The 260,109-nt window shown below is 46.2% G+C and overlaps 3 protein-coding genes across 3 annotated transcripts; 2 read left to right on the top strand and 1 right to left on the bottom strand.

Annotated features, from left to right (window-relative positions):
• Positions 1–19,240: 19,240 nt before the first annotated feature.
• On the bottom strand, positions 19,241–48,834 carry STMN3 (stathmin 3). Its single transcript, XM_056844240.1, has 5 exons — positions 48,734–48,834; positions 23,805–23,900; positions 21,984–22,159; positions 21,292–21,483; positions 19,241–19,404 (listed from the first exon to the last, which is right to left on the bottom strand). Exons 1-5 carry the CDS (start codon positions 48,750–48,752, stop codon positions 19,345–19,347), a joined length of 543 nt encoding a protein of 180 aa, XP_056700218.1. The 5' UTR covers positions 48,753–48,834; the 3' UTR covers positions 19,241–19,344.
• A 13,844-nt stretch (positions 48,835–62,678) lies between these two features.
• RTEL1 (regulator of telomere elongation helicase 1) lies at positions 62,679–220,374 on the top strand. The gene is made up of 34 exons (XM_056844911.1): positions 62,679–62,806; positions 66,808–67,006; positions 67,973–68,066; positions 69,244–69,325; positions 74,973–75,033; positions 78,529–78,604; positions 79,807–79,891; positions 81,327–81,392; positions 83,303–83,456; positions 84,615–84,653; positions 90,253–90,331; positions 91,392–91,489; positions 99,599–99,654; positions 118,815–118,886; positions 120,148–120,229; positions 125,716–125,848; positions 126,720–126,833; positions 136,580–136,620; positions 139,295–139,380; positions 141,911–141,988; positions 146,782–146,859; positions 148,047–148,190; positions 149,039–149,154; positions 151,924–152,047; positions 160,962–161,109; positions 165,581–165,729; positions 167,095–167,190; positions 169,816–170,023; positions 178,211–178,348; positions 185,041–185,154; positions 190,172–190,417; positions 197,628–197,765; positions 199,439–199,530; positions 220,294–220,374. The coding sequence occupies exons 1-34, from the start codon at positions 62,705–62,707 to the stop codon at positions 220,372–220,374; spliced, it is 3,669 nt and encodes a 1,222-aa protein (XP_056700889.1). The 5' UTR covers positions 62,679–62,704.
• A 24,853-nt stretch (positions 220,375–245,227) lies between these two features.
• TNFRSF6B (TNF receptor superfamily member 6b) lies at positions 245,228–255,500 on the top strand. Its single transcript, XM_056844910.1, has 5 exons — positions 245,228–245,272; positions 247,167–247,551; positions 252,890–253,118; positions 254,145–254,170; positions 255,223–255,500. Exons 1-5 carry the CDS (start codon positions 245,228–245,230, stop codon positions 255,498–255,500), a joined length of 963 nt encoding a protein of 320 aa, XP_056700888.1.
• The last annotated feature ends 4,609 nt before the right edge of the window (positions 255,501–260,109 follow it).

Raw genomic sequence — 260,109 nt, 5'->3', positions numbered from 1 at the left:
TCCAAGCCACCGCTCTTAACCACTACACCACGCTGGTACAGAGTTCTTGACAATACAAGGAAGGATGGAATGTAAGCAGCAAGATGCCTTGTCAGAATATTTATGAAACTGCCTGACACCAAGTACCGGTAAGCCTATTGGTCAATTTCACTCAGTACTGTCTCTCCAAATCTAGTGGCTCCACAGGGTGTCAGGTGGAGGTCTTCCCTAGCATTGGAAATGGAGATCCTTTAACTGCCAGGGATCGAATTTGGGACCTTTTCCTTGCAAACCACGTGTCCTCCAGCGTGGTGCAATGGTTAAGAGCGGTGGTTTGGAGCCGTGGACTTTAATCTGGAGAACCGGGTTCGATTCCCCACTCCTCCACATGAGCGGCGGAGGCTAATCTGGTGAACTGGATTTGTTTCCCCACGCCTACACATGAAGTCAGCTGGGTGACCTTTTTTTGTGATTGTCCTCACTCACTCTGTATAATCTGCCTTGAGTCTCTGTAAAAAAAATAGACTATAAATAACGTCAAAAAATTATACAGCTTGCTGTACGTAGGATTCTACTCTGTAATTTGGCCTCATTTAATGTGTCACGTTAATACTTATGCTATGTTTCAGTTCTTTCTGGTGGTTCCAGACCTTCTAAAATTCTTTTTTTTTACATATATTTTTTATTTTTAAAAGAATTAAGGAAAAAAGCATAAAAGAAAAAGGGTAAAGGGGAAATAAGATGTTACAATAAAGCTTCACTAACATTGCATCTACTGTTAAATTATACACAAGCAATGTATACACTGGGTGTAAATATGCCTTTTAACATTCTAAGATATGCTTTGTTAAATTTTCTTGTTAGGTTACCATTTTCTATACTTCTATTATACTAAACCAAACTACCTATTACAGAATGCTTTTAAAATATTATTTTAATATTTAACTCCTTCTGATTTCTACTATTTTACCATACTCTCTATTTTGTATCACCATTACCAAGTCACATAAACCTAATAAAGCTTCCAATTTAAAGAAAAATTTTCTCTCGGTCTTTTGACAGACGTTCTAAAATCCTAATGCATGGGTTATTGAATGTCCCATTTTTGTCCTAATGCATGGGTTATTGAATGTCCCATTTTTGTCTGTGCAATCCATCTCGTCCCTATGAGAAAGGTTGAGTATAAATGACATAAATATTATTGACTAATAAATTATATAATAATATATTAATATAATAATTACTGATAACAATACATTATATAATATTATTATAGTATTATAATAATATTATATAATTATAATAATAAATTATAATTGACTATGTTGTAAGCTGCCCTGAGCCCGGCCTTGCTGGAAGAAGGCAGGGTATAAATCAAATATAACAACAACAAATAGATTATAATAAATAACATAAAAGAAAAGCACAATCAGACTGGGAGAGAAGGGACCCACTGTAATAATGTGGCTTAATGATAGAGCCTCTGTTTGGCATGCGGAAGGTCCCAGGTTTAATCCCCGGCATCTCCAGTTAAAGGGACTAGTCAAGTAGGTGATGGGAAAGACCTCCGCTGCCGGTCTGAGTAGACAATACTGACTTTGGTTCTTGTAGGTTATCCGGGCTGTGTGATCGTGGTCTTGGTATTTTCTTTCCTGACCTTTCGCCAGCAGCTGTGGCCGGCATCTTCAGAGGAGTAACACTGAAGGACGGTGTCTCTCAGTGTCAAGTGTGTAGGATGAGTAATATATAGTCAGAAAGGGGTTGGGTTTGAGCTGAATCATTGTCCTACAAAAAGTATCAAAGGTAATGTACTTTTTTATATATACTTTTTGCAGGACAATAATTCAGCTCAAACCCAACCCCTTTCTGACTATATATTACTCTTCCTACACACTTGACACTGAGAGACACTGTCCTTCAGTGTTCCTCCTCTGAAGATGCCGGCCACAGCTGCTGGCGAAACGTCAGGAAAGAAAATACCAAGACCACGGTCGGCCTATAGGGCCTTCATCAGTGGTGAATTAAAATCCTTGTTAAGACTGCACACATTTACAGTAATAAATTAATAAATACATATACAAACAGTTCAAACCCAACCAGGCACGTGCATAGATTGTGAAATCTATTCCCAATTACTCAAACATCTGGTCAGATAGGTTCTGGTTGTAATGCATTTAAATAATTTTAACCTTTAGTGCTTCTAATACATTGCATATATTTTCTTTCCACCCAACCTTGGGTACCCAGCGTCTGACCTACAAGTAGGTTCTGGTTGTAATGCATTTAAATAATTTTAACCTTTAGTGCTTCTAATAAATTGCATATATTTTCTTTCCACCCAACCTTGGGTACCCAGCGTCTGACCCACAAGTAGGTTCTGGTGGTAATGCATTTAAATAATTTTAACCTTTAGTGCTTCTAATAAATTGTATCTATTTTCTTTCCACCCAACCTTGGGCACCCAGCGTCTGACCTACAAGAAACGGTGAACTCAGACCGTGAAAGCCTTCGACAGTACTGAACTTTGATGGACCAGGGGTCTGATTCAGGATAAGGCAGCTTCACGTGTGCAAGGACAAGCCTGCAAAGCTGCAAGGAAAATAGACACGTGTGCGTGTGGAAGGGGAGGGAGGCTGAGAATGAATGCCACTGAGTCTGGAGGGAAGTCGGGAGGGGGGGGAGCTGGACAGTGACCGGGGCGCGCGAGGCCCAGTCCCGGCGCGCACGCGCACCAGCGCCTTTCCTTCCCCCCCTCGCGTGCCGTGGCGGTTGGGGGGGGGGCGCGAGGCGCGCGCTCCTCAGCGCGTCGGTGCGTGTGTGTCTGTGTGTGAGGGACGCGGAGAAGAGGAGGGGCGGAGGCGGCCGAGCGCCGTCGCCGTCTACCCGCCGTAACGTCCTGACGCTCCGCAGGGACCCGCCGGCCGGACGAATGGGAGGGGAGGAGCGGAGGAGGAGGAGGAAGGGCGAGCCGCGTCCCGCCGCTGCCGCCGCCGCGTCCCGCCTCGGGGGGCTCGCTTACCTCAGCCGCTGCCGCCCCCGTCCGACGAGCCCGGCTCAGGTCCCAGCGACGGCGGGAGAGGCAAGGAGGGAAGGGGGTGGGGGGGTTGGGAAATGTCTGCCTGCTTCTTTCTGGGTATGTGTGAGGGGAGGGAAACGGCTCGGGCTCAGCCGCGCGCCGCCGGGCTGCCACTGCGCATGCGCGCACTCCTTTGCCTCACAACCTCCCCCTCCCCCCCCCATTCTCCGCGATGGTACCTACCTAAGCCGAGGCTTTCAAATGACAGAGGGGGGAGGGGGAAGAAGAGGCGGTTGGCTGAAGCCGCTTGAATTTTTTTTTTTTTAATATATAAAGAAAAGGCTGCCTGTGAAGTCGGTCCCGCTTTGGGCGCGCAGTGCGCCTGCGCCGACAAGGAAGGGTTTCTCGCGCTCCCCTCCTTCCTCTTGGCCGGGGTGTTTTGTGCGCGTGCGCCGGGCAGGGGGGGGGGACTGCTGCGCGCGCCTGCTCCCTCGCGCAGGTGTGTGTGTGTGACGGGAGCGCGCGCGCCCTGATTTCTTGACGGCTGCAGCTTAATTTGGATTGGCAGGGCCGGTGCCAGTCACTTTTGAGCCCTAGACAAGGCTAACTACTGGTGCTCCCCCCCCCCATTGTATGTGTGTTAAGTGCCGACTCATGGCGACCCTATGAATCAAAGTCCTCGAAAACGTCCTATCTTTAACAGCGTTGCTCAGGTCTTGCAAATTGAGGGCTGTGGCTTCCTTTATTGAGGGCCCCCCCCATTGCTAACTAATATTCAAAAACAGATGTCTTGTAGGGGAAAAAAAGCACAATACTTTTTATATGACGTCATCATTAATTATATTCCATAGCACTGTTGTGGTACTTATCTTAAAATAAAAAATATAAATTGTCAGTTGCTTTCCCCCTCCCCCAAGAAACTAGTCTGTTTAAAACTGTGCCCCTTAGGCCAGTTTTGTGCCCCTTTGAGGTCTGTGCCCTAGGCCAGGGGTCGGCAAACTCATTAGTCAAAAGAGCCAAATATCAGTACAAATAACAGTACAACATTGGTTCTTGTAGGTTATCCGGGCTGTGTAACCGTGGTCTTGGAATTTTCTTTCCTGACGTTTCGCCAGCAACTGTGGCAGGCATCTTCAGAGTAGTAACACTGAAGGACACTCCTTCAGTGTTACTACTCTGAAGATGCCTGCCACAGTTGCTGGCGAAACGTCAGGAAAGAAAATTCCAAGACCACGGTTACACAGCCCGGATAACCTACAAGAACCAATGAACTCTGACCGTGAAAGCCTTCGACAATATAACAGTACAACAATTGAGATTTCTTTTGAGAGCCACATTTCTTAAACTATATAGGTAGGTACACTGTTTATTAACTTAATAAACTTTAATTAAAGTTTTAAGTCTTAATTAAACTATAGGTACACTGAATAAAACTTGATATCATACTTAATAATGATCTTTTTTATTGATAAAAATTAAATTCTAAGTCCCTGCCATTTCCCCCTCCCCGTCCGGAGTACTCATCTGGAGGCCTGGTCTACCGCCATAAAAACCTATTTGTAGACCTGGCCTTCGGCTGAGTCCCATTGGGAGGCCAGGTCTACCCATTGGCTTTCTTGGCAGTAGACCTGGCCTCCAGAGGCCCATAGAAGCCAAGTGGTGGACCTGGCCTCTAAAGGGGGACTTTTTCTCCTCCTCGGAGTCCAGGTCTACCTCCAAGAAAGCCAGCGGGTAGACATGGCCTCTGAGGAGGGAAAAAAGTAAGTAAGGTATCCATAAAAGTAAATCATGACAATGACTGACAAACACTTAATATGAACAATGTGAGTAAACTTCTAGATTCACAGACGCAGTAAACACATGAGAACATAAGAAAGGCCGTGCTGGATCAGACCAAGGTCCTTCAAGTCCAGCAGTCTGTTCCCACAGTGGCCAACCAGGTGCCTCCAAGAAGCCAACCAGCAAGACCAGTGCAGCATCATTGTCCTGCCTGCGTTCCATAGCACCTGATATAATAGGCCTGCTCCTCTGATCCTGGAGAGAATAGGCATGCATCATAACTAGTATCCATTTTGATTAGTAGCCATAGATAGCCCTCTCCTCCATGAACAGGTCCACTCCCCTTTTAAAGCCCTCCAAGTTGGCAGCCATCACCACCTCCTGGGGCAGAGAGTCCCACCATTTAACCACGCGTTGTGTGAAGAAATACTTCCTTTTATCAGTTTTGAATCTCCCACCCTCCAGCTTCAGCAGATGACCCCAAGTTGTAGCATTATGTGTGTCCTGGGTCGGGGGCCCCACCCCACGCCCCGGGGCTTTCCCGCCACCCTCCACTTCCCAGACAAGTCCCTGTGCTGGCTCCAAAGTGTGCCTCTTCCCAGCTTACAGGGACCCGCAGGCCCAGAAGATGACTGGGGAACGGAGTCGGCGCCGCAGAAGACGGGGCGCCGCGGCCCAGCACCGCTGCCGGGGATGTGCCACCAAAGGAAGCCCGCCCTGCCCAACAGCTGATAGGCGGGCGGGCCCGGGCCAGAAACCGCCCAGCCACCTGCCCAGCAATTGCGTGGCTAGAGTGGAGGGGAGGCTTTAGCCTCCCAATTATTGAGGGCAAAGGAAAGGGGGACCCGGCCATTCTTTACGGCGGGGGGTGGGGGGAGACAGCGCGCCCGCTCGCCTGCTCTCTCTCTCTCTCTCTCTCTCTCTCTCTCTCTCTCTCTCTCTCTCTCTCTCTCTCTCTCTCTTTCTCTCAGGCATGCTGGCTCCGCATTGGGCATGAGAGCAGGGGCTCCGAACCAAGTTCGGAGAGCCGCACTCAAGGGGCCAAAGAGCCGCATGCGGCTCTCAAGCCGCAGTTTGCTGACCCCTGCCCTAGGCGACTGCCTAGTTCGCCTAATGGTAGCATCGGCCCTGTTTGGAGGCTTGTTTTGTGTGTGTGTGTGTGTGTGTGTTTTGCAATCACCTTGGTTGTCAGGGGAGGGTTGCCCTGCACAAGTATTTAAAAAAAATCACTGCAATGATATTGCAGAAGCTAGAGAGGGGCTTAAATTAAGCTGTCCGGGGATTGTTGATTTTTTTTTAAAAAATGTTTCTATCAAGTAATATAATGCATTATTTATTAGTTTCTTCGGATTATGCAGCGTTCTTTCCTGAAGGTGGCTTTCAGCACAGCAACCCTACAATATTTTTTTAAAAAAAATCACAACCACCACCCAAATTCCGGAATAATGTTCCAGGCAATACAACGCAGAAAGAACTCAGGACATCATTTAAAACTTTAGAAACATAAAGAGATTTGGAATCTTAAAGATCTGCAAAGAAGGGGGGTTTCCTTATCCCCTTCCCCACACATTTCGGTTTTTTGGGGGGGCAGAAAAAATCTACACACATGGCTTCAGCATTTGTAGAAACGTTACATCTTCATGGGAGCAAGAAGGTAAATTCCTAACGTTTGAAAGCATTTGTGATTTTATTGATGAAAACACCAAATAACCAAGTTAATATCCTAAAGAATGTCTGTAGCCAGTATGCGTCTTAGCTATCAGAAAGTGGAGGCTCTGAGTTCATAAATGCCACCAGAAAATATACTGCACAGCACGTGCAGAGTATGTTTCTTGCACATTATGGCACTACAGTTTAAAAGGAGGGGAGTCCTACCCAATCCATTAATGAAAGAAAGCAACATTGTTGAGAGAATCTAAGAGCAACCCTCATTTTTAGCCACCTTGTTACTGGACCTGATCCAGAGCTGGAAATTAGAATACCCAAAGGAAGACTGTATCATTCTCTAGCAACTTATTCTTCGTGGTTCTCAACAGAAGATGCTTTCTTCTTGGAGTGCTCTTCAGACTTGGTAAAAAAGTTTGGGACTTGTAAAATCTTACCTTGCTATAGGCTAGGCATCCTGTGTGGGCATGCCCTGATTCCCAGAAACACAACCTGAATTATCCCCCTAGATTTTATACATCTTACCAAAAGCTTTTTAAATAAAGTTGTACTTCAACATAAGCCTCAGGATCATCTTAATATCTTCTGTGCAGTCCCACATGCGGAGATTCAATTTCCAAGCAGAGATACAGACCACTGCGGAGATTCAATTTCCAAGCTTCTAGAAAGTTCCGTGTCTTTGGAGCGCTCCTCCTCCCCTCCTCCTTGAGTCGAGGGCTGGGCTTTTCCTGCCCAAATGGGCAGAGACGGGGAGAGTGCTCCTCCCTCAGTTCCGTGGTGGGATTGGATACTGTTGAGGAGACTTCAGTCTTCAACCTCGAGGTGATGCTGGCAACTGCTGCCGAGGTAAGGAGGGCTCTCGATGCCAAGGTGATTTCTGGCATTGTGGGGCGCTTGATACTGTGCTTGGCCTTTTTGGATGGCAGTTCTGAGGCCACTCTCTGCAAAATGCAATTTGCTTGATTAACAGCAGGGGAGAAATGCTAGCTGATTATATTTTGCATTGTACCTTTGCCACACCCTGATTCCCTTTGCATCCTGATTCCCTTCTTTGCCACACCCCTTCCAGCTTCTGATTTGGGGGGACTGACCATTCATCTCCAGGCTGGCTGCTGCCCTATATGCTATAAATTATGCACCACCGGATTTCAGAATTATGATCTATAGTTTTAATTGTAATTATTTTTTATTAATTTGTATTAATTAATGGATGTAATGGGGTTCTAATTATGTGAGCCACTCTGAGCCCAGCCTTGGCTGGAATAGAGCGGGATATAAATCCAAAAATAAATAAATGTTAAGGGCCCAGGGATCTCCATTCCTCCTTGTATCTGACGAAGGGAGCTTAGACTCTGCAACGTTTATACCCTGGAAATCTTATTGGTCTCTGAAGTGCTACTGGACTCAAATCTAGTTCATTCCCCAAAGAGTGAGCGTAAAACTGCTCTTGCCTTAAGAGGGGCAGGAAACAGGATTTCCATATCTGCAGCTCTACAAGTTGCTTCTTTTTGGGAGACTCCCAAATTTAGCCCATCGTATTTCACTGTGGTCTGTGTATCTGCTTTGTGGGTGTGTATATGATCAACTATCCCGGTCCTTGCAATTATTGGAGTTGGCACCCTGCTCTAGCAGGCACTATATTATATGGTGGCTAGTGTTACTAATTTTAGAAATGATTTTTTATTGGTTTTAATGTATCTTATTGTTATAATGTTGTTTTAATGTTGTTACCCAGCCTGAGCCTGGCCTTGGCCGGGGAGGGAGGGTTATAAATTTGACAAATAAAAAATAAAATAAAAACCGCATTTCAAAAACTCATTGAAACAGTAAATCGTTGGTTGAAGATATGAAGAAGCCGAGCTATCTGCTAAGTTGTTTCCACGCAGGTGATTTGCTTGGATTTGGCATCCAGACTGTGGAGCAGGGTTTTATTTCTATTTTTTGAATATCCATGTGACATTGTCCCCAACTGTCCACTTTCTAGGTTTTCTCCCGCCTTGATGCAATCATTCCCAAACTTGCCTTGATTTAATGCTTTTGGAAAGATGGCAACCAACATGCCTTTGCATTTTGTGTGGATGGGAAGAGGCACATTTTTGACAGTCCTACCAAAATTGGTGCTATTTTCCTCACCTCAGTTCCCTGCAGCTGCCATTTTCCCCTTCACTACCAGAGAGCTTTGGGGACTTTTTAAAAAATTAGCAATTGCTTGATCGCTATAACATCATAACAATCTATTGCCCCAACCTCCTAGCACCTCTGAATTCCCAGTTTAATTTTTTTAAAAGTCTCTGTAACAAAAAGGGCTGGGAGGGAAGGCGGCATAGCATAGCCTGATCTTGCGAGATCTCAGAAGCTAAGCAGGGTCAGTACTTAGATGGGAGACCACCAAGGAAGACTCTGCAGAGGCAGGCAATGATAAGCCATTCTGCTGCTCACTTGCCTTGAAAACCCTATGGGGTCACTATAAGTCGGCTGTGACTTGACAGCACTTTACAAACACATATACTGCGGGAGGGTAGGCGGCATGGTATAGCCCTCCTGTCAGATCTCAGAAGCTAAGCAGAGTTGGTACTTGGATGGGAGACCACCAAAGAAGACTTTGCAGAGGCAGACAATGCAAGCCACCTCTGCTTAATCACTTGCCTTGAAAGCCCCTTTGCTGGGGTTGCCATAAGTTGGTTGCAACTTGACAGCACTTATGTACATATGAAACAAAAGGGCTAGAGACCTACCTTTTTAAAGCACAGGTGGCATACATTTTTAATAACAGAAGCATATCAGCTTACGTGTTTCAACAATGTTATAATTCCTATCTGGGTACCATTTCCACAGTTGTCTGCTGAGGAACCCCCCACTTGCTGTAGAGGATTTGGGTATGATCAAGGCTCATAATCTGGTCATGTGGGATGCCTAAGGAACGCCCACCTGCTATAGAAGATTTTGGGTATGGTCAAGGCTTAAATTCTATTTATGTGGGATGCCATTTTAGCCTATGTGAACCAAAACATATTCTTCAATATGAGTGTGTGTGTAAAGTGCCGTCAAGTCACAGCCGACTTATGGCGACCCCTTTTGGGGGGTTTTCATGGCAAGAGACTAACAGAGGTGGTTTGCCAGTGCCTTCCTCTGCACAGCAACCCTGGTATTCCTTGGTGGTCTCCCATCCTAACCAGGGCTGACCCTGCTTAGCTTCTGAGATCTGACAAGATCAGGCTAGCCTGGGCCATCCAGGTCAGGGCATTCTTCAGAATACCCCCTGGTATATGGTGGATATGTTGTCTTTTAAGTGCTTGGACCAGTCTGTCCATGGAAGGTCCCAGGTTCTTAGGAACTCCATATGAAAACTGAGCCAGCATGGTGTAGCGGTTAAAGTGTCAGACTAGGATCTAGGACAGGGGTGTTGAACTCATTTGTTACGAGTTCCAGATATGACATAAATGTCACTTGGTCCGGCCGGGTCGGGCTTTGCCTCGCCAGCCCAGATCGGGACTGGGGGAGATGGCTGGCTCGCAGGCCAAAAGAGCTCTCAAGGGGCCGGATCCAGCCCGTGGGCCGTATGTTTGACACCCCTAATCTAGAGGGCTTGGGATCGATCCTCATTCCGCTGTGGAAGCTTGCCGGGTGACCTGGGGCTAGTCACACAGTCTCAGCATAACCTACCTTACAGGGCTGTTGTGAAGATATAATGGAGGAGAATAAAATGATGTATGCTGCTTTGGGTCCCCACTGGAGAGAAAGGTGGGGTATAAATGAAGTAAATAAACACTGCATTGGAAGGTCAACGCAAATCACATTAAGAAACGTGGAGACCCGTGATTTCATATCAAGTTTATTTCTTTGTCTCCCCACCCCCAATTAATCACTTCTTTTGCACAACAACAACCTCAAGTTGACAATGAAATGCACATGGTAGACTTAAAGGAATCTTATGTGCGTGGAAAGTCCACTCATGACACCATTACAGTTTCTTATTGTCTTTTTGTCTGTTTGGAAGGAACAAAGACGGCACACGCTGCATTCTAAGAAGTGGGCCCCGTGCGAGGCTAGTAAAATTCAAACAGACGGTATCAGGAGAAAACACGAGGGCAGTGCTGGGGCAAACTGAAACACCACCTAGGTTCTGACAGCTGTGCCGATATTTTCGAGCCTTTCGGTTAGCTGAACCCGTTCCTTATGCAAGAAGATCATGCTTAGAGAAACAATACTTAATTCCTGCATAGCGCTTCTTGTACGGTTAACTTTAGGACACCTCTGCAAAACAGAGGAACACTCTTCCTGTTGCATGCACAAGGGAGCTGAGAAACATAAAGTATCACAGCTCAAAACCAACCAAGTTTCTTCACAGCTAAGACAACAGTCTTTGTCCATATTTGCTTCCAAGGATAATTGCTGGGACGCCTGAGCCTTGTCTGCTGGAATAAGGGTTCCAGCATCCTTCTCAGGTATCACCTAATAGCCACTACCCTTTCTGTTCACTACATCTCGCACACAGTGTGTACTGGCCATTCTTGTCCATGTTCAGCATTGCTTAATGGACATCTCACTACAAAAATGCAGCTCACTGTCGGACCTAAACATAAAGTTAGCTGTACTGTAATTATCAATGCCTGGCAACAGCTGTTCCTTGACTCAAACATCGGGAGGTTTTTTTTTGTGGGATTTGACCACATGTCCTTAATGATATCGCACACACTGTTTATGGGTGTAATCCTATGCACACTTGGGAGTAAGTACCATTGAACGTCATGGGACTTACTTCTGAGTAGATGGCACAGGCTTGTACATGCATACATAATGTATGTGGCTGTAAGTGGGAGGACCCTGCCACGGCAATGGACGTTTGTTGAATGAAGCCATCTGTACCTGACAAAATGCTCAGAAATTAGGGAAGGAAAAGAGGAAAGTTGGCATCTTAAGCAGCAAGAATCTTCCCATCTGCATGGCAAGAGGGTATTTGGGATGATTGCTCAATGTTGTTGGCAATGAGGTTCATCCTACAGCACAGCAACAAAATTTTGCTTGGAATGAGAACTTCCAAAATTTGCACAGAGAAGTATAATTGGATCATGGAGTTTTATAGCCATGTATAGAATACAAGGCAGAATTTTTGCTCGGCTGAAGCAAGTGGAAGATCCAGTGCTTGGAGAAGACAGTTGGAGCCCTTTTCTTGGAATTTGTAAGGATAGTTTGTGCCAACTATGATATTTATTGCCTCTTGCACAAAGCAGGCTCTTTCAGTTTGCATATGGAAATGTGACAAAATAAGCATTTCACAATCACAATCTTTATTGGCATAAAAGAAATAAGCATTTGAAGAGTGCGGATTCACTTGCAGGCTCTTAATCATGTTTATTCCCTCCCTGTTGTACCTAAATAACTCCAAGCTGATTGCTCCCCTCCCCATGGTCATATTGGTTGCTGTGATAGATAATTTGGCTCATGATCTCCCAAACTAGGAGGCATCTGAGGTGCACATTTAACAAGGAATTAAGATGTAAGTGTATCTAGGCAAGGCTGTGTGAAGAAGAATGTCCAGTTGTGCCATAAGGAAATTATAAATTGTGTCTTGCAGAATATTACTTGCAATCAGCAATAGATGAGTGACTGCCACAGGGGATAAAATGGAGGGGGGAGTGATAAAAAGCCCCAATTCTAGCCCAAACAACTCCGCATTTATCAATTCAAGGAGGAAATTGGTCATTTTATTAATCCTACCCCATTTATGTGCACTACGAGAAAGAGTCTTTCGTAAGCACTGTCAAGTTCTGTCCATTGCCATCTTTTTTAAAAGCCATTTCTCTGATGGATCCCTAGATACTAGACACAACCCAACCCCACCCCACCCCGTACCTCCCAATACACCCAATCGAACAGCTCATGTTACGTCTGCCATTGTTTCTTTTGTATGGTATATTACATCAGTTCACAATTAATGCAAACTTCCATCAGATGACTTGCCTCTTTTCCCTTCCTGATACATCGGGATACCCACAGCTAATCCATCTGTGGACACCTACTTAAAGCACTGAAAAGGTTAAAGTGAGGGAACTAAAGTTTCCACTCTTGATATCTAAATGAGATCCTAGGTTGGATTTCTTCGCTGGGTTAAGGGCCGGTTCAGGCCTGACTGAAAACCGAAGGCTGACTCGCGTGCGTAAATGGGCCATCTTGGATCTTACACAGCTGGTCAAACTTTCTTCCATACGACCTCAAGTTTAGTGCTTTTCTGCGGAGCCCATTCATACATTCAGCTGTCCGTCTTTCAAGTTGAAAGAAATTAAATAATGCATTCTGATATGCAAACTGGCCCCAGGTCTCCAAAGGACAACAGTGTTTTGATTGATTAATTAGTTAATTCTGAGCCTAAGCACAAGATTAAGACTGGATGTGGAAAGGTGAATAGCAGAGTCTCAAGGCGAATAAGAGTGAAGCAGCCACACGAGATACCAGACTTGGTGGCTGAAGGGTCAGGAAGTGAGAGGAGGTTCTCACTAAGAATGAGAAAACTCTTCCAGTCACCTCTTATTTACTGTTATAGAGGGTCAGATTGGATTCTTCGAGCCCAAAGATAGTAACTGGGCCCAGCTCTTTAACGTTAGGCTCCACCTGAAACAGTTCCCCTTGCAAAATTGTTTCCACCTAATCCTTTCCTCGTACCAACAATACAACAGCCTTTCCCAGTTCCTGCCGTGCCCTCCTCCCTCACTCTCATCTGTGGGCCTTTCTCCAAATCTCTGGCTTTCTTTATATGCGCGACTCCTCAGCTGCTCCAGCAGGCACCAAGACTGACTGTGTGTGGACACAAGCGCTTTCCGCTCTGACTCGACATCGTCCTCACTGAGGTGGTCAGGCAGTGTCTGAGCTTTAAGGTCACAGACAGCCGCTCTGAGGGGTGCCCTGTGCCCCACGCGGCACCTTTTGTTGGTATCTCCCCACGCGAGCTGTGCACAATAGTGCCCTTTCAGGTTGCAGATGGAAGCTCACATTGATGGTACATCAACATACACACGTTCTGCACATAGAAAACAGCATTTCAGGTAGGATGAGGTAAGGCCTGACACGATTGTTTGCTGTGTGCATGGAGGAGAATTCAATAATGTGAGTTCTCCACCTGCAGTCTCAGACGGTACGGCTGCACACACAAGTTTGCCACCACAGTGAGCATTAGAGGCTCAGATTTCCTGCCTTAAACCCTTGCATGTCCAACTTAATCTTTCTGAGCTCCAAACAGAATGGAGGGACTGAAGCCTGCTTTTGAGCTCATGAGAATGACCTCTCTAGTTGTTGTCACTGTGACAAGTCAATATCATTAACCATAGTACTAAAAACAGTATTTACAACGTCAGAATTACACACCAAGCAAACACCCAGCACCACAGCAAGTTAAGACATCTTTTTTTTAACAGCTTGCAGTTGTTTTCACGGATCCCGCCAAGAGGATGTGAGCACAGACAACTGCAACCACTTCTTACACACAAACTCATTAATTCCTCCCCTAAAATTTATTTCATATTATTTAAACATTTTAAAACGTATCGTCACTGTAGTATGAACGAGATGATTCTGCATTATGCACAGGTGCTTACCTAAGACAGCTGCTGTTTAGGAATGAACTCGTTAGCGAGGCCATTCAGACCCAAACTCCCCCTTTCCTGATCCCAAGCACGCTGCTTCCTAGAAGCGGCTGAAGCCTTGAACAAGTCTAGCTTCCTTCTGATCCTCTAACATCTCTGTGGGCACAAGAGCCCCCTCTCTTTGGAAACAAAAGCTTCTCCTCTAATGCCTTAGTGGAAGGCAGAATGTGTGCTGGGGAAGATGCATGATTCCACCTGACTTCCAGCCAGTTTTTGTCTGTGCTTTGACTGGGTCACAGAATTGGAAGCTCACCTGCCATTCCCCGTCTGGGTGGCTTTGTGCACCTCCCCTTGCGGTAGTGTCTAGTGGCGCCCGTGGACCTTGGAGTCCAAATGCTTTCTCAAATGCTTTCCTTGGGCTCCTTCCTTTAGCGCAGCAACACTGTGCCTGCCTGCCCAGCGGCCACAAACAATCTCCACCTTCAAACCAATCAATGTTATTTCTCATTGAATCCAGAAGACTCATAGTCGGCACTTTTGAGAACCGCTACTCTAATAAGGGAATTTCTCTACTTTTTTTAAAAATGAAAAGGATGGTTTGCTGTTTTGTAGCACTACCTGCCCTGTTTCAGACCTTCAAAATGTATCATTCTACTTAAGAGCAAGATTTGTATCCAGTGGTACCTTAAAGACCAACAACAGGGTGGTATAAGCTTACAAGAGTTAGAACTCCCTTCGTCAGATTTGACTCTCGAAGGCTTATGCCCTGGATATCTTATTCGTCTTTAAGGTGCTTCTGGGCTTGAATCTTGCTCTTCTGTTACAGACCAACATTCTACATATGAATTCTTTCAACGAAAAGGGCAGTAAGAAGAAATCAGCAATTCAACAAGGACTTGGAGAGGAGAGACAGTTGGGGAGGGCATTGAAAAGAAGTGATTATACTGACAAGATTAATGTTCCAAATGTCTGACAAGGCACAACCCAAAAGCAGAAAGAAAACCTTAGTCGTTATAGATCCAGGATAACTTGAAAAAGAGTCAGTCAGAAACAGAGAAAGAGAAAGATAGGCCCCTATGGAATACAGAGAAACGCATATGAATGTATCAAGCTGCCTTATATTAAATCAGAGCAGTGATCTGTCTTGCTCAATATGGTCTACTCTGACTGGCAGTGGCCCTCCAGAGTCTCAGAAACATACAGCTCTTTCCTGATGGGGAGATAACAGGGCTCAAGTGAAGATATTTTTCATGCAAAGCCAGTGCTCTCAGCAACCCCTCAACAACCCTCAAAAAAAGGATTAAATAATTACCTGCTACTAAGTGGCAGTGTTACTTGTATAAGAGCTTTAGAATTTAGGCTCTGCTGCCAGTAGAGACTTACCCAGCAAGGTGTGGTGGTTAGAGGATCAGAGAGGGGTCTGGGAGACCCTGTTTCGAATCCCCGCTCTGCCACGGAAGCTAGCTGTGGGATCTTGGGCCAGTCACGCACACTTTCAGCCCAACCTAACTCATAGGATTGTTGTGAGGATAAAATGGAGGAGAGAAGAATGATGTAAGCTACTTTGTGTCCCCTTTTGATTTATGTACTCCCCCCAAAAATCTAGTGAGGCAGTTTAGGCTGAGAGACAATAACTTGCAAAGGCCATCCAAGAGCAGACAGTGACCCTGGGTCTTTCACACCCAACCCAACTCTGTGCTGAAACTAATGGCTGATGCACAGTTTACCAGGAAAGTCAAAACACGTGCAGCTGGGAATCGCATATGCATAAGAACATTAGAAAAGCCATGCTGGATCAGACCCAGGCCCATCAAGTCCAGCAGTCTGTTCACACAGTGGCCAACCAGGGGCCTCTAGGAAGCCCACAAACAAGGCGACTGCAGCAGCACCATCCTGCCTGTGTTCCACCGCACCCAAAATAATAGACATGCTCCTCTGATACTAGAGAGAATAGGTATGCATCATGACTAGTAGCCATGGATAGCCCTATCCTCCATGAACATCTCCACTCCCCTCTTAAAGGCTTCCAAGTTGGCAGCCGTCACCACATCCCGGGGCAGGGAGTTCCACAATTTAAATATGTGTTTTGTGAAGAAATACTTCCTTTTGTCTTTTTTGAATCTTTCACCCTCCAGCTTCAGCAGATGATTCCACATTCTAGTATTATGAGGGACAAAAGCTTCTCCCTGCCCTCTCCACACCATGCATAATTTTATAGACCTCTATCATGTCTCCTCCTACCCAACTTTTTTCTAAGCTAAACACCCCTAAGTGTTTTAACCACTCCTCACGGGGCAGTTGCTCTAGCCCCCTTATCATTTTGCTTGCTCTTTTCTGTGGCTTCTCAAGTTCAAGCATATTCAAAGGGTATTACCCCCAGCATTTCTTCCCAAATACCACTTTTGTGTTCAATGGCAGTGCTGGTCGTGGGAAAATCTGGCCACTTAACCACCATTTATTTTAAAGGCGAATTTAACAAAACACAAGGGAAAATGTTTTTTCTTCTTCCACCAGTATTTAGAGACAATGGGAAGTGGAGGTGATTCTGCTCTTTCTTGCTGCAGATTTTAGAACTGTGTCCTCATGTTTAATGTATTTTCCCATCTAGTTGTGTGGGGCTCTCACGGATTTGATACAGTTAAGCTGGACGTTGTGGGTTGGGTCAACCCGGGTTTTTCACTCCACCTGGTCCAGTTACCCTCCTTACTACAACTCCCATCCAACAAGTCTTTCATCCATGCAGGTCCCCTGAACCCCACGTTTTTGGTGGTCAAAGGGGACCCCCCTCTTCCATTTTTCATCAGTGGAAAACCAGGTTAGATCCAACCCTATAAATGAAGGAAATAAGTCATATTCACAAGTGATGGTGCCCTACATGGGTTTTGCCATTTAAACACGTGTGCATTTTTGTACCTGAATTGAAAAAACAAACCATAAATTGGCTCCCAAAAAAGGAATTTTCAGCTGTTTGGAGTTCTCTGTGCACATGGCTGCCAGCAACATAGGAAAGAGATGCCTTTCTCCATGTCAGCTGCCATGATAGATTCAGGACGGACAAAATGAATTACTTCTTTACTCAATGGGTAATTAAAACATGGAATTCGCAGCCGGAGAAGGTAGTGATGGCTATAGGCATAGAAAACTTTAAAAGAGGATTAGACAGATTTATGGAGGATAGGTCCATCAGTGGCTTCTAGACACTGACTAAAGAAAACCTCCACATTCAGAGGCAGTCATTCCCTGAATCCCAGTGCCAGGAGGCAACTTCAGGGGAAGGCCTTGGCCTCTATGTCCTGTTGTTGACACTCCAGAGGAACTCATTGGTCACTATATGAGACAGGATGCTGGATTAGATGGACCCCTGGTCTGATCCAGCAAGGCTGCTCTGACGTTCTTATGAAGGCCTTGGCCTCTATGCCCTGTTGTTGGAACTCCAGAGGAACTGGTTGGCCACTGTGTGAGACAAGAGGCTGGACTAGATGGACCCTCACTGGTCTGATCCAGCAGGGCTCTCCTAGTGTTCTTATGAAGGCCTCAGCCTCAGTGTCCTGTTGTTGGACCTCCAGAGGAATTGGTTGGCCACTGTGCGAGACAGGAGGCTGGACTAGATTGATCCCTGGTCTGATCCAGCAGGGCTCTCCTAATAGCTGCCACAACCCAAAAATTCCACTGGATTTGCATTCCTCCCTTTGCAATGCCTTGTCCCTTTTGCCACACAGCCTCCTCCCCTTACTGACTCGCTGCTGCAACCGCTAGTAACCGATCAAGGGTTCTTTCTGTGCCACCTAAAAAAAACCCCAAAACAAATCAGGGCCTCGTGACCATCACTCCAATTTGACCCTGTTAACACTACCGACAAAATGCTTCCGTCGTTAGGCAGAGGTGCTAATTTAGAAACGAATCTTCCCCGGTAACAATATTTCATGAAAGACTTTCAGATTGCTGTGTCACCAGGCACCTTCCCCATGGTGTTAAGCAAATGAACTCACCAAAGCGCTGGCTGAATTGGGCCAAATTAGGGTTGCCATGTCCCTCTTTGCCACCAGCGGGAGGTTTTTGGGGCAGAGCCTGAGGAGGGGAGGGTTTGGTTAGGGGAGGGACCTCAATGCCATAGAGTCCAATTGCCAAAGCGGCCCTTTTCTCCAGGGGAACTAATCTATATTAGCTGGAGATCAATTGTAATAACAGGAGATCTCCAGCTAGTACTTGGAGGTTGGCAACCCTAGGCCAGATGGATGAGCCTGGGACTAGGAGACAGTTCATTTCCCTGGCTGCCTGGCTCAGATGGTGCAACGTCACAGGACAAGCTCTTCCACCCTGCTTAGCCAGTCTTCCTGCCTCTGGAGTTAAATCTTTTGAAAAGTGCCATTAAATCCATAGTCATGATCCTTCTGTGGCTAAACCGAGCAGCCAAACCACCATGCTCGTGGTGGTCCTCTCAGAGGTATTCTCCAAACTCTGGACTAGGTCAACAAGGTAAATTCCCCAATGACTGCAAAATGAGGCAAGAGAGAGCAAGCACTAAAGTAACAAAAGGCTCTTACCTGCTCCCAAATTCTTCAACCACCTGGTCCCTGCTCTAGCCACGAGGAAAACGACAGGATTTTCTCACATGCTACACACTGGCAAACCCAAATTTGCCACTGGAAATATACATGACAGGGAGAGTGCGACAACCCATTTTAACCCCCTTAGTGCCCAATGCACCTGTCTGCAAATGTGTCCCCCATTAACTTTTTTAAGGGTGCCCTTAAAACTGTATAAGTGCACCTTTAAAAAGTAATGTGCAGAATCAGCTTTATTTATTTAAAACATTTCTGTGCCACCTTTCCACCCAATTCAGGGTTCTCCAAGGCAGGGGACATTAAAACAAAATGTTTTTGTCGTTCTTCTTATCAGGAAAATAATTCTCTTTGCTCAATCCCATGTTTTCACCAGGCTTGAGGGTGAACAGCAAGGGCAGTGAACACTTCCATAAAGAGTAGCCATCATCACAACATTGCTGAATATGGTAAATGTATCACCTTAATTCTTGTGCCTTTTTTGTTTGTTTTTTCAAAGAAGAAAAGCCTGAAGAGAAGCTGGTTTATGGATTCTATATTTCATGTGTGTGAACTAGTTGCTGTTCTGTTTAGAGGTTCCTGCGAACCCCCACAAGTTAAGAATACAGAGAGGAGAGAAAGATGGCGGTTGGTACACCGGAAGGAAGGGGAAAGGGAGGGAGGGAAACGGAAATGGAGAAATCAGACATTGCCTCGTCTAGACAAAACAAAAACGTTGGGATTTGTTTGTTATTAGGAAGCAGGTGCGAGTTGTGTAGAAAAGCCCTTATCCAGAAATCTCTTCCCGCTGCTCCTTGTTTCTGCGCACCTCAGCTGCATGCAGTTCCTGAAACACATGGAAAAGAGATGGACTGTGAACATCATATACAGCAGGGACAGGCAGCTGGGCAGCCTGCAATGGGGGGGTGCACTTATTCACTCTGTCTCTCAGCATCCTCCATCTGAAGTCTGCTTCTTCAGCATCTGAAATTTTCGTATCATGAAAACCAAAGCATTTTTCTGTTGCAAGAACCAACTATTATCGAGGAAAGACCGAAGAAGAAACAGACCAGATAGCCCACAGGTTAGCCTTCTTTCTACAAGTTCTATGGGACATCTACTCGCTTGCTGGGAGAGGATCACTAATCTTTTAAAGGTTAAATGTAAGTTTGTCACTTTGAAAGATGTTCAGTACCTACAGCAAAAAGTTTTGAGTTGATCGAAGGGAAACTGCATCCTACTGAGATCACTGGTCCATCTAGCTCAGCATTATCTATTCTGACTAATAATGGTTTTCCAGGGTCTTAAGCCAGAAGGTCTATTCCCCTATCTGTTACCTGAAAGCGTTTAAGCGGAGATGTCAAGGTCTGATCGGGAGACCTTCAGCATGAAAATCAGATGCCCCACCACTGAGGCATGTCCTTTGATAATTAATTTTGCTATCTTACAGCGCACTCCAAAGGGAGGGGGGGTAGTTGTAGCACGGCCGGGGATCACCCAGCCAAACCACAGCCGGGCCACCTCCTGAGCAGTTTGCTGCACTAAGCAAGCAAGTTGCACAGGAAAATTCCCCCATGCAATGTGGAACTGTGGTATACACAACTATGGGGTTACACCACCATTTTTGCTGGCGTAAGTGCACACCGACAAAAGGGGGCATTCCTGGGGTGAAAGGGCTTAGAGAGCTGCCTATCGTCAGCCCTGTCCCCAGGAACGCCCCCTCTGGCACCAGTGCGAGCCATTCCACCAGAGGAATACTCTCATGCTGCTCCCCAGCCCCGGCATAAGTGGTCATTTGGATGACGCAAGTGGCACTTAATGCCGGCGCAGTGGTCACACAACCTCCAAAGCTCCTTCACCCCCTCTTAGTATTGCACTGCCAGTGACTTAGGTCATGCTGGCTGTGTGTATGCATAGATAGACATACAAACACACCTGACCTGGATGGACCAAGCTAGCCCCATCTCAGAAGCTAAAGAGGATCAGCTCTGGTTAATACTTGGATGGGAGACCATATGTTTTCCATCAGCATGGCCCTAATCCGCAGACTCAAGTATCCACAGATGGGCCCACACTTTACTATTAGAACATAAGTTAGTCAGCACGACCTAAGTTACCATGATAACAAAACGTGCATTTCTATATTTTGGGGGTTTCTCCTGTGAAATCAGTTGGCCTCTAGGCTAAGCCATAAACTGACCTGTTACTCCTAATAACAATTGTCTAAAGGTCCACCTATTTAGGCCTGCTGTTCCAATAGCAGTCACCCAGATGCCTCTAGGTGCTCACAGGGTGCATGAGGGAGAGAAGAAGGGTTGGTTTTTATACCCCACTTTTCTTACCTTTTAAGGAGTCTCAAAGCAGCTTACAATCACCTTCCCTTCCCCTCCCCACAACAGACACCTTGTGAGGTAGGTGGGACTGAGAGTTCGGAGAGAACTGTGACTAGGCCAAGGTCACCCAGCAGGCTTCATGTGGAGGAGTGGGGAAACCAACCCCGTTCTCCAGATTAGAGTCCACCACTCTTAACCATTACACCACGCTGGCTCTCACACCCCTTGGTGTGCACCTTGCAGAATGCTGTCCCAGTGAGCCCCAACCCACTGGCACAAGAGAAGACTCAGCCCCTCCCCTTCCACTGATTTCAGAGACCATGCTGGAAATGAGATTTGCCAGCAGGCCACTTCACATGCTGAGAGGTGTTCTTTGGCATGGAGCTTCCTCTGGGACTTGCCTTCTCACGGAGTCGCTCCCTCAAGGCAGCTAGATGAGCCTCACGGATCTCCTTGCTCAGCTCCATCTTGTAGTTCAGTTTCTCCTCAGCCAGCCGGCTGAAGTTGTTGTTCTCCTCCAGGGCCTTGTGAAGCACTTCCCTCTCATGCTCTCGCTTCTCAGCCAGCTGCTTCAAGACTTGAGCCTCCTGGGTCTGCGAGGAGGACAAGAAACCAGGTTAGAAGGGAGGGCTTCGGCAGGCGGGCCTGGCCAAGGATGCCTTTCGGATGTCCTCTTGAGCCCAGAAGCTCAGCGCCTTGCCTTTTCCAGTCCCTCACACCCTCTCTGTTTCCTGTCACTTGTGAAGAGTTTTATAGCACATACTGGCTCTTTAAGCCCTATATGCTACTGATAAGAAGAAGAGTTGGTTTTTATATGCTGACTTTCTCTACCACTTAAGGGAGAATCAAACCAGCTTACAATCACCTTCCCTTTCCCTCCCCACAACAGACACCCTGTGAGGTAGGTGGGGCTGAGAGACTGTGACTAGCCCAAGGTCACCCAGCTGCCTTCGTGTGTAGGAGCGGGGAATCAAATCTGGTTCTCCAGATCAGTCCACCGCTCCAAACCACTGCTCTTAATCACTACACCACGCTGGCTCTACACCACGAAGGCCACACTGTCTGGATAGCGATTCCTTGACAACCCCATTACCTTCCTCCTCTCCTCTGCAGCCTCCAGCCGCCTCTGCAGATCTTCCAGGGACAGGTCCCTCTTCTTGGGGGGAGAGGAGAGGACCGGGCTCTCCGGGGAAAGGTCAGAAGGGGACTTCAGGATCACTTCAAAGCTCTGGCCCGAAGCCCTCTTGTCCAGCTGCTTGACCTCCATATCTGTGCAAAACAAACACCCGAGAGTTACACAGTGTGTGCTGCATGTGGGGGACTCTATTGTGCTGTGCCAGATTTGTGTCATAGTTCTACTGGGCTCCAAAATCTTCCTTCCAAATGGATGCAGTTCAGTAAAGTTCTGTCGTGCTTAGATGAGTGTAAGAATGGGTCGCTCCATTAGCAAAGAGAGAGTCCAGTCCAGTAGCACCTTAAAGGCTAACGAGATTTCCAAAGCATTGGCTTTCAAGAGTCAAAGCTCCCTTTGTCAGATACCATTTGCAAAAAGTCTGCCATCAGCTAGTCCTTCCCTCATAGCTCCATGTATGCTAAACTGGATGCTGGCAATAATGTACCATGAGTAAAAGGCCATGTGAACACAGATTATACTGAATCAGACCATCAAGGTCAGTATTGTCTACTCAGACTGGCAGCAGCAGCTCTCCAGGGTCTCAGGCAGAGGTCCTTCCCATCACCTACTGCCAATTAGAGATGCTACGGACTGAACCTGGGACCTTCTGCATGACATTCAGATGATCCTCCCCTAAGCCACAGCCCCTCCACTACTATGGGTGTCATTTTTGTGTTACAGTTGTAGATTAAGCCACCCACACTGATTTTGCAGACCTTGATTTGCAGCTTGTACTAGCAGCACTTGGGGGCTTGGCACAGACCCTGTATGGCTGGCTGGCATAAGGCATGCTTGATCAGTGTGCCTGACACTCAAAACACCTCCCAGTTTGAGAATGGCATGATGATCTACCTGCAGTTAAATGGCCTGGACTTTGATGGGGTAAAAGCATTCTCTGGTCCACACCTTTATGCTAAGCACTGGATTACTCAGTGCTTGATGACTTGCTATTGAATATGGAACCTGGCTGGTTTATTTCTTTACTACTCTGATGTCCTGGAAAAAAAACCTAATAAACTTTAGACAAGAAAACCCAAGGCAGCTCAGTTTCTCACAACCTGCAGAGAAGATGGCCTCATATTATTATTATTTTTTTGGGGGGGGGGGAACTTACCAGGTCAGTCATCCCTTCATACTTCAGTCATGAAACATGGACAGATTTATTACTCAGCCCTAACTGTGTGCAGGAGGGACGGTGGTGTGGTATAGCCCAATGTCATTAGACCTTAGAAGCTAAGTAGGGTCGGTACTTGGATGGGAGACCACCAAGGAAGGCTCTGCAGAGGAAGGCAATGGCCAACCACCTCTGCTTCTCGCTTGCCTTGAAGGCCCCTTGCTGGGGGCACCATCAGGTCAGTTGTGACTTGACAGCACTCTTATGTATCTTTTCCTATTACTGGGGAAGGAAGGCGGCATGGTGTAGCCCAATCTCATCAGATCTCAGAAGCTAAGCAAGGTTGGTACTTGGATGGGAACCCACCAAGGAAGGCTCTGCAGAGGCAGGTGATGGCAAACCGCCTATGCTTCTCACTTGCCTTGAAAGCCCCTTGCTGGGGTCACCATAAGTAGGTAGAGACTGATGGTGCTTGCATACATAACTGTCCCCAAGATTGCAGCCAAAATATTGCAAAGGTCAAGGGAAGATGTTGCAGTCTGAAATGATGCTACATGTTTCCAGGCACGGGTTGTGGCCTTGAGCAAATTCTTCTTCCACAGGTAATGAGCGTGTCCGCCACTTACCTCCATACTGGTAGATAGTGTTTGGGTGTGGCTGGGTGTGGAAACAGGAACAAATCAACGAGAGGAGGGACAGCTCCTTCATTTTCTCTTTGTAGGCTGGAAATAAAGGAGAAAAAAATTAGAAGGGGTCTCACAGCAGATACTTGTCATTTCCAGAATGAGATAGAAGGGGAGACATGATGTTCCTTTCGTGCCTAGCTTTCTATCTAGAGTTTCCTCCGGAGTCCCAAAAGAGTAGTGGCATTTCAGAGTAACGCAAAAGTTCTACAGACAACATACAAGTTGCCACCTGAATGCCATGCAGAGTTACCAGATAGCTGTGTGCCCTTATGCTTGGCAGAACGATGCCCTCTCCTAAGTAACAACTGAGTAAAATAAACGGTCTTTTGGCTTTTTCTGTTCATTTCCGCAGACTGCAGATTACTTTTTCAGATCAATATGCTGGTGTATATATATTTTTTATCCTGACCAGGATGGCTCAGGCTAGCCTGATCTCATCAGACCATGGATGATAAGCAGGGTTGGCCCTGATTAGTACCTGGATGAGAGACCACCTAGGAAGTCCAGGGTTGCTACACAGAGGCAGGCAATGGCAAACCGCCTCTGTTAATTTCTTGCCTTGAAAGCCCTACAGGGTCACCATAAGTCCTTTCCTTTTATTGTTAAGCTCCCATGACCAAAGGTCTTGAGCATAAAACCAGTACTTCACAGGGAATCAAACAGACAAACCAATATAACATGACAGAACAAAAAAAACAGCAAGATACCATATCAATAAAATACAATAAAACAGATCTCATAAAACCTACAACACATTAGGAAGTAAGATATAACAATGCACCTATAAATTTTCTCTTAAAATCACAAAGTAGTACTCATTTTAATAATGTTTTAGGGAGGTCACATGTCAGCTGTGACTTGATGGCAGTTTATACACACACTCATTTATAGCCTCTTTAGTATAATAAACTTTTCATCCCTGGCAGAGGCCACTGGGGTTCTTTCTAGCAGCCACTGGGGCAACCTGTCCCTCCACTATCCCATTTTCCAGTGCCAAACCCAAATTTCATGAGTAGAAAACACCAAGTGTTCCCTGAAATGCTTGTGCAGAGCAGAGAGTAAACTTTGGTGGATGTAATCTAGTTTAATGACTCAGGTGTCTGTGCTGCCTAGGTGAACAGTGTTCTTCCTGGGCCAGGAGTTTACAAAAGTCACAGGCCAGGTTACTTCAGGAAGGGTAGCCATGTTGGTTTGCAGTAGAAGAGCAAGATTCGAGTCCAGTGGCTCCTTAGAGACCAACAAGATTGCCAGGGTATAAGCTTTCGAGAGTCAAAGTATCAGGCGAAGAGAGCTTTTCTTGGCCCCGAGGTATGACTTCGTTTCCAAGACAGTCAATGCAGCTCTTCCTTAAAAAATGAATCTTTATTCACAACTTCAACATGCAATAAAAAGCCCAATGTCCAGACAAATTTTCAGTTCTTATGATTAGAAACCGTCAGATAATTAGGGTTTAGCAGGATACAAAAAAATAGTTGAAACTTAAAAAAATCTGATTAAAATACTATGCCTTTTCCCCAGTGTTGGAAGCATGTGACTACCTCTTGAGAACATGCAGGAAAAATGACATAGGGACAAGCAATACCAGGGAGGGGGAAAGAACTGCCCAATAACAAGGAGCAAACAGCGTCACATGGCAAACAGCTGCAACATACATCTAACAAGCATCTGTTCTTAAAGGTACACCAGGCCTTTACACAAATCTACGAACTATGGCCCTCCAAACCAGCACAGCAGTGTTGACTCTTGCTGGTCTCTTAAGGTGCTACTGGTCTTGAATCTTGTGGGTCAAGCTGTTATGTGACATACGGAGTGAGACATCCTTTTTGGAGTGGGATGTGTTTTGAGTTTATCTTCACGGTTAGAGACTATCGGATTATTGTCAATCCTTCATTCTAAAACAAGAACGAGGGGAGGGGGGGAAAAGAAACAGGTAGCAGAAGTTTTATATATATATACTTTATTTTCAGTGTTGTTTTCAAGTTGAAACGTTTTACTGTTCTGATGTTCTCTCCCTTGGAGACCCCATTTGAGTGGAAAGGTGGCACAGAAATGAAATGAATAATAAGCGCGTAAGGCACCTGCCTGACGTCAGAAGCAACATATGCTCAGAGAAACCATAGACCTGCACATCCCCTCTTGTGATCCAATATTGGGCTAATCTTTTTCCCAAAGGCCCTACCAGCAATTTCATCATCTCAATTGGGGTCGTGTGTGAGGCCAACGCTGGGACATCTCTCCCCCTACCCCTCCGGCCAGCCTCTCTCACGTTCTCCCCTCCTTTCGGGAAAGACGCTCCTTCTCCCGCTGTCAATTAAAGGGAGAGTGAGCAGAAGAGGGAAGTGGTCCAGCTGCTGTCAGGCGGGCTAATGAGATGCGGCGAGCAATGCGCGTCCATCTCCTGGCACTGGAGACTTCCCTGCTCCATCTCGGTGGCGCCAGCTATCAGAAGCAATTAGCTACTTCCAGACAACACACGTTGCGGGGAGGGGAGCAAAAAAATAACATTTTCCTTTGGCTTTGTGGCGAGCGAGGAGGTGGAAGAAGCCACAGGGGAGGAAATCTGGAGGAGCTCTTTGTCCTGAACTCATCCCCTGGCAATTAAACAGGGCTCTAGCTGAACCTTCCAGATGGAGCCACTGTTCTGTGGCAAAGCGTCTTCAAGGGCAAGAGCCGGGCTAGCTTAAAGGTGGGCTCCCCAGAGCCCTGGGCTCGGCTTCCCCTGCGCTGCTCCTGCTCTGCCTCCTTCAAAAAAAGAAAAGTATATTTGCAGGCCTCTCTCTTCCTGCACACTTGACCATTCGCCAGGCTCTTGAACCAGTCAGAGGAGCAAAAAGCCTAAGGCGGGGGAGCTGTCCGTTCAGCACCATGCTGACCCAAATAAGAATGTAAGAAAAGCCCTGCTGGATCAGACCAAGGCCCATCAAGTCCAGCAGTCTGTTCACACAGTGGCCAACCAGGGGCCTCTAGGAAGCCCACAAACAAGGCGACTGCAGCAGCACCATCCTGCCTGTGTTCCACCGCACCCAAAATAATAGGCATGCTCCTCTGATACTAGAGAGAATAGGTATGCAGTATACAGTGTAAAAAAGGCAAACTGTCAACTGCTGTAAAAAAGGCAAATTCCATGCTGGCCATAATTAGATGAGGAATAGAGAATAAAACTGCTGATATCATACTGCCCTTGTAAAAATCTATGGTGAGACCACACTTGGAATACTGTGTACAGTTCTGGTCACCACACCTAAAAAGGGATATTACAGAGCTTGAGAAGGTGCAGAAAAGAGCAACCAAAATGATTAAGGGACTAGAGCAACTGTCCTATGGGACCGGGTAGGACGCTTAGGGCTGTTTAGCTTGGAAAGAAGGTGGCTAAGGGGAGACATGATAGAGGTCTATACAATTATGCATGGTTTGGAGAGAGTGGACAGGGAGAAGGTTTTCTCCCTCTCCCATAATACTAGAACACGGGGTCATCTGCTAAAGCTGGAGAGCGAGAGATTCAAAACAGATAAAAGGAAATATTTTTTCACACAATGCATAGTTAAATTGTGGAACTCCCTGCCCCAGGATGTGGTGATGGCTGCCAGCTTGGAGGGCTTTAAGAGGGGAGTGGACATATTCATGGAGGAGAGGGGTATTCATGGCTATTAGTTAGAATGGATACTGGTCATACTGCATACCTATTCTCTCTAGTATCAGAGGAGCATGCCTATTATTTTGGGTGCGGTGGAACACAGGCAGGATGGTGCTGCTGCAGTCGTTTTGTTTGTGGCTTCCTAAAGGCACCTGGTTGGCCACTGTGTGAACAGACTGCTGGACTTGATGGGCCTTGGTCTGATCCAGCAGGGCCTTTCTTATATTCTTATACTAAAAAGTCAGTTTTGGAAATTATTTTAGCGTCTTTCTTTGACAATGGACATGAAGGGAGTTAGAAAGATTCATGAAAAAGCCAGCCATGGGGACCAAAGGGAAACCTCCATATTTAGAGGCAGTGTACCCCTGAATTCTAATGCTAGGAGGCGATGTCAAGGAATGGCCTTGCCCTCTGTGCCATTTATTTGGCCTTCCTGAGTAACTGGTTGGCCATTGTGTGAGACAGGATGCTGGACAGGATGGATCACTGGTCAGATCCAGCAAAGCTCTTCTTATGAAGGCCTTGGCCTCTAAGCCCTGATTGTTGGACCTCCAGAGGAACTGGTTGGCCACTGTGTGAGGCAGGATGCTGGACTAGATGGACCACAGGTGAGATCCAGCAAAGCTCTTCTTATGAAGGCCTCGGCCTCTATGCCCTGATTGTTGGACCTCCCGAGGAACTGGCTGGACACTGTGTGAGACAGGATGCTGGACTAGATGGACCACTGGTCTGATCCAGCAGGGCTCTCCTGATGTTCACAAGATCAAGATTCAAGTACTTTTGTCTTTTAAAAAGAATAGGTACAGATGTTTTTCCTTTCCCATACCAACCCTTCAGAGAACAGATGGTGGCCCCCTTAAATCTCCAGCGTTTCTTCTACCAATAGATGCTGCCAACAAGAGGATGAGGCTGCTGACTCTTACGAAACTTCTTGGTGTTCCATGCCATTTTACATAGCATTTGATCTATTTTAGGACCTGAGGCGAACTGTGCTTAATCACTTCAATTAGCACTGAAATTAATCAGCTACGTAAGAGCACAGGTGCGGACTGTGCATTGTGGTGTGAATGCACACCTCATACACTTTGCCAATCAATTAGAGGGATTATGCCAGGGTCTACTCAGCAAACCAGAACATGTTTAAAGAAGGCAACACCAGGGGCTGTGGCCCAGTGGAAGAGCCTCTGCTTGGCATGCAGAAGGTCCCAGGTTTAATTCCTGGCATCTCCAGTTTAAAAAAAACAAGGTAGTGGGTGATGTGAAAGACCTCAGACCCTGGAGAGTCACTGCCAGTCTGAGTAGACAATACTGATCTTGATGGACCATTGGTCTGATTCAGAATCAAGCAGCTTCATGTGTGTTCAGACCTCAGGGCACACTTTAGTATGGACCAGTATGAGGTAGCTGCGGAAGGAAGAAGAAGAGCTGGTTTTAATATGTCAACTTTCTCTACCACTTAAGGAAGAATCAAACCAGCTTACAATAGCCTTCCCTTCCCCTCTCCCCTCTTCACCTCTGGTCGTGTCCAGATTTCTACAAGTCAAATCCTGTTGTACTGTCTATAGGACATTCCACCCCGATTGATTGTACTGATTTATTCTGTGTAATCTGTCTTGAGTCCCAGTGAGAAAGGCGTACTATCAATAATGTAAATAAACAAATGCATAAACACATGAAGCTTTGAGCACAAACACAATGAGCCATTTCTCGCTTGGGTAGTAAGGCAGGCCCTGGTTCACTAGAACATAAGAGATCCATTTTGCATTTCAGCAAACAAACAAAATTCTTGTTTATTGTCAAGGTGCCACTGGCTCTCCGTTTATTTCTGCTGCAACGAACTATCATGGCTAACCCTTCTAGTAGTCTTCTGATGACTGCCATTGGAGCCTAGAGTTGTCCGAGGTCTTACAGCATAGGAACATACTAAACTATGTTTATAGTCATAAACTATGATTCAGTATGTGTGTGTGTGTGTGTGTGTGTGTGTTAAGTGCCGTCAAGTCGCTTCCGACTCATGGCGACCCTATGAATTAAAGTCCTCCAAAATGTCCTATCTTTGACAGCCTTGCTCAGATCTTGCAAATTGAAGGCTGTAGCTTCCTTTATTGAGTCAATCCATACTCAATACTATACTGAATCAGACCCTTGGTCCGTCAAGGCCAGTATTGTCTACTCAGACTGGCAGCAGCTCTCCGGGGTCTCAGGTTTAGGTCTTTCACATCACTTCCTACCTAGTCCTTTTAGCTGGAGATAGCAGAGTTGTTCAGCAGTGGAATGAGCTACCTAGTGAGGTGGTGAGCTCCCCCTCACTGGCAGACTTTAAGCAGAGGCTGGACAAGCACTTGTCAGGGATGCTCTAGGCTGATCCTTCGTTGAGCAGGGTGTTGGACTAGCCCCTTCCAACTCTATGATTCTATGGCAGGGATTGAACCTGGGATACATGAAGCTGCCTTATACTGAATCAGACCCTTGGTCCATCAAGGTCAGTATTGTCTACTCAGACTGGCAGTGGCTCCCCAGGGTCTCAGGCAGAGAGGTCTTTCACATCACCAACTACCAGGTCTTTAACTGGAGATGCTGGGGATTGAACTTGGGACCTTCTTCATACCAAGCAGCAGCTCTTCCACTGAGCCACAGCCTCACCTCATATGCATACCGCAGCCGACGACATGCTCATCTGACGGTCTGCACATGGCTTAGACCAGTTCTTGAGGATTTTGCATCACCCCCTTCCATCCATGCATCCCAACTCCCATGGTGGTGTCCAAACACATCACTTCTGTGGAAATCAAGACTTCCAACTATAAAGAGATTTGATTTCCAGTCCTTTGAATTGTTAGGTGACATATTCTCAGAATGCTGTTGTTTGTCTGTAAAGTGCTGCTGTGGGGGTGGAAAGTGCCCTCAAGTCGTAGCTGACTTACAGCAACCCCAGTAGGGTTTTCAAGGCAAGAGACCTTCAGAGGTGGTTTGCTGTTGTCTGCCTCTGCATAGCAACCCTGGACTTCCTTGGTTGTCTCCCATCCAAATAGTAACCAGGGCTGACCCTGCTTAGCTTCTGAGGTCTGATGAGATCGGGTTATCCAAGGCTACCCAGGTAAAGGCATTTGCTGGGGAGGGCGGGATATAAGATTAATAAAATAAATATTTTATTGTATTTTATTTCTAACCATCTGGAATAATTCCCAGAAGGGCAGTATTTCATAAATGTCATGGACTTTCACAATTCTCCAATAATACAGGTCAGTGTTACTACCATTTGCAGAAGGAGAATCGGATATATTGAGATATTTTTCTATTTTGTTATCTGCCTTAAATCTTCCTGAGAAAGGCAGAGTAAATGCTGTAAGCACTGACCTGGATGGCCCAGGCTAGCTCAATCTTGTTAGAAGCTAAGCAAGGTCATCCCTGGATAGTACCTGGTTGGGAGACCACCAAGGAAGTTCAGGGTTGCAATGCAGAGGCAGGCAATGGCAAACCAACTCTGTTCATCTGCCCTGAGCTGGCTGGCCGAGGCAAGCCAGATCTCATCAGATCTTGGAAGCTAAACACGTTTAGTACTTGGACGGGAGACCACTGAGGAAGTCCAGGGTCACTATACAGAGGCAGGCAATGGCAAACTGCCTCTGTCTCTTACCTGGAAACCCCTACAGCAGGCTTGTCCAAACTGCAGCCCCTGGGCTGCATGCAGCCCAGGACAGCTATGAAGGCGGCCCAACACAGAATCGTAAACTTACTTAAAACATTATGAATCAGCTATCGTTAGTGTTAGTATATTTTATGTGCGGCCCAAGACAATACTTCTTCCAATGTGGCCCAGGGAAGCCAAAAGATTGGACACCTGCCCTAGAGGGTCACCATAAGCCAACTGTGACTCACAACACTTTCCACCACCAAATCCTGTAAAACAAAATGAATAGCAATTTGTTCAAGGCCACTCTTCTGCTGCAATGGCTCTCCTCTGCTGCGGCGCTTGCTTCCTCTGCCGCAAGCAATTCTGCATTTGCAAGATCAATGTTTTGCAAGGAGGCTTTTAATCATGCAGAAGTGCTGGCAGCAGAGGAAACAAATGCCGCAGCGGGGGAAGGCCTCCACAGGGGCTGGGGAACGATGTCGTAGGATCTCAGCCTGTGTCTGAGCTGGAACAATGTAAGCATCTTTAGATCCCCACTGGTGAGAAAGAAGAATGTGCCATCAAGTTGCAACCAATGCACGGCGCCCCCCAATCATGGGTTTTTGAAGGCAAGAGACATTCAGATGCCTGGCTCTGCATAGCATCCCTGGACTTCCTTGGTAGTCTCCCATCCAAGTACAAACCAGGGCCGACACTGCTTATCTTCCAATATCTGACAAGATCGAGCTAGCATAGGCTATCCAGATCAGGGCGGACAAATAGAGGCGGCTTGCCATTGTTTACCTCTGCATAAAACACCTCTGGATTTCTTTGGTGATCTCCCATCCAAGTACTGACTATGTCCGACCCTGCTTAGTTCCTAAGCCCTTACGAGCTTGGGCCAAGCTGGGTTATTCAGTCTGCTATTGAAGAAAAAGGTTGGGTATAAATGAAGTAAATAAGTAAATAAATCCTTTTGCACTGCATGACGCTGTAGCTCTCTGGCTTCTCTTGGTTTTGCAGGTATTACAAGGTCAGCTAGCTATGATTCAATATCGCTCAGGGGCATAAACGAAGGCAAGAAAGCTCCACTTTAGAAGTACTTATAGATTTATGGATCAGAAAGTCAATAATGCACACTGGGGTTGGAAAGACTAGAGGATGGTAAAAATGTGAATACATGAACAGTGACCCTTTAGGGAATTCAGAGGGATAACCAGCACATTGCTCTGTGATTAGGACCTCCAGCTGGAACTGTATGGGTTCCATGCTGGGCCTATAATGGGAGAGCTGCTTTCATCTTTACTTGACAGGAGATTCGTCAATGTCATTTCAAGGGGGAACTGGGAGATGGTTCACTTTTGCTTTAGATGGATGGAACAGAGCAAAGGCCGCCCAGGAAGCTTCTCTGACCTTCCTATCGATTTAGTCTGCTGGACGTTGCTGCCCCACCAATGGGCAAGTCACTGCAAACGGCCAGTCTATGGAAGCCAGGCAGGCAGCCAAGATTTATAAGGTGCATTGCTTGATCTTGCAGAGAGCTGAGTGCTCGCTGGCAGTTGATGCAGTTGGGGATCTGTGGCTCTGTGTGGCAGAACATCTGCTTGGCATGCAGAAGGTCCCAGAGAGCCAGCGTGGTGTACTGGTTAAGAACGGTGGTTTGGAGTGGTGGAGTCTGATCTGGAGAACCGGGTTTGATTCCCCACTCCTACACACAAAGCCAGCTGGGTGACCTTGGGCTAGTCACAATCTCTCAGCCCCACCTACCTCACAGGGTGTCTGTTGTGGAGAGGAAAAGGGAAGGTTATTGTAAGGTGGTTTTAGTCTCCCTTAAGTGGTAGAAAAAGTCGGCATATAAAAACCAACTCTTCTTCAGGTCCAATCCCTGGCATTTCCAGTAAGTGATGTGAAAGACCTCTGTCTGAGACCGTGGAGAGCTGTTGCCAGTCTAAGTAGACAAAACTGATGGACTGATTGGTCTGGTTCAGTATAAGGCAGCTTCATCTGTTGCTAGAGCAACGGCCCTATGAGGAGCGGTTGAAACACTTAGGGCTGTTTAGCTTGAAAAGAAGGTTAAGGGGGGACATGATAGAGGTCTATAAAATTATGCATGGTGTGGAGTGGACAGGGAGAAGCTTTTCTTCCTGTCTCATAATCCTAGAACATGGGGTCATCTGCTGAAGCTGGAGGGTGAGAGATTCAAAACAGATAAAAGGGAGTATTTCTTCACACAACACATAGTTAAATTGTGGAACTCCCTGTCCCAGGATGTTTCCAACCTGCAGGTGGGGCCTGGAGATCTGGAGGTCTCCCAGCATCACAACTGATCTCCAGATGACACAGATCAGTTCTCCTGGAGAAAATGGCTACTTGGAGAGTGGACTGTATGGCATTATGCCCTGCTCAGTTCCCTCCCCTTCCCAGACTCTCCCTTCCCCAGGCTTCACCCCCAAATATCCAGGAATTTCCCAACCTGGAGTTGGCATCCCTTGTGAAGACCCATCCAAACCTTTCTTCATATTATAATTAATAGCATATGCAAAACGCCTACAGACAGGGTCCCAGCCAGCCACCTGGATCCATGTGACTTCTTCACGTATGTCAGTTTGCTCTGTAACCAGATTTCATGATTGGCACGGTATTCGGCTTTCTGAGAAACAGAGCTGGCATAGTTTTATAAATAAACAAATAAATAAAGCAAGTTCTGATACCTGTACTGCAAACTTTGGAAATGCACAAGCCATGCCCAGCAAAATTGCAAAACCCAGACTGGGGGCTTTCCAGGATCTGAGGTGGAGGTCTTTCACATCACCTAATGCCTGGTTTTTAAACTGGAGATTGCCAGGCTTGAAACTGGGATCTTCCGTATGCCAAGCAGACATTCTACCACTGAACAACGACCTCTCCGCTCCCAGCAATGTGCAAGTGGAAATATAAACAGACAAGGCAGCCCATTCCTGAGGGGGGGTAGATCTGCGGCAGCCAGGAGTGGTGCAGCCACACCGCCTCCTCAGAGCCATCCTGGCAGTTGCAGAGAATAAAAAAGCCTTTTTTAAAATATAAAAGGCAAAAATGGAGCAAATGCCCCTGCTGAGAGCCAGCATGGTATAGTGGCTAAGAGTGGTGGTTTGGAGCGGTGGAGTCTGATCTGGAGAGGAAGAAAGAAGAGGGGAATAAGACCCAACCTAAAAACAGAAGCTGGGTACCCAAGATATTGTTGAAGGCTTTCACGGTCTGAGGTCATTGGTTCTTGTAGGTTATCCGGGCTGTGTGACCGTGGTCTTGGTATTTTCTTTCCTGACGTTTCGCCAGCAGCTGTGGCAGGCATCTTCAGAGGACTAACACTGAAGGACAGTGTCTCTCAGTGTCAAGTGTGTAGGAAGAGTAATATATAGTCAGAAAGGGGTTGGGTTTGAGCTGAATCATTGTCCTGCAAAAAGTATCAAAGGTAATGTGCTAATCATTGTCCTGTAAGTATCAAGATAATGTGCTAATGAGGGTGTGGTATGTTAATATGGAACCATTGTATCCTGAAGTGATCTGTTAATGTGTGAAATCCAAAGCAAATCCACATGGCTATTGTGGACTGTAGTCTTTGTTAGTCTGGAGGTTTTCAGGACAGGAAGCCAAGCCTTATTCATTCTTAAACGCTCTTCTTTTCTGTTAAAGTTGTGCTGATGTTTATGAATTTCAATGGCTTCTCTGTGCAATCTGACAAAATAGTTGGTAGAATTGTCCAGTCTTTCAGTGTCTTGGAATAAGACCCTGTGTCCTGTTTGTGACAGTCCATGTTCAGCCACTGCTGATTTCTCAGGTTGGCCAAGTCTGCAGTATCTTTCATGTTCTTTTATCCTTGTTTGTATGCTGCGTTTTGAGGTCCCGATGTAAACTTATCCACAACTGCAAGGTATACGATATACTCCTGCAGAGGTGAGGGGGTCTCTTTTGTCTTTTGCTGATTGTAGCATCTGTTGTATTTTCTTGGTGGGTTTAAACACTGTTTGTAGGTTACGTTTATTCAAAAGTTTCTCCATCCTATCAGTGACTCCTTTAATAAATGGCAAGAATACCTTTCCTATGGGAGACTGTTTTTCCTGAGTTTTCTGATTTTTGTTTGGTTTAATGGCCCTTCTGATTTCATTTCTGGAATAGCCGTTTGCTAGCAGTGCGTGATTTAGATGATTGATTTCTTCCTTGAGAAACTGTGGTTCACAGACCCGTCTTGCACTGTCCATTAATGTTTTGATTATTCCTCTTTTCTGTCGGGGGTGGTGGTTGGAGTTTTTGTGTAAGTAGCGATCTGTGTGAGTTGGTTTCTGGTAGACCTTGTGACCTAACTGAAAGTTTGTTTTACGGATGACAAGGGTATCAAGAAATGGGAGTTTACCCTCAATTTCTTTCCATGGTGATTTTCCAAGGTGATTGTAAGTCGGTTTGAGTCTCCCTTAAATGGCAGAGAAAGTCGGCATATAAAAACCAACTCTTCTTCTCAGAATAGCAGGGCTGTGACACCAAAAAACTTGTCATAGCCCCACCGCAGCAGCGAGGGGCCTTCCCGTACTGGAAGGGGGTAGGAAGGGGGTAGGAAGCTGACTAAAGTCAGCTCTGCCCCTGGGAATGCCCCAGGACCACCACCCACCATGCCGGTGCTACCGTTCTCTTCCGGGATTTAGTTCCTGGAGCAGCCACATTGGCGGGCGAGCCCCGTGCGGCTCCACAGTGCCCAGGAGTCAACAGGAATGCCCTGCCAGTGGCAGACCTACATTTTTGGGGCCCTGAAGCTTGAACTGTTATGGGGGGCCCTTCGCAACCGGAAACAAAAGGGCAACATCCAACAAGGTCCGAAGGGCCTTGCTGCCCTTGCAAGGACCTTGAGGCTCAAATGGTGGAGAAAAGGGTGGTGGAGTGGAGTCCTTGAAAATGGGCCATACAGTGATGCAATTAAACTACAGAATTATTAAGCTGTGCACCAACAAAGGATCTGACAATCCAGCTGCCAAAATGTACCCTAGGCTGTGAATAGATCCTGGGGAGCTCAGTGAGCCCTTGCAGCTGGGGGGTTCGAGCACAGCAAGCCCCTGAGAAAATTTTGAAATTCGACCAATGACAGGGACATTTTGAGGCCATATGAAATGGGTATTGGAGCATATTTTAAAGTCAATATTAAGTACTTCAACCCATCGGCTTATGATTCTATCACTAAAAAAACTCCCATCGATTTTTTTGAGAAATTCACTCATTAAAAAAAGTTGTTTCAGGGGGCCCCTCCGGGATTAGGGGCCTTGAAGCTTAAGCTTCATTAGTTTCACAGTAGATCCACCTCTGCCTGGCGCCAGCGTAAGTGCCCCTTATCCTGTGATAAGTGCCCCTTTCATTTCCACTTCTGCCAGAATTTTAGTACAAATGGAGATTTCCCCCTGGATTCAACCCAATGTATTTGGAATGGTTCTCATGCTGAGTCATGATTTTTTTCGTGCTTTAGAAATTGCAAGTAAAAATATAGGTTATATATTTGTATTATATATATATAGAATATGTGTGTGTGTTATATACTTGGTTTTATATGACAGATTGTAATGGCCTTCGGCCGCAAACAATAAACTTTATCGTATCGTATATAGGTTATACATATCTTTTTGGCCAAAGTGCATTGGTTACAGTTCTGGTATTTCAGCATTTGGAGTCCTCTGCATTTACCAAAGCTGTTCTTTGCTATTATTGGTAATATACAGGACAGGCATTCTGCCATATTTTAAATTTATTATTAATTTTGTGTGTGGATTTATCGTTAACCAGTCAATTTTTTTTGCTGTCTTTGTCTGATGGAAATATTGAAGGAAGGAATTAAACATAACATTAGCCTTTGACACTTGGGCCTTACTTTTACATTAAATAGGATAATGGTGAGTAAACAGTCAAGACTGAGCATTAATTAATTGTTATATTAGCAAGCTTTAATTTTTAAAAAAATTTAATATTGCAGTGATCATTTGGACAGAGGGTTGTTACGTGGAAGCAGGCAATGGCAAACCACCTCTGCTCATGGTTGAGGGTTGCCATGAGTCAGTTCCAACTCAATGGCACATCCTTCCATTTTTATCTTCACAAAAACCCTGTGAGGGAGGTTAGGCTGAGAGTGCATGACTGACCCAAGGTCACCCAGCAAGCTTCGATGACAGAGCAGGGATTTGAACCAGGGTTTCCCAGATACGAGTCTGACACTCTCACCACTACACCAGGGGGACCATGGTACACAAGGAGAGGGGTACACCCTTGTGCTGTTTTCCTAACCTGAACTAAGACGAAGAAGAAGAAGAGTTAGTTTTTATATGCCGACTTTCTCTGCCATTTAAGGGAGACTCAACCCGGCTTACAATCACCTTCCCTTCCCCTCCCCACAACAGACACCCTGTGAGTTAGGTGGGGCTGAGAGAGTGTGACTAGCCCAAGTTCACCCAGCTGGCTTCATGTGTAGCAGTGGGGAAACAAATCCAGTTCACCAGATTAGCCTCCGCCGCTCATGTGGAATTGTGGGGAATCAAACTTGGTTCTCCAGATCAGACTCCACTGCTCTAAACCACCGCTCTTAAGCAGTACACCACGCTGGCTCTAGTTAGACCCCTAAAACCATGGAGTTGTTGTTGTTTTGCCTCACCCAGATTTATTGTTATTAGTATTGCCTTGGGAAATGGAAATCTGAAGCTGCCAAGCAATTTTTTCCCTACATAGGAAGACCTGAAGCCAAATGTGTGACCCTCCCCAGACAGACAGAGTGCCTCTTGGATTGAGAAGGTGTGAATGTAAAGAGAGCTCTCACACTGTAAAACAGAGTGGAGACTGGGCACAATTCTAAACACACATCCTTCCTGGCATCCTCCCCTGCCCATTGGCAAAGCGATGGTGCCAACGGACAATGCCATATGGGGCACCTTATGCCTCGTCCCATGCCCCGCGTTCATCATTCTGAAGGCAGGGCCAAACTTCACAGCAGAAACATAATAAATGTATGAATTTGATACAGGAATAGCTGTGTATTTCTGAGAATCTGTCAAGGAGCCTTCAAAAAGACAACAACATGGGGACCCTCTGAGGAGTAGCACGGGCAGCTTCTACATGCCAAGGACTCATGCATACTAACCACGATATTGGCAGCCAGGGTGGCAAGAGGCAAGCTGTCACCCATCTCTTCAGCTTTTGCAGAGATTCACAGTTAAATATTAAAGGAGGGAGCCGAGAAAATGAAAAAAAAAGAGGACCTTATGAGAAGGAAAACGAAGAGAAATGGCCTAACCTGTTTAGGCCAATGGGTACATAACAGGGGTCAAGTGAGAACATAAGAAAGGCCATGCTGGATCAGACCAAGGTCCACCAAGTCCACCAGTCTGTTCACACAGTGGCCAACCAGGTGCCTCTGGGAAGCCCACAAACAAGACGACTGCAGCAGAATTGTCCTGCCTGTGTTCCACAGCACCAAATATATTCGGCATGCTCCTCTGATCCTGGAAAGAATAGGTATGCATCATGACTAGCATCCATTTTGACTAGTAGCCATGGACAGCCCTCTCCTCCATGAACATGTCCACTCCCCTCTTAAAGCCTTCCAAATTGGCAGCCATTAATACATCCTGGGGCAGGGAGTTCTACCATTTAACTATGTGTTCTGTGAAGAAATACTTCCTTTGATCTATTTTGAATCCCTCACCCTCCAGCTTCAGTAGATGACCCCGCATTCTAGTATTATGAGAGAGGGAGAAAAGTTTCTCCCTGTCCACTCTCTCCATACCATGCATAATTTTATAGACCTCTATCATGTCTCCCCTTAACTGCCTTCTTTCCAAGCTAAACAGCCCTGAGTGTTTAAACTGCTCCTCATAGGTTTAAAATGAGGGTTGCCAATTCTGGGTTGGTAAATTCCTGGAGATTTGGGAGTGGAGCCTGAGGAAAATTTGGAGAAGGAAGGGAGCTCAACGGGGATGTGATGCCATACAGCCCACCACCCAAAGCTACTGATTCCTCCAGGGGATCTGATCTCTGTAATTAGGAGATCATTTGTAATTCCAGGAAAAACTGCAGGCCCCACCAAGAGGTTGGCAACCCTATTTAAAATGCTTCTCCTTATTGGGCAGCCAAAGACAACTGGATATACATTTCCTGCCTCTCACTGTCAGTTAGCAAGAATGAGGCAGTGCCCTCCGTTTGCATTTGGAGGACACCCAACAAAGCCAAAAACAGAAAAAGACACAAAGAGTATGGAGAGTTTGGAGATTCACAAGAGGAAACTTTGGACTGCACAGAATGGACCTGTTGGATTCCGCAGAGAGGGAGGAAGAGGTAACACCCGCCCCCCGTTCTTGCCCATAATAGTCTCAACCCAGGCTTCCTTTGCATTCTCCCTTGCTTCTGTCTGAAGGGGGTATAGAAAAAAGAACAGATGCAGAAGGCACGAGTTTCAACCTGAAGCATTTACAGGCAAGGAACCACATTAGTCTGTATCAGTAGAACAAAATTCAAATCCAGTAGCACCTTCAGTACCAAGACAATTTCCCAGGGGATAAGCTTTCATTAGTCGAAGCCCACTTCAAGGGTATCTTATACCTAGGGTTGCCAGCTCCAGGTTGGGAAATACCTGGAGATTTTGGGGGTGGAGCCCGATGAGGGTGGGGTTTGGGGAGGGGAGGGACTTCAATGCTATAGAGTCCAATTGCCAAAGCAATTATTGCTTTGGAAGTAAGTCCTGTGAGCCCCTTGGCAGATGGGCAAGCTAGAAATGTATGTATCAGGTATTCATTTCTGAGATGCTTCAACCTGCCTTCCCATTCACAGTGGCTTAATGATAACGTGTCGCAAACCATTGACCCAATAAGGCCTAATAAGTAGCAGTAAAACAACAATAACAGACACGCCAAAGCATAAAACCAGCAGAAGGGTAAAACCTTCAAAAGACACAAACATCAAAAAGACACAACAGTGTTGTGCGATCAGTAATTGACCAAAACCTCCAAAAGCCATCAGCGTTGAAAAAGAAGCAATTAAGTGAAACGATTCAATTGCACTTAAAGAAGCAATTTATTTCCGCAATTGTTCTCTGTGCCCAAAAGAACAGAGTCAGCCTGGCCTGCCAGCCTCAGACAAAGTCCCCTTTTATTTTATTTTACTTCATTTTGTGCATTTATGTTCTGTACTTGCGGTCAAGGTTAGATCTCAAGGCTTGATCTAGGGTTTTGACCTAACACAGTTTGATGTATACACATCCTTAGAAGCCCGGCATGAAATACAAGGTGGGGCATGTGAGCCAAGTTCTAGTGTACATGGAATAAATAATTTTACAGGAAGCTTCATAATACTAGAAGGGCTTTTATGTGTTGTCTACCATGCATTATGATATCATACTGTTAGGATATGTACTAGACTACAATTCTATGTCTGACCACTGAGAAAGGCCTTTTTGAGGCTGAAATGTGTTTGGTCCATGTTTGGTCCTATTTTTGGTCCTACTTTGGTCATTGTATGACTTCACATCAACTGTGTACAAGTTTTATATATTTATTGATTGTGAATGACTCACCTATGATATAGGCCTCATGTTTTTAACTTTATTGTGCACCATATTAAAATTTATATATTTGTAATTTTAGTAGGGTTGCCAGGTCCCTCTTCCCCACCGGAGGGAGTTTTTGGGGCAGAGCCTGAAGAGGGCTAGGTTTGGGGAGGGACTTCAATGCCATAGACTCCAATTGCTAAAGTGGCCATTTTCTCCAGGTGAACTGATCCTTAGTGGCTGGAGATCAATTGTAATCCCAGGAGATCTCCAGCTAGTACCTGGAGGATGGCAACCCTAAATTTTAGTGTTTTTTAGCTCAACCTTTTTGGTTTGGATCTAGGGTTGCCAGCTCTGGCCTGGGAGATACCTGGAGATTTTGGGGGTAGAGCCTGAGGAAGGTGGAGTTTGGAGAGGGGAGGGGCTTCAATGCCATAGAGTCCAATTGCCAAAGCGGCCATTTTCTCCAGGGGAACTGATCTCTGTCGCCTGGACATCAGTTGTAATAGCTGGAGATCTCCAGCGACCACCTGGAGATGGGCAACCCTGCTTGGATCTCAAGGTGATCTTTGCCACTGTCTTCAACCTTTTCCTTCCATTTGATGACCTAGTTGGGTCTTAAACCCATTTGTGCAAGGGATTCCCATCTTCTACAGTATAGGGCAGTGATGGCAAACCATTTAGAGACCGAGTGTCCAAACTGCAACCCAAAACCCACTTATTTATCGCCAAGTGCCAATACGGCAATTTAACCTGAATACTGAAAACAACTCATACATTCACATATTTTGCGTTAAAAGAAAAACACAATAACAGAGCTTTCAATGATACAAACAACTTTTTATTGAAAGGTACAAGTTTGCATTTGGCATGCATCTCTCCAGGACTCGTCCTCTGCTCAGCCACCGGACATTATTGTACATAAGTAAACAATTATACTGTGCCTGAACCTCCTCAAGAGGTGCTTGAAACTGTCGACAATTCAGAGCACGAGCCATGATGTAATTCACCATTTTTGTGACATCTTTGAGGACATCGTCAAATTCTTTGAACAATTAATGTGATTTTTGCTGTTGTGTGCATGCTGATAATTTGTCTACCCTTGGCTCATACTTTCTAAGTTTGAGAGCAACACATGCAGCACTCAGGTCATCTGTTAGCCTGTTTCTGGTGTCAGATTTGATATAATTCAAAGCTGAAAACAGCTGCTCACAAGCATAAGATGATCCAAACAAAGTAAGGAAAGCAATCCCAAGTGCTTTCATTGACTTAAAATTATTTGGCAGAGAATTCCACACTTTAAGGATTTCATTTTCAGAACTAACTGTGCTGTCCTTTGGCATCCCTTCTATCTTCTCAAGTGTTTCACGCAGGTCATAGAATTTATTTTTCCAGATAGAGCTTTCTTGAAATTCTATTAGTTCCATTTCCAGATTTTCTAAATCTAACCAGTGTAGGCAGGAAAGATCTTCAAATTTGGCTTTATCTGGAGAAGTAAGAAAACACAGGGTTGTCTCCATCTTACGGAACTGTAAAAATCTGTTACTAAAATTCACCTTTGCAGCTGCTACAATGCTAGAAAATTCCTTATGGATTTCCTGATGGCTTGTAGGATTGTCTGCAAATGTTGTAGAATTTTCTAAATGCTTTTTTAGACAGGCAGGGCCCCAGACAAACTGAACATGGGTGGGGGCTCCGACAAACAGCTGAGCTGCCCCGCAGCTCAGCTGAGAGGGTGTGTGTGGCAAGGTGTTCGGCCAGACAAACAGCTGAGCTGCCCTGCAGCTCAGCTGAGAGGGGGGTGTGGCAAGGTGCTCGGCCACAGCCTCTCGGTCCAAACTGAAGACGGGCGGGGCGCCCCGACAAACAGCTGAGCTGCAGGTGCAGCTCAGCTGAGAGAGAGGGAGGGGCTTGCCCCGGGTGCAAGGAGAGGGAGGGCGCCAGCGCAGGCTTGGGGAGCATGGGCTTGGGGAGAAGGAGCACCACCCTCAGCGCCCTCACCACGGCAACACGGCACAGCCCTAGGCAGACGCAATGGGTCCACGCGTGCCCACAGAGAGGGCTCAGCATGCCGGCTGTGGCACACGTGCCATAGGTTCGCCAACATGGGTATAGGGGGAAAGGGCTTGGGAGAAATCTGGACAGGGCCAAAAATAAATACAGGAGTGTTAGGGGAAAGTACTCCAGGGAAATCCTTCCAATATTCCAACTTTGGCCCCACAAACGGAGTGGAGAGAGATAGGGGGATCAGATGTAAAACAGGTATCTTTAACAGTTGTACAGAAATGGGAAGTTTGGCAGGTGCAGGTTTTCCCACTCTTCCGGGACAAGCTGCAGCTGCCAAAATCCCTTCTTCTACACAACTATTAAAGGTATAGGAGTAGGGCTGCCAGTCTGCAGCAGTCAACTCCCAGAAATATTTAGGGGGTGGGGACTGATATAGAGCTGCCAACTTCCAGGCGGGGCCTGCAGATCTCCCAGAACTACAGATTATCTCCAGAGGATGCATATCAGTTCCCCTGGAACGGCTGCTTTGGAGAAAACGGCTGCTTTGGAGGATGGACTCTATAGCAATACACTCTGCTGAGGTCCCTCCCTTCCCCAAAAGCCACCCTCCCCAAGCTCCACCCCCTAAATCTCCAAGTATTTCCCAACCTAGAGTTGGCAACCCTACAATGCAGCAGTGTTGCACTAGCATGCTAACTTCATTTCTGATGAACACCGGAAGTGGGGTCATGGGATGCTCCAGGATTTATCACTCACATTTTCCATCCCATTTCCTCCTATCAGCACTTCAGGAGCTGGCAGGCAATGAATTGGATTGCTGGGAGGTCTCCCACTATACCTGGTGACCCATTACAGTAAAGGGCACCCAAAAGGAGGGAGGTCTGTTGCTAGGGTTACCAACCTCCAGGTACTAGCTGGCAGTGGCTCTCCAGGGTCTCAGGCAGAAGTATTTCACATCATCTACTGCCTGGTCCTTTCAACTGGAGAGGCCAGGAATTGAACCTGGGACCTCCTGCATGCCAAGCAGAGGCTGTACCACTGAGCCACAGCCCCTGCTGAGCAGTGACTCATCCCTTCCTAGGGTTGCCAACCTCCAGATCGTAGCTGGAGATCTCCCACTATTACAACTGATCTCCAGCCGATAAGAGATCAGTTCCCCTGGAGAAAATGGCCACTTTGGCCATTGGACTCTATGGCATTGAAGTCCCTCCCCTCCCCAAACCCCGCCCTCCTCAGGCTGCGCCCCAAAAACCTCCCACCAGTGGCAAAGAGGGACCCTGCAGCCCTATCTGTTACCAACTCTGAGCAGGGAAATTTCTGGAAATTTAGGGGGTGGAACCTTGGGGAGGAGAGGGACCTCAGCAGAGTATAATCCCATAGAGTTCACTCTCCAATCCTGCCGTTTTCTTCAGGGGAAATGAACTTGGTAGTATGGAGATCCCTTGTAATTCTGGGAGAACTCCAGGACCCACCTGGAGGCTGGCACCCCCTAGCTGATGGTAGGCTTGGGCATAATGTGATCAGGGAGAGGAAGATCTCTAAACCTTTTCAGCCTCTCGCGATTGCAGGGTCCACATTACAGGGCCAAGTGGGGGTAGTCTGGCCAGGAGGACTAGCGCATCAGGAAATATCAAACCTTTCCAGGGAAAAGAATAAGAATTTAACTGTAACCCCAGGAAGGAGCAGCTGAGCTGAAGCTGGGATTTAGCAATGGCTGTAGCCACCAAGGGGTCCCTGTGATTTCTCAAGCACTCTGCCAGCCTCGTCCTGGAACCGTTTCTAGACAATGCAGGCCAATCAAAGGGGGGGGGGGAATAAACCACAGCCAGACATTTAGAGAAAGAGCTGGTGTTGGGAACGCTGCAGGGCTCCATTTCTAGGAGAGCAATTCCACGGCCGCATAGAGCAGGCACTTATCTCTGAGGGGGGCAGTCGATGGGTTGAATGCTGGGGTCTGTAAAGCATCGAATGGCCAGCCCCGGGAAGATCAACAAGGGATATGCTTGCTGCGGTTATATATGTTTAGATTTTTGAGAAGGGCGCAGCTTTGGGCGCTGTCTGTGGATGATGATTTTTTTAAAAATTAAACATGTCTGCATCATCATTATTATGATTATTGTTGTTGTCGTTGTTGACAATGACGAATATGCAATTCAGGACGTCCTTTGTTTTGGGATAACTATTTATTTAGTTGCCCTGACCTGGATGGCCCAAGGTCACCCAGCTGGCTTCATGTGCAGCAGTGGGGAAACCAACCCAGTTCACCAGATTAACATCCACAGTTCATGTGGAGGAGTGGGGAACCAAACTCGGTTCTCCAGATTACAGTCCACTGCTCCAAACCACCGCTTTTAACCACGACATCATGCTGGCTCTCCTGGAGAGGCATGGCCCAGCCCAACCAAGTGACATTTATGTCATATTGCCAGGTCCCTCTTTGCCATTGGCGGGAGGTTTTGGGGGCAGAGCCTGAGGAGGGTGGTGTTTGGGGAGGGGAGGGGCTTCAGTGCCGTAGAGTCCAATTACCAAAGCGGCCATTTTCTCCAGGGGGACTGCTCTCTGTCGGCTGGAGATCAGTTGTAATAGCTGGAGATCTCCAGCTAGTATCTGGAGGTTAGCAACCCTATAACTAAGCCTTGCGACGATCACCTTACTTTGCACCTCATTTACAGATTAGCCACCTCCTACTACACAACCAGATGACCCTAAGGCCGCAGGCGATGCATACCTCTTGTCAGTTCAAATTAAACACTCTTGATGCAGACACACAGACAATTTATTCCACTCCGCATCAGCACCAGCTGCCAGTACTCGATGAAGCCCTTTGACAGATCCCAGCAGGGAACCATAAAGGGGGCAACAATTGCCAGACCTTCCAAGGGGGAAGAGAGAACCTTGCGAAGACACGGTCACTGGGGCCTCCCTTCTCGTTTCCCCTTCCCAACTTGGTTTCCCAATCCTGTGCCTAAAGTTGGTTCTAATTAACAGACAAGAGCCAGTGGATCCCAGGACAGGGCTCCCCTCTGAACTTCCCGTCCCGAGAAGACGATGCAGCCAAGAACGTTTCCTTCCACAGCTGAGGGTATCTGGGGACACGTTCCCCCATCTCCTGCTATCATCCATCACCACCACATAATCCATCCATCTTCATGGGTCAAATTCTTGGCACCCATTTGGCATGGACATTCCTGTTGGGTTCTTCAGTCAGATGCCGGTTCTACCCATAGAGGAGGTTACTGGTAGCTGCCTAAGGTGAGGGGTTGTGGCTCAGTGGTAGAGCATCTGCTTGGCATGCCAAAGGTTCCAGGTTCAATCCCTGGCATCTCCAGTTGAAAGGACCAGGCAGTAGGTGATGGGAAAGATCTCTGCCTGACCTCATGGCTCAGTGGTAGAGCATCTGCTTGGCATGCCAAAGGTCCCAGGTTCAATCCCTGGCATCTCCAGTTAAAAGGACCAGGCAGTAGGTGATTTGAAAGATCTCTGCCTGAGACCATGGCTCAGTGGTAGAGCCTCTGCCTGGCATGCAGAAGGTCCCAGGCTCCATCCCTAGCATCTCCAGTTAAAAGGACCAGGCAGTAGGTGATGGGAAAGACTTTTCTTTCGGCAAGAACTTAGAGAGCCACTGCCAGTCAGAGCGGACAAGAGTATTGACCTTGACAGACCAAGAGTCTTACTCAAAGGCAGCTTCATGTGTTGAAACGTACAGCCCACGCTAGGGTTGGGCTGGCCAATATCTGAGAAGCACAAATCTATCGCATAAGAACAGTCCCCAGGGCTTTTGAGACACTGCATCAATTGGTAACCCTTTGAGACAATTTATTGAGACAATTATTGCAATTTATTGAGACAATTATTGCAATTTATTCCATGCTCAGATACCGAAAGGGGCCTGCCTGCCCTGTAGATGTGTGCACAGTTTTGCATGGCCTCATGCAGTCAGATTGGGAGGAAATGTTCAAGAAGGTGGGACCCAGACATGGGTTCTGCAGAAGGGCTTTTCAGGGCTACACGCAAGATCTCTGCCTGGCCAGCATCCTTTGGCTGAACACAGCCGCCACTGCAGCTGAACCCACACTGAGCATGTGCCATCGCCTAGTGGAAATGCTAATATCCAAGCCACTGGGATATGCCAGGGAAGGCAAGAGAAACAATCAGGCACAGAGAGTCTGCTCCTTATTTCAGGTGGAAGATGGGGTTGTTTCCTTCCACAGACACCCCCCCCAAAAAAAAACAGCCCTTGGGAGGCACCCATCTGGGCATCTGGACAAGTGCCCGTTCTCCTCCTCCTTCACCTTCGCTGCATTCGTGATGGAACAATCCTGGGGTGATAAAACGGGGAATCAAAGAGGGGAAAGGGACAGGTTTGCATGTGCCCCCCAAGAAAACCTCCCCCTTTCTCAGCTCTGTGGTTTGCATGTCAACAACCAAGGACAGGGCGCTGCCTCGGACAGGGATGGCCAGGATCTGCTCTTTGTCTTCTGCATCAAAAAAACAACACCACCCTTCCAAGCTCTTATCCGCACTCCTATCTCACAGGAATCCCTGAGACGGACATCGTACCAGATCTAACCCAAGGGAAATGGGGGGGAAAAGACTGGAAATGGCTCTCCCAGGCAAACCGCTCAGCTTTAAAAGCCCTGTCTCATTGTCAGCAAATTGATATTTATTGTTGGGGAGGGGAGCAGTGGAGGGAAGGAAGTGCCATATTGTTCCAGAGCACCATATGGGGAACGCACCTGGTACCCAGACGTGCCCCCCCCCAACTTCTTCCCAGCAGGGTCCACAAGTCTTGGGCAATTCTTGTGTTGCCACTGAATTGGAGCCACAATCCTGCAATCAAGTGAAAGGGGGGGGGCACATATCTCCCAGCCTTACTTTTGCTTCCCCTCCCCCCCCCACCCTTTATCCAAATGCAGTAAATATGGACTTCCTAGCACAAATCAAGCATCTGGGGCAAGAGAAGGCTTCAGGCAAATGTCTAATTGCATGCAAAGTTGGTTTTGAATGCCCCCCACCCCTGTGTACCCGCCCCCACCATGTATTTTTAAAGGAGGGAAGCAGAGGTGAGGGACTGCAGGCATCGTCCCAGAGGTGGGGGAGCCGGTGAAGCCAGCATGCAGGGGTGGGGGGCTGCGCTGACCGATGTGAACACGCCCCTTTCATTCCCTTTCCCCCTCTCTCCTTCCCCAGTCAGGACAGCTGTCCTTCCCCAACACCCCCGTCACTTTATAAAATGCAATAACCAAACCAATTGTGACTTCATTTAAAAAAGGGGGGGGAGTCTTAGTTGCCTATTGGGAGGGAGGGTCTTGAAGGTGCTTTTGAAGCCACCCGGCTGTCTAGTTTCAAATGTCAGACCTGCTAATCCCTTGCCAAGTCCGGTCTACTTGATACTCGCCTTACCGATAAAAAAAAAATGCAGCAAAATGCGGGGTTAGGAACTCGCCCTGGAAAGCAGGTGTGGTGCAGATGGAGGCAACCCGCTCTGGGAGCAAAGCCGTGCCCCCCACCCAGGCCCGGCACCCCGGGTAGGCAACAGGGTGCAGCTATGCAGTGGTGCCACACAACCTCTGCAGGAAAGCTGGTCTTAGCAGTACTGGATTTCCTTCAGCGCCATGGGCGGACCACTCCCTCTCAAGCATCTTCCAGCTTCCCCGCTCTGCCCTGATTCTGCAAACCCAGATGCATGCATTTCTTTAAAAAACAAAAGCCACATAAATTCTGTTTTGTTCTTTCCAACATCCCTGTCTCCTGCCACCGCTGAGCCACTGTCACAAAACCTGGTTAAAAAAGAAAACAACCAAATAAACCAGACATGGACCCACCCTTCCTCCCATTTTCCAGGGTTTCCCCCCCTCCAAACCACATAAAACACAGAACAAATTATCAGATACTGTCACCTTTTTACAGGCTTGTCAAACAAGATTATCCCACTTGATGAAGACAAAAGAGGATTTGCAGAGGTTTGCAAATGGGGTTAATTGTTTCAAGCAGGCAGGGTCATTCTGGAAGGATTTGTCTGAGCCTGCACTATTCCAAAACATACACGCACACACACAAACCCGTGAAATTTTTACCTGATACGGTGCTGGCCATGGTGGTGAGACGAGAGGAGGATGCTGCGGATGAAGATGCGGAGAAAGGCGGAGAGGCAGGAGGTTGGCTTTCCGTTCCTGCCTGAATGCTGCAGTGCTGTGGCAGAGAAGAAGGACTGACTCAGCTCTAGGGGGCTGTGGCTACCCAAGAAGGGAGGAGAGAGAGACAGAAAGAGAAAGGGAGGGAGAAAGAGCAAGACAGAGGAGGGAGAGAAGGAGGGAGAGAAAGAAAAAAAGGGCTTGAAAGGGGTGGGGATGGGGACACGCCCCAGTCCAGAAAACCTGGGAAGGTGGCTTTGAAGATCCAAGTCTGTTACAGGCACAGGCTTGGGTGCCAATGAGACACGCCTAAACTGGAGATTGACCACCTTCTCCTTGTCTTGTCTGGAGTGGATCATCTAGCAGTCTGCGGTTTCTTTTTCTTTTATATTGGTGACCTGAAAACAAAACAGGACAAATGAACAGGGGTGAACTGAATCAGTTAAAGAGATAAGAGAGGTTCTGGCAGAATCCAGAGGGGAGGGGCCGTGGCTCAGTGGTAGAGCATCTGCTTGGCATGCAGAAGGTCCCAGGTTCAATCCCCGGCATCTCCAGTTAAAGGGACCAGGCTAGTAAGTGATGTGAAAGACCCCTGCCTGAGACCCTGGAGAGCCACTGCCGGTCTGAGTAGACAATACTGACTTTGATGGACCAAAGGTCTGACTCAGTATAAGGCAGCTTCATGTGTTCATGTGTTCAATCCCTTGGTCCACGTCAGGTTAATTCAGGCTCATCTGGCGAGACGATGCTGCCTGCTAAGTTAGTCTCAGCTAGGACTGCTGTTGGTGGAATGCCCTAGTTCACTAGTCAAGCTGCAGTCACTGATACATAAGTTTCTAGTCCTCACTGTGCATTTGAACACATGCCCACACCCACCCAGCATGGTGTAGTGATTAAGAGCGGTGGTTTGGAGCGGTGGACTCTGATCTGGAGAACCAGGTTCGATTCCCCACTCCTCTACATGAGCGGTGGATGCTAATCTGGTGAATCGAGTTGGTTTCCTCACTCCTACACATGAAGCCGACTGGGTGAACTTGGGCTAGACACTGCTCTCTTAGAGCTCTCTCAGCCCTAATTACCTCACAGGGGGTCTGTTGTGGGGAGGGGAAGGGAAGGTGATTATAAGCCAGTTTGAGTTTCTCTTAAGTGGTAGAGAAAGTCGGCATCTAAAAACTAACTCTTCTTTGAATCGTAAAGAGCAATAAAAAAGCACCATTTCAATTCTTTTAAAAACAATCCAGAATTCAGAAAACAGGGTAAAGAGATTTTTAAAGGTCTCACCAGCTCACCATATTGTTCATTCTATCTAATGGATCTTTATCGTCATGGCTTTGGACCGGGGTATCCGAAGGACCGTCTTCTCCCATATGTTCCTGCCCGGGAATTAAGATCGCAGGGAGAGACCCTCCTGACCATCCCATCAATCAAATAAGCTCATTTGGTGGGTACACAAGAGAGGGCCTTTTTGGTGGCAGCCCCACATGTTATGGAACAACCTCCCCAGGGAGGTGTGCCTGGCCCTCTCACTGTCGATCTTCAGGAGGCAATTGAAGAAGGTTTTATTTAGGTCTACATTTGACTGATTAAGTTTATATTTACTGGCAGTCCTAATTGGCATTTTTAAATTGTGACCTTTAATGTGTTTTTATCATTGTTTTTATTCATGTTGTTTTTATTATGTTTTTATAGTCATTTTTATATTGTCAGCTGCCTTGAGTTCCACAAGGAAGAAAGACAGCTAATAAATATTTAAAATAAATAAATGAAATAAATAAATCGCTGTTGCCTTGGCCAGTCTCTTTACCCACCTCATTTTTATTAAAAAAATTAATTGGAAAATGAATCCAGAGGCATCACTATAAACCTTCAAGAACAATTTACATGCTGTAAAACATGGCACATAACAACACATTTAACAGTGCTGGAGTGATATTATTTAAAATGCATTGGTACATAAAATAATGGGATGTTGTAAAGGGCACAGGATTGTTGTTCACTGCACTTTTATTATATGTATTGTCTTGCTTCGCTGACTTGTCCTCTGTTTTTGTAATGCATTTTCTGTATGGTAGAGCCCGATCTTATCAGATCTTGGAAGCTAAGCAGGATTGGTACTTGGAAGGGAGACCTCCAAGGAAGACTGTGCAGAGGAAGGCAGTGGCAAAACACCTCTGCTTCTCACTTGCCTTGAAAGTCCCTTGCCGTGGTGGTCATAAACCAATTGCAACTTGACAGCACTTATGCATATTTTCCTAATACTGGGGAAGGAAGGTGGCATGGTATAGCGCGATGTAATCAGACCTCAGAAGCTAAGCAGGGTCGGTACTTGGATGGGAGACCACTAAGGAAGGCTCTGCAGAGGAAGGCAATGGCCAACTACCTCTGCTTCTCGCTTGCCTTGAAAGCCCTTTGCTGGGGGTTGCCAGAAGTTGGTTGTGACTTGATGGCACTTGTGTACATACATCAAGGAGCGCATTAATTATCTCTTTAATTAAGAGGCTTGTGAGAAAAGAGGCCAAATTAAATAACACTGACTTTGAATAGATCAAAAATCTATTTTTTAAAAATAAACTTGACACCCAGACTACACTACCCATAAGCAGTCCCAACTCCCACCAAAGGGGCAAATGGAGTCCCCAGGAGGTACCCAGCTAAGTGGCTATTTGTTGACGAGCTCCTGTAGAGTGGACTTAGCTGGATGGTGACAGAGTTTAATCCAAGGTGTAGTGATGGTGTAGTGATGTTCTGGTTTCCTGAAATAAGTAGTCCAGAGAAAGAAGAAGAGTTGGTTTTTATGCCCTGATTTTCTCTACCTTTAAGGAGTCTCAAAGCAGCTCACAATCACCCTCCCTTCCTCTCCCCACAACAAATGAGGTAGGTGGGGCTGAGAGAGTTTGGAGAGGACTGTGATTAGCCCAAGGTTACCCAGCTGGCTTTGTGTGCAGGAGTGGGGAAACCAACCCAGTTCACCAGATTAGCCTCCGCCGCTCATGTGGAGGAGTGGGGAATCAAAACCGGTTCTCCAGATTAGAGTCCACTGCTCTTAACCACTATACCATGCTGGCTTTCAAGCCCCTCTTCATGCGTCCACTTTTAAACTAAACAACAATAAACACTGATATATTTTTTTGAGAGCTCAGAGCACAGAATTGTGAGGGCGGCCCTTCTATAAAAGTCCTATAAGAAGAAGACTCACTGGAAAAGACACTAAGGCTAGGAAAAGTTGAAGGCAGCAGGAAAAGAGAAAGACTCACCATGAGATGGATGGACTCCATAAAGGAAGCCCCGGTCCTCCATTTGCAAGACCTGAGCAAGTCTGTTCACAACAGGACGTTTTGGAGGTAATTCATTCTTAGGGTCACTATAAACTGGAAGTGACTTGACAACTGGAAGTGACTTTAATTGCCTGTGAAAACTTTAGGCTGTCTTTTTTCTTCTCCACCATCACACAACATTTACGTATTATACTGTCTTTATCTATTTTTTCTTGAATTGCGAAATCCAGTTCAATGGATCCTGTAATTTGTGAAATCTGTTCTAGTATAGGTATTATAATGTTTTTAACCCATTGTTCTTCAATCGAGTAAGATAGTTCTATTGCATTGTTTATAGCTTGTATTACACTCCTTCCTTCCTTCCTTCCATCTTGTAATCCACCTTGACTCTGAAAGAGAAAGGCAGATGATAACCATCTTCAAGTACTTGAAGGGCTGTCATATGGAGGATGGTGCCGAGTTTTTTCCCGTTGCCCCAGAAGGTCAGACCAGAACGGGTTTAAATTAAATCAAAAGAGTTTCCTTCTAGACATTAGGAAGAATTTTCTAACAGTTAGAGCTGTTCCTCAGTGGAACAGGCTTCCTCGGGAGGTGGTGAGCTCTCCTTCCCTGGAGGTCATCTGTCAGCAATGCTGACTCTATGACCTTAGGCAGCATGAGAGGGAGGGCATCTTGGCCATCTTCTGGGCATGGAGTAAGGGTCACTGGGGTGGGGTGGGGAGGTAGTTGTGAATTTCCTGCATTGCGCAGGGGGTTGGACTAGATGACCCTGGTGGTACCTTCCAACTCTATGAGTCTATGACAAACGCCATAAATAAACGTATAATAAAAGCCTTCCTTACAATAGGACTGGAAGGCAGTCCCACATTAAGGCAGGGGTTCCCAGCGTGGTGCCAGTGGGCGCTACAGTGCCCATCAAATGTTTTATAGAGCCTGCCAAGTGTGGGTGCGACCAAGTAGGACTTTTGCCCAGCAAGGATTCTGATTGACTATTGAAGATTTGATCGGCCATGCTGATTTTTAAACACATTGCTTTGGCAGCTGCTGCTGCCATCACAACACAAAAATGTTCACTGTGTGTGACTGAAAGTAAGCTGTGGCAACCATTTGGTGGCTGTGCCCTAGTGTTGCCAGGTCCCTCTTTGCCACCAGCAGGAAGTTTTTGCTCGGAGCCTGAGGAGGGCGGGGTTTGGGGAGGGGTAGGACTTCAATGCCATAGAGTCCCATTGCCAAAGCGGCCATTTTCTCCAGGTGAACCCATCTCTATCGGCTGGATAGACTCACTGCAGACCATGGGACATCATAAATGTGGGCATTGTGCAATGTGTCCTTACAGTCTTCCAATCAAAGACGTTCATTCTTCTTCCACAAAATTTTCCTACACCTTGAAACAGTTCAGCAATTGTAGTACAGCCATGGCGGTGTATGCGGTCCTCTGTCCGTGCCGTTTGATGTACATTGGCTGCTCGTCCCGCCCTGTGCGCCTCAGGATCGGGGAGCACAGGGCGCGCATACGCACACGGAATTTAGAGACGCCCCTTGTGCAACATTACATTGACCTGCAGCATTCCGACACGGAGATTTTGTTCTTTGTACTATGGCACTTCAAACCAAAACCCTTTCATGTACAGAATGCCAAGAAGATCTTACTCCAACAGGAGTCCCGACTCATCTATGCCTTCCGAACCCTAACCCCCAATGGTCTCAATAATGAGTTTGATCTTTCCTGTTTTGTATAAGATATTGTCCTCTTCCCCTTTAAAAGCACTCAGAACTTCTCGAGGCATATGATTGGTTGCTAGGCAGATAAAACCCTTTGTATTTCTCCTACCACTTACCGCGTACTCGAGGATACATGCGCTTAGGAATTTCCAATAGACGCATTCTCTAGGTAGGCTGGATTAATTTCTGGATAGCATATAAATTTATGCTTTTTTTCTTTGATATACAGCATTGTGATCTCTGTATGATATTCGTGCTTTTTCCACAGCTGACGGTCGTTTGGACAAGCGGCTAATCTTTACCACGGATTCAGAAGCCTGTGGTTGCTTTGTAAATATTTAGAAATTATTGTTCATTGGAGCTGATGAAAGCCTTGAAACGTGCACCAACGACTAGCCACATGTTCTCCTTGATTCATTGAACTTTGGACTTAATTTTGACTTTTGGACTATCTGCATTTATATTTATCCCAGGGACGGGCTTCTCCCGCTTATTTGAGGTTTCTTGTCATTGAGGATTTTGTTGCCTTTTTGATTTGTTGTATGGAATTTGAGAACTCTTACTTTCATTGTTTGAATGAAGTAATGCTCTTATTATAATTTATATGAAAATACCAATGTGTTTCTATATTATTGAGCATCCGTGCTGCCAATCTCTTTAACTACGTTAATTCTGGCACAGGTGTTTTGTATTATTGTAGTATCTGGAGGTTGTCAACCCTATTTATGATAGAGGGTTGGATCTGGGCCTTTCCTCCCCCCCCCCCCCACATAAAAGTTCCTGATTTCTGTCTCTTGGTTACACTGTGCTTCTGTTGGAGTATGCTTTCCTGTTGTGAAGGGGTCATATGTATACTGGAAACTGTGTGATCAAGGGACAGGGTATGCGCTTCATCTGCACTGGGGAGAGTGAGAGGCTGTGGTTCAGTATGCAGTATTTTCAGTTAAAAGGTTCATGTACTAGGTGATATGAAAGACCTCCACCTGAGACACTGGAGAACTGCCAGCAAGAGCAGACAATACTGACCTTGATACACCAATGTAGTATACTCAATATAAGGCTGATTCATGTGTAAAGGGCAGAGATTACCAAGTATGCAATCTACTCTGTCATCTTTTGCACCTCGTTTGCATTCTTGGTGTTGGGCAAAAGAGGCGGCATTGTCTTCTTGTTGAAATTCATTCCCTGTTCCCATTTGTGGTGCCTGCCTTGTCTCCCTGGGGGCAACCTAGGGTTGCCAGGTCTCTCTTCGTCACCGGCGGTAGAGCCTAAGGAGGGCGGGGTTTGGGGAGGGGAGGGACTTCAATGCCATTGAGTCCAATGGCCAAAGTGGCCATTTTCTCCAGGGGAACTGATCTTTACTGACTGGAGATCAGTTGTAATAGCAGGAGATCTCCAGCTAGTACCTGAAGGTTGGCAACCCTAGGGCAAGCTGGTCATGAAACAACAGGCCTGCCATGTCTCCCTGGGGGCAACCTAGGGTTGCCAGGTCTCTCTTCGTCACCGGCGGTAGAGCCTAAGGAGGGCGGGGTTTGGGGAGGGGAGGGACTTCAATGCCATTGAGTCCAATGGCCAAAGTGGCCATTTTCTCCAGGGGAACTGATCTTTACTGACTGGAGATCAGTTGTAATAGCAGATCTCCAGCTAGTACCTGAAGGTTGGCAACCCTAGGGCAAGCTGGTCATGAAACAACAGGCCAAAAATAAACCAGCAAAGGCAGGGGGAAGAGCAGATAGTACTTCACACTCTGCACATGCTGGACACGGTTGAGAGGGATCCTGCAAAATATCAAACATGACACCAGAATAGGGTTGCAAGCTCTGGGTTGGGAAATACCTGGAAATTTTGGAGCCTGGGTGGGGTTTGGGGAGGGGAGGGATGTCACCAGAGTATAATACCTTAGAGTCCAAAGCAGCCATTTTTTCCAGAGGAACTGATCTTGGTTGTGTGGAGATCAACAGTAATAGTGGGACATCTCCTGGTGTCACCTGGAGGTTGGCAACCTGACCCTGGAAGATGCAGACTGGAAAGGATGCTAGCTTTCATGGGGTGACATGGCCAACCCCTTCTAGCTAGGGTTGCCAACCTCCAGATGGCGCCTGGAGATGTCTCAGAATTACAACTGATCACCAGAGAACAGAGATCAGTTCCCCTGGAAAAAATGGCTGCTTTGGAGGGTGGACTCTATGGCCTTATACCCTGCTGAGACCCTCCCCAAGCCACACCCTTCCCAGTCCTAACCCCCAAATCTCTAGAAATTTCCTAACCCAGTTGGCAACTGGGCTGTTTAGCTTGGGGTGTTCAGGACTGTTTAGTTTGGAAAGAAGGTGGTTAAGGGGAGACATGATAGAGGTCTATAAAATTATGCATGGTATGGAGAGAGTGGACAGGGAGAAGCTTTTCTCCCTCTCTCATACCAGAACGCGGGGTCATCTGCTGAAGCTGGAGGGTGAGAGATTCAAAACTGATAAAAGGAAGTATTTCTTCACACAATGCATAGCTAAATTGTGGAACTCCCTGCGCCAGGATGTGGTGATGACTGCCAACTTGGAAGGCTTTAAGAGGGGAGTGCTGCAGTCATCTTGTTTGTGGGCTTCTAGAGGCACCTGGTTGGCATCTGTGAACAGAGTGCTGGACTTGATGGACCTTGGTCTGATTCAGCATGGCCTTTCTTATGTTCTTAACTCTACTTCTTTCCTTCGCATGTAGCCTAGATTTTTAAAAAGAACAAAATGAAGCACACAGCTAAGCAAAGCTAACTAAATGCAAAGCTTTATGTAACACTGAACCACCCCTCGTCTAGCCACATCTGCACTGTGATACATATTTATAGCATCTCTGGGAAGTTAATTTTAAACTCTTGCTAAGCTTTTCTTTTCTTTACCAGGGTTTGTTATTTTTATAAGCCAAAAGGGAAATACTTGACATGTTAAAACCACATATTTAAGGCAAATACATATTTAAAGCTGCCCTACTGCATTTACCTGGGAGTAAGTCTCATTTGAATTCAATACGACTCACTTCTGAGTAAATTTACAGAGGCTCAGCCTGCCAGTTCTTTTGTGAAGGACACTTTAATGACACACAAAATACTGCTGGGAACTTGCAAAGGGGGGGTGTATACTGTTTGGAATTGAGGAAGCAGTTGGGTGTGTTTGGGGGGGTGGGTAAGGATTGATGCAGTTGTGCTAGAGTTGCAATGTCAGTAAAGTAGGGCAAATTGTGAGAAGATACGATTCAACTGGAAAGGTGGAAAAGCAGCCAGCCAACGCTGAGTCACATCAGCATCTACACAAAAGGCAAATCCTGACTCATTCTATCTGCTGCTAGCATTTTGGTACCTTTCCAGGGTTCCCCCTTTCCCCTGAAAAATGCAGCTACTGCTTTCCTGTCAATTAGTACTGAACACAGCACTGACAGGATACAATTCCCTGAAAAATGCAGTGTGGGAAGGGAGAAAAATATACAATACATCCAGTAAGTGTTAACATAGCATGCTTGCGTGGTGTAGTGGATAAGAGCGGTGGTTTGGAGCGGTGGATTCTGATCTGGAGAACCGGGTTTGATTCCCTACTCCTCCACATGAGCGGTGGTCCCCACTTCTACACACGAAGCCAGCTGGGTGACCTTGGGCTAGTCACGGCTCTTTTAGAGCTCTCTCAACCTCACCTACCTCACAGGGTGTCTGTTATGGGGAGAAGAAGGGAAGGTGATTGTGAGCTGGTTTGATTCTGCCTTAAGTGGCAGAGAAAGTCGGCATATAAAAACTAACTTTTCTTCTTCTTCATAGAATCACAGAGTTGGAAGGGACCACTAGGGTCATCTAGCCCAACCCCCTGCACAATGCAGGAAATCCACAAATACCCCCCCCCACACACACACCCAGTGACCCCTTCTCCATGCCCAGAAGATGGCCAAGATGCCCTCCCTCTCATCATCTGCCTGAGGTCATAGGATCAGCACTGCTGACAGACGGCCATCTAGCCTCTGCTTAAAAACCTCCAGGGAAGGAGAGCTCACCACCTCCCGAGGAAGCCTTGTAGAGGTAAACAGGGGTTAGTGGGGGAAACAGAGACCTGAAGCGTTATTTCAAGAAAACAGTTTATTCTGGCAGCTGCGACCCAGAGGCCCTAATGGGCAGAAATCTCTGAGTCCCGATCATACTGAGGAAGGGATATTTATCCAAATTCAAGATATGACAGCCATCAACATTCAGGACATATCTGATTGTAATACAGACAGAGAGGCGGCAGTATAGTAACAGTTTCACCCAGTCCTTGTTATGGTTCACTGTAACCCTCCGTGACTCTTGCCCCAGTTACTAGCACACAGACACCACAGAGATACCCTGCCCAGCAACAAGCTATTCCCTTGCTGTCCTAATACATTTCAATATTGGTTCTCGTAGGTTATCCGGGCTGTGTGACCGTGGTCTTGGTATTTTCTTTCCTGACGTTTCGCCAGCAGCTGTGGCCGGCATCTTCGGAGGAGTAACACTGAAGGACACTGTCTCTCAGTGTCAAGTGTGTAATTCACAGTGGGTAGCCGTGTTAGTCTGTTTGCAGTAGTCAAAAAGGGCAAGAGTCCAGTAGCCCCTTAAAGACTAACAAAAATATTTTCTGGTAGATAAATATTTTCTACCAGAAAATATTTTTGTTAGTCTTTAAGGTGCTACTGGACTCTTGCCCTTTTTGACTACTGTCAAGTGTGTAGGAAGAGTAATATATAGTCAGAAAGGGGTTGGGTTTGAGCTGAATCACTGTCCTGCGAAAATTAACAAAGGTAATGTGCTAACCACAGCGGCTGGCGAAACGTCAGGAAAGAAAATACCAAGACCACGGTCACACAGCCCGGATAACCTACGAGAGCCAATGAACTCTGACCGTGAAAGCCTCCGACAATACATTTCAATATATTTACAGAAAGGAAAAGAGATTATTACAAGTTGCAAAATCAGTGGATCTTCCATAGTCAGGGGAAGTCTACCTTGCTGTCTCAGCCTGTCCCACTGAGGAACCGCTCTAACGGTTAGAAAGTTCTTCCTGATGTCTAGATGGAAACTTTTTAATTTAATTTCAACCCGTTGGTTCTGGTCCGACCTTCTGGGGCAACAGAAGACAATAGGGAAATAGGGTTAAAATCCCTCTTCTGCCACTCTCCAAGGAAGGAAGGAAGGGCCGCCGACCCGGCCCACCGCCGTTGCCACGGCGACAGAACTCTCGCGAGACATCGGAGCCCGGCCGCTATCTTTCGCTCCCCTCCCTTTCACGCTCGCTTGCGCGCGCGCGCGATGGGGGCGGTGGGTGGGAAAGAATCCCGCCGTGACCAATGGGCGGGTCATTCGGCGTCACGTGACGGGGCGCGCGGGGATTGCGAACCGGGTTCGCGGTGAGGCTGGTGAGGGGCGGGCGGAAGTTCGTCAGCCTCCTGCCTTTTCTGCCTCGTCAGCTCCCCCCCCCCTCACAAGCCCTCTGGGAGAGACTGGAGAGGTCCTTGTGGGGAAGGGGCTCTGCTCAGGACAGGCCTGGACCGAGGGGGCGGAGCCAGGAGTGCGCACCTCCCCCCAGGTAAGAGGTCATGAAGTAGGGGATCTTGGGGGTTTGCTGCATGGTGCAGGGGGTTGGACTAGATGACCCTGGGGGTCCCTTCCAACTCTACACACACACACAACTCCTGCTCCTCTTCAGGGCAAGGAGCTGCTTGGTGTTTAGGGCTGTTGAGCCTGGAAAGGAGGCGGTTGAGGGGAGACATGATAGAGGCCCATAAAATTATGCATGGTATGGAGAGAGTCTGACCTAAATGGCCCAGGCGAGCCTGATCTCAGAAGCTAAGCAGGGTCAGCCCTGGTTAGTCTTTGGATGGGAGACCACCAAGGAAGACCAGGGTTGCTGTGCAGAGGAAGGCACTGGCAAACCACCTCTGTTAGTCTCTTGCCTTGAAAACCCCCCCCCCAAAAAGGGGTCGCCATAAGTCGGCTGCGACTTGACAGCACTTGACACACACACACACACACACATGGAGAGAGTGGACTGGGAGCAGCTTTTCTCCCTCTCCCATAATACTAGAACGTGGGGTCATCTGCTGAAGCTGGAGGGCGAGAGATTCAAAACAGATAAAAGGAAGTATTTCTTCACACAACGCATAGTTCAATTGTGGAACTCCCTGCCCTAGGATATGGGGATGGCTGCCAACCTGGAAGGCTTTAAAAGGGGAGTGGACATGTGTATGGAAGAGAGGAGTATTCATGGCTACTAGTCAAAATGAATACTAGTCATGATGCCTACCTATTCTCTACAGTATCCGAGGAGCACGCCTCTTGAATTAGGTGCTGTGGAACACAGGCAGGATGGTGCTGCTGCAGTTGTCTTGTTTGTGGGCTTCCTGGAGGCACCTGGTTGGCCACTGGGAACAGATTGCTGGACTTGATAGACCTTGTCGAAGGCTTTCACGGTCAGAGTTCATTGGTTCTTGTAGGTTATCTGGGCTGTGTAACCGTGGTCTTGGAATTTTCTTTCCTGACGTTTCGCCAGCAACTGTGGCAGGCATCTTCAGAGTAGTAACACTGAAGGAGAGACACTGTCCTTCAGTGTTACTACTCTGAAGATGCCTGCCACAGTTGCTGGCGAAACGTCAGGAAAGAAAATTCCAAGACCACGGTTACACAGCCCAGATAACCTACAAGAACCAATTGATAGACCTTGGTCTGATCCAGCAGGGCATTTCTTAATGTTCACACATGCCTCATGCTCCTCTTCAGGGCAAGGATCTGCTTGGTGTTGGGAGCTTCTCCACCACTGCAGCACAATCACTGGTGGCCATGAAGCTGCTGTTTTAGGGTTGCCAACCTTCAGGTGTTGCCTGGAGTTCTTCTGGAATTACAACCTATCTCCAGGTGGCAGAGCTCAATTATTCTGGATAAAATGGCAGCTTTGGAGGGTGAGCTCTATCGCATTATACCCCACTGAGGTCATGAGCCTGGCTTTGGCCGGGAAGAGCGGGGTAACAAATGGAAATAATAAATAAGAAAATAATGTCCTTCCCCTCCCCAAGGTGCACCCCCAAATCTCTGGGACCTTCCCAACACTATGCTATTTATTTGGTTATTTATTTCATTTACACCCCACTTTTCTCCCCAATGGGGACCCAAAGTGGTTTGCAGTATTCACCCCTTTTCTATTTTATCCTAATAACAATCATGTGAGGTGGGATAGGTTGAGAGTGTGTGACTAGATCAAGTTCACGAGTAAGCTTCTCAGGCAGAGTGGGGTTTTGAAACTCCCATTCTGCAGTCACTCCACTGTCTGCCCATCAGTTGCTGGGCTGAATTTAAAGTACTGTTGATTACATGCAAAGCCCTTCATGGCCTTGGGCCCTCATATCTGCAAGATTGACTCTCCTGCTATGTTCCACCAGAACAGCTTCACTCATCCAAGCAGGGCCTTCTGCAGGGGCCTTTCTGCAAATGGGCGAAATCAACAACTTCCCATATGCGTGACTTTTCCGTTGTGGCCCCCACCTTGTGAAATGGGCTGTCCGAGGAGGTGAGGAAGGCTCTCACTCTCCTCGCTTTCTGCAAAGTGTGCCAAACTGAATTGTTCAAGAGGGCTTTTCTATGCAGGCAACAGGGCAGCACTATGCAAAAGGCTTTGCAAAGTTACACAGATAAATTATTGGGGACTGGTTTGTACTACTATGTATAGTTTGCTGTGGGTTGGATCCTGTTGTGTAATTATGCATAATAGAACATGTCTTGTTAATGCATACACTTTGCTTCTGTTAAATTGTGGAACTCCCTGCCCCAGGATGTGGTGATGGCTGCCAACTTGGAAGGCTTTAAGTGGGGAGTGGATATATTCACAGATAGGGGTTTCCATGGCTACAAGTCAAAATGGCTACTAGTCATGATGCATACCTATTCTCTCCAGTATTAGAGGCACATGCCTATGCAGGATAATGTTGCTGCAGTCGTCTTGTTTGTGGGCTTCCTAGAGGCGCCTGGTTGGCCACTCTGTGAACTGACTGCTGGACTTGATGGGCCTTGGTTTGATCCAGCATGGCTTTTCTTATGTTCTTATGATTTCTGCGTGGTTCTACAACCAAAATCTTATTTCATTGTTGATTGTATTGACTGTGTAATCCACCTTGAGTCCAGATGAGAAAACAGACGATAAATAACATAAATACATAAATAACTTAGCATTACCTACTCTAACAGGCAGTGGCTATCCAAGGTCTCAGGTTGAAGTTCTGCAACCAGCATTCCTTTGAAACTGGGATATTATGCATGCAGAATAGATGCTGCCCCAATGATTTATATTTTTACATGCTACTGTTACCTGAGGTTCTCAGAGGTTTCCCATTCAGGGGAATGTAGAGGCCCACACCTGCTTAGTTTCAAGCATCTTGAACATTAGTGTCAGAGATTTTAGTGCTAAATTCTGACTTCTGTGCTGTTGTTGATTCTTTGTAGTGTTATCTATAGTGATTAAGTGCTGTGCATAAAATGAAAACACACACTTTTTCTATAGGAATTCTAGCTGAAGATGCTTGGGCCACAGTCCTATTGGGGAGCAAGTACAGAATACAAGAACACAGTCCCTAACCAAATTTCTGGCAGAGTATGGGCTTTCATGAGTCACAGCTCACTTCTTCAGATACAGCTAGAAAGCGAGTCCATCTGTCCTGAAGTAGAAAAGAGTGAATTCAGACACCCAGTGGCAATAGCATGTAAATGTCAATAGCAGGTGTATAGTGTTGTCTGCCTCTTTACTGTGAGAGGGGTAGAGATTGATTTTCAAAGTGAGATTTGGAAGAAGTTTAGAGGATCCTACCTGTGTTGATTTTCAGCAAAGAGGTCTGTTTTCCTTAAGTATGCTATTGGTTTTAGGTGCTGATATCCTGGTGCGTCAGATGAAATATGCCCCAAATAAAATTAAACGGCATTACTGTGGACTTCCCGTATCAACCCTACCAATGCCAGGAAGCGTACATGTCCAAAGTGCTGGAATGCCTACAAAAGGTAAACATTCTGGGACATCGCAGGTGCAAGTTCTGGTTTCCAATTCTGGACCTAAATTTAGAAGGTGTTTGGTAAATGAAGGCTCAGCAACTAACTTGTCTAAAATGTGGCTGTTTTGAGGGAGATGAATAAACTTTAGTTGGGGTTTCAAAAATTTGCTCATAGACAACATACTGAAATTGTGCCTTTCTTGATGTATGCACAGTGTCTGAATAATACCTTGAGATTGTTGATCAAGCAGTTTATTTATAATATATTGTCGAAGGCTTTATTTATAATTTATAATATGTTTATGTGTGTGTTTCAAATGAATGTTAAAATACATACTATTTCAAAATGACTTTCCAGAATGAGTTTTAGTTTAGATGTTTAATTCTGTTCTTGGCTGCCGAGAATGTGATGTAAACGTGGTAATAATTGTCGAAGGCTTTCACGGTCAGAGTTCATTGGTTCTTGTAGGTTACCCGGGCTGTGTAACCGTGGTCTTGGAATTTTCTTTCCTGACGTTTCGCCAGCAACTGTGGCAGGCATCTTCAGAGTAGTAACACTGAACTACTCTGAACATGGACTGACACAAACAGGACACAGGGTCTTATTCCAAGACACTGAAAGACTGGACAATTCTACCAACTATTTTGTCAGATTGCACAGAGAAGCCATTGAAATTCATAAACATCAGCACAACTTTAACAGAAAAGAGGAGAGTTTAAGAATGAATAAGGCTTGGCTTCCTGCCCTGAAAAACCTCCAGACAAAGACAACATTCAACAATAGCCATACAGATTAGTTTTGGATTACACACATTAACAGATCACTTCAGGATACAATGGTTCCATATTAACATACCATACCCTCATTAGCACATTATCTTGATACTTACAGGACAATACTTTTGCAGGACAATACTCAGCTCAAACCCAACCCCTTTCTGACTATATATTACTCTTCCTACACCCTTGACACTGAGAGACACTGTCCTTCAGTGTTACTACTCTGAAGATGCCTGCCACAGTTGCTGGCGAAACGTCAGGAAAGAAAATTCCAAGACCACGGTTACACAGTCCGGATAACCTACAAGAACCAGTGGTAATAATTGTCTCTGGGGGAGCAAAGAGAGCTTTCTAAACACAATTGTTGTCCATTTAATACAAAGTAAGAGAGACAAAACAGATGTTCTTTTGTTTGTTTGCTTTTTAATTGGGCACACCTTTTCAGTTACTTGTATTTGTAAATTAAATCCCCCCCAAAGAAGCTTCTGCCTGCATTTCTGCTTGCATTTGTAAACAGTTTTGCATTCTTTGTGTTGTTAACTAGCTATCTTTCCACTTTATATTTATATCCCTCTTTTCTTTCCAAAGGGGACCCAAAGCAGCTTATAACAGCTTTGTTCCCTCTTCCATTTTATCCTCTTAACAACAATCTTGTGGGGTGGGTTAAGCTAAGAGGGAGTGACTGAGCCAAGGTCATCCAATGAGCATCCACATCACCGCGATTATGGCCAATAGGTAGAATTGCCATAAGTATAACATGATCAGGAGCTGGATGTTGGTGGCTCAAATCTCAGTTCATCTGTGACCTTCAGTATGCCTGCTGTGTGGTGATCATACTAATACTTCCCCTTTTAGAGTTGTTGTTGAAAAGATTACTGACGTATGAATGTGAAGGGCTTCAAGCATTTAGGAAAAATTCTGTATATATATATAAGCATTATTCTTTGCAATTGGAAAGCTGGCATGAACTTTTCATCAGTTGAAATTGGTCCAGTTACACACACTGACTTGAATTTCACTGATATTTTTATACCTTGTTCAGAACAGATGCATTTTTGAACACATGAAACGTGCTTAACACTTCCTGAAAAGAGGCTCTTCTGCAAAACCCACCTCCTGTCAGTGCCTGAAATATTCATATTAGATCCGCTTGTAGAGAGGTGGGTAGGTGGGGTTTTCTACTCGATGAAGAGGAGGGAGGAAAAAAGGGGACAGAAGAAAATAAGTGGTCCTTCTGTTCCTACAATCTGTTCTTGAGCTTTAAGGATTAACACAAGGCATTTTATTATCTGCTTGGCTCCCCTGTCAGGAAACCTCTATGGATCTTTGTGTTTGATGTCTATTTTGGAAATCTTTAGTATTATCGGTATCCTACACAGGAGGTCTGAACATCTATTGTGGTTGCTACTGCTCTGATGATAGCTACTGGTGTGGGCCTCATGGACACTGCACTATGAATGGTTGTGCTGAGAGCCAGCGTGGTGTAGTGGTAAGAGCATCAGACTAGAATTGGGGAGACCCAGGTTCAAATCCTTGCTCTGCCACGCAAGCTTGCTGGGTGACCTTCAGCTAGTCACACACTCTCCACCTAGTCTCCCTCGCAGGGTTGTTGTGAGGGTAAAATGGAGCAGAAGAGTATGGGCTGCTTTGGGTCCCCACTGGGGAGGAAAGTAGAATATAAGTGAAGTAAATAAAAATAAAGATGTTCTTATAAGCCCTGTTGATGAAATCTTCCCTTGGATTTGCTTGTCTTGGCAATTGATTAAATGGCACTGATTACAGAAGCTTGCAGGCAGTACATCCAGACAACAGTAACTCTGACATGTGTGCCTTAAAACTGAGTGGAACATAATCAGTAAAAAAATTAATTCTTAGCGTGCGTCTACCGTATAATGTGATTGGTGTGGCTGTAATGCGGCCTGATGGTCCCATGGGACTCCTGCTCCATTCTCATGATGCTGCTGTATAGTTAGAGAGTGAGATGAAATGTGTGTGTGTTAAGCGCCCTCAAGTCGATTCTGACTCATGGAAACCCTATGAATCCATGTCCTCCAAAACGTCCTCTTGTTAACAGCCTTGCTCAGCTCTTGCAAACTGAGGGCCATGGCTTCCTTTATAGATTCAACCCATCTCTTGTTGGGTCTTCCTCTTTTCCTGCTGCCTTCAACTTTTCCTAGTATGATTGTCTTTTCCAGTGACTCTTGTTGAAATAGGGCCCTGTTTAAAAAGTCCTAATGGCAGGAAAGGAACCTCCTGTCCTCCCCCCCCCCAAAAAAAAATCTATAGAGGAAGTGAAGTTGGGGGATAAAGAAACAGCAATATAAGAAAAATGTGGACTATTTTATGTGAGGAGGAAAGAAGGAGTGAACAGTGTGACTGGAAGCTGATGGGAAGGGGAAATTGAGATAGAGGAAGTTTCTTTGGCCGGGAGAAAAAGAGAAATAATAGCCGTAGGACCTGTGAGAGGAGAGGCTGTGTACTAAGAAGATTTATAGAGGAGAGAGAAGCACAGTGAGCAGGTGGGCCGAAGGAAATGGGTTAGTGAGGTAACTGGGTGAGGCATGATACTTGCAGAGGAGTTGCAGTTAACATAAGAAAGGCCATGCTAGTCCATCAGTCTGTCCCCACTGGAAGAAGAAGAGTTGGTTTTCATGTGCCGACTTTCTCTACCACTTAAGGGAGACTCAAACCAGCTTGTAATCACCTTCCCTTCCCCTCCCCACAACAGACACCCTCTGAGGTGGGTGAGGCTGAGAGAGGGTGACTAGCCCAAGGTCACCCAGCTGGCTTCATGTGTAGGAGTGTGGAAACCAACCCGATTCACCAGATTAGCCTCCGCTGCTCATGTGGAGGAGTGGGGAATCAAACCCGGTTCTCCAGATCAGACTCCACTGCTCCAAACCACCGCTCTTAACCACTACTCCACTCTGACAGCAGTGGGAGCTTTTATTTGCTTGGTTCTCTCTGTTGTAGTCTCTGTGCGGGCTCATATTGGGGTTCTGCTCTTGTGCCGAGGGTCATTGGCAAACTTCTCCCACTAAAGCTTGTATCCTCTCCCTTGTCTCTGGGTAAAGAGTTACCGTGTCATTCGGGAAAGCTAGGAAGTATATTTGTTTCGTTTGACGTGGGCGCAGTCTCTTTGAGGAATCGTTTGTGAGGTGACTGGCACTTAGGTGAATTTCCAGTTTATCCCAGCTGATTTCCCTCTTGTCTTCTTTACTGTTATTCAAGCAAATGAATGGGATTTTGGAGAGTCCCACTGGGACAGGGAAGACGCTGTGTCTCCTATGTGCAACTCTGGCCTGGCGGGAGCACTTAAAAGATGCCATCTCTGCAAAGAAGATCAGCCAGCGACTTAACGGAGCGGAGCTTTTCCCTGACCAACCAGTGTCATCTTGGGGTAACGTTACCACAAACGGTGATGTCCCAGGTAGGTCCCTTGGCTTGTGGTTGCACAAGTAATCTTGTGGTTGCTTGGAAGCCACAAGGGGGGTTCAGAGGGTTCTCAGTTTGGGGTGCCTGACCTCTGTAGAAGGACTAGGATAGGGGGCTCGGGGGGCAGGTTGAAGGATACTGCAATTTTTTAAATCTTGTGTGTAGTGGTTAAGAGCAGTGGTTTGGAGTGGTGGACTCTGATCTGGAGAACTGGATTCGATTCCCCACTCTTCCACATGAGCTTCAGACGCTAATCTGGTGAACCAGGTTGGTTTCCCTACTCCTCCACATGAAGCCAGCTGCGTGACCTTGGGTTGGTCACAGTTCCCTTAAGGCCCTGGGCTAGTCACAGTTCTCTTAAGAGCTCTCTCGGCCCCACCTACCTCACAGGGTGTCTGTTGTGGGGAGGGGAAGGGATGGTGATTGTAAGCCGGTTTGATTCTTCCTTAAGTGGTAGAGAAAGTTGGAATATAAAAACCAACTCTTCTTCTTCTGTCGCCTACACCAGTACCCTGGCTGTGAAAATCCAGAACGCGTGGGAAACAAGAAACATGTAAACATGTGAATAAGTTGCTGGGTATTTTGGTGGATTGTTTTTTTGGGGGGGAAGAATGGGTATCAGATGAGGAAAAACATGAGACCCCCCTCTGGTGTGTATTTTGCTCTTCTGGGAACCCCCTCGTCGCTAATTAACTTCAAATGGCATCAGCCAGGACACTTTTTACTATCATTTGCAGATGTTTGTCTGCAGGTGCTTCCCAGGGAGCCCTTTTGCTCAAGGCAGTAAAAATATGCACTCCTCTTGTTCCCTATAGGTGAGCAGTTGGGTTGTGAAATCTCCCACTGCCTCCACAGGCTGAGTTGTTACCATAGCACCAGAAGGGGGAAAAAGCAGACTGGTGATATATTTAGCACTAAACGAGAACTAATTCTTCCCCCTCTCTGCTCCTCCACTTGACAGCTTATTACACTGACATACCTAAAATAATTTATGCCTCAAGAACTCATTCTCAGCTTACTCAGGTCATCAGCGAATTAAAGAGCACCGTTTACAGGTACGTTATTGCTGCTCACTGAGCACTTGGAAGAACCTGGGATAAATATGTATCTGGCCATATTCCTTCTAATGGTGCCCTTGATTATAGTGATGTTTTGAAAGCGCTCATGATAAGCTGTTGCTGCTGACCCACACTGTAGATGTGGCAGCGGAACTCTCCCTGAAGGCTGGGAGAGTTCTCCCTGAATGTCTTGCAATATTGGAAAGCAAGAACCAGCCCTATCCTTTTTACCGCCCGCCTCTACCCCATTTGAACTCCATGTGTGAAATACTTATAATCATAGAATCATAGAGCTGGAAGGGGCCACCAGGGTCATCTAGTCCAACCCCCTGCACAGTGCAGGAAATTCACAACTGCCTCCCCCCCACTCTATCCCCAGAAGATGGCCAAGATGCCCTCCCTCTCATGATCTGCCTAAGGTCATAGAATTAGCTTTGCTGACAGATGGCCATCTGGCCTCTGCTTAAAAACCTCCAGGGAGGGAGAGCCCACCACCTCCCGAGGAAGCCTGTTCCTCTAAGGAACCGCTCTAACTGTTAGAAAGTTCTTCCTCATGTTTGGATGGAAACTTGCCATATTCTAACACATGAATGAATGAGGCTGCCTTATACTGAATCAGAGCTTTGGTCTATCAAGGTCAGCATTGTCTAAACCAATGGTTCCCAACCTTTTTTTGGCCAGGGACCACTAGGACTTTTTTTGTTCGGAGCAGGAACCCCAAGGTTCAAAGTAAAAATTCCGAGAATTTGAAAATATTCTTTAATCAGAACTGTTAGTTAAACATTAAACTTAGAATAATATTTGAATATATGTTTTTATAATAGAGAGCTTTTAATCGAAAATATTAATTTATTATGGGTTTATAACTTTGTTTCGTGGACCTTAATTTAGTTCTCGCGGAACCCTGGGGGTCCACGGACCCCCGGTTGGGAACCAGTGATCTAAACTGATTAGTAGCAGCTCTCCAGGGTCTCAGGCGGAGGTCTTTCACGTCGCCTACTACCTGATCCTTTTAACTGGAGATGGCAGGGATTGAATTTAGGACCTTCTGCGTGTCAAGCAGATGCTTATCCACTGAGCCATGCCCCCTTCCCCAGCAGCATAACTTTTTACTGTTCTGTTTTTGATCTTGTGTGTTTTTAAAATGTTGCTGTTTTCCATCCTGCATAAACAGGCCAAAAGTATGTGTGTTCGGTTCTAGAGAGCAGCTGTGCATCCACCCTGAAGTTAAAAGACAAGAAAGTAACTATTCACAGGTGAGAATATACAATCAAGATAACACAAATCATGTGTTTTGACTCATTCATGCCAGTGTTTGGGGGTCCGTTAGCTGAATCTGGCCTAAAAAAGCTTGCCATTGGCCAGTTGTGATACATACTGTTGCCCTAGTCTGTGATGGTCTTGTACGCTGCAGGACCTATAGCCCATGGTGTATTTCCTGCCTTTTCTTTCTGAACCCACAGGTAGGTTAGCCTCAGGCCATTAGCTTATCCAGTTACAGGAGAGCACCTGCCACATTGTTGTGATTCTCCCACATTGGGAGGAAAAGCCTTTTTTGTGTATGGGGTATTGTGAAGGAAGCTTGGTCCACACTGAGGTACGTAATTAATCACAGAAATCAACTGCAGTCTCTGTTTAAACTCACGGTTGTTTAGCTGTGCCATGGAACACCAGTAAAGCTTCCATAAAAAGATAAAGGTAGTTCCCTGTGCAAGCACTGAGTCATTACTGACCCATGGGGTGACATCACATCCTGATGTTTACTAGGCAGGCTCTGTTTATGGGGTGGTTTGCCAGTGCCTTCCCCAGTCATCTTCCCTTTATCCCCAGCAAGCTGGGTACTCATTTTACCGAGAGTTAGTTAAATTTGAATTTCCATTAAATGTCACATTCTAGAAATGATCATTGCTGGCTTTATTTTATTTTACTATCTTTGTTTTTTGTTGCTTTTTGCTCAGAAAGCATACTTCTGTTTACCATCGTTAAAGGACTCCGTAGCACATTTAGTTTTATTTATGCATCACATGTTCTTTATTTCCTTAGAAGATTTCTGTGCTGCCTCTCCAGAGGGCCATTCTTGCAGGAAGCTCATGGCTTTTTGACCCCTCTGTTTAATTTTTGTGAGGAAGGCTAGGCTGAGAGAGAAATGTCTGTCTGAAGATCACACAGTGAGCCGCTTGACTGAGTGGGGATTAGAACTTGGGTCTCTCTAATGTGATCATTTTCTTCTGTACAATATGGGCTTTTTATGGCTCTAGTAGAGATGGTCTGTTGGGTAAGAGTGTTGTAGAAGGATCCTATCATTAGCTTTTGACAGCCAAAAGCATCTTTTCTTTGGGAGGGGAAGCAAAGGGAGCTGTTTCTTGAGAATCAGTAATGGGTATTAAATGGAGGGAAAGACCATTAGAATCAGAAAATTGTGGAATTCGAAAGGGACCTTATAGGACATCTCTCCCCTCCTCTGGTACAGTGCAGGAAATCCAAAGCAAAAACATCAACAATAGAGAGCCAAGGTTATAAGTTCCATTGTTGAACAGCTCTTACTGTTAGAAACTGATCATGATGGTTAGCCGTATTAGTCTGTCTCTAGCAATAGAAAAGAACAAGAGTCCAGCAGCACCTTAAAGACTAACAAAATTTCTGGCAGGGTATGGGCTTTCGTGAGACACAGCTCACTTCTTCAGTTACAGCTAGAATGTATTAGAATTGGAAATTGGACATGTCGCGCTGCGCCTTGGGCGGGGTTGTCTCGAGGGTCTCTGGCCTGGAGGACGTTGGGGCTGAGACAATCTCTTCCGCCTCAGACCAATCCGAGGGGGAGTCAGAGCTCGACTCTCCCTCGGGCGTCGCCAGGTTGCCACAGGACGCACCTTGCAGCCAACCTCTGGCGTCAATATCCTCCCTGGCAGGCAGACTTCTCTGGCCTTATATACCCTCCAGGCCAGAGAAGTCCCTCTCAAGCTCCGCCCTTAGCCCTCCCTCCGGAAGTCCATATAAGGGCTGAGAGGTTTCACCTCCCAGCCAGGCGAAGTCAGGCGCGGACCCCGCCTCTTCCCCGCCCGCGCTCACCCGCCGGACAGCTGGGTTGCGGGGAGGCCGGCTACGGCTGCTGCCCCACCCATACCGCTCCCGTGGCCCCCTCCTCCCGTAGAAGGACGCGCAGGCCGGCAGCCCTCAGCGGGCCGGGCCCAGCGGAGGCAACGCCGGCTTGCGGCTCCCTTGACCGCGGCGTCTGGGCTGGTGCAATGGAGGGCCCCGGCTCTCTCGGCAGCGTCTGGGCTGGCGTGGCGGCGGCCTGCGCCCCCCGCGGAGGCTTGGGCAGGGCTGGCGGGCCGGCGGCTGGCGGCTTCTGTGGCGGCTCCGGACGGGCTCTCTCCTCTCTTGCCGGCTTGGTGGAGAGCTGAGGGGAGAGGAAGCCTCGGTAATGCTGCCCTCCCGGGACGACTGGTGAGTGTGGGGGCTGCCCCCTGCCAGGGAAGGGGGTTTGGGGGCCCCTCCCAGGACAGGACACGGTATTCCAGATGAGGTCTGACTAGTGTGGAATAGAGTGGAAGTGCCACTTCTTGTGACTGGGATACTGTTCTGATATTAATGCAGCCTAAAATGGAATTAGCCATCAGGAACAAATGGCAGTCTTGCTCTACAGCAGTCCAAACAAGCTTACTTAACTGGTGATACTTGAATTATAGTCTGGCCTCTCTTGCTTGGTGGGGGTGGATACTTCCCTGTTTGGTGTCAAGTGAAAAAATGCTTGAATTGGCCAGCTTTCAGCCCTGTTTACTTATGACATTGATTGGATTGATTTGGTCCTATGTGCACTCTTTCAGTTTTTCCTGACATGTAGTTCCCAACTGATGCCCTCTAGCCAGGGCTGTTTGTTGTTGTTGGTAAAGTGTGTAAAGTGCCGTCAAGTCGTAGCCAACTTATGGCGACCCCTTATAGGATTTTCAAGGCAAGAGACTGAGGTAGTTTGCCAGTGTCTTCCTCTACATAGCAACTCTGGACTTCCTTGGTGGTCTCCCATCCAAATACTAACCAGGGCTGACCCTGCTTAGCTTCCGAGATCTGATGAGATTGGGCCAGCGTGGTGTAGTGGTTAAGAGTGGTGGTTAGGAGCAGTGGACTCTGATCTGGAGAACCAGGTTTGATTCCCCACTCCTCCATATGAGCAGCGGAGGCTAATCTGGGGAACTAGATTTGTTTCCCCACTTCTACACACGAAGCCAGCTGGGTGGCCTTGGGCTTGTCGCACTCTCTCAGCCCCACCTACCTCACAGAGTGTCTGTCGGGAGGGGAAGGGAAGACGATTGTAAGCCGGTTTGATTCTGCCTTAAGTGGTAGAGAAAGTCGGCATATAAAAACCAACTCTTCTTCGTCTTCTTCATCGTCGTCGTCTTCTATACCATGCCACCTTCCCTCTGGTGGTATTCATACAGTACCATTAATATTGTCGAAGGCTTTCACGGTCAGAGTTCATTGGTTCTTGTAGGTTATCCGGGCTGTGTAACCGTGGTCTTGGAATTTTCTTTCCTGACGTTTCGCCAGCAACTGTGGCAGGCATCTTCAGAGTAGTAACACTGAAGGACAGTGTCTCTCAGTGTCAAGGGTGTAGGAAGAGTAATATATAGTCAGAAAGGGGTTTGAGCTGAGTATTGTCCTGCAAAAGTATTGTCCTGTAAGTATCAAGATAATGTGCTAATGAGGGTATGGTATGTTAATATGGAACCATTGTATCCTGAAGTGATCTGTTAATGTGTGTAATCCAAAGCTAATCTGTATGGCTATTGTTGAATGTTGTCTTTGTCTGGAGGTTTTTCAGGGCAGGAAGCCAAGCCTTATTCATTCTTAAACTCTCCTCTTTTCTGTTAAAGTTGTGCTGATGTTTATGAATTTCAATGGGTTCTCTGTGCAATCTGACAAAATAGTTGGTAGAATTGTCCAGTCTTTCAGTGTCTTGGAATAAGACCCTGTGTCCTGTTTGTGTCAGTCCATGTTCAGCCACTGCTGATTTCTCAGGTTGGCCAAGTCTGCAGTATCTTTCATGTTCTTTTATCCTTGTTTGTATGCTGCGTTTTGTGGTCCCGATGTAAACTTCTCCACAGCTGCAAGGTATACGATATACTCCTGCAGAGGTGAGGGGGTCTCTTTTGTCTTTTGCTGATCGTAGCATTTGTTGTATTTTCTTGGTGGGTTTAAACACTGTTTGTAGGTTATGTTTTTTCAAAAGTTTCTCCATCCTATCAGTGACTCCTTTAATAAATGGCAAGAATACCTTTCCTATGGGAGACTGTTTTTCTTGAGTTTTCTGATTTTTGTTTGGTTTAATGGCCCTTCTGATTTCATTCTTGGAGTACCGTTTGCTAGCAGTGCGTGATTTAGATGATTTAGATCGTAAATGTATCATCTACGAACCTGAACCAGACTGTAGGTTTGTAAGGTGCTGATTCTAATGCTGTCTTTTCAAAATATTCCATGTAAAAGTCTGGTTCAGGTTCGTAGATGATACATTTACCATTTGGAGCCATGGTGAAGAAAAATTAATGGACTTTCTAAACCATCTTAATAATATCCATCCAAACATTCAGTTTACCATGGAAAAGGAAATTGAGGGTAAACTCCCATTTCTTGATACCCTTGTCATCCGTAAATCAAACCTTCAGTTAGGTCACAAGGTCTACCGGAAACCAACTCACACAGATCGCTACTTACACAAAAACTCCAACCACCACCCCCGACAGAAAAGAGGAATAATCAAAACATTAATGGACCGTGCAAGACGGATCTGTGAACCACAGTTTCTCAAGGAAGAAACTAATCATCTAAATCACGCACTGCTAGCAAACGGCTACTCCAAGAATGAAATCAGAAGGGCCATTAAACCAAACAAAAATCAGAAAACTCAGGAAAAACAGTCTCCCATAGGAAAGGTATTCTTGCCATTTATTAAAGGAGTCACTGATAGGATGGAGAAACTTTTGAAAAAACATAACCTACAAACAGTGTTTAAACCCACCAAGAAAATACAACAAATGCTACGATCAGCAAAAGACAAAAGAGACCCCCTCACCTCTGCAGGAGTATATCGTATACCTTGCAGCTGTGGAGAAGTTTACATCGGGACCACAAAACGCAGCATACAAACAAGGATAAAAGAACATGAAAGATACTGCAGACTTGGCCAACCTGAGAAATCAGCAGTGGCTGAACATGGACTGACACAAACAGGACACAGGGTCTTATTCCAAGACACTGAAAGACTGGACAATTCTACCAACTATTTTGTCAGATTGCACAGAGAAGCCATTGAAATTCATAAACATCAGCACAACTTTAACAGAAAAGAGGAGAGTTTAAGAATGAATAAGGCTTGGCTTCCTGCCCTGAAAAACCTCCAGACAAAGACAACATTCAGCAATAGCCATACAGATTAGCTTTGGATTACACACATTAACAGATCACTTCAGGATACAATGGTTCCATATTAACATACCATACCCTCATTAGCACATTATCTTGATACTTACAGGACAATACTTTTGCAGGACAATACTCAGCTCAAACCCCTTTCTGACTATATATTACTCTTCCTACACCCTTGACACTGAGAGACACTGTCCTTCAGTGTTACTACTCTGAAGATGCCTGCCACAGTTGCTGGCGAAACGTCAGGAAAGAAAATTCCAAGACCACGGTTACACAGCCCGGATAATCTACAAGAACCAAAGTACCATTAATAGTTCCCTTTCCGGTGCAGTTGCAGATGAGTCCCTGCCCCAGGAATCTTGCAAGCTAAACGCCAACTGGGGAAGGCAAGAAAAATAAGGGTGGGGCATGAACCAATGCATTTTATTGTTTGGGCATTTTTTTTATGCACTAAACCCGGCTTTTCATGCTGTCTTGCAGATCCACTTGTGCCGTATGAAAGTAACCACTCGCTCGTGCCATTTCTATAACAACGTGGAAGGTAGGAATCATGAGAGGGAGGGCATCTTGGCCATCTTCTGGGCATGGAGTAGGGGGGTCACTGGGGGTGTGGGGGAAGCAGTTGTGAATTTCCTGCATTGTGCAGGAGGTTGGACTAGATGACCCTGGTGGTACCTTCCAACTCTATGATTCTATGTCTGTGAAAAACAGTTCTCAGTTTGGTCTAATGTTGGGCAAGATTTTTACAAGATTTTCTGTTATCCACTTTAGGGAAGGCTTGCCAGCCTGCTGTTGTAGCCATCATAGTGACATTTTTGGGGGCCTGAACAATTTTCTTACCAGCAAGATTAGTTTATACTGCCTCTGTATGTGCTTGCGAGTGCTTTGCTTTCCAGTAGGGCTCAGGTAATTGAGTTCTCGGATTATTGACTTGTGAAGATATCGGCTTTGTCCAGGGAAGAGAGCGAGCAAACCTTGCACACCCTTCTCGTGGCAATTCAATTCATCAACTTTGTCTTATTCAGAGCCTGCTTATTTTCAAGTCCTTTCTGAGGGGGGGTTCTTCATTTAGAGCCAGGGCTGTGGGAGAAGCATCTCTGAACCCTCGGTTGTGTCCCAGAGGTCTCTGGTTTTATTTATTTAATGATTTACATCCCCCCCTTTTATGTGCTCTGATCAGCTGCCGCCAAGAGTAAACATCAAGCCGAGATCATGAAAATGCAGGAAGAGATTCAATCAGAGCCAGCAAATGTAGTGTTTAAAGTGATACAAAATGGGTATTCTGCTGACAGGTCTAGGTCTCTTCTGTCTTTATGCATTGTGATGCCTGTTGCTGTTTTCCAAGATTCTCAGCTGTGCTCTGCCCTGCTTTTAAAAGGAAGAGGTTGTAGAGATGTGTTTGAAAATGTGCAAGCAGGGACGGCATAAGGCACCAAATCGTTAATTGCTCTGCTTGTTTGCCTGTCCGTCCTTTGTGGCTTCCAGTGTTCTTCTACCAGTAGCACCTCTCTTTTTCCCCCCAAGAAGGCATTTGGTGGAGGATAAACTTTGGGGGGGGGCAGATTTGATGATGTTTTTGTCTTATGTGCTGTTTTTATCTTGTGGATGGGCTGTTACATAGTTTTTATGTGCTTGCAACTTCTTGCTTTTCTTTTTAGCATCCATACTTCTTGTATATCTCTTCTGTTTTAAGAACATAAGAAAGGCCCTGCTGGATCAGACCAAGGTCCATCAAGTCCAGCAGTCTCTTTGCACAGTGGCCAACCAGGTGCCTCTAGGAAGCCCGCAAACAAGACCACTGCAGCAGCATTGTCCTGCCTGTGTTCCAAAGTACCTAATATAATAGGCATGCTCCTCTGATACTGGAGAGAATGGGTATGCATCGTGACTAGTATCCATTTTGACTAGTAGCCATGGTTAGCCCTCTCCTCCATGAACTTGTCCACTCCCCTCTTAAAGCCTTCCAAGTTGGCAGCCATCACCACATCCTGGGGCAGGGAGTTCCATAATTTATGTGTTGTGTGAAGACAACACTGTCTCTGTTGTCAAGGTCTCATCAACGAAATGAAATGACTTGTTTATGTGCTCAGAGGGAGGTAAGAGGCTGCCTCCCTGAATTTATTTATTTAAAATATTTGATGTACCCCCCTCCCCCTCCCAACAACTTAGGACCCAAGTAGAAACCGGATATTTGCATTTGGGACCATAGGGGGTGCAGCCAAACAATAGATATTGAAATATTGTCGAAGGCTTTCACGGTCAGAGTTCATCGGTTCCTGTAGGTTATCTGGGCTGTGTGACCGTGGTCTTGGTATTTTCTTTCTAGCGAAACGTCAGGAAAGAAAATACCAAGACCACAGTCACACAGCCCGGATAACCTACAGAACCAATAGATATTGAATTTAGAGCTAAATAAAAATAAAGAAAAAAATGGTACTGAGAAAATGAATATATTCTGAGAACTGTTTCATCTGCACATATTTTGGTGCCTTATGAAAAAATAAGAGCTAAATCAACAGATGTTCACATTTTCTGGATACGTTCCCGGAATCGCAGGAGCAGCGGGCCCTGGGTTGATTCGTATAATCATATGAGTTAAAAGATGGAGTGATCCATCAAATGCTGTTGCTGTTCAAACTCCATTCGTTTTCCGTGCGGCTTTGCACAGGGAAGCACAAATGCTGCCCACCAGCAGTTCAGGGCGGCTGCTCACTGGGGGGTGGGGAAAATCCTTATGGGTGTGTACAGAAGTCTGCATATCTGAGAAGCGCACTGACTGTGGCTGTTGCGCACTCCATTGTATTCTGTTCATGTGTAGTGGTTAAGAGTGGTGGTTTGGAGCGGTGGAGTCTGATCTGGAGATCCGGGTTTGGTTCCCCACTCCTCCACATGAGCGGTGGAGGCTAATCTGGTGAACCGGGTTGGTTTCCCCACTCCTACACATGAAGCCAGCTGGGTGACCTTGGGCTAGTCACAGCTCTCTCAGCCTCACCTACTTCCCAGGGTTTCTGTTATGGGGAGTGGAAGAGAAGGTGATTGTAAGCCAGTTTGATTCTTCCTTAAGCGGTAGAGAAAGTTGGCATATAAAAGCCAATTCTTCTAGTTTTTATACCCTGTTTTGTAGTGTATGTTCTGTGTCATTTTTCACGTACAGTCCTAAAAATAACAACTGGGTGGTACCGGTTTACTTTACAAGGTTGTAAGGATTATTAGGTAACTCAACAAATCCAGGTGCCGAGTAGCCATGGCACCTAAGAATTTCAGCAATTATTTTATTAGGATGACCGCCAGGGTTACTCTTATATTTGTATACCTCAACCCTTTTGTTATATCATAGCTTAAATAAAATTATGAGAAACTGAGAAGTGTTATTAGTAGGTTTTGTGGTAGCAGTAATTAGAAAATATGGTCATTAAAACGCATGACCCTGAAGGATGAAGAATTGGGCTAGGGCCTAAATGTTTGCACTGGCTCTTAGAGCCAAAGAAAATTTGTCAAGTCCTGAGTTTATGGTAACATTCTGCAGAATTCTAGAAGTAGTGATGTTAGATAGCTGCAACAACAAAGAGTCTTGTGGCATCTTAAAGATTACAATTGATTGTGGCATGAGCTCTCAGATGCATGAAATGGACTCCTATTAGGTCAAGACCTATACAGACCTTTTCAGACCTTCCTAGTTCATGGCATGCATATGATGAAGCAGGCACAGTAACACAGTTCACAGTAACACAGAGTTCAACTGTAAAACGCCACACAATTCTTTATTGTGTGTCATGATTAATTCTATACTGTCTGTGTACTATCCATTTATTGCAGGAGACAGGATGCTGGACTAGATGAACCACTGGTCTGATCCAGCAGGGCTTTTCTGATGTTCTTAGGTTTTTAAAAAATGTATGGCATGCTGTCAATGGTACTCATATATTTCTCTCAGAATCAATGCACAGGAAAAATAAGACATTCAAAACAAATTATTCAGGTGAAGCTCCGTGCCCGAAGCTGTTGTATTCATATTCTGCTCCTCTATACCTTACAGAGAAGAGTACTGAGAAGGACCTGCTCAGCTCTATCTTGGATATTGAAGACCTTGTCCGAAACGGAAATAAGCACAGGTAATTGCTCTTCTGACCTGGATGGGCCAGGCTAGCCTGATCTCGTCAGATCTCAGAAGCTAAACGGGGTCGGCCCTGGTTAGGAATATTAGGGTCACTATACAGCGGAAGGCAATGGCAAACCACCTCTTGCCTTGAAATCCCTACTGGGTCGCTGTAAGTCGGCAGTGACTTGACAGCACTTTGTACGCACGCACACAATTGTTTTTCTGCACTCTTTTGTGCTCTGTTAGAACATAAGAACATAACAAAGGCCATGCTGGATCAGATCAAGGAATGTCAAGTCCAGCAGTTTGTTCACACAGTGGCCAACCAGGTGCCTCTAGGAAGCCCACAAATAAGACAACTGCAGCAGCAGTATCCTGCCTGTGTTCCAAAGCACCTAGTATAATAGGCATGCTTCTCTGATCCTGGAGAGAATAGGTATGCCTCATGACTAGTATCCATTTTGACTAGTAGCCATGGATAGCCCTCTCCTCCGTGAACATGTCCACACCCCTTAAAGCCTTCCAAGTTGGCAGCCATCACCATATGCTGGGGCAGGGAGCTCCACAATTTTACTATGTGTTGTGTGAAGAAATAATTCCTTTTGTCTGTTTTGAATCTCTCTCCCTTCAGCTTCAGCAGATGACCCCCGTGTTCTAGTATTATGTTAGAAAGTTTACTGGTCACCTCTGGTTGAGCTGAAAAGGGAGGCGAAGGGGCTGGTTAACCCAAAATCTTTAGCCCTGTGCATGTGATCTGTATGTGTATTGACTCATTGCTCCTGGAGGGAGAGTGGCAGGAGCCAGTCTGTTAAGAAGTCGACAAGACATCCCTGAAAGCACAACACATTATTAGGGAAAGATATTGGGAGAGACAGCATGGTGTAGTGGTTAAGAATGTTGGTTTGGCGCGATGGACTCTAATCTGGAGTACCGGGTTTGATTCCCCACTCCTCTACATGAGTGGCAGAGGCTAATCTGGTGAACTGGATTTGTTTCCCCACTCCTACCATGTAACCACCTGAGTGACCTTGGGCTAGTCACACTCAGCCCCACCTACATCACAGGGTGTCTGTTGTGGGGAGGGGAAGGGAAGGTGATTGTAAGCCGGTTTGATTCTTCCTTAAGTGGCAGAGGAAGTCAGCATATAAAACCCAACTCTTCTTCTCTTCTTTTTCTTGTGGGCATTGTCTACATGTTTCCTTTTTTTTAAAACAGAGTTTGCCCTTATTATCTCTCTCGACACCTGAAGCAGCAAGCAGACATCATTTTTATGCCTTATAATTATTTGTTGGATCCAAAGGTATGTGTTGTTTGTCACTTTTTGTGTGCGCTAAAAACGAACTTATTTTTATTGAATATACCAGAAAGATTTCAGCGGGTGCATACCAGGAAAGAGAAAATATAGTAAATTAAAATGCTTATAGGAGGTTAGGGGGGAAGAGTATGATGTTTTATTGAGAACATCAAAATATTGTTTGTGTTTACTATTCTGCAACATTTCTCCTTTTCAGGCAAGCACGGTGATGTGAGTTTTCTGGGAAAATATGAACTGGAAAATCTTCCGGTGTCCAAAATACAGCCTAAACTGATTTAGAATATTTATTTTATTTACCTCATTGTTGTCCACCTTGCTCACTGAACCTCAAAGAGAATTAGAGCACTATGTGCAATAAAGACTAATGTTATACATACAAAGCAAGTCAATAAAATTGAATTACCCCCTTTAGAGAAGAACTAGGTAGAAACAGTGTAAAGTATCCAGTAAACAATGTAGTAGTAGAAGGTAACAGAAGACCAAAGAAAACGATCCCTCCCATTTACACAGAACAATTACAGTACTACAACCCTGTCCTCCATGTTAAAAATGCCCTCTTGCATATTTGTGTTTTATCACATTTGCTTTTTAAATTTTGTTGACTAAAGACAACTAGTACAAAGTACCCCATGTCTCTAGGCTTGCTATTGTATCCATTCATTCCAGGCTGGTGTATTGAAGTTAAACCAAGCTTGGGGTGTAAATATTTGAAATGAATAAATAAGTTTCCCCCTTGTTGCTGTACAACAAGTGGTATTCAGAGATCTACGTCCTTTGAACATGGAGGTTCCATTTACCCATTGTGGCTAATAGTCACTGATTGACCGGCCTTTCATGAATTTGTCTGAACCCCTTTTATTTAGTTATTTGCACTCAACTTTTCTCTCCCATGGGGACGGAAAGCTGCTTACAACGTCATTCTCCCCATCTCCATTTTTTCTTCACAACAACCCCCGTGAGGTAGGTTAGGCTGAGAGAGAATGACTGGCCCAAGATCACCCAGCAAGTTTCCATGGCATAGAGTGGGGATTTGAAGTTGTATCCTGGTCCGGCACTCTAACCACTACGTGACGTTGGTTGTGGCGTCTTTTAAAGCCACCTGTGCAGCTGACCGGGACTACATTCCATGGCTGTGAGTTTCACAGATTACGTGAAGAAATTCTCTTTTGTCTGTCCCGACTCTTCTGCCCAGCAATTTCATGGGGTGCCAGTATTATAGGAGAAGCAGAAAAGGTTCTCTATATCCACTTTTCTCCAGGCGGTGAGTAGTTTCACAAACCTCTGAAGCTCCTTAGCCTCTCATTGTAGGGAAGGTGTTGTAGCCTTATGGTCATTTTGGTTGTTCCTTTCTGCACCACAATAACAACTTCGCCCACCACACTGCCTCACACTCTTCCTTTTCCCCCCTTCTTTTTTGTAGAGCCGAAGAGCTCACAACTTAGACTTAAAGGGGACTGTAGTGATACTTGACGAAGCTCACAATGTGGTAAGTAAAGTGGCAGCTGCCGTGTTCACCACTCCTGCTAAATGCAGTGGCTTTTCCCCATATGAGATTCCTTTCAGCATGGGAGTCAGAGTAATATTTGGGTGTTTGTTCCCACAAGAAGCCCTGAGAAAGCAAAAAATTTGATTCTGTTTCTACCCTGCCTTTCGATTGCTAAGGACCCCCCAAAGTGTTTCGCACTGTCTGAATTTTTTAGTTGTTCCCCTATCACCCAAGTTCGCTTTCCTGTCTTCTGACAATTGGAAGGTCAGTTGCTTGCGGTCACATGAACGCATGAAGCTGCTGTATACTGAATCAGACCCTTGGTCCATCTAAGTCAGTATTGTCTACTCAGACCGGCAGCGGCTCTCCAGGGTATCAGGCAGAGGTCTTTCACAGCACCTACCTGCCTAGTCCCTTTAACTGGAGATGCTGGGGATTGAACCTGGAACCTTCTGCATGCCAAGCAGATGCTCTACCACTGAGCCACGGCCCCTCCCCAGTCAGTTGCCCAGGATGGCTGGTCTTTCTACTGTCCCAAGATAGAGTAAAAGGTAGGTAGGAGCAATAGTTGGTGTTTTTTTTTTAACCCATTATGACCTTAATCTTTTTGGGGGTAGTGGTAGATAACAAAAAAAGGTTAAATATGACGGGCTCGAATTAACTGTAAAAAAATCACAGACGCTAGGAAGTTGTTAAAAGAAGTGTTCTCCGATCTGCTGATTTTCTCTCCTGCTCAAATCCTATTTGGCTCTTGTGCTCTCTTTCCACATTTGTTCTTGCTTTGGTTTACTTTGTAAAATGGCCACTGAAAAGGATTTACTTTTTTGGCAGGAAGTAACTGAGAGCTATTTGTGATTTTGGAAGACAGTTTTTTTTCTGTTTTTTCCTATGAATAATATAATAATATTGCTTGCAACTTTACATTCAGTGGCTGATTCTCCCCCCCCCACACACACACCAATAATTCTTTAGTTGAGCCTGGAGAACTTTCTCCATTGATTGCCCCCATTCCTTTGTCTGACTAAATTCTGAATGGGGAGGTGGTGAGCCATTTTTTGTTTTGAGGACCACATTGGCTATTGTGAATCAATGACCAGCTTCCATTCCTTCCATACACATGCTCATGTGGATGCTATGCTGCATCATAAGAACATAAGAAAGGCCATGCTGGATCAGACCAAGGTCCATCAAGTCCAGCAGTCTGTTCACACAGTGGCCAACCATGTGCCTCTAGGAAGCCCACAAACAAGACAACTGCAGCAGCACCATCCAGCTTGTGTTCCACAGCACCTAATATATTTGACATGCTCCTCTGATCCTGGAGAGAATAGGTATGCATCATGACCAGTATCCATTTTGGCTAGTAGCCATGGATAACCCTCTCCTCCATGAACATGTCCACTCCCCTCTTAAAGCCTTCCAACTTGGCAGCCATCACCACAATCTGGGGCAGGGAGTTCCACAATTTAACTATGTATTGTGTGAAGAAATACTTCCTTTTATCGGTTTTGAATCTCTTGCCCTCCTGCTTCAGTAGATGACCCCGCGTTCTAGTATTATGAGAGGCAGAGAAAAGCTCCCTGTCCACTCTCTCCATACCATGCATAGTTTTATAGACCTCTATCATGTCTCCCCTTAACTGCCTTCTTCCCAAGCCAAACACCCCTAAGCGTTTTAACCACTCCTCATAGGGCAGTTGCTCACAATTAACCACTTCTCATAGGGCAGTTGCATCGCCTCTTACATTATTAATGTATTTAGAAAAAAATTAAGCAGCCTCTCTAGGGATTCCGCCCAAGGAAACTTACAAAAGTCTACACTTTTGCCAGTGTCCACACACCTTTACCTTTATCTCTATTTGTTACAACCATAAATCAGCTAAGATTGCTATATTTTGCGTATGTTCCTAGGAGAGGCTGTGTGAAGAGTTGGCGTCATTTGACCTGACTCCGTATGATTTAGCTTCGGCTATAGATGCCATCAACATAGTCTTGGAAAAACAAGCCAAAGAAGTCCAGCAGAGTGAACTAAACTCTGAATTCAATGTGGAGTATGCCAATGCAGGTATGTTTATGTCTGCCATCCAGTCGATAACTTCTGTTATGCCAGAGGTTTATAAAATTATGCTTGGGGTGCAGAAAGTGAATACAGAATTTTATCTTCCTCTCCCAGAATTCTAAAACTTGGACACCCAGTGAAGTCGATGTACAGCGCATAAGAGCATAAGAAAGGTCATGCTGGATCAGGCTAAGGCCTATCAAGTCCAGCAGTCTGTTCACACAGTGGCCAACCAGGTGTCTCTAGGAAGCCCACAAACAAGATGACCGCAGCAGCATTGTCCTGCCTGTGTTCCACAACACCTCATATAATAGGCATGCTCCTCTGATCCTGGAGAGACTAGTTATGCATCATGACTAGTATCAAAAGAATTTAAGAAAGGCCATGCTGGATCAGACCAAGGCCCATCAAGTCCAGCAGTTTGTGCACACAGTGGCCAACCAGGTGCCTCTGGGAAGCCCACAAGCATAACGACTGCTGCAGCATTATCCAGCTTGTGCTCCACAGCACCTAATATAATGGGCATGCTCCTCTGATAACTGGAGAGAATAGGTATGCATCATGACTAGTATCCATTTTTACTAGTAACCATGAACATGTCCACTCCCCTCTTAGAGCCCTCCAAGTTGGCAGCCATCACCACATCCTGGGGCAGGGACTTCCACAATTTAACTGTGCGTTGTGTGAAGAAATACTTCCTTTTCTGTTTTGAATCTCTTGCCCTCCGGCTTCAGCAGATGACCCCCCATTCTAGTATTATGGGAGAGGGAGAAAAGCTTCTCCCTGACCACTCTCTGCACCCCATGCATAATTTTATAGACCTCTATCATGTCTCCCCTTAACCGCCTTCTTTCCAGGCTAAACAGCCCTAAGTGTTTCAACCGTTCCTCATAGGGCAGTTGCTCTAGTCCCCTGCTTGTTTTTGGTTGCTCTTTTCTGCACCTTCTCAAGCTCTGCAATATCCTTTTTTTCGGCGTGGTGACCAGAACTGTGCACAGTATTCCAGGTGTGGTCTCGCCATAGATTTGTACAAGGGCGGTATGATAGTGCACATGAGTGTGCACTTGCTTATTTACTTTCCCACACTGGGAGTAGGGCGGAGAGAGACATCGGTGAGTTTTTTGTGGAACCAGCAAATAAAAATTGTGTTTCTTTCTCAAACAGGGCTGAACATGAACCTTGAAGACATAGCAAAGATAAAGAGTAAGTGCCATTATTAGGTTAATCTCTGTCAAGACATATTTTGAAATGCCTTGAAGTTTTTTTCAGTATAGCCAAGAGGATCGTATTGTATACCCCCTGAAGATCTTTACGGTCATCAGATAACAACCTACCGGTGGTCCCTGGCCCCAAGAGTGTGCAGCTGTCCTTGATGAGAGCCAGGGCCTTTTCAGCCCTGGTGCCAGCCTGGTGGAATGCTCTGTCTGGTAACATCAGGGCCCTGCAGGTCCTCAAAGAGTTCCGCAGGGCCTGCAAGACAGAGCTTTTCTGCCAGGCCTACAGTTGAGGGCAGCTGCGGGTATCATCTCTTGCTGGCCTCCCTACTCCCCCCCCCACTCATTTGTATGTTATTTTTGTTAATTGATGGCGGGGGGTGCAACCTGCAGCTTAGTCCGGGCATTATGGGTTAACTTAGGCACCATCTGGGTTTTTAAAGCTTTTAATTGGGGTTTTGTTTAATTTTAGAGTTATTATTAATTTTGCTGTTAATTCTTTGATATATTTTAAATGATGTTTCCTGCCCTGAGCCTGGCCTTAGCCGGGGAGGGCGGATTATAAATCAAATAAATAAATAAATAGCTGGCGAATCTTATCAGTTGTGGAGATGCTTCAGAGTTTGTGCTTCATCCACCTACTCGTTTGTGTTCTGCAGCAACAAATCAAACAATTCTCAATATAGACTATGCCTGAAGTTTCGAATGCCTTTAACTGCATGCAGAGAGAACCAAAGGAGGCTTGTAGATAGAGCATTCAGTCAGTGGGGGCGGTGTGCAGAGGCGGATCTACTGTGAAATTAATGAAGCTTAAGCTTCAGGGCCCCTAATCCCAGAGGATCCCCCTGAAGCAACTGTTTTTAATGAGTGAATTTTTCAACAAAATCGATGGAGTTTGTTAGTGACAGAATCCTAAGCCAAAGGGTTGAAGTACTTAATATTGACCTTAGAATATGCTCTAATACCCATTTCATATGGCCTGAAAATGTCCCTGTAATTGATCAAATTTCAAAAATTTTCTTGGGGGCTTGCAGCGGCCGTACCCCAGCTGTATGGGCTCACTGAGCTCGCCAGAATCTATTCACAGCCTACATTTGGGCAGCTGGATCCTCAAATCCTTTGTTGGTGCACGGCTTAATAGTTCTGTAGTTTTGTCACTGTATGGCCCATTTTCAAGGGGTACCCAAGGTTGAGTGAAAGGAAAATATATATAAGTCTATGTATAAATACTGCAAGTATAATTTATTAGAAGTGCTATATAAAAGTTAAAATTAAAACATTAATGGACCATGCAAGACGGATCTGTGAACCACAGTTTCTCAAGGAAGAAACTAATAATCTAAATCTAAATCACGCACTGCTAGCAAACGGCTATTCCAGAAATGAAATCAGAAGGGCCATTAAACCAAACAAAAATCAGAAAACTCAGGAAAAACAATCTCCCATAGGAAAGGTATTCTTGCCATTTATTAAAGGAGTCACTGATAGGATGGAGAAACCTTTGAAAAAACATAACCTACAAACAGTGTTTAAACCCACCAAGAAAATACAACAGATGCTACGATCAGCAAAAGACAAAAGAGACCCCCTCTCCTCTGCAGGAGTATATTGTATACCTTGCAGCTGTGGACAAGTTTACATTGGGACAACAAAAGCATACAAACAAGGATAAAAGAACATGAAAGATACTGCAGACTTGGCCAACCTGAGAAATCAGCAGTGGCTGAACATGGACTGACACAAACAGGACACAGGGTCTTATTCCAAGACACTGAAAGACTGGACAATTCTACCAACTATTTTGTCAGATTGCACAGAGAAGCCATTGAAATTCATAACATCAGCACAACTTTAACAGAAAAGAAGAGAGTTTAAGAATGAATAAGGCTTGCCTTCCTGTCCTGAAAACCTCCAGACTAACAAAGACTACAGTCAACAATAGCCATGCAGATTAGCTTTGGATTTCACACATTAACAGATCACTTCAGGATACAATGGTTCCATATTAACATACCATACCCTCATTAGCACATTATCTTGATACTTACAGGACAATGATTAGCACATTACCTTTGATACTTTTTGCAGGACAATGATTCAGCTCAAACCCAACCCCTTTCTGACTATATATTACTCTTCCTACACACTTGACACTGAGAGACACTGTCCTTCAGTGTTACTTCTCTGAAGATGCCTGCCACAGCTGCTGGCGAAACGTCAGGAAAGAAAATACCAAGACCACGGTTACACAGCCCGGATAACCTACAAGAACCAAAAGTTAAAATTATTTAAAAGCATTAAAATAGCACAATGGCATTTACTAGATTGCTTTACTATGTTGATACCTGCACATATAGTATTTGAGAGACTTATATTAACCAGTATTACAACAAGAACCTATTATACCAGATGTTTGAGTAATTGAGAATAGAATTTACAACATATACACATGCCTGGTTGGGTTTGAACTGTTTGTATTTGTATTCATTAATGTATTTCTGTAAATGTGTGCAGGTTTACAAAGGGTTTTAATTAACCACTAATGAAGCCCCCATAGGCCGAAACGCGTTTGGTATGTGGTTATAGTTATCAACTTCAGGAAATGCCATTGTGCTATATTAATGTTTTTAAATAATTTTAACTTTTATATAGCGCTTCTAATAAATTATACTTCCAGTATTTATGTGTGTAAGTGCCGTCAAGTCGCTTCCGACTCATGGCGACCCTATGAATGAAAGTCTTTCAAAATGTCCTATCTTTGACTGCCTTGCTCAGATCTTGCAAACTGAAGGCTGTGGCTTCCTTTATTGAGTCAATCCATCTCTTGTTAGGTCTTCCTCTTTTCCTGCTGCCCTCAACTTTTCCTAGCAAGACTGTCTTTTCCAGTGACTCTTGTCGTCTCATGACGTGACCAAAATACGATAGCCTCAGTTTAGTCATTTTAGCTTCTAGGGTCAGTTCAGGCTGGATTTGATCTATAACCCACTGATTTGTTTTTTTGGCAGTCCATGGAATCCGTAACACTCTCCTCCAACACCACATTTCAAAGGAATCTATTTTCTTCCTATCAGCTTTCTTCACTGTCCACCTTTCACACCCCTCACATAGTATTAGGGAATATGATGGCCTGAATTAATCTAGTCTTGGTGGCCAGTGACACATCCTTACACTTCAAAATATTTTCTAGCTCCTTCATGGCTGCCCTTCCCAGTCTCAATCTCCTTCTGATTTCTTGGCTGCAGTCTCCCTTTTGGTTGATGGTGGAGCCAAGGGATAGAAAGTCTTGAACAATTTCAATTTCCTCATTGTCAGCCTTAAAGTTGTGTAATTCTCCTGTAGTCATTACTTTTGTTTTCTTGATGTTCAGCTGTAGTCCTGCTTTGGCACTTTCTCTTTTAACTTTCAGCAGTAATCGTTTCAAATCTTCACTATTTTCTGCCAATAATGTAGTGTCGTCAGCATATTTCAAATTATTAATGTTCCTCCCTCCAATTTTCACTCCTCCTTTATCTAAATCGAATCCAGCTTTCCTAATTATATGTTCTGCATATAGATTGAAGAGATAGGGAGATAAAATACATCCTTGTCTGACACCTTTGCCAATTGGAAACCATTCCATTTCTCCGTATTCTGTTCTAACTGTGGCCTCTTGTCCAGAGTACAGGTTGCGCATCAAAATGATCAGACGTAGTGGCACACTAATTTCCTTTAAAACCAGCCATAGCTTTTCATGATCCACACAGTCAAAAGCTTAGCTGTAATCTATGAAACACAAGCTGATTTTCTTCTGAAATTCTCTCGTATGCTCCAGTAACCAGCGTATATTTGCAATATGATCTCTAGTGCCTCTTCCTTTTCTGAAACCAGCTTGAACATCAGGCATTTCTCGTTCCATATATGGTAACAGCCTTTGCTGTAAGATTTTGAGCATCACTTTACTTGCATGAGAAATTAATGTGATGGTCCGATAGTTGCTGCAATCTTTGATGTCTCCTTTCTTGAGAATTGGAATGTAAATGAATTGTTTCCAGTCTGTGGGCCATTGTTTTGTTTTCCATATCTGTTGGCATATTCTTGTCAAGATTTTGATGGACTCCGTTTCTGTGGCTTGGAACAGCTCTATTGATATCCCATCTGCTCCTGGTGATTTGTTTCTCCCAATTGCTCTCAATGCAGCTTTCACTTCACTTTCTAAAACTGTAGGTTCTTCTTCAAAAGATTCTTCTTGGAAAGAATTTTTTCTCCTTTCATCTCTTCTGTATAGTTCTTCAGTGTATTGTTCCCACCTTTTCTTTATTTTGTCCTGTTCAGTTAATGTATTTCCATGCTGATTTTTCAGCATGCCTAACCATGCTTTAAATTTCCCTTTGATTTTTTGGATCTTGAGGAACAGATCTCTTGTTCTTCCTTTTTTGTTGTTCTCTTCTATTTCTTTACACTGGTTATTATAATAGGTCACTTTGTCTCTACGTCTGAGTCGCTGGAACGTTGCACTTAGACTTTTGATTCTATTTCTGTCACCTTCAGTATTTATACATAGATTTATATTTATTTTCCTTTCACCCAACCTTGGGTACCCAGCTTTTGTTTTTAGGTTGGGTTTTATTCACCTCCTTTTTTCTTCCATTTTCAAGGACTCTACCCCTCCACCTTGTTCTCCGCCATTTGGACCTCGAGGTCCTTGCAAGGGCAGGCCCTTTGGACCTTGTTGGATGTTGTCCTGTTGTTGCTGGTTGCAAAGGGACCCCCATAACAGTTCAAGCTTCAGGGCCCCAAAAATGTAGGTCCGCCACTGGCAGGGTGTGTGTGTGCAAGAACAAACTTGTGAAAGAAGATTCCTAAGCAGTTGTCTGGAGCGAAAGATCCACCATGGATGAGAGATGCTCGTTAATTTGCTGGGGACTTGTTGAATACGGAAGGATGTTTATGCATCTTGAGCTGGAGAGACGTGCTGATTTGCATATTTTAATTGCCTCTAATTAGCGTAAGTCTCGTATCATTGTCATGCTCCTGACATGCCAAACCACTGACACAGTTCTTGAAACAGTATTTTTTGTTCTGAAAGCATCACCCACGAATACAAAAATCTTGTATCAGCCTTGGGGGTGGGTGGGGATCTTCACACAGCAAGTTATAAAATGAGAGGCGTTATTAATTTGGACTGTGCATTATATGGTTCCTTCTATCTGCTCCTTTTTGCTGTTAATGTATTTATTAAGTTCAGTATCTTCCTTGCCAATGGCAGCTAGAAACTCATCCCTCCCCATAAAAGTGGGGTTTCTCAGGCTGCTGACGAACCTCTCAGATGAACGGAAATGCCCACCTGTTTCCCAGTCCATGATGCTGCTTCTGCTTTGCCCATCCAAAGTCTTTGACGATGTGAGACATTTGAGCAGTGTGAATGTTTCAGGCAGTTGCCCCCTGTCATTCTTGGCTTAAGGGACTGTGAAGCCAAGATGCTTCCTTTCGAGGAAGGAGCAGGGGAGGGAGAATTTCAAGAAAAGATGCCCTTCTGCTTGCAAGAATAATCATATTTCTGGCAACACTTGATAAGCCCTCTCCTCCCTTTTGTTTTGTTTACCCCGAAGGGATTCTTCTTGAAGTGGAAAATGCTATTGATGCTGTGGAACTATCACCAAGTGGAAAAGGGGTCACTAAAGATGGAGGGTACGTCCTGTTGTACTTCTAGACTCACAAAACAGCTGTGTTGCTCGTCTCTTGTGGTTTTAGATGGCAGCCGCTTGGATTAGAGTGGTGGAGGAATGCTCAGGGGCATTTCTAAGCATTTCTCCAGCGTGGTATGAGAGCCAGCATAGTGTAGTTGTTAAGAGCAATGGACTCTAATCTGGTGAACCAGGTTAGTTTCCCCTCTCCTGCACATGAAGCCAGCTGGGTGACCTTGGGCTAGTCACAGTTCTCTTAGAGCTTTCTCAGCCTCACCTACCTCACAATGTGTCTGTTTTGGGGAGAGGAAGGGAAGGAGATTGTAAGTGGGTTTGATTCTCCTTAAAAAGGTAAAGAAAGTTGGCATATAAAAACCAACACCACCTTCTTCTTCTGTATTGAGAACAGTTCAAAACAGCAATTCAAAGTCCATAACCCTGTTGATATGTGCAGGGAGATACAGGATATGTTAGTGAGTGACGGGAGTTAGACTTCATATTGTATTCAAGCGAGGGAACAATACTGCGGCTTCTTTTACTACTTATTGGTTTTTCTTCCTTTAAAAAAAGGAATCAGGATAGGTTTAATAGAAATGGTTATTTGGCTTAGGCTAAAGCTTTTGCTGCAAAACTTTTGGAACAAGACCATCTCCCTTCAGTGGACATGTGAAAGAGAAAGATTGGGAGTTTTGTCTTAATTAATTAACTTTTTGTAAGTATCTTTAGGAAGACAAAACAGACTCACGAGAACATTTCAAAGGACAGCATTACCTTTTCACTTTGGAACAGATGTCTTCCACTTGAAAACATCAGAAAAGGAAGTAATGTCTTCGATTTTAGGAGGCGTTTTATAATTAATTTCTGTTAGCACTCCATTTGGAACAAAACTCTTTGTATTTTTCTATGTTCTTGTACATTTCTAATAGAATTTTTTTTAAAAGATAGTGAATCAGATTATTGGGCTTTTTGATTAAAAGTGTTGGAGACCGGAAGTCAGTGACCTGGCAGGATGCTATTATAGATTTCATTTTGTCTTACTCGTGTGTTTCTTCATGAATTCACAGGTACATATATGACTTGTTTGCCAAGGCTCAGATCACATTCCAAACCCAGCATTCTCTCCTTGAGTCTCTGGAACAAATTCTGCAATACTTAACAGGCTGTAAGTGTTCATCATTTTCTTTCTTAAGAGGGAGTGTTGGGGGAAAGAGTGGAGAACAGAATGATAACGGTTAAGTTGGCAGCACCACTGACAGCCATAATAATAACTAAATGAAAATGAGGGGACCCAACCTTTTTGAGCCCGCGAGCACTTTTGGAATTTTGAGAAGGAGTTGTGAGCACCACCCGAAAATGGCTTTCACAGGAGGTGAAGCCAAACATGATACCTCTCTCCTCACTCATGGCAACGGTCAGTCTGACCTAAAGGGGAAAATGGCACCAAACACAGACTAAGGAAAGGCTGGCTGCTTACCAGTCCTCCTGATCCTCCGGTGGCTGCAGCCAATGACGAGCCCTGAACGAGGGCAGCCAATGACGAGCCCTGCCTTAAAATGTCTCCAACCCACTTTCTGAAAAGCCCACCGGGCACTGGGGAGACAGTGTCAGGCACCATGTTGGGGCCTCCTGAAATATATCCTCTGTAGGCTATGATGATCAGGATATAAGAGGAATGATATATGAGCACATCAAAAAAGTGATTGACACAACTAAAGAAAAGTTGGCCATCTGTCAGCAATGCTGATTCTGTGAAGTTAGGCAGATTGTGACAGGAAGGGCAGGGAGGGTTGCGTCAGTGCTTGGCTCTTGTGGCCCTTTCTTACATGCCCAGGGTAATGCTGATCGCCACTTTGGGGTCAGGAAGACATTTTCCTACAGGCCAGATTAGCCAGGGATCCTGGAGGATTTCCCCCCCATCTTCTGGGCACGGAGTAGGGGGTCACTGGGGGTGTGGGGAGGAGGTAGTTGTGAATTTCCTGCATTGTGCAAGGGGTTGGACTAGATTACCCTGGTGATCTCTTCCAACCTTATGATTCTGTGATTCTAAGTTAATGAAGTTTTAATGAAGAGAAAGTTGGTTAAGGAGGTAAGAACTTAAGAACACAAGAAAGGCCCTGCTGGATCAGACCAAGGTCTATCAAGTCCAGCAGTCTGTTCACACAGTGGCCAACAGGCCTCTAGGAAGCCCACAAACAAGACGACTGCAGCAGCATTGTCCTGCCTGTGTTCCACGGCACCTCATATAATAGGCATGCCCCTCTGATCCTGGAGAGAATAGGTATGTCTCATGACTAGTATCCATTTTGACTAGCAGCCATGAATAGCGCTCTCCTCCATGAACATGTCCACTCCCCTCTTAAAGCCTTCCAAATTGACAGCCATCACCACATCCTGGGGCAGGGAGTTCCACAATTTAACTGTGTGTTGTGTGAAGAAATACTTCCTTTAGGATTATGTGGGGTAAATAAAAGAAGTAGTAAAGAGGACTGCCTGTAGAACTTTGTAGATGGCCCAAGTAAGTAATTTCAACAATGAAATTTGGGGTGTATAAAAGATGATTAAATACACAGAAAAGATCTGAAGACACAAGAGGATGCAACATAGATAGGACAGAAAGCTATAAATTGAATTAAGAATTGGGTAAAATTGAGACTATGCAGAAACAGATGCAGATAGTAATTCTTGTTTGCTCGTGAAAAAGCAGACCATAATTTTTAAAAACTGGGTAGAAGAGCAAAAAATGGAACACGGGTTTCTGAACAATACGCAAGTGGAGAAAAATCAAATAGATGAGAACACTGAAAGAGGGAATGTATAGACAAGGATTACGGCAGGGTTGAATTAAAATGGAGCGATTTTAAAGGAAGATGATAGAAGCGGCAATTTAATGGAATGATTAAGATGGAAAGAGCCGCGGAAAGCCTGGTTAAGGGCTTGCATAATTAGTCATGGAGGGAATTTAAGAATGCATGAGTGGGAGGAGTGCAGCGACCTACCTTGAGAGAGAAGTGTGCCTACATTGTCATGTAGTGATAGCAGTTGTCTCCTGGAATGGTCACAGCAAGCCTAAAGAGCCAGAACCCTCTGGCTAGGCATCTTTCTGACTGTACCCTATTATTTGCCAAAAGGCTCAGAGGGTGTTGCTATGCTTTAGGAATCATGTGATATACTGTAAGCTGCCTTTTGTCTCCATTGGACAGTGGGTTTCACAGCTGGCCTCCGCTGAGGTTTTCAGAGAATCAAGGTATTCTGTCCAGCTGTTTAAAAGACCGTCTTTCCCCTCTCTGTGATTGTTTCACTGGTAATTGAGATGCCTCAACAAGAGAATCCCTCTCCGTTTATGCTTTTATTCTGGCTGTCTTAAACCAGAAGTCTGGAGTTGTATGTGTGTGTGTGCACATGCGCATGAGGGATGAACTGTAGGCTTTGGGGCTCTCTTCCTCTCTGTGTCCTATTCATTGCTGCGGAAGCTGGTCAGCATAACCTAGCACTATTCTGCATCTCGGGTTGGATTTTCTGATCAGTCCATTTGCACTCAAAATAATGAGTAAAATAAATCTTTAACAACTAAGCATAAATCTTAGAAAGCATAGATAACTGGAAACCATCAAAAGACAGATAACTTTAGGCAGAATATTAAAAAGAAATACTAAAAGAAATACTAAAAAGGTATCTTGCGAACTAATCCTGTACTTATAAAGAGACTAGGCATTCCCCTACACCGTGACAGCCAGATTGGTGTAGTGGTTAAGAGTGGTGGGCTCTGATCTGGTGAACTGGGTTTGATTCCCCACTCCTCCACATGAGCGGCGGAGGCTAATCTGGTGAACTGGATTTGTTTCCCCATTCCTACACATGAAGCCTGCTGGATGACCTTGGGCTAGTCACAGTTCTCGCTGAACTCTCTCAGACCCACCTACCTCACAGGGTGTATGTTGTGGGGAGGGGAAGGGAAGGTGATTGTAAGCCAGTTTGATTCTTCCTTAAGTGGTAGAGAAAGTGGGCATATAAAAACCAACTGTTCCTCCTCTTCTTCCTCTCTAATCCTGTACTTATAAAGAGACTCAGCATTCCTTTTCTGGGAATGGGTCCAAGACTGGGCATCTTGGTACAGCCTGACAGAGCCTGTCAGAGTCTGGACTCTAATGGAGGTTAACAGTTTTATGGGATTTCCCGCAGCTTGGGGGCTTCAGGAAAACCCAATCACAATGTAGGGGCACTGCTCGAAAGTTCACCTCAAAGTCTGCTCTTGACCAATCAGAAACCTGGAGACAGACGGACCAAGGGGGAAGATTAGTAATGATGCATCCCAGCACTTGACCGGTTTGGCCAAATGGCGAATGGAAGCTGGGATTCAGTTTCCTTTGGTTAGCTCTTAGATCACCATATACCTTGTCTCTCCTCGTCCTGGGATGTAGTTTTAGGATTGAATTGCCTCCATCCCAGCAGATAAGCCTGAGTTGTTTTAAGGGCACCTTTATGCTTTCAGCGTGGTATAGTGGTTAAGTCAGCATGGTGTAGTAGCTAAGAGCAGCGGTTTGGAGCGGTGGACTCTAATCTGGAGAACCAGGTTTGTTTCCCCACTCCTCCACATGAAGCCTTCTGGGTGACCTTGGGCCAGTCCCAGTTCTCTCTGAGCCCCACCTACCTCACAGGGTGTCTGTTCTGGGGAGGGGAAGGGAAAGCGATTGTTAGCTGCTCTGATACTCCTTACAGTAGAGAAAACCAGGGTATAAAAACCAATTCTTCTTCTTCTGGGATCCAGGATTCTGCTCAGTTAATTCTGACCCCAGCCCCTGAGAGGTACCTGTGTAACATAGGAGTTTGCTATCTTGTTTTGCTGCCATTTTTATCCTACCCTTTCTCCCAAAAAAACTCAGAACCATTTCTGGGTAGCCCCCACCTACACCATCCTTATGGCAACTCTGTGGAACTAGGTTAGGCTGAGAAAGAGGTTCTGACCGGGGTGAGCTTTTTGTCAAAATCTTATCTGTTATACCACAGCAGACTACACATAAGACATAGATGGAATGCTTCCCCGTAAGAGAGGAAGAACTATGTAGAAAAACATAAGCAGCAATTAGTCATCTCTCTGAAGTTCATCGCTCCGTTGGAAATTTTGCTGATGGAAGGGATTTTCCGTTTCCCCATTACCGCTGCGAGACTATGGAGAGGCAGCCTATAACTCCCCTAAACAAATTAGTAGCAAAAGATGCTCCCGGAAATTATACTCCCAGGGGGGCCTCCAGAAACATCGAGAGTGGGCAGTTGGAGGCCTGCAGCAGTGTGTGTGGGGGGAGTCGTTGAAATTTGACCCCCTTTCTGACTGCGGATATTCTGCACTGAATGCAACCTTGTGATACTTCCCTCCGCCCATTGTCCCTCCTGCCCCCAACTCAGCAGTACACCCTTTTTTATTTCTCCTTCAAATTACTGATTCTGCTCTTTGCTCTTTATACCTCCTCTGAGAGCAGTGCGGCAGATTCCCAATTAGTGTGAGCTCTTATTGGAGAGTGCTGGCCATGTGCCCTTGGAGATCTCGGCGCAAATTGTCGTCATCAGCACTGCAAAGGTATCTGGTGTGAGCATCCTTGTACCCTTTTCGGTTTCTCAGCTTGTTTTTCCTTTTCAGATTGTCTCTGCAATGGCAAAGCATTCTCCACACCCACCCCCCACCCCGGGTTGACATCAAATATGTTAGGTGGTGCTGGATCACCGCTCTGAGTACATACTTGTCACATGAAAAGAACACCTCTATGCTTAATTAACACAATCAAAAAAATCAGCATAGGAAGCCAAAATATATAATATAGTCTCCTATTTCTAACAATATTTTACAAATACAACAAAGAAAGTTGCGATGGTCCTATAATGCACAACTTGCTGGAACAATTCAAAGTCCAAACAAAATCAAGGGATCTCTCTCACTCTGTCTTAGGTCCCAATCTGTCTTAGGTCAGACTTGCCGCTGCAGAAGGCAATCTCTATCCTGTATAGACAGTCTAGAAATATGTACCGTTTCGTCATCCAACCTCTTAAGTATAACGTAGAATCTGCCATACAAGAGCTCATCATACAAATATATAAATGATGCATGACAAAGCAGCTATCAGTTTGCTGATCACCGAATGTACAACGTACATATACAGGGTAGAGATCGTCTCTGCTTAAAGACTGCCAGTGAGGGGGAGCTCACCACCTCCCTAGGTAGCTGATTCCACTGTTGAATAACTCTTACTGTAAATCCCCCCCCCCAATATCCAGCCAAAAAAGGTGGTGTAGCAGCGCTGCTGCGAGAAGGGGCGTTCCTGGGGCAAAAGGGGCTAGGAAGCTGTCTAATGTTAGCTCTGCCCCAGGGAATCCCCCCCCCCACCAGCAAAGGCCTCCACGTCTGGGATTTCGCTGCCCTCACACACCTCTATGGCTTCCTGGCACCGGTGCGGATGCCACCCGTGACAGCGCCAGTGCCCCTTATCCCAGGCAAAAGGGGCACTTGCACCGCCGCGGGGTCATGTCGGCTCCTGTGGAGTTTTGCCCTCCCACCCAGGATTACAGCCTTAAAGCCATTTGCACTTTTCCCATGTCAGTTAAAATTAGCTGCGCTGTGAAAGAGACCCCACCATGTTCTATGCGACCTGTTGATGAGGAAAGGACAGTTGAGGGCTTTCAAGATGTTAGGGATCCAGTTGTAGTGACGGAGACGGCAGCTGGAGTCTGCCGTCAGCCGGGCCTTAGTGGTTCCCCAGTGTAGGTGGGAAATGGCTGCCTCTGACTAAAGGCGTAACGGATTGTTTCTCTTAATTGTGCTGCATCTGCCTTTTTAAAGCTCCCACCTGACCCAGTTCTAGCAGGTGGAAAACTGCATGTCTTTTAATTTCAGATGCTACAGACGCTCTTAAAAGGAGCTAATGGAAGCAGATTGCATCAGTGATGGGTGCATACAAATTGTTTGGCGGTTCTTTTAGAGAGATGTAAAATCTCCAGAAACTTTGTAGAGGAAGAGGAGTTAGTTTTTATATGCCGACTTTCTCAACTACTTAAGGGAGAATCAAGCCAACTTACAATCACCTTCCCCTCCCCACAGCAGACACCCTGCGAGGTAGGTTGGGCTGAGAAAGCTCTAAGAGAGCTGTGACTAGCCCAAGGTTACCCAGCTGGCTTCATGTGTAGGAGTGGGGAAACCAACCTGGTTCACCAGATTAGTGTTGGCCACTCATGTGGAGGAGTGGGGAATCAAACCTGGTTCTCCAGATTAGAGTCCCCCGCTCCAAATCACCGCTCTTAAGCACTACACCATATGGAAAAAAGCCCTTTCTTTTTTAACTTCCTTTCTTATCTAACCTAAATTTATTTTTCTTCTTTGACGTTAAGCACATAACTTATAATTTAGTATATAAAATAGTACTATGGCACTATTTTATATACTGGCTCACACCCTCCCAGAAATTTGGTTAGTCTTTTACTACAGGACTTGCTCTTTTCTAGTACTATGGCATGTTTATGTAATTTTGAAGTATATTTTTATTAAAAGCAAAGTTCTGAATATATTGACTATTAGAGAGAGAAACAGTTAGAAGCTGCTGTACCCTATGCTACTACTATTGTATTTTGACAGACACTGTTACAATGTGACTAAGAAGCATATCTTGATAACGGCTTTAAAGATTCAACTCTTTGGTATTGTATTTTCATGAACATTGCAAATTAATTGTGGTCAATAAACTCATCCTTGGAAGTATGCTTGCTGTGTATGTCTACAGTGTACAAAGGAATTATTATCTAAGGCTGTTGATTGTTTTACACAATTGTCTTCATAGCGAAGCTAATCAGCAGATGAGCAGAGGGCAGGGTATAAAACCAGCGTTTGTTGATGCAAACTTGGAATTGCGCAAATGTCTGCAAGCTGAACCATGGTTTCACAAGCTAATCATAGTTAAAAGAAACCATGATTTCACCTTTATGTCTGATTTGGGCCTTTGTCTTTTTGTCTTGTGTGTGGGCTATTTAGACAACTGGAGCTTTTCCTAGAGTATCATTTTAGTGGTAGGGATTGTATGGATGGGCAAGGCTTTCTACATAGCAAAGCACCGTGTCACGGAGAAGGCAGCAAAGCACCGTGTCACGGAGAAGGCAGCTGAGCCCCATGACATTCTAGTTTTCTTTGTGCGGGGAGGTTTATCCAAACTTTGGGGAAGTGGGGGGAAGATAAAAAGGCAACACCCACCTGCAGTTTAAGCTGAACTACATGATTCTCTTTACTGTCAAATCTGACCCATGTTGGAGCAACAATCATACTCTGGGTTTATGTATTTTTTAAATGCCTGTTCTGATGGGAATTTTCCAGTTCTTCTAATATAGCATGGAGATTGACATAAGCACACTCAGAACAGTACGTGTGAACATTCACATCCTCTGTTAGGTCACTAACGTGTAAATATAGAGCAGGGGTCCCTGTGGGAACCATGGCACCCGCCAACAGCTTTTCTGGCACCCGCCAAGTGTTTTTAGGAAGTGGGTGGGGCCAGGTAGGGCTTTTTCCCAGCAAGGCTTCTGATTGACTGTTGATTTGATTGGCTGTACAGATTGTTTAAAATGTTGCTGTGGTGGCAGCTGCCACCCATCACAAAGATCTGCAGTGGATTACTGAAGGTAAACTGTGGCAATCACTTTGTGGCTGGCTCCACCTCCTGCGGTAACCATTTTGTTGCTGCGACCCCCCGCCCATGCCATTCAGAATTCCAAATGTGCCTACAGGCTCAAAGTTTGCAGACCCCTGATATGTAGAGATGTATTCATGCATGTGTCCTGACCTGGATGGCCCTGGCTAGCCAGATCTTGGAAGCTAAACACAGGTGGCCCTGGTTAGTACTTGGAAGGGGGGACCACCAAGGAAGTCCAGGGTTGCTATGCAGAGGCAGGCAATGGCAAACCACCTCTGAATGTCTCTTGCCTTGAAAACCTTACTGGGTAGCTTAAGTCGGGGAGGGGCTGTGGCTCAGTGGTAGAGCATCTGCTTGGCATGCAGAAGGTCCCAAATTCAATCCCCGGCATCTCCACTTAAAGGGACCAGGCAAGGAGGTGATGTGAAAGTCGTCAGCTTGAGACCCTGCAGAGCTGCTGCCGGTCTGAGTAGACAATACTGACTTTGATGGACTGAGGGTCTGATTCAGTGGAAGGCGGCTTCATGTGTCTATATGTTCGGGTGTAACTTGATGGCACCTTCCACCCATTGATATATGTAAAAGTGTTCTGTTTTTTTCTCCTCTCCTAGGTCCTGGGATATTTATCAACACTGCTGGATTACATAAATTTGCAGACATAATCCAGGTAAACTTCTGTTGTTTCCTCATGTATGCTTAACAAAGACTGAAGGGGGGCGGTTGAGAGAAGATTACAATTGTGTTAAAATCCACAGCCAATCCTTCTTGGAGTACTGAGAGATTCTTGTGATACATGATTCATGTGAACAAGGGGTAAAAAAATTATTGAGTAATGGGGTGGTCAAAATCACTTTGATTGTGATCCCTTGTTAATTGTGCCTAGACCCGTGGGTTGTTTGTCCTGGCTTGGATGCTGGTGGGAAGCAGGGTTTTTTCCCCTCTTTCCCCACAGCATCATAGGGCTTCTGTGCAACCCCTGGAGTTTTTTTGTCTTTCTTTCCTAAACCTGCTTTGCTGTGATGTTATGGGAAAGCTGGCATGATACCCATGTGGACAGAAAAGTTCAGTTCTTCTGGGACTCTCACACATCAGTGCCATTTTCTCTGCCCCTGTATCCCCTTTCACTGCCGATGGAAGATAAAGAAGAAGAGTTGGTTTTTATATGCCAACTTTCTCTACCACTTAAGGGAGAATCAAACTGGTTTATAATCTCCTTCCCTTCCTCTCCCCACAGCAGACACCCTGTGAGGTAGGTGAGGCTGAGAGAGCTCTAAGAGAGCTGTGACTAGCCTGAGGTCACCCAGTTAGCTTCATGTGTAAGAGTGGGGAAACCAACCTGGTTCACCAGATTAGCCTCAACAGGGAAGACTGGCTTGTGTGTGCATCTGTGTTCAGCACTGAGCTGTGAAGAGTGTGAGCCAGTCTAACATCCTGCCTGCTACAGATGTAATGCTGGGGCCATAAGAGATGAGTTCACAGTATCGTTAGGGCTAAATGCATAGTTTCATAACAACATAAGAAAAGCCCTGCTGGATCAGACCAAGGCCCATCAAGTCCAGCAGTCTGTTCACACAGTGGCCAACCAGGTGTGAGAGATCCCCCTCTCTGAGTTTGCTTCTCCAAATCAGTTGCTCAGACGTTGATACAGAAACAATAGATTTATTGAAGCCTTCAGGAGATGAGACAGGCACAGGTAGAAAGTTGCAAGTGAGGGGCTATACGGGTTTACAGAATATATTGACTCCAGGGCACTGGGGCACTGGGGTTCACACTTATTGTTATGGGAAGTTACAAGCTTGGCATAATACAAAACATCAGACGGATCCCAGGAAGTCTGGTGCGGCTATCACACTTCCAAGGCCGCACCGGCCTGAGGGAGTACTGGCAGGAAGAACAGCGGGGGGGAAGATACATGGGCCATCAGGCCCGGCGCCTGAGACCAGAAGGTGTGAACTGCTTTTACGAGTTCACTGATAACACCGCAGGTGATGGAAAGCAGAGACACAAAGACAGAGACCCTCACATTCTGCCCCCCTTAAGGCCCCCCTCCGAGAGGACGAGGCTTATCGGGATAAGCGAGGTGGAATTCTCGGACCAAGCGAGGAGCTGCCATGTGGGGTGCGGCCACCCATTCGTCATGAGCGGAGCCAAGGTTTTTCCAGCGAACAAAGTAAAACAGTTTCCCTTTCTTCCATTTGGAATCTAAAACCTTGGATATTTCCAAATGGGTATCCCCTCCTACTACGGTAGGAATCTCATGAGCGGGAGGGGGGTGGAACTGGGGAGCTGCTACATAAGGTTTGAGGAGGCTTATATGGAAGACTGGATGAACTCCCTTGAGAGTCTTAGGGAGACTCAGTTCCACGGTAACCTCGTTGATTACTCTGGTAATGGGGAAAGGTCCTACATAACGGTCGCTCAGTTTTTTGCAGGGGCGAAGAGAGCGGAGGTTTTTGGTGGACAGATAGACTTGCTCCCCCACCTTGAGTTCCCATCCCGGAGACCGGTGTTTGTCTGCTTGTTCCTTGTACTTGCTTTTTGCCCTTTCCAGATTTTTGAGCAACCATGGCCAGGTGGATTTAACCACCTGAATCCACTCCTGAAGATCAGGGGTAGACTGGAGCTCTGGCGAGACGGGGGCAGAACCGAAAGGGCCAAAATCCGTCCCGTATATAACTTGGAAGGGACTAAAGCCGGTAGAGGAATGAGGCGCATTGTTGTACGCATATTCGGCAAATGGCAGCAGGTCGACCCAGTCGTCCTGGTGGAAATTTACATAGCAACGCAAATAACATTCTACTACCGCATTTACTCGTTCCGTTTGACCATCCGTTTGGGGGTGATAGGCGGAAGAAAGGCCCTGTTCCTCCACTCCCATTAACTTTAAGAAAGCCCGCCAGAATTTGGCAACAAACTGGACCCCCCGGTCGGAGAGGACCTTCCTCGGGATCGAGTGTAGCCTGAGGACGTGCGTGATGAACAGTTTAGCTAAGCCCTGGGCTGAAGGAAGACCTGCACATGGAACGAAATGAACCTGTTTGGAAAAGAGGTCTGTGATAACCCAGAGAACCGTTTTCCCCCGACTTGGAGGTAGGTCGGTGATAAAATCCATGGCGATGACTTCCCAGGGACGGGAGGGGTTCTCAAGCGGTTTGAGAAGCCCCGGGGGTTTTCCCATCCGTTTCTTGGCTGTGGCGCAGGTGGGGCAGCTGCGCACATACAACTCTACATCAGATCTCATACCGGGCCACCAGAATTGCCTTCGAACCAGGTGAAGCGTTTTTATGAAACCAAAATGACCCGCTAGCCTGGCCCCATGTACAAGTCCCAATACTTCTTTGCGAAGGGAAGATGGGACATATAGTTTCCCCCCTTGCACCCACCAAGTGTTGGTTCGTTCCAAGCCAGTGGGGAGGAGATGGTGCTCCTCCTCCTGTAAGGAGGCGTCCCGGAGTCGCTGTTGGAATGCTTCCGGGATACCTTTGAGCGTAGGGGGGGTCTCCGGTTGGCGGGCTTGGGATCGGGTGGTGACGGCCAAGCCAGGGACTTCCCCTCGCTGTTCGGGAGTGAACAGGGAGTCGACGGGGCGATCGAAATCGTTGCGATACTGGGGAAGTCGTGACAAAGCATCAGCTAGGGCATTTTCTTTGCCAGGGACATGTTTGAGGGTGAACCGGAATTTTGCAAAAAATTGGGCCCACCGAATTTGTTTGGCATTGAGTTTTCTAGCTCCCTTGAGAGCCTCAAGATTCTTGTGATCTGTGCACACTTCGAACGGCAGCTCGGCCCCCTCCAAGAAGTGTCTCCATATGGTAAGGGCATGTTTGACCGCTGCTGCCTCCTTCTCCCAAATGGCCCAGTTGATTTCGGACTGGGAAAACTTCTTGGAGAAGTAGGCGCATGGCCTCAACCGTCCCCCCTCATCCCTCTGCAATAGGGCCCCGCCCATGGCTACATCCGAGGCATCCACCTGCACCACGAAGGGCTTGGTGCAATCCGGGTGAGCCAAAACGGGTTCGGATGAAAAAAGTAGCTTTAAACGTTCAAAAGCTTGCTGGCACTGGGGAGACCATTGCAGACGGGCTGAGGGGAGTGCGGCGCTAGCCCCCCTGTCCTTGGTACGCAACAGGGCAGTGAGGGGAAGCGCAACTTGGGCAAAGTTGGGAATGAAATTCCGGTAAAAGTTGGCAAACCCCAAAAACTGTTGAAGTTGGCGGCGGGTAGTGGGGGTTTCCCAGTCCCGCACCGCCTGGACCTTGGCGGGGTCCATTTCCAACCCTTGGTGGGAAATCACATACCCCAGAAATGTAATAGAAGGTTGGTGGAATTCACACTTGGACACCTTAGCATACAGTTTGTGCTCCCGCAGCCGCTGGAGCACTTCTCGCACTAGGCGCACATGTTCTTCCATGGTCTCAGAGTAAATAAGAATGTCATCGAGAAATACCACCACCCCCCGAAACAGTAAATCATGCAAAACTTCATTAATTAATTGCATAAAGACACTCGGGGCCCCCGAAAGTCCGAACGGCATGACCAGGTACTCAAACATCCCAAAACAACTGGAAAAGGCCGTTTTGGGTTCGTCTCCTTCTTTGATGCGAATGCGGTGGTAGGCTTCTACCAAGTCCAGTTTGGTGAAGATTCGGCCCTCCTTTAATTGTGCTAGAAGGTCAGGAATAAGAGGGAGGGGGTAAGCATTAGACTGGGTGACTGCGTTCAGTCTGCGAAAGTCAATACACAGTCTTAAATCTCCCGTCTTTTTCTTTACAAAGAAAGCTGGGGCTGAATAAGGAGCCTTGGAGGGGCGTATGAAACCCCTCGCCAGATTGACATCCAGATAGTCTCGCAATACAGTCTTTTCACTAGGGCTCATGGGGTAAACCTTTCCCTTAGACAGTTTGCCTTCCCCTACAATCTCGATGGCACAGTCCGTTTCTCTGTGGGGAGGCAGTTCGTCGCACTCTCTAACATCGAAAACATCAGTAAACTGCGAGTACTCAGAGGGTAATTGAGGAGAGACTGGGGCGGGGGACCCTACCAGTGCGGCGGCTGGAGTTCTGAGTACCCGTTCCTTGTCATGCAACCCACAGGGGTTTTCGGGGAAGGAAAGCACCCGTTTAACCCAATCAATGGAGGGATTGTGTCCCCTTAACCAGTTCATCCCTAACACCACAGGGGTTACAATAGGGGCGATGGTGAAATACAACCGTTCCCAATGTTCCCCCACGGACATAATCACGGCTGCAGTTCTGTGGGTCACAGGGCCCCGTTTAAAGTCACTCCCGTCCATTTGGGAAAAACGGAGGGGTCCCGGAAGCCGCTTGCGCCGGACACCCAACTTCTTGGCAGTTTCCTCATTTATCATGGTGCGGGCACACCCCGAGTCGACCAACGCGGGGACCTCTAACGGGGGACCCCCTTTGGGTAGGGACAGATGAACACGCACAAATACATTGTCCTCTTGGGCGCTTACCATCGGTGGAGCTCCTTGCACAACGATAGGGACGGTCTGCTGCGGAGCCCCCTCTACAGCAGACCGACGGCGTTTTTTGCCGGCTGTTCCCACTCTTCCTCCTCGCTGGAAGAGGGGGACGGGGTGGTGGCTTCCGGGGAGCCGTCCGAATCAAAGACGGTATTTGTAATCCGGGACCCCGATGGGACCGTAGAGTCGGAGGCCCCATCCTGGGGGCGCGCGTGGAGAGCGGAGGGTGCGCCGGAGCGCCGGCTCAGTGGTCCACTTCTGCGGCGAGGCTGGCTGTCGGCGGCTGGTTTCGTCGGCTCGGCCTGGGTTTGGCGGGGGGGGGTCGGACGGCCTGAGCGAGAGGGGCATTGCGATGCAAAGTGACCCTTTCCCCCGCAGATCAGGCAGACGCCGGCCTCGAACCGCTTGCGGCGTTCCGCGGCCGAGAGACCCCCGCCACCCCCTTGCCGGAGTTCCCGGCCACGGTCACCTCGGGGCCTGGGGTCTCGCCCAAGCCGTTGCTTGGACAAATTCAGGAGTTGTTTGCGATTCTCGATGTCAGCAGCATGGCGAACCCAACCTTCCACATCCGGGGGGTTCCCTTGCATGAAGGCCCAATGTTGGAGGTCTGGGTTGAGACCCTCCCTGAAACATTGTACCAAGGTAGCTTCACTCCAGTCCAGAATTCGGCTAGCCAGTGACTGGAACTCACTTGCATACTGCGCCACCGACTTAGTCCCTTGGCGCAGTTGCATCAGGGAGGCTTTAGCCCGCTCACCCAGAGTCGGGTCCTCAAAACGGTTTCGGAGTGCTACCATGAACTCGTCCAGGGTTCGCAGCACCGGCGAGCGGAGTTCATACTGCAACACCATCCAGGCAGCCGCCTCCCCTTGCAGTAAGGAAGCCACGTACTGCACCCGGGACTCCTCAGAAACGAAGGTTCGGCCTTGTTCCCGCATAAAAATGTCTACTTGGACCATAAAAAAGGTCAACTGGTCTCCCGACCCGTCATACGTGACTTTCAGGTCCCGACGGGCCGGGGGGGCAGGGGTTGCGGGCGGAACTACCGGCGCCCCGTCTGGGGGAGCACCGGCTGGAGGTTGCAACTTCAGCGCATCTAGGGTCGTGGCCATCTCACCCATTACGCGTTGCATGATCTCCATCTGCTCCTGCATAGCCCGGCGGTCTTCCTGCCACTGCTTTCGTTCTTCCTCCATGAGGGCCTCTTTGCGGGCCGGATCCCCTTCGAGTCCCGTGCTGGGGAAGGCCAACCGGCGATCCTTCGCCGCAGTCCGCGAGAGCGACCAGCCCTTGGGAGAGTCCAGCCAATAAGTAAGCCCCCGGGGACGTCCGTCCCGATCTTGGTCGGGGGCGCGATCCTTCGGTTTCTTTGGCTTGGCTCCCTCCTCCTTCGGGTCCGGCTTCTCCGGCTCGTCCGGTTCCTTGGGGGCATCGGGGTTAGGGGTGGTGTCCTCGTCGGCTGACATTCTGTCCAAAGCGGTACAGCTGCAGTCCGAGAGGCAAGGACTTGCAACTTAATGTGAGAGATCCCCCTCTCTGAGTTTGCTTCTCCAAATCAGTTGCTCAGACGTTGATACAGAAACAATAGATTTATTGAAGCCTTCAGGAGATGAGACAGGCACAGGTAGAAAGTTGCAAGTGAGGGGCTATACGGGTTTACAGAATATATTGACTCCAGGGCACTGGGGCACTGGGGTTCACACTTATTGTTATGGGAAGTTACAAGCTTGGCATAATACAAAACATCAGACGGATCCCAGGAAGTCTGGTGCGGCTATCACACTTCCAAGGCCGCACCGGCCTGAGGGAGTACTGGCAGGAAGAACAGCGGGGGGGAAGATACATGGGCCATCAGGCCCGGCGCCTGAGACCAGAAGGTGTGAACTGCTTTTACGAGTTCACTGATAACACCGCAGGTGATGGAAAGCAGAGACACAAAGACAGAGACCCTCACACCAGGTACCTCTAGGAAGCCCACAAACAAGACGACGGCAGCAGCATTACCCTGCCTCCATTCCACAGCACCTCATATAATAGGCATGCTCCTCTGATCCTGGAGAGAATAGGGATGCATCATGTCTAATATCTATTTTGTCTAGAAGCCATGAATAGCCCTCTCCTCCATGAACATGTCCACTCCCCTCTTAAAGCCCTCCAAGTTGGAAGTTCCAAGTTCATACATCATGCTTCCCATCTAGAGGACTACCAGGTGGGAGTTTTTCTGCAGCAGCCTCCATGTAGAGCAGTAGTTCTCACTCGGCAGCACAGGGAGAGCCACGTTCACAATGTCCCAGGTTCAATCCCCACGTTCACAATGGCAAAGTCACATCTGCTTCCATCCCTAGCATGAGGTCCTGCCCCTCAAGGAGGCTGGCAGGTTACCTGTTCCTTTGGTGGGGGCTGCTTCAAGGTAGGAAGCACCTGCCAGCCACAAGCCCCACTGGACAAGGGCCTTGCCCACATTCCTGAAGCATGGGGCAGGTGCCACAGTGGGGTTCAGTGCACAGAAGGGCCACGGGTGGTATGTCAGCCACCTGTGGCTCCCGAGCCACTGAGTAGCATGGATGTAGAGGGTGATATTGGAACATTAAAGGTAAAGGTAGTCTCCTGTGCAAGCACCGGGTCATTCCTGACCCATGGGGTGACATCACATCCCGACGTTTACTAGGCAGACTTTGTTTACGGGGTGGTTTGCCTTTGCCTTTCCCAGTGATCTTCCCTTTGCCCCCAGCAAGCTGGGCACTCATTTTACCGACCTCAGAAGGATGGAAGGCTGAGTCGACCTTGAACCGGCTGCCTGAAACCAACTTCCGTTGGGAGGGGGCATGGCTCAGTGGTAGAGCATCTGCTTGGCATGCAGAAGGTCCCAGGTTCAATCCCCAGCATCTCCAGTTAAAGGGAACAGGCAAGTAGGTGATGTGAAGGACCTCTGCCTGAGACCCTGGAGAGCCGCTGCCGGTCTGAGTAGACAATGCTGACTTGGATGGACCAAGGGTCTGATTCTGTATAAGGCAGCTTCATGTGTTCACATGGGATCGAACTCAGGTTGTGAGCAGAGCTTTCGACTGCAGTACTGCAGCTTACCTCTCTGCACCACGGGGCTCACTACTGGAACATTAAGACATCATAAAAAGTAAAAGAAGTAAAATGCAAACTGCAACAACCTTTTGGTACATTGTGGGGCAGGTCAGTACAGATGTTTCCTGTCTGCCTTTTGAGAACTTTATGGAGTTTGTCTAATATACCACTAGATGGAGCTGGCTGTCCACTCTGTGATATAGAAATGTTCTTCACAGGAAACAGTGTCTGGATGAGAATTACAATTACAGGATTGTGCTGCTTATCCTGACAACGTTATGTTTGGGGCCTGTAGAAGAGTACAGATCTCTGAACAAAGTGTTTTATAGTTCTAACCCAGAATCACGAGAAGAGTGCTGGTAGTTACAGACTGTTCCTTGGGGAGGGGGCTTGAAAACATCAGTGTATGACCCTTGTGGGTGAAGTTAGTTGTGGGAGGAACAAGGGTTTTGATCTGTATCTGCGCAATTATGGGGAGGGGCCGTGGCTCAGTGATAGAGCATTTGCTTAATATGTAGCATGTCCCAGGTTCAATCCTCAGTATTTCCAGTTAAAAGAATCAGGTAGCAGACTTTTCCTGAAGCCCTGGAGATCCACAGCCACTCTGAACAGACAATATGGACTTTGATTCTATATAAGGAAAGCTAGATTAAATTTAGATGAAGGTAGAGTGAAAATTGGGGGGGAAGAACATTAATAATTTGAAATATGCTGATGATACCTCATTACTGGCAAACAATAGTGAAGACTTGAAATTGTTGGAATATGCAAGGCTGTCATATTAGCTGTGACAGGCAGACTTAGATGGAAGGGATCTAACTGTCAACCATAGGCTGATGCAATGGCCTGGAAAGCCCCTAGGAGGCCTGATTATACTGGCCAGATCCAGTTGAGGCCAGAGGCTGAGGTGTGGTGTTGCACCTGGATGGTGACTAAGCATGTATTGCTAATTGATGCCTGGAGGTGGCATTGTATATAAGTGTAAGACTGTGAGTCTGTGTCGGGAGTTAAGGTGGAGAGAGTGTGTATATAGCACTGTAAATAAACAACTGCATTTCTATAAGCTCTAGTGGTTCTGGTGGTCATTCCTGGACGTTGGCACAATCCGCCAGCTCTCGCGTCAGGGCTATGGGCCCAGTCTGCTACGCCTCACGGGACTAGTGGGAGTAGCACAGCAGCATCCAGGATTCCAGAAGCCATAGCAGCTAAGGAAGCAGTGGGAGGTTGAGTGGCGTTATGGCTCAATCTCAGTTACCAGTGGAAAAGCTGACCTCAGACAACTATGCTACATGGTCAGTGAGATTGGAACATTATCTCAAGTGGGAGGCTCAGTGGGCAGACGTAGAGCTTGTGCCTGTAACTGCGATAGAGCGGGAACGGGACAGTAAGGCTCTAGCTAATATAATTCTGTCAGTAGACAATAGCCAGTTAGTCTACGTGGCAGGGAAGCCAAATGCTCGCGAAGCGTGGGAAGCTCTGAAGACCATACATCTTCGGACTTCAGCCGGGACTATCCTCTCATTAACACGGAGGCTGTACAGAAGCCATAAATCTCCCTACACGCCTGCAGCCGAGCACCTCAGGGATCTAGTGGAGATATTCAGACAGCTAGAGCTGAGGGGGAAGAATTACTCTCCAGAATGCATATCATGTTGGGGTCATTGGATGACAGCTACCATGTGTTAATAACATCCCTGGAGGGTATGGACGCGGCACAGTTAACACCTGAATATGTCTCGGGACGGATCCTTGAAGACGAAGCAAGACGGTGGGAGAGCCAGGACCAGATGGCCGCAGCCCAGGCGAGACCGCATCAGGAGATAAGAGCAGCTCATCAATCCACAATCCGCCAGCTCTCGCATCAGAAATGATTACTAAAGGGAGACTGCAACCAAGAAATTAGAAGGAGTTTGAGACTGGGAAGGGCAGCCATGAAGGAGCTAGAAAAGACTCTGAAGTGTAAGGATGTGTCACTGGCCACCAAGATCAAGTTAATTCACTACATAGTATTCCCCATTATTTATGTATGGGTGTGAATGCTGGACAATGAAGAAAGCTGACAGGAAGAAGGCAGATTCCGATGAAATGTGGTGTTGGAGGAGAGTGTTACGGATACCGTGGGCTGCCAAAAAGACAAAACAGTGGGTTCCAGGTCAAATCTCTAGAAGCTAAAATGACCAAACTGAGGCTATTGGTCACATTATGAGAAGATAAGTTTCACTGGAATATACCATAATGCTAGAAAAAGTCAAAGGCAGCAGGAAAAGAGGGAGACTGAACATGTGATGGATTGCCTCAATCAAGGAAGCCCCGGCCCTCCGTTTGCAAGACCTAAGGCAGGCTGTTAACGACAAGATGTTTTGGAGGACATTGCTTCATAGGGTCGCCATGAGTCGGAAGCGACTTGACGGCACTTAACACAGAAGGCAGCTTCATGTACTCGTGTGTTATAATTAAGGCCATCCCTGCGCAGAAAACTGGTTTGGAGTGGGATGAGGTGGAGTGGGAAACTCCCTTTTCATTAGGTGTGTGGTCTGGTTCACTTCAGGGCATCCAGGTCCATTTGCTGTCCAGAGGGCCACAATGAAGGGCATACACCTTACCAGTGGCCATGGCGTAAAGAGCCAGCTCTCCCTGAAAGCATCTCTCCCTCCCCCCTCCCCCAGTTGATCTTTGGGAAAATTACAATATGTATGTGAGGGTCAGGACTTTTAGTTCTTCCCACAGCTAGCTGTCTGGTTTCCTGGCAATTAGAATTCTCATAGAAGAGGGATTTGTGACACTCACACAATATATTTGGTGGTTTTAGCTGTCTCAGCCTTGGGTGTGAGCAAAGGATGAACTCTTCCTAGTAGCATCTGCACGCAGATGGCTGCAATAAATATATTTGCTAAATAAAACATTTCAACCTCACCTTTCCTCAGGGAAATACTTAAAACTTTACAGCAGGGGTGGGGAACGTCAGGCCCGGGGGCCGTATAAGGCCCGCGAAATCATTTGGTCTGGCCCTTCATGGGTCCTGGCAGATCTCTAGCTCAGAAGGATGTAAGACTGGCGATCCGCTCCCCTCCCGCGGACAGGAATAGCCTCTATTCAAGGCAGATGTGAGTTTGTTTCGCCGAGAAAAGGAACCTTTTTTCCCCCTTGCAAAAGAGTTGTTAGCTATGGAGCTGCTAGGACCGCCCAAGAAACTATGTTAGCCCTTTCCCACCCGGGCGGTGTGGCAGACACTCGGAGCCATCTCCGATCATGCCTCTTGGCTAAATGTTTGACCAAATATAGCAGGCTAATTTTTAAGTTGATAATTTTGTATGGCCCGCGAATGATGTTATAAATATCCAAACGGCCCTTGGCAGAAAAAAGGTTCCCCACCCCTGCTTTACAGAGTAAAACCACATAAAGAAAACCCCCCCAAATATTCACCCCCTCCCAAAAAAAAGGTGCCTGCTGTCCATACCCTATCAAACAAATGAGGCTTGCTGCCCCTCTTGAAGATCTCCAACGAAAGACACCTTTCGTCTCGTTATCATTTTTTGTAAAGTAGCAAAGCCATCCGAGTAACTACTTAGAAGGCATATGGTGTCATACAGCTCTTGGGTCCAGCATAATGACTAAACCACTTTCAGAGATGGATCTGATGGTGAGCTCATAGATGCTGGATTGCCCCATGGGCACTTGGGGCTCAAGTGCGGTGTCTTCCTTGTCTTGCATGAGGATGTTCTGTCATCTTGACTGGCTTCAAGACTCAGGGCTGAATGGCTGTGGGGCATTTACATTGGAATGGCTTCTGCCCCAGAAGGTCGGACCAGAACCAGTTGAAATTAAATCAGAAGAATTTATGTCTAGACATTAGGAAGAATTTTCTAAAAGAGCGGTTCCTCAGTGGAACAGGCTTCCTTTGGAGGTGGTAGGCTCTCCTTCCCTGGAGGTTTTTAAGCAGAGGCTAGATGGCCATTTGTCAGCAAGGCTGATTCTGTGACCTTAGGCAGATCATGAGAGGGAGGGCATCTTGGCCATCTTCTGGGCATGGAGTAGGGGTCACTGGGTGTGTGTGTGGGGGGGAGGTAGTTTGGAATTTCCTGCATTGTGCAGGGGGTTGGACTAGATTACCCTGGTGGTCCCTTCCAACTCTGTGATTCTCTTCTATGCTACTTGGACGTGCACCATTTCCAAGGTAGATGAGAGCTGGGAAGTGGTGCTAATCCATCTGTATCTTCAGTTGATTAAAACTCATAGCTGTGAGTTTCAGCTCCATGAGCATGCCAGTCAAGAGTCACCCATGTCCAGGAAGCCAGTCAATGCCATGGTGAAGGATGAGGGGAAGGAATCACCAGTGCAGCTCATGATCAAGGCCTCTGCACTGGAAACTCGGGGGGAGGGGCCATGGCTCAGTGGTAAAGCATCTGCTTGTCATGTAGAAAGCCCCGGTTCAATCCCCGGCATCTCCAGTTGAGGATCAGGTAGTAGTTAATGTGAAAAACCTCCGCCTGAGACCCTGGAGAGTCACTGCCAGTCTGAGTAAACAATACTGACCTTGATGGACTAATGGTCTGATTCAGTATAAGGTAGCTCCCCAGGTACTTTCCAGGCTGATTACATCATCCTTAGATCTTTCTGATCTAACCTGCACCTGTCAAACTAACTGACAGACTTGTAATCTTGACACTCCTTCTCAAGGATTTCAGATTAGTTTGATTAGTTTCGTGAATCTATTACAATCCACAATTTTTGTAAATAGATCTGCCACATTACCAGCACTGGCACACTTTACAATACATACCAAGCCTTTGTTCACAGATTCAATTACATTGACATATCTTATTCTTATATGCTTACTTCTGCCTTTAAAGTTTTGCTCAGTCGCAAGTTGTAGCGCTGATTGACTGTCAGTATACACCTTTACTGGTAATTGTACAGACACATTGAGTTCTTTCATGAGATAGACAAACCATTCCACCTGGTTTATACATTCACTCATAGCACTATATTCTGCTTCACATGAACTCATGGCTACAAATGACTGTTTTACAGATTTCCAATGTATGGGTGTTTCACCAAAATATAACACATACCCGGTCGTTGATTTTGCGTTCCCCTGATCTGCCCATGATGCATCTGCATACGCAGTCAGTTCCCCATTACATGCATTCAAGCATAACTGTTTGTTCACAGATCCCTTCAGGTATCTGAGTACACGCTTAGCTGCTTTCCAGTCACTCTGCTTTGGTGACATATTTTTCCTGCTCAGGCAATGTACCGCCTGATATATGTCTGGGCGAGTCCAACAAGCAAGATATAACAAACTTCCTATCAGGGACTGATACAGAGATTTGTCACACTCTTCTTGTTCCTGAGACTCTTCACACAAATAACCTGTGACCATTTGGGTTTCAGCTGCATTAGCATCAAGCATGCTAAACCTTTCCAGCAACTGTTTTATTTTTTTTCTGTTTGAGACAAGTAAAAAACACCTTTACTGTCCCTGTTTATTTTTACCCGTGGAATCACATCCAGGTGCAGCCAATTTACAAACTGCCACCTGGTAGATTAGAGTGAGAAACCTTGAGCTATTGGCTTGCTTCCAGTTCAGCCTTCCTTGCTCTGAACCACAATAGCTTTTCTCTTTCATTGTCAGCTACTATTCTTTCATAGCTGCCAGGTTCACCATCATCCATATTGTAAACATGATCACAATCACCAAAGCCATATCTTTGTGGAGGTACCCCCTTATTACTTCTTTCTGACCGTCTGACCACTGTGCCACTAGACTCCCCTCCTTCTGGAGTCTCAACCTTTACTGTTTCCCTGCTTGCAACAGCTTCAGGAAAACACTTTCATCTGCCTCTGGCTGTCCATTAGCCGGCAATAAAACTTCTTTAGAAACCTCCTCATTGCCATGTAATCTTGGCCAATTAAAAGATTCTCCGAAATTCACAGATTTGCTAAAAGACACCTGGTTCTGATCATTAGCAAAGCGATAAGATTTTGCTGCATTCTGATATCCCAGAAAAATCAGCGGTTTGGATTTCTTGCCACCTGCTCTGCGGTTCTTTAAAGGTATATTCACCCAAGCCTTTGTACCAAACACTCTTAAATGCTTTAAAGAGGGATTTCTATTGTACAATGCCTTGTAGGGAATATTGTTGATGCTGGAGGTCCAAAGTCTATTAATCAAATAACAAGCCACCTTGATGCCTTCCCCCCAGAACCTGGGTTTTAGATTAGCATCCTCTATCAAAGCTTGCAACATTGACTTTAGATAACCAATCCTCCTCTCAGCCACACCATTCTCCTGAGGAACACAGGGATTAGCCAATCTGTGCTCAATTCCCTTGCTCTCTAACCACTGGGTAAATGCACTAGAGACAAATTCATCGCCTCTGTCAGATTGTATACTGGATATCTTGAGGTCTAGCTGCCTTTCCACCCTTTTAATCCAATACTTAATGGTTTGACATGCCTCACTTTTCTGCTTCAGCAGATACACCCAGCCATAACGAGAGAAATCATCCACAATGCATAAAGCGTACCAGTTCTTAGACACACTCTCAGGAAATGGACCACAGAGATCTAAATGAGCAATTTGCAGAGGTCTGGTTGCCACCCTTTGGCTTACCTTAGCCACTGGACTACGTCTGCTTTTAACAGATTTGCAGACAGTGCAATCTAGGAAAGAATTACACCCATTCAACTTAATGTCATCCTTCCCTAACACACTCAGGGTTTTCTTTAGAATGGAAAAGGAGGCGTGGCCAAAACGCCTATGTAGAAGGTGTATGCACTCATTATGTGGATTTCTATTCACAGACTCCACTACCATAGAAGTTTCTCCTGTCCTTCTATGCACCACATAGACATCTTTTTGCAAGTGCCCTTCTAACATTACAACCTCCCCCTGGCTTATCTGGCAGGTGTTTCCTTCAAACTGCACCTTAAAACCAGTCTTAGCCAGCACAGAAACACTTAGCAAACTATACTGTAACTCAGGCACACAAAGAACATCCTGAAACTTATGCTTTAACTCTGTGAAAAACACCTCTCCTTCAGAGTGTACCTTTAAGTGTCTCCCATCTGCCAGACTTGCATAAGACTTAGCAGACTGCTTTTGGTTAACCAACATGGAAGCTTTGTTAACAAAACATGTACTTGCCCCACTGTCCAAGAGCCAAATGTCCTCTTTGTCTCCAGCCTCTGCCAGCACAACAGCAGTGTAAGTTCCATTCACTGACTGTCTCTTTGATTGCTTATTCCTGGCCAACTGGGGACAATTTCTTTTCAAATGTTGTGAGGACCCACAGAGAAAACACTTTCTGATGAACATCACGCATTCCTCCTCTTGCTTGTAGCTCTTACTCTTCCGGTCTCCCTCACGTGCTGGCGTCTGAGCCATCTGCGCAGAGTAGAACGCTGCCCCTCCTCGTGGGTTGTATCTCTGCTGGGCTGCTGTCGTCGGCGTTGGCTGTGAATTGCCTCCCTGCCTGGGTTGTTTTGCACCGACCTGCACGGCACTTGACTCCCGTGATGACTCCGACGTTCCTCTCGGGTGAACTATGAACTCCTGGGCTGCAGTCATCTGCTTACGTCCTTCCTCCCGTCGTTCCTCTTCTTCCAGAATTCGTCCCGTCAAGTGTTCATAAGTTAATTGCCCTGCTGCCAGGCTCTCCAGCGAGGTTGCTAAAACATCAAAGCTCGCATCCAGAGAACTCAAAAGCAAATACACCCGGTCCTCCTCAGATATAACTTTTCCCCTCAACTCCAGCTGTCTAAACAACTCTGCTAGGGTCTTCAAGTGGGCTGCTGCCGGCGTGTGCAGTGATTTATGGCATCTATAAAGACGCCTCATTAGTGCTAGCAGCGTGCCAGCTGAGTCCCGGAGATACACTGCTCGCAGACTATCCCATGCCAACTTTGCATGCTCTTTGCCAACAACAAAAATAAGCTGGTCATCTCCCACCGTCAAGGTGATATTGGCAAGGGCTTTTATGTCCTTGGCAATCTCGGCTGCTGTAGTAGGGAGCCTTTCCACAGCATCCCATAAATCTTCCCTTTTCAGATATTGCTCCAACCTCACAGACCAAACGTGGTAATTCTCTGAGGTGAGTTTATCCACTGGGATAAAAGATTGTGCCATTGTTACTCACACACAGCCGTCACTTCTCTAGTAGCTTCTGAAAATCCTGGACTCTGCTTATCTACCACCACACATAAAACCTGCGCAGTGTAGCAGAAACACTCCTGTAACGTAGAGGAGCTGGGCCCATAACCCTGACGCGGAAGCCAAGCGGATTAGCAGTCTTGTCCAGGATACCCATCAGAAAGTCCACGGCCACATAGAAAAAGTGTAGTTTATTTGTACAGTGCAGAAATATATACAGATACTCCTTTCACACTCTCCGCTCATAACATCCCGCATAGAACTGCGGTTTCACTTCAATATATACACCTGGTGATTGCAACCACCAATCACAGTAGATATCCAATTATCCTGGCATTGCTACTGCATTGCATCAGCCACCTGGCTATAGCTGGATCAGGCCAGCTTTCTCTAGCTCCCCAGGTACTTTCCAGGCTGATTACATCATCCTTAGATCTCTCTGATCTAACCTGCACCTGTCAAACTAACTGACAGACTTGTAATCTTGACATTCTCTTTGTGGTTTATAGGATTTTTGTTCTGTTGGGATGGGGGGGGGATTCTTCTGTCTTTTCTTTCTGCTACATTACGGGTCTGCAAACTGCGGCTCCCAAGCCGCATGTGGCTCTTTGGCCCGTTTAGTGCGGCTCTCCGAACTTGGTTCGGAGCCCCTGCTCTCGCGCCAGCAGCTGGGCTGCGGAGCCGCGTGCCTGAGAGAGAGAGAGAGAGAGAGAGAGAGAGAGAGAGAGAGCACGAGAGAGCAAGCGAGCGGGCGCGCTGTCTCTTCCCTCCCCCCCGGTGGAGAATGGCCAGGTCCCCCTTTCCCTTGTCTCAATGGTTGGGAGGCTAAAGCCTCCCCTCCAGCTGCGCGATTGCTGGGCGGGCGGCTAGGCAGTTCCTGCCCCCCCTCCTATCAGCTGTTGGGCGAGGCGGGCTTCCTTTGGTAGACCTGGCCTCCGGCTGAGTCCCATTGGGAGGCCATGTCTACCCATTGGCTTTCTTGGCGGTAGACCTGGACTCCGAGGAGGGGAAAAAGTCCCCCTTCAGAGGCCAGGTCTACCAGTTGGCTTCTATGGGCCTCTGGAGGCCAGGTCTACTGCCAAGAAAGCCAGTGGGTACACCTGGCCTCCCAATGGTACTCAGCCGGAGGCCAGGTCTACCAATAGGCTTTTATGGCGGTAGACCAGGCCTCCAGACGAGGACTCCGGACGGGGAGGGGGAAATGGCAGGGACTTACAATTTAATTTTTATCAATAAATAAGATCACTATTAAGTATGATGTCAAGTTTTATTCAGTGTACCTATAGTTTAATTAAGACTTAAAACTTTAATTAAAGTTTATTAAGTTAATAAACAGTGTACCTACCTATATAGTTTAAGTTTAAGAAATTTGGCTCTCTAAAGAAATCTCAATCGTTGTACTGTTGATATTAGGCTCTTTTGACTAATGAGTTTGCCGACCCCTGACCTAGACAAGTGGGAGGTGAAACTACTTGATGAGATTTGTAATAGCATAACTTCTTTATATTCAAGTTGTCGTAATGTCAAGTGCATGCCACTGATACAAGGCTTTATTTTTGTTAACTTGTCTGACTGAGTAGGTGTAAGACAGCTGACTGGTATTTCAGCTAAACACAATGGGGATGTTATTTAATATTCTGTTAGGTCATGGTGTGCTTTTTTTTTTTTTTTTTTTTTGATATGTGGGTTTTTCCTCTGTTTCCTCCTAAGACATTTATCTGGCATACAATGAAGGTCCCTCAAATGATGATGATATTGTTGTTGTCGTTTTAAATCCCCAGCGTGGTGTAATGGTTAAGAGCAGTGGACTCTAATCTGGAGAACTGGGTTTGATTCCCCACTCCTCCACATGGGTGGCGGAGGCTAATCTGGAGAACTGGGTTTGATTCTCCATTCCTCCACATGAAGCCAGCCGGATTAGCTTGGGCTAGTCACAGCTCTCTCAGCCCCACCTACCTCACAGGGTGTCTGTTGTGGGAAGGGGAAGGGAAGGTGATTGTAAGCCAGTTTGATTCTTCCATAAGTGGTAGAGAAAGTCGGCATATAAAAACCAACTCTTCTTCTTATCCCCTCCATAAGCACCTCTTATGGAGAGGCTGTGTCTGAGTGGTTGAGTACCTGCTTTGCATGGGGAGTGTGTGTTTCAATTCCCAGAATCTAGGGTTAAACGGTTAGGTAGCAGGTGATAGGAAAGACCACTACCTGAGACCCGGGGGTACTGTTGTCCGTCAGGATAGACTGTCATGAGCTTGATAGACCAATGGTCTGATTCGACATATGGCACCTTAATATGTTCACCATTAACTTTGTGAGCAGTGGTGTCTAGAAAAACATTTTTGAGGGCTTCGGTTCAGAACATAAGAAGAGCTCTGCTGGATCAGGCCAGTGGTCCATCAGGGCCGGCATGCTTTTTCACACAGGGGCCAACCAGTTCCTCTGGAGGCCCAACAGCAGAGCTTAGAGGCCCCAGGTGACTTGACTCTATTGTTGAGTTAATAAATAAATCTGTAAAAGCTAAAATAAAAAATAGTAAAATACAGTAAAATATTAATATGACATGTAAGTTTTAAATTAATTTAGCATCTTTATCATCATAACTGCAGCGAACTTTATATACAAAAGCACCTAACCTAGTGACATGACTTGTGTTTTGTGGATTTTCGTCAGAGAGGAGTTTTTCAGGTCGAGTTTTTTCCAGAACGACCTGGGATTTCCTTACTTAGAGGGTAAATAATCTTCACACCCTAGACATAAAGTACTGTAATGAAACATCTTTACAGCAGGCATTACTGTCTTTCAGTTTAGCTATCAAGGCAGTGCTTGTGATGAATGCCACTAGTAAGCAGGGGTCTCAAATCATAGTGGAAGAGCTCCCCTCTTTTTGACCCAGGGCCCATCTTTTCGTTAATGTGTTTTCAGCCTGGTTGCAGCATTGAGTGCCTCAAAAGGGAAATGGGATGACCAGCAAAAAATACCTTTTGCTTCAAAACTGCCTCTTAGGGCAGTGGTATTCAGAAGTTTGACAGATCTGATTTATCTTCCGGGGGAGCCTCAGTGGGTCCCCGCTCCCTTTACATCCCTGTTTTCCTCCTCTCTGTCTCTTGCCTAGATGGTCTTTAACGTCACTTCAGAAGGAACTTCCAGCATGTTACCAGGCTGCTCGGTGTCCATGTATTATAAGGTATGTCTGGACAATCGGAGGCACGTCACCTACGTTCGCTCAAAAGTCCATGTAAGAATTCACGGATCCTTCTGTCGCCGCTTGAGTGGGTTTTATCATGAAATGGTTGCTTAGGTTTCAATTAAACAGGGGGGGGGGTCGTATGAGTTGAGTTCACAGTTGTTTGAAACATTTTAGCAGTGTCATGGGTGTGCCACTCCACAGACACATCTCTGTCTTTGTCGTGTAACCTTGTGTGCAGTGCTCTCGATACCCAAAGAGTGTCCGGCTGTCCTTGGCCAGGGGCCAAGGAGACCCAGGGCCCTGCAGGGTCTTAATGAGACCAGGGCCCTGCAGAGAGCCAGTGTGGTGTAGTGGTTAAGAGCGGTTGTTTGGAGCAGTGGAGTCTGATCTGGAGAACCGGGTTTGATTCCCCTCTCCTCCACATGAGTGGCGGAGGCTAATCTGGTGAACTGGATTTGTTTCCCCACTCCTGCACATGAAGCCAGCTGGGTGACCTTGGGCTAGTCACTCTCTCTCTCAGCCCCACCTACCTCTATGGGTGTCTGTTATGTGGAGGTGAAAGGAGATTGTAAGCCGGGTTGAGCCTCCCTTAAGCAGTAGAGAAAGTCGGCATATAAAAACCAAATCATCTTCTTCTGAAACAATTCTGCAGGGCTTGTAAAACAGAGTTTTCCACCAGGCCACCGGTTGAGGGCAGCTACAGTTCTACATCTGTGCTGGCCTCCCTCCCCCCACTTCCCCCCTCTGTATTTACATTATGCATTGCAATTATATGGGGGCCCTGGCCACCTGAAAGCCGCAGAGGTTTTCTCATCTATGAGCGCCATCTATTATTATTTTATCTGTTGGCTTTATAAGATTTTGGATAGTTTTATGGGTTTATCAGTGATAATTTTATTGTGCATAATAGATTTATTGTATGAACTGTGTGTTGTGAGCCGCCCTGGGCCCCGCTTCGGCCAGGGAGTGAGAGCAGGGCACAACACTAATAAAGTATAAATAAATAAGTTATCTTGGCTCTAAAAAAGTAGTACTGAATCGTATTCTTTGTTCTGTTGTGTAGGACTGTCTCTTGTGGTATTGATGCATGAAGCATACATGTTTTGCTTGGTTATTTATTTAATGTTCATAACTCACAATCTGTAAATAAATACTCGTCTGAGGCAGTTTCCGACAAAAATACATACAACCCCGTGAAGCCTGGTAATGTATATATTCTGTCCTGCCTCCTGTTTCTCAACGTTGCTTCTTTGTGCAGGTGCACATTCACCCAGACACGAGTAATCAGAAAAAGAAGCAGAGGACAGACCTGTGGAATTCATCTGCAACTAAAAAACAAGGTGACGTTGCTGTGGATGTTTATGTGCAAAACTCCTAACCCATTTCCCCCCCAACCATTGGCCTTTGTACCAAAATTCTAAGCGGCCTGGGCAGAAGAGAAGAAGAAGAGTTGGTTTTTATATGCTGACTTTCTCTACCACTTAAAGGAGAATCAAACCAGCTTATAATCACCTTCCCCTCCCCACAATCCTGTGAGGTCGGTGGGGCTGAGAGAGCTATGACTAGCCCAAGGTCACCCAGCTGGCTTCATGTGGAGGAGTGGGGAAACAAATCCAGTTCACCGGGTTAGCCTCCGCCATTCATGTGGAGGAGTGGGGAATCAAACCGGGTTCTCCAGATCAGAGTCCACCACTCCAAACCACCGCTCTTAACCACTACACCACGCTGGCTCCTGGAAGAGAAGTCATCTAATCCCCAGAAATTTCTTTGGTTGGGTGGATACATACTGTACTGAATGAGCAAATAATTGTGTCTTGCTTGCATCTGACCCTTACCCCGTAGTTATCAAGTCAGTTCCAATCCAGCTTTTGGAAGCATTACATGTCCCATTTTTGTCAGTGTCGATCATCAGAAGGACGTTGAAGACAGTTTTATGTAGGACTTCATTTGAATAATTCGGTTTTTGATTGATTGGAAGTCCTGAGATGTTAAATTGTGGTCTTTTGTGTGGGTTTTATAATTGTTCTATTCACATTGTAAGCCCCCTTGAGTTCTGCAAGGCTAATAAACATTTTAAATTAATAAACATAAATTAAGTAGCTGTTTAAGACATATTTAGAGATATCTTGTCACTGAAATCAGTGAGGCTTGCTTCAGTGTAAACTTCTTAAAGCTTGGCCAGTCCTTTCTGGTGAAATACATTAGAGCGAAACGGGAGCATGCCTGTTGGTTTCATAAAACTGCTAATATTTTAGTATTGCTTTCTGCCCTTGGTATTTGTTTTCTAGTTGAATGTGGCACAAAGTGTTCTAAAGAATGAAGGTGGATTTGTTTGTTAATTTTTCTGCCATAGCTTCAGTATCATTAGAGACTATTGTGGGGGGAAGGGAATTCCAAGAAAATATTTTTCTATGGCAGTTATTCTAAGTAGTTCTAGGAAAAAGAATATTTATCTTACATGATCCACTTCAGAGTGCAGCAGCTCATGTATGTGTTTACTGCAGATTTGGCTTCTTTGTTTTCAGGGCAGCTCCGTTTTGCAGTTCCAGGAACCTTTGTGGAGAAGCTTTACAGAACACAAGTGTTTGTTTGCTTGTTGATTTGCAAGAGGAAAGTGTAGTTTATTTTCTGCTGTTTAAGAGTTTTGCAATAAGCCAGAGAACAGAGAATCAAACTGAAGGACAGGGTAACACTTCACACGTTACAGTCCTGAAAATGGAAGTGAAAATGTAATGAAGAGGTATTCCCTTTACATTTCAAACTCTTTGTTCCTTCTGCGCTTCTTTCCCTCTGCCCTTTGTGTCTGAGATGCCATACGCCAGGGGCGGGGAACCTTTTTCTGCCACGGGCCATTTGGATATTTATAACATCATTTGCGGGCCATACAAAATTATCAACTTAAAAATCAGCCTGCTATATTTGGTCAAACATTTAGCCAAGAGGCACAACCGGAGACGGCTCAGAGTGTCTGCCACGTAGAGTGACTCGCTTTTGAGCTCTGTTGTCCCCAGCTAGGCCCGAGAGATTCAGGCAGGGCAGCAAACACAAGACGGAGTGAGCAACAAGCTGCTCGGGCCTTGTAGGTGAAGGAGCCTGGTCTGTAGTACAGAGGGAATACATTTCTCCATGGCCCGGGTGGGAAAGGGCTAACACAGTTTCTTGGGTGTCCTAGCAGCTCCATAGCTAACAACTTTTCTGCAAGGGGGAAAAAGGTTCCTTTTCTCAGCAAAATAAACTCACATCCGCCTTGAATAGAGGCTAATCCTGACCACGGGAGGGGGGGATCACCAGTCTTAGATCCTTCTGAGGTAGAGATCTGCCAGGACCCATGAAGGCAGACCAAATGATTTTGCGGGCCTTAAACTGCCCCTGGGCCTGACGTTCCCCACCCCTGCTGTATGCAGTGAAGGCTGGGCTAACTGATCCACACTTAAAACTTGAGGAGTCAGGACCTCTGTGCTTAACATGGATGGTCCCAATTGGCTGCAACTAGAGCATCATAGATCACGTTGGGTAGAGGAACTGGTTGTGTACCACTAAGGATAAATCGGTTGTTTCCAGGAAAACTCTGCTAGCAAAGGAAACTCCCATTTATCAGTGAAGCCTTTCAGATAGACTGTGCAGGACTCTGACAGTATTCTAAACCTTTAACACTAGAAGAGGCGGAACGTGTAGATACATTAGACCCCTTCTGACTCATGGGCCCTCCAGCAATTCAGGAAGGGCAGAATAGCGGGGGAAAGGGCAGGTAAGTGCTGAACACTTAATTTGCAAGACTCTGCTGGTAAATTTACAACCTCTGTGAGTCCTTTTAAGATACTAAGAAGAAGAGTTGGTTTTTAAATGCCGACTTTGTCTACCACTTAAGGAAGAATCAAACCGGCTTACAATCACCTTCCCTTCCCCTCCCCACAACAGACATGTTGTGAGGTAGGTGGGGCTGAGAGAGCTGTGACTAGCCCAAGGTCACCCAGCTGGCTTCGTGTGTAGGAGTGGGGAAACCAACCCGGTTCACCAGAGTAGCCTCTGCCGCTCATGTGGAGGAGTAGGGAAACCAACCCGGTTCACCAGAGTAGCCTCTGCCGCTCATGTGGAGGAGTGGGGAATCAAACCCGGTTCTCCAGATCAGAGTTCACCGCTCCAAACCACCCCTCTTAACCACTACACCAAGCTCCCAGCATACTTAAAATCTCTGACTATTCTCAGATAGTGTAATATTTTTTTGACTGCCAGATTAAAACTGTACCATCGTCTGGACTAAACGGCTGCGCTGAACACACATGAGCTGCCTTATACTGAATCAGACCCCTCGGTCCATGAAAGTCAGCATTGTCTACTCAGACTGGCAGTGGCTCTCCAGGTCTCAGGCAGAGAAGTCTTTCACATCACCTATTTGCCTAGTCCCTTTTAACTGGAGATGCCGGGGATTGAACTTGGGACTTTCTGCATGCCAAGCAGATGCTCTCCCACTGAGCCACAGCCCCTTCTCCAGGTGTTGCTGGAGTCCCTTTTCCAGAACATTGGTGCTTCTGTAACACGGGGAAGATAGGTACCTTGGCTCTCAGAAAGGAAAAGGGAGATTAAAATGTATGTATTTGTGTGTGTATATTAATGTGTTTAGTCATTAGGCTTTGGCCAATAAAGTTGTACCATTAAACAAAAGAAAGATACTAAAGCTCAGATGGCTGCAGAATTTAAAAAAATAACAACCTTATATCCCATTTTCTTTTTAACTGGGACCCAAAGTGGCTTATCCCATTGTTCTCCTCTCTACCACCTTATCCCAACAAAAACAGCCTCGTGAGGTACGTTAGGGTCACCTGGCAAGCTTCTGTGGCAGGGATTTGAACCCTGTTGTCCCATGTCAGCCCCGGTGTGGATCCAGGCCTTTAACAAGGAAGTGGAAGGGATTAATATGTCGTTTCTTCGGTGTATACTTGGCATACCCAACTCTGTTGGTTATCATACACTTTGCGCGGAGCTAGGCCTCCATTTTATTGAAAGAGCCTGGATCTCAACTATCAAGTTCTGGCTGCACATACACTTCGGTGCCCCCTCAAACAGCCTTATTGCCAGTTTGGTCGCTGACCCGTATATACCCAAATGGTCTGAATTTATTCAAAGTAAAATTAAGACTTTAGGCATTGATATTGAGGGACTGGCTAATTCCGAGGATGCATATATCCTCCGGACGATCTCAGGGCGAATTAGGGATATTGATTCGCAGAATATAATTGCAGGAGCAAACAAGATCTGCTCCCCTACATATTTCGGCCTTACTTTTCAAAAAAACTCAATGGCTGATTATTTTCCAGCCTAACTCACCCATTCCAGCGCAGGGCCTTCATGCTAGCCAGATTAAATATATTTCCATCTGCAATAGTATCTGGCAGATACAGGGGCATACCCTGGAATAAAAGAATTTGTACCTGCCAGATGGCAAAACCAGAATCAGTTGAACATATTCTTCTGTATTGTCCCCTGTACCATAATTATCGTCTAGAATTAATAAATCCCCATATTACACCTTCAGAAAACACAACTCATGATATCATTAAATTTTTACTTGAGGACAAGATTCCTGCTGTCACTGAACATGTGCCAGAGTTTTTGATGGCTGTCATCCAAATAAAACAAAAGAGTAACGATTAAGTAAATGGTATAAAATTAATCTAGGTTATTTGAAAGCACAGGGCTTCATCAGAGTGCCGGGGTCTATTGTAGCTCATAGTCACCTGTTGGATATATGTATTGTTATGTTTGTAGGATGGAGTGTTTATTATATATCTTTGTACCATTGTTATTTTTATATCAGTGTCCTTTCTATGCCAATAAAGGTGTCTGAATCTGTTGTCCCATGTCTGAGACTGACACTAACCACTATGCCAGACATGCTTTCAAGTTGTGATGTTAACCTTGAATTGACAGAGGTGTCTCTAGAGAACTAACGTGGTTGTAGTAGAGTATCAGATTAGGATCTGGGTTTAAGAGCGGTGGTTTGGAGCGGTGGATTCTAATCTGGAGAACCAGGTTTGATTCCCCACCCCTCCACATGAGCGGCGGAGGCTAATCTGGTGAACCAGGTTGGTTTCCCCACTCTTCCACATGAAGCCAGCTGGGTGACCTTGGGCTAGTCACAGCTCTCTCAGCCCCACCTACCTCACAGGGTGTCTGCTGTGGGGAGGGGAAGGGAAGGTGATTGTAAGATGGTTTGATTCTTCCTTAAGTGGTAGAGAAAGTCGGCATATAAAAACCAACTCTTCCTCTTCTTCCTCCACGCTCTGCCTTGGAAGCTTGCTGGGTGACCTTGGACCAGTCACACATTCTCCGCTTAGCCTACCTCACAGGATTGTTGTGAGGGTAAAATGGGGGGAGGGGAGAACTGTGTTGTAAGCAGCTTTTGGTCCCTGTTGGAGACCAAAAGTAGGGTATAAATGAAGTAAACAAATAAATAGAAGCACAGCAGACCTCAGAACGTTCTGTGTCAGTTCTTTTTGTTCATGGATTCTAGTAGCGAACCTCTTTCCTCTGTTGATAAAGAGTAACAGTGTTTGTTTTTTGTTTGTCATTAGCGGTTTATATAATTCCGTGTGTTTTTAGCTCCTCAGTTTCTCTCCCAAAAGCCCTCGGCAGCAGGGTAGGCCGAGAGGAGGGGCCCTGGCCCAGCGCCACACGTGGGGTCAGTTGATGGCCGACCGAGGATGCTTTGAGCCCAGGGCCCCCACGTGCACGCTGCGGATCCTCTCTCCGCTCCTCGTGGCCTGTGACACGCTGCTCTTTCCACGGCACTCCTAATATTTCGCCTTATTGTCTTGCTCGATGACAGGGAAAGTCCTGAGCTTCTGGTGTTTCAGCCCTGGCTACAGCATGCACGAGTTGGTTCGTCAGGGAGTCCGGAACATCATTCTCACCAGCGGGACCCTTTCGCCCGTTTCTTCCTTTTCTCTGGAAATGCAGATGTAAGTCTTTTCCTTCCTGTGTACAAAAGTCTTTTCCTTCCTGCCTATGTACAGCGTGTTGCAGATCAAAACCCTGCATTGGGATCCTAATGAAAATGCTATAAATCAAGGTTAGACTGAACAGGGGGTTTCAGGTTAAAGAGGGGCCATTGTGTTTTTGTGCCCAAGAGTGTGATACAGAGGCAGCAAATCTTTGAATACCAGTGCTGGGAGGCAGTAGCAGGGGAGGGCCTCAGCCTCTTCGCGGTGTTTTGTTTGTCCTTCCAGAGCAACTGGTTGGCCACTGTGTGAGGCAGGATGCTGGACCGCTGATCTGATCCAGCAGGGCTCCTCTGGTGTTCTTATGGGGGAAGTCCTCGGCCTCCGTGCCCTAGTATGGGACCCCGGAGTAACTGGTTGGCTTCTGTGTGAGAAAGGATGCTGGGCCAGGTGGACCACTAGTCTGACCCCGCAGGGCTCCTCTTATATTCTTATGAAGGCTTGGGCCTCTGTGCCCTCTGGTTGGATCTCCAGAGGAACTGGTTGGCTGCTGGGTGAGGGCAGCCGCAAGATCCATCCATCGTTACTAGCCTCCCCATGCCTCCCCCCACTTCGGTATTTGTGGGGGGTTGACCTGCCAAAACCCGGTTGCATGGTGGTGTTGGAGTTGTTTTTAAGGCCATTCTGTTACGATTTTAATATGTGGTTTTAATTTGTTTTGCTATGGTTTTATGTACTACTGAGTTGTTGCCCAGCCTTGGCTGGGAATGAGGGTGGGGTATAAATTCTAATTTGGCTTCACAAGAACCCCTTGAGGCTGAGAGATTGTGGCTGGCCCCAAAAGCCTGCAAAATCAGCACGTTGGGTGACGGTAAGTGTCTTTCTCCTTTAGACCTTTCCCAGTTTGTTTGGAAAACCCACACGTTATTGACAAACACCAGATCTGGGTGGGGATAATCCCGAGAGGACCGGACGGAGGCCTGCTGAGCTCCACTTACGAAAAAAGGTAGTGAGTTTCCTTCCTGTTTTGACAGCCTTATTTTTCTGGCAGGGTCAGGGACGTGTATTTATTTTCCCAAATGCACTTAAACAAATCATATTCAGTTAAGAAGAGTTTCCACATTTGTGGTTTTGTGGGAGAGTTGCAGTATAGTTGTAATAGTCTCATAAAATATTGTGGACCAAGAAAAGCTGTAGAAGGAGAGTTGGGAGACAGGAGCCCTTCCAGTGGAGGAAACGGGGACACTGTGAGATGGATGATGGGTAGAATTAGGTATTTAACTGATAAGCAGAGCTATCTTTGTTCTAACTTGTGATATGAAAATCCCCTCTTCCTCGAAAAATTTCTCTTGGGCTGCAAGTACATTTTGTTCAAAACTATTGGGCTATTCTTGCACAATAGCAATTATTTGCAGCTGGATTGTCTTGCCTACACAGGGAAATCCAGTTGTGACTGGTTTCCATAGTACAATATCTATCACAGTATGGCTGTATAGAATCAAGGTACCACTAGGGTCATCTAGTCCAACCCCTGCACAATGCAGGAAATTCACAACTACCTCCCCCCACACACACCCAGTGACCCCTACCCCATGCCCAGAAGATGGCCCCAAAAAAATCCTCCAAGATACCTGGCCAATCTGGCCAGGAGGAAAATTGCTTCCTGACCCCAAAGTGGTGATTGGCATTACCCTTGGCATGTAAGAAAGGGCCATGAGAGCCAAGCACTGATGCAGCCCTTCCTGCCCTCCCTCTCATGATATGCCTAAGTTCACAGAATCAGCATTGCTGTCAGATAGCTATCTATCCTCTGCTTTAAAACCTCCAAAGAAGGAGAGCCCACCACCTCCTGAGGAAACCTGTTCCACTGAGGAACCACTCTTAACTGTCAGGAAGTTCTCCCTAATGTTTAGCCGGAACCCCTTTTGATTTAATTTCAACCCGTTGGTTCTGGTCCGACCTTCTGGGGCAACAGAAAACAACTCAGCACCATCTTCTATATGACAGCCCTTCAAGTACTTGAAGACAGTTATCATATCACCTCTCAGTCACCTCTCCAAGTTAAACATACCCAGCTCCTTCCACCTTTCCTCATAGAATTTGATTTTCTAGGTGACGTGTTTATCCTAGGTTACGTGTATGCAGCCTAGGTGTGTGCAGCTTAGTTTACGTGCGTATTAAACACACATTGTGTAATATTATTGAATCTCCACTTCCTTGAAATTTACTTGGGATTTTGTCTGAGCAAGAGCCTCCCAAATGTGCTTCTTAGTTCTGTTCGTGGGCGTTCGGGTGGCTACTCTCTCATTCCCACTGTGGCACTTCCGTCACAAGAGTCCTTGAATGTTGATGGTTGTTCTATAATCTCCTGGAAGTGAAATTGTTGATGTGCTTCCATGCGTCACATTATAGGATATATTCCCCATTACAGTCTTTTGCATGCACCAGTGATGATGGCAGAAATAATAATAAAAGCTAGGCAACACAGTTTTATTTATTTATCTGTTCGATGCATTTATATCCTGCCCTTTCCCGGCATGCTGGGCTCAGAACAGGTCACAACATAATCATAAAACATCAATTAAAACATCCTTTAAGATCCCATACTTCATATTACATAAAACAAGATGGCATTTAATTCTAAACCACTGCCACTAGATGTTGGAATATGAGACTGCACATGGCAAGCAGATGGCAAGCAGATGTAAAAGATCTATGTGACAGCCAGGTGATTGGTGGTGTCACATGACAGCTCAATGACTGAGCAGAAAAACTGGCTTGTACTGGACTGAGCTAGATAGTCCTGGAGACAAGGCAGCCAACAGGTGATTGGCTGAGAGACTATGCCAGATATGTATATAGGTGTGTTATATATGTATTGGGTTGTGGGTTGTGGAGGATTGATGACCAAGCGGAGCATTCTGTCACTGTAAATAAAAGAGCACTTTTGTACTACGTGCTGAGTCTTCTGTGCTTACTCGCCTGTAGAGCTGCAACGCTTTCTAACATACGCCAACAGGGCTATGGGCCCAGAACAGCTCAACTGCGCTACATCCTGGAGGTTCTGAGCAGAGGTACTATCTGTGGAACAAGGACTGTAGTGAGCAGAAGGCGAGTGGATGTCTGAGGTTGAGTCAGACGGAGCAGAGGAGGTGCCCAGCAGGTCTGTCAGCAGCAGTGCGTCTGAGGCGGAGGAGGAGAGCGACACGGAGCAGGAGCAGCAGGGAGCGGGAGAAATTATGGCTCAAGCTGCAATGTCCTTGCTTGTGGAGAAGCTCACTTCTACCAACTACAATGTGTGGGCGTTACGAATGCAACACTACCTTAAAAGAGAGGCACTGTGGATTTATGTCTCCAACCCACCGGATCCTGAGACGCCGCAGGACGTGGTGAAAGATGAGAAGGCACTGGCAAGCATAGTGCTGAGCGTGGCTGACGACCAGCTTGTCCATGTGACGGGAGCTTTGAAAGCGAAAGCAGCCTGGAACTCATTATCACAGGTCTACGTCCAAAAAACAGCTGGCTCTTTGATAGCCATAACGAGACGTTTGTACAGAACTTTTCTTTTGCCGTCAGTTCCTGTGAGAAACCATATAAATGAACTGACAGAATGTTTCCAAATGCTGGAGCAGAGGGGGAAGACTCTACCGGAGGATGATAAAGTTTATATACTCCTGAGCTCTCTGTCTGAGCAGTATAACATGCTAATTACAGCTCTGGAGTCGGTTGAAATTGATAAACTAACTTTACAGTATGTTATTGGAAGAATTTTGGAACATGAAAAGAGAATGCTTGCAAGAAATCCTGAGAAGCCTGCCAAGCCGGAGGGAAACCTGCCAAGCCAGGAGACGCGGAGGTTTGCCGGCGGAGAAAGGAATGCGGAGCAGAGAAAGCCGGGTGATTTACAGCAGCACGTGGCTCTGAGGGTCAGACGTTGCTACATCTGCAAGGCTACAAATCACTTAAAGCGTGACTGCCCAGAAGCAAGGAAGAAAAGCCGAAGGGACCAGTCGTCACGTGAGTTTGTGAGTGGTCAGAAGGCATCATTGGTGCTGACTGAGCACAGTGACACAGCCGGTGTCTGGATTTTAGACTCTGGTGCGTCACAGACCATTTGCCGGCATCAGGAACTTTTAAAAGACACACGGGACTCAAGTTTGCCGCACGTAAGCCTCGCTGATGGAAGGAATTCTGAGGTGACACGTGAGGGGAGTGTGTGGTTCCCAGCTTTGAACTATACATTTAAAAAGGTGCTATGTGTCCCTGAACTAGAGAATAATTTGCTACGTGTAAGTGCCCTTGACAGGGCTGGATATACTGTAACATTTACAGACAAGGCTTGTAAGATATCCAAAGGTGGGAAAGTGCTTCTTACAGGGAAAATGTGTAATAATGTGTATGTGGTAGAAAATAGGCATGTGGAGGCAAAGATGATAACTAATAAGAGCCCCCATGACAATTGCATACATCTGCTACATAGAAGGTTGGCTCATGCAAATTATGAGACCATAAAGAAAACGCTAGCCTTACTGGGGAAGGAAAAAGTTAAAGAGTGTGGGAACTACCTGGATTGTGAGGTATGCAAAAGTTCCAAATCTAAGGCTTACCCAGTGGCTAAGCATAGTGAGAGACTCTCAGACACTGCATTAAAGATAGTGCATGCAGATGTAATAGGCCCCTACAGGGAGAGTCACTCAGGTAACCATTACGCGTTGATTCTGGTGGATGATTGCACCAGATTCTCCTGGGTGTATCCTTTGAAAAAGAAGTCACAGGTGTTTGAAACATTTAAGTATTGGGCCAAAAGAGTGCAGAAACAACTTAAATGTACCTTGGATTCTCTCCAAACAGATTTTGGGGGAGAATTCATGTCAAATGAGTTTAAGAAATGGTTACAGGTGCAAGGTGTGAGGCACAAAGTTGCCAACGTGGCGGTGCCAGCAGAAAATGGTGTTGCTGAACGACATGGGGGAATGCTACAAACAAAAATGTATTCCATGTTGCAGGATGCAGGGTTGCCAATGACATACTGGGCAGAAGCAATAAAGGCCGCCTCCTATGTTTCCAACAGGATCTGGACCAGGTCCATACAAGACATACCTTATAGGGTTTTGTACCAGAGGGATCCTAGCTTAGGTTACCTCAGAGTGTTTGGTACAAAAGCCTGGGTTGATGTGCCAATATCCAAGAGAAGGAAAGGAGGAGCGAGAGCTAAAAAACTAACCTTCCTTGGGTATCAGTCTGGCATGAAATCATACAGGTTTGCTGATGAGCATAATTCTCTCAGCTACAGCAGAGCTGCGAATTTTTGTGAGGGTAATAACTGGGCCAGAATTCATGGACAGGAGGAGCCAAAAGAAATTGGGCTACCATTGACAGATCTCTCACAGGATGCAGATGGGGTGAAGCAGGAGGGGTCTCCTCAAAGGGCTTCATCGCCAAGGGCTGAAGAGGGGAGACAGATTCCTAGGGTGTCAAGCAGGAGCACTAAAGGAATTCCCCCGGAGAGGTATGGTTTTGAGACCACTGATGTCAATCATGTACAGGTCAAAGAACCAAAGAGTTTTCAGGAGGTAATGGCTTTGGAAAGCAGGGAAAAGGAGGCCTGGCTAGAAGCCATGCAAACTGAGTTTGATTCCCTGAAAGAGAATAAGGTATTCTCTGTAACAAAACTGCCAGCTCAAAGAAAAGCCATAGGGTGCAGATGGCTTTACAAAGTCAAACAGTGTCCAGAAGGGAAGATACTCCGTAAGGCCAGGCTTGTGGCTAAGGGTTATTCCCAAGTTGAAGGGCAAGACTTTGATGAATTATTTGCTCCCACTGTGAAGGCTGATACTATAAGAGCTGCATTGTGTAAAGCTGTCAGAGATAACATGTTAGTGCACCATTTTGATTTCACCACTGCATATCTGAATGCAACAATAAGTGAAGAAATATATATGGAGCAGATCCCTGGGTTTGAATGCAAGGGTAAACAAGGAGTATTAAAATTGCATAAGGCTCTGTATGGATTAAAGCAGAGTGCACGTGCATGGTCCCAATGCATTAGTGAAGCATTGGCAAATCTTGGGTTTAAGCAAGGTGTTGCTGATCCTTGTATGTTTACCAAATGTGTAAAGGGCTCTGACTGTGTTGTATTTTTATATGTTGATGATCTTTGTTTGTTGTGTCATACAAAAGAACAACTAAACTGGTTTAAGGAGGCAACTGGAAAACTGTTTAAAATGAAGCATCTTGGTGACATTCAAAATTATCTGGGGGTAGAAATTACCAGGAACCCAGAAGGATATTTTGAATTGTGCCAGGAGAAAAAGATTGAACAGCTCCTAGAAAAATTTAAAATGACAGAGGCCAAAAGCACTGAGACTCCCATGACAACAGGGTATGTGAAAGAGGTGGATGATAAGGTATTCCATGATAAAAATCAATACCAATCGTTGGTGGGTTCATTGTTATATCTGTCATGTTGGACAAGACCAGACATTTGTATGGCAGTACATTTGCTTTGCCAGAAATGTGCATGTCCATACATGAAAGACTGGAATGCAGCAAAAAGGGTGCTGCGATACTTAAAAGGCTCAGCTTCAGCCAGGTTGTGTTTAAAGGCTGATGCAGAGGAAACAATCACAGTGTATAGTGACTCCAGTTGGGGGGAAAGAGAAGAAGGAAAGTCTACCACTGGGTACGTGTTATTTCTACATGGGGCACTGGTTATGTGGAAGTCTTTAAAACAGACTCATGTAGCTACCAGCACATGTGAGGCAGAATATTCTGCATTAAGCGACAGTGAGATTCAGCTGGAATGGCTGTGTCAACTGGCTAAAGACCTAAATCTTGAATATGAAATGCCTGTAAGTGTTTACTGTGATAATACTGCAGCACAGCAATTGGCTGGATATCAAGGTATAAGAACAAGAAGTAAACACATCACAATAAGATACCAGAATGTCAGGGAAGCGGTAAACAATGGTTTAATGGTTCTGAAACATTGTGCTTCAAATGTAAATATTGCTGACGTTTTCACCAAATGTTTGTCTACTGAAAAGTTTGAACTATTTAGAAGCAAATTGGGGCTTGCAATGTCAGTCTAGGAGGAGTGTTGGAATATGAGACTGCACATGGCAAGCAGATGGCAAGCAGATGTAAAAGATCTATGTGACAGCCAGGTGATTGGTGGTGTCACATGACAGCTCAATGACTGAGCAGAAAAACTGGCTTGTACTGGACTGAGCTAGATAGTCCTGGAGACAAGGCAGCCAACAGGTGATTGGCTGAGAGACTATGCCAGATATGTATATAGGTGTGTTATATATGTATTGGGTTGTGGGTTGTGGAGGATTGATGACCAAGCGGAGCATTCTGTCACTGTAAATAAAAGAGCACTTTTGTACTACGTGCTGAGTCTTCTGTGCTTACTCGCCTGTAGAGCTGCAACGCTTTCTAACATACGCCAACACTAGACAGACCTGGTTGGCAGTGGACCCCCAAGCCAGGTTGGGGGGAAGATGGGGAGGCCAGCAAATGATGATAATAGAGAGATTCGCGGCTGCCCTCAGGTGTAGGCCTGGCGGAACAGTTCTGTTTTGCAGGTCCTGCAGAACTCATTTAGTTCCCGTAGGGCCCTGCTGTTACGTGGTAGACTGTTCCACCAGGCTGGGGCTGGGGCCAAGAATGTAGTTGATGGGAGACTTGGCATTTAGAACTGCTTTTCATAAGATGCTATTAGAAACACTCCATAGCCTGACTGTATGTTCTCTGGGACCCGTTCATGGAGTAACAAGATTCAGTCTTCTGTGTAATTGCATCACTGCTTCTCTTGAATTAGCTGGGGTTTCTCGGGGTCATGCCAACTAACCACAGCCTTGTTATCACGTATATGTCCCATCATTAGTCAGAGCCAGTGGCATTTTCCAGAGCCTAAGTTGAGGAGGTACAGAGATTATTGCTAGAACACTTTGCAGTGGTCTGACTTAGAGGCCACAGTGGTCTAACTTCAAGGCCACCGTGAAATGGCTCAGTGTAGCCATGTTGGCTCTGTCCAGAGTTCAGGATTACTTCTGTGGATGGAGGAGCCGTGCCTCATATTTGAGAAGTATTCATTAATCTGTGGCTGCTCCCTGTTGTGATTTCCCAGTGATCGGTGCCACCCGTTTTCTTTCGCTTCTTGCTTGCTTGCTGCCCAGAGTACAAATGTTGCTGCCCACAGAGCTTTAGAGTGTGCATTAAGCAGGCAAGACACTGACGCAGAGCAAAAGTCACCTGAGAGACAAAGTAATTTGAAGAGGTTGAGGAGAGGGCTGCTGAGGAGCAAAGACCAGGATGTGTTCCAAAAAGAGGCGTGGCTTATGGGAAGAGGAGAAGGCTGTTCCAGAACAGTGAGCAACCTGCAGGAGAGCACTGAGTCAAGTGTGGGGGACATATGGGAGGATCAGATAGCAGATGAACTTGTGTGTGTGTTAAGTGCCATCAAGTCGCTTCCGACTCATGGCGACCCTATGAATGAAAGTCCTCCAAAATGTCCTATCTTTGACAGCCCTGCTCAGATCCTGCAAATTGAAGGCCGTGGCTTCCTTTATTGAGTCAATCCATCTCTTATTGGGTCTTCCTCTTTTCCTGCTGCCCTCAACTTTTCCTAACATGACTGTCTTTTCCAGTGACTCTTGTCGTCTCATGACGTGACCAAAATACTTTTAGCTTCTAGGGTCAGTTCAGGCTTGATTTGATCTATAACCCACTGATTTGTTTTTTTGGCAGTCCACGGAACACTCTCCTCCAACCCCACATTTCAAAGGAAACTATTTTCTTCCTATCAGCTTTCTTCACTGTCCAACTTTCACACCCATACATAGTAATAGGGAATACGATGGCATGAATTAATCTAGTCTTGGTGGCCAGTGACACATCCTTACACTTCAGAATATCTTCTAGCTCCTTCATGGCTGCCCTTCCCAGTCTCAATTTCCTTCTGATTTCTTGGCTGCAGTCTCCCTTTTGGTTGATGGTGGAGCCAAGGAATAGAAAGTCTTGAACAATTTCAATTTCCTCATTGTCAACCTTAAAGTTGTGTAATTCTCCTGTAGTCATTACTTTGGTTTTCTTGATGTTCAGCTGTAGTCCCGCTTTGGCACTTTCTCTTAACTTTTAGCAGTAGTCGTTTCAAATTTTCACTATTTTCTGCCAATAATGTAGTGTCATCAGCATATCTCAAATTATTAATGTTCCTCCCTCCAATTTTCACTCCAGCTTCATCTAAATCTAATCCAGCTTTCCTAATTATATGATCTGCATATAGATTGAAGAGATAGGGAGATAAAATACATCCTTGTTTGACACCTTTGCTAATTGGAAACCATTCCGTTTCTCCATATTCTGTTCTAACTGTGGCCTCTTGTCCAGAGTACAGGTTGCGCATTAAAACGATCAGATGTAGTGGCATCAAGCTTATGTTTTGAAGTTAATCAGAAGGGAGTGTTTTTCTCCTCGAGGCCAGCCTGCAGGGTCAACTGAGACGTGGTTCCTGTCTGAGGATTAACCAAGCACTGCACTCTGCCTCCCCTTTCTTTTTCCTTGCTGGCATTTTGCTAGTTAGGCTTTCTGTGTTCACATTTTTGGAGCTTGTCTTAAACAAACCTTCTGGATAGGGTGGGAAGGAAAATGAAAAGAAATAACTGGGACCTTTGTTTTTGGGAAATGATTGCTGTAATAAAGCAGTCAGTTGCTTTAAACTAGAAGGCTGCAGGGTGGTGTGGAGCATAAAAGGAGAGAATAAGAAATTGAAATAGTGATCTGGCAGTGTAAAATATAAGACATTTGATTCTTTTTGTTGTCCCCAAAATTATCAGGGGACTACAGCAACTGCCCTATGAGGAGTGGTTAAACGTTCAGGGCTGTTTAGCTTGGAAAGAAGGTGTTTAAGGGGAGACATGATAGAGGTCTATAAAATTCTACATGGTATGGAGAGAGTGAACAGGGAGAAGCTTTTCTCCCTCTCTCATAATACCAGAACGCGGGGTCATCTGCTGAAGCTGGAGGGTGAGAGATTCAAAACAGATCAAAGGAAGTATTTCTTCACACAACGCATAGTTAAATTGTGGAAGTCCCTTCCCCAGGATGTGGTGATGGCTGCCAACTTGGAGGCTCTAAGAGAGGAGTGGACATGTTCATGGTTACTAGTAAAAATGGATACTAGTCATGATGCATACCTATTCTCTCCAGTTATCAGAGGAGCATGTCCATTATATTAGGTGCTGTGGAGAACAGGCAGGATAATGCTGCTGCAGTCGTCATGCTTGTGGGCTTCCCAGAGGCACCTGGTTGGCCACTGTGTGCACAAACTGCTGGACTTGATGGGTCTTGGTCTGATCCAGCATGGCTGCTGCAGAAAAACTCCCACCTGGTAGTCCTTTAGATGGGAACCATGATGTATGAACTTGGAACTTCCAACTTGGAGGGCTTTAAGAGGGGAGTGGACATGTTCATGGAGGATAGGGCTATCCATGGCTGCTGGTCGAAATGGATACTAGTAATGATGCTTACCTATTCTCTCTACTATCAGAGGAGCATGCCTATTATATTAGGTGCTGTGGAACGCAGGCAGGAGAATGCTGCTGCAGTCGTCTTGTTTGTGGGCTTCCTTGAGGCCCCTGGTTGGCCACTGTGTGAACAGGCTGCTGGACTTGATGGACCGTGATCTGATCCAGCATGGCCTTTCTTATGTTCTTATAATCTTCAGTCTTTCTTTTTTCCTTGCAGGTTTACAGACGAGTGTCTCTCTTCTCTTGGGAGAACAATAGGTAAGACAGAAAGAGGTTTTGCTGCAATGGATAGCCGAGGTCTACAGAAACTAGATTTGAATCAGTAGCATTTTAGAGACCAACAAAATTTGGGGGCTATAAGCTTTCAAGAGTCATAGCTGCCTTCGTCAGGTACCTGGGAGCTTTGACTCTTGAAAGCGTATACCCCCAAAATCTTGTTGGTCTCTCAGGTGCTTCTGGACTCAAATCCAGCTCTTCTGTTGCTACAGACGACATGGCTACCCTCTGAAATGATCTCTATCTACAGTGCAGCAAAAGACTTTCAGATTATAGGGATAAAATATATCCGTTAGGAACGTGAAGGGTCAGGGAAAATGTAAGTCCGTTTCCAGCATTTTGCCTTGCACCCTCAATTCATCCCCTTCCCCAAAGAATTTCAGTAGAGCCGCCACCATTTTGGATGTTCAGCCCTCCAGGGATGCCTTATTAATCATCTTATAAAGAACCAAAGAACCCAATATTGTCTGGCTGTACGCTGATTAATATGAACAAGCTGAGCTAGATGAGCTGAGTAAAGAATCCCAAGCATGAAAGGATAAGCAAAATAAGTACTATAATGGAAATCTGAATTTGCGTGGAAGTAACCAGTATGTGACCCCGTGCGCAGAGTGGTAAGCTGCTGTACTGCAGTCCAAGCTCTGCTCACGACCTGAGTTCGATCCCAATGGAAGTTGGTTTCAGATAGCCGGCTCAAGGTTGACTCAGCCTTCCATCCTTCCGAGGTCGGTAAAATGAGGACCCAGCTTGCTGGGGGTAGAAGATGACTGGGGAAGGCACTGGCAAACCACCCCGTAAACATAGTCTGCCTAGTAAATGTCGGGATGTGACTTCACCTCATGGGTCAGGAATGACCCGGTGCTTGCACAGGGGACCTTTACTTTTAACCAGTACGTGGGCGGTAAGGCAAACTGGACATTCACCCCATGCTTAGCATGCATCAGCTGCTACCTTAAAGCGGAACACGTAGATGGAACCAAGGACTGTCGACACGGAAAGTTGGGATATAGTTAGAAGCAGAGGAGGAAAATAGTAAAAATGACCCAAAAAAGCATTGAAAAGTGTAAAATGTCAACTTCCTTCAATACTCTGCACAAGGCTTAAGGCCGGAGCTTCCTTGGTTACCAGAGGGTGTTCTGATTAGGTCATTGCAAAATGATGTATATTTGCTCCATGGCAAAGGAAACAGAAAGCTTGTGGTCAGGAAGGACCCCCCTCCCACACACACACACACACACTTCTGTCATTTCACACAATGTTGCAAAACAAATGTTCAGGAGGGTTTTTTGTAAAAAAGGGATTAGAATGGTAATATAATGGAACAGCACATAAGGTGGCTTCTTTAAGGACTAGCAGTGTAGTTTGTTGTGCTGTTTATTGTGTGCATCACCTCTCCTTTACTGCAATGTCTTCTACTTTTGTAACCCCAGTGTGGTGTAGTAGTTAAGAGCGGCAGACTCTAATCTGGTGAACCAGGTGTGATTCCCCACACCTACACATGAAGCCTGCTGGTTTACCTTGGGCCAGCGTGGTGTGGTGGTTAAGAGCAGTGGTTTGGAGCAGTGGACTTTAATCTGGAGAACCGGGTTTGATTCCCCACTCCTCCACATGAGTGGCAGATGCTAATCTGGTGAACTGGGTTGGTTTCCCTACCCCTCCACACAAAGCCAGCTGGGTGACCTTGGGCTAGTCACAGCTCTTTTAGAGCTCTCTCGGCCCCACCTACCTCACAAGGTATCTGTTGTGGGGAGAGGAAGGGAAGGCGATTATAAGCCGGTTTGAGTCTCCTTAAAAGGTAGAGAAAGTCGGCATATAAAAACCAACTCTTCTTCTCTTTCTTCATTACTGTCTGGCATACCTTAGACCAGTTTTCATTTGCATTGTTTTTCTCCATTTCTATAATCCTAATCCTACCATTCTGTTTCTTGGAGGTCTTCGCTGTCGAATGGCTTTTCCTACTTTGCTTTTCCTACTTTGCAATCCGCCTCGAGTCGCCTTGAGAAAGGCAGGCATTAAATGGAGTTAATAATCACAAGTCAATGACCTCTCCTTCCCACTGAACTGCTTCCCACTGAAAGCAGTTGTGGTTTTGCATTCTTCAAGGTCCTTTCCTCGGAAGGAGTAATAAATGTACTGTCTGCTGAATGAGAGAACTGAAACTGGCCAGTCTCCAGAGAAACCTGATGTCACTCTCGGTTCTTCATGGAAACGAAGGGAGATTTGAACTCTGTCGTTTAAACCTCCCGTCATAGTTTAAATGACTGAGCCGTTGTTTTGACTAGGTCACTTCGTCCACCTATGTGTGGTCTGGCAGGAAGCAGGAAATTCCCCTGAAGCACGTACAAACCAGAGCTGTTGTTGGCAGAAGAGGTGTGTTTGAGGGTGCGGTTTCTGCCGTCCAATGACAGTGCAAAGGAAGTGACACGCAGACTCTTATTGAGCCTGGGGAGGGGGAGTTGGGCTTTGGGGGGGGGGATGGGAGTTGCTCAAGTAAACCGAACCACATTTTAAAGATGCGTTTTAAGATACACCTTTTTCCCATTGCAGAGAGATAAGGCGGGGGGGGATGTATGTGGGGAGTGGAGAAAACCAATTCCGCTGCGTTCTGTTTGAATGGGCTTGGCCTCAGCATGGACATGTGTGTGTTTTGTTGCAGGTAACCTTGTGCGAATCATACCAAATGGACTGCTTGTATTCTTTCCTTCGTATCCTGTCCTGGATAAAAGCCTGGAATACTGGAGAGTACGTAGCGTTTTCTGTGCACGATAAGTCCTCTGAGTTCAGAGTCAATCATTAGAACTTAGGTCAAGGTAGTAGAAAAGACTAAGAGTCCAGTAGCACCTTAAAAACTAACAAAATTTCTTGTGGGGTATGAGCTTTTGTGAGCCACAGCTCACAAAAATACAGCTAAAATGTATGACAGATACATTCAGATACAGCTAAAATGTATGACAGTTGGCTTGTATTAAATGGAACTTATTTTTTAAAAATATCAGTATTGGAATTGACTCCCCCCCCCCCCCCATTACAAGTTTTGTAGAGCAACAGGGTAGAAGCATTTTATATAACTAAATACATGTTTTCCAGGTGGTGGAAAAGCCGTAAGATTGCTCCTTGACATCCCCTGCTCACAATTTGATTCATGTTCACTGTGGCCACTGCAGTGTAGCCGAAGAGGGGTTGAAAGGGACGGCTTAAAAGTGGGACTGAGCTGTGAGCAGGGCCCAGCTCAAACATTAGTGCTGCAGAAGAGGGAACTGATCCCATGGGGCCTGACCTACTGCCACAACATGAACATTTGGGTCAAGTGAATGAAGCAGTTCCTGTTTGCAGATGTCGACGACTTTCTGTTTGACGTCATTCTCACGTCACAGCAGCAGTGTGCAGCTATCTCCTGTGGGAACCGTTCTTTAAAAAAATGCAAAGCCATTTTAGCATCTTTCACAGAATTGCATTCTGGCATCTTTCACACAATCGCACACGTCACCCCGTCCACCTTTTCAAATTTGTGTCATGTGGTTTGGGGCTCCAGTGAGTTGGTTGCAGCCACAGATGGGAATATTTCTGGAAAACATTTTCCTCAGTTGCTAGGTGATCTCAGCTGCTGTTTATGCCTTCTGCTGTGGTGGGGGTGGGGAGGAGACAAGTGCACATAATGTGTGTCCAGTACAGGAAGGGCAGTGCTGATGCTGTACGTGCTGATGCTGTACGTGCCACAGTGTTCACTTCTTTACCGCAAGTGAAAACTGCCACTGGGTGATCAGTGAAAGCTACACCATGGACCAAGCACGAGCATGGCAGCCTCAGAACTCACCTGAGATTCTCCCCTGAGGAAAACAGAAAGGCTATGCTTGGGTTGCTGTCACCACTGTATTGCTAAAAAGACTGAGTTTCTTAGAGCTCTTTAGGGGCCTACCGGTGGCTACTAGCCCTGGTGACTAAAGGAAATCTCCACATTCAGAGGCAGTCAACCTCTGAATCCCAGTGCCAGGAGGCTGCATCAGGGGAAGGCCTCGGCAGCCTCTATGCCCTCTTGTTGGTCCTCCAGAGGAACTGGTTGGCCACTGTGGGAGACAGGATGCTGGACTAGATGGACCACTGGTCTGATCCAGCAGGGCTCTTCTTACATTCTTATGAAGGCCTCGGCCTCTATGCCCTGTTGTAGGACCTCCAGAGGAACTGGTTGGCCACTGTGAGAAAAGATCCTAGACTGGATGGACCCTCACTGGTCTGATCTAGCAGGGCTCTTCTGATGTTCTTATGATCAGCCCAGGGAGAGGGTGCCATAAGAGTTCTGTTCCATGGTACAATGTTTATGCCTCGCTGGCTCCAAGGGGGGGGGGAAACTCGAGAGCAAGAGAGAGTGTGGGGTTCAGTCACCTACAGTGGAATGAGTGACGGTCCCTTGAACTTGCCCACCGGCTTTGCCATGCCAGTCTTCACAGGTGATGCTTGAATTCCCTCAGTTTGGGTGACTTCTGAATTTAAACATTAGGTCATAGAATCATAGAGAAGAAGACGAGTTGGTTTTTATATGCCAACTTTCTCTACCACTTAAGGAAGAATCAAACCGGCTTACAATCCCCTTCCCCTCAGCAAACACCCTGTGAGGTAGGTGGGGCTGAAAGAGTGTGACCAGCCCAAGGTCACCCAGCTGGCTTCATGTTTAGGAGTGGGGAAACCAACCCGGTTCACCAGATTAGCCTCCACTGCTCACGTGGAGGAATGGGGAATCAAACCGGGTTCTCCAGATCAGATAGCCATACAGGCTATCTAGTCCAACCTCCTACTTAATGCAGGATCAGCCTAGACTGAGCATACCTGACAAGTGCTTGTCCAGCCTCTGCTTAAAGACTGCCAGTCAGGAGGAGCTCACCACCTCTCTAGGTAGCTGATTCCACTGTCAAACAACTCTTAATATAAACATTTTTTCCTAATGTCCAGCCAGTACCCTTCAGACAGCAATTTAAGCCCATTATTGCGAGTCCTGTCCTCTGCTGCCAACAGGAACAGCTCCCTGCCCTCCTCTAAGTGATAGCCCTTCAAAGACTTCAAGAGAGCAATCATGGTCCCCCTCAACTTCCCCCAGACTGAACATGCCCAAGTCCCTCAGCCTTTCCTCGTAGGGTTTGGTCTTGGCTGCCCTTGGCTCATTTCTTCATTGGCGAGTTGTGGAAGGTGGTTTCCAGTGACCAAAAAGCCACCGGGTCAGAGGTGGTGGTGGTGGAAATGCAGCCATAAACCTTTCTTGTGTCATCTCCGCTTTTAATAGGAACATGATTTTGCTGGGAAAATAGAAGCGGTGAAGCCAGTGTTTGTGGAACCGAGAAACAAGGGAACATTCACAGAGGTTGGCAATGTTTTATATCGTCTGGTGGTCTGTTTTCCCTCTGTATTTATTTGCTCGATCGTCCCATCTTTCAGAAGCAGCACAAAACTTTTCTGTTTGGACTGGCTTTTAATGGTTGAGAGTTACGTTTGGGGAGGGGCTGTGGCTCGGTAGTAGAGCCTCTGCTCGGCAGGCAGAAGATCCCAGGTTCAATCCCCCAACATCTCCAGTTAATGGGACTAGGCAAGTAGGTGATGTGAAAGACCTCAGCCTGAGACCCTGGTCTGAGTAGGCAATACTGACTTTGGTGGACCAAGGGTTCAGAATAAGGCAGCGTCATATGTTTATGGGTACGTCAGTATTGGCTCAGTGTTGCTTTGCTGCGTGTGTTTTTTTTTAATGTTTCATTCACTATTTATAACTGTCTAAACAATCTTATGGATGTTATGTCCTGAGCCCTCAAGTGGCGATGAGCTAACGCTCTGATTGCCTCATCAGTTGATAGTGTCACAGTGACATAGGATCCGAATGACACGGTCCTCTTCTTAAAGATTGGCAAGCTCAGACTCCTTCCATAAACCATGCAACATTTTGCTCTTCTTCTGCTTGCCATAAAAAGACAAAACAAATGTTGTTGCCGTTGTCCTGTTTGTGGGCTTCCTAGAGGCAGCTGGTTGGTCACAATTCAATTCAATTTGTTGTGGCCATTGACCAAATATTCAAAGGAATTAACATTGATTAAAAAGGTAAAATGTAACAATATATCTCTGTTCGTAAGATATTCAAAGGGATTAACATTTTTTAAAAGGTAAAAATATAACATTATACCCGTACGTAAAACATCAATTCGAATAAAATGTTTACAATAAAATTAAATATTTACATTAATATTACCCATTCAGTGGTATATTCCATTTCCGTTATCAAAGTCAGGCCAAGTACTCCTAAGCTTAATACCTAACCTTGCACACATGGCGACTTTATGAGTTGTCTCACAATTCCTGTCTGAAAGTATTATCTTTATTTGGGTGGATCTTTGACTAGTTGGAAGGCTGGCCAAAATGGGTAGTATCAGTACTTGCCAAAGGAATAAATAAGAGCCCAAGGAAGCTTGCTCAGTAGACCCAAACTATGATGACGCTGGTGTTGGTTGCTGTTGTTACACGTTGAGTATCCCTTAACCAGACATCTAAAAACCGGACGTTTTGAGCCGACATGCAGGCATCACAGGCCCTCAAGCAGCACTCCAAGCCTCTCTCCCCTTTGCTTTCTGATGGTTCAGTGTACACAAAGTTATTAAAAATATTGTTTAAAATTACATTCATGCTATGTGTATAAAGTATGTATAAAACATGTATAAAACATAAATGAATTTCTTGTTTAGGCTTGGGTCTTGTCCCAAAGGTATCCAATTAGGTATATATTCCAAAATATGGAAAGATCTGAAATACGGAACACATCTGATCCCAAGCATTCTGGAAAAGGGATACTCAACCTGTATTTTAAATATAGACTAACCACCATAAAACAATCTTCAAGCTATTCCTTAACCAGTTATTCCTTAATTGCAGAGTTGGGAGGGCACTGAGGACTTTGACAATTATGAAAGAGGGAGAAGCTTTTCTCTCTCTCCCATAATACCAGAATGTGGGGTCATCTGCTGAAGCTGCAGGTTGAGAGATTCAAAGCAAATAAAAGGAAGTATTTCTTCACACAACGCATAGTTAAATTGTGTAACTCCCTGCCCCAGGATGTGGTGATGGCTGCCAGCTAGGAAGGTTTTAAGAGGGGAGTGGACATGTTCATGGAGGAGAGGGCTATCCATGGCTACTAGTAAAAATGGATACTAGCCATGATGCATACGTATTCTTTCCAGTATCAGAGGAGTGTGACTGTTATATCAGGCGCTTTGGAACACAGGCAGGATAATGCTGCTGCAGTCGTCTTGTTTGTGGGCTTCTTAGAGGCCCCTGGTTGGCCGCTGTGTGAACAGATAGCTGGACTTAATGGATCTTGGTCTGATCCAACATGGGTTCCCTTATGTTCTTATGTTCTATATATAAGTTCATGCTTTTGCCAGATACTCAGACAGTGTTTCCTAAAAGTCAGTAGACTTGAAAGTAAATTTCAAGAGCGTTCTAGACAGAAAGAGCTAAACGTACTTGGAGGTGATACTGGGCCTTAAAGCAAACATAATATTTGTTTGGAACGACATAAATTTCCTAGATAAGCGGTGAAATCTATTTCAAAGGGAAAAAGAGATATCTCAGGGCTGATAAGTTTAGGAAATAGTGCTGTTTCATGAAATATGAAGTTACCTGATCCTCTAAACTGGAGATGCTGGGTTTGGCGGGGGGGGGGGTTGAACTTGGGGCCTTCTGCATGCCAAGCAGATGCTCTACCACTGAGCCACAGCCCCTTTGTGGAGTGTGGACTCCGTAGTTTTCAAACCCCTTTCAGAGGAGATGGATGTGTACATGGCTCAGTGCCACAATTCCCACAGTGTTGTTTAAGCAGATGCAAACTAGATGGTGGGGATCCACTGCCAATTACAATAGCAAGCCCCAGGCAAAAGGAGACACTGGAGAAAGTCACTTGGCCCTGTATTTTCATCCTTCCCTCGGTCTAGCATGCCACATCCTCACCCTCGTCTTACTTAATAATTATATTAAAGCTAGTTGGGCATGGGCCTGTATCACGATCCCTCTGGGTGCGTGCTGAGGGAGAAAGAGCTTGCTTGTGTGCTTGCCAGAATGTGTATTTGGACTTTTAATTTTTCTCCTTCTTAGTCCCCTTTTACTTATTTTACCTCAGAAGAAATGAGACACCAGAGGCTTTTTCAAGTTAACTGAGATTTATTAAACACTGTATAAGGGGTGGATTTGGAGGGGAAAATGTAGTTAGGAAAAGCATATAACCAGAGCTATTTTTATAAGTTTCACTTCAGAGAAAGCATAGATCTTAGATGGTACAGCATTACAGTTCTTAAGTTCAGTTCACAGTGTCAATTCAGTTCTCAGAACTTCTTATAGATGTTTCTAGTCGGACTCTGCTGACTCGCTGACAGGGAAGTTAGAGATCCTACAATCTCTCTTCCCCCAAAGAAACACAGAAGTATGGAGATGTCTCCTCAAATCTCCTTTCTCACTATAGATCTACCCCACTTGGCAGTAATCCCTGAACAAAACCCTGTATTTGGAATATGTCCTTCCCAGAGCCTATTCCCTTCCAGTGACCTGAGAAAGGGCCCGTTCCCTCCCAATCTCTGCCTGTCACTCCACAGGAGTGGCGATTTGCTTAGGCAAATCTGAACCCTCAGGTTCCCGAGTCAAACACAGCTTCTGAACACGCAGGTTACCAAAACCAGAATTCAGTTCCTTTCTTCTGAACAGGAAGAGTCCCTTCACCCACTCCCTTTCTCTGAGCTTCTCTCAAAGATTACCTCTGTTCGTCACAGCCTGATGTTCGACTGTTCTCAGAAGAGCCTTGGAACAGCTTGAATAAGAATAACGTTGAACACTAGGGTTGTTGACCTCCAGGTGGTACCTGGAGATCTCCCGCTATTACAGTTGACCTCCAGGCAATCAAGATCAGTTCCCGGAGAAAATGGCTGCTTTGGAGGGTTGTGACGTTATAATCCTCTGAGGTCCCTCCCCAAACCCCGCCCTCCCCAGGCCCCAACCCCAAAATCTCCAGGTATTTCCCAACCCGGAGCTGGCAGCCCTATTGAACACAAACACAGCCAAAGCTGCCTTATACTGAGTCAGACCACTGGTCCATCAAGGTGCGTAGGCAGAGGCATTTCACATCACTTTTAACTTAAGATGCTGGGAATTGAACCTTCTGCATGCCGAGCAGAGGCTCTTCCCATGAGCCTCTGCAGCCCCTCCCCAACATTCTGTCAACAGGCTCTGAAAGGTTCTTGTGCAAACAGTTTCTGGAATTAATTGTTTCTGTGTCCCACCCCAGTCGAAATCCTTTGAGTGGAAAACTTTGCTTTTTAGTTCAGCTGCTTTTCCTGTTGTTTCCCTCCCCCATCTTTCACAACTGCCTCCGAAAAACTAAACTCCCCCCCCCAGAGGTTTCCTTCCTAGCTCTTTGTTATTCTTTCTAGTTGGTTGGCACAGTTGGATCTCCTTATCCACTCATGATTACTCATGCTTAAGTTTCAGAGAAATCAGCTGGAAGCTCAGTTTCTTTTAAAAGCTCTATTTATTTATTGCCCTGACCTGGATGGCCCAGGCTAGCCTGATCTCCTCAGATCTCAGAAGCTAAGCAGGGTCAGCCTTGGTTAGTATTTGGATGGGAGACCACCAAGGAATACCAGGGTTGCTGTGCAGAGGAAGGCACTGGCAAACCACCTCTGTTAGTCTCTTGCCTTGAAAACCCCATAAGGGGTCACCATAAGTCGGCTGCGACTTGACAGCACTTTATACACACACACATTTATTTGCATAGCTGTGTTCTTTGCAGCATGTCAACACTGCAGAGATAGTTACTCAGAAAACCCATAAATCTGTTTTTTTGGGTGGGGGACACACACAATCATTCACACACCACGCACTCATGGCTTAGTACTGAACCAGTTTTGTTTCGCCCTGGGCATTAATTAGCTGCATTTTAAGAGACACCGAGAGCCCTTGGCGTTCTTTTCCACAGAAGTTGATATCATCCTCTGCCTGCAGTTAATGTTTTGCAATGATGGGGGTTAAAGGAGAACAAGTAAACAGACTCATGACATTATTGTCAAGCAAGAGGGTGTGAAAAATGGGTGGAAGGGTCCTTCTGTTTTTATGGACTGGCTTATTTCATAGGTCATGGATGCATATTACGAGAAGGCTGTCTGTCCGAAGTCCAACGGTGCTGTTTTCCTGGCAGTGTGCCGTGGGAAGGTACATTTTTTAAAAAATAATACCTTAGGCTATACGTAGATTATTGTTTCTACAAGTGACTACCTGTAGGCCTGATTAATTTGTCCAAATACTGCAACTCTTCAGTAGCGCATAACGAGCTTTAGGAAAATTTTCAGCTGAATTAATACTCCCCTTTCCAGGACCATTCTTTAGAACCTGTGCTTCACTAGCTTTGTAAAAGCTTTTCAGTTGCCTTATTTTGTTAAAACAAGTGTGCGCCTTTTTCAGACATCCAAAAACCTCATTTTTCTTGCGTGATGCAGAGACAGAATGTAGCCCAAAGTGTGAACTCTTTCTCTGTGATGAGTTATTGTTACACATAAATTGTATCTTGAGGCCACAAATAACGAGCTGCTTAATTATTTATATATGAACTTATTGTCTTTGGAAATAATATGTGTGCTTCACAATATCAACACCCAACATAAATACGAAAAGCAGCTGCTATAACACATCAGAATCCTGTAGTTCAGCTATTAAAGCTAATGCCTGGCCAAAGCCGTATAATGGTTCATTCATAGGTGAAATCTGAACAGGGGACTTTCCTGGTTTACCGCTAAGTTAGGCTACCGAAGCCATGAAGGGGCAGTAAGGCTGAAAATATTCAAAAACTTTTGCAAGGCACCTCGGACTAACCACATAGAATCCCATAGTTCAGCTGTTAAAGTGAATGGCTGGCTTAAGGTGTATAACGGTGCATTCATTGGTGAAACTTAAACTGGGGACTTCCTGGTTCACCACTTAGCAGCGTCAGCGTTAGCAGTGTCAGTTAGTTGCAATAACTGTCAGCAGAAAATAGGGGCTGATTCCAAAAGAGGAAAGAACCCTCTGTCACTCAAATTAGGCTCCAGAGAATTTTCCAACAGCCATGAAGTGGCATTATGGCTGAAAATGCTCAAAAGACTTTTGCAAGGCGCCTCGGACTAACCACACAGAATCCTGCAATTCAGCTGTTAAAGCTAATCTTGTTGCGCTCTTAAACTCTGCCATTTACGTGCAGCAGCTCTGTTTGGACCCAGCTCTGGCACCCCGGCATCCATCTTGAATTTAATCACATTGGCAGGTGGCAGAGTCCATGCCACCAGCCTTTCTAGAAGCAACTGATACATAAGAACTTCTCTTTGCAAGTAACCCATCCCTAGGTGACACAGTTATGTTGTCTTCAGGCCAGTGAAGGTCTGGACTTTGCTGATAAGAATGGACGAGGCGTCATCATCACTGGACTTCCTTTTCCTCCTCGCATGGATCCCAGGGTCATGTTAAAGATGCAGTTCTTGGATGAAATGAAGTGCAAAAATGCCGATCGTCAGGTAAGGAGCCACATTTCATGCTGATGATTTAGGGCCTGACCTGGATGGCCCAGGCTAGTCTGGTCTCATCAGATCTCAGAAGCTAAGCGGGTCAGCCCTCGTTGCTCCTTGGATGGGAAACCACCACGGAAGTCCAGGTTGCTATGCAGAGGCAGGCAACGACAAGCCACCTCCGTTCATCTGCCCTGACCTGGATGAAGGAATTCCCCGTCACAGGCTAGCCCGATTTCATCAGATCTCAGCAGCTAAGCAGGGTCAGCCCTGGTTAGGACTGGATGGGAGACCACCAAGGAAGTCCAGAGTTGCTACGCAGAGGTGGGGCAATGGCAAATCACCTCTGCTTGTCTGCCATGACCTGGGTGGCCCAGGCTAGCCCGATCTCATCAGATCTTGAAAGCTAAGCGGAGTCAGCCCTTGTTAGTAGTGGGATGGGTGACCACCAGTGAAGTCCAGGGTTTGTGCGCAGAGGCAGGCAATGGCAAAGTACCTCTGAACTTCTCTTGCCACGAAAACCCTACAGGGTTGCCATAAGTCAGCTACGACTTGACCACACTTTCCAACACTTCCAATTTAGGAATCTGTTCTGCTTGTCAGGCAGCCTTTCTATAGATTCCCAGCCTAATTCCTTGAGCTGCGGGAGGTGCTGAAGTTTCCCCAAAGTTCTGCTGGGTTGTTTGTGTTGAGGTTCCCAGCTGGTCACCAGCGACACAGTGCAAGCCCCGTTGAAACCAAATCAGATTTCTGGTCGTTAAAGACAAGTAGACGGTCACCTAGTGAGCAGCTAAAAAGCCCCTCCTTGCCTACCGATCCTTTTTTCTGTTTGTTTGTTTTCTCCCCGCCATATCTAGGGCCTATCTGGAAACACCTGGTACAAGCAGCAGGCTTCTCGTGCGGTGAATCAAGCCATCGGCAGAGTCATCCGACATAGGCAGGACTACGGCGCCATCTTCCTCTGCGATCACAGGTGACCCTTGCTTCATTTAGCCTGCCCTTTCCTCAGTTCCTCCTGCTTGCACCCTGCTCCACCACTGCCACCTTTTTGCCCCATCATCATGAAAAAAGGCCTCAAGATGGCAGTGGTCACTTTTGACTACTGTTGCTTTTGACTACTCCAGGACAGTGCCGTGTTGAAGATCCTTCTTTCCCTGAACAGAGTGAGAAAGGGAAGTTGGTACCAAGTGGGCAGACTACACTTGATCCCCAAGTGAGGATACTACAAGGATCTCATGAGAGGGAGGGCATGTTGGCCATCTTCTGGGCATGGAGTATGGGTCACTGCGTGTGTGGGGGGGGAGGTAGTTGTGAATTTCCTGATTTGTGCAGGGGATTGGACTAGATTACCCTGGTGGTCCAACTGTATGGTTCTTAGCCAATAGGCCAAGAAGTTGTGATTTATATTCTTCTGTAAAATCTTCTTTTTTTACTCTATTGATTTCACACTTTCCTGTATGTTCTCACAACTACCTCTTAATCTGTCTGGTAATGATAAGGCTCTACCTGCAGTTTATTATTTAATGGCCGCTTTGAAGATAATGCCGAAAGTTATAATCAAGTTACGCCTAAATGCTTGTTTGCATACAGGCACACTTTTTGCACTGGAACTGGAACCAAGTGGGGATGGGGGGAGAGACTGAAGGCAGAGGGGTGTCAGGCCTTTGCTGTTTCAGGCCTGATCCCTTGACATGACTCTGTCAGACCATTGCTGGTTCAGGCCTGGCTCTGGCTCCGTGTCAAGCTACCTTGGTTCACATGCCTGTAACTACTGTGTACTTCCCTTCCTGCAGCTGCCTAGTTGTTTGGTCTACACTTCATGAGAATTCTTATCTCGGGTTTACCTCATTGTGTTTTTCTCTAGTAGCTAAAGTGCTTTTAAGCTAGAGCTTTCCTTATTGTGATTATTAGCAGCCTTCCTCTGTTTCTGTACAGTTAGTTCTTATATTTACCTTTTTGCTCCTAATAAAGTATACTGCTTCAGGATCACCTGCCTGAGTGTGTTTGCTTTTGGGATGCTACAGGTAAACTCCTGATTCTGACAAGGGGTCTCCTTTGAGAGAGGCTGGAGGTCATAGATTCCCAAGTGAGAATGGGCGGGGCAACGGCTGGTTCATTACTGACACCGGCGTGGGCCAGCTGTACAAGCAGAGCAGGTTGAGTTAATCAACGCCTTACACTTTAAGCAGGATTTTCAAAGACGCTGCACTTCCCTACCGAGGTCTTTAGCTAGGGTACGCAACATGCATACAGCCTGCTGGACACATAACCCTCCCACACACTGAAACCTCCATCTGCACTGGAAGCCTGCATGGCGTAGTGGTTAAGAACGGTGGTTTGGAGCAGTGGACTCTGATCTGGAGAACCGGGTTTGATTCCCCACTCCACATGAGCGGCGGAGGCTAATCTGGTGAACTGGATTTGTTTTCCCACTCCTACACATGAAGTCAGGCTCTGAAGCCCAGTTGGCCCTTTCCCTGCTGTGTTGGTTTCCTCTTGTACAGAGGTGTTTTTCTCAATATAAGTGAGGATTCAAATGTATGATTCTCCACCTGCAGGTTCTTTGACCCTCTCATGACCATTGCTTCAGTTGTATGTGTAGCTGTTAGAAAGCTATAGTGTGCACTTCCTAGCATTGTTGATCCTGCTCTGGGAAGAGACTGTCTACAGCAGGGATGTCGAACTGAATTGTTACAAGGGCCGGATGTAACATATATGTCACTTGGCCGGGCCATGCCTTGCTAGCCCAGATCGAGAGTGGGATGTGTGTGTGGCCTGCTCGTGGGCCAGATAAGAGCTCTCAAGGGGCTGGATCCAGCCCGTGGGACTGAAGTTTGACACCCCTGGTCTAGAGCACGGTTCCACAACAAGTTGCCAGTGGGATCCATGACGCCCACCAGTACATCTCGGCACCCACCAAGCTTTTCAGAAAGTGGTCAGGGCCATTGTAAGGCAGGGTTTGTTACTGGCTGCCCTCATTTGAATGAGTTTTCCACTGGAGGATGAGGAGGACTGGTAAACAGCAGGGGGTTTCCTTAGTCAGCGTGTGGTTCTATTCCCCCTTCAGGATTTCCTTCTCAGAAGGTGTGAGAAGGCAGGCATTGCACTCTGCCTCTGGTGGCAGCCATTTTGGGGTAGTGCTCTCCAGCCCTCTCGAAATTTCAGAGGTGTTCACAGGGTCAGAAAGTCGGGGACCCCTGGCCTAGAGGGTGCCTGTTGTGATTAGCAGCTACGCAAATGACACCCCACTCATTGGGAACAACCCCTATAGGGCTTGAGAAGAGCAGCATCCATGTCCAGAAGTGCACGTCCAAAATGGGCCATGAAGTGTTTTATCGAATGTTTTCGTGATTACTGGTTAGTACATGAGGCAGTTCTTTTGCAAAGGGCCAACTTAACTGGCCTGAAGATTACTGCAGTTCCAGAATTCATTTTAGTTTCATCTGCCATATTACTAGTTCAGCTTTTGCAGCAAGGCAGCCGAGTGGGGCAAATGTAAATATAAAGTTGTCATTTGTCATCTCCTAGGATTTTTTTTTCCAACAAGGTGACTGGATTTCATATCTAGAAGTGTTTTTTCCTACTAGTGAAAATCACATATGAGCCCATAGACTTTTAATTCCACTGTCATTTCAGGTTGTCTTGGGGGTACTTTGCAAACCACACATGACTTGGAAATAGTTATTTTGAATATAGTTGACTAGTATTTTTTTTCTCATTGTTTGTTTTAAATTTCCCACAGGTTCTCAAATACGGATGCAAGAGCCCAGCTGCCTTCCTGGGTCCGTCCTTATGCCAAGACGTATGATAATTTTGGGCACCTGGTCAGAGAAGTGTCTCAGTTCTTCCGCGTTGCACAGAAAATTGTAAGTATCCTGCGACGAGAGGTGAAAACCGTCTAGAGCGGCGTTGTTGAACTCAATTGTTACTTAAATGTTACATAAATGTTAAATTGTTGCATAAATGTCACTTGGTCAGGCAGGGCCATGCCTTGCCCAGGCCAAGTCGAGACTGGGGGTGTGGCTACCTCAGCTGGCTTGCGGGCCAGATAAGAGCTCTCAAGGGGCTGGATTTGGCCTGCGGGCCTTATGTTTGACACCTCTGGTCTAGAATGTTGCTTGCATTCAATCCCAGAAAGCAGGAAAGGGATTATTGTTATGAAAATCCTCCTAGGATATCAGGACGACCACTCAATATTCACAGTATGCTTTTGGATTCCGAGATGCTTTAAAAATCTCTTTTTTTAAGTGCACCTCTGGATTGCAATTTAGTTATTTGATTATTTAGTTATTTAAAACATTTTTATGCTGCTTTTCCACCCAATCAGTATTCACAAAATGGCAAACAATTTTTTTAAATCTAAGAAACAGTTAAAAATTATTAACTAATTCAATTAAAACACATAAACAAACAACACTAAAGGGAGGGCCTGTAACCATTATTGAGTGTATGCCAAACAAAACAAAAAAGCCTTCATCATCAAAAGCTGTGGTTGGTTTTAAAAGAAATGGGTGTGCCACAGCATCTGATTGTTTAGATGTGCAACCTATGTGCTGGAAAAGAGACTACAGAATATGAAGAAACAGAATGGTTTCCAATTGGCAAAGGTGTCAAACAAGGGTGTATTTTATCTCCCTGTCTGTTCAATCTGTATGCAGACCATATCATAAGGAGAACTGGATTAGATTAAAATGAAGGTGGAGTGAAAATTGGTAGAAGGAACATTAAGAATTTGAGATATCCAGATGACACCACATTAGTGTCAAAAAACAGCTAAGACTTGAAATGACTACTCATGAAGGTTAAAGCAGAAAGTGCCAAAACAGGATTACAGCTGAATATCAAGAAGACAACGGTAATGACTCCAGGGGAATCACACAACTTTAAGGTTGACAATGAGGCAATTGATATTGTTTAAGATTTTCTGTTCCTTGGCTCCACCATCAACAAAAAAGGAGACCGCAATCAAGAAATCAGAGGAAGACTGAGTCTGGGAAGGGCAGCCATGAAGGAGCTAGAAAAGATTCTTACTGGTAAGTGTAAAGATGTGTTGCTGGCAACCAATATCAAGTTAATTCATGCCATAGTATTCCCCATTACTATGTATAGGTGTGCAAGTTGGACAATGAAGAAAACTGATAGGAAGAAAGTAGATTCCTTTGAAATGTGGTGTTGGAGGAGAGTGTTACGGATACCCTGGACTGCCAAAAAAACAAATCAGTGGGTTCTAGATCAAATCCAGCCTGAACTGACCCTAGAAGCTAAATGACTAAACTGAGGCTATCGTACTTTGGTCACATTATGGCAAGACAAGAGTCACTGGAAAAGACAATCATGCTAGGAAAAGTGGAAGGCAGCAGGACAAGAGGAAGACCCAGCAAGAGATGGATTGACTCTATAAAAGAAGTCCTCATTTTGCAAAACCTGAACAAGGCTGTTTATAATAGAACATTTTGGAGGACAGCAATTCATAGGGTCGCCATAGATCGAAAGCAACTTGACGCTCAGAAAACAAATCATGCCTGAATTCTCCCTAGAAGCTAAAATGACTAAACAGAGGCTATTGTACAGTGGTCACATCATGAAAAGACAAGACGTCCTGGAAAAATTGTAATGTTAAGTTGAAAGCAGCAGGAAAACAGGAAGACTAAACATTAGATGGGCTGACTCAAAAAAGGAAGCCGCACCTTCAGTTTGCAAGAGCTGAGCAAGGCTGTTAACGATAGGCCGTTTTGGAGATTGTTAATTCATAGGCTTGATGTAAGTCAGAAGCGACTCGATGGCATTTAACGCACCCACACAATATTTGTATCAGTCAGGCAGTGCTTCTGTTTTGGTGTCATCTGGTAATTTGGTGTTCTCTCTGCTCTCTTATAGTACAGTGGTGTGGTTTACTTGTCATAATTTAATTAAGGAATCAGCCAGTTCTGTGCAATGCCTGCCATATGCACAGAAGTGCCTGAGTGCATGCAAAGGACTCTTCATCCTATGGACTAGGTCTTCTGGAAACGCACACTTAACAATTCCATTTGTGTGCTAGTGTCAGACCCCCACATGTGTGGACAGGGAAATGAAAGGTTAAAAGGATCAGGTAGGAGGCGATATGAAAGTCCTCTACCTGAGACTCTGGATAGCCACTGCCAGTCTGAGTAGACAGAATGAATGCATTTTATTTGCAATCAAAGACCAGTTAAATACATACTGCATATGATAACCATTACGGCCTTTGAAATAAAATAGAATGTAGAAAATTTAGCTGTTATCTGTTTTCTATAAACAAAACAGGCATTAGGTTTCTCCACTTTTGAACAGTATTTTAAGCTCAACTTTATCTGCATCTTTGCTTTTTAATTTTCTACGTATTTTAATCTGCGCAATGCAAAATTTGTCAACCTGTCTTGTAATTGAAGGGTTTTCGTCTGCCAGTGAGTAGACAGTACTGACCATGTTGGACCAAGGGCCTGACCCCTGTGTGTTCATGCATACCTAATTCAGAAGTGGAGCCATGAAATTATACTATTATGCTGCCTGTCTAACCTGGATTACAGAATGGATAAAATATCCCAAAAACAGACATGTTATTGTAGAACGAGCGGACCTCGGACAAGGTTTTCACAAAGTTCTGTGGGATTCTACAACAAAAATTCAAAAGGACAAAGCATCAGAAGATTGCGATATCAAAATGGCGTTACTGAAAGTGTGGAAAAAATATAAAAAGAGAATAAGTCCCTCTCCACCATCTATAATGTCGCCAATCGAAGCTTATCATGACAACGTCAAACTGAAACTGGGTGTTTATCTTACTTATAATGATATGATAGAGCCCACAGGAGAAATTAAAAGCTTAATTAAACTCCAAGAAAAATTCCAAAATCTAAACTGGCTGACTTACTTACAACTGAGGTCCAAATTACAAAAAGACTGTTTGCATCCTCGGCCATTTCGTGAACCAACAGAATTTGAGCAGATAATATCCAAAAGGGACTCTCATTTACTACGAAAAATTTATAAACTCCTCCTGAAATACGACACAGAAGAAGAACAAGTGAAAGTTAATATGACAAAATGGATGCAAAATTTTGGAGAAATGATCAACATGGATTCATGGGAAAAACTTTGCACTTCTGAAATGAAATACACTGTGTGCCAAGAAGTGAAAGAAAATTGGTATAAAACATTTTATAGATGGTACTTGACCCCCAATATGCTTTCCCAGATGACTTCTCCCGGAAAAAGAGGCGCCTGCTGGAAATGCCAAGACACGGATGGTTCCTATTTTCATGTTTGGTGGACATGCCCAAAATTACAAATATACTGGAAAAGAATCCACCGAGAACTTCGGTTGATACTAAATACAAAGATAACATTTGACCCTAAATATTATCTACTTAGTATGGTGCCACCAAACTTGTCTTCGAAATTCCATTACGTTTTTAAATATGCTACAACTGCAGCCAGAACGGTTCTGGCAAGAACTTGGAAGCAAACCCATATATCTGAAATAGAAGACTGGAAAGAAAAACTGTTGGAATATGCTAGTATGGCTAAAATGACTTTTGAGCTAAATTTAAAGCCTAATGAGTCTATAGAGCAATTTGATGAAAAGTGGGCATCATTTTATACTTATATGAATTGTAGCTAATTGAATGAAGTACGCTGGCTTGAACATCTATAATAGGCTATGTATTATTTAATATGTTTTAACTAAATGTTAAGTAATTTTTAGATTTTTAATGATAGAATACCAGCGTGGCATAAGTAGACTAACCGAACGCCATATTACAATCATTTCTTAATTTAGAGAATGTATCACAAAGTATGATAACTGACTAAAATTCTAGCTCTATCTAACTGAGTTTATTATCCAATGAAAAATGCTATATTGTATTGTTTTTATATATATAACGTTTTACCTTTCCCTTTTTTCCCCTTTCTGTACCCTCCCAAATATATAAATAAAAAACCTTTTTATCAAAAAGAAAAGAAAAAAAAAGAAGTGGAGCCATGGAGAATATGAGTGTTTTGTATGCAGTGATTATTTGGGGACATTGGTTTCTATTTATTAAAGGATATTCACTTAATTTAGAATTTTGGGTTTTACAAATAACAAGTTTGTTTTACTTATTTGCCTACCTTGCCTGAAGCTTCTTAGCTTTTCTAAGTTTTGGATTGGTTGTAGGTTAATTCCTGGCCCCCACCAGCACACCCACAGAGCTTTTCCAGGATCTGAATGAGAATGAGGCCAGATGGGCGCCAGAGCCCAATCCTGTTCGGGGGCATCTGGCATTTTGCCCATGAAATCCAATCGGGGTTTTGGTGGATGCAGCGTTGTGACTCATTTAGTCTTCCCTGTTTGTGCCAGTTTTTTTGCATACAAGTTTATGTTTTTAATTAAGAGTAAGCTTTGAGTGTTTTGTTTGGCTTGGTTTTTCTTTGTAAACCTTACTGGGTTTATGTAGAAGAAGAAGTGTTGGCTTTTATATGCCGACTTTCCCTGCCACCTAAGGAAGAATCAAACCAGCTTTACAATCACCTTTCCCTTCCCCTCCCCACAACAGACACCCTGTGAGGTAGGTGGGGCTGAAAGAGTGTGACTAGCCCAAGGTCACCCAGCTGGCTTCATGTGGAGGGGTGGGAAAACAAACCCAGTTCACCAGATTAGCCTCCGTCTCTCATGTGGAGGAGTGGGGAATCAAACCTGGTTCGCCAGATATGAGTCCGCTGCTAAAACACGGGGTCATCTGCTAAAGCTGGAGGGCGAGAGATTCAAAATAGATAAAAGGAAGTATTTTTTCACACAACGCATAGTTAAATTGTGGAACTCCCTGCCCCAGGATGTGGTGATGGCTGCCAGCTTGGAGGGCTTTAAGAGGGGAGTGGACATATTCATGGAGGAGAGGGTTATTCATGGATGTTAGTTAGAATGGATATTAGTCATGCTGCATACCTGTTCTCTCTAGTATCAGAGGAGCATGCCTATTATTTTGGGTGTGGTGTAACACAGGGAGGATGGTGCTGCTGCACTCGTCTTGTTAGTGGCTTCCTAGAGGCACCTGGTTGGCCACTGTGTGAACAGACTGCTGGACTTGATGGGCCTTGGTCTGATCCAGCAGGGCCTTTCTTATGTTCTTATGCTCCAAACCACTACTCTTAACCACTACACCACACTGTACTATATTGGATTCCAGCAGTCTTCAGGGATGAAGCAAGGAAGCTAGTAACCTTAGCTGTGGAGATGAGGTCAAAAACACGAAGGCACTCCATGTGAAGTTTTTTGTTTTAAGCTTCCGAGATCTGATTAGATCAAGTATCCAGACCTGGGCGAAGGAAATAAAAAGAATTTCAGTTGATTTCCTCATTGCATCCATTGTAAATCACACTTAAAAAGTGCATAGGTAGGGGAACTTGCTCATTCATGAAAGTTATGTCTAAAAAGTACTAAGCGTGTTACATTTCAGAGGGTAACCGTGTTGATCTGCTGTAGAAGAGGTAGATTTGAGTCCATTAGCACCTTGGAGATCAACGAGGTTTTGGGGGTATGAGCTTTTGAGAGTCAAAGCTCTGGTATCTGACGAAGGGAGCTTTGACTCTCAAAAGCTGATACCCTGGTCTTGAAGGTGCTACTGGAATCAAGTCTAGCTCTCTAACTATGTTATGTGAAACTTCACTCCCGTGATTCCCTATACATTTCTATAGTGCCGTGACCTTGCCAAAGGATTCAAAACAGGTAAAAGGAAATCTTTCTTCACACTATGCATAGTGGAAGACTTTAAGAGGGGAGTGGACATGTTCATGGAGGAGAGGGCTATCTGTGGCTACTAGTCAAAATAGATAATAGTCATGATGCATCCCTATTCTCTCCAGAATCAGATGAGCATGCCTGTTGTATCAGGTGCTGTGGAAGACAGGCAGGAGAACGCTGCTGCAGTGGTCTTGTTTGTGGGCTTCCTAGAGGCACCTGGTTGGCCACTGTGAGGACAGACTGCTGGACATGGTGGGCCTTGGTGTTCTGTGTTTTGTTTAAAGTAGTATTTTAAACATGTTCAGCCATGAGAAATAGAAATAACATTTTCTTGTGTCAATTACTCACAAAGGGCTTAGATTGTTTTGAGCTGCTTATAACATTAATATAGGGGACTTTCCACATTCTCTTCCTTGCTCTCCCAGATTTTGGAACAAATTGAAAGGAAGCCTATTTGCACTTAGGACCCAACTTTTGAATAAACTGAGAATCTTTAAAAGAAAAAAAAAGTCAATAAAAACAGATAAGAGCATAGGGTTGGATCCGATGGATCTGTTCTTAAATAAATACTATGATGATATCATTCTTCCTGTTTAAATTTCAAGTAGTACTTTTATTATTTCATGGTCTTTGTGGCCTGAAAGCCTACAGTACTCTGGATCCCAAAATATATACAAACTGCTTGTGTATACTGACATAATTTCTCTTTCAAAGAAGTAGGGGCAAGAAGCCTCTGACTTATTCCATATGTTGTTCAGGGCAGGAAACATTTCAGATTCTTAGGCACCATCATCACAAGAACATAAGATCATAAGAAAAGCCATGGTGGATCAGACCAAGGTCCATCAATTCCAGCAGTCCTTTCACACAGTGGCCAACCAGGTGCTTCTAGGAAGCCTACAAACAAGACGACTGCAGCAGCATTATCCTGCCTGTGTTCCAAAGCACCTAATATATTCGGCATGCTCCTCTAATCCTGGAAAGAATAGGTATGCATCATGACTACTGTTCATTTTGACTAGTAGCCGTGAATAGCCCTCTCCTCCATGAACATGTCTAATCCCCTCTTAAAGCCTTCTAAGTTGTCAGCCATCACCACATCTTGGTGCAGGGAGTCCCACAATTTGACTATGTGTTGTGTGAAGAATCAGTAGATGCCTGGATTTTTCCTGTGTTGGGAGATTCATTATTTCAATTTGCTGCCCTTTTTAAATGAACTTAATATCTTTTAATGGGAATAAAACCCAATTCTCCAGATGAGAGTCCACCGTTCCAAAACACCGCTCTTAACCACTACTCCACGCTGGCTCCCTAAGCAAGGTTGGCCCTGGTTAGTATTTGGATAGGAGACCAAGGAAGTCCACTTTCGCTACGCAGGGGCAGGCAATGGCAAACCACCTCTGATTGTCTGCCCTGATCTGGGTTGCCCAGGCTAGCCTGATCTCATCAGATCTCACAAGCTATGCAGGGTCAGCCTGGTTAGTAGTTGGGTGGGAGACCACCAAGGAAGTCCATGGTTAATACACAGAGGCAGGCAATATATACTGCTTCACTTATTCAGACTTGATGACATCTTTATGACTGGGATACCTTGCTCAGCAGGCAAGATTTCCAACATCTCCCCATTCAAAAGGGTTTAATAAAAGAAATTAAATTTTCAGATTTATTGAAGACTAAATTCAAAAGGAAAACCTGGATGGTGTTTACATAAGTAAACGTTTATATTTTATAAACCCCATCTTTAGTCATAAATATTGTTATACTGACATAAATTTGAATATCTGTATAATGGTATAATTGCATTCTGGATTTTAATGGATTTTGACCACTGAAGAAGGCCACATGGCCGAAACGTGTTTGGTCTTCGTTTTGGTCTAATTGTTTGGTTGTAATTTTGTGTCTAATTGTGTTTTGCGTTCATATTTTTAATAGAAATAATTGAGGCTATAGTAGGGCCATATACAAGTTGTTGATTTTTGTCCGTAATAAATTCATTATATATAATTACAGAAAACCATTTGCACTTAGTATTAATTTTGGCCCTTATGTATGTTTGTTCTTGACCTTAGGGTACTTAATTCTGCAGGCAATGGCAAACCACCTCTGAACGTCACTCGCCTTGAAAACATGACGACTTTGTCATAAATTGACCGCAGCTTGACGGCACTGTCCACTGCCACCATTTTGATCCTTCTACTTCTGTTGTGTGTGTGTGTGTGTGTGTGTGTGTGAAATGCCATCGCTTCCAACTCATGGCGACCCTATGAATAGATGTCCTCCAAAACGTCCTATCCTTAACAGCCTTGCTGAGATCTTGCAAACTGAGGGCTGTGGCTTCCTTTATTGAGTCAATCCGTCTCTTGTTTGGTCTTCCTCTTTTCCTTCTGCTTTCAACTTTTCCTAGCATTATTGTCTTTTCCAGTGATTCTTGTCTTCTCATAATGTGACCAAAGTTTGATAGCCTCAGTTTAGTCATTTTAGCTTCTAGGGTCAGTCCTGGCTTGATTTGATCTATAACCCAAGGGGGGGCATCTTGGCCATCTTCTGGGCACTGGGTATGTGTGGAGGAGGTAGTTGTGAGTTTCCTGCCTTGTGCAGGGGTTGGACTAGATGACCCTGGTGGCCCCCTCCAACTCTATGATTCTATGATTTTTTTTTTTTGGTGGTCCACAGTATCCGTAACACTCTCCTCCAACACCACATTTCAAAAGAATCTGCATTCTTCCTATCAGCTTTCTTCACTGTCCAGCTTCCACACCCATGCATAGTAATACGTAATACTATGGCATGAATTAACTTGATCTTGGTTGTCAGTGACACATTCTTACACTTAAGAATCTTATCAAAGCTCCTTCATGGCTCAGTACTTACTTGCCCTTTTCCCTATTCAGTTATTTATTGATTACTACTACCTGTAAATGCCATTGTATTGAGTTTGGATAGAGTGATTTTCTTGAGACCCATCGCTTTGAGAGTCCAGCTTCTAAAATTGAACATTTGGGGTTTTCCTACCATAACGCTTTCACTCTTATGTGCAGATGCCCCCACCACCATCCCGTGTTCCCTCTTGCACTGTCACGGGAGAGGATGAGTCCACATCTTCTGCTTCAGGTGCTGAGTTCCTTTCTGTGATAAAAGCCAGCAATTTGGATGACCATGTTCCGAGCCTGAAAAGGAGGAGGACGGGTAAGTAGATGCCTTTTCTGAACACGCAAAAAATAGGCAGTGATATCCCCCACCCCAGCCTATGCCATTTGTGCTGTCATCATAGAGTTTAAAGAAGTAGAAGAAGAGTTGATTTTTATATGCCGACTTTCTCTGCCACTTTCAAGCTGGTTTACAATCACCTTCCCTTCCCCTCCCCACAACAGACACCCTGTGAGGTAGGTGGGGCTGAGAGAGCTCTAAGAGAGCTGTGACTAGCCCAAGGTCACCCAGCTGGCTTCGTGTGTAGGAGTGGGGAAACAAATCCAGTTCACCAGATTATCCTCCACTGCTCTTGTAGAGGAGTGGGGAATCAAACCCAGTTCTCCAGATCAGACTCCACCGCTCCAAAGCACTGTTCTTAACCACTACACCATGCTGGCTCTCAACTGGGAAGAAGTCCTCTAGGGCCCCTGCTGCCTTTGACCTGAATGACCCCTCAGATTTGCTTACCTGAATTTAGAAGAAGGAGTTGGTTTTTATATGCCGAATTTCTCTTCCACTTAAGGGAGACTCAAACCGGCTTACAATCACCTTCCCCTCCCCACAACAGACACCCTGTGGTGTAGGTGGGGCTGAGAGAGCTGTGACTAGCCCAAGGTCACCCAGCTGGCTTCATGTGGAGGAGTGGGGAAACCAGCCCTGTTCACCAGATTAGCATCTTCCACTCATGTGGAGGAGTGGGGAATCAAACCTGGTTCTCCAGATCGGAGTTCACTGCTCCAAACCACCACTCTTAACCACTACATCAGGGGTGGGGAACGTCAGGCCCGGGGGCCATAAAAGGCCCGCAAAATCATTTGGTCTGGTCCTTCGTGGGTCCTGGCAGATTTCTAGCTCGGAAGGATCTAAGACTGGCGATCCGCCCCCTCCCGCGGACAGGAATTAGCTCTATTCAAGGCAGATGTGAGTTTGTTTTGCTGAGAAAAGGAATCTTCTTTCCCCCTTGCAGAAGAGTTATTAGCTATGGAGCTGCTAGGACTGCCCAAGAAACTGTATTAACCCTTTCCCACCCGGGCCGTGGAGAAACTTATTTCCTCTGTACTACAAGAGGGCTGGGGGCGGAAGTGGCGACAATGGAGGGGTTAAAGGGATTAGGGCCAGAATGTGCGGCCCGCAAAGGATGTTATAAATATCCAAATGGCCCTTGGCAGAAAAAAGTTTCCCCATGCCTGCACTACATCATGCTGGCTCCCATTAAATCTATGGGGTTTTAATAGTTGCATTCAACAGGCAGGAGCATGCGCACAAGGAAACTTGTCTCTTCCTCCCCAACCTCAGTTTCCCAACCACTGAAGGCAGCCAGATTTACTGGAAGGCTGTCAGACGTTTGTCCTTTGCCAGAGGCAAAACCCAGTTCAGGGCTGGGCATGAGAAGTGCCCTCCGGTGCCTCTCTGCATGCTCTTCGAATTAGCTTCCAGTTGCTGACACTTCTGAAATCAGTCAAGTGTTGAGAGCATGATGAGGATTTGGTTGCAAAAGTTGTTGATGGCTTAAACTTTCATAATCCTGGGAACTCTGTGCCCACAGCATGTGGCTGTTACCACCAGAAAGGGTCCAGCCGCTGGGTCCCTGCTCTCTCTCCCTCCCAGTTGCAGCCTGTGTTGTGGCTGTGAGAACATGGTCAAGAGCAGCCTTCTATTTGTCCTGGAAGAAAAGTGCTTGTGTGTTGACTTTACCTCTCTGTGTTCTGGATGGGCACTTTGTGCCAAACCGTACTATGTTCTTGATGACGACTGTGACATGCGAATGAAAGGATTGGCTGAGTTAGTCTTATCTGTTGGCTATGTAAAAGGGGAGTCGTTCAGATGGAAACGGGATGTAGAAGTAGATGGAGTTTGGATTGGGACCTGTTATTTTTCAAGGTTTGCTTTAAAATTCCCACTATTTCCCTAATGCTGTGAACCATGTCAGTTGAAGTATCCCTCTTCATTTTTTCCCCTTTAATCCCTTTTAGTGAGCCCACATAGTGTAGTGGTTAAGAGTGGTGGACTTTAATCTGGAGAATCGGGTTCAGTTCCCCACTCCTCTACATGAGCAACAGTTTCCACAATGAAAACAGACACACACAAAAAAGCATTCAGTTTCTCTGCCATCTCCCCATCTTTTTTAAGCCAAACTTACATTCCTTTGACATTCAAGGGTTCTGCTGCCTCCCTAGCCGATTTCCTAACCCTAATATATTTGAAGAAATTCTTATTGCTTGTCTTAATGTTTTTAGCAATCTGCTCCTCGGATTCTATTTTTGCTCACCTTATGGTCAACTTACATTTGTTTTGCAAGAACCCATGCTCCTTTCTGTTTACCTCATTGGGGAAAACGTTTCATCTTTCGAATGCAACCCTTTTAGCCTTTTATGGCTTCCTTGCGTTGTCAACCACAAAGGCATCCTTTCAGACTTCGTGGTACCTTTCCAACCTGAGGTGTCCATTCTATCTGGGTTTCAATTAGTGTAGTTCTACAGCTTCCAGGGAGAAGCTTTACAACATTACAAACCAACTCATGCATGCAAACCAATTCATGCTTGTAGTGGAAACAGGGCAATTTGTGCCTTTACTGGAACAAAGCCTTCCTTACAATATCCCCAGCTTTCAGTCTCATGTGGACAAGAAGTGCAGTTCGTTTCTATTAAGCTGAGTCCTGCCTTTTTCCAAATTAAAATGGGAGGCGGGAATACGCTTATTTATTTATTTCAATTTAATACCCTGCTCTCCCCAGCCAAAACCGGGCTCAGAGCGGCTTACAAAGGAATAATAACCCATTTAGTCAATAAAACCATTAAAACAACATTTAAAATAGTCCTATAAAATTATGTAAACTGAGTATCCTAAAATTACTTAAGGCGCCTCTAAAATGTAAATGAATGGGTGAGCAGACGGAACTAAGTATAACAGCTGTGAGGGTTAGGGCGGCCAGCGACATTTAATTTGTGTGGGTGTGTACGTAAAGTACCATCGAGACACAGCCAACTTACGGTAAACCCCCCCCAAGGGGTTTTCAAGGCAAGAGGCTCTCAGAGGTGGTTTGCCATTGCCTGTACTTCCTTGGTGGTCTCCCATCCAAGTGCCACCCAAGTGCCTCCCTCCCTGTTTAGCTTCTGAGAACTGACAAGATCCAGGCAAGCCTGGAACATCCAAGTCAGTGTCTATATTTAATTACTATACCTGAAATGGTTTATTTTTTATTTACTCAGTTTATAACCCTCCCTCCTTGCCAAGACTAGGCTCAGGACGGGGAACATCAAACATATAATATTAATAGTAAAAGTAATAATTATAAAATTAAACAATGAAGCCCAATTAAAAACCCTTAAAAACTCCAGATGGCGCTTAATTTGGCCCATAGTGCCCGGAATAAGCAGTAGGTTGCCCCCCCCCCCAATAATGAGAATAACATAGAACGGGGGGGGGGATAGGGTGTTTACCTTTAGTGTGTGTGAGAGAATTGCTTCCTGCCCGAGGAGTGCCCACATTCAGATCTAAAATGACTATTGTACTTTTGTCACATTATGAGAGTCACTGGAAAAGACAATCATGCTAGGAAAAGCGGAAGGCAGCAGAAAAAGAGGGAGCCTCAACAAGAGATGGATTGACTCAATAAAGGAAGCCACAGCCCTCAATTTTGCAAGATCTGAGCAAGGCTGTTAAGGATAGGACGCTTTGGAGAACGTTGATTCATAGGGTCGCCATGAGTCTGAGGTGACTTGGCGGCATATAACACACACACACACACCACACACAGTCTCTTGTACTTTGGTGCTCATTTGCAGCCCACGTTGATCCAAACGGCCAGCCACCACTGAGTTCAGGTCAAACGGCAGGTGATACCTGGAGAACTATCGTCAAGATGGCCCAAGGGGTTTTTTTAAAGGTAAAAGCAATCCCTGGGGTGTGTCATCTGAGTTGAGGCTACTAACCCTTTCTCTGTGTGCCACCCCCCAGCCCCCAAGCTGATAGTCAAACCTGGCTCTCTCTGATCCTAATCTGGCATGCTTCCTACTACACCATGCTGGCTCCCTGCTTTTAAATAGAAGGTGCTGCTCCCCAATGGTAGGTTTTTATTAATTCCAGGGCCTTCTGAGTGTGTTTTGATCAGCCTAAGTGGATGTAGAATCAGAGTTGGAAGGGTCCATTTAGGCCATTTAGTCCAACCCCCTGCTTAATGCAGGGTCAACCTAGAGCACCCCTGACAAGTGCTTGTCCAGCCTCTGCTTAAAGGCTGCCAGTTAGGGGGAGCTCACCACCTCCCTAGGTAGCTGATTCCACTATCCAACTCTTACTGTAAAAAAAAAGTTTCCTAATATCCAGCTGGTGCCTTTCCTCCCTTAATTTAAACCTGTTATTGCGAGTCCTATCCTCCTCCTGCCAACTTCAGCCAGTCCTGAGCAGAGAAAAAATCAAATATGTACAATCGGGTTATAAGGAGTTTCCTGTTTATGTTCCTTGTTATCAGATAATGGAGTGCCCCTCCTGTGTGTGGAGTACGATCAGGGTCCAGCCTCCTCAAGAAAGCAGCCCGGGACCCTCCTGGATGCGCTGGAGCACAATGAGTGGAGCTGTGGAGCGGCAGCGAGGGAAGAGGACTTGCCAGGAGAAGAAAAGGTATGTATGCACAGTGCTAACAATCCCTCCCTTCCCCTCCAAAAGCCTGCAGCACAGTAATGCGTCGCTGCTAGGCTTAAGGGGTGCTGCCCAAGAGCTATTCATATGGTACAGAAAGTGGACGCACTGGTTTTTAAACCTGGTTTGGGCTTTATTAAGCTGCCCAAATAGCCCTGACTAGCCTGTTATCATCAGAGCCTGGAAGCTAAGCAGGGTTGGTCATGGTTATTTCCTGGGTGGGAGACCACCAAGGAAGGCTGGGGTTGCTATGCAGAGGAAGGGCAATGGCAAACTTATTTCTGCTCGTTTCTTGCCTTGAAAGCGCCACGGTCTTGGGGGTCTCCAGGAATTGGTGGCAACTTGACGGCACACAGCAATGATGATTGGCTGTATTTGAGGCACATTCTAGAGGACCTCTGGTAGATTTTCCATGTTTAGGGATTGAGTTTGAATATCTGTATATCTATTTCTTAAGTGTGGACAGATCTGCGGATATCTAAGATCTGGCCCACACCGAGAGAAAGGATCCCCCCCCCAAACTTGGAGGACTCCCCAAGTTTGCAAAAAAAAATCCTAAAAGTTAAAAAAAAATTATATTGAGGGGTTTAACCCCCCCAAAAAATAATAACGTTATGTGGGCATGCATAGATTACTTACCTGTGCAGTTGATGCAGTGACTCCCAGGGGCCCTGCTCCCAATTCAGTGCCTCCAGAGAGCCTTGCTGGCTGCAGGAGACCCTCCTGCTAACGCAGCAGCTCCTGGGGGCCCTGCCCCTGATGCTGCAGCTGAAGAGGAGGTCAAGGCACGGAGGGGAAGGGGGGGAGAAATACTTGCAGATGGGACACACACATCGGTTTTCGTGAGAGCATGTCAGACATACCAGCTTATAAGTAAAGAGACTTTTTGAAAAGCTTGTCTGGCTGTTAAGGACTAAAAAAGATTTCACATTCGAGGAGTGTTTGAGCTGGCTGTCTTTATGTTGTTTCAGTTTATCTGTTTCAATTTATTTTTCCCCTTCTGACTGATGTTGTTTTCCACACCACCTCTACCATTTAATGTGCATATTCAAATCAAGTCAAGTGAGAGGAAGTAGGTAGACATTGACACCGTTTGGATTTGGATTGTCAGCTTTTCTTTGTTCTTAGGGAATTCCCAAAGATTCCAGGACCAAAAAAACCCCGAACCCTCCTTTCGTTTCTCTGTTTGTTCTCCATGAAACATATGTCTTCCAGAAGGTCACATATTTTATTGCATTTGGTGATCCCGATGGGAGAACAAAGCTGTTCTTTGATGTTGAGTTGCATCTGGCTGGGGAATGCAGAGCAGAAGGTAGGAAGTTGTATTAGCATTGTTATCTTTTTCAGGCAAAACGCCTGTCAACTCTTTCCCTTCAGTATGAGAAGAAAGTCGCAGATGGACAGAAGGGAGGCAGGAAGAAAATCAAGATAGTCAACAATCTGGTACGTGATGCCGGAGCCCGACCTGAGAAGCCATCATGGGAATATTCATACATGGTGTTTGCAGCCCTTTGTGTGTGTTAAGTGCCATCAAGGCGCTTCCGACTCATGGCGACCCTATGAATCAGTGTCTCCTTGGTCTCCAGCTTGTGATGAGAATATGGACAGATAAATGCTTTAGGAAGAGGAACTCCCTGCCTCAGGATGTGGTGACAGCTGCCAACTTGGAAAGCTTTAAGAGAGGAGTGGACATGTTCATGGAGGACATGTTCATGGAGGAGAGGGCTATCCATGGCTACTAGTTAAAATGGATACTAGTCATGATGCATACCTATTCTTTCCAGGATCAGAGGAGCAGGCCTATTATATGTGAGGTGCTGTGGAACACAGGCAGGATAATGCTGCCGCAGTCATCTTGTTTGTGGGCTTCCTAGAGGCAGCTTGTTGGCCACTGTGTGAACAGACTACTGGACCTGATGGGCCTTGGTCTGATCCAGCAGGGCTTTTCTTATGTTCTTATAAAAAACGCTTGAAAGAAATCCAGGAGGCCTACTTCTTTCCTGGAGCATGCCTCCATTCAAGCGACGTGGATGTCCTCTCTGAAGTTGTGACTAAGAATCAAAACGCAAATACAAGCACTTGGGGAAAACCCCTAGTGTAAAGGTTTAAGTCCTGAAGTGTCTCATCTTCCTCTGAGTCTTACTTGGCCAGTCATGACACTTGGCCAATATTTTGCTGCTTGCAGAAACAGAGGGGAGGGGAAATACTTTTGTTCAGTGAGCTAGATCTTTGAGTGAAAAAAAGATGTTTTTTCTCTTTGCCAAGGTTTGACGGTCTTCCTCTGATTCCCTTTCCCTGTGTTCCCACTTCTCTTTGAGAATGGCCAGATGGCACAGTCATATGGAGCAGAGATGCACATGGTAGCAGCAGAAATAATTCCCAGGTCATTTGCTCGGAGGAGTCTCAGGGAATAGCCTTCACCCAGACTATAGCAGGGTAGTCAGTTCAGCATACCAGAACTTGAGTTCCACACCCTGTGCTTCTGACGGAGCACCTGCCGCTGGTGAGCAGCAGATACATTTCAATTGCAACTTACCTTCTAGAAAAAGAAGGGATAAGGAAGACACCCACATGAACTCGTGAAGCTGCCTTATAATGAATCAGACCCTTGGTCCATCAAAGTCAGTATCGTCTGCTCAGACTGGCAGCTGCTCTCCAGGGTCTCAGGTGTTGTCTAGTCATAGAGGCAGCATTACACCAACAACAAAGGGGAGGGGGACTTTACCCTCTACATCAGAATTAAGTACCCAGAAGGTCAAGAAAATATAAATAAAAGTAAAAATCCAAGGCCAAGGTTATACACTCTAAAAATAATGTAAGTACAAAATCTGTATGCATTTATCTCAGGATAAAATCTAATGCCACATATAACACATACAGGGCACTGCAGTAGCCTACCAAATTAATGTATGAGTACCAGAACTTGAGTTCCACACCCTGTACTGCTGACGGAGATCCTGCCCCTGGTGAGCAGCAGATACATTTTAATTGCAACGTACCTTCTAGAAAAAGAAGGGGTAAGGAAGACACTCCTGCCATTATTTTCTGTCTGGGTTGACTTCCCTGCTTGGGTCCTAATGAGAAGGTGTTCACAGGATGTAGTGATGGTATCACTTTACTCTGCTCTGGTTAGACCTCACCTAGAGTATTGTGTTCAGCTTTGGGCACTGCAGTTTAAGAAGGATGTAGACAAGCTGGAACGTGTCCAGAGGAGGGCAACAAAGACGGTGAGGGGTCTGGAGACCAAGTCCTATGAGGAAAGGTTGAAGGAGCTGGGTATGTTTAGCCTGAAGAGGAGAAGACTGAGAGGGGACATGATAACCATCTTCAAGTACCTGAAGGGCTGTCATAGAGAGGATGGTGCCGAGTTGTTTTCTGTTGCCTCAGAAGGTCGGACCAGAACCAACAGGTTGAAATTAAATCAAAAGAGTTTCCGTCTAAACATTAGGAAGAACTTTCTAACAGAGTGGTTCCTCAGTGGAACAGGCTTCCTTGGGAGGTGGTGAGCTCTCCTGCCCTGGAAGTTTTTAAGCAGAGGCTAGATGGCAATCTATCAGCAATGCTGATTCTATGACCTTAGGCAGATCATGAGAGGGAGGGCATCTTGGCCATCTTTTTGGGCATGGAGTAAGGGTCACTGGGGTGTGTGTGGGGGGAGGTAGTTGTGAATTTCCTGCATTATGCATAGGGTTGGACTAGTTGACCCTGGTGGTCCCTCCAACTCTATGATTCTAGGATGCTACCTAGCTCCGAGTCTTCTAACGATGAAAGGATTTTAAGATTTGTTTACAAAACGTGGAAATCTGCAAGGGCAAAGATGGAACAAGCCCCCCTCCCCCCAAAAAAAACTGCTGAAGGGAAGGCTCCCCCGGTTGTAGGTGGGGACAGAGTCGAGAACAGAGATCCGGGTCCCTCCCTCCCTGCAATTGCTTTGGAGGCAAGGAAGGGCCTTGGCTCTCTTTTCCCCGAGCCGGTCATTGACCAGAGAGAATTTGATCTGAGACTGCCTGTCAAAAGTTGGCCATCATGGACTTTCACACTCTTTTCCCCTTTCTCAAATCGTGGCAGGCTAGTCATGTAGCAGAGCCCCTCGAGCCCAAGAAATCCAGATCTGCGGCTTTCATTGCAGTGGTGAAGCGGTCCCTCAGCCGGCTGAATTTCGACAGGTTTTCACAGACTCTCCAGCGATACACGAAAACAAACGACTTCGATGCCCTGCTGTCCCAGATGAGCGCCCTTTTTGCAGAAGACCCAGAAAAGCATATTCTGTTGAGAGGTAAAATGTAGTCACAGTGGACATTTGCTGTTGTTCCAGGTGGGGGGGGGGGCTACTTTGTGCGTATGTGTGAATAAAGTACGGTACCCTGAGGTGGCTGCCTTTACATCAGCTTTTGAAAAGTAATTTAAAATCCCTGAGCAGGTGTGTGGAGCAAGCTGGCTGCTAGTAACTTTCTTCATATTGTGGAGGAAAACAGCACTGGACTCGATTGGAGGTTGAGTAAGGTTCTGACATCACACTTGAGAGCCAGCGTGGTGTAGTGGTTAAAAGCAGTGGTTTGGAGCGGTGGACTCGGATCTGAAGAACCGGGTTTGATTCCCCCCCTCCTCCGTATGAGCGGCGGAGGCTAATCTGGTGAACCGGGTTGGTTTCCCCACTCCTCCACATGAAGCCAGCTGGGTGACCATGGGCTAGTCACAGCTCTCTTAGAGCTCTCTCAGCCCCACCTACCTCACAGGGTACCTGTTGTGGGGAGGGAAGGGAAGGTGATTGTAAGCTGGTTTGATTCTTGTTTTAGTGGTAGAGAAAGTCGGCATATAAAAACCAACTCTTCTTGTTCATAGAGAGCTCCAAATTGCACTTGCTTAGCTAATTTTTGTTTTGAATAAGGATTCAAGGAATGTGGTGGTTCATACTTAATCACTGGAGGGGGGCCTTCCATTTATGCAGCTTGAACCTGTTTGGAGCTGCTTGATTGTGGGAAGGCGGATGGTGATTCTAGGTCTGCAGGCAAGACAGAATGTGTCAAGGAGCAGGGTCTGCTCAATGCGGCCTATGTTCTGCTGTGTGGCTATTGGGACTTTAGCTGACCGCATAACTATATGCCTATAACAAGTCATGCCTATAACTTGCCCTTTTCCCGGAATGCCGCCGCTTCTGATCCAGCACCTAGCTGTGAGTTCAGTACTTCTCTTTCGCCATGGCCTCAGGCTCCTGATTCCTATGTCCACATGGGCATCGGTTCCCCAGTGGTAGTGGGGTGCTCCCAAAGCAATGTTTTTTTAAAAAACTTCACAGCCAATCAGAAGCCCAGCTGGGCAAAAGCTCCACCTGGCCCCGCCCACTTTCAAAAAACACTTGATGGGTGCCAGGAAAGGTGTCAGCAGGCACCATGGTGCCCATGAACACCATGTTGGGCATCTATATATCCCATTGTATCCCCTGCACTATATCTCAGCGTGGTGTAGTGGTTAAGAGTGGTGGTTTGGAGCGGTTGTCAGCCCTTGGCCCACAGAACCAGAAATCACCACAAAGTCATATAGAGTCCAAACAGATGGTTTTTACTGATCAAATAGGCATACAGTGCAAACGGATAAAATGACAGCTCTGAGAGGCTCACTAGCTGGGAGATATTATAAGGCAGGCAAGGCGGGAGATTACACGCATGAATACAGTTTCCCAGGAGCTGAGTTCCCAGGCCTAGGCATGCGACCTTGGGGGGCAGACAACACAGCACAGAGACAGAGGCAATAACGAAACCGAGATAGCAGCCTGACATTCTGCTCCCCTCAAGGCCCCCTCCCAGTTCGCAAGGGGGCTGGCCTGTTCGGGTAAGCAATGTGAAAGGCGTCGACGAGGTCGGGGGCGGAGACATCCCGTGCGCGCACCCATTCGTCATAGGCAGGGGGGAAATGTTTCCAACGAACTAGATATTGCAGATTGCCATGGTGAATACGGGAGTCAAGGATCTTGGAGACTTCGAAGTGTTCTTCCCCCCCCACCATGATGGGTTGCGCAGGCGGTGGGTCCGGATGCCACCGTGGAGAAGCAACATGGGGTTTGAGGAGGCTTATGTGGAAAACAGGATGCACACGCCTCAAGGATTTGGGGAGAGCCAGTTCCACTGTGACAGGGTTTATGACCCGAGTAATGGGGAAAGGGCCAATGAATTTGGCGCTGAGCTTATGGCACGGTTGGGTGGAACGGAGATTTTTGGTGGAAAGGTAAACCAAAGCACCCACTTGCAGATCACCCCCGGGGGAGCGATGTTTGTCAGCTTGCGCTTTGTATTTACGTTTGGCCCGGTCGAGGTTGCTAACGAGCCAGGGCCAAGTGGTACGGAGGGCGTGTGCCCAGGAGGCAATGTCGGGGTTCCCCTCCCCCTCTACATCATCTGTAGGAGCGATGGGACTGAAATCTTGTCCATACACAGCAAAAAACGGGCTAAAACCTGTGGATTGATGCATGGCATTATTGTAGGCATATTCTGCTAAAGGTAACAGTTCCACCCAGTTATCCTGGTGGTAGTTAACATAACAACGCAAATAACATTCAAGTACAGCATTGACACGTTCAGTTTGACCATCAGTTTGAGGATGGTATGCACTAGACAATCCCTGTTCCACCCCCACCAACTTGAGGAAAGCTTTCCAAAACTTAGAAACGAAACCACTTCCGCGGTCACAAATTATTTTACGTGGAAACGAATGTAAACGAAAGATATGCGTCACGAAGAGGCGGGCCAGTTTCTGAGCAGAGGGGATCCCTGCGCATGGAATCAAATGTATTTGCTTAGAAAACAAATCAGTAACAACCCACAACACAGTTTTACCCCCACTGAGAGGGAGATCAGTCATGAAGTCCATAGCAATCACTTCCCAAGGTCTGCTGGGCGTTTCAAGAGGTTGTAGCAGTCCCGGGGGTTTGCCCTGCGATCGTTTCGCAGCGGCACAAACGGGACAGCTGCGGATGAAGGAGTCAATGTCGGAACGCATGCCCCCCCACCAGAACTGTCTGCGCAATAAGTGAAGGGTCTTCAGAAACCCAAAGTGCCCAGCTGTTTTGGCTCCATGAGCTAAATGTAAAACGTCTTTCCGGAGAGCTTTGGGTACATACAATTTTGAGTCTTTGTACCAGGACCCCCCTTGTTCCAAAACACCAGGAGGTAGGGTATGAGCGGAACGTTCTAAAAGGCACTGGTCCCGAAGGACAGTTAAAAAGGATTCGGAGATGGGGATTTTGGAGGGAGCCCCCCCGTCGGTCATGGAGATCTGAGAAACAGTTATAGGGCTAGTGCTTACGTGCGGCGGCGCGCAGACTGCAGGCGGCTGAGCGGTCGGAGGGGTAGGAGGGGCGGGAACTCCGGTCTGTTGCGGTGGCGGCTGGGCAGCCGGTTGGGCTGGCGGAGCTTGCGAGTTAGGGAAGGTGTGCTGATGCTGGGATCGGGTTTGCACAGCCAGCATAGGTAGGGCCCCACGTTGCATAGGGGTGAACAGAGAGTTGGTGGGTCTCTCGAGTTTTACCGGATATTGTGGTAAACGGGAGAGGGCATCCGCGAGGACGTTCTGCTTCCCAGGGACGTGCTTCAGGGTGAAACGGAACTGAGCAAAGAACTCCGCCCACCGTTGTTGTTTCGCCGATAGCTTATGGGACCCCGTGAGGGCAGCTAGATTTTTGTGATCGGTCCAAACTTCAAAGGGTACTGTAGACCCTTCCAAGAATTGCCGCCATAAAGTCAGTGCATGATGAACTGCAGAGGCCTCTTTCTCCCAGATGGGCCAGTTTAATTGAGCGTGCGCAAATTTTTTTGAAAAGTAAGCGCAAGGGTGAAGAAGACCGTCCGGTCCTTGCTGGAGGAGAGCCCCTCCCATGGCTACATCGGAAGCATCGACTTGCACAATGAACATTCGATTTGGGTCTGGGTGCCGTAGCACCGGCTCCGAAGTGAAGAGGCGTTTGAGGGCCAGAAAGGCGGCTTGGCATTGCTCAGTCCATAGGATTTTTGCGGAGGGTAAGGCAGCCGAGCTTACTTTTCCCTTAGTTTTCAGCAGGTCCGTAATGGGTAGAGCCACTTGGGCGAAGTTAGGGATGAATCCCCGATAGAAGTTTGCAAATCCCAGAAATTGCTGTACTTGCTTACGGTTGGTGGGGGGAGTCCAATCGAGAACGGCTTGGACTTTGGCGGGGTCCATGCGAAGACCTTGGTGGGAGATGATGTATCCCAAAAACGTGAGTTTGCTTTGGTGAAATTCACACTTAGCTAGTTTAGCGAACAGTTGATGGTTACGCAGGCGTTGTAGAACTTCTCTGACCAGAGTCACATGCTCGTCCATAGTTTTCGAATAAATGAGAATGTCATCTAAGTAGACCACCACCCCACGATATAGAAGGTCATGTAGAATTTCATTGATGAGTTGCATGAAGACCCCCGGGGCCCCTTTTAATCCGAATGGCATTACAAGGAATTCATACATTCCGAAACAGCTAGAGAAGGCAGTGAGGTGTTCATCTCCTTCGCGGATACGGACTCGGTAGTAGGCTTCCACCAAGTCTAATTTAGAGAACACACGGCCTTCCTGTAATTGTCCCAAAATATCCGATATTAATGGGATAGGATAGGCGTTGGTCTGGGTAACCGCATTGAGCTTTCTGAAGTCAATGCATAGGCGAAGGTCGCCCTCTTTTTTCCGGACGAAAAACGCGGGGGCCGAGTTTGGGGCATTCGAAGGGCGAATGAACCCTCTGGCGAGGTTTTTGTCCAAAAAGTCCCGGAGGACAGTGCGCTCGGAAGCGCTCATAGGGTAAATCTTACTTTTGGTTAATGTGCAGTCCTTTACTACTTCAATCGCACAGTCTGAGGCCCGGTGGGGGGGTAAGGCATCACATTCCCTAAGGTCGAAGACATCTTCAAAGTCCCGGTATACAGCGGGTAGAGCTGGTGGTACTGGGGCAGTAGAGGTTAATGCTGGAACGGGCGGAAATGGCAGAGCAAAGTTTTGCCGATGCTGGTCGCAGGTGGGACTAGCGAAAGAGATAGTGTTTGTTTCCCAATCAATACTGGGACTATGTCCTTTAATCCAGTTAATTCCCAAGACCACTTCAAATCGGATAGGGGCTATAGTGAAGTCTATTTGTTCCCAGTGGGAACCAATTCCCATTGCCACCCCTATGGTGCGGTGATCAACTGGACCCCCCTGGAATTGGCTCCCGTCCATTTGAGCAAATTGGACGGGGGCGGGTAAAGCTTCTGAGTCGGCTCTGAGTGCAGCAAACGTGGCTTCACTTATGAGAGTGCGACAGCAACCGGAGTCAATTAGTGCTTTGACGGGGATTTGTGGACCTCCGTTAAGTTGTTGTAAAACTGCATCCACGTAGACGGTGGAGTCCACTTCTTTGATTTTGGTAGGAGCATTCGGTTTGATAGGAAGATCCTGAGAGGTCTGTGGAGATGCTCCATTCACCACAGACCGGAGCCGTTTTTTGACAAGTCGAGGGGAGATTCCAGGTTTAAGGCTGGAGAAATCCAAGGGTTTTCCTCATCCGAAGAGGGAAAGCTGTCCCCCAATGGGGCACTTGTAATCCGCGACCCGGCGGGGTCGTTGGAAGCAGGCAGGGAGGCTGGGTCCCCGGCATGGAGTGCAGAGGGTGTGGGCCTTCCCGGAGCTGCGCTGCGGGTGGCCGCGGTGCCTCTGCGTGGTGGACGACCTCGGGCGCGGGTTGTCGTGCTGGGACGAAATAATTCCTGGCGGCGTGGGCAAACGGCTGCAAAGTGGCCCATTTCTCCGCATGTAAGACAGGCACCCCTCTGAAATCGGGCTTCACGTTCCTGGAGCGGACGTGGGGGATTTCGTGGGACGAGCAGTGGTGCCTTGGGTTGAGGCTTTTGGGTGCCCTTCTCCTTGTGTTTTTGACGGACGAGAGAAATAAAGCGGCGGCGGCTTTCCACTTCCTCGGCTAATAGGATCCAGCCTTCGAGGGTATCGGGATCGCCCCGCATGTAAGACCAGTTCAGAATGTCAGGATGCAAGGCTTCCCTGAAATGATGGATTAGGGTGGTCTCGGGCCAACCTACAATTTTACTTGCCAGTCGCTGAAATTCATCGGCAAACTCCCGAACTGTAGCAGAGCCTTGTTTTAATTGTAAGAGTTCCGTTTTGGCTCTTTCCCCCAGGAAGGGGTCCTCAAACCTCCTTCTCAGGGCAGTCATGAAGTTGTTGAGGGAACGAATCGCACGAGAGCGGGTGTCAAACTGGAGGACCATCCAGTCAGCCGCTTTGCCTGTCAGGAGGGAAGCTACGTACCGCACCCGGCTATCTTCCGTGGGGAAAAGTTGACCTTGTTCTCGCATATAACTGTCCACTTGATGCAAGAAACAAGGCAAAGTCTCAAGAGATCCGTCATACGTAGTCCTCAATTTGAGTTGCTTCCAAGGGCCGGGCGCGGGTTGACCCGGTTGCACGGGTGGTCCGGGCGGAGGAGCAACAGGAGCTCCAGGAGGCAAGGGTGGAGCGGGCACATTAGCAGGTGGTTGCACGGGTGGTCCGGGCGGAGGAGCAACAGGAGCTCCAGGAGGTAAGGGTGGAGCAGGCACATTAGCGGGTGGTTGTACGGGTACCCCCTGACCCGGTATCGGAACGGGCTGTCTCTGAGCTATCAGGGTGTGTTGTAATTGCCTGTTCTCTTGAAGCATAAGTTCCATTACTTCCTGGAGTTGATCAACACGGTCGGAGAGCTCCCGATTCTGGGCTCGTAAAAGATGAACCTCCTCACTTGGGCCACCAGTAAGATGAGGCTTACTGGTTCGGAAGCTCGTGGCCCATTGAGAGCTATCCCCATATAAATCCTCGTCTTCAGACTCATCTGAGTCTCGACGTCGGTCAGCCAAACGGCGTGCGCGTTGGGTCGCACGCGACGGGACAAACGCCGGGGAAAAAGTTAGACCTGATAGTCCCAGTACATAGTCCTTGGGGCGCGTGTCCACGTTCGCCTGATTCCTAATCCTTGCTGCAGCCGCCCTGGCTGCTTCCGCCGCCTCTCTCTCTCTTGCGACCCTAGCCGCTTCGGCGGCTTGCTGATCCGCAAGAACTTTGGCGTTTTCAAGTCTTAGGGCAGCCTCTGCCGTAATGCGCGGCAAAAGTTCTGTCTCGAGGAGCAAGAGTATGGGGTCAGGTTCCCCGCCCAGCAGAGGTTGTACTCGAACCGCCAGTGCGGATGCCTCGGCTCCAAACGTCGGGGTCAAAACTTGAGCCAAGGTGGCTACCGGGGTGTCCTTTGTACATTCCACAAGGAGAAGAGCGGTGCTAATAGCGACTCGCTTGGCCTCAGCCTGGCAGCTGGCCGCATCCGGGATCAGGGAAAAACCCTCCGGTGGGGCTCCCGCCATGGTAGAAAGAGTTTGTCGAGAAATAAGATTGTCCAAAAGTCCAGTTAATATTTGTAAATCCTCAGTCGCCAATCGGGCATCGTCCAGTAATTGATCCAAGTCCTGAAGATCTAAACGAGCATCAGTATCCTCCGATGTTAACATCCAGAGACGTCCTGTAAGAGATTGCCACTGCGCCTGTACCAGTCCCCTCAAGCGGCAAACCTCTCGGGTCGTCCGGAAAAGTTCAGCGATTAAGTCTTGTAACAGAGTAGGATCCTCTGAGAAGGGCTCCAGGGTAGTAAATCACCTGGAGAGCTGCACAGCTCCCATCCAAGTGGCAGGCGAACCCCCCTGGGCTCCAGCCTGGCTAGGAGAACGGTGAAGATGAGTGAGAGCTGTCATAATGTCAGCCCTTGGCCCACAGAACCAGAAATCACCACAAAGTCATATAGAGTCCAAACAGATGGTTTTTACTGATCAAATAGGCATACAGTGCAAACGGATAAAATGACAGCTCTGAGAGGCTCACTAGCTGGGAGATATTATAAGGCAGGCAAGGCGGGAGATTACACGCATGAATACAGTTTCCCAGGAGCTGAGTTCCCAGGCCTAGGCATGCGACCTTGGGGGGCAGACAACACAGCACAGAGACAGAGGCAATAACGAAACCGAGATAGCAGCCTGACAGCGGTGGACTCTGATCTGGAGAACAGGGCTTGTTTCCCCACTCCTCCACATGAACGGCAGAGGCTAATCTGGTGAACTGGATTTGTTTCCCCGCTCCTACACATGAAGCCAGCTGGGTGACCTTGGGCTAATCACAGCTCTCTCAGCCTCACCTACCTCACAGGGTGTCTGTTGTGGGGAGGGGAAAGAAAGGTGATTGTAAGCCAGTTTGATTCTTCCTTAAGTGGCAGAGAACTTTGGCACATAAAAACCAACTTTTTCTTCTAGTATGCGTCATGGCCTCCTGAAATTGCCAGGCGAAACGGGCAAATATCTAAGGATTCGGTGGCGCTTTAACAGAGCCTTCTGGCAGCAGGTGACGGTTTTAATGTTTACTGTGGGCTTAACTGTGGTTTTCTTCTTTTGTGCCCTAGATTTTTACCAGTTTGTCCGGCCTCAGCACAAAAAGCAGTATGACGAAGCTTGCCGCAGGCAGACCGGGGTGGGCTGTGGCTACAAACCTGAGCACAGCCTTGGACGAGAGGAGAGGCTGCAGCTAGCCAAGAACTCAGGTGAGGTTCACAAGGAGGACTCAGCCACATTCTGTCGGTACAAGTTAAGAGGGTACGCAAGGGCTGCTGCGTGTCTCCTCCTAAAATGCCACTTCTTCCAATTACAACTTTGTGGCTACGTCCCCCTCTTCATTTTCCCTTCCAACTTGCACAGCCACAGTGAAAGGAGCAAAGGCCTCACATGAACACATGAAGCTGCCTTCTACTGAATCCAACCCTTAGTCCATCAAAGTCAGTATTGTCTACTCAGACCGGCAGCAGCTCTCCAGGGTCTCAGGCAGGGGTCTTGCACATCACCTACCTTCCTAGTCCCTTTAACTGGAGATGCTGGGGATTGAACCTGGTACCTTCTGCATGCCAAGCAGATGCTCTACCACTGAGCCAGGTCAGAGTCCACTGCTCCAAACCACTGCTCTTAACCAATATACCATGCTGGCTCTCAACAGTGGGAATTATAAGACTTATATAGCTATTTGGAGACGTTTTGTTTCTAGTACCTTTCATCATCATATGTATGAATGTAAGTGGCCACCAAGAAGTGATGTCACCTGTTTAAAGACTGACTGAAGAAGTTTTGCATCCACTTTTTAATTTAAATTGTGGAATTCCCTGCCCATGATGTGGTGATGGCTGCCATCTTGGAAGGCTTTAAGAGGGGAGTGGACATGTTCATGGAAGAGAGGGCTATCCATGGCTATGAGTCAAAATAGAGATACTAGTCATGACGCATACCTACTATCTCCAGTATCAGAGGAGCATTGCCTATTATATTAGGTGCTGTGGAACACAGGCAGGATGGTTCTGCTGCAGTCAAAGTCTTGTTTGTGGGCTTCCTAGAAGCACCTGGCTGGCCACTGTGTGAACAGACTGCTGGACTTGAGGGACCTTGGTCTGATCCAGCATTGCCTTTCTTATGTTTTTATGCTTTCCTACTAGCTGTGGGCATTGATTAATGAAATTATGAAACTTTGGGAATCGGTGGTTGATCTGACATAGAACCTTGGAGTAAATTATTGTGGTTGATCTATTTGTGATTTTGTGACTGATGGCTACTTTTACTTTTAATCTAGATGGTTGCTGACTCCAGATGTAATGACTTCATTTATCTCTATTATGTTGAATTCTTGGTATTTATCACTGGTTGTCTCCCATAATTAATTTATTAGTGTTCAACTAGATTAATTGATCTGTTACTGATTGCCTTCACTAATTATCTTAGCACTGGGTTTTTTTGAGTGAATTTGTTAATTAATTCACTGATTAATTCTGCTACAAGTGTGGGCATATTTCAGTTATTTGTAAGACTGTATATTACTTGTCAGTACTGTGGCTGACCCTCAGTATTATTGGTCTGTTAGGAATTTTGTAGCTGGGTGTGTGTTTTTTTGGGGGGGGGAGTTGTTCTTTACAGAAGAAAAGGGTTGTTTCAATTAATTTATGTATAATTTCTGCGCTCAACTGCTTTTGATAGAACAGCTTTTATATTGGCATGAGATAGAAAGAAGGGGGTTGGAAGGAGGGTAAGGAAGCACACAAAAAAGGAAAAATTAAAAAATGCAGTGAAGAACAGTGGGAATTATAGCTACTGAGATGTTGATCTTATTTTCCTCTTCTTTTTAAATACCTAAGGGCAAAAAAGATGTGAAGTGGGTTCTGAAATAGATGTGCAGGTCTCCTTACAGCAGCAGTTCCCAAACGTTTTGAGTCATGGAACACTTTTCAGGAGAGGAATTTGTCACAGAGCACTAATTTTCACTTAGCACCTATATACTAAACCGAATGACTGTACTATTTTTCTTTCCAATCTCTTCACGGAGCACTAGGAGATGTTTCACGGAGCACCAAGTGCTCCCTGGAGCACAGTTTGGGAACCACTGCCCCATAACATAACATAACATAACATAACATAACATAACATAACATAACATAACATAACGAATTTATTGGTTTCATAAATTAGATTTTTTTAAGGAGACTAACAGTGCAATTCTATGCAGAGTTACTCCAGTCTAAGCCCATTGAAATGAATGGGCTTAGACGGGAGTAGCTCTCCTTAGGACTGCTCTGTATGTCAAATAAATTGAAGGAATCTAAAGTCTTCATTGAAAAAAAATAATATTTAGTAATCATGGTTTAATAATCTGATTGTACAATACGAATTTACTAAATACTTGTATTTCACTGGTTTAAGCAATAACACAACCCAGCTCTCCAATCACTGACTAGGGAATTTCTGTCTCTGATATATATTATTTATCCCACTAGCAAGCGGGGAGCTAATACACTCTAAAAATATTAGTAGCATTCAGCTGTAAACCCCTCTGGTCCCCTGACAGAGGGGAAACAGCAAACACCCTCCAAGACCAAGTGTACCTTTAAGTAAGCGGTTACATGATCTTTAGAACTTGAAGAGACAATTGAAGACCTAGATAATAAAGTCATAGATTTTGTCACCTTCCTCATTTTTATCACCTTCCTCATTTTTCCTTTAACCTTCTAGGTTAAAGGAAAAATGAGGAAGGTGATCATTTGATTGTGGATCTGGTGAAGTTGTGGTTTCAGACTTCTGACTCTACATACGTTGTTGCAATAGACAAAACATTTAGAGTCAATTTTAATATAGCATATTTTGGGAAGCGCTGTCAAGATATAATAGTCATTTTTGAAGATGTTAGAACTAGAGTATTCCTGAGAGTCTTAGTAATTAACCTCTTGAAATCGGTGAGGAAACTATCCAGGCGTTCCCAGTTAACTCTCCCCTTACTCTGGAAAAAAAAGAAAGAATCTAGAATTCCTTACAGACAACTTACAAACATTGGTTCTTGTAGGTTATCCGGGCTGTGTAACCGTGGTCTTGGAATTTTCTTTCCTGACGTTTCGCCAGCAACTGTGGCAGGCATCTTCAGAGTAGTAACACTCTGAAGGAGACACTGTCCTTCAGTGTTACTACTCTGAAGATGCCTGCCACAGTTGCTGGCGAAACGTCAGGAAAGAAAATTCCAAGACCACGGTTACACAGCCCGGATAACCTACAAGAACCAATGAATTCTGACCGTGAAAGCCTTCGACAATAACTTACAAACAGTATCTGAACATGGGCTTTCTTTTAGATTACGTTTCTAGGATACAGGTAGAAATTACATAATGAAGAAGAGGCAGATGGAATAATGAGTCCATTATTTACAGATTGCTTGAGAGATACTCAGAATTCAGAGAGAAAAATGTGCGTGTGGGTCTGTAATCCTTCACCCTTCTCTGTCCTTTTTGTAAGATGGAAATTCTTGAAGTTTTGCCCTTAAATGTAAATTATCTAAATGGACCATGTAAAGACAGGGCCTGTGTGATCTTTTTGCTGGAGCCCCGTATTAAATCCTTTCAGGCCTATTATTACCCCCATGATGCTCACAAAACGCAGAGTGTGGCTATTTATATCTAGGATCTTTATTTTTTTTATTTATGTTATTTATAGTCTGCCTTTTTCATGAGACTCAAAGCAGATAACACAGTGTAGCTAAACAACCAACAAGCGGAAATTAAGATAAGTGATGTTTTGCAGGATAAAAGGGCAGATATATTCTCCTGAAGGGTGCAGCTAAAGGACAGCATGCTACATTTAGAAACACATACGCTACAGATTGTAATCAAAATTCCTTCTATGCAGAATTACATTAAGCTGTCCTTTGCCTCTGGAGATTTCATTTTGGGAGGTGATTTTAATGCCAACTAATAAGGTTCAGGACAGATCTACTACAAAGAAGAACAGTGGAAACATGCTGAACCATATCTTTTGGATATGGGGAGGTTGCAGAGTCCAGTTGTAAGAGATTATACATGTTTATTGTCAATGCATAACTCATAATCTTGGATAGCCCTGTTGTGGTCTCAGGTTCATTAGCCAAATGCATTAAAACACAGGAATAGAAGTAGTAATGTACACTGACCATGCAGCTGTTGCTTTCAAAATCAGGTTTAGGGAAAGGTCGCATACTAAGAAGAAGAAGAGTTGGTTTTTATATGCTGACTTTCTGTACCACTTAAGGGAGACTCAAACCTGCTTACAATCACCTCCCCCTCCCCACAACAGACACCCTGTGAGGTAGGTGGGGCTGAGAGAGCTCTAACAGAGCTGTAACTTGCCCAAGGTCACCCAGCTGGCTTCGTGTGTAGGAGTGGGGAAATCAACCTGGTTCACCAGATTAGCCTCCGCCGCTCATGTGGAGGAGTGGGGAATCAAACCTGGTGGGGAATCAAACTCTAGCCAGCATTTAGACAACCACTACTTCATGCTGGCTCTCTAGCCAGCGCTTAGACAATTAATTGTTGTATAATTTGCCTATAAGAATGAAGCTGCAGGAAGAGCTGAAGGAGTTGTTTCAGTTTAATACTCAACCTCCAGTGTGGGCCCTTCATTACCTCATTCTGAAAAGCAGGCGAAGCTTTCTTTAGAGGTATTGCAGTGAGCGCCTTAATCAATTTCAGAAAGCAAAGAGAAAAAGGACATTCGAGGTTGCTCAACTGAATCAGACTTCTGGAGCAAAGACGTTAAAAATAGTTCTTCAAACAGATATTTTAATGAGCACAAAGGAGAGTCAAGGAGAAATATGGAATTGATTAAGATGCATAAAAGCACAAATACAAAGCAGAAATTCTCTGCAAATAGCAATAAAGCCAGGAGGTTATCAGCTCCCAGATTGTATAGGGAAAAGGCCAGAAGTGTAATGGAAGCTATTTAAATAAATAAAAAAAGATGGCTCTAAAGAGCCCACCTGAGTGCTGTTCTGTCCACTCTGTTTGGAGACCTGCCTCCTCCACAGTTTTCTAAGTCTCAGTCCCATTGGTGGACTTTTGCAGGGTAATGGCTTAGTCAGCTGTCCATATACTTCCACTATGCGCTGCAAAATGGACACTTGGGCTTCTGCAGATGCTACTTTTGTCAAGAATTTGCTACACGCTGTAACTAACCTGTGATATGGTTCATGTTTCCTTGGAATAAGCCCTGAGAATCTCCCCATCCTTGATCCTGATGGAGAATTTGGTCTTAAGTCTTAAGCCAGCGTGGTGTAGTGGTTAAGAGCGGTGGTTTGGAGCGGTGGAGTCTGATCTGGAGAACGGGGTTTGATTCTCCACTTCTCAACATGAGCAGCGAAGGCTAATCTGGTGAACTGGCTTTGTTTCCCTGCTCCTATACATGACCTTGGGCTAGTTACACTCTCTCAGCCCCACCTACCTCACAGGGTGTCTGTTGTGGGGGAAGGGAAGGGAAGGTGATTTGTAAGCTGGTTTGAGTCTCCCTTAAGTGGAAGAAAAAGTCTGCATATAAAAACCAACTTTTCTTCTTCTTCGTTCTAGTCAGGAGAATATATTCATGCTCCCTACGTGGGGAGCATCAGTTTTTCTCCTTGGACTAGTTTCCCTTAGTATTGATATCTTGAAGGGTCCCTCTACTGTCTCCCCCCCCCCCTTCAGTTTGGCAAGGCTTTGGTTCTTCCTTTGTATGCTCTTTTGCCTAGTTTTTCCTTCTTGCTCCACTGATTTATAAGACAACCTTGTATATTTTGGACTTGAGTGTCCTTTTCAGATCTTCTAGCTTGTCATGTACTGGCTAGAACATGCAGTTCTGTTTCTTGGGAGGAAATTTTCTCTCTGTTCCTGCCTGCTGTCCTTACAAGAGGGGTTTTTCCATCTGTTTCACTGATCCGTTTAGAAACTGGCATGATGAAGGTTGAGGCAAGGGTTGTCTTGTCCTCGCTTTATCTCTGGCTAAAAATTAATTTCAACCCTAAGGGTCTTCTTCCACTGATTCTTTGTGATGCCTTCAGGTCAAAGTGGATAATAGCCATTGAAGACAAACTAAATAACCTGGGTTTTACCGCCCTAGCACTACTTCAGTTAGGGTGGGATCAGGCTAAGTCAACTATAAACCAAAGGGTTAAAGATATCGAGCGACAAGCAGATTTAGCAAGAGTGCCTCTATTTATGGCTCCCCCCCCACTCCAAATTTATCCTAGCACCAGCAGCCTATCTCTGTTATTTAGAGATAAACAAATATAGGAGGTCTTTTACCTTGGCTAGGTGCACAGCCTTGCCCTCTGCTGTGTTAGAGGGAAAAATTAAGAAGATACCCAGGGCGGAGAGATTCTGCCCCTGTGAATCCGGGGATTTAGAAAGCACTGAACATGTTCTCCTGAATTGTAACTTTACACAATACCTTGTTCCAAGTTTATTGAGCCCCTCATACTGAGAATGGGACCTGACAGGGAAAGAGAAAAGATCGAAAAGCTCCTACAAGGAGATAATTTTGCTACCTGAGAGGTGATTGAAGGATTTTGTATGGCAGCAATGAAAATTCATTCCCATAAAGTAGTCTCTTAGTCCAAATGGCAGATGTAACTTGGATGTTATTTATTTTACTATTTTTTATTTTATTTTATTTTAATGTGATTTAAGATTCGGACTGTAAACCTTTGTCTGTAAGACTATTTTAGTCCATGTATTTTGTTTTATCTGGCCAAGGGCCGTAAATAAACAATCTATCCATCTGTTTTAGAATATTCGCTTGTCTCTTATAGATAAATACAAGGTTCCATTGCTACGACTTCATTGGGGCTGGGTTTTTTCCCCCTCTTCTGCCATCTGAAAGACCCCCTGTCTTCGTTCAGTCAGTATTTGCTTCTGGTTCTCTTGGTTATCAGGAAAGGATTGTGAGAAGAAAACCACCTTCTCAGAGGGTTCATCTGGACACCTCGACTCTGAACAGCATTTGAACAAAGGAGGAGCCCATCTGACTTCTGGGTCCGATGTCACAGGTACTCATCTTACAAAGAAGTAAATACGTTTTTAAAATTGTTTTCCATTCCTGCACATCACTGAAAGCATGATACACAGCACGTGTTGGTCTCACAAAGGTGCAGTCAACACACAATCTAAGAAAGTACGGGATAAAGTTTCAGTTGTCCTAGACCCTGAGTAGGGTACTCTCCAGAATCTACCCACCAGAACAAAAGAGAGGAAAGAAGAAGAAGAGTTGGGTTTTATATGCCGCCTTTCTCTACCACTAAAGGAAGAATCAAACCAGCTTACAATCACCTTCCCTTCCCCTCCCTACAACTGACAGCCTGAGAGGTAGGTGAGGCTGAGAGAGTGAGAGTAGCCCAGGGTCACCCAGCTGGCTTCATGTGGAGGGGTGGGGAAACCAACCCGCTTCACCAGTTCAGAGTCCACCGCTCCAAACCACCGTTCTTAACCACTACACCACGCTGGCTCCCTAAGCATTTAGCCTAGCCAAAAGAAAAGCCCTCTGATATGGTAAGATGGAATAATAAGAGGGGGTGCGTGTAGAAAGTGCCATAGTTCCAGCATATTGTGATGGCATGTGCCTTGTTTCCTAGGAAGCGTGCTTTAACCTTTCTGCAGAAAAGAATAAAGGATTTCCTGTCAATTACATCAAGGCCTGTTATTAGGAAACCTTTGGCTCTGGCCACATGATTGGGAACTTGTGGGTTGGTCTTGTGTCTGGTGCCGTTGCCCAACCTGCTTTGTGTCTGCACAGTGGCCAAGTCTGCCAGAGTGTGCTGTGGCACCTTAGAGCACTTGTTAGTACCAGGTTGTCCCTCTCACAGTGTTCTGCAGATTTCTGTGGTTATTACTGCTCCCTGCTTTTCCTTTTTTGTCTTCTTTCAAAAACCACCTTTGATTCTTTGCCATATTTTGTTTGGCTCACCTGTAAGAGTGAGGTGTTTGGTAACTTTTTAAATTGCATAGGCATGCATTGCTAACATTAATTTACTAGTTTGTATAGTTAAATAGAAGGGTGTTTCTTCCCCTTTTTTATGACCTCATCAAGCTAGAAATTCTCACTCTGAAAAGCAACTGGCAGCAGCTAGATTTTGGAGCTCGTTTTTCAAACTCCCGATACAACGCCCTTGCAAGACAAAAATAAAAATGATGTGAGAATTTTTATTTCAGTTTCAAAAATTATCAAGCCAGATCAAATCTGGGGGAATCAGTTAGCGACTTCAGCTTTCATATGAGACAAAGTAAAGTGCAAATGGGGAACAGCGGGGGAGCTGCCATTAACTTTGGCCCTATTCTGTTTTGCAGCCTTTTGAGTTCTCTTTTAATTCAATTTCGTTTAGGTAGCCATTTCCCTGGAGTTAAGAAGAAGAGTTGGTTTTTATATGTACAGAACCACTTAAGGGAGAATCAAACCGGCTTACAATCACCTTCCCCTCCCCACAACAGACACCCTGTGAGGGAGGTGGGGCTGAGAGAGTTTGACTAGCCCAAGGTCACCCAGCTGGCTTCATGTGTAGGAGTGGGGAAACCAACCTGGTTCACCAGATTAGCCTCTGCCGCTCTAGTGGAGGAGTGGGGAATCAAACCCGGATCTCCAGATCAGACTCCACCGCTCCACCCCCGCTCTTAACCACTACACCACGCTGGCCCTGTTCTTCTCTATAGCTGTCTAGTACATTTTTCTGTCTAGTATGTTTTTCTTCTACCATTCCTCCAAGGAGCATGGTGATCCCTTCTGTATTTTATACTCTTAGCAATGCTTTGAGGTAGGTTAGACTGAGAGAAAGTGACTGGCCCAAGGTCACCCAGGGAGCTTCATGGCGCAGTGGGGATTCAAACCCAAGTCTCCCAGATCCTAACCCAACATTTGAACTACGTGCACCACACTGACTCTACCCACTGGTTCACCCAGACGATGAGTTTGCCAGGTCCATTGCTCTAGTTGCTCTACAGGTGTGTCCAGTTGACCTACAGCATTATATGGCATATATACCGGAAGGGCTTCCTTTAGGAAGACAGCAGTGGTTTTGAAGTGCAAAATTGTGGGTGCTGTATAATACTGCCACACCACGATAAACATGGTTTTCTGTAGGAAGGAATTCTAGAAGAAGATTATCCGGGCTGTGTAACCGTGGTCTTGGAATTTTCTTTCCTGACGTTTCGCCAGCAACTGTGGCAGGCATCTTCAGAGTAGTAACACTGAAGGACAGTGTCTCTCAGTGTCAAGGGTGTAGGAAGAGTAATATATAGTCAGAAAGGGGTTGGGTTTGAGCTGAGTATTGTCCTGCAAAAGTATTGTCCTGTAAGTATCAAGATAATGTGCTAATGAGGGTATGGTATGTTAATATGGAACCATTGTATCCTGAAGTGATCTGTTAATGTGTGTAATCCAAAGCTAATCTGTATGGCTATTGCTGAATGTTGTCTTTGTCTGGAGGTTTTTCAGGGCAGGAAGCCAAGCCTTATTCATTCTTAAACTCTCCTCTTTTCTGTTAAAGTTGTGCTGATGTTTATGAATTTCAATGGCTTCTCTGTGCAATCTGACAAAAGATATAACAGAAGATATAACAGCCTTATTTCACCATTGTTTGACAACAAGTTATTTCCTATGGGATCAAGAATTTTATGAACAGATTGATGGAGTAGCTATGGGAAGTCCACTCAGTCCAGTAATAGCAAACTTTTACATGGAATATTTTGAAAAGACAGCATTAGAATCAGCACCTTACAAACCTACAGTCTGGTTCAGGTTCGTAGATGATACATTTACCATTTGGAGCCATGGTGAAGAAAAATTAATGGACTTTCTAAACCATCTTAATAATATCCATCCAAACATTCAGTTTACCATGGAAAAGGAAATTGAGGGTAAACTCCCATTTCTTGATACCCTTGTCATCCGTAAATCAAACCTTCAGTTAGGTCACAAGGTCTACCGGAAACCAACTCACACAGATCGCTACTTACACAAAAACTCCAACCACCACCCCCGACAGAAAAGAGGAATAATCAAAACATTAATGGACCGTGCAAGACGGATCTGTGAACCACAGTTTCTCAAGGAAGAAACTAATCATCTAAATCACGCACTGCTAGCAAACGGCTACTCCAAGAATGAAATCAGAAGGGCCATTAAACCAAACAAAAATCAGAAAACTCAGGAAAAACAGTCTCCCATAGGAAAGGTATTCTTGCCATTTATTAAAGGAGTCACTGATAGGATGGAGAAACTTTTGAAAAAACATAACCTACAAACAGTGTTTAAACCCACCAAGAAAATACAACAAATGCTACGATCAGCAAAAGACAAAAGAGACCCCCTCACCTCTGCAGGAGTATATCGTATACCTTGCAGCTGTGGAGAAGTTTACATCGGGACCACAAAACGCAGCATACAAACAAGGATAAAAGAACATGAAAGATACTGCAGACTTGGCCAACCTGAGAAATCAGCAGTGGCTGAACATGGACTGACACAAACAGGACACAGGGTCTTATTCCAAGACACTGAAAGACTGGACAATTCTACCAACTATTTTGTCAGATTGCACAGAGAAGCCATTGAAATTCATAAACATCAGCACAACTTTAACAGAAAAGAGGAGAGTTTAAGAATGAATAAGGCTTGGCTTCCTGCCCTGAAAAACCTCCAGACAAAGACAACATTCAACAATAGCCATACAGATTAGCTTTGGATTACACACATTAACAGATCACTTCAGGATACAATGGTTCCATATTAACATACCATACCCTCATTAGCACATTATCTTGATACTTACAGGACAATACTTTTGCAGGACAATACTCAGCTCAAACCCAACCCCTTTCTGACTATATATTACTCTTCCTACACCCTTGACACTGAGAGACACTGTCCTTCAGTGTTACTACTCTGAAGATGCCTGCCACAGTTGCTGGCGAAACGTCAGGAAAGAAAATTCCAAGACCACGGTTACACAGCCCGGATAACCTACAAGAACCAATGAACTCTGACCGTGAAAGCCTTCGACAATATCTAGAAGAAGAGTTGGTGTTTTATATGCCGACTTTCTCTACCACTTAAGGGAGAATCAAACCAGCTTACAATCGCCTTCCCTTCCCCTCCCCACAACAGACACCCTGTGAGGTAGGTGGGGCTGAGAGAGCTGTGACTAGCCCAAGGTCACCCAGCTGGCTTCATGTGTAGGAGGGGGGAAACCAACCCAGATTAGAGTCCACTGCTCCCAAACCACTACACCATACTAGCTCTTTCTGTTCATAATGTGTTTCAGTGAGGGTTAATTGAATACTGGTGTGTGTTCTAGCTAGCACACAGCTGTGTGCTTGGTCCAGCATGGCTGCAGTAACTAGGCCACAGACGGCATGGTTTCCAGAGCAGCACCGATACTGGCTTTCCCCACTGCCACAAAGAACCATTTTTTTATATTGTTTCCCACTGAATCTGCTGGCACAAGGAAGAATCGTCTTCCCACAGTTGTCTTTCTGTGCTCTCCGTTGTGCCTTTTCTCAGGAGGGAAAAAACATCACAACGAGGCAACTATATATAATATATAGAACCTAAACTACCATTTTTATGATTTTATAATGCAATGCATTCAGTTGTTTGGTCTAGCTTCCTTAGTTCAGACTGTATCCTTAAAATACAATCAAGCAATGCATAATAATGTTCACAAATAATAAACATAAGATAACTAATATTTATAATTATCTTTAGCTTGTAGCCTTCATTTTCAATCTTCAATCTGTGTTTGTTTCAACCAGTGTTTTATCACAAACATTAGACTTGAAATAGACTGCTGAGATATATATGAAGAACTTATGGAGTATTCTATGTGGCATTGAATGGCTTCTGTACTGTTATCCTTAGTAGCATATTTGTAGAGTTGTGTATGTGCATTTTGGGGATTGCATTATAAAATTATAAAATTGTAGTTTAGGATCTTTATATATAGTGGCCTTGTGGTGCTGTTTTTTCTGTACTGTAAGTCTTGCAGCATCCGTTGTGTATTTTTACTGTTTTCTCAGGAGGGAACAGTTCCACTGCACTGAGCGACCCCTCCAGAAAAGCCTCCGGTTCTCTGAAGGAGAGCAACAATGAGATGATCCGCTCAGTGTACCTTGGCGACATCAGAACAGCTCTGGACAAAAGCAGCTTCAGCAGCTTCTTATCGGCGGCAGCGGCCTACAAGAAGACGGACGACTATGACGCCATGGTTTCCGTGGTAGTGGCGCTCTTCACGGAGAAACCAGAAAACTTCCACCTGCTGCAGAGTAAGTAACTGCGCGCACGTTGTTCAAGGTGACTTGGTCGGCTCTGTTCTTCCCACTTATGCACTGAAACCTGAGTCAATGTCATGTCGGGGAAGGGCCATGGCTCAGTGGTAGAGCATCTGCTTGGCATGCAGAAGGTCCCAAGTTCAATCCCCGGCATCTCCAGTTAAAGGGACTAGGCAGGTAGGTGATGTGAAAGACCTCTGCCTGCAACCCTGGAGAGCCACTGCCAGTCTGAGCAGACTATACTAACTTGATGGACTAAGGGTCTGATTCAGTATAAGGCTGCTTCATGTGTTCATGTGTCATTATGTGATAGGGCCATAATACTTGTGTTACTTGTAAGGAGCTCCCTAGCAGCCATGTCTGGACTCTGTCGTGGCACATAAGCGTCAGTAGAAGAGAAGAGTTGTTTTTTGTACCCTGCTTTTCTCTGCCATGAGGAGTCTCAAGGTGGCTTACAATTGCCTTCCCTTTGCCTCCCCACAACAGGCATCTTGTGAGGTAGGTGGGGCTGAGAGAGTTTGGAGATAACTGTGACTAGCCCAAGGTCACTCAGCAGGCTTCATGTGGAGGAGCAGGGAATCGAACCCGGTTCTTCAGATTAGAGTCTGCTGCTTATGTCGAGGTGCAGGGCATCAAACCTGGTTCTCCAGATTAAAGTCAGCTGCTCACGTGGAGGAATGGGGAAACCAACCTGGTTCTCCAGATTAGAGTCCTCCCACTCATGTGTAGGAGCAGGGAATCAAACCAGTTCTCCAGATTAGAGTCTGCCGCTTTTAACCACTACACCATGCTGGCTCTCAGTTGATATATTGTTTGCTTTGCATATTTAGTACCTGACTCCCCCCTATTATTTTTATTCAGAATAGCAAGTAAATGACATTAGCAGGCGTAATTGAATTAGGTGAGGTAGTAGCCTTGGAGAAATCAGCTTTGGCAATACAATAGGAATCCCAGGTCTCTATTCAATCCGATGCATTGTCCGGGGCCATTCAGGGCAGATAAGCAGAGGTGGTTGGCCCTCACCTGCCTCTGCATAGCAACCCTGGCCTCCCTTGCTGGTCTCCCCTATCCAAGTTCTGACCATGGCTAGTCCTGCGTACTTCCCAGGCCCTGAAAAATGTTGGCCAAACTGGGTTATTCAGGCTGCTCTGCGTGCATATGGCATTTGCTGCCGTTTCCATGAGCCAGAAATCAGCTGCTTGGGACCACAAACAACAAAAGACCGCTCTTTCAAAGAACCTTGTTGTTTTGAAGAGGTGTCCCATCTTGGCCAGGAGCCAGCAGGACATAGCAGAGTTCCTGCAGCTGGGTGGGCCCGTGGACAGCAGCTATCTGGAGCCAAGGAGTCCTTCCCTTTATCCCTTAGAAGTACCTTGATCCATTGATCTTGAACAGCATAAATCTAATGTTTGAGGGACATAAGGACTGAAATAAATCTTGCCACTGACAATGTAGCCTTGGGATCCCTGTCACTTAATAAAAAAGGCATTATGTCAGAGAAAGAGGCATTAGATTTATATGTTAAAAGGGGAGAGATATAATGTGATCGAAGTTCCTCATAAAAGCAGCATTCCAAAAGGGCATGAGCTAGTGAATCAATAGAGCCAGAAGGGCAAGGACAGGTCCTGTCTGGGTATGGTATATTCAAAATCCTGCCCTGCATAACCATAGAGGGGTTAGCCTTCAGTCTAGCTAAACAGAAGGCTCTAGAACAGGGGTGTCCAACTCATTTCTTATGAGGGCCGGATATGACATAAATGTCAATAGGTTGGGCAGGGCCATGTGTACCAAATAAATAAATAAATACCATAAAATGTAGTGCCAGGTACCAGAGATACGAACTTCATCGAAGACAGAGGCAAAGTCAATTAATGATATTATTTTTGTTATTGGTTTAAGCATGTTTGTATTTTAAGTAAAAAATAATAGCATTAATTGGCTTTGCCTGGGTCTTCTGTACAGTTTATATCTCTGGTCCCTGGCATTAAATTTGTTCTGGCCTGGGGGGGTGGCTGCCTGGGAACAGAATTTGTTCTCTGGGAATGGAATGACATGTCGCAGAGTGGAACGACAGCCCCTGGGAGTAGCAGGAAGCATTCTATGACTGTCATTCCAGTCCCAGAACACTTCTGCTACTTCGAGGGGCTGTCATTCCAATCGTGGGCTGTCATTTCATTCCTGAACACTTCTGCTACTCTCAGGGGCTGTCATTCCACTCTGCAACCTGTCATTCTAGTCACAGATCACTTCTGCTACTCCTAGGTGCTGTCATTCCACTTGGGGGCTGTCATTCCAGTCCCAGAACGCTTCTGCTACCCAGAGGTGGTCATTCCACTCTGCGACCTGTCATTCCAGTCCCAGAGTAGTCTATTTGGGCCCAGAGACTTTAATGGAAAATCCATTCCACAATTTCTTTGCAACTTTTTTGTGCTGTAATGTATTTCAATGGAGCCCATGCAAGTCAACTGGCATTCTTGGATCCCATTATCTCCAGCGGGCCTGCAAGCCTCTCCCATTGTTTCCAATGGGCAATCCTGTCATTCCTTGTGGTACATCCCCTTGTTTGTTTTAGGAATTGCATGGAGAATTAACGTTTGGGAAGTTCTTTCTGCCTATAGAGCAGCAGTGCAAGATTGCTGAGGCTTAAGGATAGGAGATCAGCATCTTGCTCTTAGTCCTGACCCTCAGAAGTTGCCCTAGAGCTCCAGCTGCTGAGGTTTTACACTTGGTGAGCAGGAAGCTGCTCATCTCGCTGCATAATCTGAACAGTGCAATGTAGGGAGGGAAATACATATTTAGGAAATACGTATTTAGGGTGTTGGAGGAGAGTGTTACGGATACAGCGGACTGGCAAAACAACAAATCAGTGGGTTATAGATCAAATCAAGCCTGAACTGACCCTAAAAGCTAAAATTACTAAACTTAAGCTGTCCTACTTTTGACATATTATGAGAAGACAGGAGTCACTGGAAAAGACAATCATGCTAGGAAAAGTTGAAGGCAGCAGGAAAAGAGGAAGACCCAACAAGAGATGGATTGATTGTACAAAGCAAGCCACAGCCCTCAGTTTGCAAGACCTGAGCAAGGTTGTTAAGGATAGGACGTTTTGGGGGGCCTTGATTCTTAGGGTCGCCATGAGTTGGAAGCAACTTCAGGGCACTTCACACTCACTCATTCACACACACACGTCCCTCTGGGATGGAGAGGGGAAGGAGTGAACAACTTCAGTTCCGCCTAGCCCCAGTCAAGCTCCACGTGGGAGGGAATGAAGATTGGGCTGCCTCCCGGCCAGGGGACACCCCAAACTTCAGTTCCCCCCCCCCCAGGCAAGCTCTACATGGGGCTCGACTGGGGCGGGGAGACACTGAAGATTGGTCTGCCTCCCGGCCAGGGAACAACCCAATCTTCAGACCCCCCCCCCTCAAGGAAAGCTCCACATGGGGCTTGACTGGGGTGGGGAGGGACTGAAGATCAGGCTGCCTCCCAGCGAGGGGACAGCCCGATCTTCAGTTCCCCACCCCAGGCAAGCTCCACATGGGAGCTTGGTTGGGATGGGGAGGGATTGAAGATCGGGCTGCCTACTATCTTGGAGGTAGGCAGCTGGCTGGCCTCGGGGCGGAGCAGCCCCAGGAAGCCTGGGAGGGAAAGGGGGAGTGGGGGCTGGCTGCCTCACGGGCTGGACGGAAACCCTCCGGGGACCGCTTCCGGCCTGCGGGCCGCCTGTTTGACACCTCTGTTCTAGAAAGACGAGGAGTTGTCAGATAGTAAGTATAAGCGGGCAATCCATGTGGTGGTGGTAATCCGAAAAACTGAGATGAACAAATGTGGCGAGCAGGAAAAATAGTGCTGTTATAATCAAGCTCTTTAATGCATGGAGCTGAGGAGTCAGGAATGCTGACTAGAGGACCGGGGATAGTTCTGGCATCTCTGGCAGGTAAGGGTGATTGTAAACTTCTGGTTTCGAGGGAGTTTGGTTGAGCAGTTAGAGGGGCTGGTCCCTGGTGGGGGTTCGAGTCCAGGAATGCTATTTATCTTGTGTCATTCTCTTTGGTTGCGGTTGCTGGCTCATCCAAGCTACCTCATCCTTAGTAATAAGGGACTAATTCCTAGGCTGGTCATTTCCTCCTCAGAGTCTGACTAGCTTTGCTGAGCGGGGGCATGATTTTCCCCAGATTGCCAGTGAGTCTGTGTGATTCTTCCAGCACAAAGAGGGACAATTTCGTCTCCTTTTCTGTAGAAATGCTCCTCTTATATCATCCAGGTCTGTCCCGCCTCTTTGGTGTTCTTCCACCTTACTTGGGAATTGCTACAAAATTAACCAAGGATACCGTGGACTGCCAAAAAACAAACAAATCAGTGGGTTATAGATTAAATCAAGCCTGAACTGATCCTAGAAGCTAAAATGACTAAACTGAGGCTATTGAATTTTGGTCATATTATGAGAAGACAAGAGTCATTGGAAAAGACAATCATGCTAGGAAAGGTTGAGGGCAGCAGGAAAAGAGGAAGACTCAACAAGAGATGGATTGACCCCATAAAGGAAGCCACAGCCCTCAGTTTGCAAGATCTGACCAAGGCTGTCAAAGATAGGACGTTTTGGAGGACATTGATTCATAGAGTTGCTATGACTTGGAAGCGACTTGATGACACTTAACACACACACACAATTAACTACGAAGCCTTTGCCAAAGCATCCTTTGGTCAAGCAGTGCTCAAACTAAGTCTCTGAGCAGACGGTGGCGGGCAGGGAAACATGAAGATCTTCTCGCCCACCTAGGAATGACTCGCTGCTTTTGGGATCTCCCATTTCTAACTGCCTCTTCTCATTGGGAAAGAAAAAAAAATGGACATACTCTGAATTTCCATTCTGACCCAATAGTGGAAAACCAGTTAGGCTGTCCAAACAGTTTGGGATTATTCCATATCGTTTACTCAGGGTCCCATGGGGTTGCCTATTTTGAGGGTGTCTGGGGAATCCTTTACTCCTTCTTAGCTTTGGGTGTGCTTTCTTAAGAGTTCATGCAAGTTCCAAGAGGTGGAAGTTAATGTCTGTCAGAGCAGGGGAAGAGCATTTCTCACTGCCTGGTAGTGGAAGGTTTTTAGGTCCTGTTTGTCAAGGCTGATTCTGCCTTGGCGCAGTAACGTCATCAAGCTTTTACTTGAACTTGGTCTCAGCGACTCCCCGAGCAGCACGCACCATAAAGCAAAAGAAAGCTTTATTGAAGAAATTCAAGAAAAGATACTAAAAACAAGGCATATTGTTCAGTGCCACTGAAACGTGCAAAAATAACAAAACCGACTAGCTGTCTTACTTACTGGAGTCCTAACACAGTTGGTTCTTAAAGCAAAAGGTTCCAGAGCATAATACCAATATCCTCTTGGAAGCAAGGAGGGGTGGGAAGAAAAGGATTAAAAGGGGGATGAGAATTCTTCCCTCTAACTGTGCTCATGGAAAAAGGCTGGCCATAACCTCCTGAATGCCTCAACCAATCATTGGGCAGTATCCATGGAACCCTTCCCATACCAGATTCACAGTTGAACTGTGGGAGCTAATTAGCAGGCCTGAATGGATGGCCTTGGTGAGAAAGGGGGGGGCTAACATATGCAGAGAATCAGAGACCTTAGCTGAAACCATCTGGAAAATCCCTCTAAGATGGCTTCTCTCTTAACACTGCCTTGAGAGAGGAATGCAAAAGTTAACCTTTTTCTTGAGATCCAGTGTGGTGTAGTGGTTAAGAGTGGTGGTTTGGAGCGGGGGACTCTGATCTGGAGAATCGGGTTTGATTCCCCACGCCTCCACACGAGCGGTGGAGGCTAATCTGGTGAACTGGATTTGTTTTCCCACTCCTACACACGAAGCCAGCTGGGTGACCTTGGGCTAGTCACAGCTCTCTCGGAGCTCTCTCAGCCCCACCTACCTCACAGAGTGTCTGTTGTGGGGAGGGGAAGTGAAGGTGATTGTAAGCCGGTTTGAGTCTCTCTTAAGTGGTAGAGAAAGTCGGCATATAAAAACCAACTCTTCTTCTTCTTCTTGACTGCTTTTCATGACAAGGACAGAACGAAGCTTCTCAGTGTCCAGTGTTCTTCGTAGCTGAACCGTCCAGGAGAAGCTGTGAACTTAGGCAGTTCACGAGAGGGAGGGCAGGAAGAGTTGCGTCAGTGTTTGGCTCTCATGGCCCTTTCTTACATGCCCAGGGAAATGCCGATCGCCACTTTGGCGTCAGGAAGCAATTTTCCTTCAGGCAGGATTGGTCAGGGACACTGGAAGGTTTGTGTTTTTTTGGCCATCTTTGGGCATGGAGGAGGGGGTCACTGGGGGTGTGGGGGTAGTTGTGAATTGCCTGCATTGTGCAGGGGGTAGGACTAGATGACCCTGGTGGCCTCTTCCAAGTCTGTGATTCCTCTCTGCTTGGAAAGGTTGTCCCTTGTTTCTACTTGCCATTGCAACTTCATAGGATTTTCCTCCTTCCTCTCCTCCTCTTCCTCATGGCAGTCTCCCAGGGAGGGAGAGATGTTCTACCTTTCCTGCACTTTCTCATAGCCATGGATGCCACACCACCTGTTATCACCATGGGGTGCCAAAAATGGCATAGAATCATAGAATCGGGACCACCAGGGTCATCGAGTCCAGCCCCCTGCACAATGCAGGAAATGCACAACTACCTCCCCCCAAACTCCCAGTGACCCCTACTCCATGCCCAGATGATGGCCAAGATGCCCTCCCTCTCATGAACTGCCTAGGGTCATAGAATCAGCATTGTTGACAGATGGCCATCTAGCCTCTGCTTAAAAACCTCCAGGGAAGGAGAGCTCACCACCTCCCGAGGAAGCCTGTTCCACTGAGTACTTGAAGATGGTTATCATATCCCCTCTCAGTCTTCCCCTCTTCAGGCTAAACATACCCAGCTCCTTCGACCTTTCCTCATAGGACTTGGTCTCCAGACCCCTCACCATCTTTGTTGCCCTCCTCTGGACATGTTCCAGCTTGTCTACATCCTTCTTAAATTGCGGTGCCTAAAACTGAACACAATACTCTAGGTGAGTATTGTGAGGCAAGCAGAGGCTCTCTGCCTGATAGAAATGTCTTAGAAAGTATGGTTTTTCTGACTTCTAGTAAATGAGGGTTGGATTTCATTAAGCTCCGTGCATTTGGAACAAGCTGGCTCAGTTATACTTTAGTGTTGCTTTTCTTTACATTTCCCAGGGTTCTCTATGTTTGTGCGCCCCCATCACAAGAAGCGATTCAAGCAGCTGTGCCAAGACCTGACTGGAGTAAGTTGCTCTGAGGATGGTGAGGAATGTCTGTTGCCAGCTCCAGAGCATCGCTTCTTCGGTTGTGGCGGTTCGTGTTCCACTACAGAAGAAAGAGAAATTCAGGGTGAAGCGGCCACCCCAACCCCAGGTTTGAGATTCGCATTTTGCTAGACTTTACAAGCTCGTTTCATTAATTTTTTAGAAGATTTAGGCACTGCCTCTCCAGAGACCTGCTTGTGGTGGCTCACACAGTAAAAAGAAGAGTTGGTTTTTATATGGCGACTTCCTCTTCCACTTAAGGAAGAATCAAACCGGCTTACAATCACCTTCCCTTCCCTCCCCACAACAGACACCATGTGAGGTAGGTGGGGCTGAGAGAGTCTAAAAGAGCTGTGACTAGCCCAAGGTCACCCAGCTGGCTTCATGTGGAGGAGTGGGGAATCAAACCCAGTTCTCCAGATCAGAGTCCACCGTTCCAAACCACCGCACTTAACCACGGTAGCATACTTTTATTTGTTTGTTTGCTTAAGCATTTATATCCCACCTTTCCTCTTAGTTCAAGGAGGGTTATTATAATAGTTAAAACATCCCCAGCTACAAGCAAAGATAAAATAGCAAGCCCTAAATCCCTCCCCGTGGCCTTCCCCCTTAAAAGATTCCTGCCACTCAAACCCCCTCAAAAGCCTTGGCAAGCAGACAGGCCTTGCAGCTCCTCCTGAAGATCTCTTCCGACAGCCTGGTCCACAGATCCAGAGCCACGATGGAAAAGGCCCCTGCTCTGGTCAATGCCATCCTAAGTGGTGGGAGAGCCAACAGATGGCTGCCTGGTAGCTAGGGATGCCAGCTCCGGGTTGGGAAACACCTGGAGATTTGAGGGGTGGGGCCTGAGGAGGGTGGGGTTTGGGGAGGGGAGGGACCAATTTGGGTATAATGCCGTAGAGTCTGCCTTCCAAAGCAGCCATTTTCTCCGGGTGAATTGATCTCTGACACCTGGAGGTCAGTTGTAGAAGGAGGAGGAGCGTTGGTTTTTATATGCCGACTTTCTCTACCACCTAAGGAATCAAACTGGCTTACAATCACCTTCCCTTCCCCTCCCCACAACAGACACCCTGTGAGGTAGGTGGGGCTGAGAGAGCTCTAGGAGAGCTGTGACTAGCCCAAGGTCAGCCAGCTGGCTTCATGTGGAGGTGTGGGGAAACCAACCCCGTTCACCAGATTAGCCTCCGCTGCTCATGTGGAGGAGTGGGGAATCAAACCCGGTTCTCCAGATCAGAGTCCACCACTCCAAACCTCCGCTCTTAACCACTACACCACGCTGTTTCTCCACCCCTTTCCTTCTAACCAGTTTCTCTCCACTACCTACCGTCTGTTAATGCCGCATTCTTCCCATGCCTCCTTCCCTTTCTCATATTCCACCACTAATGCCCCTGAGTGGGGTACTTGAAAATTTCAGGAATTTGCTAACCTGTCGGGGGTAGGACACTCGCTTAAGTAACTGTCCCTGCTTCTGTTGATGCTGAGCCACAGTTCCTCCTCCTAATGCTGGACCAGACCTGCTGGCTGTGGCAATAATAAGGTTGGTTTGTTTAACACCCAGTCCCCGAAGAGAAACATTCCCCGCTCATGCATACTGGATGTGGAAAACAGTGGGTGTTGCCTTTTGCCATATTGAACCCTCTTTGGTATATTATCACCCACAGGGACTTCCAAGGACGGGGTGCCAGGAAGATTCCAGAGTACGATTTTGTCCTTCTGCCACAGCCAAGCGAGCAGCCTTAAACCTCATGAAAGGAAGGAAGAGCGCCCCCAAAGCACAAGTGATCTTTCAGTGCTTCGTACAGACTCTCTACTGGGTAAGTATAGATTGGGGTGGGGAGATACCAACCGCACACACAGTCCCTCTTATCAGGCTCCATTTGCAGCCCTGGGGGTGGGGGAGGAATAACCACCGTGAGTTGTCTCTCACGGGGATCATGCTTCCAGAGGATCCACCCTCCTTTTGATTTCTGTGCACGAGGCAAACAGCTGATTGACGACAGGAAACGGTTTTGAGGATCGGGAAAAGTTTAGCTACATAAATTTCTTTGAGGCTTCCCATGGTTTGTGGTACGGTGCCGTGGGCCCGGTGGAGGAGGGGAAATGCAAGCAGAATTCTTTCTTTTTCTTACCCCTTTCACAGTTTGGTTTCAGACTTGTCCCCTATATAATCTTTAGACAATTTTAGAAGAAGAAGAAGTTGGTTTTTATACCCTGATTTTCTCTACCTTTTAAAAAAGACTCAGACCAGCCTTCAGTTGCCTTCCCTTCCTCTCCCCACAACAGACACCTTGTAAAGTAGGTGGGGCTGAGAGAGTTCAGAGAGAGCTGTGACTGGCCCAAGGTCACCCAGCAGGCTTCATGTGTAGGAGTGGGGAAACCAATCCTATTCTCCAGATTAGAGTCTGCCACTCTTAACCACTACACCATGCTGGCTTTAAGGGAACCAGGATGGGGTCCTTGGGCTCTGTACATGGAAAATGTTCACAGTGACAGATATTTCCCTCTGCCAATCCTCGAAAAGGCATTGCAGGACCCTGTGAACAAAACCCCCGCTGAGTACCAGGGTAGGGGGCTGCAAAGCCACCCCTTGCTCGGGCTCTGTTGAACCTCTTCAGCCAGGCTCTCTATTGGCATGAGGTGGGGGCAGTTGCACTGTCTTCCCCCTCCTTGTTGCAGCACCGCCCAGTAGCTTTTTCTCTGTGAGGGTCTCGTGACCCCCAGTGATGACTTTGAGGGGGGCTATAGAGGGCTTTGAGAGCCAGCACGGTGTAATGGTTAAGGTGTCGGACTAGGACCTTGGAAACCCAGATTCAAATCCCCACTCTCACCATGGAAACTTGCTGGGTGACCTTGGGCCAGACACACACTCTTAGCCTCAGCCCTGGCAAGTATTTGGATGGGAGCCCTCCAAGGAATACCAGGAATGTGACGCAGAGGCAGGCAATGGCGAACCACCACCAAACGTCTCTTGCCTTGAAAACCCTGCAGGCTCCCCATAAGTTAGCTGAGACTTGAAGGGGAAAAAAATAGAAGGCTTCAGTGAGAAGGTGGGAACAAATCCTGGACTGCAAGCCCCCTTTGTCAGGCAACCAAAGGATCCAGTCCAGTGTATTTGAAGTACTATATGGATAAGTAAGAACTGCTTTACAAAATGATCAGGTAGTTCAAAACTGTCTTGGCAACAACAGCTGTTGTTCTGCTGAGTCGCAGTTCTTCACAAAGATATTCTAAGGCAAAAGAGAGAGAAAAAAACTTCTGTAATATACGAGCATCTTTTGACTGCAACCCGTTAGGCCAAAAATGAAGCCGTTTATATTGCTGCAGGATACATTTTTGTGGCACATGTGTGTGTGTAAAGTGCCATCAAGTCGCAGCCAACTTATGGCGACCCCTTTTGGGGTTTTCATGACAAGAGACTAACAGAGGTGGTTTGCCAGTGCCTTCCTCTGCACAGCAACCCTGGTATTCCTTGGTGGTCTCCCATCCAAATACTAACCAGCGCTGACCCTGCTTAGCTTCTGAGATCTGACGAGATCAGGCTAGCCTGGGCCATCCAGGTCAGGGCTTGTGGCACATACCTTATTGTTATTAGTAACTGCTTTTCCTTTGCTGGGACCCATAATGACATTAGCACCTGGCAACTGCCTTGCTGTTTTCTGCTTTCATTTGAAAATGCTGTGCCGGGTACCCATTTATTTTGAAAAGCATTACAGAATTACCCCTTCCATGCATTCCATAATCATCGAGTACTATTTAGACTCCAGATTAAGCACCAGTTTTCCTGGAAAGGCATGATTGTACAGGAAATCCCTTCCGATTCCAAAGAACTGGAACTGTCGTAAGCAAGAACAGCACTGACGTCAGCCTCTTGGAAGAGACATAATCGAGTGACTTGGGGTACCTTAAAGGATTTTGGCTTGAGTGTAGGCTTTTGTATTTATTTATTTACTGCATTTATTTACTGCCCCAAAGGAGACCCAAAGCATCTTACAAAATTCTCCTCCTTTTATCCTCACAATAACACTGTAAGGTAGGTTAGATGTAGATTATATAGAATCATAGTTGGAAGGGACCACCAGGAAAATCTAGTCCAGCCCCCTGCACAATGCAGGAAATTCCAAACTACCTCCCCCCCCCCCCGCCACACACACACCCAGTGACCCTTACTCCATTCCCAAGGACTGGCCCAAGGTCCCCATCAAGCTTCCATGGCAGAGTGGGGATTCGAACCTGGGTCTCCCAGATCCTAGTCCAACACTCTAACCACTACATCACAATGGTTCTAATGTACATACATAACTAAGGCTGCACAACGTTGCTGGTGCGTTTTTTCCCATATAACCGTGAAATGCCCTCAACAGGCTCCTCCAAGAGTGAAGCACTAAAGACGTCGCCGAGGACAGCCTGTCCCACGGTCCGCTCTGAATCACTGGAGAGCAAAACAGATGGAGGTTCCTGCCGGGCACGAGAACCGACAAACTCCGACATTCCACCAGTCTCACCAGTAAATAGTAGGTATTTATAAATCCAGTACAAGCCCTTTCTTCCTGGGGAAGGATACTTCAACAGCGGGGCTGGCGAACATCGTTGGCAGAAAGGAGATTTCGGCCTGAGACACCTAGAGGCTGGTCTGATTCTCTAACTGCTGCACCACACGGGCTCCTTCCATATGTTCCAGCTGAGGCCTTCAGGTTGCCTGGCATCAAGTGCAGGCCTATGCCTTTTCCGTTATAGCTTCCGCCCTGCGGAAGCAGCTCAGGAAAGGGGCCGTGGCTCAGTGGAAGAACCTCTGCCTTGTATGCAGAAGGTCCCAGATTCAATCCCCAGCATCTCCAGTTAAAAGGGCCAGGCAGCAGGTGATGTGAACAGCCTCCACTCTGGGAGCCAGTGTGGTGTAATGGTTAAGAGCAGTGGTTTGGAGCTGTGGAGGGAGGGGCCTTGGCTCAGTGATAGAGCATCTGCTTGGCATGCAGATGGTCTCAGGCATGCAGATGGTCTCAGGTTCAACTGGCATCTCCAGTTAAAGAGACCAGGCAAGTAGGTGATGGGAAAGATTTCCACCTGAGACCCTGGAGAGCTGCTGCCGGTCTGAGTAGACTTTGATGGACCGAGGGTCTGATTCAGTATAAGGCAGCTTCATGTGTTCATGTGTGCAAGCAGGTGGCAGGTGCTTCCCACTGTGCCCGTCTGAGGGTCACAGGTCAATTGGAAGGGAAGAAGAGGAGGAGCCACCAATGCAGGGAAGCAACAGGAAGCGAGTGGCGCTGGAAACCACAGGCTGAAAGGGCTCTCCAAAAACTGGTGGCAGCCCCACTTATCTGTGCACGAGAAAGGAGTGCCCCAGCTCAGTGAGGGTGGTTTGCAGGGCTGGATCCCCCACTCAGGATCTCCAGTTTACAGGAACTTGGGCGGGGCTGGAAAAGACCTTTATGTCCCTCTGGCGTTGGATTGCTGCTTGCCAGCCCAAGTCGGTCATAGTGAGCTGGAAGGGCTAACTATCTGACTCCACACACAGCAGCTTCCAGTGTTCAGGCTTAGGTCAGGAGACGTTCCTGCCTGGCACCCCCTGATAGTGCTAAAGAACCTGAGAAGAGGGAACTTCCTTTAGTTTCTTTCTTTTTTGCATGCATCCCGTCTTCATCCAGACATATTCCAGGTTGTTTTTGTCCCTCTAGGGTGGCTGGTTAAGGATGGGACGTAAGTCAACCTTGTGGCTGCCCTGCTTTTCAGAAAGATTTGCATTTGAGAGCACTGAGCCCTCACAAAACGATCTGTATGCCTTTTATCTGTGGACAATGACCATGCCTGAATGAGTTTTTGAGGTAAAAAAGGATCCCGTGGATATCTCGCTTATCTGTCCTTTAATTTTCCATATTAGGAAGATTCCATTGTGTGGGATGCAAATCAGAGTGTGACGTGCCTTTTCGGTGTCAGTTGTGCGGCTTCATGTCTTGCCTACCATGCTGGAAGAAAGTCCTCAAGGTTGGCTTCATTTTTTTCCGTAGCGTTGCTGTCTTCTGTTCTCCAAATTGGCCTTGACTTAAAGACGGCTCCATATTTTACCTGTATGGCATTTATGGCAGTGTCAGAGGGCAGCCGTGTTGGTCTGCAGTAGAAGAGCTGGATTCAAGTCCAGTAGCACCTTAGAGACCTCAGGGTGTAAGCTTTGGAGAGTCAAAGCTCCCTTTGTCAGATACCTTCATCAGAGCTTTGACTCTCGAAAGCTCTTGCACCTTGAAAATCTTGTTGGTTTCTAAATCTTCATGGTTTCATATTCCCTATTACTATGTATGGGTGTGAAAGCTGGACAATGAAGAAAGCTTAGGAAGAACGTAGATTCCTTTGAAATGTGGTGTTGGAGGTGAGTGTTACGGATACCCTGGTCTGCCCAAAAAAAAACCAAATCAGTGGTTTATAGGTCAAATCAAGCCTGAACTGACCCTAGAAGCTAAAATGACTCAACTGAGGCTGTCGTCCTTTGGTCACATTACGAGAAGACAAGAGTCATTGGAAAAGACAATCATGCTGGGAAAAGTTGAAGGCAGCAGGAAAAGAGGGAGATCCAACAAGAGATGGATTGATTCTATAAAGGAAGCCACGGCCCTCAATTTGCAAGACCTGAGAGGGACTTCCGGTGGTGTCGCTGGGGTGAGTGCTACGTTTGCCCAGGAGCTCCTGGGTGAAATCCAAGTTTGCGTTAATTTTGGGGAGTTTTATACACCCCAACCTGACCCTTGCAAGTGGGTTGGATAGCAGGAATTCCCTGCAGCCCTTTTTTGCAGTTTGACCTCCTAAATACTCCGAGGGAGCTTCCATAAGTCCCCCGGAGTTTTGGATGCCGGTCCTGCCTGGGCACCGAGGGAAAGAAATCGCCATAACGCAACTTCGGCATAAGACTCTACCCTCCACCACCTTATAACCAACACAAGGACTACTTTAAGATAAGAACCTCACCTCTAGATGCCCAAGTGAGTACACAAGAATTCCTCGTTTCTTACTGGCGTTACCGAATAACCGGGGGGGGGGGTAAATGAAGATATTCCCAGTACCCTTACTCCTCCCTTAATTGAATTGGATAAGTTTGACTTACAAAATCCACCAAGACTGGAGACAGGAGCCTTATCAAGTTGATCAGCTTAAATCAAAACAAAGAGTTAGAAGGACGCTTATGAGACGGACTAAAATCTCTACCAATGAGAAGCAATCTAGAGGGAAGGGGTGGGAGAATTACTCTCTGAGTTCCCGGTGAAAAAAGACTTCCTGCCACGTTTGCATAGCAAGGGATTTCTTGGACCGGAAGACCCTCTATACCACCCTCTCTATCATCTGATTCACAACAACAGGAAGTAAGTCGTAGGACCGGATACACGTCGCACTCGAGCAACATAGAAATAATTCCTGAAGGAAACAACCATCGAGAAGAGGCGGTAGAAGGTCCACGGCGAAAGCAACTTCCGGAATACTTCCTGGTTTGATCCGACCTAGAGCGTCCGGCAAAACTCGCTGGTATTCCAAATCTTTAATAAGCTGTTTTACAGTGAAATTTGGACCTTTTCGATTCGGAAAAATTGTTAAGCTGATCATTGACTCATTCTTTATCAACTACAAGTTAGAGGGCCCTGTTTGAAGACATGTATTTTACCAGCCTTATTTCAATGTAAATGTCTGGATCTCGCCCCCATTCTGGCTCACTACATAGCCCTGCCTACACAAAACTGAAAGACATTGCTCAAACCTTAACTATGGAGAAGAAACTACAAGACATGTTAGCCAAACAAACAGAAGCAACAACTAAGCAGTTTGAACAGATGTCAACACAGATGGCATAGCTGACTTCTATGATGACAAATCTTGGACAAGCATCTCAAGCCATCAACCAGAAATTGGATGTGGTTACAGAAGACCTCAAAGAGGTAAAGACTCAAATGAATACTATGAAGATGGATATGCAAACAATGGACCTTTCAATTAAGAAAGTGATGGAAGAACACAAGAATACAAAGAAAAAATTAGCAAGCCAAGAAAAACAGATTGAAACAATACAAACTAATCAGACAGCAGCCAAAGATCAGATAGCCATGATGGAGATGAGAGTAAGAGAGACTAACCTTCGTCTGCGCAATTTACCAGATATAATGGGAGACAACAAAGAAACTGTAGTCCCAAATCTGGCTTACTTATTTCAAATAGAAGAACAAGTGTTGAGCCAAGCCATTAACAGAGCTTATAGAATACCATTACCTGCCAGAATGAAAAGATCTAAACCAAGAGATCTCATGATTGTTTTTTATGATACAAGGATCAAGGATAGGATCATGAAGATCCATTATGACAACCCGGTTTCTGCAGGAGATACTCCTCTAATACTTCTAAAGGACATACCAAGACATTTACTTTCACAGAGGAATAATTACAAAGAATTTGTGTCTGTTTTGAAAGCTAATGGTATTAAATACCGTTGGATTATGCCACAAGGCTTGGCCTTCACCTACAAAGAAATGAAAATGACAATCTCATCACCATTGGATGTGGGAAAATTTTTGAGGAAATATAAGACAGAACTTAAAGGATTAACCTTGGAACAAAAGGAAGAGGAAGAAGAAGAGGAACCACAGGGAGCAGAGGGAGGTGCTGAGTTATAGACTGAATATTTTGCTTCAATAATTATTACACCATGGCAAAAGTAATTTCTTGGAATGTAAATGGGTTGAATGAAAAAACTAAACGGGCTAGAATTTTTAAATATTTACAGAAATACAAATACTCCCTAATTTGTTTGCAAGAGACTCATATAGCAATAAAGCACAAAAGATACCTGGATAGACAAGTGCTTGGACAAGCATTTGTCGCATCGGCCAAAACAAAAACAAAGGGAGTAGTGATATATGCTCATTCTAGCCTTAGTCCTGAATTACTGTACAAAGACGATGAAGGGAGAATTGTAATCATCAAAACTAAAATATTGGGGCAAAAGACGATTGTGGTAGGAATATATGCACCTAATGAAGGAAAAGCAAAATTTTATGGACAACTACACGAACTGATTTCCCAATATGCAAACGATAAGATTCTTTTGATGGGCGACTTTAATGGAGTTATTCTCTCAACCTTGGATAAAAAATCAAAAGCAAAAGACGAAAATGAAGGATGTTTGCCTAAAACCTTCTTCACCATGGCTTCAGAATTGGAAATACAAGACATCTGGAGAACAATGAATACAACAGCTAAAGAATATACTTATTATTCAGCAAGACACGATGCACACTCAAGGATAGATATGATATGGGCTAGTAAATCTATTTTTACGCAACTACGTAAAATTCAAATTGTACCAAGAACTTTCTCTGATCACAATCCAATTACATTTGAATGGAACAATAAACAAGCATTTAGATGGCGATTGAATGATAAACTTTTAAAGGATGACAAGATTCAAAAAGAACTACAAGACTTAATTAAAGATTTTTTTGAAATCAATCTTAATGGGGAAACTACGCTAAATATAGTTTGGGATGCATTTAAAGGTGTTCTAAGAGGATTCATGATACAGAAACATACGGCGTGGAAGAAAACCCAACTACAATTTACCAATAATATACTCTGGGATTTACAAAATTTGGAGCAAAAACTGGTTATGGCTCTACATGAAGAAGAGAAAAATGACATACAAATGAAGATCTCTGTATCTAAACACCAACTAAATTTGATAATAATGGAGGAAATGAACAAAAATTTAAAATCTGCTAAACAAAAATACTTTGAACATGCTAATAAACCTGGAAAATTTTTGGCAACCCAACTGAAAGATTCATTTCAAAAGAAGATTATAACAAAAATTCAATCCGCTAAAGGACCAGTTTATACAACCACGGATATACAAAAAGAATTTGTTTCATTCTATACTAAGTTATATCAGAAAGAAAATATCTCAAAAAAGAAAATAGACAAGTTTTTAAGTTCAATACAGATGAATGTCCTCTCAAAGCCCCAACAAGAATGGATAGATGCTCCAATTACAAAGGAGGAAATACAAGAAGCAATAATGAAACAAAAAACGGATAAGACACCAGGACCAGATGGAATTACTGCACTATTTTATAAAACATTCAGTGACAATTTAGTGAATTTTTTTGTATTACTTTGTAATACAATTTTGGATAAGGGAGCATCCCCAGAGACTTGGTCACATGCATTTATATCGTTGATACCTAAGGAAGGAAGAGATCCAGAAAAAACTTCAAATTATAGACCTATCTCGCTGTTAAATATGGATTATAAGATCTATGCTTCGGTCTTATCGAATAGGATAAAACATTTTATTAAGGACCTTATACATGAAGACCAAGCAGGTTTTTTCCAGGAAGGCAAATTAAAGATAATATAAGAGTTTTATTAGACTCATTGGAATATTATGACCAGAATATTCAACAAATGGCGGCCTTTGTATTTTTGGATGCAGAGAAAGCTTTTGATATGGTCTCCTGGGATTTTATGAAAAAGATATTGGAAAAATTAAATTTTGGAGACCGTTTTTTGAGGGGTATATCGGCCATATACACATCCCAACAGGCAAAAATTTTGGTGAACGAATCGATGTCTGACAATTGTTCAATTAAGAAAGGAACCAGACAAGGATGTCCCCTGTCTCCATTATTATTTTTGTTGGTGTTGGAATCACTATGCTGTAAGCTAAGGAGTATGGAGGACATTCACGGATTAAAAATAAAAAAACATGAATTTAAATTGAGAGCATTCGCGGATGACCTTCTGTTAATTTTGGAGAACCCAACACAATCAATGAAGATATTGCTGGAAACTTTGGACGATTTTGGAAATGTATCGGGATTTAAAGTTAACCAAGAAAAAACAAAGACAATATTTAAGAATCTATCAGAAACAGAACAACAGGAATTTATATCATATACAGGTTGGGAGAAGGCTAATAAGGTCAAATATTTGGGAATCTGGATCTCTGCAAAGAATAAAGAATTGATAACTAATAACTATCTTAAATTATGGGACAAAATAAAAACTGACATGATCATTTGGTCAAATAAAAAACTGTCACTTTTGGGACGTATATCAACAGTCCAAATGAATATTTTACCAAGGATGCTTTTCTTATTCCAAAATTTGCCTATAATATCACATGTTAAATACTTTGATACTTGGAGGAAAGATGTATTAAATTTCATCTGGCAAGGGAAAAAGCCAAGGATTGCTTATAAACACTTGGTGGACTCTAAAGTTAGAGGAGGTTTAGCATTACCCAACTTTCAACTCTATGCTGAAGCGGCCGCTTTAGTATGGCTAAAGGACTGGATGAACGTATCTAATCCGCGTTTGTTAGATCTTGAAGGTTTTAACAATATAAGTGGATGGCATGGCTATTTGTGGTATGGTAAAATTAAGATACAAGCATCATTTCGTAACCATATAATCAGGTCCTCCTTATTTCATATTTGGATGAGATATAAACATATTCTTGAACCAGTACCACCGATGTGGATATCACCTCAAGAAATGTTAACATTACGCCCACTTAGATTGGACAAATTTATCACCTACCAAGAGTTAATTAACTGGGAAGGGAAAAAAAGCTCACCAAAAGACTTTCAGTTACTTAAAGACGATTTACAATGGCTTCAATACCATCAAATTAAATCAGTATTTACACAAGATATGAAGAATGGATTTTCCAAAGAAAAATCGCCTTTTCACAGGTTGCTATTAGATAATAACACTCAACTGATTTCTAAAATGTATAATCTTCTTTTAACAATTTATTGTGAGCAGGAAATAATCAAACCAACAATGATTAATTGGGCTCAAACTGTGGGACATGATATTGCCCTAAACAAATGTGAAAGACTATGAGTGAAAGACCTGAAAGGAATAAATGCGCAGTCAATTCGAGAAAATATCTACAAAATGATGTATAGATGGCATTTAACACCTAAGAAGATTGCAAGGATTTACAAAGTGACATCCCCTAAATGCTGGAAATGTAATAAAGAAGTTGGTTCTTTTTATCATATGTGGTGGACTTGTGACAAAGCTAAGGATTTTGGGGATGTGATTTATAATGAATTAAGACTAATAGTACAAAAAAATATACCCAAAACACCAGAAATGATGCTATTAAGTATGATACCTGATGACTTGTTAATACAAAGGACTTTTTTGATTTATGCGACAACAGCTGCAAGACTGCTCTATGCAGCAAAATGGAAAGGGGCAGATACTCCTGGGAAAAAAGACTGGATTATGAAAATGTTTGAACTGGTGGAAATGGCAAAACTTACAGCTACTCTAAATCAAAAAGACAATGTTCAATTTATGGGGGAATGGGAGGCTTGGATGAAATATTGTAAATATGAATTAGGACTGGGGGAAATGGAAGAGTACCTTTTAATCTGATCTAGATGATATTGCTAACATTAAGAAGTATAATCAATTATATTAATAGCATATTGTGATTGAAACTTAATTGAGATATAAGAATAATTAAGATCAGACCATATCACGATGGGATAGAATACTTTATTAAGAGGCGGACGGAGGTGATGGGGAAGTCAATAAATTTTCCTTTATTTTTTATTTTTATTTAGCACTTAAATAACTATAACAACATTACTTATGATTTAGTTTTTTATATTACTTTTATTGTTGTTTGTTAACATGGAAAATTTATATTATAAAAACCAATAAAATTTTCAAAAAAAAAATTTGTAAGACCTGAGCAAGGCTGTTAAACATGGAATGTTTTGAAGGACATTGATTCATAGGGTTGCCATGAGTCGGAAGCGACTTGATGACACTTAACACACACACAAAATTAACTATGAAGCCTTTCCCAAAGCATCCTTTGGTCAAGCGGTGCTCAAACTAAGTCTCTGAGCAGACGGTGACAGGCAGGGAAACATGAAGATCTTCTCGCCCACCTAGGAATGACTCGCTGCTTTTGGGATATCCCATTTCTAACCGCCTCTTCTCATAGGGAAAGACATACTCTGAATTTCCATTCTGACCCAATAGCGGAAAACCAGTTAGGCTGTCCAAACAGTTTGGGATTATTCCATATCGTTTACTCAAGGTCCCACGGGGTTGCCTATTTCGAGGGTGTCTGGGGAATCCTTTACTCCTTCTTAGCTTTGGGTGTGCTTTCTTAAGAGTTCATGCAAGTTCCAAGAGGCGGAAGTTAATGTCTGTCAGAGCAGGGGAAGAGCATTTCTCACTGCCTGGTAGTGGAAGGTTTTTAGGCCCTGTTTGTCAAGGCTGATTCTGCCTTGGCGCAGTAACGTAATCAAGCTTTTACTTGAACTTGGTCTCAGTGACTCCCCGAGCAGTACGCACCATAAAGATGCTACTGGAATCGAATCTAGCATTTATGGCAGAGCAGGATGCTTCTTGGAATGGAGCTGGGGCTTAACTTTCCCTACCATCCGTAATATATGACTTGCATACTTTAAAAATTTCTGTGTTTCTGTGGCCTGGTTATCTCCTGGTTTGGAATGTATGATGGAGCTTCCAGATTATAAGTACGAATTTCTTCAAACAATAGGTCACTGCACAAAGCTGCACCTTTTTTTCCCGGATTACACAATAAAAGAACATTAATGTTATTTTCCAGGAAAGATCGAAGGTTCGAAAATGTTTTTGGCAGGTTATTTCGCCCACTTAGCAAATATTGACCAAATAATCTTTAAATGAAAATGCTGTTCAGAAATCTGACATAAGAACACCAAGGTCTATCAAGTCCAGCAGTCTGTTCACACAGTGGCCAACAAGCTGCCTCTAGGAAGCCCACAAACAAGACGACCGCAGCAGCATTCTCCTGCCTGTGTTCCACAGCACCTAAGATAACAGGCATGCTCCTCTCCACTCCTCTCTTAAAGCCTTCCAAGTTGGCAGCCGTCACCACATCCTGGGGCAGGGAGTTCCACTAACTATCTGAGAAAACACCTTTTTCCTAGTGGTACTGATTAATCCCATCAGCAGTCCTTTATAACCCTGTTGGTTTCCAAGGAAATGTCCTCTTCTCTCAACTTCTTCACCTGTGCGCAGTGGAATTCTTGGAAGCTATGTGGTAATCTTGTTTAACCAACTATCTCCAGCTAAAGGAGACTTTGCTTATAATAGATTACAATATAATAAACAACAATAGGCTCAATCTTGTGTCAAACAATATCCAGTGTAATATATTCCAAAAAACATTAAACAAACCTACAATGGACAAGAACTATGCGAACAGACATATGACAAAACAACGGTGCTGAACAACAACAACGTGTACTATGTGCAATGTATACAAAAGAAGGTCACCCCCAGATAGGTGCAAGTAAAGTTCATCAAGCTTTCCAGTATAAAGTAGCTTGTCTTGTCCATAGGCTCAGTAATAAGCACCGAGCCTCTTCTGTTTCTTATGGTTCCCTTAAAAGGGTAATGCCAAATGTCCGGTGGGGACCACAAGTAAATCAATGATGTTCAGAACCAGATCAGGAGGACCACAGATCCTTGGTATTCTGTGCGTTTCACCTAAGGCTTCATCAGCCTCAAACACTTTGTCTAATCACCCAGTATTCTTCAACGTTTTCCAGAGCTGATTGCAGGCAGGGAATCCTATCCTTAACCTCCCCTTCTCACTTAGCGGGCAAGCCACTCACCAGCCAGCCTGCCCTGGTGAAGCGCCATCACCTGCCTGCCTCCCAAAGCTGCTCCCCTCACCCATCCGCCTGCCTCACATATGGGTGGGGACGGAAACTCCTCCTCTCTTGCCCTCCTTGCCTGCAGCCCAGTGGTGGAAAGGGGCAGCTTCCTCTGCCCACCCCCAGCTCTGTCGGCTGAGGGGTAGTAAGAGCTCCCGCCGCCCCTTCCCCCACCGGCCTCTACCACCTTGGTGGCCAGTGGGTGGGGGCAGTGGATAGGTGGCTCAGGCTTACTGAGCTCAAGCCAGCATGGTATAGTGGTTAAGAGCAGTGGTTTGGAGCCATGGACCTTGTTCTGGTGAACCCGGTTGGTTTCCCCACTCCTACACATGAAGCCAGCTGGGTGACCTTGGGCCAGTCACAGCTCTCTTAGAGCTCTCTCAGCCCCACCTACCTCACAGGGTGTCTGTTGTAGGGTGGGGAAGGGAAGGTGATTGTAAGCCGGTTTGATTCTTCATTAAGTGGTAGAGAAAGTCGACATATAAAAACCAACTCTTCTTCTTCTTAAAGGTAGAGAAAAGCGGGTATAAAAACCTTCTCCTTCCTTCTGCTTAAATCTCACACACAGCTGTATGTGCATTGCATGGAACGTGAGAATTACTCAACGCACGTATAAAGGAAAATCAAGGATTGAATTTACATGTGCTGTATGAGTGTTCAGGGTAACTTACGAACAGGGCTGTTGTAAAAACAGCTGACGTACCAGTGTGGACAGCTCCCTGCTGAATGAGTTCCAGCGTTCTCCTTGTCCTGCTCTCTGGCTGCTGTTCCTGAAACCGTGGACAGTTCTGTCTTGGCTGCTTGCCTGTGGCATTCGTCCTACGTAACCGTGCTGGCCAGGTGAGAAAAGGGAAGGCGCTGAGAGTGTGGGATGGACCCAAGGTCACCCAGTGAGCTTTGTGTCACTGAGATTCGAGCCCAGGACATGGTGACTGCACCACATTAACTCTTTCTAAAATTCCAATGGGTAGCCATGTTAACATGTCTGTAGCAGTAGAAAAGAGCAAGAATCCAGTAGCACCTTAAAGACTAACAAAATTTCTGGCAGGGTATCAGCTTTCGTGAGTCACAGCTCACTTCTTCAGATATCTGTGACTAACAAAATTTCTGGCAGGGTATGAGCTTTTATGAGTCACAGCTCACTTATTCAGATACCTAAAACGAACGAAATTAGTGGCAGGGTATGAGCTTTCATGAGTCACAGCTTTAGAGCTGTGACTCACGAATGCTCATACCCTGCCAAAAAATTTTTTAGTTTTTAAGGTGCTACTGGGCCCTTGCTCTTCTCTTTTAATCAGTTCATCAGGTGGTTGTTTCGGTGAGTAGGAAGATTTTCCTTATAATGGTATGGCATTCTGTACCTTACAGGGCCATTATGTCATATGTTAACATAACATAATGAAATTAGCCAGCACCAGAGGATCTGACAGTGTTTATGGCAGCCAAAGACCATCTGTAATGGCAATGGGAGCGCCAGCAACAGCCAGAAACATAGAAAATGGGAAACTGGGAAACCAGCCTCATGGACCAAGTGCTTCCTGTAGGCAGGTCCGTTGCGCCGAAATTAAGAAAACAGTGTCATAGTAGTTCCAGTGGAGGAGTGGATCGTTTAAAGGTTCCACTAAAAATGGTTCGGGGACCTGGGAGTGAACACATGAAGATGCCTTCTACTGAATCAGACCATTGGTCCATCAAAGTCAGTATTGTCTACTCTGACCGGCAGCAGCTCTCCAGGGTCTCAGGCGGAGGTCTTTCACATCACCTACTTGCCTAGCCCCTTTAACTGGAGATGCCGGGGATTGAACCTGGGACCTTCTGCATGCCAAGCAGACGCTCTACCACTGAGCCACAGCACCTCCGAATAGCATAAAAGTGTTTCTGAACAGCATAAAATGGGAAGTAGCCATACTAGGGGCAGGATGTTGGGGAGGGGGGCAGACAGATTTGATCAGAAGAGCAGAGCTCTGATAGACTATTCTAAATTTAGGTCGCCAGGATAATGAAAGTGGCAAACATTTTCCCTGAGACAGTCATTCTGTCCCAGCTAAGGTGATGAAATCGGTCATGGTTCCGCTGGTGACCGCTGAAGCGGCTTGCCAACTTTATGCAAAGGGAGCAGAAAAGTGTGGCCCCAACCCAAAGACTGGGGTTGTGGGAGGGGAACGTGAGCCCAAATGAAGGCTGTTTGGCAAGAAGAACAAGAGTTGGTTTTTATACCCAATTTTCTGTACCTTTTCAAGGAGTCTCAAAATGGATTAGAGTCCGCTGCTCATGCGGAGGAGTGGGGAATCAAACCCAGTTCTCCAGATTAAGAGTCCACCTAGATTCATAGAGTTGGAAAGGACCACCAGGGACATCTAGTCCAACCCCCTGCACAATGCAGGAAACTCACAACTACCTCCCGCGCACACTCCCCTACTCCGTGCCCAGAATGTGGCCAAGATGCCCTCCCTCTCATCATCTGCTTAAGGTCATAGAATCAGTATTGCTGACAGACGGCCATCTAGCCTCTGCTTAAAAAACCTCCAGAGAAGGACCCCTTACCACCTCCCGAGGAAGCCTGTTCCACTGAGGAACCACTCTAACTGTTCTTAACCACTCCACCACACTGGCTCTCACCACTACACCACAGCTGTCTGGTCACATGATGCAAGGAACCAATGACTTGGCACCCTGCATTATTCATTCGATACATTTTTGTTCCCCTCCTTCAATCCGTGGAGTTCAGGGCAACATGGGCTGGTTCTCCCCTTTCTTTTAACCTTGCAACAACCCAGTGAGGTACATAGGGATGAGAGAGAGGGATTTGACTAGAGCCATCCAGATCAATTATGCATGGGAGTTCTACCTGAGGTTCGTTGCTGGCTGGGCCATACTTTCCAGTTGGGAATCTCTGCACCAGCAATCTCCAAACTCAAATCAAGCCCCCACCCCTTTAAATGATGCTTTGTAATTGGCTTACTTTACACTGCTCAAGGAGTCTCAAAATGGATTAGAGTCCACCACTCATGCGGAGGAGTGGGGAATCAAACCCAGTTCTCCAAGCGTCCGTTTGAAAAAGCCTTTCTTTTGCTCAGAAAGAGTTCTGAGGAAACAGGAAGTATCTGAATCCCCACCTCTTTGCATGCTGCTTTGTAATTGGCTTTGAGAGAAAGCAATCTTCTGTTTCCCCTGCTTTGCCTTCTGCATGGATATTTCAGCCGGGCCGAGCTCAGGGGAGAGGGAAGAGTCGGGTTAACAGCGGAATGGGAAGACCCAGGCATTGTGAGGGCTGGCAGCGAGGTCTTCTCTAATGGATAGAAAACTCATTCAGAACTCCAAGGAACAACTGAGTCAGATAGGGGGCGATGCAGAAATGACTCCATTGAGTTTCCTGGTGAATAGGGATTGAACCCGTTTTCACCAGACATGGTCCAGTCACTGCAAAATAGTGGTTCTCTAGAACCAAAGTAATCTTTCCTGTCTATTATCTGACCAGCTTGTCCCTGGTGGGGACTAAATGCCACTCGCCGCCTGCCTGGTAACTTGCTGTCCCTCCCTGACTTTGGTTCACTGCCTACCAATCTCAGTTTTGCCATCGACTGCACTTTTCTTAGGTTGCAACCACCCGGGATTGAAATACTTCATTCCCTCTCCATCCCAGTCCTGATCCTCCTGAAACTTCGGAACTGGCTACCTTTCACACCTAACAATATCAAATGCATCTCACCGCTTTATGTTTTTTCACTTGTAGGAAGTATTTAGTCATAGAAACATAGAGCTGGAAGGAAACCTCCAAGGTCATCTAGTCCAACCCCCTGCACAAGGCAGGAAATTCACAACTACCTCCCCCACACACCCCAAGTGACCCTTACATGTCCAGAAGATGGCAAAAAAAAGAAACAACCCTCCAGGATCCCTGGCCAATCTGGCCTGGAGGAAAATTGATTCCTGACTCGAAAATGGTGATCAGCATTTTCCTGGGCATGTAAGAAAGGGCCACGAGAGCCAAACACTGACACAGCCCTTCCTGCCCTTCCCCCCATGATCTGCCTAAGTTCACAGAATCAGCATTGGTGACAGATGGCCCTCTAGCCTCTGCTTAAAAACCTCCAAAGAAGGAGAGCCCACCACCTCCTGAGGAAGACTGATCCACTGAGGATCCGCTCTGTCAGAAAGTTCTAAATGTTTAAGCCAAAAACTCTTTTGATTTAATTTCAACCCCTTGGTCCTGGTCCGACCTTCTGGGGCAACAGAAAACAACTTGGCACCCTCCTCTATATGACAGCCCTTCAAGTACTTGAAGATGGTTTTCATATCACCTCTCAGTCTTCTCCTCTTCAGGCTAAACATACCCAGCTCCTTCAACCTTTCCTCATAGGACTTGGTCTCCATACCCCTCACCATCTTCGTTGCCCTCCTCTGGACACTTTCCGGCTTGTCTGCATCCTTCTTAAATTGCGGTGCCCCAAACTGAACACAGTACTCTAGGTGATCTGGACACTATACTTATGCTGATACACCCCCAAAAGCACATTTGCCTTTTTAGCTACTGCATCACACTGTTGACTCATGTCCAGTGTATGGTCTACTAACAGTGCATTCCTGAGTGAATGCTTGCGCCGGGAGGGGGCAAGGCACTGCCTCCTCTCGGCGTAAAAATCCGTGCAACCCTATGCCACCTAAAAGGCAGCCAGCGGCCGAGCCTTCACGTTGGTGTTGGGGCCACAAACGCCGGTGTAAGATGCCTGGACACCGGTGCAGGCCTTGGCCGGCCTCCTGAGGGGCTTTTGTCCTGGCCGCCGGCGGTGCTCAGAAATGCACGGTAAAACCTCTAAATCCTTTTCACTCATACTATTGCCAAGACAAGTCTCTCCCATCCTATAATTATGCATTTGATTTTTCCTAACTAAATGCAGAACTTTACATTTACCTCCACTGAAAACTTATCAGTTTTAGCCCAATTTTCCAGCCTGTCAAGATCATCCTGTATCCTGGCTCTGACTTCTAATTTAATAAGCATCCCCTCTATTCCTTCATCCAGATCATTTATAAAAATGTTGAACAACACAGAGCCCAAGACAGATCCCTGAGGCATTCCACTTGTCACTTGGATGAGGGACCATTAACAAGCACTCTTTGGGTGCGATCTATCAACCAGTTACGGATCCACCTACCAGTAACAGGAACTAAACCATATTTTTCCAGCTTGTCAACCAAGAATATTATGTGGAACCTTATCAAAAGCCTGACTGAAACCAAGATAAACTATGTCCACCGCATCCCCCTGATCCAGCAAGGAAGTCACTTTCTCAAAAAAGGGAGATAAGGTTCACGTCGGACATGACTTATTCTTGAGAAATCCATGCTGGCTCTTAGTAATCACAGTCATGCTTTCTAAATGCTCCAGGACTGACTGTTCGATGTTTTGTTCTAATGCCTCCTGAATGTTTTTGCTTCCTTCTTTCCAACACTATTCTTGCACAAAGGAAGGAGGAACCCAGAAGTCAAGCTGTTATCTAGACTTGGGTGTTTTCCCTCAATTGGCCAAGAATATTCCCATTGTCTGCAAGCTTTGCATTTCCTATTTGGTTGCTTATATTTCTAGTAAGCGCCTTCCTGGGAATTTGTTCACCCTGGGTTTATATTAGCTGGGGAAAAGCTACCCTGAAATTCCTGGCTTCAAGAAAACCAAAACACACACATACACACACCTCCTTGTGCCCCAAGGTTTCTTTCTGGTTTCACTGTGACAGGCTAACATGGCTTGCTTCGCTTGGCTTTGAGCAGATTCAGGACTCTAAGCGGTGGTCCCCACCCTTTTTGAGCCTGTGGGCACCTTTGGTATTCCGACACGGGTGCTACCACAAAACGGCTGCTGCAGGAGACGGCATCACACTCAGAGGAAGCCCTTGTGAGGGGGAGGAGAGTTTTAAAAATATACCAGGAAAGAGGGAATGAGAGAGAGAAAGACAATCAAATTTAGATTCTCGAAGCCTCGTTGCTAGTTTTAGAAACTTTGCTACCCTATCCATTATATCGGAGTTTTGTCCAGAGAGAAAAAAACTGAACACAGTTGTCTGATACTCCGTTCCGTTCATCTAAGAGTGACTTAAGACATTTAGCTCGGATATCAACATAGAAAGGAAAATACAAAAAAAAATGTTGTGATGATTCTACGCTGCTCATACTGCGCGGACAGAGTCTTTTAGAATATGGGATTTTCTGAATCTCCCGAAAAGTACAGCTGAGGGTAAAACGTTAAACCTCACAAGCACAGAAGCTCTTCATTGTTGCGAGTTAACCAAGTGATGGAAGTAAGGCGCCAGGTAATCCAAAGGTAGTGGGATCTCGAGATTTACAGAGGGACAGGTTTTCAAATAAAACAAGCTGTGTTGTTCAACATCTTTATAAATTATTTGGATGAAGGAATAGAGGGGATGCTTATTAAATTTGAAGATGATGCTAAATTGGGAGGGGTAGCAAATACGGTAGAAGACAGAGCCAAGATGCAGGATGATCTTGACAGGCTGGAGAAAAGGGCTAGAACTAATAAAATGCACTTCAACAAAGACAAATGTAAAGTTCTGCATTTAGGTAGGAAAAATCAAATGAATAATTATAGGATGTGGGAGACTTGTCTGAGCAGTAGTGTGTGTGAAAAGGATCTTGGGGTCTTAGTAAACCAAACACTGAACAGGAGTTAGCAGTGTGATGCGGTAGCTAAAAAGGCAAATGCAGTCTTGGGCTGCATCAACAGAAGTATAGTGTCCAGATCACGCGAAGTGATGGTATCGCTTTACTCCGCTCTGGTTAGACCTCAACTAGAGTACTGTGTTCAGTTTTGGGCACCACAATTTAAAAAAGATGTAGACAAGCTGGAACGTGTCCAGAGAAGAGCAACAAAGATGGTGAGGGGTCTGGAGACCAAGTCCTATGAGGAAAGGTTGAAGGAGCTGGGTATGTTTAGCCTGAAAAGGAGAAGACTGAGAGGGGATATGATAACCATGTTCAAGTACTTGAAGGGCTGTCATATAGAGGAGGGTGCCGAGTTGTTTTCTGTTGCACAAGAAGGTCGGACCAGAACCAGCGGGTTGAAATTAAATCAAAAGAGTTTCCGTCTAGACATTAGGAAGAAATTTTCTAACAGTTAGAGCGGTTCCTCAGTGGAACAGGCTTCCTCAGGAGGTGGTAAGCTCTCCTTCCCTGGAGGTTTTTAAGAAGAGGTTAGATGGCCATCTGTCAGCAATGCTGATTCTGTGCACTTAGGCTGATGATGAGAGGGAGGGCGTCTTGGCCATCTTCTGGTCACTAGGGGTGTGGAGGGGGGAGGTAGTTGTGAATTTCCTGCATTGTGCAGGGGGTTGGACTTGATGGCCCTGGTGGTCCCTTCCAACTCTATGATTCTATTCTATGATTCTAAGATTCTATTGCCACAGAAGCAATGTTATTTTAATCTGCATCGCCAGTTAGATCTTTAGTGGCCAGCCCCACCCACTTCCTAAAAGCACTTGGTAGATACCACTGTACCCACGGGCACCGCTTTAGGGACCCCATTGCTCTAAGCGAACACTAGAAAACAGATTGGCAGCTTTTGCCAAAATCTCAGAAGGGGTATCAGAGAGGACTGGGGAATGGATTCCAGGATCTGGGGAGGGGGAGTTGGTGCCCACCAGAGGTCTTCATCCTTCCACCTTGATTAGTTTCCTAGACTCTTCCTTTACATCCAACGTTTCCAACTCTCTAAGAGAGTTCCAAATCCCAGGCCTCGGAAGCAGAATAAATTATGGTAAATTGTGCAACGCAAACAGAGTTTGGGGATTGTGACGCCAGCGTATGACTTCTCCACTACATTTTGACGTTCTGTTCTTCTCCTCTCCCTTTGTCCAGGTTGCCAGGAAGTGCCCAGAATGCCAAACTGATGCCAAGAGAAGACATTTAGCCGTGGCTTACTGGCCGGACCTCCAGTGAGCGAGACATACAGTGCCAATTTATCTGTTTTGCAAGGCAAAATCTTGCCCCTGGAAGGAAACCAGCAAACGCACTTCCCTTGGCTCCTTGGACTGCTTTTGCCTCACGTCGTCATTCCCTTTGCTAAAATTTATGGATCGTAAATCTTCTTGCAGAAGGAGCAGGAAGGGAGGCAACCTGACCCAGAGGATTAAATTACACCTTTCTTTTAAAACCTCACACCCTTTTGTAGCTTTCGGCTGCTAAGGCTGGCTGAAGATGGAGGGGGGTGCTTTTGTACTTTGGAAGTGATTTTTTTAAATTGTATTGAGAAAATGAAGATATATAATGAGCAGTGTAATATTGAAATATATGAATAAATAGGATTATTTTGCATTTATAGCGTGACATTTACTGGTGTCGGTACAATGCTGCTTTCCTGAGCATGCTGACTAGGAAATAAGCCACACCGCTTAGGATCTGGCTGTAGTTCTAACTGCAGTTGTCACTCAAACTAGATAGCAGAAATATTAAAATATTTGTCTGAACTTTGTACCTGATGTGGCTTTTGCCTTTCAATAAGGAAAGAACATAAGAAAGGCCGTGCTGGATCAGACCAAGGTCCATTAAGTCCAGCAGTCTGTTCACACAGCGGCCAACCAGGTGCCTCTAGGAAGCCCACAAACAAGACGACCGCAGCAGCATTTTCCTGCCTGTGTTCCACAGCACCTAATATAATAGGCATGCTCCTCTGATACTAGAGAGATAGGTATGCATCATGACTAGTATCCATTTTTACTAGCAGCCCTGGATAGCCCTCTCCTCCATGAACATGTCCATTCACCTCTTAAAGCCTTCCAAGTTGGCAGCCATCACCACACCCTGGGGCAGGGAGTTCCACAATTTAACAAATCAAGAGACTTGGCTTTGGAAGTAACCACTCGATTCCAGGCATAAACAAACGGTTTGCTATTTTGTTTTAATTTTAGGTCATTTTGAAATTTAAAAACAAATATGCTTATGGACAGGAATGGCTGAAAAGATTGGGGGAAGAAAGTGTTGGCTGATGTTCTCTTGTGGAGAAGCTGGTTGGTGTTGTTTGGATTTGTTATGAGGAAGAGGGAAAAGGAGATGCAGAGCCTGGGAGGAAAAGAGCAGTTTGTCATGGGTTTGTGTTGCAAGGCTGAACTTCATAGAGGGATAGTCGTATCAGTCAGTTGTAGCCAAAAGCAACAGCAACAAAAAAGAATTTTTATGGTCCCTTGAAGGCTTAAGTTTCTGGCATGAGCTCATGAACCAGAGAATTTCATTTCTCAAATGCTTTAATTGTTAAGCTCACTCACATGCTCGCAAACTCACATACAAAACAAGAAGGTTAGTTTTTCAGGCAGGTTTTGCAATTAAGAAGACTGCATTTTAAAATACCCAGGGGTGTAAAATATGAAGCCCCTTAAACATGACCAGACCTCTGAAAGAATAATTTACCTGTAGAATTTTCTCCAAAAAAGGCTGTATAGTGGTTCCAGAATGCCTTTGGAGTTTTAAGAATGACCAGCCCAGTTTTAGATAGGCAATAGGTTTGGGGGAGCTCGCCAAGCAATGTGGAACCTGAGATGTTGCCAGCCGGGTCCCTTGCTCTGGGGTACGCCTTTCAGATGATTCTCTGTGCTGGCAAAAGTCTTCCTTCAGCCCTTCCTGGCAAGCATCTCCGATGCTTTTGCAGCTTATATGTGTATTTCTTTTAAGGAAAAAAATATACGTAAAGGAGACCAATGTGAGCCATGCGTGGCCATCGTAAGGAGGCAAATGGGAAGATGGCCGCTGAGATTATTTCTGTTGTTTTTGTATAGCACCATCGGTGTACATGGTGTTTGACAGAGCGTAGAAGGACAGACCCCCTCTCCGAGGAGACTGTAATCTTAAGTCATCTTAAGGAGAAAAGGTAGGAATTGTTCAAGGAGGTGGGAGAAGAGGTTGAAAGGGGACATGATTGCACTCTTTAAATGTCTGAAGGGCTGTTACTTAGTGGAGGGCAGGGAGAAGAAGAAGAGTTGGTTTTTATATGCCAACTTTCTCTAGCACTTAAGGAAGAATCAAACCATCTTACAATCACCTTACCCTCCCCACAACAGACACCCTGTGAGGTAGGTGGGGCTGAGAGAGCACAAAGAGAACTGTGACTGGCCCAAGGTCACCCAGCTGGCTTCATGTGGAGGAGTGGGGAAACAAATCCAGTTCACCAGATTAGTGTCCGCTGCTCATGTGGAGGAGTGGGGAATCAAACCCAGTTCTCCAGATCAGAGTCTACCACTCCAAACCACAGCTCTTAACTAGGGCTGTCAATTCGGTTCGTCCGAACCGAATAAACAGCCGAATTTCCCCCGATTCGGCGGTTTTCAGTTCGGATGGTACCGAACTCAAAAAAGGTGGGAAAACGACGCGCCAAATTTGGCGAGTTTGGGGCAATTGCCGAATAAATTCGGCAAATTCGGGGTCTCCGAATCAGCAGCATAACCGTCAATTAGTAAGCAACTAGCAGCATTCTCCCGCAGCCAATCGGTGGCCAAGCTGGGTCGTCTTCTGGCCAATCAGTTGCGGTTGAGTGTATGAGCCCAGCTGCTGCGCGGCCCGGGGAGAGAAAAAGAGAGCGTCTGTTTGTGTGTGAGAGAGATCCCTGTGGGGATCCACAGTTTGACCCATTTGGGGCCCCATATCTCGGGACCCCCTGACCCAATCTTTACAAAACTTGGGGGTTCTTGCAAGAAGGGTCCCCTCAAGATACCCTGAAAGTTTGGGACCTCTACCCCCAAAAATGCCCCCGGAGCCGCAGAAAGGCACGAATGCATTTTTAATGGCTTTATTTGGCCGAATTTTTCCCCGAACTCGGAACTTGGCGCCGAATTCCACAGATCAGAATCGGGGGAGTTCGGACTTCGGCATTTCCCGAATTAAAACGGGCCGAATTTTGCCGAATCAGAATTTTACCGAATTTGTTTTTCAACAGCCCTACTCTTAACCACTACTCCATGCTGGCACCTGTTGGTAGCAAAGGATAGGACTTGCAATAATGTGTGGAAATTGCGGGTGGAAAGGTACCAGCTGGATATTTGTGGGGAAATGTTTGCAGTAAGAGTTGTTCGACAGTGGAGTCAGCTACCTAGGTAGGCGGTGAGCTCCCGCTCACTGGCAGTCTTTAAGCAGGAGCTGGACAGACACTTGTCAGGGATGCTCTAGGCTGATCCTGCATTGAGTAGGGGGAGTGGGGGAATCGAACCTGGTTCTCCAGATTAGAGTCCACTGCTCTTACCCACTACACCACGCTGGCTGTTTTGGCGAGTAGACTGCATGGCATTATACCCTGCTGAGGTCCCTCCCCTCCCCAGGTTCCTTCTCCAAATTTCCCAACCCAATAGTCCAGGTAAGAGATTACTGGAATGTAAAGTGTGAGTTCGTGCTGAAGGAGGCAAAAATGAAGAGATGTAATTTGCAGCGCTGAAAAAGAGAGAAGCAACATAACTTGGCAATGAGACTTGCATTTGGGGGGGAAATGAGGTCTTAACTGGAAAGAAAGAAAAATTCAGATTGGGCATACACCAAACTTCAATCATCAGATCTTATCTGCCAGATGTTGATCGAAAAGGCAAATGCAGGGCAGTTCTGTCACCACCAGGGGGCAGCCCAGCCACTGCACAGGTGATCGATTGCCTGCTGGAATTTTTCCCCTGTAACATGAGGATGGAATGCAGGTATTAATTCAGCCACTGGTAACATATTTTTATATTTTTAACATGAAAACTTCCAGATGCTTAGGGCAGGCCGTACTCCTGGACAGCAGGTTTAACTATTTATGTTGTACAAATCTGGCAGGTCATTTCATGCTGGGTGGGTGATCTTTCTTTTCCAGACAGCCATGCAAGTGAGATTATTGCATGAATTAAAATATTCCATTGATCAGAGGGTGAATGACAGCACATCTTAAGATCATCTCTTAGTCTCAAAGTTCCTCGGGACTCTGAAATAAAAATAAGTCAGACCAGTTTTCTCCCCTTTAATTAACATGTTAGCCAGATTGCCTAGTAATGAACGGTTAAATTATGAAAGGGGGAATAGCAAATTAATAACTGGCAAAAGGCGTAATTAAACGGGATCTAATCTGTGTATACAAGAGCCCGTTCTGTGACCCCCAGAATAAGGAGAAGGCGGTGGATTTTATTTACAAGGTTTTACTTGATTATATGTACGCACACAAGCAAAACACACTTTCACAACACTCAGACTGAACCTAGAGAATAAAGGTGGTATAAACAGAGCGTTCGCCAATTTGGCAGGGTCCCTTTGAAGATAGGGCGATAGTCACCTGATCCTGAAGACCGCATCCTGGGTTCTGTACGGCGGAGACGAGGGAGAGGGGGTTCCCATGACTTGACCAGCAAGGCGGGAGGAGTACGTGGTCCAGCAGCGCTACCCAAACTGACAGAGTAACAATAGGTGAGAGATAGGGGGTACGAAAAAAGGGAAACTGCGTGTGTGTGCTGGCATCCCCAGTTGTACTCTTTCTGGGGTGGGAGTTGATGAGATTACCCCCTCGTGGTTCCCTGAGTGAACAAAGACCTTGATAGTCAGCCGAGAGGTGGGGCAGAGGGCAATTTGGACAGACTACGCCTAAACCATTGACTGAGCACGTTCCGGGAGAGTTGGGAGACGTTGGTAGATGGGATTCTCCAGTCCAAGAAAAAGATTCATAGAGCTACGCCCGATTGACTCATCCCTTTGAAGCGGGGGCGCGATCTTCTGCCGCCATTATCTCGGAGGTTTCCGATGAGCCATCAATCATGCAGATGGAGGGTGGGGCGGGCTGCCTGCACGTCCGGTAGTTCCCTGCGAAAACCTGGGCACAGAGAAAATGGATTCCCTCTGGTTCTCCATGATCGGCTTCTCTGCCCATGGTTCCTCCTTGTCAGTTTCACTCGATAGTCCGGGAGCCTCTGTCCATAGCATCTGGGCTTGGCACAGGTCTGGGATGGCTGTGACACGTGTCCATTTGGTTACCGTGCAACATAGTCCGGGAGATGGCAGCCATTTGGCTACAAACATCTGCAGGAAGACACGCACAGCGGAAGAGCGATAGGCATCACAAACCTCTATTGCAACGAGAAAGAAAACAACAGTTCCGAGTCTTCACTCAAGTGAAGGGAATATCCTCAACAGCAAACATTTGTAACGGAGGTAGGGCTTAAACTACGGGGGAGTGGGGTCGCTGGTCTATCAAGAACCATTAGAGCAGGGGTCCCGAACCGTTTTGAGCCTGTGGTCACCTTTGACACAGAGTGGTGGGCACAGCCACAAAATGGCTGCCACAGGAGGCGGAGCCAGCCCCAAAATGGCTGCCGCAGCTTGCCTCCAGTCACACAGTGAAGATCCTTGTGCTGTGGTGGCAGCTGCTGCCAAAGGAACGTTTTTAAAAATCTGCCCAGCCAATCCAATCTCAGAATCCAACCTCAAAAGCCCCACCTGGCCCCTCCCACTTGTTAAAAATCCTTGGCAGGTGCCCGGAAAGGTGTCACTGGACACCATGTTAAGGACCCCTGCATTAGAGAATTGACACCTCCAGCACAGCCTTTACACATAAGGTATTCCAAGCCACTGATCATTTTAACAAGTTGCAAACTTTCTGTTCCTTGGCTCCATCATCAACCAAAAGGGAGAAATCTGCAACCAAGAAATCAGAAGGAGGCTGAGACCGAGAAGGGCAGCCTCGAAGGAGATAGAAAAGATTCTTAAGTGTTAGGATGCGACACTGGTGACCAAGATCAAGTTAATTCATGCCATAGTATTCCCCATTATTACATATGAGTGTGAAAGCTGGGCAATGAAGAAAGCTGACAGGAAAAAAATATTCCTTTGAAATGTGGTGTTGGAGGAGAGTGGGTGGGTGTGTAAAGTGCCGTCAAGTCGCAGCCGACTTAGAGCGACCCCTTTTTGGGGATTTCATGGCAAGAGACTAACAGAGGTGGTTTGCCAGTGCCTTCCTCTGCACAGCAACCCTGGACTTCCTTGGTGGTCTCCCATCCAAATACTAACCAGGGCTGACCCTGCTTAGCTTCTGAGATCTGACGAGATCAGGCTAGCCTGGGCCATCCAGGTCAGGGCCTATGATTCCTACCTGGAGATAAATTCCAAAAAGGTGTCAGTCTGTTGCTGCAAAACCAGACAGGATTCTTGTGACATCTTAAAGACTAACCAACATTCCTTCTAGCGTAATCTTTTGTGGATTGAGAGTGCGCTGCAGCAGATACAGGAGGTGGATTCTCAGATGTGTATATTAAGACATGGTTATAGATGCATAAAAGCAGTAAGCTTTTGCAAACCAGGAGATGTTACAGAGGGATTTCCAGGCCTTTTCAGAAGTCCACAACTTTCACAGATGGGTAGAGATATGCCTGACGGTGTGGGATGAGTGGGGAAGGGGGAATGAATTCCCAAACTTCTTCAGCCCACCTGGTCCATCAGAGTACTTCCTCTTGTTGAAGACTTTGGCAGCTCCGGGCTTGGGAATGAATGTATCTCAGGGCAACCTACTTCATAAAGGGCTGTATCCCACTGTCTGACTCGGTGTCTCAAAATTCTTGTGTGGTTTGGTTACCACAAGCTAATCCTGCTGGCCACATCTATGAGTGAGTAAAAAGTCCAGAGCTGTCTCAGCACACCCAGATTCATTTTTTTATTTTTATTTTTTTGCTGAGAAGCGGTTAGGTAATATTTTTTTCAAAAAACCCTTTTTGACTTGGTTTTCCACTCAGCAACCTCTTCCTTTTTTGTCAGGTAAGCAATTTGCTTGTGTCATTAAGATGTCTTCTATCTCTTGGGTCTGATAACAAGGCAGCACTTCAAAGAACGTCTGGCCTCCTGCCCGCCTGATTGTAGCTCAATGGTTTTTCCAAAAACCAAAGAGACGTGGGACCTAATTCTGACACACTTTACCACCTTTGCAGGTATCTCACTGTCTACCAATAAAAGGCCTGACCCTATCACCATTTCCCCACTGGGGCCTTTTATGCATGCCTGATTCCCTTGCAGCCACCCCTCCAATGACTTTGGGTTTCTGTTTTGATTATGCATGCTGTTTCCAACCATCAGAGGTCGCCTCACTCTCCCCCTGCATTCCCCTGCATTTTGCCTGCGTTTTCAAATTAAAGATAAAACAGGTCCCTGAAAATGCGGGGAAACACAGGGGAAGAGCAAAGCGACCTCTGATGGTTTTATTACCATTGCTTTTTACTGTCTGCTGTTTAGCTTGGAAAGAAGGCGGTTAAGGGGAGACATGATAGAGGTCTATAACATTATGCATGGTGTGGAGAGAGTGGACAGGGAGAAGCTTTTCTCCCTCTCTCATAATGCTAGAACGTGGGGTCGTCTGCTGAAGCCGGAGGGTGAGAGATTCAAAACAGATAAAAGGAAGTATTTCTTCACTCAACGCATAGTTAAATTGTGGAACTCCCTGCCCCAAGATGTGGTGATGGCCGCCAACTTGGAAGGCTTTAAGAGGGTGTTGTGACCCAATTGCCCATGGAGTCCAATTAAGACAATAGGGAGGAGGTTGGTTTAAAGAAGAACAGCTCTTTATTTGGCCAAGTACAGAACTGGGTGGACAGACCTGATAAAAGGAGCGGGAAGCTGCCACACCAGACAAAGAAGAGATCGAACTTTTTATACTTCATACAGAAGAAGGCGGATACATTCTTCTTAATGTTACATTAAAGAATCCAGTGACTATGCAGAGTCAGCACAGTGCCTAGCATCCTGCACAAGCATATCTGAGTAGCCCTTTGCAGAAGGGCAGGTGCGTTATCGAGAAGAGGGAGAGAAAGAGAGCCCTTTGTATTCCAGGCCAGGGAGGGGGCTAGCAGGGAAGTACGTGTCGGCGGCATCTTTGCCTAATGGCGCCGATGTGTGTGTGTTTCTTGCCACAACAAGGGGAGTGGGCATGTTCATGGAGGAGAGGGCTATCCACGGCTACTAGTCAAAATGGATACTAGTCATGATGCAGACCTACTCTCTCCAGGATCAGAGGAGCAGGCCTGTTCTATTAGGTGCTGTGGAACACAGGCAGGATGGTGCTGCTGCAGTCGTCTTGCTTGTGGGCTTCCTGGAGGCCCCTGGTTGGCCACTGTGTAAACAGACTGCTGGACTTGATTGACCTTGGTCTGATCCAGCATGGCCTTTCTTATATTCTTGTGCAATGCATCTGCCCAATGTCACCATGGGAGAACATGTCTGTTTTTTAAATGGAAGATTCTCCACAGCCCATGTTGGCATTAGCAGCACTTCCCTAACCAAACGCTTCTTGCAACAGCTTTAAGATTCAGGCCACTGATTCCCATTTTAAAGACAAGGGGAAGTACTTGTATCCTGGCATAGTGTAAACTCTGGCAAAGTTCTGAATTTAGGCCAGGGCTTCAAGTCCAGTTTGCTCCTGGGCTTATTCTACATTTTAACATTAACTTAGTGCCCCTGGTCCAACGTATTGTGAATGTGCCTTTCTCGAAAGGGTTATGACTCAGCTTGAAAAATGCCCCATCTTTTCATACAAATAGGGAAAGTTTTCCTAGCCATTTTATTAAAAAGGAAGTCTCTTGGCTCTCAAGCTCTGTTTTGAATTTCTGTTTGGTGAGTGGAAGTATTCTGCATGTCCCCTCCTGTACTTTCCAGCTATTGGATGAGCTAATGCAAAGCCAGAGAATGTCCACGAACTTAATTTCTTGGAAGTAATTTTTTTTTGCATCCTTAACATAGGAAGTGCAGTTCTGAAGAGCAGTCCCTTTTGAGAAATGAGGAAAAGAAATTCCACAGCCCATCTTGGCATTAGAAGCACTTCCCTAACCAAACGCTTCTTGCAACAGCTTTAAGATTCCTCTATAATGACAGCCCTTCAAGTACTCGAAGATGGTTATATCACCGATCACCCTTGCCTGAATCTCAAGCGGTGTGGGGGATCAGCTGCAACTCCACAGTGGCCAGAGCTCCCAGCTGGGGGCACAGGATAATTGCCCAAAGGAGGGCAACAAAGATGGTGAGGGGTCTGGAGACCAAGTCCTGTGAGGAAATGTTGAAGGAGCTGGGTATGTTTAGCCTGGAGAAGAGAAGACAGTGATATGATAACCATCTTCAAGTACTTGAAGGGCTGTCATTCTAGAGGATGGTGCCGTTGTTTTCTGTTGCCCCGGAAGGTTTGACCACAAACATCAGGTTCAAATTAAATCAAAAGAGTTTCCGTCTAGACATTAGGAATAATTTTCTAACAGTTAGAGCGGTTCCTCAGTGGAACAGGCTTCCTCAGGAGGTGGTGAGCTCTCCTTCCCTGGAGGTTTTTAAGCACAGGCTAGATTTCCATCTGTCAGCAATACTGATTCTATGACCTTAGGCAGATGATAAGAGGGAGGGCATCTTGGCCATCTTGTGGGCATGGAGTAGGGGTCACTGGGGGTGTGGGGGGAAGGTAGTTATGAATTTCCTGCATTGTGCAGGGGGTTGGGCTATATGACCCTGGTGGTCCCTTCCAACTCTATGATTCTATAACCCATACCTGAGACCGTCCCTGCTCGGTGTGACCAACACCAATACCCTGGTTATGCTTTGGGTCCTGGGACAAGCGTCCATTTCAATGAGCAAGCTGAGCTTTGAGTGGGCAGCATGTTCCCGTGTTCCTAGTCCAAGACATCACTGGGACTTTTATCCTCCCCCAAGCATACAAAGAACTGTTAAGAAACGCCACCAAAGGCTTCTTCATCTAAGCAAAAGAGTCTCCCAAAAGAGAAAACAAAATTGGCCGTAGGACGAGGTGCAGGTGGATTGTTCATAAATCGGGTCCTGGGAGAGAATCAGAAACAAGGAACCATCTCGGCAGCTGAAACCATTCTTGCCTAATTGTGCACATATTTTGTGTGGGACTATTCATAGAATCATGGAATCACAGAGTCAGAAGGGACACCAGGGCCATCCGGTCTAACCCCCTGCACAAATGCAGGAAACCCACAACCACCTCCCACACAAACACCCCCAGCGACCCCCCACTCCACGCCCAGAAGACAGCAAAAAAAAAAAAAAAAAACTCCTGGATCCCCGGCCAATCCTGCCTGCAGGAAAACCGCCCCTCGACCCCAAAGTGGCGACTGGCACCACCCTGGACATGCAAGAAAGTGCCACGAGAGGCAAACACTGATGCAACCCCCCCTGCTCTCCCTCCCGTAATCCGACCAAGGTCACAGAATCAGCATTGCCGACAGATGGCCATCTAGCCTCTACTTATTCTTTGAGGGAAGGACAAAAATGACTACAATATTTTCATTGGTGGTCCTCCAGAACACAGCTGTCTTGGTCATGTCAAATTTAAAGAGCAAGCAGATTGGGAAAATGTGGGTTAGATCCTATTATTGTTAGATGGATCTGCAACTGGTTGACAGATCGTACCCAAAGAGTATTAGTTAATGGTTCCTCGTCCACTTGGAGAGAAGTGACTAGTGGAGTTCCTCAGGGATCTATGCTGGGCCCTGTGTTGTTCAACGTCTTTATAAATGATTTGGATGAAGGAATAGAGGGGATGCTTATTAAATTTGCAGATGATACTAAATTGGGAGGGGTAGCAAATACGGTAGAAGACAGAGCCAAGATGCAGGATGATCTTGACAGGCTGGAGAAATGGGCTAGAACTAATAAAATGCACTTCAACAAAGACAAATGTAAAGTTCTGCATTAAGGTAGGAAAAATCAAATAGATAATTATAAGATGGGGGAGACTTGTTTGAGCAGTAGTGTGTGTGAAAAGGATCTTGGGGTCTTAGTAGACAAAACACTGAACAGGAGTCAGCAGTGTGATGCTGTAACTAAAAAGGCAAATGAAGTCTTGGGCTGCATCAACAGAAGTATAGTGTCCAGATCACGCGAAGTGATGGTATTGCTTTACTCTGCTCTGGTTAGACCTCACCTAGAGGACTGTGTTCAGTTTTGGGCACCACAATTTAAGAAAGATGTAGACAAGCTGGAACGTGTCCAGAGGAGGGCAACAAAGATGGTGAGGGGTCTGGAGACCAAGTCCTATGAGGAAAGGTTGAAGGAGCTGGGTATGTTTAGCCTGAAGAGGAGAAGACTGAGAGGGGATATGATAACCATGTTCAAGTACTTGAAGGGCTGTCATATAGAGGAGGGTGCCGAGTTGTATTCTGTTGCACAAGAAGGTCGGACCAGAACCAATGGGTTGAAATTAAATCAAAAGAGTTTCCGTCTAGACATTAGGAAGAATTTCTAACAGTTAGAGCGGTTCCTCAGTGGAACAGGCTTCCTCGAGAGGTGGTAAGCGCTCCTTCCCTGGAGGTTTTTAAGAAGAGGTTAGATGGCCATCTGTCAGCAATGCTGATTCTGTGACCTTAGGCAGACGATGAGAGGGAGGCCATCTTGGCCATCTTCTGGTCACTAGGGATGTGGAGGGGGGAGGTAGTTGTGAATTTCCTGCATTGTGCAGGGGGTTGGACTTGATGGCCCTGGTGGTCCCTTCCAACTCTATGATTCTATGATTTACAGTGCATTCCCAAGGAGAGTTACTCCAGACTAAGCCCATTCATTTCAATGGGCGTCGACTGGAGCAACACTGCTTAGGAATGCACTATTCATGTTTACAAATCGTGATGTCTTTGTTATGAAGGCCAAGGTGGGGGAAAGCATAGCTGAAGGTGCAATAAATTAGACCCCCTCATGCACGCATTCAGCTGTAGCTGGAAAGTGGTCACAGCATTGAGTCTGAGGCCAAATTGAGCTGTCAAGGAGGCTATTGACAGAAGACACATGGGCAGAGGTAAAAAGTGCAAATGGTCTGGTTAGGGGCGAATGCTGGATATTTAAGCGTCATAATCATTACATGCTACGTGCAGACAAACACAGATTCCTGCCCTGATCATCTTACAAGCTGAACTGCAACAATACAGGTGAGAGGAAGGAAGAACATGGGAAAATGGGAATGTAGCTCAGTGGTAGAGCATCTGCTTGGCATGCAGAAGGTCCCCAGTTCAATCCCCACCATCTCCAGTTTAAAAGAAGAAGAAGAGTTGGTTTTTATAAGCTGACTTTCTCTACCACTTAAGGGAGAATCAAACCAGCTTGCAATGGCCTTCCCCTCCCCACAACAGACACCCTGAGAGGTAGGTGTGGTGGAGAGAGCTGTGACTAGCCCAAGGTCACCCAGCTGGCTTCATGTGCAGGAGTGGGGAAACAAATCCAGTTCACCAGATTAGCCTCTGCCGCTCATGTGGAGGAGTGGGGAATCAAACCCGATTCTCCAGATCAGAGTCCCCCGCTCCAAACCACCACTCTTAACCACACCATAAAAGATCAGGTAGTCAATGTTGTGAAAGGCTTCTGCCTGAGACCTGGAAGAGCAGCTGCCAGTCTGAGTAGACAATACTGATCTTGATGGACCAAGGGTCTGATTCAAGAGAAGGCAGCTTCATGTGTCCATATGAAGAGATGCAATAGTCAGCAACTGGAGAGTGGCAGAAGTCTGGGTAGCAATAGATTGGCAATAGAGGTGCCAGTCTGTGCAAGCTGCCTGGAGATCCTTACAGAAGTAGAGGATAAAAATGCACAAGGTCAATAGTTTGATAGCTTTCAGTTTAATAAACAGAAGCCATTGTTCTGTTTCTCACATGAACACACATGAAGCTGCCTTCTACTGAATCAGACCCTTGGTCCATCAAAGTCAGTATTGTCTACTCAGACCGGCAGCAGCTCTCCAGGGTCTCAGGTAGAGGTCTTTCCCATCACCTGCTTGCCTAGTCCCTTTAACTGGAGATGCTGGGGATTGAACCTGGGACCTTCTACATGCCAAGGAGATGCTCTGCCACTGACTCACAACCCCACCCCTTGGATTGCAGAGTCAGCCCTGGTTAGTACTTGGATGAGAGACCACTGAGGAAGTCCAGGTTTGCTGGCAGAGGCAGGCAATGGCAAAACCACCTCTGGCTCCACAAGGGAGATCTGTATTGGGAGACAGCCGCTTCATTCACATAAGAGATGTGCATCTCATATCCCACATTTGGGAGCCAACAACTTGGCTGAATGCATCTCACTTTCCCAAACGACAACCCCCTCCCCCCAAAAACACTATTTTGCACAATGAATAATTTGTTTGCAGAATTCTCTGCTACACAAACATGACAGTGGCCAGTGGCATATATGTAAGGTTTCCAGGCCACCAGTGGGAGGTTCTTGGGGCAGAGTCTGAGGAGGGCGGGGTGTGGGGAGGGGAGGGACTTCAATGCCGTAGAGTCCAATTGCCAACGCGGTCATTTTCTCCAGGGGAACTGCTCTCTATCAGCTGGAAATCCGTTGTAATAGCAGGAAATCGCCAGCTAGTATCTGGAGGTTGGCAACCCTATCTCGAGGCGACAGAGCTTTTAAAAAAATACCTGTACAGCCGATCAGAAGCCTTGCTGGAGTAAAGCCCCACCTGGCCCCTTTCTAAAAACACTTGGCAGGCTCCAGGAAAGGTGCTGAACAAAAACCACGTTGGGAACCCTTGCTGTAGGAAGTTGTGGTCGCTCCCAGCTCTCTCCGCCATGATTTTCACTCGTACTCTTTGAAATCCATGTATGAAGGGTTGCTGCTTTGGCAATTGGGCTCTATGGCATTGAAGTCCTTCCCCTCCTCAAACCTCGTCCTTCTCAGGCTCCGCTCCAAAAAAACTCCTGCTGGGGGCAAAGAGGGACCTGGCAACGCTACCTGGGGATCAGTTGTAATAGCGGGAGATCTCCAGCCACCAGCAGGAGGTTGATATCTACATGTGGCAGCCATCAAAACTCTGTAGGTGCCCGCAGGCTCAAAGAGGCTGACTCAGTAGAAAGCAGCTTCATGTGTTCACGTAGCTTAAACAGCCACATCCTTGTTCCTCTGTATTCCCCCACCCACACACACACAGACACTGTTAACTAGGAAGTGTTCTCGCTCCCATAAGACACACTGATGGGTACGAAGAATAATCTTGTTAAATTAATGATGCACAATGTGTTACAAATCCCCCAACAGGGAAGTAACTCGAAGACATGGAGATGCTAGGGGCTATGGAACAAGAGGGGGACTTTCCCATTGCATCCCCCCAAGTATTCCCCAGAGAACACGTCCGCCAACATTTACAGGAAGAAAAAGGCAGGGGAAAGGATAGTGTTTAGTTGGAGATGCTTCTACTGATGAATCCAAATTGCAAAATGTCATAGCCACTGCATTGGTCAGGCCGCACCTGGAGTCCTGTGTGCAGTTCTGGAGGCCTCACTCCAAAAAGGATGCGGACAGAATGGAGCGGGTGCAGAGGAGAGCGCCGAGGATGATCAGGGGCCTGGAGACCAAGCCCTACGAGGAAAGGCAGTCGTCACACAGAGCTGGCCAAACACCAGTCAGGGACGCTCTAGGCCAGGGGTGGGGAACCTTTTTTCCGCCAAGGGCCATTGGGATATTTATAACATCATTCGCGGGCCATACAAAATAATCAACTTAAAAATTAGCCGACCAATACGTTTCTCCACGGCCCGGGAGGGGAAAGGTTCCTTTTCTTGGCAAAACAAACACACATCTGCCTTGAATAGAGGCTATTCCTGGCCATGGGAGGGTGTGGATCACCAGTCTTAGATCCTTACGAGCTAGAGATCGGCCAGGAGGACCCACGAAGGGCCAGACCAAATGATTTTGCGGGCCTTAAACGGCCCCGGGGCCTAATGTTCCCCACCCCTGCTCTAGGCTGATACTGCATTGAGCAGGAAGTTGGACTAGATGGCCTGCAGGACCCTTTCCAACTCTATGTATTGAATGCAACCTGATAATTACACACATATAAAGAAAAATCACTGTTACACAGATTAGACCTGCGTTCATTGTCACTTGTGAACAGATCTAGAGTGATGATACCAGGGGGCGGGGGGAATTAAAAATGTCATTTTGACCACAGTCTAGAAGAGGCAGGGGTCTGAACTGAGGTTTTCCTAGTCAGAGGCAAATAGCTCTAACCACAACACCACAGTAATGACTAATGGGTATTGCCTAACCATTTGCTTTAGCGGTTGCTTAATATTTATTTTCTTTCATAGCGGATGTTAAATGATTTAATAATCATGCTCGAAGGCAGAGCTTGTATTGAGTGGTTCTTCTTAACAGAAGCGGGTGGGATTTTTAAAGTCTTATAAATAAACAATAGGGTCCTGCTGAGATCATTTGGTTACGTTCCCTAGTAAACACGCATCAGATTGCAGCTTTCGGTGATTAATTGCTTCATTCAGTCTGTTTCTGCAGCTTTTCCAATAGGAAAAGCAAACCAGCAAAAAAATAAAAATAAATCCAAATCAATAAACCATCATAAATTTTAAAAAAGGAAGAATTGGACCGCAAAACGTTTTCATCAGTTGATCTAGAACACTGCAACTCTGGCACACATTATGCAAATTAATATACACCTCGTCAAGTTTAACCTACATCTAATTCCTTTTACAAAATAGAATGGAGACTAGATGGCCATCTGACAGTAATTCTGATTCTGTGAATTTAGAAGAAGAGTTGGTTTTTATATGCCGACTTTCTCTACCACTTAAGGAAGAATCAAACTGGCTCACAATCACCTTCCCTTCCCCACACCAGACACCCTGTGAGGTAGGTGGGGCTGAGAGAGTGTGAATAGCCCAAGGTCACCCAGCCGGTTTCATGTGGAGGAGAGGGGAAACAAATCCAGTTCACCAGATTATTCTCAGCCGCTCATGTGGAGGAGTGGGGAATCGAACCTGGTTCTCCAGATCAGAGTCCACCGCTCCAAACCACCACTCTTAACCACTACACCACACAGATCATGAGAGGGAGGGCAGGAAAGGTTGCGTCAGTGCTCGGCTCTGGTGGCCCTTATGTCCAGGGAAATTCAGATCGATTGCCACTTTGGGGTCAGGAAGGAGTTTTCCTCCAGGCCAGATTGGCCAGGGATCCTGGAGGTTTTTTGCCTTCCTCTGATCATAGAGCAGGATCCCATGGGTGTGGATGGGGGAGGGAGCTATTAAATTCCTACACTGAGCAGGGGGTTGGACTAGATGACCCTTGGGTTTCTGTCTTCAGGAAGTGTTTTTTTTTTTAATAAAGGCAACAAGGTTGTAGTTTCAACATCTGTGAAGAATGTTATGGTATTTTAAAGCGCGAGATTGCCTTGTTTATTGGCCGTATTAAAGGTAAAGGTCCCCTGTGCAAACACCGGGTCATTCTTGACCCATGGGGTGATGTCACATCCTGACATTTTCTAGGCAGGCTATGTTTGCGGGGTGGTTTGCCAGTGCCTTCCCCAGTCATCTTCCCTTTACCCCCAGCAAGCTGGGTACTCTTTCTACCGACCTCGGAGGGATGGAAGGACCTGAAACCAACTTCCGTCGGGATCGAACTCAGGTCGTGAGCAGAGCTTTGGACTGCAGTACTGCAGCTGACCGCTCTGCGCCATGGGGCTCCTTGGCCGTATTAGTGGTTAAGAGCGGTGGTTTGGAGCGGCGGACTCTGGTCTGGAGAACCGGGTTCGATTCCCCACTCCTCCCCATGAGCGGCGGAGGCTAATCTGGTGAACTGGATTTGTTTCCCCACTCCTCCACATGAAGCCAGCTGAGTGAGCTTGGGCTAGTCACAGCTCTCTCAGCCTCACCGACCTCGCAGGGTGTCTGTTGTGGGGAGGGGAAGGGAAGTTGATTGTGAGCCGGTTTGATTCTTCCTTAAGTGGTAGAGAAAGTCGGCTTCTAAAAACCAACTCTTCTTCTTCGGGTGATTTCACGCATCCTGAATAATGCACTTTCAATCCATGTTCAATGCACTTTGCAGCTGGATTTTACTATGTGAAACGGCAAAACCCACCTGCAGACGATTGTTAAAGTGCCTTGTTCAGCATGTCGGAGTGCCGGATGCATCTGGCTCAGAAAAGCCGCGGCTGCAACAAAGGTGGCAACTCTTAACGCATGGTTGGTTTTGCTTCGGAGAGCCAGCGCGGTGTCGTGGTTAAGAGCGGTGGTTTGGAGCGGCGGACTCTGACCTGGAGAACCGGGTTCGATTCCCCACCCCTCCACAGGAGCGGCCGATGCTAATCTGGCGAACTGGATGTGTTTCCCCACTCTTACACGAAGTGAGCTGGTTGGCCTTGGGCAAGTCACAGCTCTGACAGAGCTCTTTCAGCCCCACCTACCTCCCAGGGGGGTTGCCCTGGGGAGGGGAAGGGGATTGCAAGGCGGTTTGAGTCTCCCTTAGAAAAACCAACTCTTCTTCTTCTTCTTTGGATTCGCCCCTCTCTGGAGGCACCTTTCCCCCCACCCGGATCCTCCAAGCTCTGCCTGGGGGCTTCTTGGGCTGAGTTCTGAGACTTCGGGTGGGGGGCGGAGCGGGGAGGGGGGGATGCAGACTTGCAAAGGCCGCCCCGGACCGGCTCCTCTCCTCCCCTCCCCTCCCCTCCAGCCGGCTGGCCTCCCCACCCCTCCGGGAATTTCCCACCCGGGACCCAGAGACCCCGGCGGCCGAGCCCTCTCCCCCCTCTCCCCCCCCCCCGCCGAAGGGGCTTCCCCGCGTAGGCGGCGCCTGTCGATAAAGCGCCCGGGCGGGCCGGGCTGCGGCATCGGCGGCGGCGCCCGGAGAGGTGAGCGCGGAGGGGGCGGGCAGCATGTGTGGATGCGGGCGCGGGGCTGGGAGACGCGCGTCCGGCGGGCGGACTGATGGGCGCTCCTCCTGCGGGCGCTTTCGTTCCTTTGGCGGCAAGGATGGGTTGGGGTTTTTTCCCCGTGTTTGGCTCGGGTTGGGGGTACGTCTGAATGGGACGGCAAGGATTGGTTGGGGTTTTCCCCCCGTGTTTGGCTCGGATTTGGGGTACTTCTGAATGGGACGGCAAGGATGGGTGGGAGGGTTTTCCCGGGTTTGGCCCGGGTTGGGGGTACGTCTGAATGGGACGGCAAGGATTGGTTGGGGGTTTTTTCCCGTGTTTGGCTCGGGTTGGGGGTACGTCTGAATGGGACGGCAAGGATTGGTTGGGGTTTTTCCCCCGTGTTTGGCTCGGGTTGGGGGTACGTCTGAATGGGACGGCAAGGATGGGTTGGGGTTTTTACCCCGTGTTTGGCTCGGGTTGGGAATACGTTGAATGGGACGGCAAGGATGGGTGGGAGGGTTTTCCCGGGTTTGGCTCGGGATGGGGGTACGTCTGAATGGGACGGCAAGGATGGGTGGGAGGGTTTCCCCGGGTTTGGCTCGGAATGGGGGTACGTCTGAATGGGACGGCAAGGATGGGTGGGAAGTTTTTCCCGGGTTTGGCTCAGCTGTGCGATACGTCTGAATGGAAGGTGGCTGGGGTTCGAGCAGAGACGGGGAGGGGGACCCAAATTTCGCTGCCCCTTCCCAAAATCGGCAGGTTGGAGCACCTTCCCTAGGGAGGCAGGCTAAGAAATTGGGGGAGCTTTTGAGATTAAAACGAATTTAAGGGTTTGGTTGAGGGTTATGAAATTCTGCATAGAGTTAGCAGTTTGCGGGATTGGCCAGTTAGTGTTGTGGGCAGTAGATGCAGAGTTTGCCATTGACCTCTGGAACTCCCTGCCACAAGATGACTACTAATTTAGCTTTCTTGGAAAAGTGGAAAAGGCAAATCAATGGAGGTAACCAGAGCAATCCTAAACAAGCTTGCTCAAAATCCTACTCTACTCAGTGGAGTTTACACTCAAGAAAGTATTCTTGGAATTACACTGCAAGTATTAGCTAGGATGGATTTGTGCTGGAGACCTGGGTTCGAATGTGCACTTGCCCCCAAACTTGCTGTGCGACAAGTTGCTTTCTCTGAGCCTAGCCTACCTCACAGGGCCACTGTCAGGCTAAACTGGTGGAGAGAAACGCCTTGTACCCCACCTTGGGTGCCTTACAAGAAGGGATGGACAAAGATGTATTAGATGGAGCTGCCACATTCAGAGGCAGTATAGTGGCTGTTGGGGGGGGGGGCTTTGGTGTGGTACCCCCGGCATGGACTCTCCAGAGGCTCTGAATAGCGGCTGTGGGAAAGGGGATGAACATCGGGAGCTCCTTATACTGAATCAGACCCTTGGTCCATCAAGGGCAGCATTGTCTACTCAGACTGGCAGCGACTCTCCAGGGTCTCAGGTGGAGGTGTTTCATATCACCTCTAGCTTGATCCTTTCAACTGGAGAGGCCGGGGATCAAAACTGGGACCTTCTGCACGCCAAGCAGATGTCCTAACGCTGAGTTACGGCTCCTCCCCAGCGGATGCTGAACTGGACAAATCCAGCCGGGCTCTTCTGAGTTTCATCAACCAGGATGCATAGCTGTGTGTATCTTTCCCCATCCGCTGTGTGTGTTTCAATGAACGAAAGGTGCAGAAGGGGGATCCTTAACCCCTTTCCACCGTTTCCCCATGCAAACTCTCCCCCCCCCCCCCAGATCTTTTACTCTGGTGGGGCGAAGATGCTCGTATTTAACCCTGCAGAACCAAAACCGGCTTGAGGTTGGCAATTCTGAGTGGGAGAAAGGGGGAACTGACCCCTTCCCCAACGTCTCTGTTCCTCTCAGCCTTGGAGTCATAGAATTATAGAGTTGGAAAGGACCACCAGGGTCATCTAGTCCAACCCCTTCACAATGCAGGAAAATTACAGCTACCCCCCCACACCCTCAGTAACCCCCACTACATGCTCAGAAGATGGCCAAGATGCCCTCCCTCTCATGAACTGCCTAAGGTCATAGAATCAGCATTGCTGACAGATGGCCATCTAACCTCTTCTTAAAAACCTCCAGGGAAGGAGAGCTTACCACCTCCCGAGGAAGCCTGTTCCACTGAGGAACCGCTCTAACTGTTAGACAATTCTTCCTAATGTCGAGACGGAAACTCTTTTGATTTAATTTCAACCCGTTGTTTCTGGTCCGACCTTCTGGGGCAACAGAAAACCATTTGGCACCCTCCTCTATACGGCAGCCCTTCAAGTACTTGAAGATGGTTATCATATCCCCTGTCAGTCTTCTCCTCTTCAGGCTAAACATCCCCAGCTCCTTCAACCTTTCCTCATATGGAGAGTCTGATTCCTTTTGGCAGCAGAAGACAGGGCTTGAATAAATGGGTATAAATTACAGGCAGAAAGGTACTGGCTGGATATTAGGAAAGGTTTTTTTTATACTTAAGAGTTGTTCAGCAGTGAAATCGGCTGCCTAGGGAGGTGGTGAGCTCCCCCCCCCCCCAGCAGTCTTCAAGCAGTGGCTGGACGAACACTTGTCAGAGGTGCTCTTGGCTCATCCTGCATTGAGCAGGGAGGTTGGACTAGATGGCCTCTATGGACCCTTTTGACGCTATGACTCTTAGAAAGAAAGAAACTGCTGCCAAGGATGGGGAAATAAGATACTGACGGTCTCACGTGGCATTTATTGCTTTTTCAAGTACTAATGTGTGATGAGGAAGTTTTTAATAGTTGTACTGAGTCACTCATGACGCTGCAGTCCGGTGCGTTTGAATGTGCCATCATGAATCAGCATTGAACAGCTCTTGTGTCCTGTGACAGGGATGCAGAGAGGATGGGTTTCCCTTTTGACCTGATTATGTGCCACTCTTTGAGTGCCAAGTGTGATGGGACGCTCTAAGGATTGCCCCAAATCTCTATGGTAAAAACCACAGAGGCTGTGGAAAATCCTAGTCCTAGAGCATCATGCGACGTCGCAGCGTTACTTCCGGTTCCAAAGCTGGCGGTGATGTCACAGTGTCACTGATTTTTGAAGTCTTTGCCCCCATTTTGCTCACAGGGATTGTCCTCCAGGAGCTGGGCTGGTGAATTGATTAGGTGGGGCAGAATGTTCTGGCAGCTACCCTGGAACCCCCCAAGAATGTGAGAAAATATTTGTAAATTTAAATTTTTTAGCAGGATGAGGACCAAATATGTTCCTTGTCTACGAAGCGCTGAATGTTGAGAGCAGGGATAAAGAGAAATCAAAAAAGAAATAGGTAAGGGGGAAACAGCCTGTCCAAACCCCCAACCACGATTATGGAACAATAAAATTTATGGAACGATTATGCGCCCTTGATCTTTAAGAAGAAGTTGAAGACGGTTTTAATTAGGACTTCATCTGATTAAGTTTAAGAGCAGTGCTGAGCAGGGATTTTAAGTTTTGGTTTTATGTTCTTACTGTTTGTTCAACATGTTTTTATCTATGTTTGTAAGCTGCCTTGGGCTCCATAAGGAAGAAAGGCAGCTAATAAATGTTTTAAATAAATAAAAACAAACCGCTGCTACATAGCCAGCATGGTGTAGTGGTCACGCTAGGATCTATGAGGCAGGGTTCAAACCCCCCCCCCTTTGCCACTGTAGCTCCTAAGATTACCTGGTCCAATCACGCTTTCTCTCAGGCTAGCCTACCTCACAAGGTGGTGGTTCTGAGGATAAAATTCAGGAGGACCGATTGATGCTCTGAAGCTCTTTGGGATTTGCTCAGAGCACACTTTCAGAGGGTAGTCATGTTGGACTGCAGTAGAACAGCTGGGTATGAGTCCAATAGCACCATAGAGACCGACAAGATTTGCGGTGGGGTATGAGCTTTTGAGAGCCAAAGCTCCTTCAAATCGCTCCCTATCACAGGCATGAAGCGTCCATCAAAGAATAAACATAGCTGGTATGGATGGACAAAAAGAGCCCCGTGGCTCAGAGTGTTAAGCTGCAGTACCACAGTCAAAAGCTCTGCTCACGACCTGAGTTCGATCCCAACAGAAGTCGGTTTCAGGTAGCCTGCTCAAGGTTGACTCAGCCTTCCATCCTTCCAAGGTCGGTGAAATGAGTACCCGGCTTGCTGGGGGTAAAGGGAAGATGACTGGGGAAGGCAATGGCAAACCACCCCATAAACAAAGTCTGCCTAGTAAACGTCAGGATGTGACATCAGGAATGACCCGGTGCTTGCACAGGGGATCTTTACCTTTTATGGATGGACATTCCATGTGTTTGATGAAGTCACACATGAACACACATGAAGCTGCCTTATACTGAACCAGACCCCTGGTCCATCAAAGTCAGTATTGTCTACTCAGACCGGCAGCCGCTCTCCAGGGTTTCAGGTAGAGGTCTTTCACATCACCTACCTGCCTCTAGTCCCTTTAACTGGAGATGCCGGGGATTGAACCTGGGACCTTCTGCATGCCAAGCAGATGCTCTACCACTGAGCCACGGCCCCTCCACAGTCAGCTCCACTAGAATAAAATTTGGTTGTCTTTAAGGTGCCTCTGGAGGGCAGGCGGTACATTTCTGTTGACCCCAATTTGGGGCTAGAAAAGCAGAGGAAGGGAACTACGTATGTGAGTCCTTTCCACAGTTGCATCCTGGGTCTCACAATTGTTGGAGAATTTCCTATTTGCTCAATATTATTGGAGTTTCCTGGTTTGATACCAAATGACCTAGTTCCCCAGAAAAGGTGGGCTTCTCCTTATTTCTAAGGAGTGTTGTTAGAAGCCTCCTTTCCTGGAGGCCGTTTTGCATTATATCAGTGGCTCCGCGCAATCACTTCTCAAACATCCAGTACTCCCTAAGGTCGTAAACTCTGCTTCCTCCTCTGTTCCATAGAGATCCTTGTTTGGAAACAGCACATTTCATTTCCTCGATGTTGCAAATTGCTTTGTAAGATGATGGGAACATAAATAAAACTGAACACTCACACAAACACACATGAAACTGTCTTATACTGAACCAGACCCTTGGTTCAGCACAGTCAGTATTGTCTACTCAGACTGGAAGCGGCTCTCCAGGGTCTCAAGTACTGTCTACTCATACTGGCAGTGGCTCTCCAGGGTCTCAGGTATAGTAGTAGAAGAAGAGTTGGTTTTCATATGCCGACTTTGTCTACCCCTTAAGGAAGAATCAAACCGGCTTACAGTCAGCTTCCCTTCCCCTCCCCACAACAGACATTCTGTGAGGTAGGTGGGGCTGAGAGAGCTCTAAGAGAGCTGTGACTAGCCCAAGGTCACCCAACTGGCTTCACGTGTAGGAGCTGGGAAACCAGCCTGGTTCACCAGATTAGACTCCACTGCTCATGTGGAGGAGTGGGGAATCAAACCCAGTTCTCCAGATTCGAGTCCACCGCTCCAAACCACCGCTCTTAACCACTACACCACGCAGGCTCTCTACTCTACAATTCTTCTACTTAGACTGGCAGCCGCTCTCCAGGATCTCAGGTATTGTCTACTGGGACCAGCAGCAGCTCTCCAGGTCTCAGTTACTGTCTACTCAGATTGGTAGCAGTTCTCCAGGGTCTCTGGTATTGTCTAAGACTGGAGGTGGTTCTCCAGGGTCTCGAGTATTGTGTACTCAGACTGGCAGCGGTTCTCCAGGGTCTTGGGTATTGTCTACTCAGACTGGCAGCGGCTTTCCAGGGTCTCTGATACTGTCTACCCAGACTGGCAATGGTTTTCCGGGATCTCTGGTATTGTCTGCTCAGACTGGCAGTGACTCTCCAGGGCCTCGGGTATTGTCTACTCAGACTGGCAGCGGCTCTGCAGGGTCTCAGACAGAGGTCTTTCACATCACCCGCTGCCCGATTCTTTTAATCGGGGATACCGGGGATTGAACACAGGACCTTCTGCACGCAAACCACCGAGCCACGGACCCTCCCTATGTTGGCAGACCAAGAGGTTTAGTGAGCTCAGAACAATCTCCTTTGGCTGGCAAGGGCTCCCCAGGGTCTCTGGCAGGGGAGGAGGGTCTTTCTCACCCCCTGCTGCTACTTCCCAAGATTCCTCAACTGGAGATGCCAGGGATCAAGTGCGGGGGGGGGGGTGTCTTCTGCCCGCAGAGGAAATGATCTATAGCTGAATCACAGCCCCCCTTCGGGGTTCATTTCTCATAGCCTGAATTGCCTGATGATTAAGCCATCGCTGAGCATAAAATTGCTGACCTGTCTTGAGTCGTATTCTCTATGGAATGCTGTTGCAAGTTTTCTTTGAGAAGGGGGAAATGAGAAAGCGCAGGAGGGGAAATCTGATGGCAAGGGAGGAATTAAAGGCGGAGCCCAGAAGCCTGACTGGCACCAGGCCTTTTCCACCTCCCGGCAAGGAAAGAAAGCCAATCTTCAATTAAGCTGGCAGCGAGGAGTGGCTTATTGATTGATTGATTTTTGCGGTTTGTAGCCTGCCCTCCCCAGCCAAAGCCAGGCTCAGGGCGGGAGGGGCTGTGGCTCAGTGGTAGAGCACCTGCTTGGCATGCAGAAGGTCCCAGGTTCAATCCTAATGTCGAGACGGAAACTCTTTTGATTTAATTTCAACCCGTTGTTTCTGGTCCGACCTTCTGGGGCAACAGAAAACAACTCGGCACCATCCTGTATAGGACAGCCCTTCAAGTACCATGCATAATTTTATAGACCTCTATCATGTCTCCCCTGATCCTAATGCATTGTTTATTGAATGTCCCATCCTGTTGATCATATTGACTCGCATCTGCATAATCTGCCTTGAGTCCCACTGGGCAAGGCAGACTATAAATACCACATCTAAACTAAATTTTAAAAATCTGTGCTCCCCAGTGATCCTCGATCCCAGGGACACTTAATTGTGCTTTGCTTTTTTTTATTGGCTTGCGTGCGTTGATGGGAACGAGGTATAGAACACATCGTAGCCGTCTCTGCCTTGTGTTTGGCTTCCAGAGTTTTGTATAGAAGTTGAGGAAATCACCAGCTCTCTTTTTCTCTCTTCTTCCCTTTCCTGCTGCAGACCTGGACCCGAGCTGTATAATTCACGTTGGAAAGGAAAAACTCTTCCTCGGCAGGATCCACAAGGCGGCAGACATCTCTTAATCCTTGAATGTCCAATAAGAACCTCCGAGCATTTGGTATGATGCCCTCCTACGGCAAAAAGACATCCGTCAGGAAACTATCCAAGGTAAAGCTGCTGGCTCCTCTTTCCAGTCAGTTCTTTCTGTTTGTAAATGTTCATGTAAATAAGTTCCAATAATAAGAACATAAGAAAGGCCATGCTGGATCAGACCAAGGTCCATCAAATCCAGCAGTCTGTTCACACAGGGGCCAACCAGGTGCCTCTAGGAAGCCCACAAGCAAGAGGACTGCAGCAGCACCATCCTGCCTTTGTTCCACAGCACCTAACATAATAGCCCTGCTCCTCTGATCCTGGAGAGAATAGGTATGCCTCATGACTAGTAGCCATTTTTACTAGTAGCCATGGATAGCCCTCTCCTCCATGAACATGTCCACTCCCCTCTTAAAGCCTTCCAAGCTGGCAGCCATCACCACATCCTGAGGCAGGGAGTTCCACAATTTAACAATGCGTTGTGTGAAGAAATACTTCCTTTTATCTGCTTTGAATCCCTCACCCTCCAGCTTCAGCAGATGCCCCCGCGTTCTAGTATTACGAGAGAGGGAGAAAAGCTTCTCCCTGTCCACTCTTTCCATGCCATGAATAATTTTTGCATCAATGTGGAGAGAGCGGACAGAAAGGTTTCGCTGTGTCTTGTAACACTAAATTTCGGCATCATGGTGGACAGTAGGTCTGTTGGCAGCCATGATCCATGACAGCAAAAGAGAACTTCCATCTTCTGAGGCAGTATACCCCTAAAGACCAGGTGCAGGGGGACAGATAAGGGCTGTTAACTTTGTGGCCTGCTCTTAACAGGAAGGGTCTGTGTAGGACCTTTGGAAACAGAATACTTGGATGGGCCCTTGGTCTGACCCCAGGGGGCTGGAAAAGATACAGAAAAGAGAACCATAGAACATGTCTTCCTGCGTTGCCTTTTTTACATTATATTAGGTCTCAGTATATCATTCCCATTCTGTCAAACTTTCCCTGAAGATCTGAACATTTTTATGTTTCCCTTCTCCTCTTCCTGGGAGATAATCATCTCAGTAGCCAAATTCTGTCTTCGGACGAGTGGGATGTGTAAATGGCTGACCGAAGTGAACAATTCCATTCCATAGATGGCATTACCTCCCCATTTTATAGTTTATTGACTTAAATTTATTATTAATAATAATGTTAATTTATTATTTATTTATTTATTTATTATTAGTACTCTTAGAGAGCCAGCAAGGTGTCGTGGTTTGGAACGGTGGACTCTGATCTGGAGAACCAAGTTTGATTCCTCACTCCTCTACATGAGCAGCGGAGGCTAATCTAGTGAACTGGGTTGGTTCCCCCCCTCCTCCACATGAAACCAGTTGGGTGACCTTGGGCTAGTCACACTCTCCCTTAGCCCCATCTACCTCACTGGGTGTCTGTTGTGGGGAGGGGAAGGTGATTGTAAGCCGGTTTGATTCTTCCTTAAGTGGTAGAGAAAGTCTGCATATAACAACCAACTTCTTCTTCTTAATCTAGCTTCAATTTCATTGCTTTTTACTTATATATGGAGCTGATCTTCCTAAACCAGGGATTGTGGGTTCGTGTCCCATCTGTTTTTTTGGGAGGGGCCGTGGCTCAGAGGTAGAGCATCTGTTTGGCATGCAGAAGGTCCCAGGTTCAATCCCCGGCATCTCCAGTTAAAGGGACTAGGCAAGTAGGTGATGTGAAAGACCTCTACCTGAGACCCTGGAGAGCCGCTCCCAGTCTGAGTGGACAATACTGACTTTGATGGACCAAGGGTCTGATTCAGTATAAGGCAGCTTCATGTGTTCATCTTGTACCAAAATGAATATTGATTGATAGATTGGTTGATACAGAAAAGAGTACGTAGAAAAGCCAAGGGACTGAAGAACCTTCCATGCTAGGCAAAACTGAAAATGTTGCTCAAATCCAGGACTGACTGCTTGCTTTCTTTCCCCTCTAGTGGATGGTTTGCAGCCTCCTGGTGTTCTGGAACACTCCGGTTTCTAGCTCCAATCCCACTTACGAATGGCAAGATCCCATTACCCACCAGAGACTCGTATGCCAGCAGTGCCCGCCAGGAACATTCATGGCGCAGCACTGCACCAAGGATAGGCCGACCCAGTGCCAGGGGTGCCCCACTCTCCACTATACCCAGTACTGGAACTACCTCGACAAATGTCTGTATTGCAACAACATCTGCAGCAGCCTGGAAGTGGAGGCGCGACCGTGTAATGCCACGCACGACCGGGTATGCCAGTGCAAACCTGGCTACTACTTAAACCTCTTCTACGATTACTGCATGCCTCATTCCACCTGTCCTCTGGGGAGTGAAGTCGCTCAGCCTGGTATGTATTATAGGCGAACTCCTTTACCCAGGTGGGAAAATATCTGCAGGGGCCGTTGGCTGATAAAAGAACGTCTGAGCTTTTCTGAGGTTCAGATTGGTTCATGTCCATTATCTTGTAATAATCCTTAGAATAGCCCTGGTATTCCTTGGAGGTCTCCTGCCACATACTAGCCAGGGTCAGGGCTAAGGATGAGTGACTGGCCCAAGGTCAGCCAGCAAGCTTCCATGATGTGAGTGGGGATTTGAACTTGGGTTTTCCATGCCCTACTCCAACACCTTAACCACCACACTCTCTCTCTCTATGATTCCTGTGTGTGTGTGTAAAGTGCCGTCAAGTCGCAGCCGACTTATGGCGACCCATTTTGGAGTTTTCACGGCAAGAGACTAACAGAGGTGGTTTGCCAGTGCCTCTGTACAGCAACCCTGGTATTCCTTGGTGGTCTCCCATCTAAATACCCTGTGGGGTAGGCCTGCCTTATAATCTCCACATCGCCGGCTTGGGGCCGAGAGAACCCTAGTTTGGCCGAGATGAGATCTGAATGGGGATGTCTGGGAGCGTAGCTCAGTTTTTTAACCATTTAGGTTATAACAGCTCTCTTGAATTATTTTGGGTACTTTAAATAATAGCCGGTATTTTAGTATAGGCCCAGGCTAAATAATAGCTGGTATGTCGGATGGCTCAGGCTAGCCTGATCTCATCAGATCTCAGAAGCTAAGCAGGATCGGTCATTCTTAGTACTTGGATGGGAGACCACCAAGGAAGACCAGGGTCTCTATGCAGAGGAAGGCAATAGCAAACCACCTGTGTTAGTCTCTTGCCTTGAAAACCCTACTGGATTACCGTAAGTCAACTGTGACTTGACGGCACTTTATCCCACCCTTATTTCAAGGTGGAGTGCATGGTTCTTCCGTCATTGATCCATGCAATGATCATTTGAAGTAGGCAAAGCCAAAAGGTGGACCACTGAGATTTATGGCTGAGTGGGGATTTGAAATGGGTCTGAGCCGGCAAGCAGCATGGATCTGAAGGCAAGGGTGTTCAGATCCATGCTGCTTGCTGGTTCGGACCTTCTTGGAGGTCCAAGCGGGCAAACATAGAATCATAGAGTTGGAAGGGACCACCAGGGTCATCTAGTTCAAGCCCCAGCACAATGCAGGAATTTCACAACTACCTCCCCAACACACCCCCAGCGACCAAGATGCCCTCCCTCTCATGAACTGCCTACGGTCATAGAATCAGCATTGCTGACAGATGGCCATCTAGCCTCTGCTTAAAAACCTCCAGAGAAGGAGAGCTTACCACCTCCCGAGGAAGCCTGTTCCACTGAGGAACCACTCTAACTGTTAGAAAATTCTACCTAATTTCTAGATGGAAACTCTTTTGATTTAATTTCAACCCGTTGGTTCTGGTCCGACCTTCTGGGGCAACAGAAAACAACTCAGCACCATCCTCTATATGACAGCCCTTCAAGTACTTGAAGATGGTTATCATATCCCCTCTCAGTCTCCTCCTCTCCTGGCTAAACATACCCAGCTCCTTCAACCTTTCCTCATAGGACTTGGTCTCCAGACCCCTCACTATCTTGGTTGCCCTCCTTTGGACACGTTCCAGCTTGTCTACATCTTTCTGAAATTGTGGTGCCCAAAACTGAACACAGTATTCTAGGTGAGGTCTAACCATCACTTCGCGTGATCCGGACACTATACTTCTGTTGATGCAGCCCAAGATTGCATTTGCCTTTTTATCTACTGCATCACACTACTGACTCATGCTCAGTGTTTCGTCTACTAAGACCCCAAGATCCTTTTCGCACACACTACTGCTAAGACAAGTCTCCCCCATCCTATAATTATGCATTTGATTTTCCCTACCTAAATGCAGATCTTTACATTTATCTCTGTTGAAATGCATTTTATTGGTTTTAGCCCAATTCTCCAGCCTATCAAGATCATCCTGGCTCTGTCTTCTACCATATTTACTACTGTATTTGAATGCCCCTGTGCATAGATCGCCCTCCCCTGCAGCTTCTGACTTTGGGGGCGGCAGTGGGGGGCAATACAAGCGCAGGGCTCGAGCTCTGCGCAGCGTATTTTTCATGTTCAGGTTTATTAAACCCAAAAATTGTTCCATTATTTGAAAAAGCCGAATCCTGTACATTCAGCTTTTTCGGATTATCGAAAATTTCCAGGTTTAATAAACCCGAACCTGAAAAATACCAGGAATAAATGGTGCACAGCCCTATATTGTACTGATTGTGTATGTTATGTGTCATCAGGTCACTTACAAGTTATGGCAACCCTATGAATTAATGACCTCTAGAACATCCTATCATTAACAGCGTGGGTCAGGTCTTACAAACTGAAGACTGTGGCTTCCTTGACTGAGTCAATCCATCCCCTGTTGGGTCTTCCTCTTTTCCTGTTGCCCTTGCACATAGATTGCTTTCCCCTACAGCCTCCGACTTCAGGGGAAGTAGGGGAGGGTGATCCAAGCTCAGGGCTGGAGCTTTGCGCAGTGTTATTTTTCGGGTTCAGGTTTATTAAACCCGAAAATTGTCCCATTATTCGAAAAAGCAGAATCCTTTATATTTGGCTTTTTCGGATTATCAAAAATCTCCAGGTTTAATAAACCCATACCTGAAAAATACCAGGGGGTGAGTGGGAATGGTGCACAGCCCTATATTGTACAGATTGTGTATGTTATGTGCCATCAAGTCACTTACAACTTATGGCAACCCTATGAATTAATGACCTCCAAAATGTCCTATCATTAACAGCCTTGCTCAGGTCTTGCAAACTGAGGGCCGTGGCTTCCTTAACTGAGTCAATCCATCTCCTGTTTCTTTTTCCTCTTTTCCTGCTGCCTTCAACTTTTCATGTAATTATTCTCTCTTCCAGTGACTCTTTTTCTTCTCAGGAGGTCACCAAGTATGACAGCCTCAATTTAGTCATTTTAGCTTCTAGGGAGAGTTCAGGGTTGCTTTGATCTAGAACCCGCTGATTTGTCTTTTTGGTGGTTCACGCTGCACATTATACAGATTACAAGGTGTTAAATAACATACCGGACTAGATGAACGTTGTAGGCTGGACTTGTGTTCTCAGAGGTCCAAGGAGTCCATGAGCCATTCTCTCCCCCACCAAGATTCCCTTTGAACCGATCCGGCCGCCCATCCCCCATTGTTGTTCTGAAATTCAATGGTTAGAAAGAGTTTCTTCATCTCTGCAGTTGCCTACCCCAAAGCCATCAGCTCTCGAGCTAGAAGGCCTCGCTAGTCTCTAGACCGCCCTGCTTCCTGGTTTTCTAGCGATGAGGAACTTCTATAAGCAATTGTCAAAAAACTGGGATGTAGCCAGGCAAATGCATGACTTGTTCAGATTTGAAGAACTGTGATCTTCAAAGTGACTCATCGGAGCTGGAATTTATAAATGGGATCAGCTTTATACACGTTTTGTGTATGTGTGTGGGGTGTCTGTCTGGAAGTGTTTTATGAGTCACACAACAGAGATCGACAACGAAGTCAGTGTATGTGAAGCTGCCTTTCTGTTGAGTCAGATTGACCTGTGTGATCTATTCTGGCAAGTAGTCCCTGCTTTTTGGACACATAAATGTGTGAAGCTGCCTTACACTGAATCAAACCTTTATGCATCCATCAAGGTCAGTACTGTCTACTCAGACTGGCAGTGGCTCTCCAGAATCTCAGGCTGAGGTCTTTCACTTCACCTGATTATTTTTTTAAACTGGGGGTGCCAGGGATTGAACCTGGGACCTTTTGCCGGCCAAGCAGATGCACCATCCTCTACATGACAGCCCTTCAAGTACTTGAAGATGGTTATCATATCCCCTCTCAGTCTTCTCCTTTTCAGGCTAAACATCCCCAGCTCCTTCAACCTTTCCTCTTAGGACTTGGTCTCCAGACCCCTCACCCTCTTGGTTGCCCTCCTCTGGACATGTTCCAGCTTGTCTACATCTTTCTTAAATTGTGGTGCCCAAAACTGAACACAGTCCTCTAGGTGAGGTCTAACCAGAGCAGAGTAAAGCGATACCATCGCTTCATGTGATCTGGACACTATACTTCTGTTGATGCAGCCCAAGATCGCATTTGCCTACCACTGCATAGAAACCCCGGACCTTCTTGGTGGTCTCCCATCCAAGTACTAATGAAGGCTGACCCTGCTTAGCTACCAAGAACTGACAAGATCAGGCTAGTCTGGACCATCCTGGTCGGGGCAGACAAATAGAGGTGGTTTGCCATTTCCTACCACTGCACAGCAACCCTGGACTTACTTGGTGGTCTCCCATCCAAGTACTAACCAGGGCTGACCTTGCTTAGCTTCCGAAATCTGACAGATCAGGCTAGCTTGGGCCCTCCGGGACAGGGTCTTCCCCTTGCAGCCTCTCTCTTTTCAGCACCCAGTCTTGGCTTTCAGAACCAACCCCCAGCCTGGCCTCTGTGCATCGTTAATACATTGCAATGTCTGGCGGTGACCCCATCTGAAAGATCCTCTTGCCAAAGGGGTGTGTGAAGTCATGTCCTCGTTCTTACTCGAAAGAGAATTGGCAGCAGTTCTGCATTCTTCAAAAGGAAAGGACGCCACCGCCCACTTTCACTATCTGTTTTCCCTTTCCAGCCTGGGAATCCCCGGTCCGTTTGGCACTTCGGATAAACAGGAGGTGCCGCGTGTTTGGGCGGTTTAGAGTGGGGTCAGGGAGAACCAGATTCAGATTCTTGCTCAATTGCAAATTCTCACAACAGGAGGGCCTGCTCTGGGAAGCAAAGCGGAAATTTGTATGCTTAAAGGAAATGCTAGGAACAGTTATGCCGGATAGCTTTGTGTCCTACTGCACATTTTGTGGCTGGCGCTGCCTCCATGTAATTTAGCTCTTGTTCAGTATAATCTTTCACGAAATTTAGCTATGCCCTCCAAGAGGCATGGGAAGGAAGATCAGTGGGGACTCGATGCCATACAGACTGGCTTCATGTGTAGGAGTGGGGAAACCAACCCGGTTCACCAGATTAGTCTCTGCCGCTCATATGGAGGAGTGGGGAATCAAACCCGGTTCTCCATATCAGAGTCCACTCCAAACCACTGCTCTTAACCACTACACCATGCTGGCTGTTAGAAATCCACATTTGTATTTAATGGTATTTTTTGTATAAGAGGTACTACGATATGTGTTTTTTTTCCCTTTCTTCTGGGAGAACTGCTCTCTGTAATCGGGAGATGAGTTGTAATTCCAGGAGATCTCCAGACCCCACCTGGATCTTGGCAACCCTTGCCACAGATCAAAACTGTCAACGCGCTGACTCAATTCTCCCAACGCTTCTCTCTTGCAGGCACCCCTCACGAAGACACCAAATGTGCAGAGTGCCTTCCTGGGACCTTCTCCAACTCCAGCACGGGGATCTGTCAGCCACACACCAACTGCTCTGAGCAGGGCCTGGAGCTCATCGTTCCTGGGAACCAGTTCCACGATGCCCTCTGCACAGCTTGCAAGCTCAACCAAACCAAGGGCCCCCTAGAACGGCTAGAGGAAGGGTCAGGTAGGCATCTGCAGCCAGGTTGACTGGCTACGGAAGGGTAGCAAACCTCCCTCAACGTCGTGTGTGTGTGTTAAGTGCCGTCAAGTCGCTTCCAACTTATGGCGACCCTATGAATCAATGTCCTCCAAAACATCCTATCTTTAACAGCCTTGCTCAGGTCTTGCAAACTGAGGGCCGTGGCTTCCTTGTTTGAGCCAATCCATCTCATGTTGGGTCTTCCTCTTTTCCTGCTGCTTTCAACTTTTCCTAGCATGATTGTCTTTTCCAGTTACTCTTGTCTTCTCATAATGTGACCAAAGTACAATAGCCTCAGTTTAGTCATTTTTAACTTCTACAGTCAGTTCAGGCTTGATTTGATCTATAACCCTTTTAAATGTGAACACATGAAGCTGCCTTATAATGAATCAGACCCTCGGTCCATCAAAGTCAGTATTGTCTACTCAAACCGGCAGCGGCTCTCCAGGGTCTCAGGAAGGGATCTTTCACATTACCTACTTGCCTATTCTCTTTAACTGGAGATGCCGGGGATTGAACGTGGGAACTTCTGCATGCCAAGCAGATGCTCTCCCACTGAGCTACAGCCCCGCCCCGAAAGCCCCCATAGTCTCTCCCTTTTTCCTGCTTCCTCCTGTCCTTCCCACCCACCAGCCAACCTAACCATCCAGGCACTGACCAAACCTATACCAGGGTGGTGTGGCGGCAGACTGTAACCTAGAGAACTGGGTTTGATTCCCCACTCCTCCACATGAGCAGTGGACTCTAATCTGGTGAACCAGGTTTGACTCCCCACTTGAACACATAAAGCTGCCTTATACTGAATCAGACCTTGGTCCATCAAAGTCAGTATTGTCTACTCAAATCTGCAGCAGCTCTCCAGGGTCTCAGGCAGGGGTCTTTCACATCACCTACTTGCCCAATCCCTTTAACTGGAGATGCCGAAGATTGAACCAGGAACCCTCTGCATGCCAAGCAGAGGCTCTACCACTGAGCCACAGCCCCTCCCCGATGTGCACCTTGCTTGGGCTAGCAGACTGAAGTCCAGTCCCTATCCTGTCACAAAAGGCCAGCCCTCGGGTGTGCAGGATAGCAAACAGCTTCCTTAAGGTTGCTAGGTCCAGATTTGGGATGGAAGGCCCTATTATGTGTTGATTCACAGAATCTTAAGGGCCGCAGGTTTATTTGACCTATTTATTTGTTTACAAAATTTCTTTGCCACATCTCTAATGAACCTGCTCGTGGCCGCTCCTAGGGCCAAACTAAACATGATGGCAGGCACGGGTCTATCCCGTCACTGCTGTTTTAGAAGCAGTTGTGGTTCTATATACATTGCCGTGAGGCCCTCCCTTGTGGCAATTTCTAAAGAACAATTTAAGAAGGGTTTAAACACGCTAGAAGGTGTCCAGAGGACGGCAACAAAGATGGTGAGGGGCTTGGAGACCAAGTCCTATGAGGAAAGGTTGAAGGAGCTGGGTATGTTTAGCCTGGAGAGGAGAAGATCGAGAGGTGATATGATAACCATCTTCAAGTACTTGAAGGGCTGTCATATAGAGGATGGTGCCGAGTTGTTTTCTGTTGCCCCAGAAGGTTGGACCAGAACCAACTGGTTGAAATTAAATCAAAGGAGTTTCCGTCTAGACATTAGGAAGATTTTTCTAACAGAGCGGATCCTCAGTGGAACAGGCTTCCTCGGGAGGTGGTGGGCTCTTCTTCTCTGGAGGTTTTTAAGCAGAGGCTAGATGGCCATCTGTCAGCAATGCTGATTCTATGACCTTAGGCAGATCATGGGAAGGAGGCATCTGGGCCATCTTCTGGGCATGGAGTAGGGGTCACTGGGGGTGTGGGGGGGGAGGTAGTTGTGAATTTCCTGCATTGTGCAGGGAATTGGACTAGATGACCTTGGTGGTCCCTTCCAACTCTATGATCCTATAACCACAAGTGCTTCTAAAACAGCATTGGCTGGCAAGGGATAGGCCTGTGGCTGCCGCCACTTTTAGTTTGGCCCACGAGACACGCTGCTTCCCACCACAATATGACCTCAGCAGGGTTGGTCGGCAGCGGGGGGAAGCATAGAGGGATTGTGCCAGGCTTTTCCATGCCGTGATGAATTTCCATCTTGTCTTTTCCAGGGGACCCAGATTGCGAACAGGCTTTTATTGGCTACGTGGTTAATCAGATCACCTCGCTGAAGAGGCTGCGGCATTTGAAGCGGGTGCTGGAGCAGGGCTCCCTGCCCAAGGAGGGCCACAGTAACCAGATGCAGCTCCAGGCCAAGATCTACTCCTACCTCACCAGGATCCGGAACACTCCCGCGGAAGAGTCTGTGACCAAAGAGCTCTTGGTGGCTGTCCAGTCCTTTCTCCATCGCAGGAAGGACCAGATCCAGAAGCGTTTCTCTTTAAATTAAGAAATTGGGTGCGTGCCCTTCGATTGGAGCTGGGGGAAAGCACCCGTCTGCAAAAGATAACACGATAACTTTGGATCAGTTCGGCTTTCTTAACTTCCTCTCTGGTCAGAAACGGGAATTGCCTCCTTAAAAAAGGTCATAACTTGACTTCGCAATAAGCAGGGCCACAATTAAGTTTGGTAGAAGATTTGGTTTTTCTCTCTCACTTCTTGCTTTTTTTGTCCACTTTAAGGGAAAGGCAAAATGCATTCTGTGATACCTAAATAAACAAAAACCTTGGCTCCTTAATCAATCCAAATTCCGATTTCCAAAAAAAGCTGGCTTTTGTGACCTGTATGGATCGTTCAGTTTTTTAGCACAATTTATTTTGCTGTTTTTCATAATTCTAGCTTTTGGCAATAGGGTGTAGTGGTTAGCGTGCCAGACTCAGTCTGGGGTGACCCAGATTTGTATCCCCCACTCAGTCGTGATAAGGTGCTCTTTGACTTTCGGCCAGTTACTTTCTATCAGCCTAATCTACCTCACAGGGTTGTTGTGAGTATAGAGTGGAAGAGGAGAGGCACATGTATGCCCCTGGGAGGGTGTTTGGGAGGAAATGTGGTAGACAGAAGAAGCAAGAAGATTAGTGCGCCCCCCCCCCTTCACACTCTTCTTCAGTTTTCAAAGCACTGGGAAGAAAGTGTAGGATGCTGATTTAAAAAAATAAAGACCTCAAATTATTCAAACCTATTATTCAGTAGCCCTTTCAAAATATTTTTATACTCATGAGGGTAGGAACCTGCTATCTGATTTCAAATGGACCCTTAAATTCCTGGTTAAGGGGAGGCTAATACGATAGAGTCAGGAGCCCCGTGGCTCAGAGTGGTAAGCTGCAGTACTGCAGTCCAAGCTCTGCTCACGACTTGAGTTCGAGCCCAACGGAAGTCGGTTTCAGGTAGCCGGCTCAAGGTTGACTCAGCCTTCCATCCTTCCGAGGTTGGTAAAATGAGTACCCAGCTTGCTGGGGGTAAAGGGATGATGACTGGGGAAGGCACTGGCAAACCACCCCGTAAAACAAAGTCGGCCTAGTAAACGTCGGGATGTGACGTCACCCCATGGGTCAGGAATGACCCGGTGCTTGCACAGGGGACCTTTACCTTTTTAATACGATAGAACAGTATGTACCTTTTCTGATCTCAGGCGGGATCACCACAGGTCCAAACTGCCCTGATCAAAGCATATCATGTTTGCGTCAGCCAGGGGACTGTGCTGTGTGAAAAACGTCATGAACACAACCCTTTCAGTGTGAGAGCCAGCATGGTGTAGTGGTTTGGAGCGGTGGATTCTGATCCGGAGAACCGGGTCTGATTCCCCACTCCACATGAGCAGCGGAGGCTAATCTGAACTGGGTTGGTTTCCCCACTCCTCCACATGAAGCCAGCTGGGTAACCTTGGGCAAGTCACAGTTCTCTTAGAGCTCTCTCAGCCCCACCTACCTCACAGGGTAGGTCTGTTGTGGGGAGGGGAAGGGAAGGTGATTGTAAGCCGGTTTGATTCTCCCTTAAGTGGTAGAAAAAGTCGGCATATAAAAATCAACTCTTCTTCTTCCATATTTACCCTCCCATTTCCAGTAGATCTAGGGAGCAGCTCTCAGGTAGGCGAATGTTCGAGTGGATGGCTTTGAAAAATACCTTCTCACAGAGCGGATTTCAAAGGCTGTCAATGGGGGGGGGGGTCATTTCAGTTTGGAAAGCTTACAGTTTAAGTACTTTATTATGGTTTCTGGGTTATACACTTAGGATAGAGGTATTTTATCAAAGCAAAAACTAGCAGATGGGCATTAGGGTGTGAAATCCATTTTTATTTTTTTAGATATTTACTTCGATGGTTGTCTTCCTTTCTCACTGAGACGCAAAGCAGATTCCATGGCTAAAAAGGCAGTTAGAACAACCAATGCAATAAAAACTGGCTTACAAAACCGGAGAACAGTGTACTAAAACAGTATTATATGAACAATGCAATTGAAACTGCTTAAGATTCCACAGGTGTTAAATATACCTTTGTTCCTTTCATAAAAATGCCCTTCTGTACCATTTTGTTTTATACGTTCAGTAAAACAATAAAAAGGATGGAAGCTCTTATGTGTATATTGCATTCAAAATAAAGAGAGATTCCACACTTCAGATGTTGCATCTCTGTTTTTACGATTTCCTCAAAACGTGTGATGTGATTTCTCCCCCATACCTTGATTAGGACCTGATAAGGACAATGGTGTTGACAAGAAATTGCAGTTGTAGAGGGGCAAATAGAATGCAGAAGGTCCCAGGTTCAATCCCTGACGTCTCCAGTTAATGTGATCAGGTAGCAAGTGATGTGAAAGACCTCCGCTTGAGACCCTGGTGTTAGCCAAATTGCTCAGTTATGAACAGTTAAATGGGGAATAAAAAGGTAAAGGTCCCCTGTGCAAGCACCAGGTCATTCCTGACCCATGGGGAGACATCACATCCAGACGTTTTCTAGGCAGACTTTGTTTACGGGGTGGTTTGCCAGTGCCTTCCCCAGTCATCTTCCCTTTACCCCCAGCAAGCTGGGTACTCATTTGACCGACCTCGGAAGGATGGAAGGCTGAGTCGACCTTGAGCCGGCTACCTGAAACCGACTTCCGTCGGGATCGAACTCAGGTCGTGAGCAGAGCTTTTGACTGCAGTACTGCAGCTTAACACTCTGTGCCATGGGGCTGCTAAATGGGGAATAGCAAAGTAATAACTGGCAAAAGGCATAACTAAACGGGATCTAACCTGTGTATACGAGAGCCCGTTCCGTGACCCCCCGAATAAAGCGGAGGTGATGGGTTTTGTTTGAAAGGTTTTACTCAATTATATATACGCACACAAGCAAAATACACTTTCACAACACTCCGACAGAGCCTAGAGAATAAAGGTGGTACAAGCAGAACGTTTGCCAATTTGGCAGGGTCCTTTTGAAGTTAGGGCGATAGTCACCTGATCCTGAAGACGGCGTCCTGGGTTCCGTGCGGCAGAGACGAGGGAGAGGGGATAGGGGGTTCCCATGACTTCACCAGCAAGGCGGGAGGAGTGCGGGATCAGGCAGTGCTACCCAAACCGACCGAGTGAACAAAGACCTTGATGGTCGGCCGAGAGGTGGGGCAGAGGGCAATTTGGACAGACTAAGCCCAAACCATTGACTGATCACATTCCGGGAGAGTCAGGAGACGTTGGTTGATGGGATTATCCGGTCCAAGACAAAGGTTCACAGGGCTCCACCTGGGTGATTCATTCCTTTGACGCCGGAGGTGCGATCTTTTGATGCTGTTATCTCGGGGGTTTCCGATGAGCCATCAATCATGCAGATGGAGGGTGGGGTGAACTGCCTGCGTGTCCAGTCGCTCTCTGCTATATGGCTGCTGCTGGAGACTCGACCTGGGCACAGAGAAAATGGATTCCCTCTGGTTCTCCACGAGGGGCTTTTCTGCCCATGGTTCCTCCTTGTCAGTTTCACTCGATCATATGGGAGCCTTTTTCCATAGCGTCTGGGCTTGACATAGGTCTGGGATGGCTGTGACACATGTCCGCTTGGTTACCATGTCCGGGAGATGGCAACCATTTGGCTACACTGGAGAGCTGCTGCCAGCCTGAGTAGACAATACTGGCCTTGACAGACCAATGGTCAGGTTCAGTATAAGGCGGCCCCATGTGTTCTCCTTTCCCTGTTGCTGGCTGGTACCAAAGAGCCGTGGGGAACCCCTCGATGCAGGAAGACCTTTCTTAAGCGGCTATTCTCCTTCAAGTGGGACATGCTGAACCTCCCCAGATGAACTGCCTCTTTAACTTTTGCATGGTGACACGGTACATGTTCCCTGCCTTGGCGACCCTATTTCAGTTGAAAGACTGTATAAAAATTCTTTCTGCAAGACAAAAGTATCCTGTCTGTGCGTGCCAGGAACAAAATTGCTCAGAGCCTTTTGTCTATTCAACTAATATGCTTCATCTATTGTAGGAACTCCATTTCTGGATAGGACAGAGTAAAATATAGAATCATAGAGTTGGAAGGAACCACCAGGGTCATCTAGTCCAACCCCCTGCACAATGCAGGAAATGAACAACTACCTCCACCCCACACCCCCAGTGACCCCTACTCCATGCCCAGAATATGGCCAAGGTGCCCTCCCTCTCATCATCCGCTTAAGGTCATAGAATCAGCATTGCTGACAGATGGCCATCTAACCTCTTCTTTAAAACCTCCAGGGAAGAAGAGTTTACCACCTCCCGAGGAAGCCTGTTCCACTGAGGAAACGCTCTGTTAGAAAATTCTTCTTAATGTCTAGACGGAAACTCTTTGGATTTAATTTCAACCCATTAGTTCTGGTCCGACCTTCTGGGGCAACAGAAAACAATATAGTTCCTTATCTATTCTAACTAACTAGGATGGAGGGAGATACAGGACTGGCGTCCTTCACTCATGGTTGCAAGATGGAGAAGAGGGTGCTTGCATGTGTGAGGAGGTGAGGAAGAAGCAGGAAGGAAGTTTCCCTGAGAGTAGCAATCTACACATCAAAAGGATAGTTCAGAGCAGTAGAGAAAGGATCCCGCAGGGTCTTGTCCCCTCTATC

Source organism: Euleptes europaea, chromosome 2 (assembly GCF_029931775.1).
Source record: "Euleptes europaea isolate rEulEur1 chromosome 2, rEulEur1.hap1, whole genome shotgun sequence".
In the NCBI taxonomy this organism is placed as follows: Eukaryota; Metazoa; Chordata; class Lepidosauria; order Squamata; family Sphaerodactylidae; genus Euleptes; species Euleptes europaea.
This window is presented reverse-complemented; position numbering and strand designations above follow the sequence as displayed.

Coding starts and splice junctions, on each gene's coding strand:
- STMN3 (XM_056844240.1), bottom strand. Junction 22,160..23,804: donor CACTATCTACCAGTATGGAG/GTAAGTGGCGGA, acceptor TGTTTTGCACAG/ATATGGAGGTCAAGCAGCTG. Junction 19,405..21,291: donor GGGAGCGACTCCGTGAGAAG/GCAAGTCCCAGA, acceptor CATGTGTTTCAG/GAACTGCATGCAGCTGAGGT.
- RTEL1 (XM_056844911.1), top strand. CDS start 62,705: ATGCCCCAAATAAAATTAAACGGCATTACTGTGGACTTCCCGTATCAA. Junction 149,155..151,923: donor ATCTTCCTCTGCGATCACAG/GTGACCCTTGCT, acceptor AATTTCCCACAG/GTTCTCAAATACGGATGCAA. Junction 165,730..167,094: donor ACTTGCCAGGAGAAGAAAAG/GTATGTATGCAC, acceptor TATCTTTTTCAG/GCAAAACGCCTGTCAACTCT.
- TNFRSF6B (XM_056844910.1), top strand. CDS start 245,228: ATGCCCTCCTACGGCAAAAAGACATCCGTCAGGAAACTATCCAAG. Junction 245,273..247,166: donor CCGTCAGGAAACTATCCAAG/GTAAAGCTGCTG, acceptor TTTCCCCTCTAG/TGGATGGTTTGCAGCCTCCT. Junction 247,552..252,889: donor GAGTGAAGTCGCTCAGCCTG/GTATGTATTATA, acceptor TCTCTCTTGCAG/GCACCCCTCACGAAGACACC.